The sequence below is a fragment of the Topomyia yanbarensis genome, chromosome 3 (assembly GCF_030247195.1).
Source record: "Topomyia yanbarensis strain Yona2022 chromosome 3, ASM3024719v1, whole genome shotgun sequence".
Classification (NCBI taxonomy): domain Eukaryota; kingdom Metazoa; phylum Arthropoda; class Insecta; order Diptera; family Culicidae; genus Topomyia; species Topomyia yanbarensis.
Genome location: NC_080672.1, coordinates 171,967,613 through 172,193,616, shown reverse-complemented (window position 1 = coordinate 172,193,616; position 226,004 = coordinate 171,967,613). Strand labels below are relative to the sequence as shown.

Below are 226,004 nucleotides of genomic sequence, written 5' to 3'. Positions count from 1 at the left end.
TTAGAAATTATTGTGAATTTTCTCTAAATATGAATTTTAGCGGCTACTTCTGCAGTGTCTAAAAGTAGATGTTTGAATACAAGAGATATGCGAATGATGTATATGATTTCGAATTGTATGGGGTATTCAATCATTCCATTTCGCATGTCTGTAAAAAAGCAATACATTCAAAATGCCTACAATGATGAAAAATGAAATATTTGCAAAATATAATTTGAGTAGCATTTATTTCCTAGAAAATAAAGCTATTATTCATGTTGCTTAATCTAATTGCGGGTATTATAACTAGAGTTACCACCCCTGGAGACACTTTGACCCGGAGATTTTAGTCGACCTGGGCTTCACGAGAAACACGCGTGCACTGGAATCAGACAGTCAAAATGATTGTTCCATAACGTTTTGGAACACTTTTTTTTGGTTGTTTTTTATTACCTAATTCGTTAAAAAGAGATACGTACGCTTCTTCATTCCTTCTGTAATTCAAGAGTTACAATTTAGCACATATTTTGACAAAGTATAATGCTCATCATTGTTCTGTACCGTTCACATTTAGCTGTAAATTATTCACATTCCAACGGTTTAGTCAGGTTAGTGGCTAACTGCAAAAAATCTAAACTGTGGAGGATAAGCCGACTGAGCACTGCTCTCCGCCAAAACTATCAGGAGAATGAGCTAGCAGCAGATCATTTAGGATATATTTTGTAAATAACCCAGAATGTATTTTAGTTTGCTTGTTTCCCATGGCAGTTGTGAGAAATACTACACCTAACAAAGCGTGGATTTTGACAGTTGGCTTTTAGGCCGTAATCATATGTTTATCGAGATTTGGACGTTGTCCAAATTGGTCCAACGAACGTCCTTCATTGGACGATTTTGAAACCAACCGTTCTTAGAGGGTAGAGATGGTCGGGTTTCAATTTTTTCGAACCCGAACCCGACCCGAACCCGAGAGCTTAAAAATTGAAAAACCCGAACCCGACCCGAGCCCGAAATTACAAAATTTGAAAAACCCGCACCCGACCCGAGCCCGAAAATTTTAAAATTAGAAAACCCGGACCCGACCCGTACCCGAGAAGGAAAATTTTGTAAAACCCGAACCCGACCCGACACCGAGAATTTTAAAATATGAAAACCCGAACCCGACCCGAACTCGAAAATTTTTAATTTGATAAACCCGATCCGAACCCAACTTGCTAATATGGAGAATACACCAAAAATCTAGATTTTTTATTTTAGGCACCCTAGGCTCATCTTAGAATAGTAGAATCATTCGAATCTGAAGTAGCACCATACGCGTTGAGTTATATCTGCCTATGGCAAAACGAATCACTGGCGAGTAGAATCCGCATTTTTATTTGATATTGCTTGTGGCACTAAAAACTGGATTCTAACCGCACTGCGCACTTATCATTCTTCCATTAAATTCTTCTCATAGACCGGTTAGTTCGACTGGTCTGTCTATGAAAGTACCATCTCTATCACTTGAAATACATGTTTTTGACAGCTCGCACTTTAAAAGTGCGGAGTCCAGGTTGGTGGGGAGTGCGCAATATTATTGAACGTCGAATTTGTAATGTTATGAGAAACTTACAAATTGTCGATATATTAACCGGAATGTAGAATAAATCGGCCGCTAACTCATGGGGAAACAAAAAACAAACAACCTTGCCCGTCGTACTTAACCAAAATTTCTAATTTTGTATCAAAAGCGAATTCTATACATTTCTTTTCTAAGAAATGTAAAACCAATCCTGCAAGGTAGTTTATCACATGTATTAAATTAGCTATGGTAATTGGCCACAGCAGTTCCAACAAATTTGTGATTTCAATATATGGGAATTGTGAAATCATCCACGGGCTACAACGCCCTTTTTAGTCAATGGTTACAGTTTATTTTAACTGCAAGCAATCTTTATCATAAATCAATTTGATTATTATTAAACTTCCATTAAAGCAGGTACAACGTATTTGTTGCATTTGACCAACTTAACAGTGCCCGCTTAAAGTTTGTTTGAGGTACAAATGTACCCCCACAAAACCGTTTACGTTAATGTTTTGTCATGTTTACATAATTCCGAAGACATTATTATATCTTTTTTTAAAGCAAAACATCGATACATAGTAAGCGAAAAACTTGTGTAAAATTGTATGTTTTAGAATAAAACTATCCAATTTAATTATAAATTTAATAAAAATTAGGCATATTAGAGCGATTTTAGTTCTGGGGTACGAATGTATCCCACAAAACCGTTTACTTATGGCGATTTCGCTTGAACCTGAAACTGAGTCAGGTTCTAACCCCAACCGCTGTCAGTTCATACATTTTGACAGCAGTTGGGGTTAGGAACTGACTCAGTTTCGCCTCAAACGAAAACCACATTAGAGAAAAGTCACGAAACCGTTGTAGGGTTAATGGACAATTATTATTCAATATGTTGCAAAAAGTACTACCATTAAGTGCACTCGCAACACTTGTGTATAGAGAGCGTCAAGAAATGGTTGGGTTGTTTTGTTCAAAACCCGACCCGACTCCAACAATTCCTAATTTGAAAAGCCCGAACCCGACCCGAGCCCGAAAGTTCAAAATTTTAAAAACCCGGACCCGACCCGAACCCGAGAATTTCAAATTTGAAAGCACGGAACCCGACCCGAACCCGAAAAGCTTAAATTTATAGAACGCGAACCCGACCATCTCTAGCCGTAACACGGGTGGCGTGGTGAAAACTGCCGAATAGGAGTTGAGAACAGCTTGAAGCAACATGTGAAGCTCCTAATGTATGTGATCCAAGACTGACTTTGGTAGTTCCATCGAGCTCAGTTTGTATACTACTCACTGCTCTCCATTCTCCCACAAGGATGTGATGCAAATACATTACCCCTCAAAGATGTGGTGTAAATATAGACAAACACTAGATAGTTCGTAATGTACAAATTTAACCTAAACATTTATTTTTCATTTTAATTGTATATAAATATACTTATAATTAAAATTGCAAAATTCGCATAAGTCATGTGAAATAAATTTAAGACACCTTTCCGTTTTTTTAATATTAATTGTTTTCATCTACAAAAGGAAAGTATAAAAGTAGCTAGCTAATAGTGATTAGATTACTAAATAGGTCACAGAGTAGTTGTAAAATGGGATATCTAAAGCTAAGCTTCATTCATTGAATAAAAATAGCACTATCTAGTCAATTAAAAATACACGTTGTACGGAATGAACTTTGTAGGTCGAGTTTCCTTATAAATATTTAGAATAGCGTGTTTTCACTGTGCGTAAGTCACGTACAGAAGTCACATACACAAGGCACGTTGTCATCGCGATGCTACCTCGTTTAACAGGATGCGATTTGGAAATCATGATCGAAATGCAAGTTGTACGATGTTGTTGTTTTGTGCAAGTAGGAGTTGCTGTCACCTTCAGCATTTGTGTGACGATTATGCGAAGACCGGATAGAAATGATTAGGATTAAAAATGTGGAAAAGAATTCCTGCACTCATCAGCAGAAAATATATCGTCACAGCACACCACCATAGTTTCCGCTCCCACGGATTCACCTTAAGATTACGGAGAACACCAATTCCCACAAGAAAACCGGCCAAAGCGCCGCTTGCATGTGCAATATAACCAACCTTGTCGAAGGGATCGTAAATACTATTGTAGATTGATACACTCAGATCCGTTACGCAAAACACGACAAAAACAAACAGCTGCACTATAGCATACTCCATTTGGCGCCAGTTCTTATTGAGGAGAAATATGTAATATTAATTAAACTAAAAATTGTGGAACTCATTTACCATTATGATGGTAGCGATATGGGCTGTGATAAGCGCATATACACCACCAGATGCACCAGCTAGAAAAACTCGGGGTGAAAAAATAGACGTTCCCATTGATCCAGCCAAAACACCAGCCAGATAGACTAATGCCACCCGCCACCAGCAGTGAACAAGCTCGAGTGCTACACCGAGGAATATTTGAACCAATAGGTTCATCACAATGTGCATAAAACTGAAAGCAAAACAGAAAATTGTTAATTCTAGTTCGCATAAAGGGCTGCAGCCTTTTACCCGATGTGCACAAACATGTAGGTCACAAATCGCCATGCCTGTTCCCGCAACTGGGGATTATAGATGAAGAGAGTTGCCATCGGTCCATTGGTGCTAGTTCCCAGCTGACTGTTGGAAGAAAAGCGACACTTTAATTCTTTGACAATGCATTTGAACAATTACTTACTTATTAGTTTTAACAATATCTATTACGAAAAATATTATCTCTACAATTGAGAATACTATCATAGTTAAAGGAGGAGGCCAGAAAGTCATGCTCCGCTCGTACTCGCCATCTGAAAAATTATAAAAAATGAACAACTCAGTAACGTTTAGTGGTCGCAATCTATGATCCTTGTTAATGAGGTAGGATGAATGGTAAAGCGTTACGTCCAGGTGAAATGTTTACCTTTGTAATTTAAAAATGTTTAATTTGTAGCCAATTACAAGAAATAGTTGTGTTGCATTCTGACGATCACAACACAGTTCACAAGAGGCTATTAAATCATATGTGTATAATGAACGACTCTCCAAAAAGGAGTTGCAATGCATGATTCAACCACTTCCTACACTTATAAATGGTAGGACCATAGGCTGCGAATTGTGTTGAAATAGAAGGTAAAATTGTGTACCAAAATTTTGATTGCCTCGCGCACGGCATTTTCGTTCTCCCAGGGCTTTTGTGTGTTTTGTCTTGGATGAATTTGTGACTTGTCCGCGTCGTTTGGATTAAGTTTTTGTGATACTCTAACGTAATAGAAACACTACTGGATTCGTCGTCGCTTTGACCAATCGAGTCAGTTTATCCAGAAAAACCTGTTTTAATCCACCTAGCGGTGCAATTGTGCAATTCTCAATCATGAACACGAGAATGTTTGCGTTGTTTATATTCATTAAAAGCTTTCAAATGCATATATTACACTTTATTATTATACATGACATGACAACTATATACAAGAAAAGAAATCATTATTCGAGTTCTAAAATGTTGTAAAAAAACAGCCACGGTAATATTGAACTGAAAAAAGGTGCGAAATCGGCAAAGTCCCAAAAAGTCGATCTTTATGAAAAAAAAATTTCGTGATTACATAAAATCTCGAGGTTTCATGCATTTTAACCCTTTCATGTCCAACTTTTTTCTAGTGCATGTAGGATTTCAAAACTATTTTTCCTTGAAAACGATGGGGTCAAGAAACACGAAAGATCATTTTTCATAAAGATAGGTGCTTCCTTCGCAGTTAGGGTTGCCACCCCTCCGGGTTTCACCCGGAGACTCCGGTTTTCGGAGGCGATCTCCGGACCTCTGGGTTTTACATCAATTTCTCCGGGTCTGGGGAGCTGACGGATAATTTTTACTTTTGTAACACTGAATTTCTAACCAGTTCTTCCAGTTTTCTCGCTGGCTGCTCTTGCAGCGTCTGTTTTCCAAAGAGGAGAGCTGTGCTTCTTTGTTTGAACTTCCCTAGCGACTGTGGTGACAAATAACCGTATTCGTTGCACTCCGTTAAGTATTCCGGAAGACACCGCAGTGTGCTTCCCACACTGCTCTGGAGTAGAGCAATGCTCGTTTGGTTTATGCTCCACAGCGAGAGTGGCTGGTTCTTTTGGATTCTTATCAATAATTAACAGCTTAAACGCGAACAATTTACAGATTAATGTGACCGATAGACACATCACATCAGAGGTGGTAACCCTATTCGCAGTGCTGGAAGCTGCTCAATTTTTACCCTCCAATGCTCAATACAATGCTCCTAGAATATTTACAATAGTCCACTTGCGTGGAAGACGGAGCCAAAGGCACTCTAAATTGATAAGTTTTATCGGTTTTCAATAATATTGCAACATAACGAAGATATATGAAAAATTCATTTTTCGTCGTCATCGTAAACTGTCCCTGGCAGCACTGCTTCTTTGGAATTCAATCAGACTAACTGCAATAACTTCAGTTCAAGAGCTGATCCTTGTAACTGTTAGTACTCAAATGAAAGGCAATATTCACATTTATAAGCCTTACTTGTTGTTGTGAGTGAGGAAATCTTGCCTCAATCAAAAATTATAGCTGTATAAAAACGTTGCTGTCCACAAACGACATGGGCATGAATGGGTTAAAGATGTTTGGCATCAAAAATACGATTCGATTTCTGAAATTTCATGGGGTCCCGAAAAAAAATTGGAGTGCCGGCTTATATGGGAATTTCATATGTGACCGGACGGTTTAGTCTATATTTCCGGAACCATATAAGCGATCCGTGCGAAATTTTATAGACATCTTTGGGAATAATATATTTGGGACTAAGTGTGTGAAAGTTTGTCGGCCCAACCATTTCCGAGAAACTGATATGAGTTTGCTAGTTTTGCAAGATGGCCGCTTTTCCCGGGCACTTCCGGAACCGTCTATGGTGGTCAATGTAGTCAACGAAAGTTTGTTTGGCCGTCGGTGACCTAGAGCTGCAAATTTAAGTTGTTTGAGAGACATTTTAGCGAAATTTTTACCTTTTTTGCTTTCATCGGAGTATCGGTTTGAATAACAATTTGCTATGTGATCGCACGCCACAACCTGTAACTCCGGAACCGGAAGTCGGATCGGGATGAAATTAAATAGCCATGTACGAGGACGCAATACCTTTCATTTGAAACCAAGTTTAGTTGAATCGGTCTAGCCATCTCCGAGAAACCGATGTGACTGTTATTCTGAATTTAGATACTTCCGCCGGGGCTTCCGGAATCGATGATGATGGCCAATGTGGCCAAATAGACTTTGAATGGCTGTTAGTACAGTATCGAAGCAGTTGTGGTCACATTTTGGAAAAAATTTCACCATTATACTGCCCATAACAGCATAAGAGTCCCATGTTGAAAAACAGCAAGCCGAGAAAAACGCTGTTCAAGATTGTCCCATCCATTGAGCCAAATGGATGGGACAACCATGTTTTGGTTTTTTTTAATATTTTCTGAACAAACCCAGTAATCTTATTTGTGCAGTGTGATTCAGTGGTGATACAGAATACAATCCAACGGATAACTCATTTTCGACAAAAATCCACATGCGACTCTTATGCGTTTATGGGCAGTATGGGACAACCATGTTTTGTTTTTTTTTTTAATATTTTCTGAACAAACCCGGTAATCTTATTTGTGCAGTGTGATTCAGTGGTGATACAGAATACAATCCAACGGATAACTCATTTTCGACAAAAATCCACATGCGACTCTTATGCGTTTATGGGCAGTATACATTCATTGCAGAATTTATTAAAATCGACATTTTCTACGTGATCGTACCCATCGCCCTGTAATTCCGGAACCGGAAGTCGGATCCATTAGAAATTCAATAGCATGGGAACGTTGCACCTTTCATTTGGGACTAAGTTTGTAAAAAATCGGTTCAGCCATCTCTGAGAAAATTGAGTGAGATTGTGTTCGCGTACACACACAGACGCGCATACACACACACATATACATATACACACATACGTACACACAGACATTTGCCGAACTCGATGAGCTGAATCGAATGGTATATGTCACTCGGCCCTCCGTTAAAAAGTCGGTTTTCAGAGCAATTGCAATACCTTTCTATTGAAAAAGGCAAAACGTTTTCGTGTTGAATTCATCTCTATTTTTTCAGTATATTGTAATATTAGCAATAGATAAGATGGAAGAATTAGGGAAAGTACATTTTGCCCAGTGATTAGCTCCAACTTATGTCCCTTTTCATAACTCCACTAATATGTGATGCAAACAGCCAATATGCATTTCAGTCAATGTCACGATGTTCTTCAGTAGTCCGATTTTACCCAAAATTGTTGAATCTACTAATTTGACATTCAAGCTTTCGTTGTCTATCCGATATCCCACCACGCCGATAGACAGCATTCTGTAAACCTTTCAAAGTAGCTTCTTACTTGACTAAAGCAAGAATTCAAACTTCTTTCATAATCAAACTTTTTGTAAACACAAAAAAGGTGATCGACAGATTTTAAAATTCTTGAATCCTGGAATCTTAATGTACCCTTCGTTTTGTTTACTCGTTAGTTCCAGTTAATTGACGATGGAAACGATAAGAAGGGTATTTGCCACCGCGAACAAGGAGATCAATATAGGCTCGTGAGCGAAACCGCCATAAAAGTATAAATACATACACCTGCACGACGCTGTATCATAAATTGAAAGCAGTGACATCACACTTGTCGTGAATCACGCGCCTGGGCTTTTCTCCTGTTCGCCGTCAAAGTTAATAGCAATGTAGTCATACAAATTCCTCTTCCATCATATTCAATTACAGACACTGCTTTTACCAAGACAAACCAATGAATTCCTGACTTATTCAAACTCTTATCGGTTAAAATGTCTAGATTGTGTTGTTACGGGAATTATACCTGAGCAGATAGCGATAAAAAATATCCGAATGATCAAAGATTCATGGTAAAACGGGTTGAAAAAATGAAAATTTGTCAGGCCGTGCCGTACAAATGAGTTAAACGAGATTAGAGGATGCAATGAGGCGATGAAAATGCAATTTCGGTTGTCGCGAACTTGCCAGTACTACCAACCTCGTTCAGAAATAACTGTAGCAGTGGAAATTTGTCGTTGGAATGCTGATGCCGCGCCTTGCAAGCGTATTCGGAAGAAAGGATGAAACGATTAGTATAGGACATTCGGGAACAACTGGATGGTCGATCTCTACTTACCGGGTTCGTCGGCAAATGCTGGGTTCCGATTTGGCACCACCATTCGGCAGTACCAAACACACATATCACGAAAGAGATAGTGGTGCTCACGAGACAGTTGGTAGAACTCTTCGAAATCCAAATGACCATCATTATTTAGGTCAGCCGTTTTCATCAGATTCTTGGCGAATCCTTTCGGGAGATCTGGGCATCGCCGATGATTGATCATGCGTTTCAATTCTTGAACTGACAATAGTCCTGTTCCATTCTTGTCATACTAAATATATAGAGCAGAATTATACCAAGACAATTAATAATAAAACGGTTCCCATACCTTATCAAAAATGTCGCGAATTCGTTGTCTTTCCGTTGCTTCTTCCCGGGTGGTCATCCGTTGAAGAGGAATTATTTCATGGGGTCCAGCCATTGGGATCTGCATCTGCTGTTGGTTGTTAAGGTACGCGGCCATGTTCGTGTACGTGTTAATGTAGGTTCGAAAGTCTTACTAAACTTCTTATACTTTGGTTTCCGATAAGATAACAAAAGCCGATTCTTCAGTTATCGTCGAGAAAACCACTACTAGCAAATATTTCTAAGACATTTGTTTAAAAAGACTAACAAAACACACAAAACTTTCACTTTGTTTCATCACTCGCAAATGGCACACTTTCTAGGTTCTGCGACAAGTACTTTATTAAAACGAAAATTAAAAACCAATGGTAGCCGAAAACGGTCCCAGTGCACCTGCAATCACTAAAATCGACCACCCTTATCCGTGTCTAGCTGATTAGTGAGTCAGTTCCGCGTTGATTACTTTCTAGACAATACAACTTTACCAGGCACAAAGCAGTATTCGTCTCTTATAGGCGATTAATCAAGCCCCCTGGCTGCGCTGTAGGTCGTACACCGGTACAAATGCCGAAAAATAAAAACTTTTTTACACAAAATAGCTTTAAATTAAATAGACTATTCGCGCAACTAGTAAGTACAACTAGGTTAATTATTATCGAGGCACCGCCTATGCAGCGTGAGTACGAGTCGTGGTCTATGCTCTCATTCATCATATCGGACATAAACAAAAATGAGAGCGAGCGAGAGCGGATAAATATAAGTAGTAGACCTGTACATATTTTACGATAGTAAAGTAAACAATATGTAACGGTATTCGTTGTCAATTAAAATTTAATCAACCGCTGGAGCATTTAATGCTCCAGCGGTTGACAGCGGCTGTCAAAACAAATGCCGAATAGTGTGAATGCAACTGTGAAGGCAAACCTGGCAAACATCTTCGGAAATATTTCCGAAAACGTCAGTGAAACATTTCGCCATCGTGTTGTCATGGTTACCGTACGCGTAACAAACTCGGGTATTGTAATAAAAAATATCTACCGATACTAGCGACCGAGCTAGCGACAGGTTACAATAAACTAATGTTATTTATACAAAAGTAGTACCATTAAACGTTATTTAGTGAACGAGCTGCAAACCCGGCTTGAAACGATGTTCTCTAGTCAAAATGTCTTCAAAACGGGCGTATATCGAACAAACGGTCTCGTTACAAGCTGGAAATTCAGGTAAATAAACCAACTAATTAGTGGTCGTGTATTAGTAGTTCCAGTTTAGCAACCAATAATTATTAGAATTTTAGATTCTATTTGCCGCCTGTTAGCATTTGTAAGCTAGCTTATATTGGTTATAGCATAAGAGATAAATATACCTTTTATTCAAAACATCATATCTAACAAATGTAATCAAACTGAGTTTATTATGCCAAATACAAGCTAAGCAAATAATATCAATAATAGAAATGGTGTAAAATAATAAAGACGGCAAAGTAAATGGAGTTGTTTTCAACCAAGAAACTGCATTAGTGTTTGTGAAACCGGACGACAAGAGTTCAATTTATTATTCACATATGCCACGATGAACCTGAAAATAATAGTCTCGAATTGTTTATTTTCTCGAATTGGAAATATTTCTAGGGGAAACTCTTAGAATTTAAAAGCGATTCGAACCAAGTTTCTTGTATTGCATCTAAGACAAGACATGACAATAGGGGGGTCGTTCTTGTTACAATTTTACGTAGAAATTTTCAGTTCCTGATTGGTTGATTCTGATTTTTTATATCGTACGCAATGTTACTGCAGGGATAGCGAAATGATGTTTGGTAGTGTTGCAATATTTATAAGAAAATATTGTCATTACCATTATTGCCATTATTATAGTTAAAAGAGTAAAAATAATTAAATTGAACAGAAATGGTGCGGCAAAGTAGAACAAATATCTACCACACATTTGTCGTGCATGTGGTTGATTAACAAAAAAAGACAGCAACTAAACCATAATCTAAAAATTTTCAAAACATTTTTCATGACATGGAAAAACGGTGCACTTCATCAATATAGTGTATTCAAGATACAAAATATTGCAGGTAAAAATATATTAACAAGAATCCATTTTCTTTAACAAAAATAGCAACACTATTTGCAGGGTGAAAATGTGCGAAAAGAAGAATGAATACCCGTTAAAACACTAACGTCACCCTACAAGCATATCTCAACTTGAGGTATAAAAATATCGGCAATTTTTAAATCTCTGTTCCATTAGCGCACCTTGATATATTCCCTTTGGGTCATTAAGTTATATGCTGTTTTTGATTTTTATCGATGCAATTGACGTTAAAGATACGTAGTTGAACATTTTTTCACTTTTTTGTAAAAAAATGATAAAAAAATTAATTTTAATTGCCTTTAGGCCGTTTGTTTTTGCACAACTTTAAGGCTCAAGATCGGCTTCCGTTCGCAGTAGTTTCATAGGCTCATTTCATAGGAGCTCCAAAGTCGTACTATTTACGGAAGGATGCTTGATAAACAAACCAACATATAAAAAATAAATATTGGCAGCATTACGTACTGGTAATGACAGCAATACTTTAAACTGTGTATCTGCTATGCTACCAAGATGTTAAGACCAAGATCTAAAATAACATTGTGATGATTAAATTTGTTTGATTTTTTAATACATCGTAGTGTAGAGTGTGATAGTGTGGGAAATGAAATGAGTAGGCTTTGCGAGATAGGGAATATAGAAGGCAGAAATAAAGTAATGACTGACGTGTACGGACGTATTTCCTTTCACTCAAATCCGAAGCACCACATCTGGCGACGAGGCTAGGATTATTTCTTTCCATCGGGTAGATATTAACTAATTTTAAATGATACTTTTAAATATATAAACTTTTCTTAAGATAATCCAGTCACTTCCGGATCAGAAGGACGTTTATTAAAAAGCTCATAAGCAAGGCGACAGCCGCTGCGACCGACAGAAAGAAGGTTATAACCGCTGTTATCAGCAGAAATAAGGCGATAACCGCTGTCCCGGAACAGGAAATAGGCGTAAAGCCGCTGTCCCGAAACAGGAAATAGGCGTAAAGCCGCTACCATTAGGTAGAAACTAGGCAACAGCCGCTGTTAAAAGCAGAAAATAGGTAAAAAAGATACCATAGCAACGAAAATTATTTTAAAGTATAAATATAAAAAAATTTGCAGAAAAAATTATGGAAGGTTGGAACATAGCTTCATTTAAATTTAACCATCTACCAGAAACGGAAATCCGCAAGGAATGGTTAAGATGGAAGCGAAATTTCGATGTTGTGGCCGCTGCAAGTGACGAGAAGAACAGTATAAAACTGAAGAACATGCTATTAGCGAAAGGAGGGTTGGAGCTACAGGATCTGTTTTACTCTTTAGATGGTGCCGACGTGGTGGAAGATCGAGAGAATGAAATCGATCCATATAAAATAGCGATCGAAAAGCTGAACGAGTATTTTTCTCCCAAGCAGCATGATTCTTTCGAGCGAAGCGAATTTTGTAAATTAATGCCGTTAACTTCCCAAGATGGAACACGTGAGCCATTAGCGATATTTTTAATGCGGTGCACCGAACAGGCCAAGAAATGCGAATTTGGAAAAACCGAGGCCGAGAGTCGCGAGTTAAGGATCATTGATAAAATTGTGTTTTACGCACCGATGGAATTAAAGGAAAAACTGCTACAAGAAGAAGAACTAACATAAAATTGGTCACTTTTCGAAGGTTTGTCGCTCTGTTTTAAAACGAAAACAACATGGAAACACAAGCTTCGTTCCACCATTAAAGAGAGGAAGATTCGAAAATGTGAGGACAATAGATGTAACTGAGCACAACGAAGAACAACCCAGTTTCATCTATAACATTGGAGACGGCGATGAATTTTTATGGGTGAAAATAGGCGGTGTGCTTGTTCAAGTGTTGATTGATTCTGGTAGCAGCAAAAATATTATTGACGATACTACATGGGAATATATGCAGAAGCAAGGAGTAAAAACGTGGTCACCAGGTCATATGCCTAATACGACTCTGCGTAAGTACGGACGGAATGCTAAACCGTTGACTGTCTCAAAGGTGTTTGTATCAATGGTGAACGTGGAAGGTGCTACTAGAAATTGTGAGTTAGCTGCCACATTTTTTGTAGTCGTTGGTGGATCACAAACTTTACTCGGAAAGGAGACCGCGAAACAGCTGGGTGTACTCACAATTGGACTTTCTAGCTCAGATACGACGATTAACGTGCTGGGTCCAATTGAAAAACGACCATTTCCAAAGATGAAAAATGTACAGCTTCGACTTCCGGTAGATACCAGCGTCATTCCAGTAGCACAACGTGTAAGAAGGCCGCCGATTGCATTACTGACCAGAATAGAAGACAATCTGTTTCAGCTGGTAGCTACGGACATTATATAACCAGTTACCGGAGCAGTTCCTTGGGTCTCACCATTAGTTACAATTGTCAAGGATATGGAGATTTGCGCCTTTGTGTCGACATGCGTCGCGCCAACCAAGCTATCTAAAGAGAACATCACATGATGCCAACGTTCGAAGATTTCTTGCCCCGTCTAACTTCGTCCAGATTTTTTAGCCGTTTAGATATAAAAGACGCCTTCCATCAGGTAAAAGGATTCAATTATTATAAATAGTAAATAATGTTTGCAACATTGGATTCATTTTACAAATTATTTTTGTTAAATAGATTGAATTAGATGAAACTTCAAGATATATAACAACTTTCATAACCCATAAAGGATTATTCAGGTATAAAAGACTGATGTTCGGAGTATCATGTGCGCCAGAAATGTTTCAACGGATCATGGAACAAATTTTAGCTGAATGTGAAAATGTCATAAATTTTATAGATGACATTATGTTTTTTGGTGCTGATGAAGAAGAACATGATAAGGCGTTACAAAAAGTCTTGTCAGTTTTAAAAAGCCGGGATATTTTGTTAAATCATGAAAAGTGTATATACAAGGTCAAGGAGATTGAATTTCTCGGTCACTTAATGTCACATCAAGGTATTCGCCCAGCTACAAACAAAATTTCCTCACTCAGTTCCGTGAACCAAAAACTTCGGAGGAAGTTAGAAGTTTTTTAAGATTGGTAACTTATGTCGGAAGATTTCTTCCCGATCTTGCTACTAAGACTGCTCCACTAAGACAACTGACTTGTAACGACAGTAAATTCGAATGGAATTGTGAACACCAACGTTGTTTTGAGGATTTGAAGCTTATGATCTCGGATGTGAAAACTCTTTCATTTTTTGACAATTCATTACGTACCAGAGTAATAACCGATGCTTCCCCGGTTGCGTTAGGAGCAGTTTTGGTTCAATTTCCAAACGAACATGACGATGAATACCATATTATTTGCTATGCCAGCAAAGGCCTAACGAACACTGAAAAACGCTACTGTCAAACTGAAAAGGAGGCATTAGCATTGGTTTGGTCAATTGAGAAGTTTGCTGTATATCTAATCGGAAGAACATTCGAACTGGAAACTGACCACAAGCCACTAGAAATTATTTTTGCTCCAACATCCACTCTCTGCGCTCGGATAGAAAGATGGGTTTTGAGACTGCAATCTTTCAAGTTCACAGTGAAATACCGAAAAGGATCAGGAAATGTAGCTGACTCCCTATCACGTTTGGTACCTCCGGAAAATTGTGAAGATTTCGAAAAAGATAATCATTTTCTTGTATTGGCAATTCAAGAGTCGGTTGCTGTAGACGTGGAAGAAATCGAAAATGCAGCACGCAATGATCAAGAGATATTAGCAGTGAAAGAAAGTCTCAAATCTGAAATTTGGAACAGCCATACAGTAAAACCTTTTGAACCCTTCAAAAATGAGCTCGGATTTGTAGGAGAAACGATGGTGAGAGGTAATAAATTGGTAGTTCCGAAGTCTCTACGAAATAGGATAATACAACTAGCACATGAGGGACATCCGGGAGAGTCTCTCATGAAAAAACGGTTGAGGGATCGCGCATGGTGGCCACTGATGGATCGAGAAGCGAAGGAATTTGTAGTTAAATGTGAAGGATGCCAACTGGTCGGACTGCCTAGCAAGCCGGTTCCAATGAGTCGTCGTGAATTGCCATTGAAAGCGTGGGTCGACGTGGCGATAGATTTCATGGGTCCACTTCCGTCAGGAGAATATTTGTTGATAATAATCGATTATTTCAGCAGGTACAAAGAGGTAGAAATCATGACACGAATAACATCTCGAGAAACGGTGGATAGACTAAATAAAATATTCACCAGACTCGGATATCCCAGAACAATAACGTTGGACAATGCGAAGCAGTTCATAGGAAGAGAATTTGAAGAATATTGTAAAGTACATGGAGTAAGCCTAAATCATTCTGCTCCTTACTGGCCACAGGAAAATGGACTTGTAGAACGCCAGAACCGTTCACTTTTAAAAAGACTACAGATAAGTCACGCTTTAGGAAGAAATTGGAAGAAAGATTTAAACGATTATCTCATCATGTACTATACGACGCCTCATTCATCTACAGGAAAAACACCAACAGAACTGTGTTACGGTCGAACCATACGCTCTAAGCTTCCGTGTATTGAAGACATAGAGACTGCTCCACCTACTTCGGATTACCGTGATCGTGATTGCATAAAAAACACAATGGAAAAGAACGCGAGGACACCAGGCGACGCGCAACGGAATCGGATGTCCAGACGGGTGACACCGTTTTATTACAACATTTAACACCATCCAACAAAATGCAAACAACATTTGACCAAAACAAATATACGGTTGTTAGAAGAACAGGTCCAAAGGTAATAGTTGAAGATTCAGGATCAAAGAAACAATACGAAAGGAATGTGGCACATGTAAAGAAAATTCCACAATTGGCAACAACCTCTACAACTCAAAACAATGAACCAACAACCTCAAAAACAGTAGTAGAATTGACTGCCATTAACACAAGTCTAGATCTCGAAGAAAAATTTTCTGGATTTGATCATGAAGACAGAGTTTCAAGACAATCCATTAAAAGGAAACCACGAGTTCGTGAACTTCCAAACAAATACAAAGATTATATTATGTAGTTAATAATTCTTTAAAAAAAATTATACAAAAGGAGATGTGATAGTGTGGGAAATGAAATGAGTAGGCTTTGCGAGATAGGGAATATAGAAGGCAGAAATAAAGTAATGACTGACGTGTACGGACGTATTTCCTTTCACTCAAATCCGACGTAAACACTCAAAACTAGCTGAACTATCATGAGGGCCCACAATTTGTGTGAACTAAAAGCACACTTTCATTATTTTTTACTAAGAGTGAAAAACTTATATTGCATACATTCTGTGAATACATTTGTTGTATTGAGCTTCCCTCTCTTAGGTTGATGGTGTTGACGCTATTGCCAACTTCATCAAACATATTGCGTGCATCAGTGCCAAAGAATCTTTGACAGATAATTGCTTTAAGGTGGTTATTGCATTACTCCTCGATAGCGGGCCATCGAAAACACCGAGAAGGTTTGTGGGCCTTCTTCATGTTTTGTGTTTTTTCGTACTCTGCACCAGCCCTAAATAACGATTAACCATTACCCTGTGGGCGCTGGCGTGGCCGACTGGCGGGTCGACGTAGATTGACTAATGCTTCGATCACGCCCGGAAATCTATTCCTTCGTTCTTAGCAGCCTAGGTCCATCGTCCATGCCTTTAGTTGGAGCAAAAAATGATGCTCATATTCATTATACAACACCTTCCTTGGTGACATGGCCGGGATCTCTGGTGATATGAAGAAACCATTTCTTCTAGCATCTGAACTATACACCGAAAATTAAGTATCAAACTCACGGTCCGCGCACAATCACCCAAGAACACACGCGAAGAAGCGAATGGACACATGGTTATAAAATCGAATTTATACATGCGAAGTAACATACACGCTGTCACACGCGACTTAAAAACACCCACGCGATTGAACACGTTACCGCACAAACGCTCGGGACTTTCGCGATGATACACGCGATCGTGAATTCCCCACGCCCGCGAATATTTATTTATTTGTTTATTTATTTAATAATTTTTTTCATTTATTTATTTATTTATTTATTTATTTATTTATTTATATTTCTATATACTCGTAGAGTAAGGTAACACCCTAATAAAATTTATACAATCGGATTCTACGTTGCCCGTCACAATCTTTTTCATACGATATACAAAAAAATGTTATGCTAAAACTAAACACAGATAACACAGTCCCTATTCTTTACTTTATCGCTCATCCCACTCAAGTTAGATCCCTTCATTTAGCCAGGCCATACATTAATGACGGAATCTTGCTGCTGAATTGACAAATTTGATTCTAATTGGAAGGCGATTTCACTGGATGGTTAAACGAACGAAAAATGTATAATGAGAGGAGTTATGAGCTATTAGAGCAAAGTGACGAACTCTGGTGCTTCTAAAAAGCTGCAACTTGTCAAGGAGATAGTTTGGACCATTGTGTATAATATTATACAAGGTGACATAGCATCGGAATTGGAAAAATCTGTTAAAAGAACATCCCAACAGTTGCCGCTGTAGATGTGTTACACTAGGGAACCTAGACAAATTGAAAACCCGTCGAATACAATGGTTTAATGATACTCTTAATCGATTATAAGAAGCAGCTGAAGTATTCGAAATTTATTCCAAACCATAAGAAAAATAAGGTAATGAAAGTGATTTAAACAGCTTAGTTTTGGTAGAAACATGAAGCATTCCCGCAGTAAGTCTTAAGTGTCGTCTGCATAGATTTTTCCACACTGAGCATTTATTTGGGAATCCCATTCAAGGTTTGATTGGAATATCACGCCTAGACTGCAAGCTTTGACAACATACTCTATTTTTTCATTGTCGATGATTATATCCGGTAGCGTGATGCGAATTTGCCTTCTAGAAATAAACGTTGCTTTGGTTTTTGATGAATTAATGGGGAGCAGATTACTCAAGGACCAATCCACTAAGTTGGAATCAGTTGAGCAGATGTACAATTGTACATCATCTGCAAACATGCGAATTAAGCAGTACTTTAGAACTAAGGGCAAATAGTTTATCAACAACGAGAACAGTAGCGGTCCTAGAACGGATCCTTGGGAGACGCCCGACAAAATGGTGATTGGACTTGATAGACTGCCATTTATTTCTACTGCTTGTATACGTAAATTCGAATATGATTGTATAAGAGAAACAGCATCACGATTAAAACTAAGCTGATGTGATAGTTTCTAAAGTAATTTGACGTGAGATACTCTATCAAATGTTTTTGAGAAATCTATTAAAAGCAAAAAAGCAACGCCTCTTTTATCGATAAACTAGTGTATATCATCGTGTACTTCAACTAGCGCCGATTGGTTTAAAAACAAGTGTTCGTAAAAACGAGTCTAATTTCAATTTCTTCGGCTAGTTATAAAGGTATAGTTTTGTTTAATTTGTACATTATACAGTTATACTATACAGTTATACTATCTAATGTAAAAATCAATATATAACTAATACATACATGTCTAACACAATATATTATTAACACACACACATCATTTTGCAGGATCACGTTCAAACAGATCTATTCTTTAATCGAGATACCGAATTTTGATCAAACCATCGAACCCGACGCGTATAAAGAGCCATCAAATAGTGAAAACGAGCAGTTGGTAATAGAATGGCAGGAGAAAGTATTCAGCCGGTATGAACTCGACTACTACAGTAACAAAGATAATTGTAACACAGATCTACAGAAAAACTTTCACCACACAATCAAAACATCCGGACTGATCGCAAAGGATTACGAAAGCAAGATTTTTACATACACGACTGCTGAAAACTATACACCAGATGAGGATCTAACCAATGTCGCTCAAATTAGTGAATATCAGCTGAAACAAGAAGGAACTGATTTCGAGAGTATGTTTATAATGGCAGATCTCGAATCAGAAGTACTGCTGTTTTCAATCAAGTGGAATCCAAAGGAGAAAATGTTACTCGTTTACCCAGATTTCAACTGTATGAAGGTCAATCCTTACTATAAGGAAATTCAAGGTGATAGTCGGCAAATGTATCATTTCGGAATAAAGAACTTGAGTCAAAAGAGAAAATTAACTGGTTCAACAGAGACTGTAAAACTGCAAGATAATTTGATTGATAAGGTAGATTTATGTATTTATCAGATTATATTCTTATTGATATAATTTTTGCATCTTTACTTTCCAGTTCAACAGGTTAACACTAAGAGAGGGACTTTCAAGAGATAATTTCTTATGTCCAGAAAGCCACGAACTTCAATTTTTGGTGCTTTTACAAATAATTTCGGCAACTGAGCTTTTATATGATACTGCCCATGTGCGATTCAAGTACACTCTACCAATTGGGGCAAAAGTCGTCGATGGATTCACCGATGGTTGCACGCATAGCAGCAAAGAATTCCAAGGTGTTTGCCATTACGGCCATTGCCATGAAATATTACTGAAAGTTCCAGAAACAAGTGATATGAAAGGTCAAATTCATTTCAATTATTAATGCGTGTCTCTGAGGTAATAATTATATAATTTTAGATGTTGTAAAAATATACTTTGAAATTATATCGATTGACAATTGGAAGCGCGAACGATTGCTAGGGTGAGTGGGGTTCAAAGTTTTACTGCACGGTTATCATGATAATTTGAAATAATTTACAGAAACGCATACATCAGTTTGCCTTTGCAAACACAGACGATAGAAACGACACTGCATTGTATCAATATAACAAACAATCAAAGATTTTATGATAAACTGGAAACCTTCCTTGTAGGGGGACGTCGACAAGTTAAACTAAAAGAGTTTTATGGACAGGTAACGATTAATTTTTTTTTCACGACAAACATTTCAAGTTTTATTTTTATTTTAAACTAGGACGATTACAGGCTGTTAAACCGCTACGGAAGTGAAACTAGCTTAGCCGGGAAGTTACAAATAAAATGTCAAATACTTCAGCAGCATCGCCCACAAATTATTGAAATGTCTGTTCCTAAAACAAAAAAGCACGGAAAGCTTCGAGCTAATGTTGTTACTATTGAGGAATTGTTGTCATCCTACCATCGTGCACGTGAGAGGTTGGAGGAAATTGTCAATTTGAAATATTAATAAAATATTTGGAATTCTGATGGGTAAAGCAGTATTATGGACTATTTGACGAAATCAGCTCACCCACTGTGTCGTGATGTGGCTTTAAATACCACCCTAGCGATAGATACGTACAAACATAAGGCGCCGTTGCCACGTTTCGAAAGACCTGAGTTCTATATCTACATTCATCCCGACAATCGTCTGATGCGATGGTGTGCGGTGTGGTGTAGGTAATGCTAATATGACGGCTATTCAACAATAAAAAGCAAAAGATGAGAAAGTACTTTGTATAGATTCATCAATTATTCCAGTATGAATTATAGTAACAGATCAAAACAGATGAATAATCTGGCTCGTTTTTTTTCTATGTAGAAACCACGCCTGTCCATTGTGCCGTACCCTCTTCAGTCGGCATCAATTTCTGGTTTAATGGATCTTATTTATTCCATCCAAACTGGTCGCGTAAATGCTGGCGTCCGTCTTGATAAATGAAATAAGAAAGTTGCCGCTATAATTGGATGTCAAAATACGCGGTTGATGCGTAGTCGAACGTTTCGTATGTTTTGTTATTTTCGGCTTTAACTCAAGGTCAGCTGCACGATATGTATTGAAGATTTAACCTGAGAGCCAGAGAAAACATCAACAGCAATGGAAACATAGTACCGTGAATTAATTTGATGGTGGGCAAATACTGAGAATTTTAATTAAATTATGATGCACGTAGAATATTGAATTACGCGAACTATGTTATGATTATATTGGAAATCGTTATCAAATGCAATTTTGAGTTCTAATTATTTAAATGTTGAAAAAGTATTTGGAGTTGTTATCTGCTACCGAGTCTAGATGAAATACATAAACAAACCCTAGAACCGATAATTACTAGGGTTACCATTTCTGGTGAGGCTTTCACCTGGAGATTTTTACTTACGCGGGATATGCTGCAAGAAAATCATGAGTAAACGCTGAAACCACACAGAAATTTGAATCAAAGCGATGGCTCGACATTTTTGAGTATTTTTAACGATTTTTATTACGAAACTGAGTTGAAGATAAATAAGTTCATTTCTTTAAATCCCTTTGTAACTCTTCAGGTAATAAGTTTAGCAATGGTTGAAAAATTCACAAATTGACTCATATTGACCGCTGAGTACTTTGTTTTGGTAAAGCATAACGTGCACAACTTGTCTGTATCGTTCACATTAAGCTGATGATTTGCGAACAATTTTGTCGGTTTAGATATTTAGAATTAGACTGCCTCGGCTAACCGTAAAAAAATTAAAAGCTCCAGCCACTCTCGCTGTGGAGGATAAATCAAACAAGCATTGTTCTCTTCCAAAGCAGCGTGGGAAGCATTGAAAAAAGTATATTTTCACAGCATATCGAAAGTTGAAAATAATTAAAAGATAGGAAGAACTTTTTTCACAAAAGCGAAAAGCGTGTCACGCGTGTAGACATAGTCTAGAAAAAAGGAAAATAAAGATTACTCTTAATAGTACTTTTCCCCTTTGATATAGTTAAAATTGTACTTATATTTACCTGGAATGATAATCGTTACAATGCGAATTGTGGATACTATACTACGTTACAATGCTACCACTATACTGCCTATGATAGCAAATCAGTCCCATAAAGGTACACGCAGAAGAATATGTCATAGTTAAAATGAAAAACCAAAACTTTATATCAGAACGCAATAGAAATATTGATACTACCTACAAAATCATTTAAAACAAATATATGTCATGTTTGGAAAGGAAAAGAAAAAAGTTTATTTTTAATTATGCGAACTTTATTGAATTTAATTTGTATATTGTTAGTCATGAAAAATAAAACGATTTATATCAATTACAACACTTTTTCGGTACGACTGTTTATATTTTTAAAATAACAATTTTTATGTCGATTCAAAACAATGCTTCATTACATTGTTACTTTCCATTTGACACTGCAACGTTGCTTCTGGCGGAGAATGTTTTATCGACGCGCATGAAATGGAGCCGATTTCTGCAGCAGAAGCAAAGTTTACCGTACTTAATTATTTCGGAATTTTCGGTAAGTATTTAAATAATTCATGCGTTATATTTTCTTCTATCACTGAATCAACGCTAAAGTTTATTGAGTGGCGGGCAAAGAAAAAGCTATTTTCGATTCCTTTCTTATAAAACGAACAAAATTTGTTTTATTTACACTGTAGCGCGGAGAAAAAACAGTTTGGTCAGAATAAAACAATATCTAGATATTAAACCTGGTAATTTTTATATTTTTACAGGAACTGAACACTGTGCAAATTGCTGAATCGATGTAGAATATGGAGATATGCAGGACATCCATTTCTCATAAGGATTGGATCAAACAACACGACTTACGGAACACACCTTCGAAAATTCAGGTAGGGGAACTGGGGGTAAGCCCGACACCCTGGGTAAGTCCGACACCCCACGACTTCTCCAAGATATCAAATTTTAAATCATACAATAATGACAGGATATTATTAGTACGATTTTTTTTAGGCATTTCGATACACATCGATGTCATATGGGTTCATTAAACGTCAACGAAATAAACAAAATAAGCGAAAGCAAAGTTGATGCGCTTTTGGATGTTATTTTTAGTTGATACATTTTAAGGTTTTAATAACACAAAAGCTTTGAAAATAACCATATCGTTATTTGTGTGTATTGAAGATATGTTTGAGTATTTCAATACTGTTAATTGATCATTTAATAAAAATGTGCGCTGTTGGGGTAAGACCGACAGTTTTTGGGTGGGGTAAGACCGACACGGTGTTTAGATGATTGGGTTCGTTTTTGATTCGAAACAAACGACTTGGTATATTTGTTGTGTTCAATTATACTATAATTACGTCATGTTAACAATTGAAATACACGGAAACTATGTTTTTTTTGCATTTATTTTTCAGTATTATCTCAAACCGACCAAAAAAATAAGAATTAAATTGAACGTGATTCATAGTTATATTACAAAAAGAAATGAAAAGTATAATCTAATATGAGATTTTCAAATAATATTGATGAAAAATTTTCATTGACCGTCGGATTATTGATCAACAGTGTTCCAAAAAATCACAACACGAACCGGATAGCTCACTACGAAGCGTGCGTCACTTTTAAGTGAATGAGTCCTAGTAACAGGACTTGCCACGCGGTCCCATACGGGTTTTAGAACCGGCAACTTTGATCATTTAAATAAAATCATTGTAAAATAAAAAAGAAATGAACATCAAATAAAATACCAACCAATATTTAAAAAAAATCGTATTTATTTCAACTAACATATTCATTGTTTGGAATAGTTTTGACAAGCCATTTCAATAATTCAACCTGTGCTTTCAAATATTTAACCTATTATTGATGTTATCTGTATTGTTTTTTGATTCTAAGTAATTAACTTTATTAAAACTAGCAAATTTACTTTGATCTAAACACGAAAGCTGTATTGAATTAACTTTTTTTTAGTTAGATGCCTAGTCTTGTCAAAAATGCCAACAATATTAATTTGTTTTGTTACTAACAAAAATAATTGTTGTTTCAACAAGAAATCTGCATAAGCGATAGAACAAACGAAAAACTGTTTGTTTTTAATACAAATTTTCTTTAAATTCGCAACATTTTTTTTGCGTGTAGGAAATCCCATAGAAAACGGGACAAATATGCGATAATGGACAGTGGTTTGTAAGTTTTTGACGAGGTTCGGTAATATTGGTACAATTTTGCCGAACAATCAGTCAGTATTTTACTGGATAATGTTTATGTTCCGAAAAAGTGCCGATAAATTCAGTGAAAAATATTGCGGGTTTCAGAAAATTATTCGAAAAATTACTGAAAATCGCTAAAGAATGAAAACTTTACTGCAATTTTTTAAACAATTTGCTGATAGCTACGTAAAAATATCACTTTACTACACACTTAATCTTGTTCTACCGAATCCCAGTTTTTTCGCTACTTTTACCGAGTTTTGCACAGCCGAGCACTCAGCTAACAAAGCTTTTACCGAGATCTCAGTAGAAGTGACGTTTGCTTTGAATAAACTCCAAACATAAACTTCTTCCATAGTCCATTTTTCCGCGCCCTTAAATTCGACTTCAAAATGCTTAAACGATACATCGTAAGATCAACGAAGATAAGCTCTCCAGCTACTCCAGGAACTCTAAATGTGTCCCAAACCATTACATTACACCCATTTACAGTCGATCTTTAATTTTGCAATTCTAAATCTTCATATAATGATTCTATCGTCAGTATTCCAACACTACATTTTCTCTTGTAGTAAATTTTATATTTTCGTACTGGTCAGGCGAGGCCCCACACCGTACCTTTGATCATATTTTAGGCGTTTTTGCCTTTCTCATATAGAAAGGTTATACAATTGCTCCAAAAATAGACTTTGTAACCGAAGTACCATTCGACTCAGTTCGTCGAGATGGGAAAATGTCAGTGCGTGTGTATGTATTTTTTTATAGTAAGGTTTAAATAACTTCAAAAGCCTGGCCTGTAGTGTATTGGCACTGTATGGGGCTCAAGACCGACGCTCGTGTCCAACCACTAAAACACTCCTTACTCTTCTATGCCCTTCTTCCTCACGAAACTGCGTCAATGTATTACTTCGTGGGCTGGGTGGAGGGAAGTTGTTCTTTCGTCGCACCTCTTTCTTCTGTCTATCTCGAAGCCTCAGTTGGTTCACGGAATGGCTCAAGCTTTGATTTAGCTTTCGACTCTTCTTTTGCTTCTTGTCTCCATCTATTACGCTGCCGTTTGGCTCTCGTCTCCGTGAGCCGTTTAGGTGCTGATTCCTTGAGCAATTTAGCTCATGTTTCCGTGAGTCATCCAGCTCTCGGCCTTATCACGATCTACTTGGATAGTCCCCGACAGTGAACTCACCCTACTCCGACCGATAGTTCCCCAACGGAGGAATTTCTCCCGACACCGATACCCGCTTTGTTGAGCCATTTAGCTACCAGCTTTATCGAGATCAACTCGGGTATTGTTCTACTTCGACTGAGAGTTCTTCGACAACGGAGTTTCCTTCGGAGCCGGTGTTTGTTTCGTAAGCCGATTAGCTCCCATTTTCGTCACGATTCTGTCGGGTAGCCCACGGCGGTGAATCTACCCCACCGTGAATTGCTCGGCGGTAGATTTCTCCCGATACCATTGTTCGTTTTCGCGAGCCTTTCAGCTCCCCGCTTCGTCCCGATCTACTCGATCTAGTCACCGGCGGTGGACGTAGCCTATTCAATGGACCAGCCAGTAGGTTATGAGGTCCATCTAGCGATTCCGGGTGGAGTGTAGCTTCCGGTTCACTGGAACCCCAACGAGTCACTGCTAGCTATACGACGCGGTCTACTCGGTCTAATCCCCGGTGGTGGATCTAGCCTACTCACGAGCTACCCGGCAGGGTGTCGAAGTCGGTCCGGCGATTCCGGTGAAGCCTGACGTCCGGTTCATTAGCGCCCTATGACCTGAACCTGGTGCTGCATCGCGTACTGCTCAACAGGTCCCTGGCGGTGGACTCTGTCTACACCATCGGAGAGTTGCCCGGCGGCGGAATTTCTCCCGAAACCCGATTTGTGGTTTCACGGCTGAGTTCTAGCCAATAGCGCTACTTTGATGGTCCCTTTCCCACGTCCTCTGCAACTCGGAGAGTATGCTCACAGACAAACAGACGTAACACGAGAAGAATTTTCATCGCTAACAGAAAAAACGGTCGATTTAAGTTATGTAAAATGCGCCATTTCACCGAGCGTGGCGCTTGTGAAGCGATTTTGACACATAGCCATAATGTGTCACTTCGTTACCACAAGCACCCGAAAACTAAGATGAAGGGAAAAAACCTATTTTAATCCACCTAGCGGTGCAATTGTGCCTTTCTCAATCATGAATCACGAGAATTTGTGCGTTGTTTATATTCATTAAAAGCTTTTAAATGCATATATTACATTTTATTATTGTACATCACATGACAATTATATACAGGAAAATAAATCATTATTCGAGTTCTAAAATTTTGAAAAAGAAAAAACAGCCACGGTAATATTGAACTGAAAAAAGGTGCGAAATCGGCAAAGTCGCAAAAAGTCGATTTTTATAAAAAAAAATTTTCGAGAAAATATTATAGCTATCATTTGGGACTAAGTTTGTGAAAATCGGCCCAACCATTTCCGGGAAACTGATGTGAGTTCGTAAATTTTGAAAGATGGTCGCTTTTCCCGGGCACTTCCGGAACCGTCTATGGTGGTCAATGTAGCGAACGAAAGTTTGGTTGGCCGTCGGTGACCTAGAACTGCAAAGTTAAGTTATTTGAGAAACATTTTAGCGAAATTTTTACCTTTTTTGCTTTCATCGGAGTATCGGTTTGAATCACAATTTGCTATGTGATCACACGCCACAACCTGTAACTCCGGAACCGGAAGTCGGGTCGGGATGAAATTAAATTGCCATTTACGGGGACGCAATACCTTTCATTTTCGAATCGGTCTAGCCATCTCCGAGAAACCGATGTGGCTGTTATTCTGAATTTAGATACTTCCGCCGGGGCTTCCGGAACCGAGGATGGTGGCCAATGTGGCCAAATAGACTTTGAATGGAAGTTAGTGACCTAATACTACAAATCGAAGCAGTTGTGGTCATATTTTGGAAAAATTTTCACCTTTATACATTCATTGCAGAATTTATTAAAATCGACATTTTCTGCGTGTTCGTACTTATCACCCTGTAAATCCGCAACCGGAAGTCGGATCCATTAGAAATTCAATAGCAGCCTATGGGAACGTTGTACCTTTCATTTGAGACTAAGTTTGTCAAAATCGGTTCAGCCATCTCTGAGAAAAATGAGTGACATTTTTGGTCACATACACACACATACACACACATACATACATACACACACACAGACATTTGCCGAACTCGACGAACTGAATCGAATGGTATATGTCACTCGGCCCTCCGGGCCTCCGTTAAAAAGTCGGTTTTCAGAGCAATTGCAATACCTTTCTATTGAGAAAGGCAAAAAGGTGGGAACATTAGTCACTTTTGAGTGTATTATTTTTAAACATGTCAAATTGAACAAGGCTTCCACGACCCATAAAATAAGTAAACATAAAGATCGGAACGAGCATCCTGATTCTTTGGCGCACGATGAAAGGGGAGAAAAGGCCTAACTTCACCATGAATCTTCCGATTCGAACACTTTGGGACACTTTGTAATCTCGAAACTAGCGATAAAAATAATTATGACTGAACCGAATCAAAACCTTTGCCCACTACGTTATTTGTTTATGTTTTTCTTCTTCATATCCGTTTGTTTATCGAAGAAATATGGCAACAGTACGTATAATTGGAACAATGTGACATCCTGTACCATCTTGCCCGAAATCATAACCGCCATTTTCATTTTATGCAAACCAAAACAAAATGGTCTAGAAATATGAAATGCATTCCTGTCGAAGTGTTCAAGGTAAGAATTGTTCAAAATCATTTCGTAGTTTCTTGCACGATGCTGATCGGTGAGCAGATACATTTTAGGATCTTGCCAATTTAGCTGGTTCGGTGTAACAAATCTAACCGGATGTATGCAATGGATTCGAATTTGTTGGTCCCCGGAGACTGACGGAGAAATTCAGCTTTGGCGGGATGTTGGAGTTACGAAAATTGAAGATACACTTAGACCATATTCAATCTAGATATATTTAATGATCCGTCGCAACCCAACAGGAGGTAAAATATCAAGTCGTGGGATTATTATGAATGATAATCACTACATATTTAGATTGCGCCAGGATACAGTTCCGTAGAAGACCAACACATCTAATATACTTTGCACTCAAGACAGAGCCAAAGATTTCGTTGAAAGGGAAAGTAGTGCCATGTACTCGTATGCAGAATCATCGTGGCGAACCATCCGTTTAGAATTTTATAAAATTAAATTCTCCCATAGCCTACATGATAAGTTTTCACTTACGGAAAACGTTAACCCATTATTGCCCAACCTACTATATATAGTAGGTGCTAAGAATAACTCCTATTACTCAATTAATAACGCAGAACAGGCATTATCAACGAGTTAATATTGTTCATATACTTTTGCAGAATATGTTTAGAGAAGTTAGAGTGGTTAAACCGGTGTTTATGTTTTGTTTTTAATAAATTTTCACTTAAGGGGTTACACATTTTTGTTAGGATGAAAAAAATCGAATTTTTGTAAATTAGATATTCTGAAACTAAATACGCTGAGGAAAATTTTCTCAAAGTTTCATTACGATCGGAATACTACAACTTAAGTTACAGCTATTCATAGATCGCTACCCATTCACCACTTGTAGGCGGTACGTAGTGTTTGATACGCTAGACCGTTGACTCGCTGCACCGACAGTAAAACTCGATTATCTCGGAGTTGTATTTTGTTGAAAAGTTCATCCGCGGCGATCACGATATCTCAGGAACCGATTAACCGATCAATCTTAAATTTTCACGGGTTGTTCCTTATAATATCAGCTACTTTGAGTACAAAAATAATTTTACTGGAATGACCACATCATTTTTCTTCGATCGGAAAACACAATTTGTGATGCGCGTGAAAAATAAGTTGGGCAATAATGGGTTAAAAATGAAATCGTTGATGCGAATTGATCCTGATATTGGCAAGGAAATTTTAGGGGTTGTGTCTCCGTGATCTTGATCCAATGATGACTATATAAAATTAAGAGTACCTGATGTCTCCGGGATTCCAAAAGAGCGACAACAAAGAAGAGTAAATAGAGACAAAAATTGACGACAAAAATTGATTTCTTCACACGAAAAGAAAAACAATTTTGGCGTTGCTTAATTTCCCGTAACAATAAATGGTTGTGTTGGGTTTTAAAAATGCAGTCGTAGCTCTGCATTTTTTAAATATGTCAATTGCAATAATTATGCCATGGAAAATTGAAGTACGTGACAGGCGATTTTTTATTTCGCTCTTCAAGTTTAGCAACTGCAACAATGCCCCTACCTTTCATCTACTATCTTGCAGTTGACAAGCGGTGAGGGAATTGTTGCCAGTACTTCGGTTGAAAAAAAATGTCCCATGGTTGCCAGAATCAGTTTATGCAATGTGTTCAACAGATGCCGCTAGTATACCGTGGGCGATGATATTTTTTAAATTTTCTTCGAGCTGTTACGTCTGTTTGTCTGTGGTATGATCGTAACCACTCTGTTGACAGCGTCCCAGATGTACTCATCGTGGCACATCTCCTCGATGATAATGTCCACTGACACACCAGGCACACCCCTTCGGACTTCTTTGAACCTAGGGCATTCGAACCACTTGTTCCGGGGTTTCTTGCACGTTCACACACTCCGGGAAAAGGAGTGACGAAACGTATCCAAACCGATGGAGGTAATTCCGGAAGCATCCGTGCCCGGACAAAAACTGCATCATATGGAAGTTCACCTCTCCACGCTTCCTATGTACCCAAGCAGACACACTTGAGATGAGTCGATGGGTGCACCTTCCTTTCTTCGCGTTATCCCACTCTTGCTGCCACTTAGCCAACTAGTTCGCTCGAACCAATCTCCTTGAATTACGGCGATAACGCATAGTGGCTCCGATGATATTATTCTGTAAGCACTCGTGACTTGTGCGGCCATCAGCCGGAATGTTCTGTTCAGCTTTTCACGGTTCCGCTTCGTTTTCAGCACAGCACCTCAAGCAGGAACCCCATATCGGAGTATCGACGAAATAGTAGACAGCTCAGGTCGCGTGCTGCTTCTTGGATCGCCAATGTTTGGCATGATTCTCGCTATTGCGTTCGTTGCCTTTGCAGGTGCAGCGACGTGGTTGTTGAAACTCAACCGGTCGTCGATTATCCCTCTCAATTACTTCAGTGCACATGCAATCACGTGTCTTCCTCCAACGACGACGACGATCCGCTGAACCGCTTTGCAGTTACAGACCAACAACGCCTCTGACTTGCGGTGAGAGTAGTACAGTTTGGGTTGGGGTAATTAAATATCAAAAATAGGTTAAAAATATCAGCCGGTGTATTACCATATAACGAAAAGTCTATACTTGGCCGGATACCTCATTGGTGCAATAATCGTGTCAATATAGACGAAAGCTCGAGGACGAGAAGTTGGGATGAATGCAGAGCAAATTTGTAGGTTGAACACGATTCTCTAACCGAGGCTGCATGGGTGGTGCGGTAGATGAGAGAGAGAGAAAGAGAAAGAGAGGGTGAGCGCACGATCGGAAACATTTCTCATATGTACACAGAACGAGACGACATAAGTCTGTTACGTTTGAGTGGATGCCGGGAGAGAGAATGTAAGATCGAGAGAAAATTTCAATATACTGATGAAGAGGAAGTTCTTCTCGGGAGCAAACGTCTTTACTACGGTTTAGACGATACGTCGCCGGTACAGCCCTTCAACGGAACGTCAAAATTAGTTACATGCAATCAATTGGAGGCATTCACAAACAACCTCAACGGCATGTGCGGAATGTGTAATGAGCACACGAGAAATGCATTCAACTTATCCTGACAAAATGATGACGTGGCTTTTCCGTTCTTTACCGTTGACTGAGGCTGATGTATCGTCTGAATTGAGATTTTCACTGAGCTTCGGGAATAGCTAGTTCGATTGGTAATATGTATTTTATTGAGCACAATAACCTGTTAGTACAGACTTTGAATCAGGCCAAGGAAGTAAAATAACAAACTTGGGATGAGAGCGTAACTTGATACAAAAGAACGAGCGAAGGGTCGCGCTCGATGAGGTTGAACTTAAACATCATTCTGTTGTCGAAAATTGACACAATCAGTATTTTATTATTGTGCATCGGCTAGTGGAAATGACTACCAAGCGTCACGACAGTGAGCTATTTGCAGCTCTTGATCGCGTCTATTGTCTCCGACACCTCCACTTCTTAAAGTGTCTAACCCATCACCGTTAGCGACATGTAGTCCGCGAAACCCACGATTTTCACTTTCCTGGACAGTCACTGCGTTAAGACCCCATCGCACATTCACTTCCAAAGAGTTGGACCGAGAATGGAGCCCTGAGAAACGCCCGCGGTGACTCGCAGTGACTTCTGCCCTTCGCTCGTTTCGTACAGCAGCACTCTGCTCTGGAAGTAGCTCTTCGGGATCTGCCATAGATCGTCGGGAATCCTCATTCTGTGCAGCACTGCAGTGATGGCTTCCAAGCTGGGGCTGTTAAAATGCATTTTTCTCATCTATCGTGACCACAGTACAGTATCGATCTCCTCTTTGCCTCTGTTAAGATGCCTTCTCAGCACTGTCCGAATTGCATCCACTGTCGATGCTTTTTTTGCGGAATCCGACATGCCCCTTGAACAGTCCGCGCCAACCTTCAATGAATTTCGTCAACCTGTTAACGATGATCCTTTCCAGGAGTTTTCCAAGTATATCCAGCAGACATATTGGCCTGCGCGAGGCCGGATCGCCAGGTGGCTTCCCTGGCTTTGGCAGCAATGCCAGCTTTTGGACCTTCCACATTTGCCTTCATTTACACACTCCTTCAGCATCATCCTGAACATGTCCGGATATGCCAGGATCGGAGCTTTGAGCGCCACGTTTGGTATTCCATCATGACCAGCTTTCTTTGATTTCAGGCGCTTCGATGCTATTGCGAGCTCGTCGTTAGTCACTTGCCGATCGTCCAGCAAACTCTTCTTCGCCGTACGGTGTTGGTAGCCAGATAGCTGGATCGTGGTTTGGGAAAAGACCCTCAACGATTATCTTGAGCTTACTCGGGCGTATTTCGGTTGGCGTCGTCGAGCCCATCATTTTCGCCATCACGACTCGGTACGCGGTGCCCCATGGAATGGTGTCTACTTCTCGGCACAGTTTCTTATGGCAATCTGACTTGCTAAGTCTAATCTCCCGTTTTAAATTAGCTCTAGCTTCCCGAAACGCTGGCTTACAATCAACATGGGGAACGTGTCATTTGTGTCAGACGCTACTGATTCCTGATTCCGTCTTCTGACTCTGAGACAAGCAGCACGTAGCGTACTAAGCGGCTCGTTCCACCAGTAAGCTGGACGCCGTCTATTGCGTAGTTCAAGTTTTCGCGGCATTGTGGCGTCACAATCAGCCACAATTCTTCTTGTTAGGAGCTTAGAAGCTTGTTAAATCCATGTTCTCGGCCCCGCCGTTGGGCCGAAGTGCCTCAACGAAGAGGTCTTTGTTGAAAGCTTTCGTCTTCTACTTTCGGCGAAGTAATTATGTATGTATGTATGTATGTTTTACATTTCTTATAATACCCAGGTGACCAACAAGCATTAGTGTGCAGTAAAATAGCAAATAATTTGCATTTCGGATGCTTCTTGCAGTATATTTGCATCCTTTATGCATATCGTTTGTTAATCAGCATTCAAAAAACTGTTAAAAAGCTTCTTGCCAGTATTCAGCATTCTGAATGCACAACAGCAGTAAAACAGCATTTTCTTGGCACAGCAGTAGAGTGGCCGTATATTTTGCCAAAAGCGACTTTTAAATAGCATTTAAAACAACTTAAATGCCTATCAGGTAGCCGTTAAGATGCATTTTGCATGCTTATTGGTTACCTGGGAAGAAATGTATACAATTCGCTCAAACTTTCAAGATTTTTTCCGAAGCCCGGAAGGCCGACTCTTATATAAATATCGACTCAGCTCGACGATTTGGGACAATGTCTGTGAGTGTATGAAATGGACAAACTCTCATTCGTGTTTCTCAGCAATGGCTGACCCGATTTTATCCAAACTTATTTTAAATGAAAGGCCTATCACCCAGACAGAGCGCTATTAATTTGCTTTTGATTCCAATGTTTAGTTTCCAATATATGAATGTTTGAACGTGTAAAAATGGTGTTTTTTACAGTTTTTTTTAATTAACTGCCGAAATTGACAACATAGATAAACACTTTATATTTTTTTTAGACAGTTTAAATGAAAAGCCTTTCGAGCGAGCTATAGATTGGCGAAATCGGACGATTATCAAAAGAGATATTTAACATTAAATACAGACGAAAGATTTTTATCATTTCCCATAGCTAGAAAAAAGACCATAAATATGCAATCTATTATTAACACCAAAACGGCTAATTTTAGGTCAATAGTATCTTCGGAGAATTTAATAGATGTAATATGCCTTTTCTTTTGATATTGTGTGTCAGTTCAATGAAATATATTTGTATTTGGTTGAATTTAAAGTTTACGGTAGACCACTTTCGAGACAAAAACGTTTCTGTGAGTACAGTTTACCGGATCTAGGCATTCCTGTGCGTGGACCAGAAGGCCGATACAAGACGAAGAAGAAGAAGGAAGCGTTAAACGACGTCGGCCGAAAATATTTCTGCTCCTAAACCTTGATTCACCGAAACCTCAAGATGAAGGACATCATCTGTCGGAAGAAGACTCGGTCGTGAAATCGCACTGCCGGTGGATGACGAAGAATTACCGCGAAACGTCGTTCGTGCTGGACGACAAAAGTTTCTTTCCGCTCTCGAAAACCCACATTCCAGGAAATAACAGCTACTACTCTAGCGACAAGTCGGCCACACCCCCTGAAGTAAAACATAAGTTTACGCATAAATTTGAAAAAAAGTTCACCATATCGGAAAAGGGATTTCAAAGCCGTGGTTCAAGCCGAACGATCTGGTCATCAATCAACAAATGTACCAGGAGAAGCGTCTGGATAAAATTCGCCTGCCGTCATTAAATGAGCATCATGGAAAGTATGTCTTCTGGCCGGACAAGGCGTGTTCCCATTACGCCAAGAAAACGCTTGAGTTTCTTGAACAGAAAAAGATACCGTACGCGCCGAAAGAAAGGAACCCGACCAACTTGCCCCAGTGCCGTCTCATTGAGGATTTTTTCACTTCCTTCAGTTTTCGATATGTATTGAAAATGTGCCAAGCTTTGTAGTGACGTCGTAATAATCTAAAGAGAAAGAGACTCGCAATGTTACTAAGGTTGTAAGGTTTTCTCCAGAACTAGTCTTATTATGCAGTGTAGCGACTGTGTACTTGACTGTTAAAGTGCACAGACTCTGGGTCTTACTTTAAAAATTGATTCCGTCAGACACTAGTTACACTGTTACCAGTTATATTATATTATATATTGAAATAATACATTTCAGTGTGCCAAAAAGGGAACGTGCCAAAAACGGAAACATACTGAATAAGCAAGAATTATGACAAAAATATATTTTCAATTATAATGTAAAGGATGCAAACTTTAAACTCGTTTTGCTGACTTAACACCGACCATTTTGAAACCGCCAATTTTGGAGGCTTAGTATCTTCGATGAATTTTACAAACGTTGAACAACACATCATCTGATAAAATAATTTTGGCGTTATATCCTCCAAGAAGGAGAATTTACTCTTCAAACAAATTTAGTTCTAGACTTAATGTCTCCAGCAAACTTTTGGGGAGTGCTACACCCAAAATCCGACGGGTATGTTTCTATTACTTTTAGGTAAGATTCTGTTGTCTTTTCGGTAACAGACCACGCAATTGCGCATTGCGGTATTAAACCCATAGTCCCGCAAATGTAGTAAACAGTGGAATGACGAAATATCACATTACACATTCAAACACTTTTTGGTATGTGTCAACCTCGGCTCTATTCGTATGTAGGATAATTCGGTCGATTTCTATGGTAGTATTCGTATCCAGTCAAACCAACCGGAATCCTGGCGGATTTCTGCCCAAATTCAGGCTAGAATCTGCCCCAATATTGGCAGAAACCAGCCAGAATTACGGATTTTTTTACTGATAGGTGGGATAGCGATATAAAAATTTTAGCCAGTTCCGGATCCCGCCTAGTTGCCAGTTCCGGTGCTGTTCTCGATCCGGAACAATTCTCGCATCCGGACCAGTTCCCGAATCCAGACCTCCCGAATCCGGACCAGTACCCAGAACCGAACCAGTTCCCGTATCTGGACCAGTATCCGGATCCGAACCAGCGCCCTCGGTTCGGATACGTGGATCCAAACCTAGCAAGACCTACTTGCTTCCCGTACATGACGGGAAGACTGTTCATGTTTTGTGCAATCGATACCTTGCTGTTAACGTCCGTGATAGAAAAGAAATTTCAATTAACACCGGCCGAAATACCCCACCACTATCCCCAGTCTTTTTTTTCGGATTGTGCTTTGAAGCTAGCCGAAAGTGAGCCGATCTTCAAATACGGAATATGTAGAGAAAATCGTAGCTCGTCTTTATCGACATTGTAGTCACTTTAATACAATGAAAAGCGAAGTGCAACACACTTTCAGACAATCCAACGCGTTAATATTTATTGTATAAGAGTTGATGAAACATGAGTGCGACGCAGAGAAGGGACGATCCATAAATGACGTAGCATTTTTAAGTGATTTTTAACACCCCTCTCCCCCATCGTAGCATTTCGTCACAAACTTCAAAATTACGTAGCTTGACGGTAATTCTCCTCCCCCCCCCCCCCTTGTCCCCTTAAAATTAAAAAACTACAAGGGGCAGCCCTATGGGGTTGCACGAACTGTATACGTAGGACTATACTTCTTAATGTAAAATATTTATTTTCTTAGTGCATTTAGAGTAATAATAACTCAAATATATTTCTTACGTATAGTTTAAGCACAACCAATCAACATCGAATGATACATATTTAACCAAACCTTCTTGGTTATCAGTTCATTTCATTTATAGTAGGTGATCGAATCCGATTAAATTTATTTGAGAAGAGCTGAAGAAAGAAGACAGAAAGCCGTGACCGAACTAATATCTGGAACTAAATCTTTATAGCACAAGATCAGCTTTTAAAAGTTGTAAAAACTTTTCGATTGTGTGTGGTAAAAAACCCGGATCGGCGAAGAAAAATCAAATTTTAATTAATATAATGACATTTCATGTATAGACCAAGCTTTCTAGTTACATTTTGCCGTTATTGTAACTTTCATAAAGTACGCATACAAATGCAGCGAATGCAGTGGTCTTAATCATATATCGAAACTATAAATATACAAGAATCGAAAACAATTTTATATATGGACGGTTGTATTCATTCATAAATAGGCTTTGTAGTATGTACCTATTAGCAAAATCATAATAGGATAAGCTGACTGGAAATGAATCACGTGAAGTGGAAATGAATCAATGAATTGATCGAACGTAAATAATAAACTTTCGTTGTGCTTTCCATAGATCCGCGTAAATTTGTTGCTAAGAATATTTTCGTCTTTGCCCAACGAAAGCACAGATTGCTATCATGCAGGTTAGGCATGCAACCGCTAACAAACAGGGATGCCACATTGAAATCTGTGTTTCGGTCAGAAATATCTTTTTAATATCCCTAATCTAATCTAATCTTTGAAAATCTGTGATAAATTTCCGAAAAATCTGTGAAAAATCACAATATTTCCAAAAATCTGTGAAATTTTCATCAAAATGCCAAAAATCTGACATCTGTAAAAAAGAATCTGTGATCAAAAATTGTGAAAAAATCTGTGACATTACAATCTGTGAATATGATAACCATGCCAACAAACTACAAACCTACCTACACACTCGCCTCAAACATCGAACCCAATCGCACAAAGCAAAATGATTCAACGCTGATGATGATGGGTAGAACGAAAGAGACAACTAGTACTACGCCACTATGTTAGCCGTGTTTGCATTTGGATGTACAAGCGATTTTGTGTACGAATAATTGTGTATAAAAGGGTGCTGGAAACGAGCACAACACAAAAGAAAGCATAGTGTTTGAACGGACAAGCTCAGTCGCGTATTGGACACCACTGAGTAGCGTACCTCCACAGCCAAAGTAACGGACTTCTAACTCAGCTACACTGGCTGTGGAAACACACAGCGCAGTGATCTGCTTCGCCTGCCGTTCAACAGGCAACTGAGCTTGTCCTGCGAATTCTGTTCTTTAAATAGTCGATGATGACGTCATTCATAGAAGTGTAGCGCGCTAGGTACACAAATTTGTCGTACCGGACTTGGGAAGCGCTATCTTCTGTGTATAAATGCGCGATATTTTGACTAGGTTGTACATTATTTAAATGTTTAATTCTATGATATAAAAAAATCTTTGGTTTTATATATTGGAATCTGTTCTTAGAAGTATTTCAGGGCGATATGCGCAAAAAATTTGAAAATTTGTCGTGAGATGGCTGAATTATATGCGTTTAAAATTGGACCACTTTTCGTTACATACCATTTTTGTAGAATTTGCAAAGTGCACCCCCATATCGAATACAAAGACGTAGTTCTACGTCAAAAAAAAAATAAAAAACTATGTTAGTTATTACCTTTCAAAAAAGCTACGTAGCATGACATGACCCCCTACCCCCCTGTCGTCACACATCATCACAATATACAAAACTCCCCCATATAATGCTACGTTATTTATGGATGATCCCGAAGATTTAAATGCGTTGGTATTGCCGTTTGTGGAATATTTTTGTTGGGACCATTATAGCATTAAACGTCTTGCTATTAGAGCATTTTTTCTTATTACCGTAAAAGTATTTCGGACTTAGTTTTGGGTGTATTACAAACCACTTTATTGAAGATATGAAGGCTCCATGTGTTCAGAGTATTAACATATTTTAAGCTATTTGTATTTAATTTAAAAAAAATATTATTATGATTTTACTGTTTATGATAAATCTCTTTTTTAAATGAAAGTCTCAACAAATTCGCTCAAGACAGGAACTCTGTTACAATTTTTGAAAAACTGAGTCTCCATAGCTTTAATACTTCAAAGATGACGGTTTTGGAATTATGCCATTTTTACAGTAACTTCGATTTTCACCAAACCCCCACCAAACCGAATTTCTGGTTACGCCTTTGACTCCAAGTAAATAGAAACAAAGTCGTTCTACACTCGTTCACAAGAAACTTCTTCTAATACTGCCTATCTTTTATAATACATTGAAGGCCCGATTTGATTAGTCGTCAATTTTGTCAGCCTCATATGAAAATCTGTTTGATAAGCTGTAGCAGACGAACATGGTCGAATTCGAGTAAATCCTTTCTTCAGCATGTTTTCCTTACATTAAAGATGCAAATATGCAAAAAAAAACAAAATTATTTTTGTTTAAATTTTTGCGCTAGAAGACTATATTGAATAATCAGAAATAGTTATCAGACTACATCAAAGGAAGGGAAGAATATTTTAACAGCTTCTGTTTATTATGAAGAAAAAAATGTTCCGATTTAGTCAATAAAAAAAAACACCAGCCTAAAATACACCATGGAGCTCATAAAAACGGATCTTTAATTTATTTAATATTCACTGTGTCCTACATTAATGGGTAGATCCCATTTTTTAAGGATATTTTCTTTAATTGCATCGAACTACACCAATTTTTTGATAGTTTCCAAGGGGTTATTTTATCGACTTTTTTCAAAATTTGGCGAACCTATTCACATTTGTGCGAAAGCTTATGTTAAACGGGTATCTTAAAAAATTGGTATACTTGAGGGTTTATATGTTGCAGATACAGAAAATTCAAAAATTTGTTTTCGATTCTTGTATATTTATAGTTTTTTTTCCTATACAATATTACAAAAGCTTCTTAAACAACTTTCCACAATAAGGTTATAAAAATTATAAAGTATTTGAAATTTTGCACCCAGTGCAAATGATGAAAGGTCATCAAAAAGTTTCGTGAAAAAGAAAATTCCAGTAATGATGATGATGATTTTCCCTAACTGATTTCGAGAGTTTTTTATTTGTTCTTTGGCATTAGGTGTAGCGATAATAATTCAAATCACTTTGAGAAAAAGTCGATATCGAAGTAAAGTTTGAATAATGCACGTATGCACTTCAGAGGTAGCGTGATATCAACAGCTGAAATTTCAGTTCTTAGTTCTCAGTCGCGTTGGAAATTTGAGTAGACGCTATTAAGAGTATGAACTTCAAAACGATTCAAAATTTTGTTTTCGATTTTTTTGACTCAGCACAAGATATATAACCCCTGTAGGAAAATTTAGTTTTCCCCACACAATGCATTGATTGAAGAATTTAAATATGTTATTAACAGAGCATTAGAAATAATTCATTTGTATGTCTATTTTATGGGTCATTTTTCCGCTTTGCTTCTTGATTGAGTTTAGCCTCTGAGATTTCTAGCACTGATATTGTCCTATGCTGATTTGAGCGATTCTCCAAGTCCTGCCACTATCCTATGTAGTGTGTGTTATCAAAAACATCGCGAGGCATCAAGTTCTAAATGTTCTCAATCGATATAATACCCGAAGAAAGTGATAAGAGTTATAAGAAATGTCTCATCACACTGTTAGGTGGATTAAAAGCTTTTTACTGCTAAGGAATTGTAGCATCATTGAGAAATCGATAAAAAAAACTCTTTTTCACTGCATATATCACAATAAATGGCCACGTTTATAGAATTATAAAACCCCCTCCGGATTAAATCTATTAGGTGAAGTGGACAATATTTAAGATGCTTGCAACTGTTAATTTCTACGAGCTTGAAAATTTCAAATCCTACTAATCTTGTACTTCGTAATGAAGAAATCTCTCAACCAAAATGATTGATTAGCGGTATTTGATAAAAAAAAAACAATTTAGCTATTTATACATACACCTCAACAGCAAAGTAATAGCACTAGAAAATACCAGTGAATCACCCAGTCCAGCGTAGGATATTTGATGATTATCAATTTTACACAACACTCCAGGTAATTGCACTTAATTGTAACGTTTCTTGCCACGTGCTCGACCCGGTTTCAGTCGGCTTCGGGAGCATCTTTATCCACTAAGACGCTTCATCGGGCAAAATAGAGGTACATGGATACGGCAGAGCTACAATTTTGCCGTGGCCTCGAGTGGATGTACGTTGTGATTTATAGGCCCCGGGGAGAAGCGAATGCAATTCAGTTAGTCCAGCCAAGACCATCAAGAGTAACAAGAGCTGTGGTTTGAAAATTTCCTCAATTAAGTCCGCTGTATAAACCCATTTGGTGCAGACATTATAGCTGAAATTTGCATTTATTTTTCACGTGTTGTATACCAAATGTACACCCACGACGGTACCTACCCATATCGTTGAGTAAATTCCCACATGAATTGTTTTATTTTTTTCGCTTTTTATTTGTTTAGCATTTAAATCACATGCTGCGAATTGTTATAAAGCCTACGAACAAAACCAGAGCATAGCTATATGAAAGAATTCGATGAAAAAATATCGTCCTAAAAGGCACGAATCTCTTTCTACTAACTAATTCACAATATTGTTTAGTTAGGTATGCATATTAATTATTCAAGATTCGCAACAAGTAAGCCCAGCGGTTTTCGGATTGACCTTCAAACCATTGTTAAGACAATAATTCCGAATGAAAAGTTTTATTTTTTCACCATGCACAACCACAAGCTGTGATAGTACCTCATTCCTCGCTTCGTCAAAGTAAACTCGCTGACATTGACGTAATTGATATTCTTAGCGAGGAAAATATTACCTTTCATCCATGTGAAACGTACAAGAAATCTTCGATAAAAAGTAACAAAAGGAAAGAAAAAAATATGTAAAACACCTCACCTTTTCGGCGACGTTGCCACGTTTGTGCTCAGTCCCGGCTCCGGTTTATGTATATACACGTTTTTATGAGGTCTATGTATGTCTGTCTCTATCCGCCCATGTTTGGTTCTCTATCTCTCCGGCCCCCTCGCTGATGAACTCTGCTGCTCCCTGGTCCGTATAACCAAGCCAGCTCACCCAGCTCTGTGCCTACTTTTGCTTTTTTTTTCTCGCATAGCATGCGGGGAATAACGTTACTGGCGGCGTAATAAAATCGAGCGAAGAACGAGAAACGAGTCACTTGCCGGCTAAGGCTACTTTTTCTTCCTCTTCTTGCGTACAATAAATTATATAGCGAATAAGAAAACCGGGAGAAACAGGAATAAACAATTTGAGTAGAAAACCTTTTTATTATGGAATATTCCGTAAATAAATGCAACATTAATAGTAGAATCTTTATTCATAATCAGCTCTACTTCCTTTCGAGAATTGAAAATGTACCAAAAATGCGCGAATTATCAACTCATACCCTCTTACTTGACATCGAGGGTATCATCTATTCACGATTATACTTCGCTTCTACATGCATGTTCGCTTCTTCCAATAACTGTTGTATTTAACAATAACTCGTCCAACGTAATATTTTTTGTAGAAAATTAAACCCACAATGAATGGCACAGGAATCAAATTCTTTTGAGTCTAGTCTAGACAAATTAATAAGATTTCGGTTGTCAATGGGCTTTTCTTAATACTTTATCGGTCTTAAAAGCATTTATGAAAGAGTTCAGTCCATAACCAAATTGCAAAAAGTTATCCAGCTGCGTCAAGCTTTCATTTTTGACGGTTAAATGTGAAGAAAAATAAATCGGCTAAATTGGCGAATTTGGAGCCAAACATCCCACTTCTGGGCTTAAGGTCCTCTCACAATGAAAGATGTCAGTAATATGCATATTTTAAACAACTGATATGTAGCGTGGTTGCTCCTATAGTTGAGGTGTATCAATAGTAGCAGTAGTGCGTTATACGCCTAACTAAGGTACCAACCATCAACAAATATTTTATTATCGATTCATCGCACTAAAATTATGCGACAATGAAACTGTTATCCTTGAAATTTGCTCAAATAACTATTGAAAAAATCAATTTTCATTGAATTTTGTGCTCCCTTGCACCTATAGTTGATATAATGTATCTATAGTTGCAAGTCCCATAGGCAATCAATGGGATTTGCAACAATAGGAACCAAAATTAGCAGTATTAGAAATTGTAGGAGACAGGACTGAATCGAGTTTGATACGTTTGGATCTATTGCAGCACGGTATTGGTTGCTTAAAAGACATCCTGATCCAGCAAGTAAAGATTTTGGACTGCAAGCGATTGCATTCAGGATCAGTCACACAGGACGGGAAAACCCAATGTCCATTCAGAATCGTATCGGTTGACTTTCGCCGGGCCTGCTTGGCTAAATTACGCACTGTTCGACAAGGCTCGGCTACCTGTTTATACCACTGGTCACGAATCAATGTGGTTGATACTAAGGTGTGGCTCTCTTGCTTGATCTCTGTAAAGCACGTGGACAGCAGATATATGGAAAATATATGGAGTTGAACTTTATTACGTAATAAATTTACAGAAATTGAGCTAGAGAGCAATACAGCATTGTCACACCTTAGTATCCAGTACATTGGACACGAATTACATTAAATGCAAGCAATTGGGTCACTCAGGCACCCATTGTAATAACAAGGCCCGGTGTGGCCAATGCGGAGTGTATCATGGCGATGATTAGGCGAGGAGAGTTTACACGAGCTCTCGACATATCGCGCTTACAAACGCGAGGAGAGACAGAAGTGTTCGCTTAAGGGACGTATTAAGCATTCTTTCACAGAAATGCTAAAGAGGATACACAATGACAATCTCTTTTACTCTCTTGGCTATGGTTCAGGACGAGTGTGACTTTGACGATCCCCAAGAAGGTTCATCTTCTACTGCGCCTAGAAGCTATAAAAAAGCAAGAATATTTTCTCACTTGAGATTCCTTGTAAAGACCAAAAGGTTTCCCTCAAGAGGCTACTAAAAATCCTCAAGTTTGTATACCCAATCAGAGACCCAACGTAGAGCTGGACTGATAAACTGAACTGAAGCGACGAACGAGGTCACGTATTTGATAGCTGTTTTACAGTGCAATTGCAAAGTGTCATTTCAAAAAGTTTTGTAATATCACGGAATTCCTACCGGCACCGATAACAGATCAACTTTAATCCAAGATCTTTACGACAATTTCAACATGACCGGCTTAAACACGGGAGAAATGACACGGTTTGCTATACCACCAGCACGCGCAACCGCGTTGGATTTATCTCTATGCTCGACTTTGCTACATCAGAAACAATCAATGTCTCATATGACCTCACACGGAACATTGATTGGAAGAGTTACGCGACTGCGATATCCGCTAAAATAGAATCCATTGAAGAACTTTCTCTTGAGGAAGAGTACAGGTTGTTGGCTGGCTTGATTCTCGACAGTGCGAATCAAGCTCGGACTAAACCAGTGCCCGGCGCGAACACCCACGGACGATCTCCCACCCGTGGTGGGACAAAGAGAACTCAGAACTGTACGTGGAAAACTGCGTTTAAAGCCTTCCGGGACGACGGGTTACCCGATAGCTATCGACAGTACGCGTCGCTAGAAAAGCGGATGAATTTTTTTTATGAAAGCCATAAGAAACGCAGTTATTGGTAACGGTTCGTCGACGGGTTAACGAGAGAAACAGTACTATTTTTACCATTTTTTTGTTAACCATTTTTGTTAACGACCTATTGAGTTAATTTGTCAACAGTTTTTTCGGCATTTAATTAGCAAGGGACTGGAAGGTGAAGTATATTTTTCAATATTTAGAGCCATAGTACTCAAGGGAGAGCAAGGTGTTGAAAGGAGAAAGTTTAGAAAAGCGTGGAAGGATCATATATGCAAGCTTAGAGCTCACCGGCGACTTAACCCTTTGTCTGCTACCGTAGTGGTCAAGGTCTTTTGGCATTAGAAATGCGAATCACCTGAGTCTACGGCATGTCCGAACAAGCGTAAAGTAACTTGTTACTTCATGCTGTCGGAACCGACAAAAAGTTAAGTCACGGTAAACTTCCACACTAAGCATTTGCGACGTTGAAACTCATTGAATGAGCCAGTTTTGTTTGTTCCCTCACCAATTGCCTGCCTGAGTGATTTTATTTTATCGACTATTGTGACTGTCTCAGCGTGTGTGACAATATGGTCACATGTGTTGCTGATTTGCACGGTGTCGGCAGCTTTCACCCAACGCTGCAACGATGAATCCCCATCACGGTAAGTTCTATTTTTACCATTTTTTTGTTAACCATTTTTGTTAACGACCTATTGAGTTAATTTGTCAACAGTTTTTTCGGCATTTAATTAGCAAGGGACTGGAAGGTGAAGTATATTTTTCAATATTTAGAGCCATAGTACTCAAGGGAGAGCAAGGTGTTGAAAGGAGAAAGTTTAGAAAAGCGCTTTTCTAAACTTTCTCCTTTCAACACCTTGCTCTCCCTTGAGTACTATGGCTCTAAATATTGAAAAATATACTTCACCTTCCAGTCCCTTGCTAATTAAATGCCGAAAAAACTGTTGACAAATTAACTCAATAGGTCGTTAACAAAAATGGTTAACAAAAAAATGGTAAAAATAGAACTTACCGTGATGGGGATTCATCGTTGCAGCGTTGGGTGAAAGCTGCCGACACCGTGCAAATCAGCAACACATGTGACCATATTGTCACACACGCTGAGACAGTCACAATAGTCGATAAAATAAAATCACTCAGGCAGGCAATTGGTGAGGGAACAAACAAAACTGGCTCATTCAATGAGTTTCAACGTCGCAAATGCTTAGTGTGGAAGTTTACCGTGACTTAACTTTTTGTCGGTTCCGACAGCATGAAGTAACAAGTTACTTTACGCTTGTTCGGACATGCCGTAGACTCAGGTGATTCGCATTTCTAATGCCAAAAGACCTTGACCACTACGGTAGCAGACAAAGGGTTAAGTCGCCGGTGAGCTCTAAGCTTGCATATATGATCCTTCCACGCTTTTCTAAACTTTCTCCTTTCAACACCTTGCTCTCCCTTGAGTACTATGGCTCTAAATATTGAAAAATATACTTCACCTTCCAGTCCCTTGCTAATTAAATGCCGAAAAAACTGTTGAGAGAAACAGCGATGAGCACTCTTTGGGATACGGCTCAACGTATGCGTAACCGAAACAGTATCAACGAGAACGTGGAATATTCAAACCGCTGGATATTCGCTTTCGCCAAGAAGATCTGTCCGGACTCATACATACCACGCCGCGTCTCCTCACGATACCGCGAACGAAACACAGTTTTCGATGGTGGAGTTGTCACTTATCCTCATGTTGTGCAACAATAACGCCCTGGGGTTAGACAGAATCAAATTCAACTTGTTGAAGAATCTGCCAAATTCTGCGAAAAGGCGCTTGCTGAATTTGTTTAACAAGTTCCTTGAGGGTAACATTGTCCCTTATGACTGAAGGCAAGTGAAAGTCATCGTCATCGCAAAACCGGGAAACCCAGCCTCCGACCACAACTCGTTCCGACCGATTGCAATGCTTTCCTGTATCCGGAATTAATTCGAGAAATAAGATCTTGTTTCGCCGCGGCAATTGGTTTGAAGCAAATGGCTTACTGTCAGACACAGAATTTGGCTTCCGCAAAGGCAAAGGGACGAACGATTGCCTTGTGTTGCTCTCAACTGAAATTCAAATGGCCTATACTAGCAAAGAGCAGATGGCATCAGTTTTCCTGGATATTAAGGGGGCTTTTGACTCAGTGTCCATTAATGTTCTTTCAGAGAAGCTGCATCAGAATGGTCTTTCGCCGATTTTAAATAACTTTTTGCAAACCTGTTGTCTGAGAAGCACATGCATTTTTCAGATGGCGACCTAACAACATCGCGATTTGCCTACATGGGTCTTCTCCAGGGCTCATGTCTAAGTCCTCTACTCTACAATTTTTATGTGAATGACATTGATGATTGTCTTGCCAATTCATGCACGCTAAGGCAACTTGCAGACTCCACGGAGAAAACTGAGCTGGTCGTCTTTTCTAGGAAGCGCGAGCGGGCGCAACTCCAGCTTCTACTCATGGGTGTAACGATCAATCAGGTCTTCATATTTAAATATCTCGGGGTCTGGTTCGACTCTAAAGGTACCTGGGGATGTCACATTAGGTATCTAAAACAGAAATGCAAACTCTTTAGCAAAGGTGGGCGCATTAGAAGGTGACATCTATGAAAGACCAATTTGCTTCAACGAATTTTTCAGCATCTGTCGTCAGAGGACACTCAACAGTTGGCAAACCTCGTGGAGCAATGGGGAACTTGGACGATGGCTACATTCCATTATCCAGAAGGTATCAACGAAGTCATGGTTCAGGGGGATGGATGTGGGTCGGAACTTCATTCGTGTAATGCCCCGGCTCATGTCTAAACACTACACGTTGGATGTGCATTTGCGGCGTATTGGGTTAATTATGATATTAATGATTCTCAAAGTTAGAGCAATTTCCGTAAAACACGTCATTTTGAAAGAGGTTTGCCGTGACTACGATTCAAGTCCAACGATTGATTTTTGTTTTCTTCTTTTTGGAAACGGGGACGATTTTTCCAAAAAAACACTATTTTCGCCTAAAAAATTATTTAAAAAAATCATTATTTAAAAAAGTTTTGAGATCGGTTGACAACTTTGTCGGCAATCGTAGTCACCGCAAAGTCATTTTTGGGAAACATGATTTCGAGATAATCGCGTTTAAAGTTTCAAATATAAGACACGCCTCCGTAAAGGAGCGAGATGAAAAACGCTATAACTTTGCGTCCACTGCTCCAATCTCTTTAAAAATTTGCGATAATATTCTCAAGAACCTGAACTTTACGATAAAAGAATAATTGTTGTTTGTGATTTTTTGGCCGATCTCAACATATGTAACCCCTTAAGCTACCTACAGCCCCTATGTTTGAGTATACCGGGCAAATGAGTGGGTCACATGTTTAATTGCGATTTCGGCAGATACTCAGCGGCTTTGCGCCGCTTAAAATCCATGGACTCAACTATGCGGCCAGGGCGCATTATACTACCTTCGCCCTCACTTTCTAAGGTACTATACCCAGGTAACCACCAAGCATTAGTGTATGCAGTAAAGTAGCATATTATTTGCACTTCAGATGCTTTTTGCAGTATCTTGGCATTTTGTATGCACAACTATCATTAATCAGCATTTAAAAATCGGTTTAAAAATTTCGTGTCTGTAAACAGCATTTTAAATGCACAACAGTAGTAGAAAGGAATTTTCAAGGCAGTGCAGTAATATAGCCATAAATTTTGCTAAAAGCATTTAATAGCATTTAAAACTATGTTAATGCTGTTAAGACGCATTACTCATGCTTATTTGTTACCTAGGTATCATTGTTGGACCTCTTTTTTTAGTTTGGACAATTTAATTGTAAAAATTTACGGTTTTCGCCTTCGAAATTCTTTTATTTATGGCAAAATGCTTCATTTTGGTGAGAAACCTGGTTTAAAAGTTCCTCCTTGGAAAAGGTGCTTAAGTAAGCAATTACCTAAGCGACAAGTCCTGCAGAACTGGTTCAATTTTGGCAAAGCTAAGCACACTTGGCAACTCTAAACTAGTGAAATTACATCCTTAAATGAGATCAGATAACTAATTCAAGAACAAAACATCTAAAAACTAGAACTAAAACTACATGTAGCACAAAAAGCTGATTACGTCGTTCCCGTTTCGCCTACTACATAAATACGTATTGCGCAATAGTTGCCCCATAATGAGAAAGCTTCTACCCAAACTATCCTTTTTACCCTGGCGTGCTATTATCTCGATTCTCGCTTCCTAGCCATATAGCGCAGTACTTCCGCTTATATTGTCTGCTTATCGAGGACCATAGTACATACAGTATTTGTTCCATCCCTTTTCCCTTTTGTAAGGCAACGGCCAGTGAAAAATGTAGGGAAAGAAAGGAAGGGGACTGACATCAACTATACGGAACTATAGATTACAGACGTTTGAGCCATTATCAACCGTTGAAGGACGGAACTTATTCCGTTTTTCAATCAGCAGCGAAAAATATGTGAGCAACCGAGAAATAGCACATTTAACAGGAACAGGTGCAATTAACAAAATATCAAATGCTGCATGCTGCTGTTCCTGCTGATGCTCTTTATGTTATTATTATTATTACTGTTATTATTGTTCCACAGTCCCGGGCTCGGCATCGGACTTCCAAGGACATTAGTACATTATATAAGGATTTGTATTGCTTCCTTGTTCCTTTTATCCCTTGGCCCTCGGTATTATGCTCTCTTTCTGGCTCACACTAGTTCGTATATAAAGGAAAATTTAGTTTTTTTTTACTGTTCCAGGATTTCTTTCACAACATGTATGAAATACCCTCCATTAGGAATTTAGCAAGAATGCTGCTGTTGTTGACAGAGGAAATTTCATTTTTATGTTTTTAACTTTAGCTCGGGAACCTATGGATATGATGCTTTTGGGAATGCTGCAAAGCGATGTCCTTCATCCTCCATGGTATGGTGGTTTGTGTTGGACATGGATGCCGTCCTGTAATGAGGATATGTTTTCTTTTATATCAAAATATTCGTGGAACTGTATACATTCTCAGAAACACATATTTATTTTCGATTATTAAATTCTAAGCCTAAGGTAGGCGAAAAATGATTATCACATTTGTGTTGGTGATAAAATGATGAGCACCACACAAAATTAAAAATCATGTATGGTTAACATTGATTATCACTGTCATGAAATGCTGAAAGTTAGCTCGTCATAAAATCCTGAAAGTTATTTCCCAAGGTTTAAGCGTTTCAAAAATTATATATTACTAGGGGAGTTACAATTTGAAATTATTTTACAACTAAGTATGAACAATTGTAAAGCCATTCTTAAACGTAAAAGAAACAAAATAGGATTCTTTTTAAATTTGAAATACTATTGTATAAAAAACTATGCATATTTGTTTTAGCTATGAGAAACAATTTAAGATTCTTGAAACTCGAAATATTAAGGCAACAGAACTAGCAACAGAAGCAATATCTGAGACAGGGAAAAGATGGCGGCCAATGATGGTATGACGAAAGACGTATCAAGATTTATTAGTGTCGATTTTCAAAATGTTGACAGGTCGTTGCACAAAATCTTAGGACCATCATAATTTGACGAATAATAAGTTAGATATATCATTTCGTCGCTGTTGTTGTATCTTATGACAAGCGCCATCTAGCACATTTCGAGAAAACGATTTTTAAAGTTTGAGATTCAATATCTTGAAACTTATAAATAGTAGAAACAATTCAAAGAAGAAAGATGTGCTTCTATCTATTCTGTATTCATCTCTCAAATATTAAGAAGATCTGATGACTATATTAAGCGTTTTGCTAAAAATGTATACAAAAGTCGCACTCACACGTGTCATAAGTTTGTATTGATGGCAAAATTTGTATGACGTGTCATAATTGTGCATGTAAAATTTTCTATACAAATAAATTACCAATTTTTAACTTTTATTCAAATCTTCGGCTCAATTTGGCCTAGAAACAATCGGTGAGATGCAAGCAATTGGTCTAGAAGGAGTCTAGAAAAAATAGTAATTTTTATTTACAGTGTTGCCAAATATGCAGTTTTCCAAATTTAAAAGTAAAAGTGCATTTTTCGTGTAATACATATATTTTAATTTTAAAAATCATTATGCCAGCGTGTTCCTCAGACATTTTTACACATAAAATCATCTGTAACTTCAATATAACTTGGGCAAATCCCAAGATAAAGCGATTTGAAATGAATAACTCACAATTTCTCCTAATGTTTTCATGTTTGCTATTTCTCAGTAACCAAGCAGAATTTCGAAAATCTAAAACGCCATTTTGTAGAGTTTTTTAGGACAAGTTAGGTGACATATCTAACTCAGTTTACCCCAAAATGGCATTTGCAATAAGATAGCACAACAGCGACGATTTGACTCTCTTGCAAAAATCACTACTCGTTTCTTGAATTTTGAAAATCGCTTTCGTTGCTGATATATATAGCGAAAGACGATTCTGATACTCATCAAATTTTCTATTAAACTTATTCTTGCTATCTTAGGAAAGCAAATTCTAGACGTTATTTGTAGAATGAAACCAAATAGCTCGGTAAAACAATTACCAGGTACGCAGCTCGCATTCATTCAACTCGAAACCTCTGCATGGAGCCTGGGAGAAAAAATATTGAAGCAAAAAAAAACATTTTAAATCATGAGAGCGAAAATTTGAACTATAATTGTATAAGTACGAAGAATCATAAATGTTCAAACTGACTATTGTTCTTGAATGAAAAAATACCTCGTCCTATGATAGCACAATCGGTGTTTTTAGTCTTTAAAAGTAATCACTCGAGATTCAAATTAACACGTCAAATATTTTGAAGCTAATTTTACATGTCCTAAGATATAATATACGACTTCTTTATGGGAAAAATGCCTGTGGAAACGATTGTTGGTAAACTTTGCGATTGCATACATTAAAAGGTGAATGTTGCAACCTCGCCTTGCTGAATATTGATAGTGGAATGGAAAAAAATGATGTACGTGGAGCTCAAGTGTATGATACTTTTGTCAATACACAGTATTGCCTGCCGATAATGCTCCATTACGTCAATCCCATTTGAAATGCAAATTTTTTTCTATATGTTGGCCCTAATAAAAAAAATTATACACGAGCTTTAACCCATGAACAGGTCGTTAGGCTCTTGGATCATAAGACGTTTATTAGGGGGCGGCGAAAAATGACTTAATGAAAATTGTTCGAACTTCAACCACACAATATCATAAAGTTATTTAGTTCTTTGTGAAATTTCCATAGAAATTACTCTTTTCAGAATGACATTATGATATTTTATATTTGCGTTTCAAAGATTCAACCTAATAACATAAAATTGAAATAGGGGAAACCGGGGTTTTCAGTTTTCATTTTTTACCGCTTTAGTGTAAGTAGATCTTACAAAACACATGGCACGAAAGGGCAGACTGGTAGCAATATCTCAGAATTTTATGAAAATGTTTGATGCATTGTCTTCATTTTTAGAGACAAAAATATGTGACGCGGAAAACCCGCCAACTTACCCCAGCTCAGTTTAAAACGGACATTATTATTTTTAACTACTATTTATAGTTGAAATATAATTACTTAAAATTCAAACAAAAAAATCAACTGCTTCAACATTCAAATCTCCGTAGAATCAACAAAAATGTTTATTTGATTCATTATTATGATTAAAACATAACGGCTAGTGCTGAAAAGAAGATCTTACTAACATTTTGTTGCGATCAAATATAGGTTGATTTTTAACAAAGGTATCAGTTTGATCAGAACAAATGATAGTTTGATTCAACCATGCTTGAAGTTAAAACACAAAAGGAAATATCGAATTAATGACTCAAATGTTTTCAAAGCATTTCACTTTGAGAAAAGTATTCTGCAGGCTTGAAACCGCAAACTGAGAATAAATTCTAACACAAGATCGAAAGTTCTTGAAAAATAAAATTATAATTAATTTAAAATTCTACAAAAACATTATAATTGCATAAAAATTTTAAGTTTATTGCAAGTGACACGCCTTCAACAAGAGGTTTTTTGTTTCAAACGTGCTTTTTTTTCTGCGCATATAAATTCGTAAATATAACCAATAATTATTCATCTAGTAGCCTGACCATGATTAATAGAACAAGCCCAAAAAGGCTAAAGACAGGATTGTACAGAACTTCACAAATATTTTGGTGTCGAGCAATGCGAGATTCATTGTTCTAATTCGTCAACCGCTAAGGTCTGATGGGTGGATGCACGATAGTCGCTCTTTCATTCTCGACTTTTTTCGACATGAAAAACGTCGTCGTCTTCGCTCTATTCATAAAAAATAGAATAATACTAGTTTTGAATGGTTGCAAGAAGCAGGAGAAGTGAAGGGAATCGAGAGAAAAAAAAATCACACCACGCAAAAGACGGAGAGTGAACGAGACGGAAGAACAAAGACCGTTAGCCAGACGGAGTTGGCAACACCCGTAGCAGACGGAACGATACACAAACACGTGCTCGTGAGGCGCATTGGTGTACGTACGATTTCGCGTTTGTTCAGTGTAGAATAAAATGTCAGCCATTTCGCATTGAAGACGGCTACGCTGCAAAATGTTCAAACGGCTAGTTTAGTCGCTGGCAATATCGATGTGAACAAAATTCAATAATTGAGTAGTTCGAGGCTTATATTTTAACCTGTAACTTACTGCTGGTAAGTAGAATAAAATTATTAATTAAAAAAAATTATTTGCTTTACTTCTCGACGAACATCGGTACAGCGTAGCCGTTTTCACTTCTTATGCACACCGTCTAGCGGAGAAACGGTGAACTTGTCCTCTCATCTTCGCTGGTCTACTCCGTTACCAGAGTTGCCATGAATATCGATAGTGCGATTGATACACCCGTGGAAAGAAACTATAAATTTTAATAACTACTCGCACCTCATGTATAGAGTTTAGTGTGTTACAGCTTCGATGTTATTATTTGATTTTAAGGGTTTTTTCGCGCAAATCAGATATGACACGAGGCAAGATTTCAGTCTAACGGAATATACTGTTTTGTAATAGTTTTCTATTAAATTTGTCAAACTGGCGTCACTGGAAGTGGTGTTGGAAGGTTTCTCTACATTCTCTCTGCTTCTGGGTTTGCCACATGCTGTTGTATTTTTTTCGTTATGAAAATGTGGTGAGCTGTAAGCAGAAGAAAATAAATGAAAAACCCTGATGAACGGCATATAGAGCAGGAGAGAGAAGAAACGATTTCGAGAGCGAGTAGCTCCACGAGAACCGAACCGATTGTGATTTGATGGGCGAGAAAAGAAAATGGCCGCCGTCGCGTGTGTGTACATCAGCACTTTGGTAGCGCTCTTGGCATAGACGTTTTGTTTTTTCACGTAATTTTTCACCTTCTAAGCGCGGTTCATCGACACGAACGTGGCGAAAGATTTCGGTTTCTGCTGTGATTTTCCGCGTGTGTTCCGGAGTTCCAGCTGAAGTTTCCGACGGACAAAGTGAAAACGAGAAAAAACAAACTGCTGGACTCCCCAAGAAAATAGTACTCTCGATCGTATCCGGAATAATTCGGTGTTGCTGCGAGTTTCCATCAGTAGTTGTTTTTCCCTGCTGATTCGGTTCCTCTTCCTTTTGGACGGGTTCGAAGCGCCGAAGAGTGCGCTGCTTATTTCGCTGTGCCGAGTGAAGTATCGAGCAGAAATTCATATTTTCCAGTGCTTTGGCCACATGCGTTCAATTTATTTTTCGTTTGATCCGAGAGAACCAAATGTGAGTAAATTAGTTACGGGACGGTAACGGTGGAGTGGATCCTAAGAAGAAGAAGAACGCAACAACAATATCAGCAACAGCAGTAATCAGAAGAAGAAAGGCGAATTTCTGTGCCTACTTTACGATTGGGAGGATGAAGTGAGTGATGGGTTAGGAAGATTGAAAAATTCGGTTGTCAATTGTAACCAAAATATTGTGCAAATTGTGGTTTCAAACTGTTTCAACCAGATCCCGAAAGTGGCAAGTGAAGGTTGACAGTGGCAAATTCCACTGAAAATTAAATGTGCTAGTGTATTGCGTGAGAAGTGTGATTTTTTTGTTTTCCTGCTGTTCAAACTGTGGGTGCGATAGGAAAGGCGACGTGGAGTTTTTTTTTTTCTTGCGAATTAGATGTTTTTGAAACGAATTTACAGGATTTACACGGACAGTAACAGGTTTTATAATGTCACATGGCATATGATGTATCTTTTAGGGAAGCTAAAAAGTAGGAAAAAATCAGTGTGCCATTCCAACATGTGACTTCTTGTGCTTCCCGTGGCATGCGTTACCTTTCTCCCATGTGATTGACAGGTTTAAGATACGACTTTTTGATGAAATAATTTACACTTAATTTGTAATTTTGTAGCTTTATTGAGCACAATAACCTGTTAGTATTTTGAAATCTTGGAACAAAATTGACAAAGAATTCACAAAATATTTTGCCTAGTTTATTCTGTCCATTGTTGAAAGATTGTCTCCAAAATTGAGGCTTCGTACACACTCAATTTCTCGTAGAAAATAAAAACGTGGTTAAACATAAGTCTAATGCAGGATGTGTCCGAGCACTCTTTTTTACCTTTCTTTTATGAAAAAATTGTGGTACAAGCTAGAGGTAAAGTCTACTTTCGAAAACTATTTTATCAAAGTGCTTCATTTAATTTAGCACATATAATATTAAGCTTATTAAAAGCTTTGCTTATGCTTTATGTCTCGTGACAACAAGTAACCGAAAATAGTAATATTTTGCACAACAAGCAAAGTTAAACTTCTTGTTTCCGTACAATAGCAATTATCTTGTACGCTGATAGACGGCTGCAAAGTTTGCGAAATAGATGATCGGGACGTGACTTGCTATGTTTTGCCTACTTCCTTGGCCTGATACACAGTGTAAACTAATTGTCTTTCGTACAAATACCAAAATAAAAAAATGGATAAAGAATCCTAGTTAACGTGCTAATATAGTGATAACATATGTCACAAAAAATCCTTCGCTGTAAACAGCTGGAGAAATCTCAAAATTTGAAAAATTCATGCAAAAGAAATTGGCAATATTCTTAGACAAATTTAGAATGCGTAAAGATAAATTTTCTCTGTATTTCCAAAGCATAAATTTTTTATATAGAGTGAACTTGAGTTTTCTGTTCGTCTCCGGAGTGTTGTTACTTCAATATTACGAAACAAATAACCTATGAAATGCGCTTTCGTTGTTACTATATTGCAAACTTATTTTGCTCATTATTCCGCTGCCGAGGTGAATTTCATGAAAAATACACATAAATCTACATCTTTATCTTTGGAAGAATCAATTTCAAATGTCTTCTGCATTGAAATTAAAACAAATTAAGAGTAATCTGCAAAACAAAGTTGGTTTACAAATCTTATTAGCCCAATTCCAAAGTTGATATGGATATGATCTGATCAGCTGATATAAATGCAAGAATTTCCTTAAATGTAAACGTTTTCTTGTGCATGGTCTTTATTGAACCAGGAAGCGCGATGCACAAAAACTAGAGCAGGAAAACGTACTTCACTTTAAACTTTTAGGTAGATAATAAAGAAAAACGGGTGAACTTACGTTACGATACGTTCCATGGGAGTTTTTGTTATCATATTCGCTGTATTTGGTAATATTAGCCACATGGCCTGCCCTGAAGAATTAATTACATAAGTCCAAAGTCAATTTATGCGAGGAAAAAAAAATGTCATGACACGCTATATCATTTTTCCAATTTTCAAATCTAGATTCCTACCACTACGGTTTCAAGTTCTGTGCAGTTCACCAAACTTCCTTGATAGAGTTGGAAATTCTTTTCTCATTCAATCAAGCATGTGTATAGATAAACCTTCAACGAAATCGATATTATCGAAGCAAAAAAAATCAGACCCAAAAATAATACATGCTGGTTGAGTTGGGATAGGTACCCTGGTGTAAGGGTGTGTTTGCTGCTTTTTTCGATTAAATTACACATCCGCATTCGAGTAGTATTCACTTCAACCATCCCGATTTAAGGTCGTGAAAGAATTGATGCCCTGCGCCGGGGTGGAACCCGCGACAAAACAGTCAAAATATATTACGTTTTATTTACTATCCTGTGCGCCATCGCCCATCTCCACCCACACTGGCCTGTATGGTATTGGCAGGGCATCGTCAGACACTCGCTGGCTCCGAGTTTGCTCTGTCGTTTCGTTGCTTTTGGCTCGGTTCCATCTACATCGCACGCAGCAGCAGCAGAGCTCTCCGCAGGGAAGCAAAAGTATGTCTGGGTGTGTCCTACATAAAACATTTCGAACGATGGAAAATTATTGCCATTCCAGCGTAATATTCTTGCTGCGATTACGGGGTTGGGGTTGGAATCTCTATTTTCTTTTAGTGTTTTTGCAATGTTTCAAGCTTGAGGCCCTGATGCTGTCGCATTCATAGTTCGATATCATTACGTTCCTTCTGCAATTACGTAATTGTCTAAATAATCGCACAAATTTCCTGTACGTTTTGTTGACTCGTTCCAGAAATGATCTTGAATTCATCCGAATCGGTCCATGGCACATGGATTTTGTAATTTATCCGGCTGAATGAAAAATTGATGTCAAATGTTGGCCCGGCTGAGAATGCTTTTCTTGATAACTGACGTCGATTTCATCTTCAATTAAGTCCACTTACTGCAATAGGCTTTTGGTTGCACTTCTCTGTTATATATTTCAAGAGAAACAGTTTCAATTGCTCAATTATTAGATATTGAGTTTTTCGCCGATTGTGCGGTTGTTTCAAAGTAGTTTGGGAGTTTTTATAATCGATGCAGTCGTTGATTTTGTAGTACTTTAAGAGGATGAGTAAAGAAAAGATGATTTCTACTGTTTTGTTGCTTCGGAGATTATGATACTGTGCGTTGAATTAAAATCGTTGACATTTTTCTTGCGTAATTAACGGAGTTGCTTTTAGCTTCATTCATTTATTTTATTTTAATTGAATCTCACTTGCCTGGGAGAATGAAATCTTTATTCTTTGTTTGTTATCTCATCATGAGAATGGAGTTAGGTACATCAATTTGTTAAACTGTGTGGTGAGCGTTGGTCACTATAAAAAAACAGTTTAAGGTGATTTTTTCTCCCATTAAACGTTGTTCAAAATTTGTAATCTGTTATGTCGTCTAATGCATATGACTAAGGATATTAGAGTGTTTCGTATATTTCGTTTTTTTTTTTGGTGTTTGCTCCCCCCCCTTCCATACAGTACAAAGTGGTCTAAGTCTTAAGATATCTTGCAATATCCATGACATGTAGTAATGGTATTAAACGCTGAACAGTCATTTTGCAGCTTCAAGTAGAACTTCCTCTGGTTTGTATAATCAATTAAAGTTTCGTAGCTTATGAAAGCGCACTAAACTTAAGCTGTATAAGTCGCGGATACTCCCTGTTTCCTTGTACGATCATGATTTGTGGACGTGGTTGAGATAAAAGTTTACTCTATAACCAGTGCAGACTGGTACCAATGCATGAATCACGTGTTATACCAAAAATACATGCTGTCATAAGTAGGCTATCAGTGCGCGATAAAGTGCAGTGGGCTGGATATGAACCATGATTGTTGGAAAAAAGGCCAGTTAAGGGGAAGTTCAGTTGAGAACCTAGAGATTTCTACCGTTTCGTATGTTTGTTAAAGTTGCACAACTTGACCTTGATGAGATCGAACGACCTAAAAATGTTCGAATTCTAAGATAAGACGATGAGCGCTCACCATCAGCACAAGAGGAAGTGAGAAGTGAGTTGATAAATCCCGTAATGATGTTATTTTTCAACGTGCTGTTAGCGTGTAGATGATAATCAAAAATTTCAGTTACAGTAGAAAAAGTCTGAGTGATGAAAAACGAAATTTTATCGTTGACTCGCTAATCCTATTGTTCGCCCTAATTGGGGTAAAAATGTGGAGTGATAGATTTTCGTTCCGTTCAAGTCGATGTCACTTAAAAACATGACGCAATGCACAGTGGTTTAGTGATGTACAATTTCCTAGGATAAAACTTTACGAAAAACCCTTCGAAGAGTTTTGATGTTTTTAATTACCGATTTACAATATTTAATTTTCAAACAAGTGGAGATAGTGAGTCGGCATTTTGCAGAAAGTTGCAAAAAGTTCGTTCAAAACATTAGTATACTTCCCATAAAAGCAAAAGAGTCCCATATAGATTTTTGTAAATTTATAATCTGTTGGATAATATTCTGTATTATTTGTGCATTTTGATTCAGAAGTGATTCTCTGATTTAAAATGCACAAATAAGGCTATCAGGTTTGTTTCGAAAATATCAAGAAAAATACCAAAACATGGTTGTCCCATACATAAGGATCAATGAAAATGCACATCTCGAAGAGCGTTTTTCTCGGTTTGCAATTTTCTTTAAATATTGGACTATTATGCTTTAATGGGCAGTATAAAATCAATATATTCCACTTTGAATATTCCTTTACGACAATGCGTATCAGGGACTGAAACATCCTGAAAAAACCTGATTAATACCACTAATTAGGTAATCCTGAAATATGGATCTGGCGTGCAGAGGATTAAAGACTGGTATCATAAACCAGTTTGTTTGAGTATTTATCAGGAATAATTTATTGTGTTAGCCGGACCGTTGCATTAGAGCTCTACATTTTTACACATCTACAGCCAAGGCAGTCGTCCGAGACGTACTTGCTGGTTATGGCCAGGGGAAGTAATACTGAGTGCCACTGAGAAATTATTTTACAGCCACAGGTTTATTTTATAAAGATAGGGATATACACTCTATGTATACAACCAACCATTTTTGGAAAAGTGGATTGCAAGGTCAATAACGCCTGTTACCTTAAAATTCTTCCATATTCGCGTTGCGAATGTGATTGATACTATTTGCTTTCGCTTTCATTTGTTATCTATCCTTAATTTCCGTGACTGGATTCACAAATATAGCAGGGATAATATTCAACTCGTCGTTTACCTATCTAGGCTAGAATACTACAATTGTTCTTGAAATATTGCAACGAATTATTTGACATTTCCGGATTGGCATCCGACAGATTTTTTTTGTTCGATCGCAAATTTTCAAACTACGCCAATGATCGGCATACCCAAGTGTGACTCTTGTGATTTATTCGGATGATCGAACTAGCTATTGACCAACAAAGTAGTTTGCGGCTTTGATCCAACTTGCCTGTATTCGCAGAATGACCAGAACACAGAAGGCAAATAGTATTTAAAATGCTAAGTTTCAAATCAAGCAAGCTTTACGTTCTACTCTCTCTTCGAGCGAGCACAATCAGGAGCAAATTGGCTACATCGTATGCTACTGTTATAAGTGAGTTTGTTGTATCCACAACCTCTCCAAACATGTTGGAAAATATCCATAGAATCTATTCGCCAAGTTCTTTTCGTTCATATCGTACGTAGATTTTTTATATCTATTGCAACGTTGAAATGATCGGAGAAAATGTAATTATGATTAAGGAACGACGATCTGTTCATATGTTAGGCACGAGTCAGATTGTTAACTCATGCGTAATACCGTTGGATCAGAGAATCATATCTAACACCTCTACCTTCCAGCTCGTGCAAATGTTGGGCGATATCCCGAATGGAGCATGTATAAGTTCTTGTTACTTGAGGTTGGCATTAATTAAATGCTTCTCGAATGAATATCTGAGCTGTGATGATGTACAGGGTTACGAATCACTGTTGATTATTAGTGAACCCATTTGTACCACCTTACGATAAGCCCTTTTGAAACAATCCGAAGATGATGATTCATAGTACAACAAAATGCTGGTCAAAAGACGTCAGATTGATTATAAAGGCAAAAATATTGCTGGCTGTGGGCTCAGATGTTTTCTATGTAGAATTACCGTTTGTAGCTAATGTTATGGAAGCAATTCCTTCCTGCAGGGATATTTTCATAGTTGCAGTTTGATTGAGCGGGAGATTAATTTGTGCTACGCCAAAAATGTTCGATCAGTGTACTGTACATTTGCACAGTAATAAAAAGATAGTTAACAAGTTGGCAAAGAATAGCGAACTTTAGAAGGGGAACATAATTTAAGCTCCACGATTTACGAAAAGCAGACATCGACTGTATCGGCTTTCGCATGAAACAGCAAGGCAAGAGCAAGGCCCGTAACACTCCGTTTGCTGCTGACATATTTTAGTTCTCAGCACGGAGATATCTCTTGGACTTTGGGGCTTCTGTTTCTGTCGCCTTCTATGATATGGAAGCGATCCAGTAGATCAATTCTTTATTGGTATACTGTGAAACTTGGACCTCCGGTTTTTGCTGGCTTTTTAAAGCATAATCTTTGTTCAGAGGAGAAAGTCAAAATAGCAGCATTTAATACGAGCTGAACGCACACGAATGCGAAACAGAAGGAAAACGAGACAAAAATAAAAGATTTAAAAATGGATTCTGAAAAGATTGAGTAATCTTATTCGACACAATGTCTGCGCAGCAGACACCGCCTAACCAACCGATCAACTATTTCTCGAGTACTTTTTCAAATATACGTAAGTAACAATGAGAGATTCTCTTTGAGGTCTTTCTATTCTGTTCATTACTCGGCCATTTCAACATTTACTACTCTACTCTTTGCATAATATTGTAGTAAAAACCGTCGGCTTTCGATATGTACTGGAAAATTAGTACAAAGTGTTATAATGACGTCGTAATAAACGAAAGAGAAAGTAAACAAAGAGAGGCTCTCAATGTTACTTACGTCCATTTGAAAAAGTACTCGAGATTTGATAACAAAAAAATGTCCGAAAAACCATATACTTATCTGAGAAAAATTGTTATCGCGGGGACGGGCATAGCGTGGTTGGATCGATTGTTTTGTACGCAGCTCACCTGGGTTCGATTCCCAACCCCGCATATAGGGTTAGAGATTTTTCCTTAAGAAATTTTTCCAACCCGAAGAGGCGAATGACCTTAAGGTTAAAAACGAAATAAAAAAAAATTGTTACTCTAGACAGATGATTCGCGGCACCTTGGACAACGCTGCCATCTCACTTTTTATCAACTAACCAAATTTTGGTTTGGTTTACATGTTTGCTACAACAGTTTTGTGAATTGAATTGTTATTATTACACGTACCAAATATATGTAAAGACAACTCCTGCTGTTTAGACGGCCGATCTCACAAAAAATTCAGGAAAATCCTAAATTCAAAAAAAACCTTCAGGGAATTTATATGAATTTCAACCAAATCTTAAGAATTCCAGAAACTTGGGCTCCTGTCATATTTCAAGCCACGTCAGTTCCTCGGAGATGGCTAATCTAATTTAAAGAAAATTAATTCTATCCACGATTGGGTCGAAATACTCTCGAAAAATTGTACATCTTATTGTACCTTCCCTCAAGAATGTTTCTTCAAAATTTCAAGTAGATCCCGCTCTATGTAGGTCGTCAATAACAGAATATTGCATAATATTGACTTAAAACTTTAAATGCAATTATCTCAAAATCGTGTTTTATTGCGCATGTGGTACAAAGTGGGATGATCCTTGGCACCAGCTATATCTCACTGTCATTTCGCAAGCATCTTCCACATAAAAATTATTACAAATACCTTAAAACATGTACTGAATTATATGTAACATGATATCACAAAAATATGATAATTATAAAATAAATAATCGCGTATATAACCTATTTTTGAGTCTGAAATGGATGTAACTTCTTAAATGGAAGGTATATAATATCCTTCATAACTGCTGTTGAATTGCGTTTGGATCGGTCCTCTGATATCGGAAGTACAAACTGAACTAAACCAACCATGGAATTCTTTTTTTTTCGAGACTTGTCCTACAGGAGCTGTAGAGCTAGGTTCTCGGAAAGGCTCCCCGTCAGAATCACATACTACAATTTGCAGACAAGACAGGCAATGTCGCCCACTATAACACTGCTTTAGGCCAATTGTAGCGGGCCGTGAGACGGTTTAGGTATGTGCGGGCGTAGGGACTCGCGATCGCGTGTATCATCGCGAAGAGTTCGAGCATTTGTACGTTAACATATGTCGCGTGTGCTAACGTGTATGTAACTTTGCGTGTATAAATTCTATTTAAAAAAGGAGCATTTTGCATGTTCGCGTGTGTTCTTGGATAATCGTGTGCGGACCGCGAATCTAATACTTTACTTTGGTTTAGGCTAAGATGCTAAAAGAGAGTGAGGTCTTCCATATCACTAGAGTTCCCGGTGATGTTGCCATGGAACGTGTTGTCTAGTGGATTATTTTTTGATTGGTCCTACTGGTCCTACTGACTGTATGGACCTAAGTTATTAGGACAGAGAGTAATGGTTTCCGGACATGAGAGTAATCGTTTCCGGACGTGACTTATTACCGGGGTGTTATTAAGTTTGCGTAATCGCGGGCGTAGGTGTGCGTCGTTAATCGCGAAGGTCTTAAGGGTTCGTATGTCAACGTGTTTGTCACGTGTGCTCGCGTGTACAAAACTGGATTCCGTGTGGCCATTCCTATATACGCGTGCGTCCTTGGATGGTCACGCGGACCTTCATTCTGATAGTTAGTTTTCGGTGTACAATATTCATTCTGACAGGGAATAAGTTACCCCATATCACTAGAATCCCCGGTCATGTCGCCATGTAACTTTGTATCCAGTGGATATGAGAGCTTTCTTTTTAAAATGGTCCAATTGCTGAGATCAAGGATAGAAACACTCGGAACTGACCAATTCATGATCGTGCGAGCGCGAGAGTTTTTAGGTTCACGCTTGAGATCGCGTTTGAAAATTTATAAGCGATGATACGTAATCACCGGGATGTTATCATGTTGGAGAGATCGCGGGTGTAGGTGCCGGGAATGGTCGCGAAGGGATCAAGTATTTGTATGTTAACGTATTTGTCACGTGTGTGTGACTTTTCGTGTATAATTTCGATTTTATAATCATGTGGCGTGTATTTTTGATACTTAATTTTTAGTGTATGGTACAGACGGTAGAAGAGTCAGTTTTCCCAAATCACCAGAGTTCCAGGTCATGTCGCCATTGTCGCGTGTTGTCTAGTGAGTATGAGTGCCATTTTTGGTTGGACTGGAAGCATTAGTCTAGGCTGCTAGAACCGCGGTTAGACTTCCGGACGTGACCGTTTCAAGATCGGGCGAGTGGTGGGTTAATGTTTGAGACCGCGTTTGTAAGTTTATAGGTGCAACGTTTACTTAACTACCGGGGTGTTTTAATGTTGGCGTATGTGTAGAGGAATGCAATTTCGTAGTCGCGTTTTTGACTAGGTTTGTGTTATCGAGAAGGCCACGAGCGTTTGTGCCTATGTACGTATAGATAAAGTATAATAAAGAGTATACTAATAAAAAGAATCATAACATGCCGAATAAAGAAAAAAATGTTCCAGATATTCATAGAAGTGCATAAGTTGACCGATAGTATTTTGGTATATATGAGTATTGGAAAAGCAAACTAATAATTGTACAAAAGAACAGACTAATGAAGTAGAATAGTAAAACACATGTAACATAAAATTAAACTACTTTGACTCGTGCAAATGTTGTTTATTTACCATTAACGACAATTGCATTCTGTTAGACTTTCATTATGCTGTGCTGACCGAGAATGGATAATTCACGTGCGTCGGTAAATTAATTGTTCCTTAATTAATCCAATCCAACCTTCCCGAATTAATAGAATCGAGTGCATTAATAGAACACTGGAAGGTTTACCTACTATTCTATCATATACGCCAATTCTGCATCCATTCCCTGACACATCTATCACAAATATTCAGACGAACACGACTAGCACATAACAATTGTACACTAGTACCAAAAACTACAACTACTACAAAACGACCACTAATAGATTTCTACTGATGTATTTATTAAATTAATTCAATTATTAAATGAATCAGCCTGTGCACGATGACGAAGTCAACCGATAAATTGACACACAATGACTCCCACTGTGAGCCCCACGGTGAGCCCCTCCACCACTACTGCCATTAAGCTGTAGAATAATGGCATCAAACACAGCCCACAGCAAAAGTCAATCCACGTCGACCCGCCAGCCGACCACCTCAGTGCGCAGAGGCTAGTGATGGAAAGTTAGTATGGGTTGGCGCAGAGTATGAAAAGACATATAACATAAAACAGACCCATAAGCCCTCTCGGTCTCCTCGATGCGCCACTATCGAGGCGTAATATAATAACCATCTTAAAGCAATTGTCTGTCAGAGGTTCGGTAGCACTTATGCATGCAATATGCTTGGTGATGTTTGCAATACCGTCAAACCCCTCAACCTAGGGGAGGGAACTAAACCAACCATGGAATTCTTGTGCTTATAACAATATAAAACAAAGTCAGTTAAATAAATGATTGATTTGCGATGCTAATCATTTTGATACCTTCTCAAATAGAATCATTGTGAGATTGGTTTATTTGGTACAGCGAAGACCCGTTTTTATTAGCTCCCTTGTTTTATGTTAGGTTAACAAAATTGGAACAATGACGAAACATATTTGTTTATTGCTTTATAATAAACCGAAGCTGTAAAAATATTCTTCTATCCCCAGACGTAGCCTTATAACCCTGATTGACTGATAAAATCTGGAGCTGATAAAAACGGGTCTACAATGTGTTTTAATTTAGTATCTTGTGAATCATAATTTGTTTCTCATAATTGGTCCAAAAGTCGGACCTATTCTAGCAAATGTAAAATATGGAAATAAAAATTAATAAAATAAATATGCAAAAACTTATTCGAAAGAGTCCAAACTTCCTGACTCATGCGTAATGATTGTGTGTTTCTTATCTAGCACTGTTTTTACAGGCTTTGGTTTTGGCACGTTTGCTCCGCAGCCCGAAGCCCGATTATTTACTGGGATGCAAGTAAAACATGTGGCGCTGCTGTGGATGTGCACAATAAACCACTAGTACTACCAAAGTTACCCTGGAAAATCGACCAGACCAGGATGCGATAGTTGTAATTATTGTATTGAATCAGTTTGAATCTGAAAACAGGTTTAGTTCGAAAATAGTTTCAAGCCATGGCCCGGTCCGGTGCGTCGTCCAAGAAACATGTGCACATGGTTTGTAAAACGACCGAGTGTGTGTTGTGTGCTGAAGAGCGTTTTCGGCACGAAAAACGTACGTGGCTAATTGATGCTCGAAATAAATAAAATATGAAAATAGCAAAAAATATACCACCGTCATCATCGCCGTCATCGGCTCAGCCGTCGTCTTCATAAACATTCGAACAAAATGGCCGACCTACAAATATTTCCAATAGCACCTTGCCTTGCTCGCCCTGGCCGGGTCTGGTGTGCAAATGTGTGAATCTTTTGGCGAATGTTGGCCGACCGATGCTTACAAACAAGTCGAGGAGAACTCGAATACAACATGCATGCTTGCTTGGTATGCTTATGTGAAGGTTGTTTTTCTTTTTTAGCAGTTGCGATTTTCTTGCACCGCTCATCTCCTAACAGCAGTCCATCTCGGGTTGCGCTGAAATTTCCCCAGTAAGATTTCTGGAGCCCCCCAGAAGAGTGGCTGGGAGTCATGAGTAAATTGAAGCAATAACTGATGAAAATGAAATGATTTGCGTTGTTTTGCCGACATGGTGCGTTGAAGATGGAATAACGGAGCTCTGCCCAGGCTCAGGAGGTTGCTTGAGAAATGCTTGAAGTAAAAGAGAAAAAAAATGACTGGAAGGCTCTATCGATTGAAAGCCTGGTAATATGATGGTGGGGAATTTCCGCTGGGCAGCTGAGTAAAACGCTGAAGATATAGGAATTCACTGTTAACGAGAAAGGTGTTTATTTGTTCGCCTTTTCGTGTGTAGATAGCTACATACTTCACTAGGAGCAGTTTTGTCCACATAGCGTCACCCACTGTGCGTTATCCTTTCCACTGTTGGTTTATTCCATTTATACGCTTCGTGTTGGCCCTCGTACTTTCGTGTTTCCCTCTTTACACTAGGCATTCCAGTTCTCGTAGAAGAAGCACTTCTTGACGTTCCGTACATAGTGTGTGTATGTCTTCAGATCCAAAGAGAGTAGGCGCAATTGAGTTTCGTTGCTGGATTTGATCGGTGCTGCGGCGGCAAAGTGCCGGCAACGAAACGCACCACCGCAGACGAACAGTGATGGAAAGAAGTGCTTCTGGAAGAAAAGAAGGCGAAGAATTCGATGGAAAAAAATACAAGTGGGGTAAAACATGTTCAGGTTTATAGCAAGGGAAGGTGCATGGCCGGTCAGTCAGTCCCGCCATGGATGACCCCGAAATGAACGGAAGAAAGCTGCAAGCATAAGAATAAGAGGAAGAATATTTGTAATTATGTCTCGTGTATTCGTTAGTGAGTCTGAAATGCGTACTAACGAGCCTGCGGGGTCTCGGGCCGTATAGGATCTGTTATGCTGAGTCACGAAAATCACACTTCTCGCGCCGCCGGAACCCTATCACATTTCGGGACCTGTGCGTCTATGTTTAAAATACGGTTTTAATTGTGGATTCCTTTCCTTGCTTGCAGATGCAGAAGCTGATTCCGGGCTGTTTTCTTCTTTTTAGTTCATTTATGCAGCTCTTGAAACAATCACACGTTTCACGGAATGATGAGCCCTTCATATTCGATCGACGAGGTGATAGTGTAATGATTGTGCAAGTAAATATCTGTAAATAGCTGTGCATAGTAGCCGATAAGGAAAAAGTTGCAAAAAAGGGAAATATAGTGAATATTTCTAAACCTAGTAGCTATGACATACATATGAAATAATCCCCATGAGTTATCATCCGTTGCTGTAAATACACGAGAAAATAAGTCAGTCTTGATGAAGAAAAGAAAAAAAATCGGCTTGTTCTGGTGATGAAAAGTGAAGTTTTCTGCAAATTAAAAAGAAAGCTCAACAGCAGAGAGTATATAGCGAAAAATTGCTGCAGAAAGTGAAAATGCTGTGAAGATCCGCTTTGCTAGTGCGTGGTTAAATTTGGCAGCAAATCTTGAAGCATTAATAGTGAAGTGATTCTGAGGCAAAGTTAATCATTTTAACCAACCAACTGTGTGAACAACTACGGAAAAATATGCTGACTTCGGAATGAGATGGAAGCGGCTATTCGTTCAGTGCAGCAGGTTGGGCCACCAGGCCAGAGGGCCGACACTGGCCCTTCGCCGCAGCCTCCTCCAACGATGTCATTTCAACAGCGTGTGCCACCAGGAGCTGCGCAAATTCATAGGTAAGTAGGTTATGTTTCTAAAAGAAAATTTCTAACTTTTCTGATAATCTGAATTGAAATTAATTTAGATCTTTTTTTCAACATCACACAGTATCTTTCGATTATCCCCATATTCCAAAATTTAAACATTTAATGAGCACATTCTGATTGAAAGTCCTTTTGAGTGTAAAATATACTCCATTTATCGGTTTTGCAGATTGATGAACATGTTTTAATTATTATTGGGTAGGAATCAATCAATCAAATGGATATCTGGAAATAAAAATCCATTTGATTGAGATTTGTTTAAACTCACCGTTTTGTTGATTTTTCGACATTTTAAAGTATACTTTAGTTCTTAAGGATGTTATCCCTTATTTTTGCTCCTTTACGGAGGGCGTTGCCTATACCTGAAGCTTTGAACGCATTTTTTTTTGAAATTTTGTTTTTCCAAAAACTTTGCTGCGGTGACTAAAATTGTCGAAAAAGTTAACGATCGATTTAATTTTTTTATGGTTTGTATTTTATAAACGATTTAATTTTATTGTCTAAATTTTTCATCTCCATTTTAATTTTTTTTTTGTGTAGAAGTGTGCGCTTGGTCCACGAAAGACAAGAGTAGTTCAGGTAGACCAATGGACCGGAATTTCTCCGGACATTCGAAGGACCGGAACGACTCAGGGGAGTTTAAGAACTGGAATATTTCTGGTTTTTCGAAGAACGAAATACGCTTTTAATCCGCCTAGCAGTGTAATGAGACATTTCATATCAATCTTATAATTCTCACTCTCTCTTCGGATATTTTATCGACTGAGAACATTTAGAATATTATGTTTCGCGATGTTTTTGATAACACCTACTGTATGTGATAGTGTCAGGGTTCAGAGAAATGATCAAATCAGAATGGGACAACATCATTGCGTCAAGTCTGAAAAGTAATCAAATTAATGGTAACGCGAAATTAAATGGACTATAATTCAGATGGACAATTGAATTATTACTGATTCTTTATGAATCAAATGTCGACATTCTTCAATCAAGGCATTAGGCAACTAAATTTCCCTTATAGAGGGTGTTTGGTTCATGGTTTAGAATCTCGAGGGACGATAGTGGATCATATTTAGGGAAAGAAATCGTACTACAAATACCATCAAATCTAAACCGTTACAGAGTTATTGTACATGTTCTGTAATCGACTTGCGTCTTTTCAAATGTCTCTGGCATCCCGTGGGCTAAAATCTCTCGGTAGTATTTCAGCGAAGAATTAACCCACTGGGGTTCTGTTTCTAAGTCGTAAGTGGCGACTAACAACAGATGTATCTGTGGTCAACTAGAAGGTTGATAACAGTCTTTATCCGGACAAAACCAGCCTAGAGGCCATGTGACATCCGGAAGAATTTCAGCCAAGAATTTATTCACTGAGTTTCTGCTCTCATATCGTAAGAGGCGATTGAAAACAGGAGTCCTCAAGTCAAGGTGTTTCTCCGTGCCGAGGACTGAATGGCTGGCAGGATTAGAATATGCGCAACTGGGCACGCAGTGTCGTGGGCGAATCTCTGATGCAGTAACCTTTATCTCTTCGCAAATCGTGGGATCAAAATGATGATCATGTCCCTAATACCCATTTCGAGCTTCACTATATGCGATTATATGCCAAATTTTATCTTCTAGTTGCTGTACAATAAGTGCTGATGATGAAATGTGTAGTGCTGTGATCGAGTATGGTTAGAGTAGCACAAATTAATCTTCAGCATAAACGTACAGAAACTAACTATGAATCTATCTTGCCTTGTGCAGGAACGAGAAGCTTTCATAGCTGTGGTTCGAGAGCCTTATTTCCATAAAGGAAACGTCTATGTTGGAAGACTATTAAACTCAGTCTTCGTAGCTTTCAACAAAAATGGCATGACAAATCTACGTGAAATACCTCGCACATGTATACCTGCGAGTTGTGCTATTGGTGCATGTCTTATATCCGACCTCACAACTTGTGATGTTTGTGCTGTCACAGTCAATATGACTGTTGATAACATAAACAAGAAATACGTCTATTGCTCAGCATATATCCCGCATAATGAGCGCCTTCTGATGATTTCAAAAGTGTTGTATCATACTGTGGCAGAAATGGGCTTCCTCTTATAATCGGCAGTGATGCAAATGCCTCCCAGAATTGATAGAATACTTAAGTAATGCAAATTTACATATACTTTATGTAGACCATTATTTGCACGAGCTGACAAAGAAGAGGTCTATGCTATATTTTACCCTAAGGAGGAAAATTTGGTAAAAACCAACAGAGTATGAAAGAAGAGGTGTTAGATGTTACTCTACCTTGACGCTATTACTAATGAGTTCGCAAACTGGATCGTACCCAACGAGCTCAAACCGTCGCTTTCTGATCATCAGTACTTCGTCTTTGATCATTAAACGTCACGTTGAATATCGTCACAATCTACGAACTGGGATTTCTAAGAAGAGGGTTTGGCGATTTGGTTTCATGGGTATTTTCCAACGACTGAATCTCCAAGTGACTTGGATCAGGTTGTGGATAAAACAAACTAACTCATGGTAGCGGCATACCAAGAGGCTTGTCCGCTTCCAGTTATACGTGCTTCTAGATAGAGAATCATTAATTTTTTTAAACAACTCGTTTATTTGGTAAGGCACATTTGCATTAGCTTAAAGGTGCCATTTTTTCTTTGCTTTACATTTTGAATTTCTTAAAACTAGGGGGTTACACATTTCAATATTATTTTGTTTTTATATCATAAAACTAAAAAAAATACAGCTTACTTATACATATACAAGAGGGGGTAATATAATATTCGTAAGATTAGGGGGACGGGTCATTTTGTGTGTTCTTTGTATAGTAATGCACTTTATGATTTTTAGAAGGGAGATTGTTGGGGCAATTAATTATTAACTAAGTGGAACATTTTACAAGCTTATTAACTAGAAATAGCTAGGGGAAGTGGTTCAATTTTATGAGAATTGGGGGGATTAATCAGGGCTATTTTTAAGTAGTGGTACTGTTGGGTATTTTTTACAGAGATTAAACATTGATCAACTAAAACTAGAAGATAGGGGGCACTTAAGTTTTGGGAAGATATTCAAGAGGAAGAAGGAGGAGGATGAAGTCCTACATCTGTGTATCAGAGATATGGGAGAGAGGGTAGACAAGGCCGACAGGGTGGGGATATAAACTTTCAGTTTCCGGCATGGGGAATCAACAGTAAGGATTACAGATTCGGACGGATGCATCATGTATTGGGAGGCCGGGCGGTCTTCCTCGAGCCGGCAGGGGTTCATCCGGACGATTTTGTTGTACGGCTCAGATGCGGATCGGCAACACATCACATTACGCGTGTGATGTTGTGCTGTAGGTCTCGTGTTTGTACGGTCATTCGACAGAGATGTTTTATGTCGTCTTGGAGTAGCATTAGGCCACCGTTGGGGTACGGTAGGCGGAAAAGGGCACTTCTAGGAATAATAAGAGAAATGATAGAGTCAGTTAAATTTCGATATTGATGGTTTTTAGGAACGTGTATATGAGGGATGGCAGAACAGTACTCGGCGCATGCCCAGACAATATGGTCATTCTCGTGATAACCGTTGCCACAAGCGCTGATACCGCTATCAGCGCGCCCAATACGTCGGACATGAGCGTCCAGCGTGTAGTGATTGGATATGAGCCTAGCCATCACGCGAATGAAATCCCGACCCACATCCATCCCTTTGAACCAAGGTTTCGTCGATACCTTAGGGATTATCGAATGTAGCCTTTCTAGTTCACCATTGCTCCATGAAATTTGCCATGCACATAAATTTGCCAACTTTCGAGGGTTCTCTGATGAGTAATACTGAAAAATTCGGTGAAGCTAATTGGTCTTTCATATATGTCACCTTATAAAGCGCCTGTCTTAGCTAAAGAATGCGCTTCTTCATTACCTGGAATGGAGCAATGCGAGGGAATCCAAACTAAGGTAATCTTGTAAGATCTTACAGACAATGCACGCAGGCGCTCCAAGATTTTTCCCAGAAAATATGGAATGTGCTTTCTAGGTTTCACTGAACGGAGAGCCTCGATTGAGCTGAGGCTATCCGAGACAATAAAGTAATGATCGGTGTGCAAAGTATCAATGATCTCAAGGGTATACTGAATAGCAGTAAGTTCTACGACGTAAACTAAAGCAGAGTCATTGAGTTTGAATGAGGTGGTGCGGTTTTGATTGAATATACCGAAGCCAGTGGAGCCGTCGAGGCTTGACCCGTCGAAATTTTCTATGAAAGATGCTTGGGATCTCTTGCGGACGTATGGGATTCCACGAATCTCGTCCTTCATGGATGTGTCGAAGAATACAGTTGAATCAGAAGCATGGGGGAGATTGACACGGTTGGGATAATATGAAGAAGGATTGATATTTTGTACCATGTAATCGAAGTACAAGGGCATAAATCGGGTTTAAGAATTGAGCTCGACAAGCCTTTCAAAATTTGCAATTACTAACGGGTTCAAGATATCGCAAAGGATGAGTAATCGGTATGAGACGTCCCAAAATCGATTTTTTCAGCGGAAGAACGCCCGCCAGCAACTCAACGCAATACGCAAACAACAATATTGGATTCGCTCTAGTTTGAGCAGAAACGGAAACTCCCGTACTCCATCACTGACAATATCGTTGTTTGGTACAGCCTGATCAGGTCTCCTGGGTGGGTACCCCACCATGTTCCGGTTATTGTACGGAGAAATTTGATCCTTTGTTGGCACTTCTGTTTCAGATACCTAATGTGACATCCCCAGGTTCCTTTAGAGTCGAACCAGACCCCGAGATATTTGAAAGTTGAAACCTGAGCAATAGTTTGACCCATTAATTGAAGCTGTAGTTGTGCTGGTTCACGCTTCCTTGAAAATACGACTAGCTCAGTTTTCTCCGTGGAGAACTCGATACCTAGCTGGAGGGCCCAAGCAGACAAATTGTCCAAGGTATCTTGCAATGGTCCTTGCAGATCGACGGCTTTGGGACCTGTAATAGAGACCACACCGTCATCTGCAAGCTGCCTTAGCGTGCAGGAATTGACAAGACATTCGTCAATGTCATTCACGTAAAAGTTATAAAGAAGGGGGCATAGACATGAGTCCTGGGGAAGACCCATGTAGCTAATTCGTGATGTCGATAAATCACCATGCAAAAAATGCATATATTTTTCAGACAGCAAGATTAGCCAAAAGTTTTTTAGAGTCGGTCAAAGACCATGCTGGTGCAAGGCCTTTGCGGAAACCAAATTGTGTATCTGGCAGTAAGCCGGTTGCTTCAACTTAATTGTCGAGGCGAAACAAGATCATTTTCTCGAACAACTTTCGGATACAGGACAGCATCGCAATCGGTCAATACGAGTTGTGGTCGGAGGGTGGTTTTCCTGGTTTTTGGATGGCGATGACCTTCACTTGTCTCCAGTCATGAGGGACAATATAACCCTCAAGAAACTTATTAAATAAATTCAACAAGCGTCTCTTGGCAGAGTTTGGCAGATTCTTTAGCAAGTCAAATTTGATTCTGTCTGGCCCTTGGGCTTTATTGTTACATGACACGAAAGCAAGTAAGAACTCCACCATCGAAAACAGTGTTTCGTTCGCGTTATCGTTAGGGGACGCGGCGCAGTAGATTTTCTGTGCCGGAGCGGAGTCCGGATAAACCTTCTTGGCAAAATCGAATATCTAACGATTTGCATATTCCGCGCTATCGTTAGTGCTGTTTCCCGCCGAGTCATACTCTAAAAAGTGTTCATCGATGTTTCTCTCGTTAGCCCGTTGACGAACCGGCGCCAGTAGCTACGTTTTTTGACTTTCATCAAACTCTTCATGCGCGTTTCCGCCATCGTGTACTGTCGGTAGCTAGCTGGCAGACCGTCATCCCGGAAGGTCTTATACACAGCGGCCTTCTCCGCTAACACGTCTGAGCAGTCCCATATTTTAGCAGATCCTCGCAACTCAGACTCGAATCGGAAACGACCCCACTGACTTCAACCCTGTTAGCTGGAATGTACACCCTGTACTCATTCGTAAAGAGCCCGTAGCCAGATTTAAACTGTTAACAACCACCCAAAGCTCATCCGTCAGAACTTGAGAAATCTGCAACAGATTCAAACACTTTTTGTCTTTGGTCCGGAAGAAGATCACGAAGGGCTCAGTGGCCGAGCTAGGATATACTTTGAGCCGGGGAGCCGATTTTGTTTCGACGTTCATCTCACCTTGAGATGAACCGCCGTCAGGGGAAGTCATTTTTGCACGGGCCTATTGTCCAGTGCACGTTAGTAAGACAACCAAGAAGGGCAAACGTAAACTAATACTTAACTTGTGTATGTAACGGTATCCGGACGGCTTACTAGAACACTGCTTCACTGGCCACTGACCGGCTAACAGTACTCGGAAACAGAAACACAAAAGAAGGGAAAAATACTGTAAAGGAAACCGAGTATCTCCGGATGTTCTCAAGATGGTATGCTGTCACAACTTCTATGGAACCTTATCACCGATGGCTTGTTGAGGAAGCTTAGTGACCTTGGGTTTCGGACATATGATATCGCCGATAATTATATAATGATCACCGGTATTTGCATTGACACCCTGTTTTATTTGATGCAGCAAGCCTTATGTGCTGTTGAGCAATTGTGTCTTCATGTTGTAGAATTACAAACGGAGCTCGTCCGTTGCAGTTCTTTGGAATTCGGTGAAATTATTTCTGATTTCAGAAACGAGAAAGCTTGAATGGCCTTCGGCTTATTTTCAAGCTTCCGGCAAATCTCGGAGATTCAAACCCAAGTACACGTGCCGTCTCGAATTTTCACTGTCATATTACGACCTATCAGATATGACTCAATCCAATCCAGAAATTAACCACTGAACCCAAATCAAGCTTTGCAACTGTTATCTGGTAGTGTATCTTGTCGCTGGCAGCGGCAGTAATTGGAGTATATAGTGTTAATCTGAACTCATTACTGAAGCATGATGAAAGATGTGTGGGAGCTTTTCATTTTTTCAATTGCTAATCGTTTGGGTTTAAAGGTTGGGTTACATATTGGGTTCACAGTAGCAGTGATATTTTTATTTGTGATTTCTAGTTATAGTTTTTATAGCACATTTTAGGTGATAAAGTAAGCACTAGTTTATTAAAAAATATTGATAATTGGTGGAGTTGTGGTCTTTTCCCTGAAACTTATTATTTGGAAGGTTTGCGGTGAACACGATAAATATCAAATAAAATCCTAAAACTCAAAGTTTTCCATTAATATAGGAATATTCCTCGTACTTCAATGATTAGTTGAATAAATAATTACTTTTTCCTATAGACGGAAACGTTTTTCCCAAAAAATCTATGTATTGAGTTCTAAAAATTACATTAAAAAATTCTTATCCACGAAATAAAATTTTATGCTGACAATCAGTATCTTTGAACGGGGGAAAAATATCGTGATATTATTTTGGCATAACATTCTTTCATAGCTAAATGACAATTATTTAAATTATTTGATTGATTTTTTTTCTTTGTTGGGTACATTAACCACTACGACCAGTCAATCTGTCGATAGGCATGTCCCGTATGCCTGTAAACTTTACAATGTTTTACAATATTAAGGATGATAGTTTCCAATCTTTTTCAAACTAGAACAAATTCGGAGTCATCAACCGCAGAAAGAACGGTGATTTGCCTCATTTTGAGAGATTTCCTAGCCATACACATGCAGTTCAAATGATTCAACAGTCCATTCATTATAGCACAAAAAATTAACCGGCCTAATTCGTTCTTCTTCCGTTGTGGTTGAAATTCCGCATCTGACTGACGACAACACACCGAAGTAAATTTGTTTAGCAGCATCACTCGACGTTGTTGTTGGATCAGATTTGACAAATCCGAGCTGGCAGCGTGACTCGTGACGGATCGCTGAATTTTACCTTGCAGCTTCAAGCCAACATGTGAAGAGCGAGTGTTTCCGAAACCAAGGGAACCACCTTTCCTAGTTTTGATATGAGTCTAACCAAAAGACTTAATTGCTTTACTATGCCACGCTGGACGGAGAAACCCCTACACTTTAGCATGAGCAGGCTGAACTCCGCTAGCGAATGACGGATCCCAATAGTAGCATGTCTGTAATAACATACGTACATGGAACTATTGAGATCCAGAGCTACAGGTCCAAAGCCCTGGTAAAGGAGGATGGTTGTGATGATCCGGGCCGAGATCACCACGTAAAGCAAGGTAGGGCATAACCCCAATTCCAAGGCGTGAAGCGACCCGTGCCGAGGGATGAGTGATCGAGGGGGTGAAAAAGATGCTCGATCGTTAACGGAGCCTGTGGGGTACCTGGGCAACCCCCACAGTAAGCGTCCCTTACCACGCTAATGCGGAGCTCTGGCGTGGCGGACATATATTTCTCGCGCTACTCGTGGGAATTTTCATGGAGCAAAATAAAAACAAAAATAAACAGACGGAGGTGCCAAACCCCTTCGCAAGAGGTGGTTTGGCGAGGTCTCCCCCCCGTGGGGAGAGTAGTGGAACGATGAGTGCTGTACTCGAAAGCACCAGTGACCCCCCAGCAGCGGTAGGCAATACCCCTACCAATGCATCGGAGGGGCCAATAGCTGCGATGCGCAAAGTAGCGAAGCAACTCGATGCTATAATCGACTTCGCTAGCGCAAAGCAGAACATAGCCAAGGAGTTGAAGTTGAGCCTTCTTGAGCTCCGGAAAGCTGTTCGTGTCGCAAGACAGGAACAGCAGGCATATGTTGAGAGGGTGGAATGTCGGGAGAGGCCCGACAGAGAAACCCAGACAGTGGCCTCCAATAGGGAGGAAAGAGAGAAGGTTAATAGAGGTTCACAGACAGTGGCCTTTACCTTCTATGGAGCAGCCACGTCGATCGGAGCGGCGACCGAGTTCCCCTCGAAGGGAAAGGGAAAGGGCAATCGCAAGACGGCATCGAATGCGAAGCGCCCTAGGAAGTCGCCAGGAGAGGGTGCCAAAACCGACACCACTCGGCGTGCAACCGTCAAGGTCAAACGCCGCCTGGGTGAGGTAAGCGAGGGCGAGAGTGACCTCGCTGTTGAGAGCGATGGTACCAGCAACCCGGCACGACCGGGGCAGGGGGCCTCAAACCCCTGGACGCTGGTTACCAAGAAAAAGCCGGCACCGAAACCGGAGGTACCGCGGCCTGCGAGGAAGGCCAAGGACAGAGGCGAAGCCTTGTGGTTAAAAACCGACAAGGACAAATACGCCGATGTCCTTAAATCGATGAAAGCGGCCGAAAGCCTCTCGGCCCTTGGGCAGGATGTGCGTAGCGTAAGACGCACCAACACGGGAGAGATGCTCCTGGTGTTGAAGCGAGGCGCACAATCAAGTGCAATATACAAGGCCTTGGCCCAAGAGGTCCTTGGTGAGGGCGCCCAAATCAGGTCGCTAGGTGCGGAAACAACTCTCCAGTGCAAACACTTGGACGAGTTCGCGACCGCAGAAGACGTCGCCGCAGCCGTCAAGGAGCAATGCGGCGTCACAATCGAGCGGGCCTCTGTGCGATTGAGGGACGGACCCTCTGGCACCCAAGTAGCCTACCTCAGGCTACTCAATGCGGATGCCAAAAAGGTAACCGAGAAAGGGAAGCTGAAGATCGGCTGGTCGGTATGCCCTATCAGTATACCCCAGCCGCCTTCAGTGGACAGGTGCTATCGGTGCCTAGAATCCGGCCATAAAGCTTACGAATGCAAAGGCCTAGACAGGAGTAAGCTATGTCGTAGATGCGGCGAGGAGGGGCATAAAGAGCGGGGGTGCACTAAGGCATATAAGTGCCTTATCTGCACCTCTAAGAAGCAAGCCCATAAACATGCTATGGGCGGACCTTCGTGTCCCTTCGGCGAGTTAAATAAGAAGAAGCCGTGAGAGTCACACAGCTAAATCTTAACCATTGTGCAGCAGCCCAACAGCTGCTGTGGCAGTCGGTCTCGGAGTCGAGGACAGATGTCGCCCTCTTATCAGACCCGTACAGCATCCCTGCCGGCAACGGCAATTGGGTGTCGGACGGGTCTGGAATGGTGGCAATCTGTACAACGGGAAGGTTCCCGGTTCAAGAGGTAATACACCCCTCCGCCGAGGGTGTGGCGATTGCCAAGATCAATGGTGTGTTCTATTGCAGCTGCTACGCCCCACCAAGGTGGCCAATAGAACAGTTCTACCAGATGATCGACAGGCTCTCGTCGGACCTCGTGGGCCGGAAACCGGTAGTAATAGCGGGAGACTTCAACGCTTGGGCAGTGGAGTGGGGCAGCCGCTGTACAACTAGCAGGGGTCAAGCGCTAATGGAAGCGTTTGCGAAACTCGATACTGTGCTAGCTAATGATGGCTCCGCTAGTACATTCCGTAGAAACGGAGTGGAGGCGTGGATTGATTTGACCTTTGCCAGCCCGAGTCTGGCTCCAGGCATGGAATGGAGGGTAGACGAAGGCTACACCCATAGTGATCATTTAGCAATCCGCTTTAAGATCAACTATGGTGTGCAGCATCCGAGGGCGGGAGATCCCTGTCAGGTAAGCGGGTGGAAGTCCAATCACTTCGACAGCGAAGCTTTCACCGCGGCCCTGGGACTGGAGGCCAACACCGACAGTCTAAGCGGGGATGCGCTGGTAGCTGTTCTATCACGCGCGTGCGACGCCACTATGCCGAGAAAAACACTGCCAAGAAACGGCAGATGCCCGGTATACTGGTGGAGTGCCGAGATTGCAGCTCTACGGTCAGCCTGCCTCAGAGCTAGACGTAGGATGCAAAGAGCTCGCACCGAGGATGCAAGAGAGAACCGCCGTGAAGTGTTTCGAGCTGCGAAATTAGCCCTTAACAAGGCTATTAAAAGCAGCAAGAGAGCGTGTTTCGACAACCTGTGTGAGAGTGCCAACGCGAATCCGTGGGGCGACGCCTACCGGATTGTGATGGCCAAGACCAAAGGGGGCTCCTCACCCCCTGAACGGTCTCCGGACCGGTTGGCAACGATTATCGAAGTACTCTTCCCGTCTCGAGCCACAAGCCCCTGGCCACCTGCACTACGAGACAGTGCGGGCACGGTCGAAATGGTGGCTCCAGTGACGAACGAAGAACTACTCGCAGTGGCTAAATCCCTAGCAATGAACAAAGCTCCAGGGCCGGATGGAGTCCCGAACAACGCTCTCAAGGCAGCGATCATAGCGAACCCGAACATGTTCAGGCTAGCTATGCAGAGATGCCTTGACGAGTGTCGTTTCCCCGATAGATGGAAAAGGCAGAAACTGGTGCTGTTGCCGAAGCCCGGGAAGCCGCCAGGCGACCCATCGGCGTACAGACCAATCTGTCTGATAGACACGACTGGCAAACTGCTTGAGAGGATCATCCTCAACAGGCTCACCCCGTACGCGGAAGGTACGGACGGTCTGTCAAGCAACCAGTTTGGCTTTCGGAAGGGTAAGTCCACAGTGGACGCTCTCAACTCAGTGATAAATACTGCCGAGATAGCGATCCAACGAAAAAGGCGAGGTATTCGATACTGTGCGTTAGTGACACTTGACGTGAAGAATGCATTCAACAGCGCAAGCTGGGATGCCATCGCGCTCTCGTTACACCGGCTTAGCCTACCGGTGGGTCTGTACCGGATCCTGGAAAGTTACTTCCAAAACCGCGTACTGCTATACGAGACCGATGCCGGTCAGAAAAGGGTTCCGATTACCGCCGGAGTCCCGCAGGGCTCGATCCTAGGCCCGGTGCTATGGAACCTCATGTATGACGGGGTTCTGAGACTGAAGTTCCCTCCTGGGGTCAAGATCGTCGGCTTTGCCGACGACGTAACCTTGGAGGTCTACGGGGAGTCAATTCCTGAGGTAGAACTAACCGCAGAACACGCGATTAGCACGGTGGAGGAATGGATGAGCGCGAGAGGCCTGGAGCTCGCTCATCATAAGACGGAGGTAGTTATCGTCAACAACCGCAAGTCGGCACAACATGCAGTTATCCATGTGGGAGAAGTCGCGATCACTTCACAGCGAAGTCTGAAGTCTCTCGGAGTCATTATAGACGACAAGCTGACCTTCGGCAGCCATGTCGACTATACGCGCAAGAGAGCGTCGACTGCTGTTGCGGCACTATCGAGAATGATGTCCAACAGCTCAAAGGTGTGCGCCAGTAGACGTAGGTTACTGGCAGGCGTTGCCGTATCTATCCTCAGGTACGGCGGCCCGTCATGGTCAAGAGCACTGAGGGTAACCAGTTACCTACAGAAACTGGAGAGCACCTACCGCGTGATGTGCCTCAGAGTGATATCTGCCTACCGCACGGTATCACACGATGCATCCTGCGTGATAGCGAGCATGATGCCAGTCGGGCTGGTCATTCGGGAAGATGAGGAGTGCTTTGAGCTACGTGGAAATAGGGGAGCCCGCGAGCGCACCAGGGTGACCTCGGTCGCCAGATGGCAGCGTGAGTGGGACAACTCCTCGAAAGGTAGGTGGACCCACCGGCTGATACCTAGCATATCGAGCTGGGTGGGAAGACCCCATGGGGAAGTTCACTTCCACCTGACACAATTCCTGTCAGGCCATGGCTGTTTCCGTCAGTACCTCCACAGGTTCGGGCACGCGGAGGTCCCAGTCTGCCCGGACTGCCCAGGTGTAGATGAAACTGCCGAACACATACTGTTCGTATGTCATCGGTTCGACGTCGAAAGAAGAGCAATGCTTGACGTCTGTGGCTGGGACACAACCCCGGATACCCTTATCCAGCGGATGTGTCAAACGGTGGAGAAGTGGAACGCAGTCTCGGCTGCTACCATCCAGATTGCCAGTAGGCTACAGGTAATCTGGCGAACCGAGCAACAGACGGCGGGCACGGCTAACTAGTGATTGGTTAGCTGGAGCGAAAAAGGCCAAGCGCAAAATAAGAGAGTGAATGGTCTGTTCATGCCGAGGTAGGTTGGCGCAGCGAATGGCAACCGCGTAAGGGGTAAACCCAGCCACCCCGAAGCAAGACAGAAGAGTGAGTGTATAGGCGTATAAGTGGACTGCCTCATGCCAAGACGGGAGGGTCGTAGCGTAGTATGTTGGAACTAAGCTATCGATGCCTCATGGCGTGGCAGAGGAGTGAAAGGGTGAGCATCCAAGTCAGTCTCACACTGCATGTTAAGGGTGAGCATAAAAGTCAGCCTCACAGGTTGGTAGCAAGCAAGGAATGAAAAAGGTGAGCACAAAAGTCAGCCTCGCATGGTATGTCAGAAGTGGGGCCTAAGAAAAATGTCCCACATGGGATGTCAGAGGGAGTGACAAAGGTACAATAGAGTGGCACGATTGAGAGTGAATCAGGTGATAGGGTGAGCACCCAAGTCAGCCTCACATGTATGGGTAGGGCGAGCACAAAAGTAAGCCTAGCAAGGAATGAGTAAGGTGAGCACACAAGTCAGCCTCGCATGGAACGTAAAAGGTGAGCACAAAAGTCAGCCTCATGTGGGAGTGTTTGAGAGCGAATCAAAGTGTGATTGAGAGAGCACCCAAGTAAGCCTCATACAGGATGTATGATCGCGTGAGTGAGAGTGAATGAGTACACTTAGTACAGCCATCCCCCCAGAAGTAATACCGAGAGGTAGTTCCTGGGAGGAATGATGGCGGAGCCCAATGGAGTTTAGTCGGTATTAATGGCTGGTCACCATTCGAGTCCGACACGCCCCCAGTGCACCCCGTGTGGTAGATTGGACCCTACCGTTAGCACGTGTACTGGGCTAGGACATAAAGGTCTTCTCCATTGTAAAAAAAAAAAAAAAAAAAAGGCTGCCACCAGTGTCGATCAGTTTTGCTTCCCATTCAGTTTCGCAGAGCCTCTAGACGTTTCTGTCTGTGGCTTGTTTAATATTTTTTCTTGAGGTTTCATGTCGGTTTTCAGTTTCTTGTTTTTTCGCCTCTATTTTTTGCCCAACTCATCGTGATAATCTCGAAACCAGTTTGGGTCGGTATAAAAATACATACATATTCATGTTTTCCGCAAGCTGAATACCGGTTTAGAAACTTCTTATTATTAACGATATCTTATTGTGTTTATTCTCTTCGTTTCCCATTTCCTACTTTTTATTTAAGGTGCAAATCGAAAAAAATGCCCTCCATTTAGTTTGCTCTTCCATATAGTGAAAATGTGGGGACGCAAAAAGGTTTTCTATATCATTCCAACTTGAACTGATTTTTATGTTTCATGTGTTTCTGTTATGCAGTGAGATGTTAGCACTTCGCTTAGTTACTTAGGGGATTTTTGTTGACATCTACCTGACGTACATTATTTTTATACATTTCGTGTGATCAGTTACAAAATCATACATATATGAATTGGTTTACCGTCTTAAGATGTGTGTCTTCCGTTTATTTACACTATAAGGCAGTTCCGCAATAACTGTACAATTACACCGAATCGCTTAAAAGATTTGGTTTTAAAACTTGTGCATTTGAATTGCATTTGAAAGTCCAATCAGCTTGATTTGTGAAATTGTCCCGTGATTTTTCTGTATGCTAAGAATTGGTTGCATCGGCTATCAAATAGATAGGTCAATACCAAATCTATGCCTTTATGGTTACTTAACCCATTATGTCCTAGCGTATGAAATTTCATACGCAAAAACAACACATTTCTGGATCATACTTGTTATACAATAAAGCCGTTTTCAAACTTCTGGTCTTCTGTGAATGTTAACTAATACCCTATAGTTTATAATGTGTATGCTCAATAATCATTTTTTATTAAATTCCATTGTGTTTTCGAATGTCAAAGTTGGATAAAATTCAAACCAAAATGTGAACAATACATATTATTAATTTTCTCTTCTAAATCACTAATTCTTGTTTCGGATTGTGAACGAATGGCCATAAGAGATGTGAAAGATGTGGCTCAGTGCGAAAAAATGGAAGAAATTGGTGAAACAATTGCAAACATTCTGCTGGTAGTTCAACGTATGAAATTTCATACGCTAGGCTGAACCGATATCTTTTTTCCCAAGGCAAAATTATTTCCTCTTTAGGATTAGGAGGAGATTTACAACTTTCACGCTGATTTTAAAGTTGAATCAGTACATTCAAGGCTAACAAATGCTTAATACGTAGCAAATCATACCTGGTTCTACCCGGAATATTTTTTATGTAAATTCTCGTAAGAAAATGTTCTTTTTCTTAAAATAATTACTAAGTTTGAGGGAAAGATGGTTTGATGCAACGAACCAATCATGAGACGAAACGGCACGAGAGAGGAGAGTAGTGTTAAAATCATTCAAAAAAGCTGCTAAATGAATGATCTCGCAAGGTTGAAGATATTATTCGATTTTATGCGGAGTATAAAGATTTTAGCCGAATTTTCTCTGTAATGATTTTTTGATACCCTATCAGCCCAGCGTATGAAATTTCATACGTTAGTTTTTTTCGCAACGAAACGGTCCAAAGTGGTTATTTTATTTTTCCCATACTTAATTCGACATAATATGAGAGCTCACGAAGTATTTTATAAATTACCAAAAGTTTTAACATAGCTGGGTTATAATGGGTTAAGGAATAACAAGACTGAACTAACTTGAAAAGACCGATTGTCGATCGTATGTTACCATAGTGTGGTGGTATAATTTTGAAACAGCCAGTTGCCATGTCGAGCCACGAACATGAAAAATACATAGTGTCAGTAGGATGGTACTACTAACCTGATAGGAATCAGTTTTGAAATCTGTTGAAATCGAAAATCAGGTAATGAACGGCTTTGAGGTCAAAGTGAAGCATACATGATGGTCACTTCGTTCTAACTTTGCTACAAAGATGGAACTTTTAACCCTTCGCTTTTTTGAGGCTTAAAAAATCTCTTATTTTTGGTGGGATTTACTGATCGAAAACTATGTACAAGGTAATGGTCCCAATCCCACTGGCCGGGAGCGGTATTATGAAAAAGTTTTCTGCATATGGTCTGACTTCCCCATGCGAGCAACTTGATTTCGGGATGTAGGAGGTGTTAGCTCTGCCGATTTTCTAATGACCCATTTCACCTAGTGGTACATTCCTAAGTTATTTTCCCGTCGGCAAGCCCCGCTCAACTATAATACGAGTATTAAATTTATACTAATATTATTATTAAACTTTTTATTCCTTGCCACGAACAATTGAATTTAGTGTATCATGAAATTTAAAAAAATTGCTTTGAAGATTTACCTTATTACCGTTATTTACCCTTAATGGGTTTTGTATAAATGTAAGCGAGTGGGGCGACTTTCTCGAAATACCCATATGGGCGTGGGAACCGTTTCCCAATCGATTGAATCTGTGACAGCATACAAATTGTTGACCACCTTATCGTATAGTACTTTCAAAATGATGTGTCCAAATCTCGTATAAGACAGCGGTATTTACGTAAATTTAACCGACCAGGATAACATTTTTATTAACAACAATCGAGAAAAAAGTCTCGGAAAAGATGTTATCATGTCGAATACCACTTTATATGATACAATAAAGTCTTCAGTGATGACCAAGTAGGAATGAAATAATTTGGAAACGTTTTATATAAATAAAAAACTCACCGGGACATTCATCTAAGCTACGAGCAGCGTAAGATCCATCTGGAATTTATTCTCTTGAAATTCGGTTCACCTTTTCAGCAATCCGTCGATCTTGAAATTACTGCTGCGCCGAAACCTGCCAAGTTCCTCTTGATAAGAACGAGATCGAAGCGAAAGCACATCCGCCTTTTCCGGGAAAGCACCAGTTAATCACTCTAAGTAGGGTAGTTTATATTTAAAAATATCTGTTTTGTTAGTTATAATCCTAAGCTGTCCTTGATGTGAGATTGCTTTTGGAGCACATTTGAGAAAAGTTTGAAATAATCTTGAATATTTGATGGCGGTCATATGATTTAAGACGACAACGAATGGGTCTTTGTAAGCTTATACGGTATATGGAGCGTCAAAAAATATACCCGGAGGTTTTGAGATTCATTTATGTATCGACTCATTTCGTTAAGAGAAGCTGGAATTGATTTGTACAGAAATACAGAAAAGTATAATGCCTCTGCAGGTTGTCATATTTTGAGATTGTAGGTTTAGTTACAGATTGAAGTTAAACTTTAGCTATTGAATTGAAACTTGCTTCCGAAAATACGGTTTTCAAATGCACTTTTTCTGAGCAATATTTCTAAGAAACGGTTTCGGACCCCAAAGTATTTTCTATGTGAAATTTCACTATGGTATATTTTGTTATTCCATATCTCCATCCTGTTTGCAAATGCAATTGTCGTACAAAACGGTTCCACCATAACGTTGAAATTATTCGAAACATATTGAATTGTTTGAATTTACAATTTTAAATAATTAATAACGAATAAAAATCTGGTCATATTGGATACTTCTCGAGGATTCCGAAGCCCTGTTGCACTTGCACATTGATGACCAAGAAGGTTCCGTAGTGTCACGTATGGAAATCCCATTTAAGTAGTCACAAGATTGATTCAAAACCTATCAAAATGAATATCACATTACTTGAATTTGTTGATGGCACATAAAAGTCTATTGGGACATATTTGTCACTTTTTTGTTCATATATATTTTATGTCGGCCTACAACGCTTACAACTCAACCATCGTGTCGGCGCCTTCTAGCAAATTTACCATTGGCGACTTTTCTGAAGGTTTCTAGAAAAGTGGTCAAATTCCAAAAATATTATTAAATTGATTTTTTATAGGATTTCAGATTATGAAGACATGCTTGTTATTAAATGCCATATAAGCCAGTACAGAGTCTTATTTGGTACTACAACCTCTTGCTGCTTATAAAACATTGCAACGTTCATGCTACGTTCCTATTTAAACTAATTTTTGCTTGGGGATCGAGCATACGACAGAATTGACCTATGAGTACAGTGTCCTTCCTGCAACATCAGACCAGGATGATTAAAATGGTTTAAATATGATATCATCGGATATTCGTCACAGTCTTAGATGCTTAGGAAATGGAACTGCATACTACATTGTAGACAGTACCAATTTTTTTCTTCATAATGTTAGTATTTAGTATGTTTATTCTCCAACATAATTTGAGTCTTGCCATTGAGAATGCACACTACTCCCAGTTGCTCCAAGCAATGGAAAAAAAACCATGCATTTTTCGCGGAAATTCCGCTTTTTGTATCTTCCTGTAACGGTATTACGACACAATTTTGCTTTTAGCTCAGCCCGACCGTTTTTTTTTTCTCCGTGGGCAACGGCAACGGGACACGAAACGAAAGGACAAATTTCATTTCTCAAGCTTCTGACAGCATCAGCAGTAAAATAACAGAGTAGCAACACAACAGTGAAGTGAGCGAAAGAAAAACTTGGCGACAACCAACGTCTGCGATGTTCCATCCGTAACACGTATAAATTTGCTTTTGAATGAACTAATGCCTGTATATCGACATACATATTCACCAACGTTCGCTATAAATAATATCTCTGCGGCTAAGCACTCAAGGAGGGTAGCGACCACGAGGAGGGAATGGCAGGCAAAAGTGAAAAATGCGCTGTTGCCATGTTTGCGAGGCCTTACTGTGTGAGGAAGATCAGCTCTATTCAACTTTGGTTCACTTCACTGCTTTGTACGCAGTACATGGATAAGGGAGGTCGAAACGCGTGAGGGGAGCTGTGACGGTCGGTCGGTAACAGTATACACAGACACATCACTCCACTTCACTCCGCGCTTCTGGCTCTCGTTATCTAATGATAATATACAGTAGGAGGCATTCATGTATTCTTGGTCGATGAAAAAACTACATGTCTATTACCTTTGTGAGTTTTGTATGTTTTTTTTCTAGTTATTTTTTGTCTTAACGTCTATGATCGTCAAGACCTGATTTCATGCGAGTTTGGTTTCTTTTTGTTCCATGCTGGAAAATATTCAGTCCATGCCGGTAATGACCATGTGGTTGTATTTTGTTTACTTTCATTAAATACAGTAGAATGCATGTACAATTACTTCAATTGCGCTGTTTCAGATAGGCATTGCTTTTACATGCCGTAATATGCTAGATTTCCAACATTTGCAATTCTATAATTGCAATTGAAATAAAGAATCGATCGATGGATCCAGGATAAACTTGTTCTATATAATGAATCATAATTCATAGGTAGCGTAGATTGAATCCTGTCCCGGTCAAGAATATTTTTGTTTGTGAAATTTTCTTAACTGTCCTTAAGTACATGCGTAAATTATTGTCTCATGAAAGATATTTATTTGTGTACAAAATTCAGCATTGATATTATTGAACTACATATTCGAATATGATGTTGATAACACTACTTGAGAATCATCCACGTTATTTATTGGATATACTATCGCTCCACGCATTTTAGCCCCATGTACATAAAATATTCCTTATTTTACTTAGAACATACTTTTTAAATGTTGTTTTTGCTAGAAATAGATATCATTTATACCACCCTGGGCTTCGATGATAAGAGTGCGTCTGCGTACTCTTGGATGGTGGATAAGAGTGGTAGATTCGAGCGAGTGCTTGTTCTTTGATCTCTGAACAGTGTTACGAAATTTCAAAATCAGTTACCTTTTTCTGCTTGCATTTACCGAAACCGACATTCAGATTCAACGCCTCTCTCATTCATTCACTTTCCAACTGACTGAAAATTCATGCAGAATCGAATGCTTGAGTGCAGAGGAAATATAAATTCATTCACCAACCAAAGCATTCATTTGTTATTATGTCGACAGTTTGAAGGCAGAAATTAGAATCTTCTACTTTTTCGAGCATAAGCTGCGTCGGGAGAACGAATGACGATGGAAACGAACCAAAAATTTCATTCATCGCAGCGGGCATGAATTGAATTTCGTTTTCTTTCGAGTTCATTCAGTGATGTCAATTTTTTAAAGCTCTGTCTCTGAATCTCATGACTAATAATCATTGTATGGAGTGTTTTGGTGGACAGCTGATATGGATGTTTCTACTTTCGAATGGAGGGATATATTGGCTCTACTGGTCGAAGACTCATTTGATCTTGGGCTGATTCATTCGATTCAGATCAATGAACTGTCATCTATAAGAAATGATCAGACTGAAGGTTAGTGTTTTTATCTCATAGTTCGTTCGAGCTGTCGGTCTGCCTCGCGAAAATGACTAGTAACACTCGTCTATAACGAATCGGATTCACTGTTTTCAGAGATCCTTAGGTAGCAGTAAAAAGTATAAAAGGGTTGCATTTGATAAATTTTGATTTTTTTAAATGCATTTCTTTTTAAGGATTAACTGTACTGCTTGCATTGTATGTTCACACGTCACGAAATCAGTCCTACTATTGCTAACTTTGTTTACTAATACTAAAATATAACGACTTATGTTTTAGGTGGGATTTTTTTATGGCGTGATTAATATTAACAGTAGATACCAAAGCATAATAAATATTAAGAATTTTGTAACTTTCTTCAGCTGATCGCCACTTGGTCAAGTCTCCCCATAAAATCTTGGTCAAGTCTCCCCAACATTAGTTATTGCGTTCAATTTCATGCGAATTCTAGTAATAACTATTCCAATGTTCTAGTTTATGTAAAATCATTTCACTGCTTCACAAGGATTAAGATGGTATATTAGTCCTTTAATAGTAATTAGTAGTCGAGTAGATATGACCATACAAAGTTTGATAAAAAATTACATCATTTAATGCAAATTTATTAATCACGTAATGTTTTCTGCAAGGAAAGGATTTTTTACTCCAAACTTTCAAAATTACCTTAAGGGATCGAAACAAGTATAAAAATATTTTTGAAAAAAAATTAAGAATCGAATAGAAGACGCCATAGCCGAAAATAGAATTTTGCGCTTGGTCAAGTCTCCCCATGTTCCCCTACTCAATAGTATAGAAAAAATCTATATTTCCCGCTTTATATATCAATTTACTCTGTCTTAACATTATCCTTGCATACTAAAAATAATTTTATTTGTGTTCTAACTAACCATCTATCTTTGCTTGACTTATTTTTCCTGTTCTTACTATATCTTAAATCAGATTCATACTAACACTCACTAACACAATAACTTGCATATTCTCTCCCATTCTATACGTATAATCTCATAATCTCTCCCATTCTAAACGTACAAACGCTCGTGACCTTAACAACATAATACGATAACACAAACCGGATCACAAACGCAAACATGCAATTGCAATCATCTACACATACTTACACTCGCGATCTTGCCAAAATGAATAATTTAAGTAATTAAGTGAATGTTTTAGCATTTATAAATTTACAAACGCGGTCTCAAACATTAACCCACCGTTCGCGTGATCCGGACCCGTCCTGAAGTCTACCCTCGATCCTACCAGCCCAGCCGCACGCCTTCAGTTGAACAAATAAAAAATGACGTTAATATACACTAGACAACACGTTCCATAGCGACATGACGGGGAACTCTAGTGATATGGGAGAACTCACTCTCTTCTAGCATCTGAATCCGTACACTGAAAATTAAGTATCAGATTCACGGTTCACGCAATCATCTAAATTCACACGAAAAAGGGTCTCAAACATTAACCCACCGTTCGCGTGATCCGGACCCGTCCTGAAGTCTACCCTCGATCCTACCAGCCCAGCCGCACGCCTTCAGTTGGACAAATAAAAAATGACGTTAATATACACTAGACAACACGTTCCATAGCGACATGACGGGGAACTCTAGTGATATGGGAGAACTCACTCTCTTCTAGCATCTGAATCCGTACACTGAAAATTAAGTATCAGATTCACGGTTCACGCAATCATCTAAATTCACGCGAATGGGCATACGGTTATAAAATCGAATTTATTCTTGCGAAGTCATATACATGCGATAAACACGTTAACATACAAATGCTTGAGCCGTTCACGATCACCCACGCAACATACACCCGCGATCTCACAAACATGATAACATCCCGGTGCACAGTAGGACCGGGCCGGACAAAACCCTCAATTTAAAAAAAAATCATGCCTTTTATTTTTTTCCTAATTGTACCATATCTAAAGCTGTATTCCCCGAAATTTTGAGCAAATCGATTGGAAAATTAAAGTGCTACATTTTTTTTAAATGAAGAGATCCATATACATCTGCCAGAATTTGAGACACAGCGACTACGATGTTTCTATAGCAAATCATCTCAGGAATTTCATGGTGTACCTACTTGGATTTGAGAAATAATCAATACTTTAAGTTATCGATGAAATCAACATAAGTATGTTGTTTAAAGCTGACTTATTTACACTCAGAGAGTCATTACTTTATAGGTAAAAACATGTTGAAAGATCGCATCTAGTGCATCTAACATAGAATTTTGTCTAGTTTACGAAAATCGTAGTGTCTTCTTGTGCCAAGGGTCAAAAGTTGAACATTTTTGATTTTTTTTCAATGGATGCGCATGGCATTTTTTGGTTTTGTGAAGTTTTTCAGTATTCACGAGCCGATTTCTTTTTCGGAACACCGGTTGTACATTCGGGATTTGGGGCGATCTCCGTGATGGAATAAACATGTCTCTTCCGTCTTGCACTGATGTGAGGTATACTCGTGAGGTGTGGAGTGTTCTTTTCTATACAATTTTGTCCTTTTAGTGCATAAGAACCTCCCCCACAGCGCTGCAATCGCTACTTGTGCGAAAACGCAAAAGTTATGTACCGTACATACAAAAGAAAAAAATCTGAGTGTATGTAGATCATGTTTTGAACAAAAAACATTGACGTTCAAGATAGTGTTGCAATATAACAAAAGAAAAATAAAAGATTTCATTCTAAATGGTATGTTTGTTTGGTTGAAGAAAAATGCATATGACTAGAAAAAATGCATATGACTAACAGCGAGGACAATAGTCAGTGATGCTTATTTTCAAGTGTCAGTTGCCTATTGAATCTTTCATAACCAACATTTAGATTAAAAGCCTGCCTCAATAATTCACTTCCAACTTAACAGGATTTTCATGCGAAAGCAAAGTTTTTTGTTTCAAAGCAATGGTTTCTTACTGAACAATCAAAATCTTCATCTGTAAAGTATGCTCAGGAATTTTTTTTGTTCGAAAATCCAAGTCAGTAGAGGAAAGATATTCTTATCATCAATGGAATTTAAAACTAATGGAAAATGATAAAACGGCTGCAGTATGAACCGTATGAATGAGTGATACAACAAACAACTGCCACTTGAGCATAGTAGGGTATTATTTGATACTTGCATCAGGTTCAAATAAACTTGTTACCATTTAGCAGCTTTATCGAGAGCTGTTAAATAAATAAACCAATCAAACAAGAATTTAAATCATTGCGTCAAACACCTTAAGTAACGTAATTTTTTATAACTCTTCTGAATGCATACTATAATAAATTAGTACATGAGGAATAATTCCTAAATAGCAAAAAAAAATTTATAATGAAAAAAAAATTATTTTGAAATTCATATTGTATCTGCAAATAACTTTATAAAACTACATCATTTTCTATTCAACTAATTTTAATAAATCAAAACCACCCTGTTTTAATCGTAACTAAGGAATACTCTAAGTAATCAAATTATTTCTGTTCACAAAGTATCTGTGTTGAAAAGTTTATTAAATGTTCTTTTTTGAATCTAAGAAAAAGAAAGTTTTTAGAACCACCCTAGGTTGTGTTGATGTAATGCCTACTTGAGGAAGGTTGCCGACTCAGCGACGCTTCTATAGGGATTACGGAGTTGTATTGAGGGACACGTATAGGTCTAGGATTCGTCACAAGTGGGCAATGCAACTATGAAATGAATATGTTTTAATGCGATGGGATGGTATACGAACACTCAGAACAAATAGATAATTATTTATGTTTTGCTTGTGTTTAAACTGTGGAGCCGGCCATCGAGTGATTTACTTTTTTCCTAAACTACAGCAATTTGAACTCCACACAGCCGGTCATGGGAGTATTGCTAAAACTGTCAGCTAGCCTGATTTCTATAATCGTTTGCGAAATGGGTAGTAGGACCACAAGATATAAGTATTTCTAACACTTTCCAATCAAGCTGCCATACAGATTTCATGGACTTCAACGTAACGGTAACTTCCTTCCGTTCAGGAAAGCCGACCTTTCGTATAATTCAAAAATCAATAAGATGTTCGTGAAACGCTAAACGTCTAAAACGTCGCTCCCTCCCATTCTTCATTTACAGCTCCAGTAGGACAACTCTCAAAAAAATAGATATCAATTATATCATCAAGACCTCAAAGCTATATTTTTTTCAGCCGGATGTAAATCACTGTGTCCATGTTTTAAGACTATTGTGATATACTCCTGCACTCTCGGTACAGAAACTCATTCCCGTGGTATATCCTCCGAAAAATGTCATAGTTTTCGAATTCTAGTCCCCAGTTCTGGTTTAACCTGGTGGTAATGTTTTCTACATTAAGGATTCGAGCTGGATGAAAGCGTCACTGCAATCAAAGATATTTCAAGGACTACTATTTTCTGATAATGGCGTACAAAATTAAAAGCGAAGCTGCTTACAAGATATATATTATATCTATCTATCTATCTATCTATATTAGAGTGGCCCAAAGTTGTATGAAAAAATGCAAAGTGCGGAATTTTAAACCTTGCACCTGAATATGATAGTTTGGGTGGCTAATAAGCTTTCAGCTCATTTGGTACACTGGAAGTGGTTCCGCAAATGGCTCAAAGTTTGTATGGGAAAAATTGACTAAATGTATGGAGAAACGCACCAGTTTCATATTTTCAGATCTAGGTGGCTCTAATCTAATGAAAACAGAATAGGACATTTTATATGAGTTAGCGCCACAGGGGATTCTTCTTTCGAATAAAACTTCTCCGTTGGCAAACCCTTGATTATATAGTCTACTTTGCCGAAGACTTTATTCCGACAAGTGGTTCCACTCACGAAATATGATTCAATATCAAATGAATAGGAAATTCTCAGGCACTCTAACGCCACCCAGTGGAAGAATTTTAAATTAAAATATGCTCCGTCGAAAAGCCCTGGATCTTATGATTTACTTTGCCGAAATGTCCACCCCGCTAAGTATTTCCGATCATGAGATATAACCCAATATATAAGTTTACTGTAGGTCTTTTGCCTACTCCCTAACGCCACCTTGTGGGATAATTCTGCATTAGCCTGTTCTTCATCGGAAAGCCTTTGACATTCTGATCTAGTTTGCCGCAAAAATTCCGCTCGATTTCTGAGATTTTTTCACATTAGAAAAACTGCAAAATATGTATGATTAGCACCACGGAGCAGAAAAATTATTAAAGATAGGGGATTTTGGGAACAAATTGACCCAGTACCCCACTTTTCCCTAGTTTTCGAGAAACAGAAATATCTCCTTTCAAATACTAAGGTTATTTCCTTTAAAAAGAGGTGTGAATTGTAATTTTCTGAGTGCTACTTCAAAAGTTATAGCATTTAATAAATTTTTCCTCCATATTTTCTTATAATACCAAGTTCAAAAATTTCAATCGAAGTGGGCGTGGGTCCAGAATTGTCCAAATGATGTAAAATTTGGCATCTGAGCTTACTTTGACGTTTGTCACTATATGAGAGGGGGGCCTTTGAGAATACAAAAAAAATTTTTTTTTTTGCAATGCCCTACTGTGTGCGCTGGATGATTGATATTTTCTGGTTTACCCCTCCCCAAGGTTTATGGATTTGATGGTATTGCAAACATCATCAAGCATATTGCGTGCATCAGTCCTACAGAACCTCTGACAGACAATTTCTTTAAGATAGTTATTGCATTACGCCTCGATAGTGGTGCATCGAGGAGACCGACAGGGCTTATGCGCCTTTTTATGTTATATGTTTTTTCATACTCTGCACCTGCGCATACCAACGCTAAACCACTGGTCTATGCGCCGTGTCGTGGCCGACTGGCGGATCGACAGGGATCGGCTTTTTCTGTGTGCCGTGTTTGCAAATATTGTTCTATTGATGCTATTCGTGGACGAGGCTCACAGAAGGAGTCATTGTGTGTCCATTCATCGGTCGACTTCGTCATCGTGCATATACTAATTAAATTAATTTATTAATTACATTAATTTAATAAAGTAGAATAAGTAGAAAACTATTAGTTGTAACTTTGTGATAATCGTAGTTTTTCGTACTAGTGTACAACTTTTATGTGCTAGTCGTATGTCTATCTATGTATGTATTCGTCTGAGTATTTGTGACAGTTGAGTCAGGGAATGGATGCATAACTGACGTATATGATAGAATAGTGGCTAATACTTCTGGTGATCAATCTAAGCATTTGGTTCTATTCATTCGGGAAAGTCGGGTTAGATAAATTAGGGCACAATGAATTTACCGACGCACGTGAGTCATCCATATAGCATAGCATGATGAAAGTCTAACAGCATGCAATTTTTTTTTATAATTAATATATTTATTTAGGCCCGAATGCGGTAGCTCGACGAGGCCGATTGTTCGTTTTTTACAATAAATAAAAAAAAACAACTAAGTCAAGTTTTTTGTCTCGTTCAAACGCAGCTTTCTGCTGCGTGTTGAGATCCGTTTTCTAGGGGGCGAAAGATTGCCAGTGTTGTCCACTGCATTTTGAAATTCGATCCGTTTGTCTTCTTTCGCGTTGTCGTTCATGTCCATGTCCTCATCCGTAGTACTTTCCTGTTGCTCGCGGTCAGATGTTCCAGTTTTTGTCTTACTCTTATCGGTCGTTATTGTATGTTCGTATTTTTCGGCATTCGTTTGGTTGTTGTTGTTGTTGCTGGTTGTTGGTGCTTGATCCGGAGATGTTGGTTTTGCAGCTGTTAGTGGTTTAGCGTATGATGGTTCTTAGCTGATTTCAGTTGGATTGGTTAAGTTTTCCTTAACAGTTTCTACGCAAGGTTTTCCGAGGTGCAGCTTCTTCGTGCAGAACTGGCACGTAGGAATTTGCCCTGGGTACGTGACTAGTGATGACTGTTGAATGAGAGCATCGTCCCTTCCTAACACTGTGAAGCTTAAGTATGAGGGAATTGGCTTGGTCACACGCATTCTCACCACACGAACACCGTTAGGGATGCCCGGGGAAAAATTCCTCCATGTATCATGTGTAACGGAGTCTACTTCTCCGTATTTTTGCAAGCATTTTTTAATCGCGCCGTCAGGGGTACGCGTAGCCAAATCATGGACCCGAACTTCTACGGCGCCGTTCTCGATGTATACGGGAATGCTATATTCAACATTGCCGCATTCGGCGGTGTGTTGCATGTTGTTTCGCGAGGCGAATGACTCAGCTTGGTTAATGTTGTTGAACGAAATCAGCACGCAATGTTTGATATGATGCATTTGTAGGGTTTTCACTTCAGCCAGATTGAGTTCCATCTGCACTTTTAATAACTGTTCCACTTCCCGAATGGCTGGTCTTACGGGGCATTTTGAGAAATCAACAGCAACACAGTTCGGCCGCATCTGGGTTGCTTTTTGCTGGGCACCGCCACTCATCACTATATCGCACAGTAGGTATAGGCTATTGTTATATGGACTGCTTGTGTGATAGGCACCGATTGATTTTTAGGTAGAATTGACTGTTTCACTTGCGCGGGACGTATTTTTGCTTCTGCTCAGGGCGAGATGTGAAGACAAACTGAACAGCATGCAATTGTCGTTAATGATAAATATACAACATTTGCTGCATTTAGACGAGTTTGATTGCATGTTACATGTGTTTTTCTATTCTACTTCATTAGTCTGTTTCTTTTGTACATCTATTAGTTTGCTTTTCCATTACTGATGTATACCAACGTAGTATTGGTCAATTTATACACTTCTAGCCAAATTCTTTGCATCTTTTTTCTTTATTCGGCATGTTATGATTCCTTTTATTAGTGTATCTCTACTATACGTTATCTATACTCATATAGGTACAAACGCTCGGGGCCTTCGCGATAACACAAACCTGGCCACAAACGCGACCATGCAATTGAAACTAATCCACACATACGCCCGCGATTTCGCCTACATGAAAACACCCCGGTAGTTAAGTAAACGTAGCATCTTTAAACTTCCAAACGCGGTCTCAAACATTAACCCACCACTCGCGCGATCAAGAAATGGTCACGTCCGAAAGTTTTACTAGTCTGGACTAATGCCTTCAGTTGAACCAATCGAAAAAGTGACGCTCATATTTACTAAACACGTTCCATGGTGGCATGACCTGGAACTCAAGTAATATGGGGAAACGGACTACCATCTGTACCATACACTAAAAATTAAGCATCAGATTCACGGTCCGTGCGCGATCAAACAAGAATACACGCTACATCATTATAAAATCGAAATTATACACGCAAAGTCACATACACGTGACAAACACGTTTACATACAAATATTTGATCCTTCGCGACCATCCACGGCACCTACATCCACGATCTCGCCAACATGATAACATCCCGGTGATAACGTCTCATCGCTTATAAATTTTCAAACGCGGTCTCAAGCGTGAACTTAAAAACTCCCGCACTCGCACGATCATGAATCGGTCACTTCCGGATGTTTCTATCCTTGATATTAGCAGACTAGGTTCATGCCTTCAATTGGATCAATTAAAAAAAGAAAGCTCTCATATCCACTGGACACCACGTTACATGGCGACATGACCGAGGACTCTAGTGATATGGGGTAACTTACTCCCTGTCAGAATGTGAATTGTACACCAAAAACTAACTATCAGAATGAAGGTCCGCGTGACCATCCAAGAACGCACGCGTATATAGGAAATGCCACACGGTTACAAAATCCAGTCTTGTACACGCCAGCACACGTGACAAACACATTAACATACGAACTCTTAAGCCCTTCGCGATTAACAACGCATACCTACGTTCGCGATCGCGCAAACTTAATAACACCCCGGTAATAAGGAGAACGCTTTAGCACTTACGAAGTTTCAAACGCTGTCTCAAACACGAACCTACAAACGTCCATTTTCGCGCGCTCATGAATCGGTCACGTCCGGAAACAATTACTCTCCTTCCTAATAACTTAGGTCCATACATTCCGTAGGACCAATAAAAAAATAAAGCTCATATCAACTAGACAACACGTTCCATGGCGACATCACCGGGAACTCTAGTGATATGGAAGATCTCACTCTCTTTTAGCATCTTAGCCGTACACCAAAAATAAAGTATTAGATTCACGGTCCGCGCGCGATTACCCAAGAGCACAGGCGAATATGCGAAAGACACACGGTTACACAATAGAATTTATACACGCGAAGTTACATACACATTTGCACACGGGACATACAAACGTACACGCGATCGAATTCGTTAATGTACAAATGCTCGAGCTCTTCGCGATGATACACGCGATCGCGAGTCCCTACACCCGCACATACCTGAACCGTACAATGAATATCACATTCAGAATCACGGCCCGCTACAATTGGCCTAAAGCAGTGTATTAGTGGGCGACATTGCCTGTCTCTTCTGCAAATTGTAGTATGTGATTCTGACGGGAAGCCCTTCCGAGAACCTAGCTCTACAGCTCCAGTAGGACAACTCTCGAAAAAAATTGCCCTACTGTGTGCGCTGGCGTGGCCGACTTTTGACTTTTGCTGTGGGCCGTGTTTGCAAACATTGTTCCACAGTTTAATGGTGGTGTTGGTGGCCGGAGGTCACAATGGGGGTCATTGTGTGTCCATTTATCGGTCGACATCGCCATCGTGCACAAGCTAATAAATTCAAAGAAAAACCTAAACCTATTAGTGATCGTTTTGTAATAATTGTAGTCTTTAGTACTAATGTACAATTGTTATGTGCTAGTCGTATGTCTATCTGCGTATCTGTTCGTCTAAGTATTTGTGACAGGAATGGATGCAGAACTTGCGTGTATAATAGTGGGTAATACTTTCGGTGTTCCATTTGTGCATTCATTCGGGAAGGTCGGACTGGATAAATTAGGGTACAAGTAATTTCCGAAGCACGTGAAACTCCATTCCCAACCAGCAAAGCATGATGAAATTCTAACAGAATGCAATTGTCGTTAATGGTAAATATACACCATTTGCTGTATTTAGACGAGTTAATGTAATCTACTTCATTAGTCTGTTTTTGTTGTACTTCTATTAGTTTGCTTTTCCATAACTCATGTAGAGCGATGTACCGCTGGGAAAAAATCCATCTCCCCGGGTTTTTATTTTTGGGTTTTAACCGTTTTTTCCCAAATCATTTTAATCCGGCTGATTTTTTTTTTCATTTTTATTGAATTTTTATTTGTCGCTGTTAAGAATCTACCACTAACATTCGAGCTACTGCAAATAAAACTCGCAAGGATAGAACGTGCTTTGTACAACCCACTAAAACATCTTAGAATGTAAAAATCGAATATAAAAATCAATCACCCGAAAAAGTAGGCAAAGGTGAACCTTCTGTATAATTCTCTCACAGGAGAATCCGTATAAGTTTTGTTTAATCGACTCTTACATCGATGAGCTCCTGTCCCATTTTTACGTTTGAAGTTTATATTCCATTTTTTGTTTTCTAATATTTTTTAAACGGGTCACTCATTCAATCCGCAGCTAAATATTCTAGCTCGTTTTCTATAATATAAATAAGTTTTATACAGCGAACAATAGTCATATAGTTACTCTGACTAGTGAAAGAAACAATAACAGTGGCTACTTGTTTCTCATTTTAGGGGTTGTTACACTTTTAAGGAAGGTATTCACTCAAATTTTAGTAAATATCTACTTAATTCGGTAAAAAGCAAAAGTGAGTAATGGGCACAATAAAAATTCACCGCAATCAGAACTCCCAAAAATTGCAATCCAAATTCTTTGGGAACAACTATCAGCAAATAGATTTTTAGTACGTTTAGATGAATTTATAGTAAGAAACGCAATCGACTTAGGTGGGAACATGTTAAACAGCTAACATATCACTTACTTTAACTGTGGGACCAGTCTGGTTTCGTATCTCGCTCAGATCAGAAGATGGAAATCGCTACGCTGCTATAGCAGGGCAAGTAATCAAATTTACCCATGCGCTGGTTGACCTATTTGCAAAAGCAAACATTGATTCCTTCTACCTAGTGTGTGAAACGTGAACAAACAATGAGTGACAATGCAAGGCAAGTATATAACAATGAGTGACAATGCAAAGCAAGTGTGTTGCAGTTGACTTCTCGAAATGCCTGGTAAGACCATCGATTCGTGAAGTGAAGCAAATGTTGAAAGTAAATATGAATCTCAGCGTAGCAGAAGTTAATGCAATCCCACCATATACGTCATGAGGTACTGATTACGTTCAAAAACATTAGTCAAGCAGAATTATTCGCTTCGCAGAACAACTTGAGACACGTCATCGAATGTAATGACATGTTATACAGCATCCCAACATATATAGATAATGACAGTATTGAAATAAAACTACATGACATGACACCGCGTACTAGTCCTATCGCTATCCAACTACTCATGTCAAAATACGGAGAGGTGGATAGTATTAAGCAGGATACTTGGAGGTACTTCTTCCCAGGACTTCGCAACGGCGTTCGTGTGGTGAGAATGCGTCCGACAAAACCTATTCCCTCCTACTTGACACTCACCACCAGATCACCTCAAGTCAGCTGGCTCATCACAAGACTGAGGTAGTGCTGGTCAGCAACTGTAAAAAAATCCAGCGCGTCGAGATCAGCGTCGGGGGACAGTCCATCCCATCGATGCGGGCGCTGATGCACCTGGGTGTGATGGTCGACGAGCGGTTAAATTACAACAGCCATGTCGACTATGTATGTGAGAAAGCTGCAAGGACAACTAACGCATTGGCAAGGATCATGCCGAATCACGGAGGAGCAAGAGGCAGCACGAGACGTTTCCTGGCGGGTGTCTCATCCTCAATACTGAGGTATGGAGTACCGGCCTGGGCTGCTGCGCTGAACTCAAAGCGGAACCGGACGAAGTTGACAAGCACGTTCCGCCTAATGGTTGTTCGTGTCGCGAGTGCGTATAGAACGATATCGTCGGAGGCGGTATGTGTAATTGCCGGGATGATTCCCATCTGAATCACTCTGGCTGAGGAGTGGAATGCTACCAGCGGAGGAATGAACGTAATTCAAGGAGACTGGTCCGAGTGGACTCGTTGGCTAAGTGGCCGCAAGAGTGGGACAACGCGGAGAAAGAAAGGTGGACCCATCGACTCATCCCAAATGTGTCTGTTTGGTACATAGAAAACATGGAGAGGTGAACTTCCATTTGGCGCAGTTTTTGTCAGGGCACGGATGCTTCCGGAAGAACCTGCATCGGTTTAGACACGCTTCGTCACCCCTTTGCCCGGGGTGTGTGAACGTGCAAGAGACGCCGGAACATGTAGTCTTCGAATGTCCTAGATTCGAGGAAGTCCGAAAGGGGTATGCCTGGTGTGACAGTGAACAATATCGTCGAAGAGATGTGCCGCGACGAGCGTATCTGGCACGATGTCAATAGAGTGGTTACGAGTATACTCTCCGAGCTGCAGAGGAAGTGGCGAAGGGACCAGCAAAGTAGCACCACTGGCTTGAACGCCGCCGGGAAACCACAAATCGGGTTTCGGGAGAAACTCCGCCGCCGGGGAACTCTCCGATGGTGTAGACTAGGTCCATCGCCGGGGACTAGTTGAGTAGTAAGCGATATAAAACTAGGTTAGGGTCGTTGGGGCGCCAGTGAATCGGACGTTAGGCTTCACCGGAATCGTCGGACCGACCTCGACATCCTACCGAGTAGCTCGTGAGTAGGCTAGATCCACCGTTGGGGATTAGGCCGTGTCGAATAGCTAGCAGTGGGTCGTTGGGGCGCCAGTGAACCGGAAGCTACGCTCCACCCGGAATCGCTGGATGAACCTCAGCACCTACTGGCTGGCCCGTTGAGTAGGCTAGCTCCACCGCCGGGGAATAGACCGAGTCGACGAAGCGGGAAGTTAAATGGCTCACAGCAAGGCACACCGGGTCGGGAGCAATCTACCGCCGGGGAATTCACGGTAGGGTAGATTCGCCGCCGTGAACTACCCGACAGAATCGTGACGAAAAGGAAGCGGGTATCGGTGTCGGGGGTAATTCCTCCACCGGGGAACTATCGGTCGGAGGAGTGTGAGTTTATCGTTGGGGACTATCCAAGTAGATAAGGTCGGAGCTGAATGACTCACGGAAACACGAGCTAAATGGCTCGATGAATCAGCACCTAAACCGCTCACGGGGACGAGAGCTAAACGGCGACGTGGATAGATGGAGACAACAAGCAAGAGAAGAGTCGAGAGTTAAATCAAAGCTCATAGGTCGAGCCACTCCATGAACCAAGCGAGGCTCTGAGATAGAGCAGAAGAAAGAGGTGCGACGGAAGCACAACGAATCCTCCCACGAAGTAATACGATGACGTAGTTCCGTGGGGAAGAAGGGCGTAAAAAGTAAGGAATGTTTTTAGTGGTTAGGCGCGAACGTGAGTCGTGAGTCCCACACAGTGACAATACACTACAGGCCAGGCTTTTGAAGCTTTTTTAACCTTACTAAAAAAAACATACATACACACAAAGACATTTTGCGATCTCGACGAACTGAATCCAATGGGATATGACACTCGGTCCTCCGGTATCCGGTTGGAAAATCGATTTTTGGAGTAATTACATAGCCTTTCTTTATATGAGAAAGGCAAAAAGCTTGGCAATCAATACATTAATGTTCAATTATTGAAATATCTAAAAATTGTAAAAAAACCAATCTTCCTATGAGAAAACCTGTTTTAATCCACCTAGGGGTGCAATTATGCCTTTCTCATTTATCTAAACTATGATTTAATGCCTCATTACGTTTAATATAACATTGTGGAAATGTCTATTACATTCTTCACACTTGATAAGCATATATAAGTGCACGACTGTCACGAACCTGAGAAACAACATGTCGACACTGACATACTTGAAACAAAAATATAATATTTATATAGCTTAATCTGCGTCAGTTCCATGGTGTCTTCATGGTTAACATGGTGGATAATGGAAGGGATATAATTAGTGGGAGGAGAAGGATGCGTCGGGAATCATCTAACTTATTTTAGTATACATGGTGGATGAAGGGAATGCAGGAGGGAGGTTGGTCTATGGGGGAGGGGGGGAGTGGTGAGAGAAGGGGAAGGGGGGTTGAGAGGTAAGAGGTTGAGGAGTAGATGGAGGGTTCAACACCGAACTTCATATTATACCATCCATTTGGGACTAGGTTAGTGAAAATTGGTTCAGTCATCACCGAAGTGGCTTAAGATCTGAAATATGCCCGGAACCCGGGACCTTGTACCGGTCCATATGAGAAATTACTATGTGACCGCAATAACCAACCTGTAACTCCGGAACCAAAAGTCAGAACAAAATAAAATTCAATACCTGTCATTTGGAAAATTATATCTTTCATTTGAAATCAAGTTTGTAAAAATAGGTTAAGAGTTTCTTGGAAAAAAGGTGTGACATTAGCTCGGGAACTTAACGAGTTCTCCGGAAGCATCCAGATCCGTCATAGGTGATCTATTTTGATTGGCCATCAGTGATCCAGACCCGCAAAATCAAGTACTGTTGAACGTATTTGAATATGTATTACATCATTCGGACATCATAGGGCTACCAGTTTATATGGGAATTTGCTGTGTGACCGCACTCTTCAGCCCGTAACTCTAAAACCGAAAGTCCGATCAACTAAAAATTCAATAGCGTTTTATGGGAGCGTTATACCGTTTATTCGAAACTAAGTTTGTGGAAATCGGTAAGCCATCTATGAGAAAATTGAGTGACATTATTTGACACACACATACATACACACAGATATTTTGCGATCTCGACGAACTAAATCGAATGGGATAGGACACTCGGCCCTCCGGGCCTCAGTTGGTAAATCGATTTTTGGAGTGATTGCATAGCCTTTCTTTATATGAGAAAAGCAAAAACCGTTTAAGCCGGGAAAAAATCTTGAGTTCTTCCTCTAAAATTATAAAAACCAGATTTGGCACATCACTGCTTATGTATACCCAGTGTTGCAAACATGCGATTGTAATAATCTACACATACTTACGCCTGCAATTTCGCCAACATTAAAACGCTCCGGTAAGTAAGTGAACATTGTAGCACCTATAAACTTACAAATGCGATCTCAAGCATTAACCCAGCGCTCGCGCGATCATGAATCGGTCACGTTTGGAAATCTCTACGCTCGGTCCTAGCAGTCTAGACTCATGCCTTCAGTTGGGCAAATAAAAAAATGACGCTCATATACACTACACAACTCGTTCCACGGCGACATGACCGGGAACTGTAATGATATGGGGAAACTGACTCTCTTCTAGCATCTGTACCATACACTAAAAATTAAGCAACAGATTCACGGTCCACGCGCTTTCATTCAAGTGTATTCATGAATATGCGATTAGTAACATTACTAAATTAGTAATTAGTAAATTGAATTTATACACGCGAAGTCAGATACAGGCGACAAGCAAGTTAACATAGAAATGCTTGAGCACTTCGCGAACATCCACACAATCTACAGCCGCGACCTCACAAACATGGTAAAATCTCGGTTATATGGTGAACGTCTCAGCGCTTATAAATTTTCATACGCGGTCTCATGTGTGAACCCAAAAACTCCTGCGGTCGCACGATCATGAATCGGTAACTTCCGAAAGTCTCTGTTCTTAATACCAGCAGTCTAGGTCTATGCCTTCAATTGGACCTTCCATCGCGACATGACCGTGAACTCTAGTGATATGGAAGACCTCACTTTCTTCTAGCATCTGAAACGTACACCGAACATTAAGTATCAGATTCACCGTCCGCACGCGATTATCCAAGAACACACGCGAATATGTGAAAGGCACACAGTTATAAAATAGAATTTATACATGCGAAGTTTGGTTCACGTTGGCACACGCGACATACAAACGCACACACGATGGAACACGTTAAAGTACAAACGCTCCAGCCCTTCGTGATGATACACGTGATCGCGATGTCTCTACGCCCACACATAACCGAACCGTACAATATATATCACATTCAGAATCATGGCCCGCTGCAATTGACCTTAGGCAGTGTTTTAGTGGGTCACATTTCCCGTCTCCTCTGCAATTGTAGTGTGTGATTCTGATGGGGAGCCCTTCCGAGAACCCAGCTCTACAGCTCCAGTAGAACAACTCGCTAAAAATGTGTGGTTGAATGCCACTATTCACTTTTGAAGTCCTGTAACAATCCAAGAAATGATTCAAAAATCAATCTGTCCAATGAAACAAAACTCTTGCTTAATAATTTAACATGTCAGCGACAATAATGGAACGAATTCAAAAAAATGATTGAGCAGAGCAATTATTCAAATTATATTGGCATTCTATATGCCAAAAACTGTGATCAATTCATATAAACATTTCTGCAATTTTTTTATATTTGGTTTATTTTGACCCATACTAATTGCTAATGTATTTTCCCCAAGCATGAATTCCAGTGAATTCTTATTTAATTCACTATTCTATGTGTATTCAAGCACTATGCAAAATCAGTTCAGCATTTAGTACTATCGTAGAGCTTTAATTCCAGGTCAAAATGGAGATGAACACAAAGTTGGGAAAGTTGTAATTGGGAATGATTTCCTAGCAAAACTCACAATACCGTCCCGGTGCCATTTCCCACACGCGGCTGAAAACTCTTCCATCCCGCTGGAGCCGCTTTCGCTGTGGTCAAACGGCACCGATAAAGTTGGTTCTTGTTGAAACAGGTTCTACTGGTAAATAGCTCGGTATCGTCATGTGTGCTGTTGTGGCTCTCTGTGCTACCGAGTGCCGAGGCGAGCTGCTGCGGGAATCCGTAGATATATGTATAACGTGGGTTTTATGTACTATACTTTGACTTCTCTTTTCTAGGTAGAAAAACAAGTTCGTTGCAGCTCCCACAACACGAAATCCCGTTTTTGCTGCCTTCAATGTCTATATAAAAACTGGTCGACATCGGTTGGTACATAGAGCGAGAGAGTCAGACCCACACTGGATAGAGACAGAGATATACGAGTGCTTGGTCTGACGCTCTGCACTACCAGTAAGAGAGATGTATCGATTTTTCCATTTATAGCTGAAATGAAAATTTATGTTTTATGAGTTTTTCATACTAACGAGTCGCTCTCTATTCAGAGGCCGTATACAAACGTTGTTATTATGGTATGGCGAGTTGTTGTTCTGGTTTAACAGCAACCTTGTTCAGGCGACGTCCCCGATTCCTGTTTTCTTTACATCATCCCATCGAACGGATGAGGTCTTTTCACTGAGATCACGCTAGATTCTTATGGGTATGGTTTGATAAAACTTTTACCTATGGATGAATGGATAACTGTTTGTTTTTTGCAATGCAGACAATTTGTTACTAGCGGTTCACCAATCACCATGTACTTTTGCGTTTGATACTGATACTACTTTTCTCAAGAGATAATGTTAAAATATGTGTAATTTCTACCAATTTCATAAATGAATGCAAAAAATTGATATTGTACCATTTCTTTTAGTAAATGCAGGTTCGAATACCCACGAATATTCTTTGCGTTAGACATAATTTTAGCTCCCTTCGTTCGACGACTTTTTCATTTATATTGGCATTTCCAGTGTTTAGTAAACCTTTAAATCCAGTTTGCTATTTTTTGTGTTTATTCACCTTTGGGAGTGAAAACCATTGATTTAGTGTAACCCATGGGATTCGATTTACCATTGTTTACAAACATGTTTGTCATTCTCGGTAACCGGTTATCTAGAGTTTAAATATCTCAAACAATAAATCTGTTGAGAATTTATTTATCGTGAAGCATTGACCAACATTTAATCTTTGATTCAGCTCTGTGATACTTAGGGACAAGTTGTTTATAAGTTGATGTTTCGTTATCTCTCATCTTATCCTAAAAATCTAAAAAGAGGTTTGGGATTGGATTACCTAGAGGGAAACATGATTCTCGTTTATGTAATTTTTTTCTCAACGCATCGCATATTAAACTATTATAATGTGTCTATAACGGAAATATTGGCATGAATTGTGGCTAATTTCAGTTTTTTTTTCTTTGCAGGTAAAGTGAATCCGCTGGAAAAAGCGCAGTTATCTGTATTTTCGTGATGTTGCCCGCGTAATAGAAAAAAGTGGGAATAATTCATTCCCAAATGAAAGTGATACATGTAATGTTATGTGATAATCACGTGATATTTCGAATAAGATTAGCCAAGGCTGGTCGAGTGAATATGGTTCGAAAAAACGACAAGCAAGTGTTAAAAGTGTCTAGTGAAGAAATGTTTCATTTCAGCAGTGCTAGTTTCGAATAGATGTTACACCATCTTGGCCCATGGATAATAAATTTTCAGACGGTTTGATGTGCTTCCATATTTTCAGCATTTTTGGCGAAAAGTTTAAGCATTGTTCGATTGTACTCAGCTAAACATCGATAATTCGTTCGAGATCACTTTAAAGAATTGTTAATAGTTTAGTTTAGTACAGAAATTTTGCAGCGTGCGTATTCCTTGCGAATGAGGTAGCTTTAAGCTGATCTAGAATGGCAAAACAGCAAAAACTAAATGTAAGATAGGAAAGGATGGTGGTGAATGTACATAGATTTGCGAGCCCCGGCAAAGACGACATGCGCAGTGCAGGCCAGACTGAGGGTTCCTGCCAAAATAGTCTGGCAAGGAAAATTGAAGATAATGAAATTGGATCTTTAAATTGATGTAGGGAAGATTTTTCTGGCTTGGGGGATTTTCCCATGACTTCAACTTTTTAGAACTTCCTCCTATTATCGGGCGTGTCAGACGGTAACTTGATTTGTACGTACTGCAGGGTGTTTCATGATTTCCGGGCTGTTATTTACAGTGCAATGCTTCCTGAGAAAATTCAACTTAATTTATTGGATGAATAGTTGACTGTCGCCATGAGTGACCACGACATTTTATAAACGCAAGCGTATTTTGTTGCTGATTGAGACCAATTGACATTACACAGAAAATCGATAAATAAGTATTGCTAGTAGTAGCAAATCACCTTTCAATGTACAACGCTTGGTGGAATGTTAGTTCAACTTTGATTATCTCTAGATGCCGTGTGCACTATACTCCACGAATTTCGCATGAGGTAATTAATTGTTAGCATATATGAATAGGGAATAATATTAGTATTCAGGTGCGATTCAAGATATTTGGGATCTCTGGGTGTTCGGCCATTAGCGTAGCTTATTATACGCCTATTTCCTACACAGCAATTATTGAGTTCTTTCTGTGTTCTTAAATTAATATGCGTTTTTGTGGCTATTAGTTTTTTCACGGTTTCCGCAATGCAATTCAAGTATATATTAACATTAGTATGGGGAAGTTACTACTAGTATGTCTGCTCATGAACGCTTTTTCATTCAACCTGGAAAACCAAATTAATAAAAGTGTAGTCCATGATATAGTTACCAATGTTGTCTGATTTTTCATTAAAATAGTTTAAAACTAGTTACAGAAGTGTATTGATGTCAACACCCCAAATATACCATTAACACCAATGTTTCAATCCTAAACATCTCGGAAAATGCTTATCGCAAAGACTTCGTAAGATCGAAAATATCTTCAGCATGATTCCCTGAATGACATAAAATGTTGCTGGAAGATCCAAAATCAGTTTTCTTTGTAAAAATATACTTTTAATTAATGTAATTATTGTAGCTAATTCGTCGCTATTTGATCACTCTCCATTTTATCAAACATCGACTATGTCCAAAACTTGCTGGATAATCGGAAGGTACTCATTGACTTTTATAAATATATTTCATACAGTAAACAGTGGCCCTGAATACAAATTTAGCAGGAATTTTGAGATTTGCTTTATTAAGTGTTTGGAAAAGTTACCGTAGTTTGCTAGCCCCTTGTTTAAGTTAAAATAACAGGGTTGTTCTAATTTTACCAAGCACAAATAATGAACTTTTTAATCATTCTAGCTAAATCCAAACGACTTTCAGCGAAACCGTATAACGACAAATTTTAGAAAAGTGTCCTGAATTCGTGTATGTAAGCTCTATCTGTTATACTTTTAATTTTACATCAAATTTAAAATCAAATGTTAGCGTATTTCTTAGAAAAATTGTTTTATTCAAATAACTTTTGCGTTTTTGATTTAAATCTAAAGCAGTGTTCAGACAACTTCAAGATCGATTCAATGCGCATAATTTGTCTCGTGGTACCACATAACGAACCCCTATCATTGAAAAGTTATGAGCACTTTTTTGCCAAAAAATAGGTGTCTTAGCAATACCACTATCACTCATTGGGCCAAACGAAAGATATTTCTTTTTCAACTACATATAAGGTCATGATTTCATGACTCGAGTTAGAATTGAACGAAAAAGCACAACCACCATGGAGCCATGTAAAGACGAGAATTCGGTATTTTCCGATCTGGGACCATTACCATAATTCAATTTAGAGTTCCTAGTATATATAATCGTTTTTAATCATTTATTCAATTAATTTAAATTAATTTTGAAGCGGAACAAAAAATCGTTCTCATTTTTGCTAAATTTTATTGTTGTATTGTTTATTTTTTATAGTTTTTCAAAGCAAAGACTCCCAAGTATAATAAGGTACTGCTGTAACAGTAACGTTGTATGTTACCAATGTATTACTGGTCAGAAATATTTTTTTCATTTCAATTTCCACCCAATTTTGTGGTATTTTCCAAAACCCGATTTTTAAACTTTCACTTTTCCAAATAATTGCATTTTTTTTAAAAATATCGAAATTCCAGCCTTTAAAGACCATTCTTTCAACTTTTAGAATAATTTGATTATTTTCAAATCGGTTGAAAATTCGCAAAGTTATGGTAATGTTTATGAAAAAAATCAAAACCGCCATTTATTCAATTTTTATTTTGTTCAAACCAATTTATGTATCATTGATTCAGTAAATTCCTCACTTTCACTTACACAGCTGTTTTCGCAATTGAAATACGAAGAAAATGATGTATTATACATTTCGTTTGTTTGCAATTTTACCTGCGAAAATTGCGATCAAACGCGAATAACACGAACAAGAATAATCGTCACGGTTTCCATTGTTCTTCAGACAATACATACAAGAACAAATCAACTATTTGCGCTGGCTTGGGTAGCAGCACATAGCACACTGGTATTGTGACAGATGCCTTTGGTGGTTGGGAATAGACTAAATGAACATCTTGATGAACATAACATTGCATAAATGACCGTTTCTTATTTGTTTAGAAAGTCGATTAACCTCTCATAGAAGTCATGTTGGGAGAACTCTGGGAAATGATTGATTGAGATTGAAAAAGTATATCTCCTCAAAGCCCTGTACACTTTCAATTGGAAATGTCGCACAATTTGTTTTTTTTTTTTTTTTTCATACGTTTATTTGACACGGCATTTGCAATAGCTTTTTACGCCAGTTTCTTTTTTTACATAGCACGTTACAAAAATCCTTAAGACTAATTTTAACTATACTAGTACTTTGTCTAAAACTAACACTGAAATCACTTTATTGTTTGCTTTTTTCCTTACATTGTTGTATTTCATACTGATCTAGTATTTTCGGGTGTATTTATTTACTTTTTTTTCTGTTATTGTCTAAATTTAAAAACTAAATATTCTAGGTTCCTTTAATTGGTGAATGATTAGCCTTGGATGAGAGTATGAGGAGATGAATTTAATTAAATTTTGACAGACGCTGTTTTTAGAAAATGATAGATAAGTTCCATGTATAGAGGATCGCGATACGCCAGGATGTCTCTAACAGGAACATGGATTGGTCTTCCTCGGACTTGTAAAGAATCTACTAATTGTGATCTGGCTTCACGATATTCAGTGCAGGACCAAACAACATGCTCAATGTCATGGTAACCTTCTCCACAAGCACAATGATTACCCTCAGCGAGCCCAATACGACGGAGATGCGCATCTAAAGTATAATGATTGGACATGAGCCTAGACATCACACGGATGAAGTCCCGACTTACATCCAATCCTTTGAACCATGCCTTCGTTGATACTTTAGGGGTAATTGAGTGTAGCCATCGTCCCATATCTCCATTGTCCCAAGATGTTTGCCAACTAGCAAGTGTCCTCTGTCGAGAAGCGCTATAAAATTCATTGTAAGCGATGGGTCTTTCATATATTTCACCATCTAGTGCACCAATCTTGGCTAAATTATCAGCTTTCTCATTGCCCGCAATAGAGCAATGGGCGGGGAGCCACACTAGGGTAAATTTATAACATTTTCTTGTCAGGTTACTCAGAGATTCTCGTATCTTCCCCAAAAAGAATGGATCGTGAATATCAATCCTCTTTGAGCGTAGAGCTGCAATTGTGCTGAGACTATCAGTGAGGATAAAGTAATGGTTCGGGGGTAAAGTATTAATTATTTGCAAACTATAGTGAACTGCTGCTAGTTCCGCTATATAAACAGAGGCGGGTTCTGCAAGTTTGAGAGAAATTGAAAAATTATTGTTGAAAATACCGAAACCAGTGGCCTCACTGATTCGTGACCCATCAGTGTAAAACATTTTAAGGCAGTCTATGTGTTGATATTTACTTGTGAATATTTTAGGGATCTCCCGCGAGCGTAGATGATCCGGAATTCCACGAATCTCTGCTTGCATGGACGTGTCGAAGAATAAAGTGGATTCAGGAATATCTAGTATATTGACGTATGTGGGAACATACCTAGCAGGCGTTATTTCTTGTGACATGTGATTGAAATACACTGTCATGAATCTGGTTTGGGGTTGAAGCTCGACAAGTCTTTCAAAATTTTCAATTACCAGTGGGTTCATAACCTCACATCGGATAAGTAAACGAGAAGAGAGATCCCAGAATCGGTCTTTTAAAGGAAGAACTCCCGCTAGTACTTCAAGACTCATCGTATGGGTCGACTGCATGCAACCTAAGGCAATTCGTAAACAGCGATACTGTATCCGTTCCAGTTTAATAATGTGAGTGTTCGCAGCTGAACGGAAACAGATGCACCCATATTCCATTACTGAAAGTATTGTTGTTTGATACAATCTTATCATGTCACTTGGATGAGAACCCCACCATGATCCAGTTATTGTTCGCAGAAAATTTATCCTTTGTTGGCATTTCGTTATTAGATACCTAATGTGGCCTCCCCATGTGCCTTTAGAATCGAACCAAATTCCAAGGTATTTAAAAGTCAGGACTTGGGCTATCGTTCTACCAACCAACTGAAGCTGAAGCTGAGCTGGATCACGCTTCCTTGAAAAAACAACCAACTTTGTTTTCTCCGTAGAGAAGTCGATGCCTAACTTCAAAGCCCAACTTGATAAATTATCCAAACTATCTTGCAGTGGTTGTTGTAAATTTAAGGCTTTTGATCCTGTAACAGAAACCACGCCATCATCTGCAAGTTGCCTTAGAGTGCATGGGCTGACAATACAATTATCAATGTCATTCACGTAAAAATTGTAGAGAAGGGGGCTTAAACAAGAACCTTGTGGGAGGCCCATGTAACTTATTCTGAGTGTCGCCAAATCGCCATATGAAAAATGCATGTGCTTTTCTGACAATAAGTTGTATAAATAATTATTTAATATTGGTGAAAGACCACATTGATGTAGTTTCTCTGAGAGAACATCAATGGAAACAGAGTCGAATGCTCCTTTTATGTCTAAGAACACAGACGCCATTTGTTCTTTTTTTGCGTAAGCTAGTTGGATTTCTGACGAAAGTAGCGCCAGACAATCATTCGTTCCCTTTCCCCTCCGAAAACCAAACTGGGTATCTGATAGCAAGCCGTTCGCCTCAACCCAATTGTCGAGACGTCGTAGGATAATTTTTTCCAACAATTTCCTGATGCAGGATAACATTGCAATCGGTCGATACGAGTTATGATCGGAGGCTGGTTTTCCCGGTTTTGGAATAGCGATAACTCTCACTTGTCTCCAGTCGTGCGGGACAATGTTCTGCTCAAGAAGCTTATTGAATAAATTCAACAAGCGTCTTTTTGCTAGGTCAGGCAGATTCTTCACCAAGTTGAATTTAATTCTGTCTAGTCCCGGAGCATTATTGTTGCATGAGAGGAGTGCAATTGAGAATTCCATCATTGTCAAAGGCGAATCTATGAAATCGTTACTTGTGGGAGCATCGCGAGTGATTTTCTGCGCAGGAGCAGAATCGGGACAAATTTTCTTGGCAAAATTAAATATCCAACGATTCGAAAAATCTTCGCTTTCATTAGTCACGTTTCGATTCCTCATTCTTCTGGCTGTGTTCCAAAGAGTACTCATTGATGTTTCTCTTGACAAGCCATTAACGAAGTGTCTCCAATAACTAGATTTTTTGGCACGACGTATACTGTCAAATTTGTTTTGCAAAATGAAATAATTTTCAAAGTTCTCACGTATACCCCCTTTCTGTTTCATAATTTCTTTGTAGGCAACTTGTTTAGCTTCATATGCATCAGAGCACTCTTTGTCCCACCAAGGATTAGGGGGCCGTCTATTTATTGTCATTCCAGGATTGCATTTCGTTTGGGCTTGTTCTGCTGCTTCAATAATTAAACCCGCTAGGAATTCATATTCTTCGGTAGGGGGTAGCTCTTCTGTCGAAGCAAGAGAAGTGGAAATTAATGTTTCGTATGTTTTCCAATCAATATTTCGTGTTAAGTCATAAGGAACATTGATTGAATTCGTAAGGCCTAATTCACTGTTAATTGAAACAACGATTGGCAAATGATCGCTACCGTGAGGATCAGGTACAACCTTCCACGTGCAATCTAACCGAAGTGATGTCGAGCACAGAGATAGATCTAATGCACTTGGACGTGCAGGAGGTCTGGGAATGCGTGTTGTTTCGCCAGTATTTAAAACTGTCATATTAAATTCGTCACAAACATTGTATATCAAAGAGGATCGATTATCATTGTAGAGGGAACCCCACAATACTCCGTGCGAGTTGAAGTCTCCCAGTATCAGACGCGGAGCAGCCATGGATTCCACTACCTCAAAAATTTGACGTTGTCCAATTTGAACTTTGGGAGGTATATATATAGAAGAGATAGACATGTCTTTGCCTTTAATGTTCGTTTGGACAGCTACAGCCTCAATGCCCGCAAACAAGGGGATGTTAATTCTATAGAAAGAATAGCACTTTTTAATTCCTAGAAGCACTCCTCCATACGGGGTGTCTCGGTCTAGGCGAATAATGTTGAAATCATTTAAGTTGAAATTAATGTTTGAGGTAAGCCATGTTTCACATAGAGCAAAAGCATCGCATTTTAAATTATGCAGTAAAATTTTTAAGGAGTCAATTTTAGGTATGATACTTCTGCAATTCCACTGTAAAACAGTGATGGAATCTTTCATTGGAGGAGGTGAATTACCCATTGAAAGATATAATCGCTGCAAGGATGGGCCATTGAGCAATCAGCTGCTCTAAAAATGTTCTAATTGTTGGGAGGAAAGCTGAAAGTATACTCTTTAGTGGTTCAGAAATATTGAATGCTTTAAAAATCCAATCAACAATTTCAGAAAATTTCAATAATCCTACCCCCGGCTGAGGCTCAGAGGAAGTCGAAATTTTATTATTTCCAGTAATGGTGTTCTGTTTGGATTGTACGTTCCCAAAACCGGGCGGAATTGATTTCGGTTTTGAATCGGAATTTTTCGGTTTTGGGCGCAGTTTATCTATTGGTGGAGAAATTTTAAGGCCCTTTCTTGGCAGCTTGGGAAAAGAAGACTGTTTTCTTTTTCTGGAATTTCCGGGTAAAACAAATGATGTACCTTCGCACGCTCCGTCAGAGTCAGACTGTTCCGAAAATAGAGATGCGTAAGTGTTTTCTAAGAAGATGGGTTTAGGGGTAGCATTTTTCAACATTTCTGCATAGGAGCGCTTAGACCTCTCCTTCAAGGATCGTTTAATTTTATCCTCACGCAATTTATAAATGGGGCATGCAGGGAGCTCATGTGAGTTTTCTCCGCACATTAAACATTTTTCTGAATTTTCATTGCATGTATCCTCTTGATGAGAACCCCCACATTTGCCACACCGTGCCTTATTGGAACAGTAAGTGGCTGTGTGGCCAAGCTGTTTGCAATTAAGGCAATTCATTACACGAGGGATAAAAAGGCGAACAGGGAGACGAATCTTATCGATAATGACATAGTTGGGCAGCGCAGACCCAGCGAAAGTCACTCGAAATGAGTCAGACAGTCGATAAACTTTTTTATCTCCTTCGTGTGATACTGAATGCAATTGCTTGCATTCAAGTATTTTTACGTCTTTAAGTATGGTGTCTTTGAAACGACCAACCCCATGCTTAACTAAGTCATCAACAGTCAAACTCGATTCTGTGATGACCCCATCAATTTCAATTTCCTTTGAAGGAATATACGCTCTATACTCACGCGTAAAAAGCTCGCAAGAAGCAATTGCATTGGCTTGTTTGAAACTACCAACGACAATGCGTATTTTATCTTTATTGACTTTGACGATCTCTTTTACATCCGAGAATCGCGAAGTCAAATCTTTAGAAATTTGAATAATATTTAGCGCCTTTACTTTACGCCTAATAAATACCATCCATGGTCCCGTTGACGACTCTGGGTAAATTTTAATTCTAGTCGGATTTACATTTTCAGCATAAGGCTTAGGGGGAGGGTCTGTTACTCGTTCTCCCATCTCTTCATCCATTTTACCTAGCAAGAAAAACTATCAAAAAGGAATGAAAAATATACCTGTTATACCTGTAGAACACACCTCATGTGTTACGTTGAAAACTCGGTGCCCGTTGTTTGACAATGTGACACCTGCTGTTCTTCTTCGTCGCGTTGCTTCTTCAGTAGAGAAATAGTCCTACCTGCAACACTTCAAAACTCTCTCCGATTAAGCTGCTCGTCGGTATCACCACCACAAGCGCGCTCTCTCCGTTTCCACCACCTCGGTAGACAAATGTGGCTACCTGTGGCTTGCTGCAAAAATCCCACTGTCGATGCGGCACTTTTCGGTGCCACTTGTTTTCCTTATTCGTCGTACCACTTCTGCGGTAGACAAATAGAGCAAATGGGTCTACCTGTGACGCTTCCCTCTCGTCGATTAGAATTGCCCGACGACACCAATACACTATATTTTTTTCTGTGTGTACAGACACGATCACTGTCGATTTCTGCCACCGCGGTAGGCAAATTCGTCTACCCGCGGTTTGCTGTCAAAACACCACTTGTCGAGGATGCCGTTGACCACGCCTCCGACGTATCAACTGTCGACTCACACTTAACAAACTGGTCTCTCTCTCTCCCACAATAACGCATACAGCGTCTCGCACTCCGTCACTCTCTCGAGAACAAAACCTTCCACCTGGAGGCACAACCGTCTCGGTCGGTTGCAAAAACTGTTATGAACACAATTTGTTTGGTTTAGAATAAAACGTTTTTAGAAGAATATGTTATACATATATGGGTCATTTCGCGTTAAGTGATCAAAGCACGTGTAATCGACCTTCACGGATTTGAACCAATTTCGGAGCAATTGCCCATCTTGGGCAAATCTATCATAATCCAAATTTGTGTGCCAATTGAACCATCCTCCGTTTTGACAAATTGCCAAAACCCTTGATCAGGCTTGGGAAAATTCGTACACTCGTGTGACTGTTGCTAACTGTGGATCACAAAGTAGCTAAAATTTTGTGCTCATTAATTAACCATGAACAAGGCATCAAGCGAGAATTCTGAAAACTTCAGAATAGGTCACTAGATGGGCAAATACGTGTAATTCACTTTTGTAAAAGTTGCTGGTCAACCACAGCGACTAATTTTTCCAGTACTTGGCCAAAAAAACAGCATATCGATTGAGCAATTTGGTGGTTCATCTCTTTATGAATGATGCCAACGGCATTATCTGTTCCCTTTTTGGTATGGGTAACTGCCCGTTCATATTGTTGGTTCTGATGAAAATCGGAGTCTTACAGTCACACGGGTGTATTCTCTGCCAGATCATCAGCTTAGTGGCAAACTTGTTCGCGAAAATATTATATTTCTATCCATGTTATTCAAAACATCATTACTAACAAATGTAAATAAACTGAGTTTATTATACCAAATACAAGCTAAGCATAGGCATACAAATAATAAAAAAAAAGAATACTAACTTTTTACTTCATTTAGTCTTAAATCGGAATGCACATATAGTTTACCAAAGTTTTGCTAAAATTTTATAGATATGATGTTTTGAATTGTTGTGTTTTGTCAAGTCGGCTGTAGTTAGCCTTTTTTCAAATGCCAAACCTCATATCTATGACTAACGAAATCTATGAGTTACTTACAAGCGTGGTGTTATAGTCGTTTCAGCCTGTGGGCAGTCCATTAACCACCAGGAAAATTTTTAGAGATTGCAGTATCTGCCTTTCCCCTCGTATACTACTTTAAAATTTAAAAAAAAATTGAGCGTAATCTTTAGCTAGACTCCCCTTCACTATACATTTTATGTGACTTTAAAACAGATCCCAGGCAGTTTCTGACAAATCGTTGCACTCATCAGTTGAAACACTGAGCGCTGTAGAAATTTTATCTTATCTTCAGTAATACTATCCAGATCATTGAGACCCGCATAACTTTATAGCTGAACAACAAGCAATCTACTTAAAACACATAAGCTATTTGAAAACTACAAATTGCATCAAAATTTGTGATTTTTTGGAGAATTATTATTTTGTTGAGCAGGATGCAAATCAAGGCTTTCGTAGGGTTAACGCCCAATGTACTAACCACCCATGTGATGTCTATTTTAAAGATAAACAATCGAAGGATTTGAAGTTTACTAGTTTATTGCTCTTGCTAACTTCACTAAACATAATCATGTCGTAGTTCGGTTATTTTGACTCATTGTCTAGCATTCATAAAAAGTAATTTTCCAGGCAACTCATAAAAGTAGCTTGCCACTTTTTCTCAGATCGATCAGGAAAGCAATTCAAAAATAAAATGTCCGCATGGATTTGTGCAACGTGCAAAAAGATTTTGGCATTGATACCGAATGGAACCTTGTCATGTAAAAGGTTCTTGTGATGCTTTGGGAGGAGTATTGAAATGAAACGCTACGTAAACGAGTTTGCAGGGCAATATATAACAACAACCCAAGAACGTTATTCAACCAAAAAATCGTTTTACACGTGTTAAGCAAATTTCGGGAACACATTAATTCCACAGTTCTAAACCTCAAAATGAAACCTATTTGAAATGCTTTGTGCAATATAAAACTAGCGAAGATATTAAAACCTTTTACCTATTTTTCCCTACCCTAATCATTTTTTGCAGCATTTAAGTGCTTTTTCTGGAATTTTAATATCAAAATGGGATCTATTTTACAACCACCTAGATTTGTATGAAAATGGGAATTGTAATGAAGTTGATGCTTAGTCGAAATATTTTAAATTGCAGGATCTGCAATGTTTGATTTTTTTTTAAAGAAGTTGAAGCACAGCCCCCTTATTAAAACGAATGTTGCACGCAGCTTGTAATTCTTAGACTTTGTTAGTCACATCTTCTATCTTCGAAACGTCTGGTCGCCCTGGCCTTATTTTTTGTGTTGTGCAGAATTAAATGATTTATCAAATACATAAAAATATTCAAGTAGTCGGAATCGTTAAGTGAAAATCAAGCAAAATCAATTAATAATAAGTTTCAATTTTTTCAAACAAAATCAAATAGTTTTGATAGTTGTTCATTATTTTTCTTGAAGTTACATTTAAGAACCTTCTATTTGAGTTGCTAAGAACAAAAATCGGTTCAGTGGTTCAGTTATTGATGAAATAAAAAAGGGAGTCGAAAAAATTTTCGATAAGCAACGATTCTACCAAATATTACAAAGTTCTGTGGTATCGTTTAAGTTTTCATGTGTATAAAAAATTGCGGAATACTTTAAGGGCTTATATGTGTTAAAATGCGGGAAAAAAGGGTTTAAATTTTTATAAAGGTATGTAGCCATATTTTTATGAAATACTTGTTATACGTTTAGCGTAGTACAATATCCAATTTGCAAAATCCACTTGAGAAAATAAAAAAATATTAATAATTGTCGAAGCTATGGCAATTTCCGCAAAACGCGTTTTTTCAAAGAGGTTTGCCGTGACTACGATTCCAGTCCAACAGCTCAACAGAAACCATCAAGCTAAAAAAAATTAATTAGTATACGTACCTGTGGTGTGCTTGAACGATCGATTAAAAAAATCTTCTTTTTGGAAACGGGGACGATTTTTCCAAAAAAAACACTATTTTCATCTCAAAAAAAATATTAAAAAATTCATAACAATAATATGAAAGTTTTGACGAAAAAATGGAATCGTTCAAGGACACGGAAGTTAAATTAGGAACATATAAAAAAAAAGTTTTGAGATCAGTTGAAAACTTTTCCGGCAATCATAGTCACCGCAAAATCGCTTTTGGGAAACATGAATTCGAGATAATCGCGTTTAAAATTACAAGTATAAGTAACACCTCCATAAGGGAGCAAGATGAAAAACGCTATAACTTTGCGTCCACTGCTCCGATCTCTATAAAAATTTGAGGTAACATTCTTAAGAACCTGAGCTTTACGATAGAAGAAAAAAAAACGATTTTTGGCCGACCTCAACATATATAACCCCTTAAGAGAAAAAACGCAAGCAATTTTGTCTGCCACACGCAACTTTGACCGGACATATACGACTATGAAAATTCAGTACATTACCGGGCTTTTATCATACCAGAGACCCGCTTTAAGGAGTGCCGTAAAATACAACAATTTATACACCAAAAGTTGCAAATTCTAAGAATCAAAACGCATAAAACAAAGAGAGGCTCTCAATGTTACTTACGTCCTATTAAACATTTTCTCTAGATTTAGCCTGGATAAAGTAAAACAATCTCGTTTGAGCGAAGTGAAAATTCGAGTTCCACGCACCCTTTAACCATTTAAGCTAATGTGTTGAATAGAGAAGATACTGCTAAGAAGAATTATGTTCTTTTTTTTGTCCCATTACTTCCACTATGTGTTATCTCACTCAGACCAAGCCATGTACAGTGATGGACAGAGAATTAGCACATTTACATATATTTCCATTCCAGCGCGTGTGGAGCGGGTTATAGTTACTTCCAGTTTCAAACACCTTGTATGCGTGCAGTCTACCTATCCTTCTTGTAGGTGAATTAGTGAGTGCTGCTATATTCTGGTTGTCGCTGTCATTCTGAGGAAACACGTGTTTTGTAGTTGAAAAAGTGTGGACACAGAATTAGCATAATTGAAGTTTTTAGTGGCTATTTCCTGAATAAACGAAAAATAACCTTGTGTATTAAAATATAAAAAATAAGCTTCAAAATACTATATTTATGAATATCATCTTTGATGGGAGGGTTAAAGCGCGCCATGCGCCGACGAGCTCAAAAGAATTATTTTCCACTTGAAAAATGACAAAAATAACGTAAAATAACTCTCGGAACCTACCGGGCGTTCCAAGAAGCGGTTATATAATGCAATAAAACATTTTCAGCAACAAATTACAACCGATTCCCTGAAATATAATCCCTCTCCACGATAAACGACATTTACTGAAGATCATCTTATCACCAAGGAACCAAACAAATCCATCACTTTCGTCGACTAAAATCAAAAACATCGTGGACGAGATCACAGCATGTCAGTGAGTAGCAAAACCATACGAATATGACGTCTGAGAAGCACTTGATCGTCCTTATTGCACAACATAAACCACTTATTTCTAAAAACAGTTCGACAGCTTGAGTAAACTTTGCTAAGTTTGACGGAAATAAGTCTGCAACTTTTTAAAAAGTTGTTTTTTGATGCGATGAGTCGAAATTTAGTCGATTTGGGCCCAACAGTAAACGTTTTCTTTAATAAGCAAAGAGGCATCATTATCCTCAGTAAAAAAAAAACAAATACAACACGATGGCGGCTGTATTGTGCATGCTTTTTCATGACATTGTATGGGGCCAATTGTGAACATTGATGCAGAATAAATCAGCATCAGTACAAGCAAATATTGTAGAATCATATGGAACCATCTACCGGTCTATATGGTGAATATTTATGCATTTATGACCCTAAGCATACATCTCGGTTCGTTAAACAGTGGCTTTTTGATCAGATGGTTAATGTTCTTTCATGACATGCACACCGCACAGACCTAACTCTAATAGAAAATTTGGCTGAACGATGTGGAAAACATGCCAAAGCGAAGAAATTCAAGAATCTGAATGATCTTTGGATCTCAAGAAATCGGAATGATCATGGTTTGAAGTTGGAGATCTGTTAATTCAAATGAAGCGATATTGTAAGCCGGTTGAAAGCGTCCCCCATTGTTTAGGCACTGTTTTCGATCAAAATGTTTCCCGGCTAAATACTAAGCAGCTATGAACCATTAGTCTTGATCTAGATCAACACTAACATCAATTTTTAAATATGGGCTAATTCTGTGTTCAAGCCCCATTTAACTTCCTTGTTAATTCCATTCATATTATTACAGATTTCGTTTAATACCAAGCCAAACGATTTATTTTTATGGTCCACATACAGTACACTACATGTCTTGATAGAATTAGTTAATGATCTATTGGATTTTATTACGTTATCCGTGTTGTGGATATGAGTGTGCTAATTCTGTGTCCACCACTGTATATTTCGTCTGCACATTCAACTTACCGAATATCAGTATCTGTCATTCTACCTGATAAAAGCACAATCACCTTATTAAATATTGAACCGATTTAATTTATTAACGTTAGTATTCGAGCAAGCATCTTATCAGTAGATACAGAACACTAGATTAGGATTGTCGCTGGCATCAGTGGTAGGAATATCATTGTTTTGATTCCGGGATATACCTGTCAAATGGGCCAAATAAAAAAAGCAAAAAAGTAATCCTCTATCGTCGTTTCATAGCGACTAATCATCTTTTTTTTACCAGCAAAACAATGACCATTCTTGGCTGTGTTTTCACTTATTAGAATGCACAAATTGTCTAAACTTGTATTGAATTTTGATAAATTTTCATTTCCTTGTGCGGTATATACAAACTCTTTCATTTCATAACAATAACAGTCGAAAATTTACACCGAGAAAGTTCGTTATATTGAATATATTGATTTCACACATATTTTTTGCAACTTGTAGTAGCACATAAAAATTACCTCTCCCGCATAGATATCATGTGAAAATTAATGAAATTATAATAGGATGCCACTTAGAAATTTGTTTCATAGAAGATATCACATCATTTTTCTGTTTGCCTCGTTTATTCAGCTGCAAATTTTATACATTGGACGTTTTCGGTCTGGAATGCATAAAAATCACAGCAGAATAAACTAAACGGTTTGTGGTTACAAGCAGGCCATATTTTTCTGTGTGTACCAAAAGTGCGGACCAAAGATTTTTACTAGAGAGACTTTCGATACTTTGACAGATATATACCGGAAGCAAAACAAACATATTCGGAGGCGAAAACAATGGGAACACCAGCGACAATCGTAATCTAGTGTTCTGTATCTACTATCTTATCTTATACATGATAATATTGTTCTTTTCCAAGCTATGCGTTTCTTCTATCGACAACGAACTGTGTTTTAAATTGATAAACTGACAGCAGTCATATGTAGATACAAATATATAACATGACTACAGGGTATGCGCTCCAATGTCCAGCTAAGATACTATTTTAGTCGTCGTTGATGGTTTAAAGCTAGAGTAAAACATAATTCTTCACTTCAAATGAGACTGTTTGTTTATCCCTTCAACTTTCTTGTCTGGAGAATGCAAGTACCTGCAATATTTACCTGGTTGATATTTTCACGAGTTTTAAGTAGACCGGAAAGGAGTTCATGTCTCTTTCCTTGCTATCGCATAACACCCATTTCAGGCCACGAAGCTGCGTACAATATTTCTACTGTTCTGGTTTGTCTGAAGCGCAAACCCTTTTACGTGACTGGTCTGGTGCCAGAGCAAACCACCTCAACCGGAGCCCAAACCAGCAGCAATAGTCCCATCCTCTCTTCCTGCAAGAAACGTCGAAACCCCGCACTGGAGCTGAATAATAGCTGTTCCTATATAGAAACACACATTCAAACATACGCAAATTCTCGGAGCCTCACAATGCAGTAGCGAACGGTTTTATGTACGTACCAGATATTCCCCGGAGCTTATGGCACTTCAGTACGGGGTTAGCTTTACATATATACATACAAACTGCGCTCTGTTTTTGTACATAAATTATACCCGCACGTGAAATATAATACGGAGTGTTGTTGTTGCCAACGAGTAGATGCGCGGGCGAACAAACGTCGGAGAAAGGGACCGGCAAGGAATATATAATAATAATAATAAAGTTTTAAAGAGGATATGCCGAAAGCGGAATTTGAAATGTAGTAAATCTTTTTCGCCACTGCTGGTGCTGAAAATGAGTGTTTATGCGAGACGCTGATTTTGTAGAGCTGTGACGTGACCTTGAACTCTGCAGGAGGACTTATTGAGGGTCAGTTTTTTGACAATTTATTATTCTTTCTGTCACTTTCGATGTGTACATACGACGTAAGCAGAGGTTATAAAACGACCAAATAGGTTGAATATGTTAGCTTTCATATTCCACACTTGAAATTCAGGTTATCACTGAACTTCAAGTGTAGAATACTTTTATACTTTTTGTAGACTGCTATACTTTTTGTAGACTTTTATACTTTTTGTTGACTTTTGAAATCGAGAAGGTTACCTGAATACACTAACGATTAGAAAAATATGCATAAATTATCTGTCTGTAGCTAGTCACCAATTTCCCAAATCAATAATATTTCAATGTATTTTAAGCCCGCTAGAAAGGAATATGTTTTAAATGACAGGTAGTGAAAATCTGTATCAACTTAGAAGTCATCACAATTTCAAAACCGTCAGTGGCTTGTGAAATATTTGCGTACATCACAGTATTCTAATATTTAAAACACATTGGATTTCAGATTCTATTACCCTTGTGGAAACCGTGTGTCTATAATATCCGTGCAGACGCTGTTGGATTTGTTTGTTCTGAAACTGTCGAATAAAAATTGTCTGGTGCATGGAAAATGCAGGAAAATACGTATAGTTTGATCTGAGTGAAACAATAACAGTTTCGATAAGTTTCATGCTCGAAAAATGATTTTTTTAGCCGAAGGGTGACTTTCGATTGGCTTAGTACATTCTCATGTCAGATGTCTCATATGTCACTGCCGCTACTATAGCATATTTTAGCAATCCGTATCAACCATTATTGACTATAACAAGTTTCTGAAACGAAAGATTCGATTTTTATTTATTACATATAACGATGATTCAAACGCGATAACAGTTTTAGTTTCGTGGTCGATAAATCTTGTACTCTTTCTCGTATGGGACTGTTCTTGAACCATGTAGACCGAAATTTAACACTTTTTGATTGCTGCCTGCTCCACCCTCGTACGCTTAAGTAATTTTCTATAATTCCACCCCCCTTAAAGTCCCGTTTACGTAGGATTTTCAATTTTTTACGCAGGATTTTCAAGTTTTTATGTTTGTGGAAAATGTTAATTAAGGGAGAAGCATATTATAATTTTAAAACAAAAATGAAACGCGAAGCGGTCCGATTTATTTAATATTTAGAAGTTTGTGACGAAATGCTACGATGGGGGGGGGGGGGGGGGGGGGGGGGGTGTTCAAAATCACTCAAAAAGTGCTACGTCATTTATGGATGGTCCCAAATATGGGAATTCCAGATCAAAATATTTTTCTCTGAAATATCCGTATTTCGAATATTATAAATACGTCAAAATTTTGAAAAACGTTTCGTCTTTAATTCCACTCTATCATCAATTACACTTATACGAACACCGTGTAGTATGTGATATAATACAAGTATAAATTTGAAACCTGTTTTATTCCACCTAGCGGTGCAATTGTGCCTTTCTCAATCATGAACACGAGAATGTTTGCGTTGTTTATATTCATTAAAAGCTTTCAAATGCATATATTACATTTTCTTATTATACATGACATGACAAATATACAAGAAAAGAAATCATTATACCAGTTCTAAAATTTTGTGAAAGAAAAAAAACAGCCACGGTAATGTTGAACTGAAAAAGGTGCGAAATCGGCAAAGTCCCAAAAAAAATTTATGAAAAAATCGAGATAACATAAAATCTCGACGTTTCATGCATTTTAAAGATGTTTGGCATCAAAAGTACCAATTCGATTTCTGTTATTTCATGGGTATCCCCTTCGAAAAAAATTTGAGTTCCGGCTTATATGGGAATTTCATATGTGACCGGACGGTTCAGTTTATATTTCCGGAACCACATAAGCGATCCGTGCGAAATTCTTTAGACATCTGTGAGGATAATATCGCTATCATTTGGGACTAAGTTTGTGAAAATCGGCCCAACCATTTCCGCGAATTATAAGTTTGCTAGTTTTGAAAGATGGTCGCTTTTCCCGGGCACTTCCGGAACCGTCTATGGTGGTCAATGTTGTCAACGAAAGTTTGTTTGGCCGTCGGTGACCTAGAACTGCAAATTTAAGTTGTTTGAGAGACATTTTAGCAATTTTTTTTACCTTTTTTGCTTTCATTGGAGTATCGGTTTGAATCACAATTTACTATGTGATCGCACGCCACAACCTGTAACTCCGGAACCGAAAGTCGGATCGGAATAAAATTTAATAGCCATTTACGGGGACGCAACATCTTTCATTTGAGACTAAGTTTTTATTATCTTATTATATTATATTATATTGTCTTCGAATAAAATATTTTCGTGCAGACTAAAATACTATGCTAACTTAAACCTATTTTGAATTTGAACATTTCTCTACTTATATTAAAGTCGTAAAGGTGAAAAACGCTATTGGAGAGCTGGCAGCAAACATCCAATGGGTTATTCTGGCCGTACTGTGTGCGATGAGAAGAGCGCCGAAAGAAATCTATTCTTCGCAGCGATCTACCAGGAACGTTGAAGTTCAACTTTGCATGAAGCACAGGGCAGTCAATGTTGTCTGCGAGAAGATCGAAAATAAAAAGTCGCTGCAGAAAAACTCTCCTGTTTCGTAGTGTAGGCAGGTTGATCAGAGCACAGCAATGTTCATATGGTGGTAGTGCAAATCGATTACGCCAGGGAAGCCGTCGAAGTGCATACCAGACGTTCTATACGATTAATGTCCACGGTGTGATACGGGGTCCAAACGATAACTCCATATTCTAGAATACTGCGTACTAGACTGACTGTAGAACACCAAGGTCCTTGATGAAAGAAACTCGTTCTGGTGGTACAGCCCTTACAGCATACTCAAACGTAATTGGCGAGAGTATTCGTGTGAATGTGATTATGTTGCATTTCTGCATGTATATAAACGGTATATCTCAGGATGCGCTCATATTATATTGGGACGATAAGTGTTTTTTATGTAAAAATGCCTGAGGAACGCGATGGCATTAAAATTTTCAAAATTAAAATATACGTATTGAGAGAAAAATTAACTTTTAATATTTAACTGAAAAAATTGCACAATTGGCAAAAAATTAAACTCCTTGAACAATTTTCTTCATAAGCCATCTTGTGGTTTGATTCTAGAGTAAATAGAACCGGAGATAAGATCAAAAGAAAATCAAGGGTTTTGGCAATTTTCCAAAACGGGGGGTGCTCCCATGACACGAGGGGTGGTTCAATTGACACAAAAATTTGGGTTTTTATATATTGGCCCTAGATGAACAATTCCTCCAAATTTTGTTCAAATCCGTGAAGGTCGATTTCAAGTTTGCATCTTTTTTTGATCACTTCGCGTGGAATGACCCATATACCTCTGCCTGGAAAACTGTAGGCCACTTCCATTGATATCGCTTCTTTAATTCTTGGTCCGTAGACTCCCGAGCCAGTCAGATCACCCATTTTAGAACCACCCGTATAGAATAATATTGTACCTTGAGGCAGTATAGGACCCTCTACATCTCACATCTGACGATCCACTATGTGGACCTCATATGAGATATCGAAGTTCGGTTTAGCCTCCATTTTATCTTGAACTGTTGTCAAGACAGGGTTTAGTTTGAGTTCCTTTATTATACTCAGGTGACCAATGACCATTTAAATCCCCATCAAATAGTGGCTTACGCTTTATCACTCTCAGAGAGCCAGTGGCTTCCAATTAAATACCTTTTTGGTCAGATTTCTTCCACTGTGTATTGCTCTAACTAATGAATTCAAATGGGTATAATTCATAGACTTCTGAGGCGAATTACGGACCAGTAATAGTAATTATTTAAACATGTGTTTAAGTTTAAAGGCTCTAGACGAAGCATAGATGGGCATTTTTAAATTAAATGAAGAATCTGTAGTATAACGAAACCTATATATGCACATATTGTTCATCGGACGAACTCGGTTCCATTCTACTGCATTTCGTACGATAGAATGGAACATTAAACAAAATTATTACAGGAAAACGTAATTGCTTTGTATGTTACTCAGTTCATCTATTTCCACGTGTCGGTTTTTGCACGATTCAGATGTGGTCTAGTTATAGCAGCAACACAAACATCATTGTACTATTGTTCATCCGGAACGGCAATTCACTTTCCCATCTTGAAATACTTGAATGCACTTGAACGTACGCTTGAGTATGCATTTTTCTACTACTGTCATTACCTTGCACTTGTATCTGCGCATTTTAATTGCCATACCCGCTTCTCGTTGATTGTGAATTACTATACCAACGTATGCTAAACAACACCAGACCGGATGGAACTGGTACGGATTTATTCGTAAATCGAGTGTGCTAATTTTTCAAGTGAACCTGCTGGCAATATTTACTAAGTCGCCGGAATGACTGTATGTAAAACAATCACGGCGTCTGAAGTAGCTGCCAACGTAGAAATTGATAATGTGCGATAATTCGAGAGGACTTGTTGAACTAGAGAATCATGTTTTGTCCTCAAATCGACCGCCAGATCAAGTCTGTGTCAGATCAGCTTTTGCTCTCGACGAATAATTAATATGTATAATCAAGTTTGTTTACAGTTATCCGCAGGCCTTACAGTATATCTTCAATTGATTTCGTGAGAGTGAGATCACATCTATACATACATACAAAGGGTGACTTAGTCGCACGAATAAAAAATACTCTTACACAAACTGCCAACGTAAATACTTCTGAGCTTATATGCTTGAATATTTCATTCGGGAAGGTTGGATAATATTGGACTTAATCAATGCGGAACATTCTGACAACAATGCCTTCATGCAATAATGCGATGATGATGATAAGAAAGCGCAAAAATAACTATGACTGACGTCATTAAATGATTGTGTTGGCGATGCGTTCAGTCTTTTGAAATGATTATCTGCGAATATTTTTTTTCCTTGTTTGTTTATTAAACATTCAATAGCTATGTGGCAGGTTAGATTACATTGCGTATTTTTTTCTTCACTTTACCATAATTTTCAACAACCCGCGAATACTCGTAGAATAATTTAGGTTGAATTAGTAGGCAGAGACATAAGATACTCGTTAAGAGAAAACGTAGACGAGTACCAAAGTCCTTATTTAAGAAGATTCTAGTATGCGTCAAAACAAAAACTGCCGTTGTGCTCGTATGTGTGACAGTTTCTACGGCGAATGGTAGCATCTACGTCATCAATGCCACGTTCTATAGGCTGTCTTTGTTCACTACCACTAATAGTTTTGACGCATGATAGGACCTTGTTTAGAGGGACTTTGGTCTAGTACGAACGCATTGACACCACGAAAGCCCTAAACTAGTGAAATTGTCTTTGAACGCCACTTGTTGCTCGTTTAGGGAGCTATTAACGCGACTTCCGGAAAGCTAGTATTGACCACTCATCGCTGTTGTGCCATTTTATGATAAACGCCATTTTGCTCATTTCGAGAAAAACGATTTTTAAAGTTCGAGATTGAATATCTTGAAATTTATAAAAGGTAGAAACAATTCAAAGGAGACAATTGATACTTTTATATATTCTGTATTAATCTCTCAATTACTACGAAGATCGGTTGACTACATTGAGAGTTTTTACCAAAAATGTAAACAAAAGTCGCACTCACACGTGTCGTAAGTGTGTATTGATGGCAAAATATGTATGACGTGTCATTATCGCGCTTAGAATATTTTCTTAGCAAATAAAGCATCAATCATTAACTTTTATGCATATCTTTGGCTTAATTTGGTCTGTAAACAATCGGTGAGATGAATTTTAAAGAAAATTAGTCAGGAAATCTAGAAAAAATATGCTATATTTCCAGTTTAAAACCTGCCTTCCCAAGGTTGAGGGGTTTGACGGTATTGCAAACATCATCAGGTATATTGCGCGCATCAGCGCTAAAGAACAACTGCTTTAAGATGGTTATTGTATTACGCTTGGATAGTGGTGCATCGAGGAGACCGAGGGGGCTTATGCGTCTTTTTTATGTTTGTTCATACTCTGCACCAGCGCATGCAAACGCTCAACCACTGGTCTGTGCGCGATGATGTGGCCGACTAGCGCGTCGACGTGCATTGACTTTTGCTGTGTGCCGTGTTTGCAAATATTGTTCCACAGTTTGATGGCGGTATTCGTGGACGGGGCTCACAGTGGGAGTTGTTGTGTGTCCATTTATCAGTTGAATTCGTCATCGTGCATATACTAATTAAATTAATTTAATAATTGAATTAATTTAATAAATACATAAGTAGAAACCTATTAGTTGTCGCTTTGTGATAATTGTTGTTTTTCGTACTAGTGTACAATTGTTATGTGCTAGTCGTATGCCTATCTATGCATGTGTTCGTCTGAGTATTTGTGGCAGTTGGGTCAGGGAATGGATGCAGAACTGGCGTATATGATAGAATAGTGTCTAATACTTCTGGTGATCAATTTGTGTATTTGATTCTATTCATTCAGGAAAGTCGGATTGGATAAATTAGGGTACAATGAATTTACCGACGCACGTGAGTCATCCATTCCTGGCCAGCATAGCATGATGATAGTCTAACAGCATGCAATTGTCTATTGTTTTTCTATTCTACTTCGCTAGTCTGTTTCTTTTGTACACCTATTAGTTTGCTTTTCTATTATTGAAGTATACCAAAATTGGTTCGGTCAATTCATACACTTCTAATCAATCTCTTTACATCTTTTTTTCTTTATTCGGCACTTACGCCCGCGATTTCGCCTACATGAAAAAACCCCGGTAGTTAAGTAAACGTAGCATCTTTAAACTTCCAAACGCGGTCTCAAACATTAACCCACCACTCGCGCGATAATAAAACGATCATTACCTCGGTCCTAGCAGTCTGGACTAATGTCTTCAGTTGAATCAATAAAAAAAAGTGACGCTCATAATCAATAAACAACACGTTCCATGGTGACATGACCTGGAACTATAGTGATATGGGGAAATGGACTCTCTTCTACCATCTGTACCATACACTAAAAATTAAGCATCAGAGTCAAAGTTCGCGCGTGATCAAATAAGAATACACGCTACATCATTATAAAATCGAAATTATACACGCGAAGTCACATACACGTGACAAACACGTTAATATACAAATGCTTGAGTCCTTCGCGACCATCCACGGCACCTACACCCGCGATCTCGTGAACATGATAACATCCTGGTGATAAAGTGAATGTCTCAGCTGCTATAAATTCTCAAGCGCGGTCTCAAGCGTTAACCTAAAAACTCCCGCGGTCGCACGATCATGAATCGGTCACTTCCGGATGTTTCTATTCTTGATATCAGCAGACTAGGTCCATGCCTTCAATTGGACCAATTAAAAAAAGAAAGCTCTCATATCCACTGGACACCACGTTACATGACATGACCGAAAACTCTAGTGATATGGGGTAACTTACTCCCTGTCAGATTGTGAATTGTGCACCGAAAACTATCAGAATGAAGGTCCGTGTGACCATCCAAGAACGCACGCGTATATAAGAATGGCCACACGGTTACAAAATCCAGTCTTCTACACGCGAAGTCACATGAACGCGAGCACACGTGACAAACACGTTGACATATGAACGCTTAAGCCCTTCGCGATTAATAACGCACACCTACGTTCGCGATCGCGCAAACTTAATAACACCCCGGTAATAAGGAGAACGTTGTAACACGTACGAAGTTTCAAACGCTGTCTCAAATGCGAACTTACAAACGTCCGTTTTCGCGCGCTCATGAATCGGTCCCGTCCGAAAACCATTACTCTCTGTCTTAATAACTTAGGTCCATACATTCAGTAGGATCAATCAAAAAATAAAGCTCAACAACGACAACACGTTCCATGGTGACATCATCGGGAACTCTAGTGATACGGAAGATCTCACTCTTTTTTAGCATCTTAGCCGTACATCAAAAATAAAGTATAAGATTCACGGTCCGCGCGCGATTATTCAAGAACACACGCGAATATGCGAAAGGCACACGGTTATAAAATAGAATTTATACACGCAAAGTTACATACAACATTTGCACACGCGACATACAAACGCACACGCGGTCGAACACGTTAACGTACAATCGTTCGAGCTCTTCGCGATGATACACGCGATCGCGAGTCCCTACACCCGCACATACCTGAACCGTACAATGAATATCACATTCAAAATCACGGCCCGCTACAATTGGCCTAAAGCAGTGTTTTAGTGGGCGACATTGCCTGTTTCGTCTGCAAATTGTAGTATGTGATTCTGCCGGGGAGCCCTTCCGAGAACCTAGCTCTGCAGCATGAATAGGACAACTCTCAAAAAAAAAAAAAAAAATATTTCCAGTTTAAAACCTGAACTGTATTTTTCTCACAATTGTAATTGTAGTGTATTCTTATTTTAAAAATGCTCGCGCCATTATGTTTCACAGATATTTTTACACGGAAAAACTTCAACATAACTTGAGCCAATCCCAAGACACAGTCATTTGAAGCAAAAAACTCATGATTTCTCAGTACGCTTCTCGCTATATCTCAATAACTAAGTAGAATGCCAAAATTTTGAAACGTCGAAATTTTTCAGACCAGTAATGTGCCATCTCTAACTCAGTTTACCCCAGAAAGAGCGTTTATCATAAGATAGCACAACAGCGGCGCACTGTGTAACATATAAGAAACCTCCCGGAAGAGACGTGCCTAAACGAGCGGTCGCTGGGTACTCAAAGATTATTCGCTTAAAATGTCAGAATTTGGTACTCGCAGTGTACTAAGGCAACTGTCAAAAGGTATAGTATTGATTGACACACCATTTTTGCCTTTCTCATATAAAGAAAGGCTATGCAATCACTGTAAAAATCGACTTTTTAACGGAGGGCCGAGTGTCATACACCATTCGATTCAGTTCGTCGAGATCGGCAAATGTCTGTGTGTGTGTATGTGTGTGTGTATGCGTGTGTGTCATTTAAACTCACACAATTTTCTCAGAGATGGCTGAACCGATTTTCGCAAACTTAGTTTCATATGAAAGGTATAACGCTCCCATAAGCTGCTATTGAATTTTTAGTTGATCCGACTTCCGGTTCCGGAGTTACGGGTTGAAGAGTGCGGTCACACAGCAAATTCCCATATAAACTGGTACCACCATGATGTTCAAATGATGTAAAACATATTCAAATTGATGTAACATTACTCTAGTTTGCGGGTCTGGATCACTAATGATCAATCAAAGCAGCTTTGACCACATTGGCCACCTATGACAGTTCATGACGCCCCCGGGGAACCCGCCAAGTTCCTAAGCTAATATCACACCCATTCCCCAACGAATTCTCTACCGATTGTTACAAACCTGATTTCAAATGAAAGATACAGTAATACCATTGACTGCTGCTGAATTTCATTCTGTTCTGACTCTTGCTTCCGGAGTTACAGGGGTGTTAGTAAGGATACACTGGAATTTCCCATATCGGTACAATCGTAATACCTCAGAGGCTAAAAACTATTGAAATGGTCACCAAATTACTTCTAATCGCAGATCTAGATCACTGATTGCCAATCAAACATTCTTTAAATACATTGTCCACTATCGACGATTCCGGAATTCCGGGCATATTCCACAAATAAAGTCACATCGGTTCTTCGGTGATGACTGAACCGATTTTCTCAAACCAAGTCTCAAATGGAAGGCAAAATATGCAGCTGAGTATTGCATCAGAGCCCCTCCGCCCCCCGCCTTGCCCTTACATCTCCCTCCTTCATCACTACCATCCCCTTGGACCACCCTCACGCCCGCATTTCCTTCATCCACCCCGTATACCAAAATAAGTTTAAGGATTTCTGACGCATCCTCCACTCCCACTCTACTAACCCCCCATTCCCTCCACTTTTAAACCCATTCCACCAACATTTCAAAATATAATCACATGAAGATAACATTGAACTCATGCTGATTAAGCTAATTAAATACTATTCTTTTGCCTTTCTCATATAGAAAGGTTACGCAATTGCTCTAAAAACCGACTTTCTAACCGAGGCCCGGAGGGCCGAGTCTCATATAACATTCGACGCAGTTCGCCGAGATCGCAAAATATCTGTGTGTATGTATGTGTGTATGTGTGTATGTATGTATGTATGTATGTATGTATGTATGTATGTATGTATGTATGTATATGTGTGTATGTGCGGATTTGTTAACAAAATGTCCACATCGGTTTTTTGGAGATGGCTGAACCGATTTTTACAAACTAAGATTCAAATGAAAGGTATACTATTCCCATAGGTTGCTATTGAATTTGATTTTCAACCGACATCTTGTCCCGGATTACGAGTTGAGTTCTGGTTCCTGAATTACAGGGTGATACGTACGATCACGCAGCAAATCTCGATTCTAACGAATTCTGCGATGAATGTAAAAAGGTGAAATTTTTGCCTTTCTCAATAGAAAGGTATTGCAATTGCTCTGAAAACCGACTTTTTAACGGAGGCCCGGAGGGCCGAGTGACATGTACCATTCGATTCAATTCGTCGAGTTCGGCAAATGTCTGTGTGTATGTATGTATGTGTGTGTATGTGCGTATGTGTGTGTGTATGTTACCAAAAATGTCACTCATTTTTCTCAGAGATGGCTAAACCGATTTTGACAAACTTAGTCTCAAATGGAAGGTGCAACGTTCCCATATGCTGCTATTGAATTTCTAATGGATCCGACTTCCGGTTCCGGAATTACAGGGTGATGAGTACGAACACGCAGAAAATGTCGATTTTAATAAATTCCGCAATGAATGCATAAAGGTGAAATTTTTTCGAAAATATGACCACAACTGCTTCGATTTGTAGTATTAGGTCACTAACATCCATTCAAAGTCTATTTGGCCACATTGGCCACCATCATCGGTTCCGGAAGCCCCGGCGGAAGTATCTAAATTCAGAATAACAGTCACATCGGTTTCTCGGAGATGGCTAGACCGATTCGACTAAACTTAGCCTCAAATGAAAAGTATTGCGTCCCCGTAAATGGCTATTTAATTTCATCCCGATCCGACCTCCGGTTCCGGAGTTATAGGTTGTTGCGTGCGATCACATAGCAAATTGTGATTTAAACCGATACTCCGATGAAAGCAAAAAAGTTAAAAATTTCGCTAAAATGTCTCTCAAACAACTTAAATTTGCTGTTCTAGGTCACCGATGGCCAACCAAACTTTCGTTCACTACATTGACCACCATAGACGGTTCCGGAAGTGCCCGGGAAAAGCGGCCATCTTTCAAAATTTACGAACTCACATCAGTTTCCCGGAAATGGTTGGGCCGATTTTCACAAACTTAGTCCCAAATGGTAGCTATAATATCCCCACAGATGTTTATAAAATTTCGTACGGATCGCTTATATGGGGCCGGAAATATAGACTAAATCGTCCGGTCACATATGAAATTCCCATATAAGCCGGAACTCAATTTTTTTCAAAGGGGGGACCCCATGAAATTTCAGAAATCGAATTCGTATTTTTGATGCCAAACATCTTTGAAATGCATGAAACGTCGAGATTTTATGATATCCCGAAATTTTTTTTTGTAAAAACAGACTTTTTGGGACTTTGCCGATTTCGCACCTTTTTGCCTTTCTCAATAGAAAGGTATTGCAATTGCTCTGAAAACCGACTTTTTAATGGAGGCCCGAATGGCCGAGTGACATATACCATTCGATTCAGTTCGTCGAGTTCGGCAAATGTCTGTGCGTGTGCATGTATGTGTGTATATATGTATGTGTGTATGTGCGTCTGTGTGTGTATGTGACCAAAAATGTCACTCATTTTTCTCAGAGATGGCTGAACCGATTTTGACAAACTTAGTCTTAAATGAAAGGTGTAACGTTCCCATAGGCTGCTATTGAATTTCTAATGGATCCGACTTCTGGTTCCGGAATTGCATGGTGATGAGTACGAACACGCAGAAAATGTCGATTTTAATAACTTCTGCAATGAATGTATAAAGGTGAATTTTTTTCCAAAATATGACCACAACTGCTTCGATTTGTAGTATTAGGTCACTAACATCCATTCAAAGACTATTTGGCCACATTGGCCACCATCATCGGTTCCGGAAGCCCCGGCGGAAGTATCTAAATTCAGAATAACAGTCACATCGGTTTCTCGGAGATGGCTAGACCGATTCGACTAAACTTGGCCTCAAATGAAAGGTATTGCGTCCCCGTAAATGGCTATTTAATTTCATCCCGATCCGACTTCCGGTTCCGGAGTTACAGGTTGTGGCGTGCGATCACATAACAAATTGTGATTCAAACCGATACTCCGATGAAAGCAAAAAAGGTAAAAATTTCGCTAAAATGTCTCTCAAACAACTTAAATTTGCTGTTCTAGGTCACCGACGGCTAACCAAACTTTCGTTGACTACATTGACCACCATAGACGGTTCCGGAAGTACCCGGGAAAAGCGGCCATCTTTCAAAATTTACGAACTCACATCAGTTTCCCGAAAATGGTTGGGCCGATTTTCACAAACTTAGTCCCAAATGATAGCTATAATATCCCCACAGATGTCTATAAAATTTCGTACGGATCGCTTATATGGGTCCGGAAATATAGACTAAATCGTCCGGTCACATGTGAAATTCCCATATAAGTCGGAACTCTAATTTTTTTCAAAGGGGGGACCCCATTAAATTTCAGAACTCGAATTCGTATTTTTGATGCCAAACATCTTTAAAATGCATGAAACGTCGAGATTTTATGTTATCTCGAAAAATTTTTTTTTATAAAAATCGGCTTTTTGCGACTGCCGATTTCGCACCTTTTTTCAGTTCAATATTACCATGGCTGTTTTTTCTTTTTCAAAATTTTAGAACTCGAATAATGATTGATTTTCTTGTATACAGTTGTCATGTGTTGTATAATAATAAAATGTAATATATGCATTTAAAAGTTTTTAATGAATATGAACAACGCACACATTCTCGTGATTCATGATTGAGAAAGGCACAATTGCACCGCTAGGTGGATTAAAATAGGTTTTTCAGTTCAATATTACCGTGGCTGTTTTTTCTTCTTCAAAATTTTAGAACTCGAATAATGATTTATTTTCCTGTATATAGTTGTTATGTGATGTACAATAATAAAATGTAATATATGCATTTAAAAGCTTTTAATGAATATAAACAACGCAAACATTCACGTGTTCATGATTGAGAAGGGCACAATTGCACCGCTAGGTGGATTAAAACAGGTTTTTTCCAATAACCTCGTCATAGCGGTCCATCTATTGGAAAATGTAGTAGTCATACAAATACACTCTGGTAGATACTGGTAAACGCACAACCTAGATTTATCATGATGCGTCAAACATGTTCATGTAACATATCAAAGAAAAAGTCGATGCTGTCTAGTGGAATTTTCCATAGAATCTGATAAGATAATATAAAATAGATGTACCAAGCACGAACGGTTCACACATCACGCACATGATTGTAGTCTACCGCAGCGAACGTGAATTATATCGGTGGTGGAAATTAATCAGCTTCGTTTCTTGTTTACAAGCTGTTTCACAAGGAATTAATAAAAGAAGTTGGACCTATGTGCAGCACATCAAAGGTTTTTGTTATGCATTCAATTGTATTAAGAGAGTTTTTGAATTAATCTAGGGTTATCAAGTTTGAAAGGAAATTAAGAATTTGTTTTGACGTTAAAATTGTTTATGCATAATTTTTACTGTAAAAATTGCAATAACTAAATGAAAAGTTGTTAGGTAGTGCAAAAGCAAAACATTAAAAATGCCCAATCATGCCATGTATCGGTAAAAACCTATTTTAATCCAACTAGTGGTGCAATTGAGCCTTTCTCATTTATCAAAGCTATGATTCAATAGCTGGTTACGTGCAGTATAACATTGTGGAAATGTCTATTAGATTCTTATTAGCCTTGGTAAGTATATATGAGTGCACGAATTCCACTAACCTGATGAGCAACATGTCGACGCTGACACGCTTGACACAAGCAAAAATATAATATTTAGTTCGTCGCTGTTGTGCTATCTTATGACAAGCACCATTTTGCACATTTCGAGAAAAACGATTTTTAAAGTTTGAGATTGAATATCTCGAAACTTATAAAAGGTATAAAAAATTCAAGGAAGGCAATTGATGCTTCTGTCTATTCTGTGTTCATTCAAATTCAAATTTTATAAAGATCAGTTGACTATGTTGCGAGCTTTTAGTATAAATGTAAACAAAAGTCGCACTCACACGTGTCATAGATGTGTATTGATGACAAAATTTGTATAGCGTGTCATAATCGTGCATGGAAAATTTTCCATAGAAAAAAATCATCAACTATCAACTTTTATTCATATCTTTGGCTTCATTTGGTCTATAAACAATCAGTGAGATGCATTTTGAAGGAAATAAGTCAGGGAATCTAGCAAAAATAGTTATTTTTGGTTACAGTGTTGCCAAATATGCTATATTTCCAGTTTAAAACTTAAATTGCATTTTTTTTCACAATTCGCGCATTTTTGTTTTGAAAATGATTATTCCCTTGTGTTTCTGAGATAGTTTTACATATAAAAACATCTTATTCATCAAGATAATTTGAGCCACAGTCATTTGAAGCAAAAGATTAAAAATTTCTCAGCACATTTCTCGCTATATCTCAGTCACCATGCAGAAAGTCGAAATTCTGTAAACGCCACTTTGTAGAGATTGTTTAGACAAGTAATGTGGCATATCTAACTCTGTTTACCCCAAAATGGCGTTTGTCATACGATAGCACAACAGCGACGAGTTAGCTTAATCAGTGTGAGTTTGAAGAAAAATGGGGCATTAGCTTACGAGTTCCCCCGGGGGCATCAAGAATGGTCATAGATGGCAAATGTGGTCAAAGCTAATTTGATTGGTCATTAGTGATCTAGTCCCGCAAATCCAAGTAATGTTGAACCTATTTTAATATGTAATACATTATTCGGATCAAATATGGGAAAATTCGTTCACTCGCGCATCTATTGTTTACTGTAGATCACGAAGTAGCCAAAATTTCGTGCTCAATAATTAACCATGAATAACGCACCAAGTGACAAATCTGAAAATTTCGCGTTGCTGGTAGTTTGCTGACATCCTACAAGGAATTTGATCTACCGAATTTCTTTGTGGCTCAGTTGTTAGTATTTATTATATTGTGCGAATAAGAAAATGAAATAAACCTAAATCTTATGTGCACCGCGTATCGCTCGAGAAGAGCTTCTCGAGCCATCCGCTTTGTGATAAATGTTTGTTATTGCTTTGGCTTGTGTGTGTCCACAGCGACAGGTTGCTATGCATCATTTTCTAAGCTAACAGGATGCATCATCACTTAAGAAAGCTTTCTTGTGAAGTGTGAACGAACCGTTCGCGATGCGATTTTTTCCCATGCTTGATTCTGACACCATGGTGTTACCAGTGTCTGTGGGTATTTGCTGTGTGACCGTACTCCGTACTTCAACCCGTAACTCCGGAACAAGAAGTCCGGTCAACTTAAAATTCAACAGCCAACTTATGGCAGCGTTATACCGTACATTTGAAATTAGGTTTATGCAAATCGGTTCAGCCATTTATGAGAAAATTGAGTGACCTAATTTGACACACACATACACTACCAGCCAAAGTTTAAGTTCACCGTACAATGTTAATGTAATATTCGAAAAGCCATGGTTTTCTTCTTTAAATGTTATTAATTATTATTATTTATAATTAATTTTCGATCCATTTCGCTACGATACACATAAAATATGTAGTTTTTTTCACTTTTTAATAATGAGATGATAATTTTAGAATTAGGTAAATTTGAATAGGTATTTTTTCGACAGGTACGATTTTCAATATACTTATCTTTAATAAAGAAAAATATTTAAAAAAAAATAAAAAAAAATTGGAATATATTTTTTGGAGTGAGCTCTCGTAGCACTAAGTTGTTACACGTATTATGTACTAATACAACCTGTCTTAATAAGATTGTTTGTGATCTATGCGTCAACCAAAGGCGTCAAAACCGCTGCTAATCGGTAGCGTGTAGCAGCATGATATAGTGAAGACGCACGTGCCTAACAAAGTCCACTGAGAAAACCACTGAATTGTGTAAAATTAAAAAAAAGCAAGTGAACATAAACTTTTATATATATATATATATATATATATATATATATATATATATATATATATATATATATATATATATATATATATATATATATATATATATATATATATATATATATATATATATATATATATATATATATATATATATATATATATATATATATATATATATATATATATATATATATATATATATATATATATATATATATATATATATATATATATATATATATATATATATATATATATATATATATATATATATATATATATATATATATATATATATATATATATATAATATATATATATATATATATATATATATATATATATATATATATATATATATATATATATATATATATATATATATATATATATATATATATATATATATATATATATATATATATATATATATATATATATATATATATATATATATATATATATATATATATATATATATATATATATATATATATATATATATATATATATATATATATATATATATATATATATATATATATATATATATATATATATATATATATAATATATATATATATATATATATATATATATATATATATATATATATATATATATATATATATATATATATATATATACAGGTATACCACGATTTAACGTACTTCGATTTAACATAATTTTTACCTCGATTTAACATACATGTTAATTTTGTTTTTAATTTTTTCTTTATCCAAGCAAAATGTTAAGAATTAATACTACTATATAGTATGATCCCCTTAAGTGAGAGAATATGTGTATCGTTCCTAATGCTTAAAGCAACATCATTTATCTTCGTTTTTTAGCTAGATTATGTTCAAGATCCAAAGACTTTCTTATATTTATTTTTTGGTACGCACAACAAGGTGAATAAACGAATAATTTTCGTGGTACAAGTTAATTTCTGATAATCATTTTATAAGTATTTTCGTGTAAGATAAAAAAGATAACTGGAAAGATATGACTAATCGAAGAAATAGGGCGGTGACGAGACATTGACGCTCGGTGAGTCCCACTAATAGGTATTGGGGCTATAGCGGTGACTACGAAACTATTGGGAATTTGTGATAAGATCATGAAAGTTTCTCGATGGTTGAGTGGTGAACGCACCCAACTCGAGCTTTGCAGAAAAAAAACTCGTTGTGGATTGACACCTCCTGGAATTGCACAGAAATCAACAGAAGATAACGACGAAAGTCATACTTCAATGTACGACTCCTGGTAAGCTCACGGTGTTTATTTATCAGTATTGTTAAACAAACATTGCGAGATTACCAGGAGCCGGTCATGATTTAATGTAGATAGAAAAAGGACACAGAAGCGAAGTTAGTTATATATATATAGGGTGTTTGGTTCATGGTTAAGAATCTCTCGGGGGGTGATAGACTGTCATATTTGGAGAAAAAAATTGTTCTACACATACCATCAAATCTCAACCGTTGCAGAGTTATTGAACTTTAAGTGTAAAAAACTTATTTGTCTTAAAATACCTCTAACTTTAAAAGTGTACTTTGTATTTTGAATGTTTTAGTTCCATTCGAAAGGTGAGAAAATTTCGCATTGAGTGATGCTCTCACATGTTTCAGCTAATGAGTTTAAGTAGCCTTTTCAAAGTAATTTATTGAAAATTAAACAATTTCAAACGATTTTTCGTTCATTTCTTGAAAATCCTAATAGTTAACCTCATCATTTTAATAATTCAGATTGTGCTTAATTTGTTCTTTGACATGATGCACTTACCTTTTCTTATTTTCATGATTTTGGGTTATTCAACTTAGATATTTTATCTCATTTTCACTAGTACCATCTCTAATTGAAAAATTACGGCGCTTATTGTACTTTTTTTCTTTTCATTCAAAAGCCAGGAAAATTTTACAGTGAAAAATGTATTAATACCTTTCAGTTAAGTGAATATAGTATTCTTTTAAAAGTAAATTAATTTAAAGTTAGTGCTATTATTAGCATTTTCGTTAATTTTCTTAAAATAGTAAATAATAAACATCACCATTATTATCATGGAAATAATGCATCTCAGCAAGTTCTACAGTTCTTTCTATGACTCCATTCAATTATCTCTTTTGGTTTCGACGCAAAATCGTTTCTATCACATCGTTTCATATGCAAAAATAATGATTTCGAACCCACTACATTTGTGGCGAGCTCATGCTGTGTTAACTATTAAATAGCAGCAAAATGAAAAGAGATATAGACAAAGTGTCTAATAAAAAGTCATAGAGAACATTAAGGGGCATCAAATGAACAATAGTTAGGATAAATTTTGTTGATAAATAATTAGAATAATTAAAAAACTCTTTAAAAAACACAAATTTTGAGTTATTTCGTTAGTAAAAAATCATTTAGTACACTTAACTAAAAGATATTTGTACATACATTGATAGGACATTTTCTCAGCTTTCCAATGAAACCTTGTAAATAACGATATAAAGCATATTTTTTAGATTAGAGTCTTTTAAGCACTTGCAAGTCGGTTACAGGAAAAGTATAGTAATGAAATTACAAAGAAATGAGAAGAGATAGAAATATGACGTCCAAGAACAAATCATGAACCGTCCTAAAACCCAACTTTTGGATAATGGATATTGCTATAATCATACTTCATTATTTCGAGAAAATTAGCAAAAACCTCCTCAAAACACTATCTTTTAACTACTTTACAGTTAAAAGGTAATTAAAACTGATTACTTAAAAGATAGGAGAACACCATTCAATAGGAAATTTTCTCACCATTCGAATGGAACTGAAACATTTAAAATACAAAGTATACTTTTAAAATTAGAGGTATTTTAAGACAAATAAGTTTTTTACACAAAAAGTTCAATAACTGTAACGGTTGAGATTTGATGGTATGTGTAGAACAATTTTTTTTCTCCAAATATGGCATTCTATCACCCCCCGAGAGATTCTTAACCATGAACCAAACACCCTGTATACAGGGTGTTTGGCTCATGAGTAAGAATCTCTCGAGGGGTGATTTACTGTCATATTTGGAGCAAAAAATTGTTCTACACATACCATCAAATCTCAACCGTTACAGAGTTATTGAACTTTTTGTGTAAAAAACTTGTTTATCTTAAAACACCTCTAACTCAAAAAGTATACCTCGTATTTTAAATCTTTTAGTGCTATTGGAAAGGTGAGAAAATTTTCTATTGAATAATGTTCTCATATCTTTCAGATAATTAGTTTTAATTACCTTTTAGTTGTAAAGTAGTTAAAAGTTAGTGTTTTTGATGAGGTTTTTGTTATATTTCTCAAAATAATGAATAATGATTATAGCAATATCTATTATCCAAAAGTTGGGTTTGAGGACGATTTATAATTTGTTCTTCAACATAATATTCCTATCTCTTCTCGTTTCCTTGTAATTTGGCTTCTAAACTTTTCCTGTAATTGACTTGCAAGTTCTTAAAAGACTCTAATCTAAAAAATATGCTTTATATCGATATTATCAGGGCTTCATTGGAAAGCTGAGAAAATTTCCATTTGATGTATGTACAGATATCTTTTAGTTAAGTGTACTACATGACTTTTTACTAGTAAAATAACTCCAAATTTGCGTTTTTTGGCGATTTTTGTAATTATTCTAATTATTAATCAACTAAATTTATCGTCACTATTGTTCATTTGATGCACCTTAATATTCTCTACAATTTGTTATTTGACACTTTATCCCTATCGCTTTTCATTTCGCTGCAATTTAATAGTTAACACAGCATGGCCTTATCACAAATGCAGTGGGTCCGAAATCGTTGCTTTTGCATATGAAACGAGAAAATAAAAATGATTTTGCTTCGAAGCTAAAAAAGATAATTGAATGGAGTCAAAGAAAGAATTGTAGAACTTGCTGAGATGCATTAATTCCATGATAATAATGGTGAAGTTTATTATTTACTATTTTAAGAAAATAACGAAAATGCTAATAATAACACTAACTTTAAACTAAATAACTTCTAAAAGAATACTAAATTCACTTAACTGAAAGGTAATAATACATTTTTCACTGCAAAATTTTCCTGGCTTTCGAATAAAAATAAGAAAAGGTACAATAAGTGCCATACTTTTTCAATAAGAGCTAGTATTAGTGAATATGAGATAAAAATATCCAAGTGCAATAACCCAAACACATGAAAACAAGACAAGATAAGTGTATTCTGTCAAAGAACAAATTATACAACTTTTCAAGACTAACAATTTGAATTCTTAAAATAGTGATGTTAACTATTAAGATTTTCGCGAAGTGAACGAAAAATCGATCAAAATTGTTAAATTTTAAATAAATTACTGTGAAAAGATTACTTAACCTCATTAGCTGAAACATTTGAGGACATTTTTCAGTGGAAATTTTTTTCACCTCTCCAATGGACCTAAAAGATTTGAAATACAAAGTATATTTTTTGAGTTAGAGCTATTTTAAGACAACTAAGTTTTTAACACAAAAAGTTCAATAACTTAGTAACGGTTGAGATTTCATGGTATGTGTAGAACGATTTTTTCTCCAAATATGACAGTCAATCATCCCTCGAGAGGTTCTTAACCATGAACCAAACACCCTGTATACTGCCTAGAAAAAGAATGAAATACTCAGACGAATACATACATTTTGAAAACTCGATCGGCCTACCCTAAGTCGATTCCTAGTCCCACCAGGAGTATTTGTACCAAATTTGGAGCAAATCGAACAAGGACCAACGTGCCTGAAGTTTGTATAGGATTTTTTGACGATTTTAATGGAGAAAACCCACCCCCTAGCTCGCATTTTCGCCGCAAGGTGGCACTGTATGCATCGTATTATCACTGTAAGTGGAAATAAGAAAGATAATTTGATTGTCTACAACTTTGTCCAGGACTGCTAGTCAATCCGGCTTTGTTAAATGAAGTTATTTTTTTCAAGAGTTGCCCTACTGGAGCTGTAGAGCTAGGTTCTCGGAAGGGCTCCCCGTCAGAATCACATACTACAATTTGCAGACGAGGTAGGCAATGTCGCCCATTAAAACACTGCATTAGGCCAATTGTAGCGGGCCGTGATTCTGAATGTGATATTCATTGTACAATTCAGGTATGTGCGGGCGTAGGGACTTAGAACAACCGTACCCAGTGATTTCGAAAAATCTCCTACATTTTTCGAAGCTCCACTGCAGCATGCTGACCAGGGCTTTAACCGGCCACTGAGTCTTTTTCATGTGATCTTTGTAAATCCGACTACGGAACCTCATATCATCTTATATGCAACTGTACAGCGATAGCGCAATTGCGATTTCGAGTCTTCGGCCGTCCTTATATAGACGAAACCATGTTTGGACGACTGAAACTCAGAGACATACTAAAGTTTCTTATCCAACGTGATAAAGAGCTTTAGGCTTACTCGCAGGCGTGTTGAACTACTCGTGAGTTTAACTTACCTGTTGTTTGTTTTTGTGCTGTTATTTTCCCACCCTTCTAATTCTACTTCCCCACACCTCCTTGTCCTTTCCTTCCGCTCAGGAAATGATGAAAACACAGGGCAAGGCACAAATCCCCCACTACATACGGGGAACGTGTCATTTAAGCCAATATATTCTGATTCCTGATTCTAAACTGATGGCTCCTCCTTTCATCTCCAGTTTCCGCCTTATTTTGGCCCAAACTTTTCTATTGGACGGAACTTGAGGCAATTTGGTGTATTCAGCTTTTTGGGATGATCTGGAATTTCAATACTACCACTTCCTAGCTGTAATGGCAGTTGGCTAGATCTGTACAAAACTTAACTGGAACAGCCTTAATGAAGAGTGAAATCAGTTTGTTGAAGTACTTCTTTGCATACTTCCACAATTCCCAGTCTTATTTGTTTCAAACATGCTGATTTTCTTGCCGTAGGAACAGATTCCTTGTCGGAACATACATTTTATCTGCGAGCACAAATTTGAATCTACCAGGAACAGTGGCGTAGCCAGAAATTTAGTTTGTGAGGGGAGGGTGGTTATGATGAAAATAGTTGATTTTCTCGAAAATGCTTAAATTTAACGTAAGTTTGATAAATTAGTGAAAGTTCAGAAACAAAATTAGTCTAACAGATGCCTTTTATAATTTCTGTTATAATATGTCAACGAAGTCAAAGAATGCAAATACAAAGTGCACTTTCAAAGTGGAATAAATATTCAAAAACTTTTCTAACGGTCAAGAACAGATAATTTCGAAACTATCAACTTTGAAGGTTTAATAACCTCGAAGAAGCTTTTCAACATATAAATCGCATCTTTTGATATAATAATGTTGGTGAATAAAACTCCTAGAAGTAATTATGGAGAAGTAACTCAAAACTCAAAAATAGTAAGACTCCTGTCTTCAGAAAAGTTATTGATAATGTCATTTCCCTTCATATTCCCAACAACTTTGTTGGGAATATGATGGAATCATAAATGAAGTATTTCAAGATATAAAACGATATTCAAGAAATTTTCTATAGCCAGTTCTTTTCAATAAATCTTTTTATTGTAAGCTTCAGCGACTACCTTTTATTGTTTATACACAGCAGAAGAGATTTATTAATTAACGTAATATCAGAATAACTTGTCTTAAAGGTTTTCTTTCACATGTAGCCTAATATATTTCGATTCTCTGAATACACGAAGTATTAATGTCTTCAACAAAATTAGTTATGGTATGTCTTCAACAAAATTTCTTTACATATTGATTATAGAGGCTTTAACCTGAGGGTCTTTCTGTTCTTTTTCAGGTTAGAATTTTTTTTTAACCTTATGTGCGGGGGCTAGGAATGGAACCCAGGTGAGCTGCGTACAAGGCAATCAACTTACCAACTACGCTTAGCCCATCCCATTCAACAAAGTTGTTTGAAATTACAACTTTCGAAAACTTTGCTGAAGACATTTAATATCGAACTAAATTTGTTTGAAGAATAAATACTTTATAATTATTTCTAGGAGGATTAACCGCCAGGAATCTTGCCACGAGCAGCAACTGTCCCGAGTTCTGTACATTGTTAGTTGTTGGAGGCTTTGGTTGGGTTGTTTACATGATTAGTAATATTTGCAGCTTTTTCGGGTTGAGATCAAACTTAATTTTCTGATTTACCTTCAACTGGAGTTGCTGGTAAAAGGCTCCACACCGATGTTTGGTTTGTACTATGAAAGGTGAGTTCTGGGAGTTTCCTTGTACTTTTTAATTACTCGAGCCTCAGTACTTTAGGATAAGCTTTGCCAGCTCTCAACATAACGCTGATCGGTTTGGAAGTAACTGTGTGCAATTAGTATTTATAACAAAATCAATCAAAATCACGAGGCTTTTGATATTCACTCTTGTTCACTGTTCTTGGCCAGATCGTCAACAGAAAAATGGCCTTTAGAAGTTATACGGTCTTGAGTCGGTGGTTGGACACTTCTAAATGAACCGTTTTATGTTGGAGCTCCGCTAGTGGGACAATATTCCAGTTGGAAAGCTGCCAAAATAATATCATTTTTTTCCAACAACAGTTGAGTAAGCGCCTTTACCCTATTAACATCAATCAGTCGTTCCAACGAGCGATCTAAACTAGTTAGTTGAACAGGACTGGTGGTTGGAGCAGCGAATTAGGACCGTGGGATGGGGGAGGGGTTGTGCGGAGTTTGGGATTAGTCGGGCATGGCCGTGAGGCGATCTCTTTTTATTTCTCTTTTACACCGGTGGGTGTGCAATTATGGGGGTTGTGATACCGGGGCATGGTTAAAGACCGCATTTCCTAAATCTTCGGAGATTTTCTGGTTTTTGAAGAAGCAATTTTCAGGGGAAGAATTATCTTCGACATGCCACCGGGTTTTGCCGATTCGTGTATTTCTAGTCCGTTTGGCGTGCGGGTGCGTATTAGATTTCTGTGGGTGGGTATTTTCGGATTGATTCAAGTCGCTTGTTTCAATTGTTCTATCACTCATCCACTAGACTACATGTTTCATGGCAACATGACCAGAAATTCTAGTGATACTCATTCTCTTCTAGCATTGCGGTTCAAGCATACTGAAAATTAAGTATCAGATTCACGGTAATCTATTCATTCACGAACACACGCGGATATGGGAATGACCACAATCCGATTTTTTAATCGTGTGGCAATTTTGAACGATATTTTAATGATATGTTAGTGTTTGTCGCGTGTGTGTAACTTCGCGTATAAATTCAATTTTATAACCGCGCTATCATTCAAAAACACACGTGAATATGCGAATGACCACACGGGTGTAAAATCGAAATTATACATGCGAAGTTACAACGCAACATCGAACGCGCCTACGCGATCGAACACACTAACAGTCACACGCTCGCGAGGATACACATAGACATATAAACAAAACACTACGATGAATTAGTGTACACTATACCACCCATGATCGCATATTTGTCCCGTTTTCTATGGGATTTTCTATCTTTATGGGATTTGCGATCATAGGCAGTATAGCACTTATAGCACTTATAAACTAAACAACGCAGTCTCCAGCACGAACAAATAAACGCTCGTTCTCAAGCGATCGTGAAGTCCCTATGCCCGCACATCTGAACTGTGCACTCAATATCACAATCAGAATCACGGTGACATTTTCCGTTCCGTCTGCAATTGTAGTGAGTTCTTCCGAACTTAATGGATTTTTTTTAAATAAATCATTGTATGGTTTATGGTTTGAAAAATATTCAAAGCCAACTGTTCACAGCGCTGGCCGTTTCGATAAGGCTGTCAATTTTTGTTTTGATTGTAGAGGTCATTTCTCTTTTTGTTTTGACTCGAAAAATCCAAAACCCTGTGTGCCCCCATTGGCAGTCGAACCAAGGCGATCTGCGTATATGCTACGTTCATCCCATGATGTCATATTATTATAATATGCTACAGATATGTTGACGAGAAAAGCATTGAATAAATAGTGCAATGTTTCCCAGGATGCTGGTACAAGAGTTAGGTTAGAATAGAATGGAAATCGTAAATCATGTATTCATTTCTACAACTTTAAACTCGTTTGTCTCCTTAATAGGAAGAGTGGAAATGTCTCAAAATGCGGCACTCATACAGTGCGATCATACATTTGAGAACAGAATTAGCATTCAAGAATATTGGATTGGTGTGAAAAATCAGTGATACGATTATCAGAATGTCCGTCCAGTTTGTGATGTTGTTCAACTTTTCCATAAAAATATTGCGCATTTATTATATTGCATACCTGATTTCCTAATCAATCGAGTTTGCTTATCAGTAATAGCAGTTTCGTGTGAGGATTCAAAATTATCGCGGTCAAGGTTACAGTGAGTCAATTATTTGCGTGGATTTTTCTGTTGATCTGTACGTGTTAAAAATTGTGTGTGAGTGCAATGCATTTGTCTAAGATGTGTATTGTTAGAGCTGACAATTACTGCGATGTGATTATGACGATCTAATATTTTTTTTTTTTTTAATTTGTTTATTTGATAAGGCACGTATGCGTTAGCTTAAAGGTGCCATTTTTTCATTGTTTTACATTTTGAATTTCTTAAAACTAGGGGGTTACACATTTCAATATTATTTTGTTTTATATGATGAAACTAAAAAAAAATTTACAGCTAACTTATACATATAAAAGAGGGTATAATATAATATTCGTAAAATTTGGGGGACGGGTCATTTTGTGTGTTCTTTTTATAGTAATTCACTTTATGATTTTTAGAAGGGAGATTGTAGGAGAAATTAATTATTAACTAAGCGGAACATTTTACAAGCTTATTAACTAGAAATAACTAGAGAGAGAGAGTAGTTCAAGATTAGGGGGAATTAATTAGGGCTATTTTAAAGTAGTGGTACTGTTGTGCATTTCTTAACGAGATTAACTATTGATCAACTAAAACTAGAAGATAGGGGGGCACATAAGTTGTGGGAAGATATTCAAGGGGAGAAGGGGGTGAAGTCATACATCTGTGTATCAGAGACATGGGAGGGAGGGTGGACAAGGCTGAAGGGGGGGGGGGGATGTAAACTTTCAGTTTCCGGCATCAGGACTAGAAGATAGGGGGCACATAAGTTTTGGGAAGATATTCAAGGGGAGAAGGGGTGAAGTCATACATCTGTGTATCAGAGACATGGGAGAGAGGGTGGACAAGGCTGAACGGGGGGGGGGGGGGGATATAAACTTTCAGTTTCCGGCATCAGGAATCAACGGCCAGGATTACAGATTCGAACGGATGTATCAAGTATTGGGATGCCGGGTGGTTTTCCTCGAGCCGGTAGGGGTTCCTCCAGACGATTTCGTAGTACGGCTCAGATACGGATCGGGAACACACCGCGCTGCGCGTGTGATGTTGTACTGTAGATCTCGTGTTGTTGGTTCTTTCACCAGATGTTTTGTCTCGTCTTGGAGTCGTATCAAACCATCGTTGGGGACGGTAGGCGGAAGAGGGCACTTCTGGGAATGATAAGAGAAAAGATAGGGGCATTTAAATTTGGATATTGATGGTTTTGAGGAACGTGTATATAAGGGACATGTAGAGAATATCGCGGCTTGCTAGTACATCTCGAACCGGGACATTGGGTGATCTTCCTCGGGCCCGAAGGGAATCGAATAGTTGAGATCTGGCAGAACAGTACTCGGCGCATGCCCAGACAACATGTTCGATTTCGTGATAACCGTTGCCACAAGCGCAGATACCGCCATCCACGAGCCCAATACGCCGGAGATGTGTGTCCAGCGTGTAGTGATTGGACATGAGCCGAGACATCACGCGAATGAAATCCCGACCCACATCCATCCCCCTGAACCAAGGTTTCGTCGATACCTTAGGGATTATCGAATGTAGCCACCTTCCCAGTTCACCATTGCTCCATGAAGTTTGCCAACTTTCGAGGGTTCTCTGATGAGTAATACTGAAAAATTCGCTGAAGCTAATTGGTCTTTCATATACGTCACCTTGTAAAGCGCCCGCCTTAGCTAAAGAGTCCGCTTCTTCATTACCTGGAATGGAGCAATGCGAGGGAACCCAAACTAAGGTAATCTTGTACGATCTTACAGACAAAGCACGCAGGCGCTCCCAGATTTTCCCCAGAAAATATGGAATGTGCTTTCTAGGTTTCATTGAACGGAGAGCCTCGATTGAGCTGAGGCTATCCGAGACAATAAAGTAATGATCGGTGGGCAAAGTATCAATGATCCCAAGGGTATACTGAATAGCAGCAAGTTCTGCGACGTAAACTGAAGCAGGATCATTGAGTTTGAATGAGGCGGTGAGGTTTTGATTGAATATACCGAAGCCAGTGGAGCCGTCGAGGCTTGACCCGTCGGTGTAAAACATCTTGTTGCAGTCGACTTCTCGAAATTTACTATAAAAGATGCTTGGGATCACTTGCGGACGTATGTGATCCGGGATTCCACGAATCTCGTCTTTCATGGATGTGTCGAAGAATACAGTTGAATCAGAAGCATGAAAGAGATTGACACGGTTGGGATAGTATGAAGAAGGATTGATATTTTGTGCCATGTAATCGAAGTACAAGGACATAAATCGGGTTTGAGAATTGAGCTCGACAAGCCTTTCGAAATTTGCAACTACTAACGGGTTCAAGATGTCGCATCGGATGAGCAATCGATATGAGAGTTCCCAAAATCGATTTTTCAGCGGAAGGACGCCCGCCAGCACTTCTAAACTCATCGTATGTGTCGAGTGCATGCAACCCAAAGCAATACGCAAACAACAATATTGGATTCGCTCTAGTTTGATGAAATGTATGTTCGCAGCGGAGCGGAAACAGAAACTCCCGTACTCCATCACCGACAATATTGTTGTTTGGTACAGCCTGATCAGGTCTCCTGGGTGGGCACCCCACCATGTTCCGGTTATTGTACGGAGAAAGTTGATCCTTTGCTGGCATTTCTGTTTCAGATACCTAATGTGACATCCCCAGGTTCCTTTAGAGTCGAACCAGACCCCGAGATATTTGAAAGTTGAAACCTGAGCAATAGTTTGACCCATTAATTGAAGCTGTAGTTGCGCTGGTTCACGCTTCCTTGAAAATACGACTAGCTCAGTTTTCTCCGTGGAGAACTCGATACCTAGCTGAAGGGCCCACGCAGACAAATTGTCCAAGGTATCTTGCAATGGTCCTTGCAGATCGACGGCTTTGGGACCTGTAATAGAGACCACACCGTCATCTGCAAGCTGCCTTAGCGTGCAGGAATTTACAAGACATTCGTCAATGTCATTCACGTAAAAGTTATAGAGAAGGGGGCTCAGACATGAGCCCTGGGGAAGACCCATGTAGCTAATTCGTGATGTCGATAAATCACCATGCGAAAAATGCATATGTTTTTCAGACAGCAAGTTTAGCAAAAAGTTGTTTAGAGTCGGTGAAAGACCATGCTGGTGCAGCTTCTCAGAAAGAATTTCGATAGAAACTGAGTCAAAAGCCCCCTTTATATCTAGGAAAACTGATGCCATCTGCTCTTTGCTAGCATAAGCCATTTGAATTTCTGTTGAGAGCAACGCAAGACAATCGTTCGTCCCTTTGCCTTTGCGGAAACCAAATTGTGTATCTGACAGTAAGCCATTTGCTTCAACCCAATTATCGAGGCGAAACAAGATCATTTTCTCGAACAACTTTCGGATACAGGACAGCATCGCAATCGGTCGATACGAGTTGTGGTCGGAGGCTGGTTTTCCTGGTTTTTGAATGGCGATGACCTTAACTTGCCTCCAGTCATGAGGGACAATATTACCCTCAAGAAACTTATTAAATAAATTCAACAAGCGTCTCTTGGCAGAGTCTGGCAGATTCTTTAACAAGTTAAATTTGATTCTGTCTGGCCCTGGGGCTTTATTGTTACATGATAAGAGAGCAAGTGAGAACTCCACCATCGAAAACGGTGTTTCGTTCGCGTTATTGTGAGGGGACGCGGCGCGGTAGATCTTCTGTGCCGGAGCGGAATCCGGACAAACCTTCTTGGCAAAATCGAATATCCAACGGTTTGAATATTCCACGCTCTCATTAGTACTGTTTCGGTTTCGTAAGCGCCGGGCCGTACTCCAAAGAGTGCTCATCGATGTTTCTCTCGTTAGTCCGTCGACGAACCGGCGCCAGTAGCTACGTTTTTTGACTTTTATCAAACTCTTCATGCGCGTTTCCGCCATCGCGTACTGTCGGTAGCTAGCTGGCAGCCCGTCGTCCCGGAAGGTCTTATACGCAGCGGCCTTCTCCGCGTAAACGTCTGAGCACTCTTTGTCCCACCATGGATTGGGAGGACGCCCGCGTGAGTTCGCGTCTGGTACGCGTTTAGTCTGAGCTTGAATCGCGGTATCGAGAATCAAGCCAGCCAGGAACCCGTACTCTTCCTCCGGAGGAAGCTCTTGAGTGCACTCGATTTTGTCGGATATCGCGGACGCGTAGCTCTTCCAATCAATATTTCGTGTGAGGTCATACGAAACATTGATTGTATTCGGTGGCCCTGAACCGTTAGCAATAGTAATTACGATTGGCAGATGGTCGCTGCCGTGGGGATCAGAGACTACCTTCCACATGCAATCTAACCGCAGCGATGTCGAGCAGAGGGACAGATCTAAGGCGCTCGGTCGCGCTGGAGGGACAGGAATCCGTGTCATTTCACCCGTATTCAAAATAGTCATATTGAAGTTGTCGCATAGCTCATGGAGTAGGGTAGATCGATTATCGTCATGAAGGCAACCCCATGCCGTGCCGTGGGAGTTAAAGTCACCTAAAACTAGCCTCGGTGCGGGGAGGAGTTCCGCAATATCGCAAAGCCGTCGGCGGCTAACTGAGGCTCTAGGGGGGATGTAGGTGGAAGCAATGCAAAGTTCTTTGCCTTTAATTCTGGTTTGGCAAGCGACAACTTCAATGCCTGGTGTCGAGGGGAGGTCGATCCGATTGAAAGAATAGCACTTTTTGATCCCCAAAAGTACTCCTCCGTAAGAGTCTTCTCGATCCAAGCGAATAATATTAAAATCGTGGAAGTGTAGGGTTATTTCTGAAGTGAGCCATGTCTCGCATAGGGCAAATGCATCGCATTTCAAATTATTTAGTAAGATTTTAAACGAATCGATTTTCGGGATAATGCTTCTGCAATTCCACTGTAGAACAGTGATTAAATCCTTGACCTCGTTCGATGAATTAGCCATCGAAGGATACAATTCGCAGTGAACTGCATCAAAAATGTTTTTACTGCGGGGAGAAAGCTTATCAAGATACTTTTAAGGGGGTCAGAAATGTTTAACGCTATAAGAATACGGTCCACAATGTCAGAGAAATTTATTAAGCCAGCACTGTTTTCTTTCTCTGGCTGAGATATGGGAACACTTGGGGTTTTTGATGTTCCTGGAAGTGCTGGGAACTCCTTTTCTGAGCTCAGGTTACTGAGACCGGGAGCGACTTGCTTCGGTTTTGCACCAGTACTTCCTTGAGTAGTTATTTTAGGGGGACCATGAAGAGACACCTTCTGGCCTTTACGACGAAGCTTGGAAGAAGAAATGTTCTTCCTTTTTCTACTACTTCTAGGCACAGCAGAAGATGTTCCCTCCTGGGGTTCATCACAGTCGCCTTCGTCAGTAGACAAGTTGGTAAAGATGTTCGTAGAGACAGGTGGCGTAGCTATCTTAAGCATTTCTGCGAAAGATCGCTTAGAGCGTCCCTGAAGGGAACGCTTAAGATTTTCCTCGCGCTGTTTGTACGCGGGACATGAAGGGAGATCATGTGGGTTTCCCCCACAGTAGAGACACTTTTCGACATCTCTACCACAGGAATCATCCGCATGATTCCCACCGCATTTCCCACAGCGGACTTTATTGCTACAATGGGAGGCTGTGTGTCCCAATTGTTTGCAATTAGTACAGTTCATGACCCGCGGCACAAAGAGGCGAACAGGTAGACGAACCTTGTCAAAGAGGAGGTAATTGGGCAGGGCAGAGCCGGCGAAGGTCACCCGATAAGAGTCTGAGTTGACGTATATTTTCTTACCGTCAGCTGCGACTGATGCTGAATGCAAACGTTTGCATTCCAGTATCTTCACTGGCTTAAGCATGGGGTCTTTGAAACAGCCAGTCCCATATTTTAGCAGGTCCTCGCAATTCAGACTCGAATCGGAAACGACCCCACTGACTTCAACCCTGCTAGCTGGAATATAAACCCTGTACTCCTTCGTAAAGGGCTCGTAGCCAGCAATATCGTTTGCCTGAGCAGAACTGTTAACCACCACCCGAAGCTTATCAGGGCGAATTTTCGATATTTCTGTCACGGCCGAATACCGATCCGTCAGAACTCGAGAAATCTGCAACAGATTCAGACACTTTTTTTCTTTGGTCCGGAAGAAGATCACAAATGGCCCGGTGGCCGAGCTCGGATATACCTTGAGCCGGGGAGCCGATTTTATTTCGACGTCCATCTCACCTTGAGATGAACCGCCGTCAGGGGAAGTCATTTTTGCACGGGCCTATTGCCCAGTGCACGTTATTAAGACAGCCAAGAAGGGGAAATGAAAACTAATACTTAGCTTGTGTTGGTAACGGTATCCAGACGGCTTACTAAAAGAACACTGCTTCACTTCACTGACCGGCTAACGGTACTCAGAAACACAAAAGAAGGGAAAAATAATGAAACCTCAACTAGGCGTAGAGTGTGCCAATAACCTTGAACGCGGATTAACACTATTTGTCGTTATAGAGTGTACGGACCGATGACAAAAGACTTCTATCTCGACTGAGTGCTCGATAACGAATGACGATCTAATATTATTCAAGAATATTTTACGATGAGCTCATGTAATAAAAGCAGAGTTTATAGTGTGATAGGGTGAGCACCCAAGTCAGCCTCACATGGTATGGGTGGGGCGAGCACAAAAGTAAGCCTAGCAAGGAATGAGTAAGGTGAGCACACAAGTCAGCCTCGCAAGGAACGAAAAAGGTGAGCACAAAAGTCAGCCTCATGTGGGAGTGTTTGAGAGTGAATCAAAGTGCGATTGAGAGAGCACCCAAGTAAGCCTCATACAGAACGTATGAACGCGTGAGTGAGAGTGAATGCGTACATTTAGTACAGCCATCCCCCCAGAAGTAATACCGAGAGGTAGTTCCTGGGAGGAATGATGGCGGAGCCCAACGGAGTTTAGTCGGTATTAATGGCTAGTCACCATTCGAGCCCGACACGCCCCCAGTGCACCCCGTATGGTAGATTGGACCCTACCAATAGCACGTGTACTGGGCTAGGACGTAAAGGTCTTCTCCATTTTAAAAAAAACACCACTAGTACACTGTTAAAATCCACAAACCATAAAATTGGCCGGGTTTAGGTTGACTATTTTCAGGCTGATTGCAAAACCTTTTTATATGAGAAGGGCAAAAATGTGCCATAATCCAAAAACGTCGGTTTCGGTTTGTCAAAAGTGATCTAGACCGATAAACCAAGTATTTTTCATCATTTTGATATTATAGTGGTACCAGTTTATATGGAAAATTGGTGTGTGACCGCACTCTTACCTTACCTTACTTACCGTTCAGGCTAGAGCCTGGTTGTCACTTGCTGTATGCAGAAGCCGTCTCCACTCCAGTCGGTCCATTGCTGCTTGTCGCCAGCCTCGCAGTCTTCGAAGGGTCCGCATGTCGTTCTCTATCTGGTCGATCCACCGTGCTCGCTATGCGCCCCGTCTTCTTGTTTCTGTAGGGTCGCCCTCAAGAATCATCTTGACCGGGTCGTCGTCTAACATTCTTACGACGCGTCCAGCCCACCGCAAACGTCCTATTTTTGCGATAAGCGCGATGGATCTTCCAGCAGCTGATGCAACTCATGGTTCATTCGCCTGCGCCACGTTCCGTCTTCCATCTGCACGCCACCATAGATGGTACGCAACACCTTTCGTTCGAAAACTCCAAGGGCGCGTTGGTCCTCCACGAGCATAGTCCAGGTCTCGTGGCCGTAGAGGACCATCGGTCTAATCAGCGTCTTGTAGATAATCAATGGAGTGTCCTCCGGAGTCCAAAATAGGGACGATTTCCCGCCAAGATCCGTCTCTGAATTTCTCTGCTGGTATGATTGTCCAAATAGACGAATTCGTCGACCATCTCGATTTCGTCACCGTCAATCCGTCAATGGGAGGTTCACATTGTCGTCTCTAAAACCTCTTCCTCTCATGTATTTTGTCTTCGGAACGTTGATGGTAAGTCCAATCCTGCTGGCTTCAGCATTCAGTCTGATGTACGTTTCCGACATCGCCTCAAAGTTCCGTGCCATTATGTCAATGTCGTCGGAGAAGCCTAGAAGCTGGACGGACTTCCTGAAGATCGTACCACTCGCGTCTATCCCCGCTCTCCTTATTACACCTTCTAACGCAACGTTGAACATCAGGCACGATAAACCATCACCTTGCCGTAACCCTCTTAGAAATTCAAAGGGACTCGAGAGTGTTCCTGGTTCTCGAACAATGCACATCACCCGATCCATCGTCGCTTTGACTAATCGTGTTTGCTTATCCGGAAAACCGTACTCGTGCATTATCTGCCATAGCTAATCTCGATCGATTGTGTCATACGCCGATTTGAAATCGATGAACAAATTATGTGTGGGCACGTTGTATTCGCGGCACTTCTCCAGAACCTGCCGAATCGTGAATATTTGGTCCGTGGTGGCGCCGGAACGCATGAATCCCGCTTGGTAGTGCCCCACGAACTCCGTTGCAAATGGTGACGATCGGTGGCAAAGAAGTTGGGAGAGGACGTTGTAGGCGGTGCTAAGTAGTGTGATCGCGCGGTAGTTGCAGCAATCCAACTTGTCACCCTTTTGTAGATTGGGCAAACGACACCCTCCATCCACTCCTCCGAAATAATCTTCTCCTCCGAAATTTTGGCGATTACCCCGTGCAGCGCTCTATCCAGTGTTTCACCGCCGTATTTTAATAGCTCGCTTGGTATCTACACCGGCAGTTTTGATGTTTTTCAGTCGACCGATCTCTTCCTTCACTTCTTGGAGATCAGGGGCCGGCAACCTATCATCTTCTGCGCGTGCTCCAAAATCCGTCGCCATACCGCCTTCGTCCTCTGCTGCTTCACCGTTGAGGTGCTCGTCATAGTACTGCTTCCACCTCTCAATCACCTCACACTCGGTCGTAAGAAGGTTGCCGTCTAAGTCCCTGTACATATCGGCTTGCGGAGCGTAGCTTTTGTGTGAACTGTTCAGCTTCTCGTAGAACTTCCGTTCGTCGTTTATGCGGTACAGTTGCTCCATCGCTTCGCGATCTCGTTCCTCCTGTTGGCGCTTCTTTCTCCGGAGGACCGAGGTTTGCCTGTTCCGTGCTTGTTTGTATCGCTCCACATTCTGTCTCGTTCCATGCTGCAGCTTCCTCGCCTGTGCTGCATTCTTCTCCTCTATTAACTGCTTACATTCGTCATCGAATCAGTCGTTTCCTCGAAACAGAATCGCTGTACTTAGTGCCGCTATAGCAGTACTTCTTATGGTGGAACGGATTTCCCTCCAGCCATCTTCAAGAGTAGCTGCGCCCAGCTTTTTCCGTTGGTAGTGCTTCTTCCAGCCGCTTTGCGTAGTCTTGGGCAACCCCGGCGTTCGGAAGTTGCGCGATGTTGGGCCTTGGCCCGATTACCGGTCTAAACATTACCTCCCGTCCTATCTGAGCGTTCATATCACCGATGACGATTTTCACGTCCCGTTGCGAACAGCCGTTGTACACCTCCTCCAGCTTCGCATAGAACGCTTCTTTCACGTCGTGTGACCGCACTCTTCAACTCGTAATTCCAGAACCGGAAGCTCGATCAATAAAAATTTCAATAATATCCGATAGGAAATTTTTATCATTCATTTTTTGGAAATCGGGCCAGCCATCTCTGAGAAACAGAAGTGATATAATTTTCCACATACACAACAAGAATCATAAAAAAATTCCCTATGTTACCAAGAGTGGGGCGAGTAAAGTAATTTTGACGCATAACCAAATACGTCACGTGCTTTCCACACACACACCCCAAATGACACCGCATTTAAATCGCACGTAAACGAAAACGCACAAAATGGTCCGAAATTCGATTCCTATCCAAATTCTCAAAGCAGAAATTGTTCAAAATTGTTTCATAATTTCTTGAACATTTGTGGGCGTAACAAAATTAAATGTGTCAATGTATCAAACCTGATAGATGCAGGAACTACGCAATCTGAAGATAATCTTAGATCATTTTCGATCTGATGTTTAAAGAGCCGACTCAACCCACAGCTAGTTGTACAATTATTTGTGAAGGATAATAATTACTACATTTTTAGGATACATCCTCCATATTATACCTGCAAAACAGACAATAATAACATTTTTGGGACATTTTTCAAGAATCATTTCAAATTTGGAAGATGATGGAAATCGGTCAAGAAATTTGTGAGGGATAGGTGTGAAATTAACTCTGTACCTTGGCAAGTTCTCCGGGCATCAAGACCGTCCTATGTAGCCAATGTGACCAAAGCGACTACGGGGTTGCACATTTAAGTAATTTAATACCCATTTTAATAAGTTTTGCATCATCTGTCTATAGGAGAAAGTCATAAAGGTTTACATATATGAGAAATTCACGTGTAATCGGATTCTTTTACTCATGACTCAATACTTCGTTCAAATGGAATGCGGTAGCATTCAATGTGAATACTAACTCTTCATTTGGGACTAAAATTGTGAGAATCGAGTCAGCATTGTATGAGATATAGGTGTGAATCTAATTTCGGAACTTGACCATTTCCTCGGAAGTTTCGGAATCTTCAACTGTTCTCAATTTTGTCGAAGAGAATTTGATTTGCAATTAATGATCTAGACCTACAATTTCAAGCAATTTACTCATTTGGATTACATCATTGAGATATAAGGATTATACTGGTCTATATGATAATTTCGCATGTGACCGGATACTTCAACCCGTAACACATAAACCAGAGCTCCGATTTCAATGAAATTTAGTAGCAGTCAATAGGGACACTATACTTCCCATTAACGCATACAAGTCCCATATGGATTTTTGTCAAAAATGAGTTATCTGTTGGATTGCATTCCGAATCACAAATTCTATGCACAAATAAAATTACCAGGTTTGGAAAGTGGCAGCACTGCCGAATCACTCGGAAGTGATTTTGCATTCGTCGAATATTTTTCAAAATATTGCAGTGAAATATAGTACATTTAACATGAAATCGAAGTTAATCGCTTAGTAGGTCGTTTCTCCTGTTGTGTTATATGTTCGTAGGCAAAAATATCGCGAGAATAGTGTAATTTGACGTAGTGATTTTATTTGCGCGAATCAAGCCACCAAATAATACGCCCACGTAGCATCCACAGCGCCATCTGAACTTGGCTAGTTGATGAAACGATTTCACTGATTGTGGATGGAGGAGAATTCTTCGCAGAAATGCCATCAATTAACAAATTCAGAGCAACACGCTGGTCGTTTTGTGTTATACTTCGATGTTTATATATTTTACCTTATTGTAAATACGCGCCAGAATCAAAAATATTATTTTTCATTCTGGAAGTGCGAATATCGTGCACATATCCATTTGATACGTGGATATATTCGCGCGGGGTTTATTGTATATGAAGACGGCCTCAGAATGTACGTGTATGACCAGACATTCTTGAAATGGGTGTACAGTAGAGCTATCGCCTTTCATCTCCAAGGCTAAACATGTGTACATCTATGGAAAATAAAAAAATTATTTATAAATAGATGCAGACAAGTTTCTTCCATAAAAGCACTGCCGGACAGTGGGAGATGGATTGTATAAACACACACACACATACACACAAAATTACCAGGTTTGTTCAGAGAATATAAAAAAATTCCAAAACATGATTGTTCCATCCATAAGGGTCAATGAAAATGTAAATGCTTTAATGAGCATTAGCTTTCGATTAATCATCTTGATTTGTTGTCGCTACTCTAATGTATATTTCTTAAAACCCTCTTGGATCTTTCATACGATGTATACTTGTTCTTCAAAACATATTATGAGTCGAAGCAATGTTTTCAATGGTTCTAAAGACACTTCCATCGCCCGTAACACATGAAAGCAGCCAGTGCATTTGAAATGTGCCAATATGTACAATATTTATTTCATGCGTTCATTGCATTGTGATTCTGACTTCGATGGGTTGGATGTAAAATGTTGGATGATTTATCCAATACTATATTACTGCTTGTTACATATTTGGTACGTTAATAAAGGTTCAAAGCCGTGAATCTGCATTGGTTTTACATTTCTTGAAAAAGAACTGTATAGAATTCGCTTAAACTTTCAAGGTTTGTTTCCAAAGCCCGAAGGGCCGAATCATATCGGTTTAGTTTCACGATTTGGGAAAATGTCATTATGTGCATGTATGTGGCAAACTGTCATTCGTGTTTCTCAGCAATGGTTGAGCCGATTCTATCACTCCTACCAGACTTAACAATAATCGAAGCTATTTTTTATGGCTGAAAATGTACCGAATGCGGCTCGTGATGAATAGAAAATCTCTGTTATTCATTAAGTTGAATTGAATGCTTTTCGGTGAAGTCACAAATGAACTGAGTGTTCATTTTTGACAGTTCACTTGTACTGTTTACATGAACTTAGAAAAATTCTTTATGATTTGCTTCGATAAATAAATAAATAAATAAATAAATAAAATAAAATACTTCTGCCCAAGTCAGGCGTACAATCGAACCAAGCTAACAACAACTAGCAACCTCTGGGTCTAGTGTGCATTGTCTCGAGAACAAAGGAAGCATTTTATTTATTCTTGCCATCATGAGTAAATTTGACGAAAAAACTCTGCTCCGACCCAACACAGTGGTCGTTGACTTTAAATTCTGTTCAATACGATTAAGTTTTCGTGGAATACCTGCTGAAGGTGAAGATGCAGCTTATGCTCAAAGATGTTATGTATCTTCAGTATCATCTTCGCAATGTAGTACTCACATCATTCAACAAGTTAGCCGAACGCCGAACGTTTCGCATTGCAGAACAACTTAAAGCACGTGGCTGAATGTGATAAAGTTGGAATTAAGATTCCCGTGTATATAGAAAAAGACTATGTAGATGTAAAGCTACATGACCTATCACCACGTACCCCTCTTGATTTAATTGCAGAATACATGTCGCAATACGGAGAAGTAGAATCCGGGAACCGGAAAACTGTAACGTGGAGAAATTTCTTCCCGGGTACACGCTCGCAATAAAAAGTTGCGCGCACTAGATCCAACGGATAATCGATTATATCAGTTTTTATTTTTATAATACATATGTAAACACATGAAAGATCCACGGCTCCGCTAAGCTACCGCTATGAGCCGAAATAAAAAAATAATATTCATTTCACTAATTATCTAGGTAAATGTTGAAAAAACATTGTTCCATGGCCTACTTTGATAAGTTTGATCCTTTGCTGCACGTTCGCTTCGTGCAATTAGGTTCTTTACTAAAACAGTTAACCTCACTTTTCTTGACAGTTCGATTGTACTGTTTATATGGACTTACAAAAATTTGTGGACGACTAGATTCGATCGAAGCAAATCGCTAAGGATTTTTCTAAGCCCATGTAAACAGTACAAGCGAACTGTCAAAAATGAACACTCAGTTCATTTGTGACGTCACAGGGCAGTTTGTTCGTTTGACGTTTTCAGTTGCTCCACTGAATATTGAAAATGAATGCGGCTGAATATGATCAATGTTCATTCAATGAATTTGGAAATTTTTAACTCTGACTCCAACACTCAAACAGAACGCTTGTTTTCGATTCTGATGTTTAGTTTCTAAGGCATGGATAATTTTGTGCGCAAAGAAGAACTGTCGAAATTGACAACATAGTTATTTACAAACTCTGTAACACATCGCGTTGTTCCACGGAGAACCTTGCAATAATCACAAAGGAATGTTTTAAAAGAGTAAACACTTGCAAGTCGAAACAACTTATGGCATTTACGTTTTTAACAGTGCACTACACCGGTGTAGTCGGTGCTACACTCATTCAAACTTGGGTGTAATCAGTCTATCTCTTTCTTTGCACTACACCGGTGTAGCACCAAGAACAAAACGAAAACGCTATTAGTTTCGCGTGAAGCAGTTGTATAAATAGGACAGAGTAGAGGCCTTGCTTGTCTCAACATTGATGAGCATTATAAGTAAACTTTTATTTATCTTTGATTCGCCATATTGAAATTATAAATGAAAAAATGTTGGTTCTGTATGAACTTAAACAAATCTTTTTTTAGTTTTTAGTGAAATCGTGAATTGATAAAAATCATTTATGGTTGAAACAATTTACTTCCGTTTTTGATTAAAACAAGTTAATAAAATCACATATCAGCTCTATTCCAAGCGTTCAGGCAAGCTAAAGGAAGATCTACATGGTATCACGTTTTACTCTAATGCGATCTTTTTCAATAATGGGTATTGACGTGTAAATACCAATAAATATCACGCTACAAAAGTTTATACGTTTGCTGTTATATTTCACACGTATAATGCGCCTAGCTCTTATTCTCCTTTTTTGTGTTTGGTTTATTGCATGGTGATATCTACATAATTTCTCCATGCTATGCCTTCGCCCATCAAACTGTATTGAATAAAATTCTGACTGGTTGATAGTGACAGTGTGGTCAGTGAATTTGTAACGGTTTTTACGATTCAGTCCTCTGTTTTCATTCCTTGCGCGAAGATACTAAAAATAGCACCGTTATCATGCAACGTTCGAGCGAGGAACGAATGCACGAATCGACCAAATGTCATGCCGACACGAAGCCATTGACGCGTACGTTCCACCACAGCCTCGCACATCCACAGCGAAACATGCTAACGGATGGATAATATAAAGTCATCAGCATCAGTGGAACGCGAAACGAAACCGGCTGAGCACTCGATGTTCGCGGTCTGAGGGCATGTGCGATATAATTTATCTTTATGGCTGCCATTGAAAAATGCTGAACTCGAGTGAGAGGCACATAAGCGAAATAAAACAGCACACAACAATACAAACATGCCGGTCCAACGTTTACACTTATGGATGGTAATAGATCAGGCGGGTGTTCAGTTATAGTGAATGATTAATACATATTATGAGGGTGGTTCCAATCCAATGAAATGCGAGTTGCTGAAATCGAAAATATTATTTGTAGTTCCAGATATCGAGTCATAGCTCGCAGAAATTTAGTATTGACGTGTAAGCGATACGGCGATCTATATTGAAATGAAGTTCTGAAATACAAGTACTCTACTCAAAAATTTTGATCTTTTTAACATTTTTTCGAATCTTGCTGCGCGTTGTCTATTGAAGCGCAGTCTTCGACTAGACATACGAGTAGATTGCCTTTTTGCCAATTTCTCTAATGACTTGGAAGAATTGACGATTAACGATGCGATATTTAACAATTTCGAGTAGAAATATAACGCAACAAAATTTTAATTTTCACCGCAATAGCCCAGAAATTGATTAACAATTAATCCAAATTTTAAAAACAACATACGATAATGTTTCTACTGCACATTTGAATGTATATTCGACTTTTACAGTAAACATAATCTATGTGAGACCGAAAGAAGGATTATCTCACTATTAAAAATAAAACCATATGATCACGCCAGTTGTGGTGATGAAGACAGGAGAATGCCATCAGGAGTTCATAAGAAAACGACGAGTACATCACTGCAAATTTTGCTTCTGCTTCTGCACACAAATTTGCAAGTTGGTTGTAAACTAATGCTACAGACCGAAATGAAATTGTATGTTGGGGAGCGCACAAGAATAATGTTGCGCCGCAACACCATCTATGCTTTCACAGTAACCGTGATCTACTGAATTACTGCTTCATTTTTGAAGGGCAGCAAAACCATTTGTTACATAAACCTTTGTTATCAAACATCTAGAATTAATGGACATGGGAAAATTTAGAAACAACAATTACCATAATATCTATTTTTCTATGTTTATGAGTATTTGCTGGACAAATTTTGCTAATATTTATTCTGGATACTGAAATTACTTTCTTGACACCTTTTTGTTCTAATTTTTGGTGATCGCATCTTTTTGCAGTGCCAAATTGGTATACTGCCCTCGGCATGATACTGTACCTTGATGTGGTCCGGGGGCTTTTCCACCAAAGCAGTATTACAGTGATTATATCACATAAACTTGGGATACGATTATTTTCTTTTGAGTTAAGCTACATTGTGATCAATTTTAGTACTTAACTTGGCGACCTTTGTTATCCACTGCCATGGTCAAATAATATACAATGTGGGTTTAGGGCCCAATTCTCAGTACTAATGTATGTCTTTCATGTGATGATCATAAATTCAGCTGTATCTTGTACCTATCTAATCTATTACGTCTCTCATATATTGTCCTTTATTTCTTCTTTTCGAGTCGTATACTGCCATTCTACACCCGCCTTCAGCTGGGTCAGCAAAGATGGTGATAGTGAACGTCTTAACACTCACACATTCTCAAACGCGGTCTCAAGCATGAACCTATAAAAAGCCCCGCGCGCGCGGTTACGTATCGATCACGTCCGGAAGTCTATCCTTGATCCTAGAAGCCTAGGTCTATGCCTTCAGCTGGACCAATTAAGAAAATACGCTCATATCTATTAGACAACACGTCTCATGGCGACATGACCGGGAACCCTATCGATATAAACGATCCCACTCTCTGCTAGAATTCTAACCGCGCACCGAAAATTTAATATCAGACTCACGGTTCGTGCGACCATTCAAGAACACACGTTACAAAATCACGTCAGCGCACAAACGTTAGAGCCCCTCGCGATTTTCCAAGCAACCTACGCCCACGAACACGCAAACGTGATTACACCCCGGTGATAAAGTGAAAATTTCAGCACTCATAAACTTAGCAACACGATCTCAAGCGTCAACCTACAAACTCCCGCGCTCGTGCCATCATGAATCGGGATCGTCCGGAAGTCTCTATCCTCGGTACCAACAATCTAGGTCCTTGTTGATTAATAAAAAAAATAATAAAATTGAAAAATAACTCCCATATCCACTAGACAAAACGTTCCATGGCGACATGACCGGAAACTCTAGTGATATGGGGTAACTCTCTCCCTGTCAGAATGTGATCCGTACACCGAAAGCTAAAGATCAGAATGACGGTCCGCGAATATATGAATGGCCGCTGGGTTTCAAAATCGAATTTATACACGCGAAGTCACATACGCGCGAGCACACGCGACAAACGCGTCAACATACGAACGCTTAAGCCCTTCGCGATCATCTACGCACACCTATGCCCGAGATCGCGTAAACTTGATAACACTCCGGCAATTGTGTGAAAGTTTTAGTACTTACGACGTTACCAACGCGGTCTCAAACGCGAACCCGCAAACGCGCGCGATCATGAATCGGTCACGTCCGGAAATCTTTAGCATTCATTCTAGCAATTTAGGTCCATACATTCAGTTGGACCAATCAAAAAAAAAAAAAAATAAAGCTCATATCCACTAGATCACGCGTTCTACGGCGACATGAATGGGAATTCTAATGATATGTAAGAACCCACTTTCTTTTGGAATCTGAACCGTACACAAAAAATTAAGTATCAGATTCACCGTCCGCGCACGATCATTCTAGAACACACGCGAATACGCGAAAGGCACACGGTTATGAAATAGAATTTATACTTGCGAAGTTCATACACGTTAGCACACGCGACATACAAACGCGATCGAGCACGTTAACGTACAAATGTTCGAGCCCTTCGCGATGATAGACGCGTTCGCGAATCCCTACGCCCGCACATGCCTGAACCGTACAATGAATATCACATTCAGAATCACGGCCCGCTACAATTGGCCTATTGCAGTGTTTTATTGGGCGACATTGCCTGTCTCGTCTGCAAATTGTAGTATGTGATTCTGACGGGGAGCCCTTCCGAGAACCTAGCTCTACAGCTCCAGTAGGACAACTCTCGAAAAAAAAATATTTTTTTTGGTGATCGCATCTTTTTGCAGTGCCGAATTGGTATACAGGATGAAAATTTAAAATAGAAATTTCGACTGAAGAATATAAAGACTAGAGTTTAACCAATTGGAAGAGCACTTGCTCCCAAGTATCTACCAAACACAAATGCAATAATCGAATGAATCGTAACTTACTATGCATCTATCAAGCGACAGCAACATTCTTTTCTGTTCTTTAAGATACAGTTTGCACTTCGTTAAAAAGTGTTTTTGCGTCTTTAAAACGATAAACATTTTATGATTGATAATGTATGATGGAGAAATGCGAATTAGTTTTGAAAGGGAATCATTTTACGAATTAATTTTTATGTTGGAGAAAAATTCCAAGAATATCGACAACTATTGCATTTTAGGAGATTTTTGTTAAACGCATTTTGATTTGAAGTGACACTTAGAATTATAGAATTATAGAATGCTTTATTAAAATTACAGGTATATCCGTCAATTAGAATGAAATTTAAAAATATGTGTATAATTTTTTTTAGCGATAAGTTCTCCATCATGCACTCACATTTAAAATGTTTCTTTTCTCTTTAGGTTCTTGACAGAATATAAAAAATAAATAAATAAGTTTTTTGCAATTTTATTTTCTAACATAGGTGTTTGTTTTTGTGAAAACCGACACAAAGTTCTCTAGAAATAAAAAAGCAAAAAAGGCCCATACAAATTTCAAACGCAATGTGATAAGCTGGATCATAACCAATCGACCTTTAATTTTACTCAGTTGATTTGTTCGGGCTTGATGCGGTCAAGTTTATGTATTTCCATTCAACAGTGCACCCTAGTGGATATATCGAAAACGCCGCAAAGTCTTTGAAAAACATTTGCATTTCGGGTCAGCTCCATATTTACTAATTGTTCCTAATTTTATTTAAAAGGACATGAAAACATAGTTAATTACCTCTTACCTAATTTTTTGGGAGACAATTACTTAATCATTTACGAATAGTTCTTTTATCTGGCTAGAAGATATAAAATCACTTAAAATGCTCATAGCTTGCTCAAATAAACTTGTCAATTATCATCGAGAACAATTCCGGATTTTGGGAGAGATTAATAAATATGTTTTACCAAAATTCTTCTCAACTACGGACAAATATAGCCAAACCAAGTTTCGACTTCATTTAATCTCATCGGCTTAATCAGAACTCATTTTCTTGTGGGACATCACGCGGGAGTTTGCTTAAAAACACAAATCAAGAGTACTTATTCAAAAGGTCCTAAGTGACATTGAGCTCGAACTGAGAAAAACGAGTTTGAAGTTTCATGGACCTAAAACAAATCCCTATTAGAGAACACATATGCGTTTTGATAGAACAATTATGCCAATATAGTCTAAGGACTATGCTCTTTAGGTAAATAATACTAAAAACATGAAATGTTTAGCGCTAATGTAGTTTTTAAGCGCTTTAGAATGATGCGTCCTTTTGAAAATTATAGGACCTTTCACATAGGTCTTTTTTCGGGTCCAAGAATCATACGACGCTGCACATACGGCTTTTTTCAGCAAAGGTAGCTCTTACGACGAATATTGAATTTCTTCAAAGTTTTCGACAAAATGAGCACCGGAATACGAATGTTCTTCATTACTATAGTAAATAGTTGCACTGGATTTAACAGAAGTCTTGCAGAAAAAAAAAGTGGGAAACTTTAGTTTATATTAACAAATCATTGGCTGGAAGTGGTTAAAACCAACGAATGACATGTTACTTTAGAATAACTAAGCTTTCCAATTATCATTTAATTTATTATACTTACTAAATTCAACTTCGAAAATAAGTCGCATGAACAGAAGAAAATAATTTCTTTTATTTTGCTGCTTAGGACGTTTTTACTAGGTACCTATGTGCAGTGGGAAAAACATAGAATGAAATGAATCTTGCGTCGTTTTTGCATGGCGCCTATGAGCAGTTGCAGAGGTTTTGAAATATTTCGCGCATAGGTCCTTTCATTTTAAAAGGTCTCAAGTGCATAATTTCAAAATATGATCATGAAAACTTTGCGACTTTTTATATAATGCTTGTTATTTTGATAAATACTGAGTATAATGAATCCTGGTTTTCGGTATTCGTTAGCTATGCTGTACTCACATGCTGTGCTGCAAATAACTCAGTTTGTTTACATTTGTCACTAAGGACCATTTGAATCAGCACTCTTGAAATAGTATTTTCGTTTTTTGGAGCTAGTGTCAATCCGGTACTAGTTTAGTCCTGTCACTAAGATAGTGTCGGATCCTGATGAGATGAAGTCGAAATGCAAATTCTAAAACTAATATAGTTATAGGTTCTTCACGCGCAAAGATTGTTTTAAATACTTTTCTTTTTAATGGCGAAAAAATATTTTTACATAAATCTTTCTTCATTAAGGAGAAATATACTGCCGTTCTACGCCCAATTTTCCCATGTTGCGAAACTGGCAACTGAGAAAAACACTATTGAAGATGAAAATTGTATTAGCAACGGAGCGACAAATAAAGCTTTTTTGTCTAGAATTACGTTCATAGCAATCGTTTCCAATATAATCAATCCAGTTATTCATTATAAAAATCCAATTAATGTTAATTTTAAGAAAAATGGGAAAAGTGGGACAGTTATGCCGAGAAATCGAACAGAAAACGGAAAATTCTACGCATATCAGTCCCACCACGATGTATGCAAACGGCGTTCATTACTCATTTTGTTGACAACAGTGTATGTCGAGAGTTTTCTTGTTAGTCGGATGTAGATGCGTTCGCCATGTTATGGAAGCAACGATAGTGATGAACAGCTTTGCAGGATAGATCTAACTGCTATAATTACGGCCCTCTCTTTTTTAATAAACTTTTTACATTCCACTAGTTTTTTCAATGTCCGACATCTAACGTAATGTACTTTTTAACTAAACGCTTCGTAATTATTTTTTTATTGCATATTTTCATGGGTTTTTTGTTAGTGGGACAATTTTGCGTAGAATATCAACAATGGGACAAACAGACCTGGTATTTTTTCACGAAGTCTTCGAACCAACTGTATGATTTGGATGTGTTTTCTGACAATATACTTGAAAAAGGACTGTTTGATGAAAAAAGTGAAAAAACGGCGTAGAACAGCAGTGTAGCATAGTGAATCCGGAATGCAGGGGATGTTTAGGATTTACATTGACGAGATACATGAGAAAACGATTATCTGACTTTGGACTTAATTCCAGATATAAAAATAATAGATGTGCACTGTGATAATGCCAACTTAGTCGGCATGCGTCGCCGCCAACTAACCCTAATCATGCATTTTTTTGAAAAGTATTAAAGACATCTTTTGTTTGGGGTTAGGTGTAATATCTGTAACTGTACGGATTCTGAAAGTACTTTTACGCACTATCGAAAAAAAAAAATTATCTATGGAATACATTAAAAGTCTTCATTAATAATACAAAATGTTTAAAATTACGAAAATTTACTTATTATCCTCGAAAACTCAATATCATCCACAACTTCTACAAAACAAAATGTAATGCAACATGAACACATTGGAGAATGTATTTCACGTCACTAAGAGCAACGGAGAAACAGCGATTCCGCCAATTTACCCCAACTGCCAACTAACACCGGGCTCCCCCACCATCAAAAAATAGATCATTCATCATAATTTGAAATTCACCATGAATTACAGCAAATATAAAATTTGTTTAAAAAATTTACTTTCGTACGAAGACACATGGAAGACTCGTTTTCGTTGAACTACATATCTAGAGACAGAGCCACATGTCTAATACAAAAAGAGAAAAAAAGAAGATTCCGCCAACAATAAAGTCGATTTATTAAAACACACACGTTTAATTGTACGTTTAGTTCCAATATTTAACACCACCCTAGCGCACAGGTGCTGCGACACTTCAATCCCCTTTGGTCGATGCGGTGAACTATTAGTGAGGAGGAAGCGGGCGACGTTGGAACACAGTTTCATGACATGCCTTCTGACGACTTTCCACTTTATACGGGTCTCTGGTTCGGCCAGTTGTAAACATTTTCTCCTTATCGGTCGCGCGAGAGTGACGTCAATTTATGGAAAATATATGTACACGACACGACCGCCGTTCCGTTTGTCTCTCTACTTCCACACCGATTTCCGCTTGTTTCGTTCGCTCAACCCGGCTGTTGTTAGTAAATAATACCCCGTAACTATTTTAATTCAATTATTGTTTCGTTTTATTTCCGACGGCAGGTTTTTTCCCCCTCTTGGCGTTTGTTGCTTGCATGAAAAAAATCAATGTCACTGTTTAGCGTGAAATATTTGCGCCATGGAGGTGACTCATCGCTTTAACCTTCCTTCCGTCTGAATCATTTATAGTCCGTGCTTGAATCAAAAAAATGTGATACTGTATGCCGGTAGGTATACAAGTTGCAGATAAGTCGGTTTTGTTATTTTTCTCTAATTCTTCTTTGTCTCTTTTTATTGGATTTCCATTTTACATAAATTTGTACAGATCTGCGATTTTTAAAGGGCAGTAATTTTTTATGTGACAAGGCAGTCAGCTTTTTTGTCCTAGTAAACTTGTCTCTAAGAAGAACATTGTGATGAAGAATAATGGCAGGAATAGTAAATGTTGGATCAATTCACTGCTTTCACGCTCATCCTTAGCTCGACCAAAAGATGGATAGAGGAAAGTAGATAAAGGCAGACACATTTTGGTTACAGATCCACTCGTTCAGTACTGTACAGTATATTCAAATGTAGAAGTGACGGTTTAGTTTATTTTAAAATAAATTAGAAAGGTACACCTTCATAGAATCTTTTCCACTTTGAAAATCGTTGATAGTTACCTTATATGAAAAATGTAAACGAATTGGGTCATTAAGCCATAAGCTGTTTTTGTTTTTTTCCGCTGGGGCTGTAGATACGTATTCGCTTTTCTGTACGCAAAACCGCAATTAATTTTTTTTTATAAAATTGAATTATTATGACCAACTACCTTGATCCCTATCCATTTGCTGGAATAACTCAAAGAGAATATATAGAGAGACGAATAGTGTGAAGCCAAAAAAACCTTATTGAGCAGACCAATCGTGCAATGTAAATAAACATTACTCACGTCTTAGTTAGAGGAGATAAGTGTTCTACATCCATCAAAAAAGAAATTTAAATTTTCGTCAGAATTTAGTTAAATCGTGACTGTAAGGTAAATTCTAGAGTATATGTATTAGTAAAAACGTGCTTTATAATTATTTTATCTCTTCACTTTGAAATGCACAATTGCTAAACAAATCCAACGATCGCCATACGGTTTATTTCAAAATATAATAAGAATCATTTAAAGCGCTGCCTGTGGAAGCGGTTGCCAAAATGCTAGTGAAATCAACATAAAGGGAGTGTTGCCCTTTTGACTGATTTCCACTCTTCGTCTCTCTATCTATTCTCTCTGGAATAACTGTCAAAAATGCTAACCCATGTGGCTAAATTCACTGCCAAGGAAGAGCGCAGGGATGCCAGGTACACAGATTAATCTGTATTTTAAAGATTTTCAATATTCTCCACAGATTTTTAAAAATGCACAGATTTCCACAGTTTTCTGTTATAATGCACAGACTAGCACCGATTTCTTAACTTTGACCTCGCGTTTTTTTGCCTCGAGCAAAAACTAAAAAAAGGTCACTTCTTGCTTGTACGTTTTTCTTAACCTAGATTTGCACAGATTTTTATATAGGCTGCGGACAGATTTCAGGAAATATGACCTGGTATCCTTGGTAGCGCGATAGTGTCAAACCGGCTAGTGTTTACATTTCCGTAGAAAATCAATTAAAAATTGTTCTGAAGTTTTAAGAGTTGAACATATATATTGTTGTATTCAGAAAGATAAGCTCTATTGGTTTATGTAATACAAGAGGAACTTTATTCTACATTTAATGATCCAATTCAAAGCGACAACCTAAAAATATTTGAACACTAATCGATTGAAATTAAGCCAGCTACAATTATTGGAAGAGCAATTTTTTTTCTTGTTCAAATTCGTGCAAAGAATTTGTGCAGAACACCGACGTGAAATAAGGTACCAAAGTATGCGTACTTTGCAGGCGACGAATGCCAAAAGGTTAAATTCAGCAAGATTAAATGCATTGCGTTTTCACAATAGCGGTTTATCTCAGAAGCATTTGAAATCTCATTGAAAAGTTCTGACATCATAAATTTTTCATGGGATTCTGCAATTTTATGGATACGCTACTGTTACCTACATAACATGTGCTTCTCGTTCAGTATCTTACTGACTGAGTTTAACTGAAATAGAGCTTACAATTTATTTCCAGAAATCGTGAAATTACTGTCGTAAAACAAAACCGAAAAAACTTATTAAAAGCATTTCCAGCTACGTTCATTTCTCCAGTGAAATCATTTCCGTCTGCCAAATAATTTTATTCCTACCAACTATACTATGTCTCTCGATAAACTAGTAAGATAACTAGTTTTGCAATGATCTTTATCGCAAGCGGGTATTATATTACGATCATGAGAATGACGTCATATATGCTACTGGAACGATAATACATCTGCATAGAAAAATGTTGCCACCTGTATTATTACATCGTGAATAACTGTTAGGTGATACCTGACACAATCCACCACAAAATTTACAGTATACTACTTTTTTCATGCAACCAGAGTTGCCGAATCTACCGATTAATCGGTACTTCTACTGATTTTGAGCTCCTCTAATAAAAAAATTATACACGAACTTTAACCCATGTAGTGCAATAGTTCACGTCATTAGACTTTTAAATCGTACGATGTTTATTAGGGTTTCCTATCGATTCACAGATGAACAGCGGAAATCGACCGATATTTTCTTATTCCTACCGAAAACTAACGATTTTCATTGATTTTGAGCACAGCCTACACCGACATGAATTTTTTATTTGGATTTGATCGAAAATCTCAGGGTGCCCAGTGAAAGGTCCAATATCTTAACATCTTTCCTAAATTTCTTTAAAGGATCATTTGTAGTTTCCGTGTTTCAGTATTTTACAATTTTATTTCAACGCTACATTTTTGGAACAAAAATATGGCCTACCGATAACTACCGATAAACTTTTAATGAGTTTACCGATGTTAAGAAATTCTATCTGTCCACCCTGTGCAACAGAGGCGCTTTATAGTGATGTGTCTTATGAAGTAGAAAATTGGACTAAATTGTTAATTTATAATATTTGGATATGTGCTTTATTATCAGATGTTCCCCACTTATATCAGGTTTTATAGTGATTTTAAATCGTTGAGAATTGAAACATAAATTGGATGTTTTAACATTGCTAGGAGCATCCAAAAATATCAGCCTATTAAATCTATGAGACAATTTTCACGGAATTTGAAAAAGAAAAAAATAATTTGTACTTTTAAATGTTCTGAATGATTGTTCCTGACACTTTATCATTACGGTTAGTCTAATGCAGTTTTGCTTCTCGTTTTTTTGCAGATCTGTTGATTCGGTGCAAAGTTACAGCAAAGGTGGTCCATCGCAGTCTCAACCCGCTCCCAGATCGGCAGCTAGTCCTCTCTCACCACCAAGACCCGGTCCGGGAGCGGGTGCGGCGAGCTATCCACCATTCGCCGGGGCACCAGCACGTGAGGCACCGCTCAGATATGTGCCAAACAACTCGTACTATAGGGAAAGTCCATACACCCGCGTGTCACAGGTCAGTCAGCGCAGCAGTGCATAAATAATTTCGATCAATCAATATTATCATTATCTTTTACAGGTACCACAGATCGCAGAGTACCATCGACAGGTACCGGTTGTTTCGGTATCTAGTAGTATACCTGCACCCATTAGTATAGCAAATTCCATGGAGCCAGTACAACAACAATCAACCCGACCCCGAATATCCCTGTTACCCCATAATCCCGACTACCCGCAAGCACGGGTTCAGCAGTCGTCAGATAACGGTCCTCCTGCATTTAAAAAGATTCGTTTGAACGAAAACAGTCAGCCTGCGCAATCCCTCCTGAATGTTGATACACGTGATCCACCGGCGTCGTCCGGTGCGTATCATCCTCAGGTGGAGGCGATCTCACCAACGCTGCCAAGTGATCCGACTGAGGAGCTCCGTGCTACTAAGGATGATTTGCTACAGCAGATTGCTAAGGTGGACATGGAGATCGATAAAGCGGAGAAAACGATCGCTATGCTGAAAAAGAAGCAGGAAACGCTCGAAGAGGCTTCAGCAAAACCAGCCGTCGAGGAATGTGCAGCCGAAGCGCAGCCTAAGCACCGTAATTTAGCGCAGCAGATCTATGCTGATAATCGAAAGCGAGCGTCGACAGCTCATGCTGTACTGAGCGCACTTGGTACTGCCATCGATCTGCCCCTGTACAATCAGCCGTCCGATGCGGAAATTTGTCGCGAAATACAGGAACGCCACAAGACGTTTAAACAGCATCTACTACTGCATTTCAAAAGGTTAAAATCCGAACGGGCAGCGAAACAGTTCGAATTGACTGAACGATATGCGCAGTTATCGCAAGACTGGTCCAAACGTGTGGATAAGATGGAAGCAAGTGCGAAACGGAAGGCGAAGGATGCGAAAAACCGGGAGTTTTTCGAGAAGGTGTTTCCCGAGCTTCGAAAGCAGAGGGAGGATAAAGAGCGATTTAATCGTGTAGGTTCTAGGATTAAATCCGAAGCCGACCTTGAAGAGATCATGGATGGTCTTCAAGAGCAGGTGGGTGTGAATAATTGTTGCAATGTTTTCGAATAAGTAATCTTATTTTTCATTCATTTTAAGGCGATGGAGGATAAAAAAATGCGTTCATATGCTGTGATTCCACCTTTAATGTTAGACTCCAGACAAAGAAGGCTAGTGTTTAATAATGAAAATGGAGCGCTAATAGATATGGAAACAGAATTCAAGGTACGTTGAAATTAGTGTTCTTTTCAAATGCGCGATCGTCCCCTAAATAAAATTTTTGGTCGATTTTTGTTATGCTTTTTATAGTCACTTATTTGATCCTATGAGTTCGAGTATTGTTTTCTATCCCTGTTCAACGCAATAGGTTTAGAAATTAGGAAGATGCTTCGATAGTATCTTGTATCTGGGTAATGCAAAAAAAACATAATTCTAGACTTTGAAAAAACGTTCTTAGATAGTATTTGTCGTATCTTTTTTACCTTAAAGCTGTTTAAAAACAGGTTCTGCGAACGCCCGTTTAACCCTTCCTTTCTTCGCTGAAGTTAAGTATCAACAGAGAAATATTAATATCTTTAATGTCGACGCTTTTTTCACGATACGAAATCACACTCTTTAGCATAAACATTTGTCATCCAACCGAAGACTGGTGTCTACTTCTCAGACAGTAGCTACCTCGTCCAATTTTCCAAAATTTGTCGAGCTGGCCAACCTTGATTCAATTGAACCCTCTAAAAACTGCAGTTTATTGCTCAAGAATCTGTAGACGATCATGAATGACCTATGAGACCTCTGTACACAAAATTATATCAAGAATAGTTTCAATTGAGTCGACCTATATTTTCACAATGATTCGTCGCTTTGATGACATTGGCCTTCCGGCAGTCACGCTAGTGCACTGAGTGCACGCTGCTCTGAAAGCCTAGCGAAATCGTCTTAGAACACCAGCGGCTGCTCGTTCAGTGGGCTATAAGCGCGACTTCCGGAGGGTTAACACCTGATCAACAAAGCATGTTTAATATGTCACTTCCAACAGAAGGTTTTATTCTAATGCGGCAACTTCTTTAATTCCAAGGTTTCGCGAGCTTTAGATTCAATTCAATTTTAAATTAAAATTCGAGTTTTCAACTATACGCCACAAGCGAGTCTGACGGCACTCGTAACTAAACCTACCGTGCAAATTCAAACAGTTTTTCAAAGGCGAAGCAATCAGTACATTTGTTATGCATTTGTTCGTTATCCTTTCAATTTCTGAGTCTCCTGACTAAAATAACAACAACTTTACTGTCGTGGTTTGTGATTACTTATACTGTACCATTCTACTTTTGATTGTGTTATTTGCCTTCCGTTATTACCAAATAGATTTCTGAGGATGGTAGCATTTGAATTTCGCCAAGTTTTAACTATAGATAACATTATCAAAAGATTTGCACAGTACCGAAAATACCGGTGCCTATTTTACTTTAGTGCCGGTATTTCGGTACCAAAAATATGTCGGTAAAAGATTTTACATTGATTAGGCTTACATTGATAAACACTCAAGTCACCAAGCTGTTTTTTCGCTAATGTTTAGACCCAAGAAATTTGTAACGGTTTTGTTGCCTTAATCCTATCCCGCCTACGACAATTTTTTCAATTAAAGATAGAAAATAACGTTGTTGATCAAAAGTCCAAGCATATCCCTTTTCTTTCCTCTCAAATTACGGTCTAAGGCTACTGCACCTGAAATCTGATGTGGTGATGATGCGGTAATTATTTTTTTTGCCGCTGTTTTATACAACTATTTGAATGTATATTCAATCAGTTAAAATTTAATGATATGGCGAGAAACGGATTGGGTCTCTTATCAGTCATAGTGGAATGTTACATTTGGAACACATAAAATGTGAAAAGTGGTTCCGGTAGTTGCATTGGCGAAATCGTTGTCTTTCAGCAATAGATTATTCCATCAAAACGAACATCAACATTCACAATAATTAGTTTCTCATATTTGATATGTAAAAAAGGGCCAGATTTACCCGGGTGTTCAATAGTCATGCATTTTTCCACCGCTTTTGGGGGCGATGATAAAAAATCCGTTGATTGCGTAAACGTTCAACAGGTTATAAATAAAATAGTACAGGTAATAAAGAAAAATAACGCTTTTTCGTGCCAAACGTTGATCAAATCGCATTCCAAATCATTGTTTATTTAAACAATGACGCCATCAAGCTTTTTTTACTCCGTATGCAAAATAATGCATATATGCACCAAGAAAATTTGCATCCAAATTTATTATTGCCCTATTGATCAATTTTTTTTTCATAGTTTGAAGATGGAAACAATAATAGATCTTCTAAAAATAAGTTTTTCGTAATATTTCAGGGTGATTTCATGTAAATTCCGGTTGCTGAAATCATGTATTATTTTGTATGGCAAAAAATCACATTTTCCAACAAAATTCTCCTGAAAAACACGTTAAAATTTTCATTTAATCTAAGTTTTGCGTATTCAGATAAAAGAATGCATGACACCTAAGGGTGGGAAAGAGTTAAATTCATTCGGTGCGAATCCCCGTCTAAAAGGCCCTACATCCTGTTCATAGATATATGAGTTTCACCTGGTTTAGTATCCGATTTTTTCTATTGTGGAAATAAAAGTTTACTTGTTGTCTGGTCTATTTTAACAAAATAGCAGAAAAGCTTCGACAACTTCGAAACTGTGAAATACAAATAACTTCTCACCATGTGTCATGCAATATACACTACCCGGCAAAAGTTTGGAATCGATTCAATAAGTATTACGGCACCCATACTCTATATTTCAACACCTCGAAAATTTTAACCTCTCCTTAAAAGGGCAAATTCGGGATATTATACCTCGAGATCCTGTTTATCTGCAAAGCTACTCTCTTCAGCAAAGTTGTTCAACAGGCCAAGGGGGCTCGGTAGGTGAACGACTTGAATCAGATTTCTGACACTACGTGGCGCTAGTGTGCATGTGCAGTTGTGCATTTTAAGTGGTTTTGTCTTGTTGTTCTAACGATCTATAGAGATCATGTTTTCGGCAAAGTTAATGAAAAGGAATTGGACGTTTGGATGCTAGTCATTTTAGTTGCCACATGGCGCTAGTGTATATGCATAATTAGGTATTGTAAAATATTCCAATCAAGTGATCCTGGCTACCCAGATAGTTCGTTGCTTCAGATAAGTATAGAACAGGTTAAATGCTCTTTTGATTGTAATTTCTATTCTATTTCGCTAAAGACACGAGTTTCACTAAATAATTCGTCAAAAAAGCGCTACAGTTCAAAATCAATATGATTGTTCACATGGCCATGATCTAATCTAATGAACAAACAAAAAATGAACAACTTTGCTACGTAATGGCAGAGTTTCGAATCAAACAGATCACCACAATGTTCGCATTCTAAAAAATTTCGCTGAGGACGCGAACATTCAAGGTGGTAAGAATGATTAAGGATAATTAAGGATCTTATTTTTATAATCAACTTCGCTGAAAATGCAAACTTTCTAGATAATCATGATCAATTGATAATTCAAGTTCAAAATTCATTATTTTGCATGTGTGCACACTAGTGATTCGTGATGACGTAGTTCCAAATCAGACGTTGTCCTTCTACGCAACTTCGTTGATAGCTCTTTACAAGGGAATCAGTATCACCAGATACAGGTTGATTCAACATGAGGTATTTTAACATTTTCTAGTGATTAACGAGTGTTAACAACAAACTGTCATGCTATTTTTGTTCAGTGTTGTACACCATTTTATAATGGTACGACTTACAACGGCTTACTGTCCTCAAATTGTTCAATGCTATTATGAAAATCAGTGCTCTGTGAGGAAAGTCTTTCATGCACTCCGACCATACTATGGTCGACATAATCGGCCAACTGAGTCCATTATTCGCCATAAAATTGAAATGTTAGAGTCGCAGTTTACGTTATTGGATGATAAGTGACCACATCCAGTATGCAGTAAAGAAAATATAGTGGCGGTGGCCGAAAGTGTACACCATGATCTCGAAGAATCGATTTGACATCGTTCTCAACAACTTGGCTTGTCGTATGCAGCAACATGGTGTATTTTACGGAATACTCTTGGTTTAAAAACATGTTCACAAACTGGTTACTGCCTGTACTTGAAGCCAGTAGTCTTGACAATGTTTGGTTGCAATAAGACGACGTCACGTGCCATACAAGTAATGCAACAGTGGAATGATTGCGTGAGAAATTCGGTGAACGTTTAGTTTCTCCTCGTGGACCTGGCAGGTGGCTGCCTAGATTGCGCGATATCACTATGGACTTTTTTCTATGGGGTTATGTGAAATCGAACGTGTATGTGAATAGGCCTGCAACGATTGAAGCATTGGAAGCCAATATTACTCGAGTGCACATGAAATGCTCGAACGAGTCTTCAAAAACCGGGGTGGTAGAGTTTCAAATTAAAACAATTGTCATTCGCCGTGTTGTCAATTACAAACTATACGAAGAAATATAGTATAGATTTCCAAGCGCTTTACACGCTGCTACGATCCATTCACTTAGAAGAGATATACACTTCATAGTAAACTTCCAGGTTCATGATTCAGGTGATTTTTCGTGACACTGATCATCCACGATACTACGGGGTATACAAAAGATCACGTTCTCACTCTGTTTATATTGGACAACTCGAAAGAACACAAATAATTTGGTTTGAGAAACACATTGTATAATACCAAAATCTTCGAGGAAAACTAATAAACAAAACCGTTTAAAAAAAATAAGCATAAAAGATTTTCTGTGCATTTCTACAGTGTATCAAAAAATTGTCCGTACAGGGATTGCTCGCATGCGCAGTTGTACATTAAACACATTAAGTTAAAGAATAAAAACCTTAAATTTGTTTATTTATGAACTAAAATAACTCCTTAATTCTACAAAACATAAATATAAGAAAAATTCATTCAACTGTAAAACAAAATGAATAAAATAAACATCTCTTCCAAAATCAATGTCAAAGAATTGTCCGTACACGACAAGAAATGTTATTGAACTGACTTAAAATACAAAATTAATACTTTGTATGACCACCTTTTGCTGCAATTACGCTCTGCAAACGTCTTTTCATCGAGGAAGCCAGTTTTTGGGTTGTTTCAGGTGAAATTTTCTGCCATTCTTCAACTAGAACCTTCTTCAGCTGGTTCTTACTTTGAATCGGATGTTCCCGGATTTTTCGTTCAAGATGATCCCACAAATTTTCTATGGGATTTAGGTCCGGTGATTGGGGAGGATGTGGGAGCGTCGATTTTACATTGTAGAGCAACCATTCCTTGACAATCTTCGAGGAATGCTTGGGGTCATTATCCTGAACAAAGCGAAAATTATCTCCATGGCCCAATTTCCGCGCGCTTGCTTTTAAATTGTTCTTTAAAATGTCAAGATACATGAATCTATCCATGGTAGATTCGATAAATGTCAAGTTTCCTGGACCACTTGCACTGAAGGCACCCCACACCATAACATGACCACCACCGTGCTTTACTGTCGGCCGCAGATTTTTCGGATTTAACTCAGTATTCGGTTTGCGCCACACTCTAACCAATCCGTCAGTCCCGAAAATATTAAATTTGCTCTCATCCGTGAATAGAACGTTGTTCCAAAAATCCTCTGGTTCTACTACATATTTTTGAGCGTATTCCAACCGCTTTTTGATATTTTTAGCAGAAATGAACGGTTTTTTACGCGCTACGCATCCTCGATATCCTTTATCGTGGAGGGCATTGCGTATTGTTTGTGGATTAACTTTAATGTTGTCGTACCGCAACAGGCTATCTGCAAGCTTAGGAGCACTCTGTTTAGGATGTTCCTTGATTTCACGTAAAAGTATGCGAACGTGACGATCTGTAAGCTTCGGTTTGCGACCTCTTCCGGGAGCAGTCTCGAGAGATTTTGTTTTCTTGAAGCTCTGAAGTACATACTGCACCGAAGATCGTGGGCGATTCACAGTTCCTGCAATTTCGGACAGGCTTTTACCATCTTTCTTCAAATCAACGATCAATTTTCGGATGGCCAGCGGAATTTTAGTGTGAGAATCGGCCATTATACTGACAAAATTATCTAACACGTTTAAATTGCACGAAAAAAACTAAAAAACATTGATTTTATCGAATATGCTGTAAAAATCACCAGAAACTTATTCTACAGGACACGACGCGGGTGCTTGTTTCTACCTGTTTGACACATACTTGTTTACTTCATAAAGTTTTGAAACGGTCGTAAGTGTACGGGCAATTTTTTGGCATCGGTTTCGTTGCTTTTTTGAAGCTCGCAAATATTTTAACAAAGTTATTGGTTTTCAGCATAATTTGACATTTAAACTACAAAACGGACTGCAATCTGCACCAAATGGCCTAAACTATCAATTGAGGAGAGTCCCCTTAATACATTTTTCTAATGATTTATTATTGGAGTAAATGCTGTACGGGCAATTTTTTGATACAGTGTACTATAATACAAAACACTATCAAAACAACCTGTCGACTTTACTCCAGCAGCGAAGGAACATAAGAATGCATATCAACCTCTTCATGCCCATGTTGTTTGTGGACAACAACGTTTTTAAACAGCTATAACTTTTGATTGAGGCAAGATTTGCTCACAAAAATAAATAAGACTAATAAATGTGACTATTGACTTTCATGTACTAACAGTTACAAGGATCAGCTCTAGATCTGAAGTTATTGCAATTAGTTTGATTGAATTCCGATGGAGCAGTGCTGCCAGGGACAGTTTACGTTGACGACACAAAATGGTTTCTCATATATCTTCGATATGTTGCAATATTGACTGCAAGGGAAGCACCTATCTTTATGGAAACAGGCTTTTCGTGTTTATTGATCCCACCGCTTTCAAGGAAAAATAGTTTTGAAACCCCACATACACTAGAAAAAAGTTGGGCATGAAGGAGTTCGCTTAAAACATTACTATCTACCAACAAAAACTAAATATTTTTATGACGTTTGACATATTCATGCAAATTTAATTTGTCGTAAAATGCTCTAAATAATCATACTCATAATATCTTGTCATAAAATGAAAGGACCCTTGATTTTTGGGTAATGTTGTGGTATGTCGGTTTTACTTATAATTATCCCATGAACTATTGCTATTGGTGATATACAGCGACGATTAATTTTGTAGATTACCTTGTAGACGGGGATTATGTGATTGCTCAGAAATTGCAGCAGAGCAGGAGGAGACACGGTACTCCTTCTATTGAGTCCCTCGGTGAAATCTTCCAAATCAGCCAGTGAAGTACTCTAGTCAATGCCTCTCCCCTATATTTAAATAGCTCACATGGTAGCTGATTATTGTTAGTGATTTTTTTTATTCTTTTACTGTCCCATCTTCTCTTGAACATCGGGTAGATCCGGTGTTAAGAACCGGCTTGCGCAAATGAATGAATTTATTTTTTATTTATACCAGTTTTAAACTCTAATTTGAAAAGAAATTCAACTTTGTGTTTTACAAGGAAGATTATTCCTGCTTGGGAGAGCGACAGGGAAAGAAGGTGGACAACGTTGATTGTGTTATGCGGCGAACGTATAATTTGAAGCAAAAGTGTATTCTAAGATATTGGCAATGTAATTAATGCGGTTCATTGTTTTTCAGGAACGGTTAAATTTAAATGTGTGGACTGTAGGAGAGAAAGAAATATTTCGGGAAAAGTTTTTGCAACATCCGAAAAATTTCGGCATGATTGCAGCCAGCTTGGATCGGAAAAGTGCGCAGGTACATTCTTTTTTAAAAAATTTATTAGCTAGTGTATATAATAATATTTTGTTTCATACAGGACTGTGTGCGATATTACTACCTCAGTAAAAAGGCGGAAAACTATAAGCAGTTGTTACGAAAGTCTAGGCAGCGGACGCGAAGTTCGAGAAATATACAGAAATCCAATCAAAATCAGACACAGTGCATAGTAGATGCATTAACAACTGGTGTTACAACAAGGTAAGATTCTTTAACTTCTTTTGTCATAGTGGTGTATTAAGCTGTTTTAGCCTCTCTTGCAGACTACAACGTGAACAACAACAAAAGACTGTAGGCCGTGATCGTGCCGCGAATTCAACAAATAGTTCAATAGGAAATAGTTCGGCATCTAATGTCACAACAAATTCATCTTCAAATAACACTAATAACAATAATAGTAACAGTAATAGTTGTAGCAGTAGTGCAAGTAGTATTAGCGCGAGTACGTCTATACCTAGTACAGCACCGGCATCTACGACAGCTACGACAGGTTCCGCAACTGCTGCGCCTGTATCCAGTATGGTATCTTCGGCATCTCCTCCGCCGGGAATCGTTTCAACATCTGTAACGAGTACGTCAATAACTACGACTAGTATGAGTTGCAGTACTAGTACCGTAAACAGTAGTAGTAGTAGTACCAGCAGCAGCAGTAGTAGCGCTAATGGAAATAGTAGTACACCTAATGCTAACTCTACACTCCATGGAAGTGAGACTGCCGAAGAAGCTGTCAAAGATGAGACTTGCAACGATAAACAAACAGCTGGTTCTGAATCACCTGCAACGTCTCTACCTGCTGCTACAACGTCAGCGACGGACAGCACTATTACTGTAACAACTACTACATCTACGACTGCCACTGTTTCCACAAATTCACCGCTCACAACCGCAAGTTCGTCGCGAAGTGCAACACCTTCCTCCGCGATATCTTTATCGGTCACTTCATCGTCACCGGTTCCATCTGCACCAAGTATATCTACGGTGTCGTCGAGCATAGCAACAGCACCGTCGACACTGTCGAATATATCATCAAATGCCGCACCATCATCCGTTTCATCGAGTATCATCAGCAGTAGCAGTACCTTGTCCACGGGTGTCAGCGTATCCGCGTCTAGCAGCAACAGTAACGGCAGCAGTGTCAGCAGCTGCATCAACAACAGCGGCAATTCATCGGGAGTGACTACTGTGGAGACGTCTTTTGTACCTAACCTTAGCTCTAGTATCTCTACTGTTCCGCTGAACGGCGTGAAAACGGATGTACTGAACTCAACCACAACTACCGTAACCACGACGGCAATGCCGTTGAACAACAGCTACTGTACTAATAATAACATCAATGCCAGTGTAAATAGTGTAAATTCATCTATGACTAGCTCCGTTGCTGGCAGCGGTGGTAACGCTTTGACCCATAGCGGATCGGTACCAGTTACGCTTACGGCAGCAGCACCAGGCAAAATAAACATGTCCTCTGCGATGCCTCCTAGCTTACAGCCGCAAATGCATTTACAGTCATTGCAGCAGCATCCGAACGCTGTGATGTTCAACAGCACAAGCACACCGAAAAATCCTTCTGCCACATCTTCAATGGACATCATCATCAAGGACATCACGCTGGGGTCCGTGGTGGCTAGTGTAGTGAACAGCAAGCTCGGCGTAAAGGACAATCTGCTCAAAGATGAGCTGGAGCCAAGGTAATTCTATTTTAGGTCATAAGCGAACGAAACGTAAGTAATTTATGTTCTTGTTGCAGTGAGTCTAAAAAGAGGCGGATAGAACTGGATGGAGTCAAAGATGACAGTGCCACGGTTGATTGCAAAGGTAAGTTTGCCCTGCTATTCATGCTTATTGTAGAGATCTGAAGCATTAAGGATCCCCATATTCAATTTACAATATTTACACCGGAACTTATCCAACGTTTCCTGTTCTAAAATAAATGGAATCCCGTTTCCATCCAAGCTCATGAAAGAATAGTCAGTACAAAACGAATTTGAAAAATGAGTTAACTGCCATAATCGCATCTGTGTCCCATGTTCTATGGTATTCCCTATCCACGCGTGACTGATTCGCGATAATGGGCTGTTAAGTGGAGTATTTTGGATGCCTTTGATATATACCACACAGCGAACAATCTTTCAAATGAAAGTCCGTTATCCGATTTTGATTGTTACAAAAATTGTACTTTTATTAACTCAGGCTAAAGTGTTTTCATGTTTGACGACAATATATGAGGGATCGAAAATAAAAGGCGATAGACCAGTCCATGCTTCGTAAACCCATTTCCTGTCCAGATCAGTCCAATATCACATGGGATTCCTCAGCTACATGGAACTGACATACGATTTTAGGCAGTTTACTTCCAGTAGAGTGTAAAGAACGGCTATAAACTTCAAGTGTTAGACTCGGTCTGTGGTTCTTTGTTTCTTAAATAGTCAGTTAAATGAGCTTAAATAGTCAGTTAAACCCCGAAAACGAAAATTTCTATTAAATATTTTATTATGCAAAGCAGTTTTTCATCTTGATTATTACCGTTGAATGAAACGTTATTCGGCTTTTTCTGCGATTGACTTTAAGTATATTTCAGTCCGAGTTTACGCTTAAAGTTTTCGATCGGCTTTTACATTCCAATAGAATTTGTGGAACATGGCCATACCCTTCGAATTATATTTTCGTTTTATTGTTGCTGTTCCCGGATCAATTATTCCTTACAAATATTAGGCATCGCAAATCAATTCGAAAAAGAGTCATCTAACATAATTCATTTTAATATTTTTGGGACCAAATTGTTTATAGCGCTGTCAAAATTATACCGTGTACCCACCACACTCTGCACAGTTAAAAAATTTCTAAGCTTGTTTCAATACAAAAAATAGAAAAAAGCGATACCCTTCCTAAAAATTTATTTTTATGGTAGAGCTTTCACCACTTTATTCATAGAAATTATTAGTAAGAAAAAGAATAGACTATAAAAAATATTTAATTTAAAAGATGATTCGTTATCTTGTTCCTAACTTTGCACACAAAATCTGCATTTTTCCTAACTTTGCGCATGTTTTAAAAAGCACGATGGTTTTAAATAGAATCGATTTATTTTCTTCGTACATTAAATAGTTAATGGATATGGGATATAAATGCAACACGAACGGACAGTAGGTTTCAAATGATGTTACAATCATGGACTTTTTCTGCGCGGCGTAATGTACATTTCAATATGTGATTTTAGGCAAATATCAGTAATGTGCGGATCTCATGCAATATGATGCAATTTGTTTGTAATTCAGTTATTCTACACTTTTACGTTGCCATGACAGAGCACTAGGAATCCGTTGTGATATATGAGTGTCATCTGAACAACGACTATAGATATGCACTTTCGATACGGAATACATTCGCCGTACGATTGCATTATTTCTGCTTGATAACGGGGCGCTTAGAGCTATTTCAGCCGGTAGTCGCTGTTTGTAAGGAAACAGTACAAGAGTTGGTACCAGATTTCCCGCTGCATTCGCCGCAAATAATTTAGTGTGGGCTTCTTTCTCCAAATTCGCATAGTTTTTGCTTTTGTGCACGTATTTTCCCCCAGTCCACGGGAATACTACCTCTCTGTTTAGAAATAAATGAGGATGGGTGATTTGTCCATTTTTAACACATGGACAAGATTACTTGCAATGTGGTGCAATTTATTCGTATCAAACTACCAATGAATACGATCAAACCATGCTTGATTTTTTGGTTTCGCTACACTTGTGCGTTGCTTCTTTGATAGCGCACTAGTGGGAATTCGCCGAGGTATATTGGGATGTGGTCTAAGGAACAATTTCAACCACTTCCGACAGGGACTACCATCGGTGAACGGATTGCTTCCGCCTGATAAGCTGAACGTATACGCTACCAATGTCCTTAGTCGTTGCTGATCAACCGGAAAACCAGCCGTTTGCGCGATCGATTATCACAATTGACAATGTGTTTCCTTTTCTTTCGGGAAAGCATGCGGTCTTCCCGGATTTCGAAAAGCTTGCAGCTTTAAGCGAATTTTGCTTTCAGAACATTACATGTAGTCGCTGCCCGACGGATAGAGTGATTGTTTCTAACAAGATCGACACTTGCATGAACGAGTAAGGCTTGCATACCATCCCGAATTGCTATAAGTGCGCAGAAATAAGAACACGATGTAAATAACGGTTCCAAACATTTCGCAGCACTTTTTATCGGTTCAATAGTAGATAAAATGCAAAATGTACCATAATATACTTGAATGTTACCTACACTGCTCAATCACTTAAAAATTAGTCGGAAAAAGTTATTTTTCAGAAAAAATGCGTATTTTATATTCGGACACTTTTTAGCACCGGTGTTAACACGCAGAAAATTTGAACGTTTTAGCATGTGATGGTAAGCGTTATTTATTGACCTTACATGAATGATTTTCCATGGTAAACAAGTATAGTCAAGTATAAGCAATAATTAAATAATAAGTTTCTGTCATAGTTGAAACTTTCGAAAATTTGTTGTGCCATGGATTATTATCGTGATGATAAGAAAGTGCGCAGACTTTGGAGCTGCGCAAAGTTGGGTGCGTGCACGGTACCTAGTTTTTTCCAAACTTGCGCAGATATATCCAGAATTTTTAGCGCTGAATTTTTGTATTTAGTTAGCCCTTTCTAAAAAATTTTCAAGTGTGAAAAGAATATTTGTTGAAGCACTTTCGATCTTTTGAGCGTTGGATCGCCTAAATGTTATATGCCTTATTGGTTGTTTGTCCTAATATCTGCCACTGGTTCAAAGCAGAAGTACACGTTTGCGTTTTGGTAACAGAACATTAATTACACTTACAAATACAAAGTCTTATTCGCTACAGTGTGACGTGGCTTCCTGTGTTTATCTCAATCACCCAAGCGAAAATGTTTGCATAATTTTTAATTTACAAATTGTCCTAATGAGTATATTGTTAATTTGTCTGTATTGTCATAAAAGACGGCTTTTTGTGGGTACTAGCGTTGGACATAATAAACATTTTCACTTAGAGAATAAAAAACAAATTGAAATACGCGTTAGCAATCACATTAAGAATTAAAAGTACTTTTATATGAATTGAACAGAAAAAGTCTGTTTGGTCTACCTAACATATTGACGCCCTGATAATGAATTTATTTCAAATTTGTTCATTTGTTTTTACAAATACGCGGCGTTGTGGTTATCAAGCCCTGATATCGTGATGGATCTTTTTTTTCGTTAGAGCGATATACCACGTGTACCAAAAAACATTGATCCCCTCCGTGGAATAGCGTGAACAATTAATATCATGGTGTCTTTTCCGATGTTTTTGTCGTAGTTTCATAAAAAGGTTTTCCAATTTCAGGAAATATAAAGAATTGCGCAATGTGTTGGTTGTCTTGATACTGGCTGTAGTCTGAAGAATTAAATTAAAATCGCTCAACTTTGCCCATAGAGCATAAGTTTTCTTATGTTGATGTCGGTTTTCTATTTGAGTCACGCTATATTCGCTCCTATGTTTACAAAGTCCATATAAAAATAACCTCATCTAGCAAATCTAGAGCGACTCTGATCTAAAAATGGAAACAACATTAGGCTTCTGTTTAAACTTGTTTTTGCTTTCATTATATTAACACAAAATTGAGGTCTTGATTTTTTTTATAATTAATAAATTTATTTAGGCACAAATGCGGTAGCTCGACGAGGCCGATTGTTCGTTTTTTTACAATAAATAAAAAAACTAAATTGAATTTTTTGTCTTGTTTAGGCGCAGCTCGCTGCTGCGTGTTGAAATCCTTTTTCTAGGGGCCGTAATATTGCCAGTGTTGTCCACTGCAAGTTGAGGTTCGATTCGTTTGTCTTCTTTCGCGTTATCGTTCACGTCCATGTCATCATCCGTACTAATTTCCTGCTGCTCCCGGTCTGATGTTCTTGAATACGGGGTACGTCTTTAATTGGCATATATAATGACAACATGCTTATAAATTCAACAATAGTGGGATTTGATAACAAACAGAAGATTGATTTCAGTGTTTTGCGAGAGATGAGCAAATTTTTGCTCGGTTTGGAATCAATTGTGGTGAAAGGCTAGATAAGTAAAATAACAGTATTACTCACAACCAGCTCCAAAATATAATACTCGGCTAGCTGGGATATATTAAATTTCTGCTCATTTGATGTATTAAATTAATCTTTTTTCAGATTTTGTTTAAAGAGCGATTTTATTTACATGAAACAATATGCCTTAATAACTCCAGGCACTTAACTGCGAAAGCATGTTATATTTTAACACTATTTAACCGAATCATACATGAAATAGGAATGAAAAGTCACACATGTGACTGAACCTCAAGATATTGAATTATAAATCTAATGTAAGCTAAATAATATAATCAAACACAAAATTAAATTTAATATTTTTCACGATGTAATAATGCCGGACACGTTTTCCTATCTTCACGCGGTTCACACATTGCTTGACCATCTGCATCGAGGTCCCAGAAAGCCATGTATTCGCATGTATTCGATTGTCCGTAGAGACGAATTTTTCGCACTGCTTGCGAAAACCGAAATGCTCCAATTTGGTTTCGTGGTTCAGAAGATGCCGTTTTGCAAAATTATGTTTGTTCAGCTATATTTTTTCGAACGCCGTTTAGGCTTAAGCTCGAAAAAAAGTTTCATCGAATCGCACCTCTGAAATCTCACTTGAGGTCCGGAACAGATTACAGTGCATTCTGATGCAGGAACGGTGTACTACTTGAAAGTAGGGATTCTTTCATCAATTCCAATAAGTTCAACAATTCTAAAATTTTAATTTTGCAGCATTTTAGTAAATTTAAGTAAAATAAAAGTAACAAAAACGTTTTTAATTATTCAATGTAATTCTTTAATAATTTCCCGCGCGTGGTGCCATATGGCTTCAACAGACATGACTTCTGCAATTGTATCGTAATAGCTTGTTTGAACCTATTCGAACTGGTTCTTGTACATATTGACCAGAGCATAGATTAAGTTGTTTTATATATGTACAGATAACACTTTGTTCAATTATCATAAACATGCTTTTTTCGTTTGTCTCTCGCGGTAAATGTGTTTAGAAAAGTAGAAATGAAAGCATCAAATAATATCCATAACGTATTAATTCAAATGATCGAGAACACATGGTCAAATTGTATGGCCAACATACCCCCCTTTATCACTGTTTGAGACCGGCCTAGTGGATGCAAGTAATTTATCTTCTGCGTAAATTTTCAGTTTTACATTAATTTTTAAAAGAGTAATTTAGCAGTTAAATCAAGAATAAAATATTTTTGAAAATTATAAAATGTTGATGTAAAAATGGAGGATTGAGGGGACTAAAAATGAATAAGTTCCAAAAGGAGACGATTTTTTTCTGGCAATTTGCCAGCCTTGTGCGACGCTTATTTAGCAACAAATAAAACATGCACTTCATTCAGGATCGAAGCGATATTTTTATTTAATTTGATATGTTTGCGTGACAAAATTTTGATTTAATATATACCCTGTATGCGTATGTTATTCAGCATCGTCTTACGACAACAATTCTTTACAATATTTCTTCGTCAGCATGGCACATCTTACGGTGTTTGTGTACAAAGTAGTAGCTGGGAAATTTGCTTCCGCACGTTTTGCACGGATAATACTGCACGTTCATATCCAATGGTTTAACTTCACGTTTGGTGCTGCTACTGCCATGCTGTGTTGGTTTTCTGTATCTAACAGCAGCCGGTTCCTTTTCAGTAATGTCAGTGGAAATGTTATCCACAACTGGTACGTTACTACCAGTGTCCATGCTTAGAGGAATCAAATGACGTTTTGCATGTTTTTGGTAGCAGTATTGCGATTTGAACGTATGCTTACAATACACACAGTTGTACACCTGTTCGTTACCTACTGTTGGTGTTATGGTCGTTCCTCCCATACCAGCTTGCGATTGGTTGTTGTCTTGGCTGTTTTCGTCCTTATTGTTACCACAACCGTAACTTTCGCCGGAAACCATATGTTTTCGCTCGTTGATGTTGCGCACCATCTGTGTGATTTGGAAAGAAGAAAGTTAGTCTATGATGATGACTGTTTTGAACTTTGCTTCCGTCTCTTTTTACCTGTTGATGGAAAGATGAACTCATGTAGCGCGGATGACCCTTCGAATCATCTGGCATGCTGATTATGTTGCTAGTGCTATTCGTACCATAGCTGTCGTTGAGAACTCGACGGAATCGCACTGGACCATCGCAGCTTGCGATGTCGATTATCACACCTTTGTCGCCGCCGTTTGAGTCCTTCACAACTGTTGTTACTACAGATTCCGATTTCGATGCGTTACGTTTTAAAGATTTAGATTGTCGTTTTTGGTTCGTCTCTTTTGGGGATTTTGATTCCTCTTCTGTTACACATGGACGATGCTGTTTAGTGGAGCTAGTAGAGTCATGGTGTACTGATTCGACTGTTTGAGAGCTCCCTGGAGGAGGCGATGAATTTTCAACATTTTCGGTTATCACTGTCGATGATTGACTAACTGTCAGAAGGCTTTTGAATGGGGTATGGGTACTCGGAAGAGATATATGTGAAGTTGGTGGTGCAATAAAATTGAGCCCAATTCCGGTAGCTTTGCTTGCAATAGGTCGTACCACTTTGTTGGTTTCCAATTCCGGTTTAACTTTTGATACACTGTGGCCACTGGCTGCACCGGCAGCGGATATACTGTTCAATCCACCGAAATAGTGTTCCGTTTGGGTAGCGGAAAGAAACGCTCGGCACATTTCTATTGCTCGTGGCATATGAAGAATATGCGTGGCCAACAGGACGCCAAAAATGTTTTCTAAATTCAAATCCAAAAATCCAGTGTACATGTAGGTGAGTAGTGGGGTGAACTGGTCCGTGGTCACATTGGGGATGTATATTGGAATGGTGTCTGCGTTGACTGTCGGTCTATCGGAACGTATGGCTGCTCGCAGATAGCCACTGTGAGCGGAAACAAGTGCACTGTGAGCAGCATAGCGGGTGAATGGTGGTGGACCAACCTCAATGATTGTATCTGGTGGCAGGGTCGTTGTGGGTGGCGCTAGCCAATTTGTAAACATTGTTTTTTTATTACCCTCGCGGTTAGTTTAGCAAACATTCACTGTCAAACCGTAATTGCATACTTTTTTGTTTCGTCGGAGCAACCGTTTTCTTTTTTTGTGTGCAGTTACCAACAACCCAACGTTTGTGGAAAATATGTTCTATTTATCGCTAATTTGATTGTATTCCACCAATTTTTGGTTGGATCATTGCATCTAGGGACAAGCATTATTCTTTCATGAACTTGTGCGGTAGAACCAGTGTTCGGTCGCAGCACTAACTACATTGTGCCTACGTATCACGAATACTGCAGTTATTTTTTGCAGAATCGAACTCCCCGAGGCCACAAAAATCGAAAAAAACAAGTCACAATTGTTCGCTAGTTGGATGACTAAATTGAATTAATTTTTACTGCTTCAATGCGCTGGTTTTGTGTGTTATACATATTTCTCGCTGACTGGCTCAAAATAGTTCTTCTTTTTTTCTTCTTCACATATGAAAGTATTGCGATTCACTTATCACATGAGCCATCTAATCAATTGCAACTAGTTTTCCATCGATGAAAATTAATGCGTTTAAAAACCGTTTCTCCGAATGAGCTGTCGGGTGTCGGGAAATAATGACATTAATTATCCAGTATAATCTAATTTCCTGACATAAATCCAATTGTGTATTGTCCTATGCATATCAAATTCGCTCAAGAATGCACAAAGCCCTGGAGATTTCCCATTCTAGTCACTACACCTGTTACAAGAATACTGCTGAGACTGACGAACACCACTGGATAGTATTTGAATATCCCTTTTCTATGGGATCAGGAGCCGTTGAGCAAAACCGTGTGAACTGTGTAACGACATCTACGCAAATGAAAGAGCGAGGATCATATTTCATATCTCGCGCCTCTGGACGACTGTCAGCGCGGGGGAGGCATTTTTATTGCCGTTATGATCCATCCCATTTCCCGCGCTGCACCAGTTGTTCGGATCCTTTTCCTTTGGCTATTATACGAGAGAAATACTCTCATCCAATTTCGCTCAGTCTCTCGGGTTTTCCACCGTTGCCGCGCGGCGTCTCACTTTTATTTCGTTTGTTTATCTTTTTGTGGGTTGGCGGTTGGTTTTATTCTCGCTTTTTTGTCGTTTGGTTTCGGAATCAATTGTATCGTTGATTGATGCGAATCGCTTCACTGAGGAAATATCATAGCCTGGAATTAAAAGCCAATTTGAGGAATGAAATGATGCCCCGAAGATTTGATGCAATCGTGTATTATTAATATGCACCAATGGAAGCGCACGAATAGATTGGATTATGTGACCTTTTAATTGAGGAGAAAGGTTTGGATTTAATTCCAATTTCGATAGAATTCATGAGGTATGGGAATGATGCAGAGAACAGTTGTTGTAACATTTTCGCTTTATGGTAGAGGATATGAACCTTCTACCGAATAATCTAATCTAAACCTAGTATCACTACCAACAACTTTGCTTTCTTATTTTTGTGATTGTTCGTTATTTAGATTCAAGCATATTTTGAATAATAATTTAATACAATTAGCAGTAATTAACCGCAAACAGAACCCCACTTGTTTCATGTTTGAACAAATTTCCTTAGGCGCTGAATCGCCCTTTCCAAGTTACGAAACGCTTAATCAAAAAATCTTGATATTCCAACCGAACAACGGTAAATAAACAATAAAGGCATTGGGAAAATGATACTTCTCCTATTTTCCAAATGGCACTACATTCTTCAGTAGAACTCGACCATCATTGCAACATAATGTTATAAAGTTCAATTATTATTTCTTTGTGTGTTCGACTCTAACTGAGCGGCAACCCCATTACACTGTATTGTCTCGTATTTGTAATTGGCGTACGTATCGAAATATTAAATCTGTTAAAATACACTCCAAATCAATCCGAATGGGAGACTATCATCCAGCCCCGCAGCGAATTGAGGGCAACGAAATTTGTTCGTTCGAGATAGTCCCCATGCTTTTTGCCAGTCCGTTTCGCGGTTTTCGATGTACGTTCTTGTGTACATTTTTGTTTTGTGATTTAGATAAACACAGCACGAGAACGAGAGTCGGGCGACCGAGTTTGAAAAACACCGCGAAAGGGAGAGTCGAAAAAATCGAATCAAGTTGAAAGTATTTGTTTTTCAATTTCATTCATCATTTTTTCCGTTGCTATCCGACTTGGAGGATGGTGTGCGGAAGAAAGTCGTTTCATTTTTTATCCCACAGAAGAGTAGGTACAGTTCGTTTTCTAATGTAAAGGTAAAGTTGTCAAACAATAAAAAGTAAATTGTAAATTTGTTCGTTTGAACACAGATTCTGTAGTTCTATAAATTTCTAATTGAAACGAAAGAATTACACACAATACCTAGCTGTTGATAACTGATGTGAAGTTTAAATGTTAAACCCATTTCGATCATATTTACCTATTGTCGCCATACTCATTCAGCCTGTGAGTTAAAATAATATTTAATATCTCTGTTCAACGCATTGTTTAAGGAATTATTGGATCTCTTGGATCTCAAGCTATTGTATTATTGGATCTCTTGGATCACCGCTAAGCCGCTTTCGGTAAAACGGAGGCCCAAAAAAGTATCCCCCTTAAATAGATAGAACCCTTTAAATGAAATAATGAAAATTGGAGATTTTTTTTCACAGTTCTCATCAATTAAAAGCGATTGTAGATCACTCGGCAACTGTAGGTATTTAAATTAGGTAAATCGCCCCGTGACATAATGCTGTATTTGACATCAGTTATAGTAAACATGAAACATCAATAAAGTAACCGGAGAAAACTAAACATTACGATCCTTTTAGTTTGTTGGGATAGCGTAAACCGGGAATGTAAGCGGTAACCACCCATATCACGATTACTTACAAATGACGATTTGAACTAATTTCAATCGTTGTCAAAATACCAGAAGACCCAATGTTAACGATGTGAGCGCTGATGGAAATGCTGTTGCCGCATGAAATCGGCAACCCTACCGGTAGACCGCACTCGTGCGCTACTGCACCTGGGGAACGAAATAAAATCCGTGGAGAAATTTGCAGATTCGTTTAATGGTTTGCAAACAACAGTTGTGAAAAAATATGGAAAATTGAGCGGAACAAAAAAGAGCTGACGACAGATGGAAAAGAGTCTTTTAAGATATGCGAGTGCCTACAAATATTTGATGATTGTTCTGGCTCTTGTCTGTCTTCCCAAAGGACCTCTTCGTCCGATTGATAGGAGCAAACGACGAGAATATTCAGTTGTGGTGATACATCTGATTAAAAAAAACATTAAGGATTCGAAAGCAATATTTTTCTTAAAGAGGAGGGCAGTATTTTTATTCAGTTTGTTCACAATAGTTCGCTGCTCTGGGTTAATTTTTTTTTTTAAATTAAATTTCATTCTAGCCATACAATATGGTGCTTGGTCGGCCAAATGATAGGGGGTAAAGTTTGCCAGAAGTAGAACAAACATAACTTTAAAAAACGCAAGGTGTTATGGGTCGAGAAAATGCAGAAATCTCTAGTAAAAATGTTCGGCAATAGCTCGACAGGATGTTAGGAACGCCAGTCCAGATGTGGCGAAGGTCTTGCGTTAAAGGGCGAACACGAAATTATTGCGACACCGAAAATGTCATGCCAATTTTCTTATAATGTTTAAAATCAAACCAAAATTTTAGGGTAGTTTTATACATATATTTACTTCAAAAATCAAAAGAAAAGTTAATCGATGGAGCCTTGAGTGTAAAATTGAACGCATTTTCGCTTGATGCCCTCCATCAAAGTCTTTACAGCGTCATCCGGTACCAGTTTCTCAGTTTTTTCCATTTTCTTAACATGTCCTTCTCGTCTTTGACTGTCTTCTTGCTCTTCCGAAGTTCCCGCTTCATCATTGCACAGTACTGCTCCACCGGGCGCAGCTCCGGACAGTTTGGCGGATTCATGTCCTTTGGAACAAAATGGACAGAATTGGCCTCATACCACTCCAGGACACTTTTAGAATAGTGGCATGATGCCAAATCTGGCCAAAATAGCGGAGCTTCGTCGTGCTGCAGCAAGAACGGCAAAAGGCGCTTCGCGAGGCACTCAGATTTGTAGATCTCGCCATTTACTGTGCCCTTTGTCAGGAAAGGCTTACTCCTCAGTCCGCAAGAGCAGATGGCCTGCCAAATGAGATATTTGGAGGCGAACTTCGACATTTTCTTCTTCTTAAATTTGTCGTCCACATAGAACTTGCTCTTGCCGGTGAAAAACTCCAACCCCGGAATTTGCTTAAAATCGGCTTTTATATACGTTTCGTCGTCCATCACACAGCAGCCATACTTTGTCAGCATCTTCTCGTAGAGCTTCCGTGTCCGAGTTTTAGCCGTCGATTGTTGCCGCTCATCGCGGTTTGGGAAGTTCTGTACCTTGTATGTATATAGTCCAGCTCTCTTCTTTGCATTCTGGACGTAGCTCTGCGACATGCCGATCTTTTTAGCCAAATCACGGCTTGAGACGTTGCGATTTGCTTTAATCATCCGCTTCACCTTTTCCTCCGTCTTTTAGTTTTCCGGTCCCGGTTTTCTTCCAGCTCCTTTGCCGTGGTCCAACGTCAACAGCTCCTGGAACCGCTTCAACACTCTGGAGACGGTTGAATGGTGAATGTTCAACATTTTTCCCAACTGCCGGTGCGACAGGTCAGGAAATTCCAGGTGTTTGTAAAGAATTTGTTCTCTCGACTCGCATTGGTTCACCTCCATTTTCGTTGAATCGAAAAACACGATTTCGAGTTTGACAGCATGTAAACAATACACATCAATGAGAAAGTGTGCAAAATTTGGTTGATTTTTACCCAATGGTAAAAAAGTTATGCCCTGTTGAATGTTACTTTATCATGTTTTTTGACTTTTCCATACAAAAATCAGCAAATTTTTTTGTTTTTTGCACCGGTTTTTGAAATTCTTGGTTCGATATTCAATTACAAGTATTATTTTCACTTATATCTGAATATTTCAGATTTTATAAACGTGGGAGTAAAAAAGTGAAGTTTTTAATATCATTTGAGATCCCAAACTAATGTATACTCAATTAGACATGTCATAATGAATTTGATGCTTACAAAAGGATGCCATTCCATTAATTACTAAATTTGACGGAAAAAATCGATTTTTTTTGCTGATTTTTGCATGGAAAAAGTAAAAAAACATGATAAAGTAAGCTTACCCTATTCATAGGGTTCTAGAGTACCACGCACCAACCGTTCTTAGCTTTATTGTGCATAGTTTAGAGAGTTAAAGACGTGCCTGTTCGTGCATTTTGGTTTGCACCTTTCTTTCTTATACGTAGTTGAAGTTGGTTTAAAAAATGTAAAAATCTTCAATAACTTTGAAACGAACGAATATTTTTACATACATTCTTCGACAATATTATGTAGTTTCGATACTTACACATTTGTGTTGAACATAGTTTGCACAAAACGTCACAATAAAAAAAGTTATATTAAAAAAAACTAGATTTAAGGGGGTTTGCTTTAGAAAACGCCTTATAAATCGGTAATCTTTAGTCCTACAAGCTCAAGTTCTTCAACAAAATTCTTCACTTTGAACATTCCTAAAATTTTGTCGAAGACACCAACTTTCTATCTCGGCAGCATAAAAAGTTAATTTTTTTAGTTCGATCATAGTAAGCCATACCCAATTTCAGATTGTTATCAGATTGTGGGGAATATTCATACGAATAATTCCTCCAAAAACACCCTGTGAATATATTCGATGGTTTGGCCTCTAGTGAATTAAGTTCACGTTTTGGGCGTTTCCGACCACTGTGCGCTGATTGCAGAAAATTTCACCTTACGCTTATTAACGGAACGGTTTTTTTCTGTTAGATTCTTGCCACCGGTAGAACCGGTTTTGTACCGGTTCAGTTTATTCGCACAACTTTCTCTGTTTTCAAACCTTAAACTTTTTACTTACCATATTTAAAACTATAGCTAATTTTTGAGTTTAAAACTGCGTAAAGAATCCTTGTGTGAAATTTTGCATCCGAATAGTAAAATTGAAACAAAGAAAAAAAGTACGGCGAATCTGCTCGCCATAGCTGGCAGAATTATAGCAGAATTCTGCCAGCGTAAATTTGCAATTTTTGAGAGCTACCGAAATTTTTAGGAAATTTTACCATTCTTCGAATTATAAGGCTACCAAAGTGCTTATATAGTAAGGTTCTAGCATGCGTCAAAATAACAATTACCTTCGCACGGATCACTATCATGCTCATTTTGTTCCCCTTTTTGTTTGGGTTCATATTCACGACTGAATGAGTAACTCGAAAGAAACTTGAAGGTGGCTGATCAAAGTTAGTATTTCTTATGTAAAAAAGACCAGAGAATCGATTGAAGATAGTCATTATAATCTCACGAAACGTGTATACCCATTCCACCCCAATTCTTCGAACAAATTAAGAGGTTACACCACTGTAGAACACGAAAAATAGGTATATTTCGGGATTTTTTCTAGACGCAATGAAGAGGTGAATCGGAATCTTGTAAAATGGGATGTTTAATACTATTTATAAAGTACAAAGAACAATTGTCCCAAGTGATTTTGTCACAAGATGGCGACTGTGCAGCATTTTCCCGTAGACACCTCTTTTTGGTAAGGGTCCAGGCTGGAAACCTATTTCCCGCATTTTCTAAACTTAAAACTAAAGTTATTGCGATTCTTCATAACAATAGCAAGTGAGGTGCGTAGGATTTTTTTTGATATTTAGATTTTTCGCGAAATGGCGCTTTATTTAGTAAAAAAAGCTAAAAATGTTATAAAAATCGACTCAAAATTGTTGGTTAAAAATACTAGTCATTAAAAAATAAAATCCTACGTACGTCGCTGGAGAAATCAATTCTGAATATAGGGTTACTGCTCCCTAATTCATCTAAGCTCCTCTATTCATCCCATCCATTTGAACACATTAGTTAGAGCGGTGCCTGCTACCTCTATTCAACGCATTAGCTCAAATGGTAGGATGAATAAGGGTACGTTCTGCTCGACTTTTCACTTCGCTCTAACGCGAACATTTAACATTTTCTATCACAAAAACCCTTGCCCGGAAGCTTTACATGCAGTTGCTTATTTAATTGTGTTGTATCGTGGTGGATGACGAAACATACGTCAACTCTTTTGACAGGAATGTTGTATCGCCGTCCCAGACCATCGTCAAAAAAAAAACAAAATATCGAAAAAATATTATGGCAAGCGATTTGCGGATGTGGTAAAATTTGTACTCCATACATCACTTCTGGTACAATGAACGGTGTGATGTACAGGAAATAGTGTCGAAGAAACTTTTTGCATTTATAATGAAGCATTACGGTTAAACTTTGTTTTATTTTTATAGAGATAGCACTTCGCAAATATCTCAATTTTTTACAGATTAGGTAAAATTGAAGAATGTTTGAATGAATGAGTTTAAAAATAAAACTATCTTTTGTACATGAAACAACACATGATAAAATAGATTAAATGAGTAATGTATAGGGTCCGGCACTCTAAGTGTAACAAACTTCAGATCGGTCGTGCAGCTGTCGTACTGTTATGAGATGTCTATAAATTGGCTAAATAGCAGTTCGGAGTATTGTTTACAAGCGTACGAAAGCATTTTGACAAAAGTGAACGCACAACAAGGGATCAGTGATGGCATCTCAAAGAGATAGTGTGAATCCTCCATATTTAGCTGAAAAAATCACAACAGAGATTGTTCGTGAGCTTAAGCATCTTAATATTAATAAAATTTTTGCTTGTCGCTCTATAAGTTGTTATAATAATACTAGGTCGGTAAACGGAGATAGGCATCAAAAAACTGCAACGTCACGTGAAATGGTTCAAAAAGTGGAGCAGCGAGCGAAATCCACGACGAAGTGCCAATCAAATGGCTAAAGCACTGAAAATATCCGATTGCAGCATCCGACGCATATTGGAAAAATGAGTTCAAGATTAAGCCTTACAAATTCCAAAAGTCTCATTAGTGTCGGGAAAGTGTTTTGAAGGCTGCTTTGAAGCCTTCAGAACACTTTTCAAAAGAGCGAGTGATCCAAGAATGGCTGAAAACCACCGTTCCGAACCACATTACATACAACCCCGCGATAGCTTTCATATTTGATTATTTTCACACATTTTGTACTTTGAAATATATAGAAAATAACATTTCAAACCGAATTTATGACATATTTAATTGGTTACACTTCGAGTGTTGTACCCTGTAAGTAATTCATAGCTATAAGGTCCTTAATTCCTTGAGAATTTCAAGTTTCTATTTGAGGAATGTTGATGGACAAAATGTGTGCTGTTTTACGAATACATCCTTTATTCCTACTAAAGTGTAAAACTGACAACTGAAAGGTTGCGTCTGGTGTAGTAGGAAAATCTACTTCTTTTTTATCCGCTTAATTGTTAGTATTGAACCTCTATAATGGCCTCCCGCAATCTCAGGGACCACGCTGAATTTCCCACTAAAGTGTAGAAACTGACATTTTTAATCTTATGTTATGCACAATCGTAAATACCAAGCCAGTTCAATTGTGTTGTTTGGTTGGCCAACGGCTGGAGTTTCACATTAACTATAATCATTCTCGACTTTCGAATATGTTCTAGGTCGACGACCTGTCGCATCGTCCTGCCCTTAATGTGTCGTACTGAGTAATTAATATTTGCTTTTAATTAAAATTCAATTTTTATTTATTAAATGAAACCCCACGAATTTCGATATGTTTTCGTAACTCTGCGAATCCGTATCCATTGATATGTACTATTCATTTTTTCGCCCTTGGTTTTTCCGTTTTGTTTGCCTCTGGGTTCAATGTAAATAAATCTTTGGGTAAAATGGAATGGTTTGCGGTACAGGCACTGACGCAAACGATGCGACGACACCCGGAAACCGGTTGATCTCAATCTGTCGTGTAGCTAATTTCATTTAATAAGGTTTCGTTTTCCACCCTTCGTTTGCTTGCAAATGACACACTGGATAGGTGTTTATCCAAATAAATCAATATTCCGTCCTGCGAGGCATGGAACAATCCACAAATTGAATCATAAAATATCACACTGCAAACAAATCAAAGTGCCACCTGTCACTGGTCGGAACAAATTGATTAACACGTGTACCCCACAAACTGTTCCAATTGGCGTGATCGTACTCTCGGACTCGTGGTTAACAAACATTTCGCGTTCCAACCAAAAATTGTTTGTCGAATGGTAACGTCATGAATATTTAACGGAAAATTGACTTTTGCCTGGAATAAAGCTCATCTGTTCGGAACGACATACATGCAATTTTCGGCATCTTCTTTCCCTATCCATTGTTTGCAGAGCAAAAAGAATGCACCGTATGCTGTTTTCCGCATGCTTTCCCGAGCATCGCGGTTTCGATGACCGGAAAATATGACTGCCGCCACCCCTTTGGCTTTATTGTATCCATTAAATTTACGTGTAATTCAATCACATAAATCCATTTTAACCTTTTTTTCTGCGTATACGTAGAATCCACAAATTAGTATGATTGCATTAAATTTTCATATATTCAAATATCAGAGAATATTTCGCCGAGTTTGTCTTGCTGGTCCCTGCTGGTGCACACGAGCATTTTTTTAAGCCGAAGTCCAGAAGATCCATCCACCGAAGGAAAACGCTGTGCATGGGTATTGTCATTTGGGTCCCTTGTGCATTACATCCCGTCCATTCACTGCGCCCATACGAACGATGTTTTTGGTTCGCTTTCGCTCGTTCCGTTCCTTTATTGGCCCCTCGGTGTAATCCAGGGTATAACTTTTCGGCTGACGATATGATTGTAAAACGGTTTCAATTGTCGGCAGGCAAAGATATGATCCTGAGAGATTTTAGCACGCTCGATTTCAGAACTGCAATCCAATATACGGTCTGTGTGCCACCAGGGACACTGTCGGCTTGGTTTAGCGCGATATGGCTGATCAAAAGCGATTTATGCGACGTGCGATTGAAGGGCGACGGGGGGAGGGGGAGGGGGTGTAGGTGTATATTGTGGTGTGGACCTGGAGCTAGTGGTGTGTGCTGTGGAGGTGGTTTTTCGTTGGGATTCGTATGGGAAAATATAATAATTATTCAGAAGTAATTAGCAGATTCTGTTATAGATTTCTCTGCTGGAGACTTTTTGGGAGAATTATGGTGTGGGCTTAGCATAAACAAAACCATTTATTGCCGTTTTTAACCTTACAGATTTTTTCAACTTCGCAAGCTTGTTGAAACTGTAAAACTATTGCACAATCGACAACAGATTCGTACGTATTTGTACAACCCTGAGCACAAGCTAATTGTATGTAATAGCTCCAATGCAAATAAGTATTCGTTGCAATAACTCCGATTAACCCAATCAATCAAGTTGCAAATCTTCCTCTTTCTCTTTGCTCATGCTTGTGCTGCCCAGACTCGGTTGAAAAAATGCAAAATCAGCATAATTTGATTTCCTTCCCTGTTGCTCAAAAAGGTGAATCTTCATACCATCCGTATCCCAGATCCTAGTTCCTATCTAGCTATATGTGTATCATAAACTGCGAGCATATCTATGTTTTGGTATCCTGCACTCATCGTGGTGAAAATTAAACAGCGTAAAAGACAAACAGAGTTAATTTAGACTGAAATCAAAAATCAAACAGAATTCATCCAACCGCTAAAGTTTCTGCAAATTGCTGTATGAGGAGAAGTGTCCGCATGGGTTAGTTGAGGAGCAGCGTACCGACGTTGGTTGAAACTTTCTCAGAGCCCCGCGCACCCAATGGCACGAAGTTAGCTCTGCGAGCACGATTTGTTTAATCAAAAATGAAAACGCAACCAGTCGGAATACCTAGAACTTGGCATGGCATAGGAATGAGATTAAAAATTGAATTATCAGCACGCAGTCATACACATTTAATAATCATAATTTATTGACTCTGAGTGAGTACCGCGTCGCCTTCTTTCTCGCCGATTTTGAAAATTGGCTGTCAGCAGTGGTCGCTAGGGTTGTCGATGTGAGGCGCCCGCTCCCCTTAGTGTGAGACCTTAGCGGGTGATAAACGGCATGTCTTCATTTTCAGCACCCTCTCTTCGACGCTGGTGGAAAGCGTAAGAAGGGAAACACATCGAACGTTGTCAGTTTGCACGTGCTAATTAAATTGAACTAATTAAATGAGAAGCGTAACTTCCTGCTAAATTAAACTTCTTTGTTGGCATTCAAATTTCTCATTAAATATCATAATTTGGCTGGTTGTTTTGTTTGCCCGTTCGTCTCCTCTTGGACATTGTGCTGCTGATTTTGCTGGCGAATCCCACTGGTCGGTGCTCTGCTACAGATCATGTTTTATAATTTCGTTGGTTATTATTATCTTGCAACTGATGAGAGACTTTTTGTTCACTTAGATAATGAATTACTTAATTTATGAATTACTTAAATTCATTCTTAGATGAGTGCATAACTTGCAAATAATTTCTTGAGAAGTAATAAAAGCTTCCTATATTTCGGAAAACCCCTCTAATCGCAGTAAAATGTACAAGTCAGCTAAACTCTTCAAACTGTAAACTGAACTGCTTGTCTAAAAATGACATTTGCGCAAAATGTAAGCTAAGGAATCAATAGCAACTGACGCAAATGGCACGTTCCCCATGTTGATCGAAGATTTATGGCTTGCCATGATTTGTCTTTTCATGATAAGAAGGATTGGGGAAGTGGTAACGTTGGGGATAAGGAAAATAACGACACACATACAATACGGAAGTATTCTTCACGCTCAATGGAATGAAATACACTTCCCGACGAGCGGATATATCAATACCCCCAAGAGAAAAATGAGATAAGAGAACGACAACATCCAACATAGGGAGAACCAAGAAATGAGATACGAAATTTCATTACTGCAGGGCAGTTACATATCAAATGATATGAAGATGCGTAATCGGATCCACAAAGATCACGCGAATAATACTCAGCACGCTGAATAGTAGCCATGTGATAATTGAGTTTGCACTATCCAGCCAGTGCCCTGACTAGAATATTGCAATTGTGCTTGGAAAAATGCAGCAAATTCTTTGACATTTTTGAACTCACAACGCAACCGGCAGAAAAATCTTTGTTTGAACGCAAGTTTGCAAGCTACGCCAATAGTTGGCATGTTTGGATGCAGCCCAAGAGAGAATCTTATCTGCTTTATCCAACTTATCGACAGTGGTAGAACTGGTTTTGAACCAATTAGGTCAATCGCAGCGTCAGCTCTAGCTCATTCATTTCGTACCCCATACCCATAGAAGGTAGATAGCATTTGCAATGCTAAGTTCTTCGATTTGGGTTCGACATGCGATTACTAATGTCGATCTCGAATCTGCCGACCTAAGGCTTTCAGGGCAGCCTGACTGTCAAAGCAAAAATAGATTCTTTTGCCGCAAACTTACTGTTGAAGTGACGATTGTACGCCACAAAGAATCGCGAAGATTTCTGCTTGGAATATGGTACAGTATGTACCAAGCGAATGCGATTGGCTTAATCTCATTTCACGACAATAGACACCAGCACCGGCTCGTCTCTTTAACACAGAACCGTCAGTATAACAAACAACGTTTGTTCGAGTTGTCGCTCCAGCCAGTCAGATAGCCATTCCCCGCGAGGAGGAATTGTCACATTGAAAGCTCTAAAAGGAAAACTAAATGTGTGTACGTGTATGGTCACTGGGAGCAAGTGTATATTCATCCCTAGTAATCATTTGGGACAACAGTCTTGTGTGGTTAGTTGCACTATCTCTTGGGTTACTGTTCCAGAGCCCAGTAACCTTAAGACGTTATGCACAAGAAAGTGATTCTTGTTTCAGAAACACATATAGTGGTTTTAGGTTCAAGAGTGCCTCTAGAGCAGCATTAGGTGTTGTCGAGAACGTACCAGTCATCACCATCAAAACCATCCTCTGAAGATGGTTTAACTTTGATTAAATTGTAGTGGCTTCTCCCTTCTGCCACCAAACCATTGTTGTGTAGATCCACTGAATGTACTTGGGTTTGAGTTCCGTCGTCATTGGCCGAAGTCCATGCAAGCTTTCTTGATTCTGTAATCGACGTGAGCTGTCCTATTATGTTTTGAGTCAGGAATTACCCCAACGTACTTAACTGTATCTGCGACAATAATTTCAGAATCACAGAACTGCAATGGACGAGCTGCGGTTGTAATCCTTTGTTGCGCGCAAAGCACCATTGAAATTATATTTTGATTAACTGATAGTCCAACATGAAGACACCATTGCCCAAGAACACATAAGGCTTGTTGCATTAAATCAAACAGTGCTTTAATGCAAATACCGATGATCATTATATGATAACCATCGGCGAAACCATACGTCGGAAACCCAAACTCATTAAGTTTCTTCGACGAGCGATAAAAGTGGTGACAGCACACCACCTTAAGGAAATTTGCAGTCACCCAGTTTCCTTATCTATACTTGTCTTAACGATGAGCACAGATGTCGGTTGCTAAGCATTACGCGTGTCAAGCTCTGCTTCCAAAATTTATTCGAAAGACACGTTGTAAAAGGCACCTTCAATATAAAGAGAAACATCTTGGCTTGATTGCATCGTATAACAGGGTGGTAGTAGACTTCCCCTGCTGATAAGCCTGTTGCATTGCATTCAGCGTGTGCTCGTCCAAGCCAACATCCCGAATGTAGTGGTCGATTAAACGTTCCACTGATTTGAAAAGGAAGGAGGTCAGACTAATCGGTCTCAAGCTCATTGCCACTTCATTAGCGACGCGGCCGATTTTGGGATTGAATTTTACAGTTTTTTATTGCATAGTTATTTCTCGCCACGTTAACGGAATGTATCCTGTTGCAAAACTACAAGTAAGAACTTTTTTCAAAATATGCTTGAAGTGTTCATATCCTCTTTGAAGTAGAATTGGAATGATTCTATTTCCGGAGACTTATGCCACTTGATCGATTCGGTTGTCAATTCTACGAGCAAACACCCAATAATCAAACCTACCTGAAAAGAACACAGGGACATTCGTCAGTGATGGCTTCAGACAGTTTAGTATTACATCTTCATCAGACGAGTATTCACCATTAGCAATTCTAATCAAACTGACATGAAAGCCTTTCGAATTCGAAAGCAACTTATTTAATCTACTAGTCTCGTTGAGACTTTTGATATTTGTGCAGAGGCTTCTCCAATCACTTCGCTTAGAGGATCGAAGGGCATTTTTGTATGCTTTGCGAGCCAACTTAGGTGTCTCCGACCCGTCCCTGCGTCTATCATCTGAAACTCTTCTACATATCTTGTATGCTGCTACTATAAGTGCGATTGTTTTACCCAAACCTTATCCAAGTCACTTGGAGATTCAATCGTCTGGGGATACCCATGAAACCTAGCCGCCAATCCCTCTTCGTAAAGGTTCCAGTTCGTGGATTTTGGATTAAGATATCTAACGAGACGTTTTAATGATCAAAGACGGTTCGAGCTCGATTGGTACGAGCCAGTTTGCCAACTCATATGTAATACCGTTATAGCTGAGCATTACATTTAACACCTCGTCTCTGCCAGCTCGTGCAAAGGTTGGGAAATTTCATACATCAAGTATGTGTAGATTTGTACTACTTAAGTATTCCATCAATTCGGTGCCTCTCACGTTGATATCTGAGCTTCCCCAAATTATGTGGTGGGTATTTGCATCACCGCCTATTATGAGGGGAAACCCATTTCTGCCACGGTAAGATACAACCCTTTTGAAATCATCAGATGGTGATTGTTCATTATGTGGCAAATATGTCGAACAATAGACGTATTTCTTGTTTAACTTATCAACAGTTATATTGACCATGACAGCACAAATATCGCGAATTGTGAGGTCAGATATAAGACATGCGTCAATAGCACTATTCGTAAGTATATGCACGACGCATTTTACGTGGATGTGTTATGCGATTTTTGATGAAAGCTATGAAGGCGAGTTTAAGTAGCTTTCCAACATAGAAGTTTCTTTTATAGAAATACGGTTAACTTTCCAACTGGTTGAAATTTCACTCAGAATCTAATGCTTGAGTGCAGAGGAAATATAAATTCCTTCACCAACCAAAGCATTCATTTGATATTATGTGGACAGTTTGAAGCCAGAACTTGGCATCTTTTACATTTTCGAGCAAAAGTGAACTGCGTAATCTATATCTGGTGCACTTTTGCTCAGTAATCCCTCTCATAGATAGAATACAAACAAAATTCAGTTTTCTTCTGAAACCTTTTCGAACCTGAATGTGCTGTGTCGGGAGAACGAATGACGAGAGAAACGAACCAAATATTCATTCATCGCGGCGGGCATGAATTGAAATTTGTTTTCTTTCAAGTTCACGCAGGGATATCAATTTTGTCAAACTCTGTTCACAACTCCCAACCGTCCCCTACTATTTTTTGTATGATTGCTTGCGACAGGCGATCCAAATATGATGTGTTATATTACAAATCGCAAATCATCATCGAGAAAGGAATGTAACCAGCAAATCAATCATCATATAAAGAACAGTTCATGTTATAAAGAAGGAAAACACCAATAAATGGTAAAATTTATTGTTTGTGTGATATTAACATATATGTTAAACTAAGCATTACAAAGTAAAAAGTATAAAATAAATATATCTATTGCTTAAGCATTAAAGCAATTGATGTGATGTAATCTTCGAGGCTAGTGTATTTGAAAGCACTAGCCTCTAAAATTACATCACATCGATTGCTTTCGTGGCTTGAAACAATTTCTCATCTTTTTCGATCTGTTTCGTATTCTTTTCTGAAGCAGTATTTTTAAAAACAGCTTTATTCAGATTATTCTTAAATTTAAAAATTGCCAATGCGCATAGTTGGTTCTACGCCGAGAACAGCGCAGGTTTCAAAGTTGAGGAACTACTACCTGAAAAGAGTATAATTCGAATAAGCTGCGTATGAAACGGATGATGAATGACAGATAACCGACGACAACAAAGCAATTATCACAGATTTCTGATCCAATTCTAAGGCTCCAAATTATCAGGAAAACAGAACAACAAAAAAGAGGGAATAGTCTACTCCACTTAAACACAAGACTTCTTGTCCTTGCGACCTTTTGTCTTTCGACATTTTGTTCCTAAACCACTAGAACAAGACATCGTCCTTTGGATTGGATGGTTGGACTTTAGCTTCGCTTTACTGATTGTCAGCCTTCTTTGGGAACTTCGTGTTGGAGATTGGTTTCACGGTGCTTCTAACCTTCTTCCTGGGGAACGTAAAATGCCGGTCCCCTACCAGTAATTACCATCGAGCGTCAGGTACGACTCGTCATCTATGGTCGCAACCACGTTGCGGTTCGCAGGGAAGAGTTCCTTGACGAACACCTCCAGTCGTTGTTTTTGGGTGGCCGGCACGGCTGGTCTCGACTTCCGCTACCTCATGACGATGTTCAAGTTTGCCAAATATTTTTTTTCCAAAGCGCCAAAGGATATCGTCACCTTGCCTTCCGTCTTCCACTTCAGCACTTGCTACACTTTCCGGTCACTCCAAGTGCTTCTAGATTAGGTACGAATATAGGTGCTCGTAGGTATCCGGCCGACACCAAATACGCCACAATGACTGACTTCTTTGGTCCGGGGTGAATCCGGTGGTTATTACAAAACATCCCACTACCACGAGGCAGTATAATCGCATAAAATCGATGAACGTCGACTCTTTTGATGCTAGCGTTTTACTGTAGGTTGCCGCACATATATTCCGTCAAATGTGAAAGTTTGTTTATTCATCTTAAAAAAATTTCCACAAGAGTGTTTTCTCTGTTAAAAAACAGTTTCGTCAATCATGTAAGACAAGTAGATTAGTAATTTGTAACTTGTTTGGTTGCTTACCAGTCCAAAATCAATGGTAGCATTCCCGCAGAGCAATACTCCACAATGTTTTAAGGAAGGCGCCTATTTCCTGGTGACGTCACGTTTGACTGTTTGCAATATCCCCCAACGCAGTTGTCGATCGTAAAGTACACATTCACGAGATGCCCTCATTGTAACGAAGTACGAACCAACAATCCAACTGCTGAATAGTACATTGGCGGATGTACGTTCATCCGCCACATGATTCTGAATATTTACCAAAGCCCTTGCCGGTAGACACCGAACGGATGGTGCTCATGGTAGTGATTCGATCCGATTCGTTCACTCAATAAACGAAATTGAAAACAACTGAAACTGATTTGGAGCCGAAAATTGCATTATCAACAATATCGGAGAATGGGTGATGAGGGCATTGCATTGTTGCACATCGACTATCCACATTAGCCTGCCGGCAGGCCCGTTTCCGATTCAAATGAACACGGCGCTTTGCACGATTGTGCTCTTTTTGTTTGCGTTGATTTCCGAACCGCATAGATGATGATGATAATTCAATAAACCTCGAGATTATCGTTTATTATTTATTTCCATTTGAGTGCACCCATATCGGCGAATCCATTTTCAGGGATAGTTTTGCCAAAATCTGTTCGACTGGATTTGTTTGTTAATCAGGGAACAGATTGCTTTGTGTTCACAAAGAGGGTACCGACTTCTAAAAACATACACTGCGATATGAAAATTTTAATTCATTATTCAAATACAATTACAATAATTTTCAGTGATCATCAAACTATAAATAATTGATGAAAATTGCCTTCCGCAAGCCGCACTGCAAAAGTGACGCTGTTGTCCTGGTAGAGGGTGATATCATTTCCACATAATTACCAACAGACACACGGGCAGGAGGCATGAATAAAAACCAAACCTAAAGGACACACGTATGCACAAAAGTCCGTGGATCGTTAGTTGGACAATAATGAAATTAATGGACGAACTTCCGAACTGCTGAATGAATTCGCTCCAAGTCGAGCTGCAAGCAATTATAATTTTCATTGTTGCTTACGGAGTAGAAGTGGAGGCAGTCGGTGTGTATTAATTAACCTGTTTTACATTCAATTGACAATAATAGCATTAGATTACTGATCGCGATATAGAAGAAGCGATAGAAGAAATTGTAATTTGATTGGATGCGATGGTAGAGATATTCACTCTACCAGGAACCTAAACTTAAATTCATGCGAATGCTAATCGATCAGATTAAACTACTTTTTTACCATAAACGACAAAAATTGATGTTAAAATTAGAAATGTTTGACATCATGTTCGTACAAGCTAGCAAATTATCGACAAAGAGTAAATAATATCTTCCTACGGGTCGCCAGTCACTTTACTTCCTGGGTGCCCTTTGACTTGTTCAATTCGGTAGTCTACTACCCTTTGCTCTTCTGGCAAATATGCAGCAGCGAATGTAAACGGAGATCTCCGGTCATCATGTTTACTGCTGCTTGAATCGAAACCAGAGGCGAACATTGATGAATATTTTATTTGAATTTACACATACCTCTCCCAGTTGAGTATCTTTTTTTTTCACCGTCTGAGTCGTGTCCAAAGAACTGAGCTTTGCTAACTGGTGAAATTATACGGAGACTGGAAATTAAAAATATGAAAATGCTTACTTACTGACTACTATTTCGAGAATTTCTGGAGTATGGGGGATATAACGTTGCTTCTTTCGAATCCCTCTAGAATAAAGTATGTGATTCTACGGCAATTTATGTTAATATAACCTATGCTAACTCATAACGATTCCATTGCGACGGTATTTTTTACAATTTTAATAGTTTGTAACCCTAGGGTTGATTTAGGAAAAAACTGTGCTGTTATCGTTATGTTTTTATATTTTGTACTGCATTAGACATGTAAGATTATATGTATACGATAAGTTGAATAATACTATGAGAACCGACAATATTGGTTTTCTGTATCCCCACATTTCCCTGTTTATCCATCTAAACGGGGATGATTTTACAAATTTTATTAGACAAATGATACTTTCATTCTGATCCCAACAAATTCAAACATTTAATAAATGTATTCATACTTAATGCATTCAAGAGAATTTTTAATGCCGTGCGGAGCTGAATAATTAAAAATTGTTTTATCTTTCGTTGCAGACAAGGGCAACTCGTTGCACTCGTGCTTCGTATGCAAGACAGAGATGTGTCCTCGCACACGACCGCTGGAACGTGGTCGGGGGGCACAGTACGGCATACCGGAAGAGGCGATACCGCCGGGGGCGCGTGTTTGTAATACGTGCCAGTGCAAGTCGGTGAAATCGAGGTACGACTCGCAATACTATTCACCTACCGCTACACCGCAGGGTTTAATACTGAACGATCAATCCGTCCATTCTAGATACACGCACTGTCCCTTACCGACGTGTCCCAATCCGAAAGATAGGGTGAAACGATTCCGAAACCTACCGCCGCGTCTTTTCGAACTTTCTCCGGAGATTCGTGATCCGATTATCCAAGAGCTACAGATTCCAGGGAATGTGACTAAATGCTGTTCGGCTTGTTTGACTCGTATCCGTCGAAAAATGGGTCCACATTTGCTAGGAACAAACCTCAGCGACGAGGAAGTCGCACGAATGAAGAAACTGTTGCAAGACATTGGCCCCAAATGGAATCAACTTGCAGAGTCCTTGAATAAGACTCCAGTAGCATTGAAAAGCTTCTATTTTCACTACAAAAAGAAATGCGGTTTCGATCTGGCTGTCACAGAATATTACAAGCAACACCCAGGTGAAGATCGACGCCCCGCGATGACCGATGGTGACGAGTCCGATATGAGTACCTCGTCTTCTGAAGATCGAGATGGAAGTAGTGATACTACTGCATCTGCAGAAAGCCCGAACAACTCAGTTCCACTAAATGCAACGAAAGAGGAAATTACTAGTGTTCCTGAAACGTTAGCACCGCCTCCATTGACTAAGAATTTCGAAGATGATCGGTTACTTCCCCCAGGACAGCCACCTCGAAAGCAAAGACTAACAGAAGAATACGATAGTTCAGCAACCGAAACGGCAGATGAAGAGAATGAGACCTCTCCAGCGAATCGCCAGAGTCCCAAGGTTCATTATCCTCCGTTGGGCGGTGCCAATCCAGTCATTTCCGTGCACCATACTTCAATGCAGAACGGTCCTCGTGGCAATGATGTCAGCTCACCGCAGAATGTGCGAGATGTTGTGCTGAATGTGATAGAACGATCTCTCAAATCCAATATGATGCCAAGTTCGGGGAAGCCACCGCCTATGAAATCCATAAACGATCTATCATTTGCCTCGCGAGATTACCGAGATTTGACCAAGGGTCCTCCGATGCAACGACCGCCATCAGAAGGAATGGCTACGTTATCAGTAGTGAATTCGCATGGTCATGTTCAGTCGCAAATTATGTCTCACCATTCTCATCCGATAAGCTCCCAGATCCAAGCTACAATTACTCCCGTTCCTCAACAACCGACACAGTCCATGGCACCAACGCAGCAAATTCCCCCTCCATTGCAGCAGCAGCAGCAGCAGCAACAACAACAGCCACAATCGCAATCACAGGCTGGACATTTATCCCAACAACCTCCGCAGCAATCGATTAGTTCTAGTGGTCACGATAAAGACATCTCTGTGGTTTATCTTCGCGAGGAACCTCAGACACTTGATCTCAGCATCAAGAAGCATCAGAGAGATAATTTCCCTCCTCCTGCGCACAACAGCAAGATGCCGAGTGTATCCTCTCAGCAAGGTCAACCTCCTCCGCATTCTTCCAGTGGTAGCACGGTAACTGTGTATCGCACGGAAAACTTTCCTCCGCCAAGTCATCAACAGCAACCACAAAACATTCCAACGCATGGAGGGCCCTATGGATTGGGCTACCACAGCGATTCGATGGGGCGTCCGACAAAATCACCGTCGGGATATATCACAACCGTACCAGGAGGGCCACCGATTTCTCTAAGTCAAGGCCCTCTAAATCAGTCATCTTCGGTCATCGGTCGTGGTCAGATGTCTCAACAAACAATCTCTTTAACACCACCACCTAACAAGAAGCAAAATGTTCCCAAACTAAGCCCCAAAATGCAACATCAAGTGCAATCGACCATGCAGCAACCACCGCCACAGTCACTCGGACCCAAGGGCTCGATTACCCATGGTACACCGGTGAACGCTGCTGGTCAACAAATTATTGTGCAAGGTCAAACGACACTAAGTCCACGGTACGACAATATGCTACGGCAAACGCCACCGTCATCGAACGATAAGCATGGCTCCATTACTCAAGGAACACCGGTCCATGTATCTGCTCATGCACTGCCAGATAAACGCGCAGCCTACGAGTACAAATCTTACAACAATCGACAAAGTCCGGCGCAGGTATCTCAGGCGCCAACACAAGGCAGCCCTCAGGCACCACAGTTTACGTACACCAGAACAGCGCCTGCATTTACCCTAGAACCGCAACAGCTAAGTTCGCGGCAAATCATAATGAACGATTACATAACGTCGCAGCAGATGCACGGTCAGTCGCAAGGACGCAACCCGACCAACTCCGGAAACCGCCCGGAAAAAGAATCTCCTTCCCCTCGAAGCGTTCCGAATATGGCAAGCTCCCAGGCCGCACTGCTGTATGCCGTTGCCGAGCGAGAACGAAACTCCAGGCCAGAATATCTGAGCCGAGCATCTCCTGCCGATCATGTCAACAGGTAAGACAATTGTTTCTCTCTCTCTTTGAGAATATAATTTTTAACTGTAATTGACTTTTAGGGTGTCGCCTGTTTTCAGCACTCCTAGCCCACACCGGACACCGCCTCCGCCACAGCGTCAAGGGGTAATCCAACGACATAATACCGTCGGTAATAGTGGAAACGCCAGTGGAGGAGCAGGATCGAAACCACCGAGTCCGGCACCGAATCGGTTACACCTGGTACCGCCACCACATCATTACATGCAAGGTGAGTAGATGGCTTTCCCGTAATTTTAGTTATTGGCTCACAACTCGGTTTCCATGTCGCAGGTCACGATGCATTTGCATCGCTGGTTGATCTAGCAGTTCAACAGCAACCGATGACTGTTCCGCACAAGGACGACAAACGGCAATCGATTATTGAACAACAGGCACCTCCACCTCCACCCACGCATCACGACATGAGATATCATCAAGCAACGATGATTCAGATCCATCATCAACAGCAGCAACAGCAGCAGCAACAACAACAACAACAACAGCAACAAGCAGCTGCCGCAGCAGCTCAACATCAGCAGCAACAGCAACATGCGGCTGCTGCTGCTGTGGCAGCACAGCAACAACATGCAGCAGCGGCGGCAGTGGTTGCAGCGCAACAACAACACGCTGCTGCTGCTGCAGCGCAGCATCAGCATCAGCAGCAGCAACAGCATATTCAGAGACAACAGCAGGTAAATTGCCACTATTATTTTTCCGAATATTATTATTTTTCCTATAAAACCAATGTTTTAATCGCAGATGGAGCTTCAGCGTCGTCAACAATCGCAACTTCATCAATCGTTGCAGCACCCGTCGGTTGTGGCCTATCGGGAGCAGCAGATAGAACGTGAGATGAATTATCGTGAGAGGCTCGAGCGAGAACGCACCATAGTCGAGAGAGAACGGGAGAGGCATATTGAACGAGATCGGGAAAGGGAACGTGAAAGGGAGCGTGAACGCGAGCGGGAACGTGAACGAGAACAGCGGGATCAGCGCGATAGACAGCAACGGGAGCGGTTGGCTCACCAGGAGGAAGAGGAACGCCGTAGAAAACACTATGATATGATCAGTGAACGGATAGAGCGGTAATATTGTGTCCTAGGCTGTTAAGATATTGTTATAAAACCTTTCATTTTCTTCATCAGGCCTTTGGAAACACTTGGAATGCGCCAATCTTCGGACGGCTCGTTGACTGCAGCTAACCTGATCGATGCGATCATCACCCATCAAATTAATCAGACAGCTTCAGAACCACCAATGCCGCCTAACCGTGATATGCACCGAACTCAATACGTAAGTATACCCAAGTAACAAACTAGGTTCTATGGTAGTTATAGAGCCGCTCATTAAACTTAAATTGAGCTCGAGTAGGCGTTTCAATTCCTGCTTGGGTGATAATTAATATTGCACCGTTAAGTGTCAGACGCAGCACACAGATTTCAAATCATGAAATCTCAACATTTTTGCATTTGCGGAAAGTTGAATTAAGTGACATCATAGAACACTGTCAACCGTAGTTTTTAAGTTATAAAAACTCGATACTTTGACAATTTCTGAGATTTGCCGTCGGTTTCAGAAGCTTATCCACTTTCGGAACATACCTAAAGAAACCGATCCAGTTAATATGGTTCCCAGAAAACCGGTTTCTCTAGCCCAATGTTGGGATATATTAGAGAATATCAATAAAATCTAAAATAAAATAAAAGTGTCAACGTTCTTAGAGTCGTCAGCGTTTGGTTCTTGTCGGTTTGGGAACATTTGATGATTTTGCACTCACATTGCTTATATTGTATTGAAATTCATAAGTTCAGTACTGTTTTTTTTTCAATAATGTTTTTTCCGAAATCCGCATTTCTGAAACCCACATGAACTGAATCGGTTGCAGGTTTCGAATGCATCTTGAAACATCTAAAAGAACCATGTACCCTATTGACATAAGGTAATTTTTCGGACCTTTAAAACGTTAAAATAGGAAAAGCAGATCATAATGTTAGTGAATATTGTAAGGCGAACCAATGTTGAACTTTTTTTGCACTAAGCAAAACTATGCCCCCATGCAACATCTTTAATAATATTATTTTTCTTGTTCACACTACTACGAAGTTTGTCAAGTCTCAAGACTGGTTGGTCAACTACACAGTTTTTAATGTTAAATATTGACGCATATTGGATAGTTATTGAAATTTTTGGTCAGCACGTATGTTTAGTTTCCTGAAGAATTAAACGATTTACTTCCTTCCAACTGCTTCTCTGTTACCCAAACTGTATCTTTCATTATCATAGATTCGAATGAAATAAAAATACATATTTTTGGTTGAAATAGAAATTATTGGCAAAAAAATTTCAAGGTTCCTACCCTAACCTTCTGACGCAGCATCCCTATTTAGTTAAGCCTAAGCTCGAATTTGTTTTTGCAACATCTTTGTCGCTTTTTACAACATTTTTTTTATCATTTTAGTTCCCATCCCGGGATCATCGCCCATCTCCGATCAGTGAAAACAATGGAAAATCTCACTCACCAAATGTGATAAACATCGACGTCGATTCCGAGCCTATCCGGACAAAAAATATCACGATTGGGGAGCTAGCGGAAAGTATCATTGCCAAGGATTATTCTCCGAATCCGAACCCGTTTCTGCAGATGCGTCCTTCGATGATACCTACGTCACTCGATCCGTCTATGATGACTGCCTCGGATGCGTGGAAGTATCGTCGGCTACCACCAGGAAAGGAGGATCATTCACCACATGGTCAGCCTCCTCCCTCGCAGCAGCAACAGCAGCAGCAGCAGGTGCAAATGCAAGTGCAACAGTTACAACAAGGCCCTCCCGGCCATCCGTATATGCACCCCCAACAGCAGTCTTCTAATAAAGGTCCCGGCAGATCGACACCCGATGACCGTCACATTATTCGGATGGCACAGTCGCCGGGTCCCAGGAATAAATTCCATGAAACCGTCTCGCCTGACACACACTTTTTCCATCCCGGTCCTCCAATAAGTCGTGGACCGCGAGATTTTGCCCTGGACTGTTATGTCAAGAATCGAATTGTGGAAGCAATGCGAACGGAAGACGACAAGCGTGGTGATGACGGAAGAGATCTACAATCTCCAAGAAATCCCTCGCCGGCACAACACGGGCCCCCGCCGGCGCATCACAATAAAGATCATGACCGTAGCACGACTCCGGCCGATATGATTATCGATGAAGAAACTGGTCGCCCAACATCCGGTAATAATCCTCATCGACCATCCCTTCAACAATTACCACCGCATTCACAACCACAAGGATTAATGCACAATTCCCTCCACTCGTCTCCTTACATGGGTAGTCAACAAGGTCCACCGCCCACCTCTTTCGCACCTCCAACCTACTATCCATACAGCGCGCTAACTGTTTCCGGCGGCCCTGTTGTAGGTGGTCTTGGCCCTTCAGGTCCTCCACCAAAAACAACTCTGATTGTACCAACGCTTGGCGGTGCGGGTGTTGGTAGCGGTGGCATGATGTCTCAATCCAATAGTGGAGGCATGGGTGGAATGAACGACGACCGACAGTCTTCATCATTGGCGACAATTGAACCGAAGCCACTGCTGTCCGCTCAGTATGAAGCGCTTAGTGATGAGGACTAGAGAACAACAAGGAGCATAAATATACAAACACAACAAGACACAAGATGCATTCAGTATGGAATCTATCTCATGCTAAACATGTAATTTATTATAAATATTAATTATAACACAGAAAAGTATGATAATAAATACTAAAATATGAAGAATAATTATCTACGCAAAGATAAAATGTATTCAAACAAATGAAAAAGCTAGAACACTTTAAAAATGATAAAATGCAGAAACAGCTAGAGATATACAACGAGAATTATTATTAAACAAAATAAAATCAGAGGAAGAAAACAACTTTATCGACTACAGCATGAAGCATAAAATCTATCCTGTAAAATCTTCAGCAGAATAATCTTATTCCGCAGTCGATGAAAATGAAACAGAGTTTAATGCGCTTAACCCTTCAAAGAAATATCCTCGGCTAGAGTAAAAGTACACACACACATACATGCGTTAATGGCTACATTTTGGTTGAGAGCTAAAAGTAGGTGTCGGTCTCTGATCGAGAGAAAGAGAAACATATAAAACGATATATACGGTGTCTTTGTTGTGTGTGTAGCAAACAGAAAAGTAAACTTCACAAGTAATATTCGAGAATGTTTTAATGTGTTTAATGAACAAACCAAAATGTAAACGTCGAGAGTTACAGACAGCAGAGAGATAGAAAGCTTAATCGTAGAGGAGAAAGAGAAGGAGTTAAAATGTACGAGCTTGTTTGAAAAGCTATAGAGAAACAAATAAATCTAATAAAAACCAAGATTAGTTCGTCTAATTCTACTAATCCAGGAAAATTACCAACCAAGCAGAAGTAAACAACGCCTAAGGCTGTCTAGATTTTCCACCAGAAGGCTTTTGTTTCATGTTTAAATTTTTGCGTTAGTGGTTTGGTTCTGCTGACGTAGTAGAAGGTATGTAAAGTTACGCAAACACTCTGTAGTTCGAGTAAACGTGTAGAAAAGTTTAAGATCAGTGCAGATGGATGCGTAATTACAACAAAACAAAATGTATATGAGCCGTTAATAAGTCTAAACTGCTGAGATTACCGCGCTGTACAACAATACACAGAAGAAATACGCATAGTACATCAAGAAGAAAAACAAGTTATAAGAGAGAAAATGAGAAAAAAATGTGGTAATATTGATTTATGTTCTCTATAAAGAAAATGCATGTAATTATATTATTGTCAAGTTTATTAATGATAGTTCTCAATTTTTAAGTTACAACTTAAAAGAAGAAAGAAAGAAAAACTAATGATTGATTGATTGCTGAAAATATAAATTTAGTTAGGTAGACAGAAAAAAATTAGGGCGTCTTATGGCATAAGAGAGAGAATCAATGATTAAGATTATGTAAACTTTGTGTTAAGCTTTTTTTAGTTTGTAATTATTTTCCTTATTTTTCTAAAAAAAAGTATATATTAACACGATATGCAAAAATTAAGCATTAAGTGAATAAAATATAAAATAAATAAAATTTAACTTAGTATTGTTTTTTTTACCGGAATGATGACAAAATATGCCAACACTTTAGGCCCAATTCTCACAGTCACACCACTGAGTGTCCAAAAGCAATACTTCTAGTCACTAGGTGACGTAAGAATAAGGCCATTTGGATGAATCATGCACAATGTGTTATACAGCAGAGTCACAAGAAATAGTCGACCGCAGTCGGCTCACCCATAAGTCAATTCATGGTTTCACCATGTGTATCCGCTCCAAATGGGAAGCAAATAGGGCAAGTCGAACTACGGTTCTCGAAATCTCTAAATGACCCGTGTACACCGCATGCGGTTTTTATTTTGCTGACACGGTAAACGAAACCAAAACCTCCACCGAGTCTCGGTTTCGGAAACACAATCGAGTGCATTTGCACCGTTTACATAAGTACACCAGTTTCAACTAGTTTTTGATGAAATCCAAACAGCGGTTTCGGTTCGGTTTTACGAAACCGAACCTGATTGTTTCTGTACACGGTACAATCCTGAAATCAGTATTAAAAACCATCATCTTTTCGTAATTTCCACAACAGATTGCTACAATTAAACATATTCACATAGCACACAATAAAAATTATAATTATTACAAATTTTTAAGATTCTAAGCCAACCTTCTTAGTCTATTTAAAAAAAATCGCAAGATATAGAACAATTAAAATGGTCATACACGCGCTATTGAAAACATTACACATCGCCCGGTATCGGTTCTTTCTGACCGTAAGTCGAGTCTTAAAAAGTTATTCGATCTAAGGTTTCTGGGCAGTGATGGATCCAGGGGTCCGAACCCTCCCGAAATGTTTTAATTTGTTGATCAATTTTACATTAGTTTCAATTTTAAATTCATTCACAACTCAAAATCATTCTGAACTAAACTCGAGCTTGAGCTTGTGCGACCACCCCTGGCTGCTACTCCGTTATCGATCTGAACTAGCTGAAGTTGCACAGGGAATCAGTAGATAATTAAGCTTGGGAGTAGCGAAACACCTTTCAATGTGCAATTCCTTGTAATCCCAAAGTATGTATTAATCAATACCAGCGCTGGCCAAGCCCGACCGTAGATCGTTGAAGGAACGGAAAGGAATGTTAGTCCGATACTTGGTTTTGCTAGAGGCCGTGTATACCACTGCGCACTCCACAAGTATCACGGGAGGGGGATATTTGTTAGTAAGTATAGGGGTGCGATTCTTCATGTTCTGGTAGTTATTTTCTATCAGTCTATTTTCGCTACATAGCCAAAGACTGACACCAGAGAGGTGACTCCACTATCTGGACTAGATATCGACCCATCAACTCATGGACCGGAGACCAATGGTTTTACTTCCCTTCCGAAGGAAGTTGTGACCACCGATTTTTTCCCCTCAGAAAAATCTCAACGACCTCGGCCGAGATTAAACCCAGACCAACTGGGATAGGGTGGCTGTCACGCTTACCACTCAACCACCGGCGTGTGTGTACAAGAGTGCGACAAGAAAAAATGACCCCTATCAGCCCACCCCTGTGTTGATTCCTAGTTCCACCACTTGCTCTAAATCTGAAGCAAATCGGACAAGTCTAGCTACCGGACCAACGTGCTTGAAGTTTGTATGGGATTTTTTGACAATTTATATGGAGAAAACCCACTAGCTCGCATTTTCGCCGCTAGGTGGCATTGTATGTATCATATTATCACTAAGTGAAAATAAGAAAGATAATTTAATTGTCTACAACTTTGTCGAAGGCTGCTAGTCAATCAGGCCGAGGACAATATATTAAGAAGACTGATATCTCTTTCCTTCCCCCGTATAAACGAGAAGCGACAGTGGTTACAGCGCCACTATTGGAGGAAGGTAGGAAGCTTAATGTTAAAATGTATATGCCTGTGTGCATCACTATGGGAAGTACTAACGGGAAGAGTTCTTCGAACCGGTAATCGACCGAAATATTTCGGTTGGCTTATCTTTTACGATAGTATCACGTTATGTGCTTTCGACGGTTCATTATCGACTTACTTTTTCTTATCTTGTATTTATTCATCTCCTCTCCATTTTATGTCCTCATCCCGCGCTATCGTTGATTTCATTCCTACTTCTGCTATTAACCTTCCGGCTGTCGCGCTAGTGCACTGAGTGCACGCTGCTCTAAAAATCAAGCGAAATTGTCTTTGTGCACCAGCGGGTGTTCGTCCAGTGAACCATTTGCGCGACTTCCGGAGGGTAAATGTCAGTTCGGATGATATCGCAAAAATGAGGTTTTTCGGTATCATACGTGCTGAGTTTGTGGTGACTGTTTGTCGGCCACTGTAAAACCTGCACCGACACAAAAACCCGCAAATATGTGTAAATTAAATTGCTGCGTCAGCTGTATATTTTCTCGTATAATATTGTCCGTACAATAACACCACTATTTGAATCGGCCTCCGAACTCGAAAGAAGTCGTCAGCCCTCGTCCTGGGATGTTTCCACCGAAGGAGCATTCGCGGATTCCGCTTTTAAGCACATTAAAAGATTGCTCTACCTTTCAGTGGTCCACCTTGGTTGCAACAGCGATTGATGGTCCGGTTTCCAGAAGTTCCTGAAGTGAATGAGTTCCGTGGTGAGTATAAATAAAGCCCCGGATGTACATGCATAATTCCTGAGCTAGTCTAGAGTTTACATAACTTCTACTAACTATTGCCTAATTATTTTTAGATAATAGCAGTGAAACATGATGAAGTCAGTTTGCAACGCGCAAAAACCATCGTCGCAATGCAATGCAATAATGAGTCTACATGAAGTTGTTCAATATGACATTTCCAACGTAACCTCAGCTACATTAAGGTTCAAAGAACTTTTGGTGAGCGTCTACACGAATTGAACGCTTGATAGTATGCGTTGGACAAAATGCGTTCAACTTTGTCACCGGTTTATCCATATAAAGCATTTATTAAACTCTAAAAAAATAAAATCAGTCGATTCATTAGATTATCAGGATTCAAATCATGCAAAATAGTTGATGGAAAAACAGTTGACTGGGTGGAATGGTGCATTTGAAAAAGTGGCGGTGATTTTTCGTCACACCACCACACTGTCCCGGGTCACCCAACACAACTGCGTAGTGAAAAAACCACAGCCACTTTTTTAAAAGCATCATCCTGCCCGGTCAAATGTTTTTACACCAACTATTTTGCAGGATTTGATAATCTAATAAATCGACTGGTTTTCCTCTTTTAGAGTTTAATGAATGCTTTATAGGATAAATCGGCGCCAAAGCTGTACACAATTTTTCCTACGCATACTACCAAGCGCTCAAATCTAACACATGCTCAAAGAAAGTAACTTGAACCTTAATAACAAATAAATCGCAATCTCATTGGACAGCCAAGCATCACTGTTGGCAATAAGGTCGTCGAAATGTGAGTCCAAACTTGCTTGGAAGTGCATCTCATCTTTACAACAACTGGCAATTCTGATTACAGTAAACTTCGATATAACGTACCCTCGATATAGCGTCACTCGATATAACGTACATTTTTCCTCGATATAACGTACACATTTTAAAATTTATTTTTCTGGTCCAAATGTATCTTCAATTACGCATGTATTCCATATTTTAGGAATTGAATATGTTATACACAATCTTAAAACGTACTAATTGGGCTTCTATTCAGGATATTAGCAATTGGCTACTTCATTGAAGGTTTCAAAAGGTTTTTATCCAATTTTATTTGCTATGATGATGATAGCTGTTATGATCGTAGTTTATCAAAACCAACCATTTATCTCAATAAATAATACATGATCAGTAAGTTCTAACTGAAAACAAGAAAAACTAGAATTAATGATATTGGTGTGGCCATTGATGGATGGTTTCGGGACGGCGAAATCTGTTTCTCTGGGCTGAATTACAATGTTTAAGTTCCAGCATGTGAAATGCAATCATACTTAATAACAATCAGACACAGTTTCTTCACTAAACTGCGGAGTTAGGTTCTTCGAATTACAGATTCTTTTTATCATTCTCGACGTGTGGCTCATCAAATTACAGCAACCATATGATCTACGAATCATATTGAAAGTAATGCGGACACATTTAACTCCGATATCGTCTGTTGCGGAATTCAATTCCCTGGACTGATGATTAATTTTAAAGCTTTCCATCATGTGACCCATTAAATGACCTCCCCTTGGCGACCTACAAGGAATCCAGTGATGTATATCAAAAATTTTCTGCTGGTTGCTGAGACTCCTGAATCCGGTTACAAGGACCAATGATTGTTTTCGTATCCTATCATGTGCAACATTAAACAAATAAGAGGGAGAGATCATATTTGTAGGTATACGGACAACTGTGCACGTTTTACGACCGGTTTGGGTATTTAGGAAACCGGTTAACGGAATGAATAATATTTTCAAAAAATATTCCATCAGTCAGTTAGTCTATTGTAATGATTCAAGTTTTTAAATTGCTTTTATTTGATGAGGCGTATACGGTGTGAATATAAAAAAAAACATTTTAAGTGCTCAGACAGATTAATAATTGACTAATGGCTTAATAATTAGGAAAGGAATAACAATATTTTCAATATAATACTATGATAATTGCATTTTGGTTTAGATTTAAAATTTAATTCATAGAAGCAAAAAAGAATAATTACATGGAACCACATAATTTTCTTATAAGAAAAGTTGTTTCACACTGCTAAGTAGGTTTGATTTTAAAAATTAGTTTCGCTTTGTCAACATTCTACAAAATAAAGTACCATGAACAACAATTTTGTGAGTTTTTCGCATGCTTCGACATAACGTACAATTCGATATAACGTACATTTTTAAATCGTTTCTAGGTATATCTACCTGTGTCATCAAACTAGAACTTTCAGCTTGGGCAAGAGACCAACTACTAAACGACTGGCGTAATGTAGTAGGAGCTTGATAAGCTAAGATATCCATACATCTAGATACAATGAGAGCCAATAAACTAATTCATCTAAACGAAAAGACTTACGTATAATCACAGACCTATTTACAGGACATTATCCTGCCAAGAATCGTGTGAAAAAATAGCAAAAGTTAAGATGACATTTGCCAATTTTGAAACTATGAGCCCGAAAGCTTGGAACATATTCTTTGCCATTGTGCAGTACTGTTTCTTCGAAGGAAGCGATACTTCAGAAGGTATCGCTTGACGACTTGTGGGGGCATACCTATCCCAAACGGATCCTCAGCTACATTAATAACATTATTACCCGGTTTGAACGACACATGTGGACAAACAAACGACTCACTTCCAACGACGTTGGATTCTGGCAATTTGTAACAAGTAGAGTAAACAGGGCAGACACACAAGATAACCTGAATAGTGGTCGCAGTGACAAAGTTTCCCCTAAAAGGAAAACAATGTGCTGCTTTAAGGGTTAGGGTAGACCGGGGCTGGTTGGCCGAGTTTTGCTTTCGGAATTTCTGTACTCATTCTGGTTAGACTTTTTGAAAACCGGTTTGCGCTGTCATGAAGATACAACCCTTGAGGGCATATGTAATTTTTTCATTCATGAAAAAAAATCAGGGAAAAAGTTATTAGCAAACAAATGCGGAAAGAAAAATCGGCCAACCAACCCCAAGGCTGGGGTAGGTTGGCCGAGTTCGGTAAAATAAATTAAACACGTCAAATGTATCAGTGTAAAACTTTTCATTAAAAAAGACATCGTTTTTCGTATATAGGTAAGAAAAATAAAATCCACTCTTCACTTTTTAGTCTTCTCAACCTTTTTGGAATTAGTTTTGGCAGCTTTTGTGAACTTTTCACCAGCTCTCGCTGTTTTTTTTCCTCCGCCAGCGTACGCTTACGTTTGATTCTATTTTTCTGCTCCTCAAATACTGCATTTATTGGGGAATCGGTCAAAATTTCTGCCGATCGGCGTTTACGACCTTGCCATTTCTTAGAATCAGATCGTGCACTCGCCTTGGGAAGAGGTCTGACGTGTTCAGATAGGCTTACATCTGCAGCAGTTTCTATGCTAATGGACGAGTTTGTTAGGGGTTGGGTCGACCTGTGACAAATCCTGCCAGAAACTCCTCAGGAGGAAAAATTCCAGGATTAAACGGGCCCACGCCAAAGACTCTGAAACCAGCTTGGCATTTAATTCATAAAATATCGGAATCAACTTTGTTATAAACAATTTCTGACTTTAAATGATTCTAATCTCTTATTTCTATTTAGTAATAATTTTAAATTATTTTTATTACTTATTTCTCGTGCATATTTTTCCTTATAATCATCAATATTAGCATAATATCAAATTTTGCTTTGAAAACGTGTCTAATCCACCTAACAGTGTGATGAGACATTTCTTATAACACTTATCACTCTCTTCGGATATTAAAACGAATGAGAACATTTACAACAATTTTTTTAATATTCACACCCTTATTAATAAAAGTGGAATTTTAAAAAGAATCTAATTTTTATTCATTTGCCTAAAATATGTATTAGGGTAATATATCCAAATATGAATATTCAACTTTTCAATTTTGCCGCAACGCTTGTTCTTTATACCTGAGTGTACTTAAAACTTTAATTATGTTTTTCTCTAAACCACTTTTTTTTTGCGGTGGCCGAAAATATAACTCAAACAAATATTTTTTTATCGTTCTGAAATTTTCAGTGTTTTCGAAATTGCTTTCTCCAGCGACGTACGTAGGATTTCATTTCTTATTGCACTTTTTTTAAATAAGCAATTTTGTATTGATTTTTATGAAAGGTTCACCGTTGCCATTGTGCGAAAAATCCAAATAACTTCGCTTTCTATCGTTCCAAGGAATCGAAATAACTTTTGGTTTTGACTCTAGGTCAAAAATCACGGAAGATAGATTTTCGGCAGTGGACCTTTTCCAAAAGAACTTGCCTGTGGAAAAATGTTGTCCAGCCGCAATATTATGTTGAAACCACTTGGCACTTTTAGTTTCAATCTTGTTTAGAGAAAATAATGCAATTTTCTAATCTTTGTCGATCCGCTACTTATACAAATCTCTAACGAGGTGATCTGCTAGACAAGATCGAAAAAATTGAGTTTTTTTACTTATGGCGGTAGATAAAACGAAGAATATATCACAACAATATATGTAAATTTTTTACGATTCTAACAAATATTTTGACATTTGACGCGGCTCAATGCGTTACCACGACTGAGCCGTGGATCTTTTAAGTTTTTATATAAGTAAAAATAAAAAAATACTAAGAATGTCCACTTGACAGATCCTGTTGACGCAGCTTGCTGCTCCGTGTTGAGATCGTTTTCCTTGACGGTGAAGCCGCTTGGGGGTCATTCAGTCTGCCTTCTCTCGCGTTATCGATCCCGTTCATGTCATCATCGGTTCTGCTTTCTTGCTGTTGACGATCAGAGTTTCTGGTTTGTTTATTGTTCTTACGGGTCGCTGTTGTAAATCCGTCTTCATCGGTATTTGCTTCTTTATTGGTGATGCTAGTTGTTTGTTTGGGAGCGGTTGTCGTGGTCGTTGTACCTGCATTATTGGTTAATTGGATCGTTGTTTTTGAAGTATCTGTGAGTGTCAGTGGCTGCTTGTTAGAGTTGTCTGTAGTAGATGAGTTATGACCAGTTGATTCGGCGCATGTTTTCTCATAGTGGGCTGTATGGCATGTTGGAGTCTGCCCGGGATATATGATTGGTGTTGTTTGCTTATAGGTTACGGCTTCCTTCTCTGATTTGCATACGAGATTTATGTAAGAAGGTATCGGTTTAGTCACTCGCATGCTCACGATACGAACGCCGTTGGGAATGCCGGTGAAAAGATTTTTCCAAGTGTCATTCGTAATAGATTCCACTTCTCCGTATTGCGACATGATTTGTTTGATGTAATGTTTACTAGTGCGCGGTTCCAAATCATGGATACGCACGTCCACCATGTCGTTTTCCATATGCACGGGGATCTTGAATCTGGTGTTATTAAATTCGACCTCGTGTTGCATGTTGCTCTTTGCAATGAAGTTTTCTGCCTGTGCTAAACTTCTAAACGTGATTAAAACACAGTTTTTGACGTGGTGTAGCTGAATGTATGTAACTTCAGCGAGATTATGCTCCATTTTAACTTTAACTAACACTTCCTGAACTGTGGGTTTAACACGAGTTTTATTAAAATTGATCGAAATCGTGCTATCCCGTAGAATGGGCACTTTTGTTTCATTTGGCAGGCTCATTTCAATCTGCAACAGGGGGCAATGATAAAATATTGTTTTTACACTGATATAGCACAAAAGGCTGGTTTACTTCACTGGTGCCTACAGCCTGCTGTAGTTTAGCGATTTTTTGCTTCTGCTTTGTGCGAAGTCAGAAAATATGCTGAACAAACATTTTAACCATTTCTGTGGTACGTTAGCATCAAAAATTCATGTCAAAAATGTTATTTCTAGAAGATCGCGGAAAAAACGTGTACAGAAAAACAAACAGAATGTGTACTTATGTAAATTGGAAATTTTGTTGTTTCATTGATTTCAACCATAACTACCAGCTGCACTTTTCCAGTAAGGACATATTCCTTTACTCCGCCACATTGCGAAGTTTTCCAATGAAAATTTTTATTTTAACTTCCCAAATGTGTGTACGAGTATACATGAATTTTCAAAAAGTTAGGACGTTTCTTTCCCTTTCTAAAAGTCACGAAAACAAGCCTCTTTTTTGTCTCCCATAGTAGTCCACCCCCTTCATTGTATTTATTAATTTGGGACACTTCTCTAGCATAAACTACCCAACCAAATGAACGAATGGGAGAAAGCTCGCCAAATTTTGAAAGAAACCGTGAAATTATTCTTTCAACAAACTACCAAAAATGGTGTAGTTGGTGTAGTTCGAGGCAATAGAAAAAAGATTTCCTCAAAAATAATCCTCAAGTAGACAGTATTCGAAGAAGTTTCTTATGGACGAGTTTATAATGACTTTGTATCCACTTACTTGAAATCATTTATTTCGATTCTCATTTTCCGAGATATATTTTAGATCGATCAAACGGTCATAAGTTAGAAAATTAGCTGTCAGAAGGTACTAGCAAATGAAAGATTGCACATTGATAAGTGATCAAGACACAATCAGACAACTTGAAATTGTTTGGTGCTTAATCTAAGCGGTGGTAGGTAGAAAATGAAGTATAAAATATATCCTGATATCATCCTTTTCCGTTTCATCGAAATAAAATTCGGCTGATAAATTAAAACGGATCATTACTATATTGAACGATAAATAACATGCCACAACTTTTAAAGCATACAAGACAGACACTTCGTGTCTTCAGCAAAGTTGTTCTAAAAAGAAAGAGCGCGTTGCTGAAGAGATCATCTCAATATAATCACTTAAAACAAAAATTAATGAAAATATCTCACTTCACTTAATCAGTGAAAACATAATGTCAAAAGAAAGAGCAGATTAAATCCAATAACTTCTCCGAAGCTGCTATTAACCTCAAATTAGCCGTTTTGGCGATAATAGTCAATTTCATGTT

At 39.0% G+C, this 226,004-nt stretch overlaps 4 protein-coding genes across 9 annotated transcripts; 2 read left to right on the top strand and 2 right to left on the bottom strand.

Moving 5' to 3' along the window:
* Positions 1-2,926: 2,926 nt before the first annotated feature.
* LOC131691715 (rhomboid-related protein 2) lies at positions 2,927-9,785 on the bottom strand. 2 transcript variants are annotated; one of them, XM_058978325.1, is made up of 7 exons: positions 9,058-9,785; positions 8,745-9,000; positions 8,607-8,663; positions 4,241-4,349; positions 4,075-4,182; positions 3,802-4,015; positions 2,927-3,744 (listed from the first exon to the last, which is right to left on the bottom strand). In XM_058978325.1, the coding sequence occupies exons 1-7, from the start codon at positions 9,190-9,192 to the stop codon at positions 3,439-3,441; spliced, it is 1,185 nt and encodes a 394-aa protein (XP_058834308.1). In that variant the 5' UTR covers positions 9,193-9,785; the 3' UTR covers positions 2,927-3,438. The 2 variants fall into 2 exon arrangements, with proteins under 2 accessions (XP_058834308.1, XP_058834309.1); XM_058978326.1 differs by lacking the exon at positions 8,607-8,663.
* A 166-nt stretch (positions 9,786-9,951) lies between these two features.
* LOC131691906 (tectonic-like complex member Mks1) lies at positions 9,952-21,964 on the top strand. Of its 2 annotated transcripts, none has more exons than XM_058978649.1 (6): positions 9,952-10,297; positions 18,659-19,256; positions 19,321-19,603; positions 19,662-19,725; positions 19,785-19,938; positions 19,999-21,964. In XM_058978649.1, the coding sequence occupies exons 1-6, from the start codon at positions 10,224-10,226 to the stop codon at positions 20,227-20,229; spliced, it is 1,404 nt and encodes a 467-aa protein (XP_058834632.1). In that variant the 5' UTR covers positions 9,952-10,223; the 3' UTR covers positions 20,230-21,964. The 2 variants fall into 2 exon arrangements, with proteins under 2 accessions (XP_058834632.1, XP_058834633.1); XM_058978650.1 differs by having other exon boundaries at positions 20,010-20,178.
* A 30,745-nt stretch (positions 21,965-52,709) lies between these two features.
* Positions 52,710-216,374, top strand: LOC131691857 (uncharacterized). 3 transcript variants are annotated; one of them, XM_058978533.1, is made up of 16 exons: positions 52,712-53,334; positions 65,965-66,665; positions 171,712-171,931; positions 171,995-172,957; positions 173,021-173,146; positions 180,577-180,696; positions 180,758-180,918; positions 180,981-182,405; positions 182,465-182,532; positions 208,823-208,988; positions 209,064-211,406; positions 211,468-211,655; positions 211,718-212,118; positions 212,186-212,511; positions 212,572-212,719; positions 213,885-216,374. In XM_058978533.1, the coding sequence occupies exons 2-16, from the start codon at positions 66,532-66,534 to the stop codon at positions 215,052-215,054; spliced, it is 7,959 nt and encodes a 2,652-aa protein (XP_058834516.1). In that variant the 5' UTR covers positions 52,712-53,334; positions 65,965-66,531; the 3' UTR covers positions 215,055-216,374. The 3 variants fall into 3 exon arrangements, with proteins under 3 accessions (XP_058834515.1, XP_058834516.1, XP_058834514.1); XM_058978532.1 differs by having other exon boundaries at positions 52,710-53,334; positions 208,823-211,406; positions 211,486-211,655; XM_058978531.1 differs by having other exon boundaries at positions 208,823-211,406.
* On the bottom strand, positions 188,112-190,881 carry LOC131691858 (uncharacterized). Of its 2 annotated transcripts, XM_058978535.1 has the most exons (3): positions 190,531-190,881; positions 188,829-190,385; positions 188,112-188,755 (listed from the first exon to the last, which is right to left on the bottom strand). In XM_058978535.1, exons 2-3 carry the CDS (start codon positions 189,804-189,806, stop codon positions 188,273-188,275), a joined length of 1,461 nt encoding a protein of 486 aa, XP_058834518.1. In that variant the 5' UTR covers positions 189,807-190,385; positions 190,531-190,881; the 3' UTR covers positions 188,112-188,272. The 2 variants fall into 2 exon arrangements, with proteins under 2 accessions (XP_058834518.1, XP_058834517.1); XM_058978534.1 differs by having other exon boundaries at positions 188,829-190,881.
* Positions 216,375-226,004: the final 9,630 nt, after the last annotated feature.

Bases quoted from the DNA above. Each gene is read 5' to 3' on its own strand.
- LOC131691715 (XM_058978325.1), bottom strand. From the start codon at position 9,192: ATGGCCGCGTACCTTAACAACCAACAGCAGATGCAGATCCCAATGGCT. The intron at 8,664-8,744 runs GTAAGTAGAGAT...TACGCTTGCAAG, and splicing joins AGCATTTGCCGACGAACCCG to GCGCGGCATCAGCATTCCAA. The intron at 4,183-4,240 runs GTAAGTAATTGT...TTCTTCCAACAG, and splicing joins GATATTGTTAAAACTAATAA to TCAGCTGGGAACTAGCACCA.
- LOC131691906 (XM_058978649.1), top strand. From the start codon at position 10,224: ATGTTCTCTAGTCAAAATGTCTTCAAAACGGGCGTATATCGAACAAAC. The intron at 19,257-19,320 runs GTAGATTTATGT...TTTACTTTCCAG, and splicing joins AAGATAATTTGATTGATAAG to TTCAACAGGTTAACACTAAG. The intron at 19,604-19,661 runs GTCAAATTCATT...ATATAATTTTAG, and splicing joins AGAAACAAGTGATATGAAAG to ATGTTGTAAAAATATACTTT.
- LOC131691857 (XM_058978531.1), top strand. From the start codon at position 66,532: ATGGAAGCGGCTATTCGTTCAGTGCAGCAGGTTGGGCCACCAGGCCAG. The intron at 172,958-173,020 runs GTGGGTGTGAAT...ATTCATTTTAAG, and splicing joins TGGATGGTCTTCAAGAGCAG to GCGATGGAGGATAAAAAAAT. The intron at 211,656-211,717 runs GTGAGTAGATGG...TCCATGTCGCAG, and splicing joins ACCACATCATTACATGCAAG to GTCACGATGCATTTGCATCG.
- LOC131691858 (XM_058978534.1), bottom strand. From the start codon at position 189,806: ATGTTTACAAATTGGCTAGCGCCACCCACAACGACCCTGCCACCAGAT. The intron at 188,756-188,828 runs GTAAAAAGAGAC...CAAATCACACAG, and splicing joins GTTCATCTTTCCATCAACAG to ATGGTGCGCAACATCAACGA.